General features: G+C 34.5%; 50 protein-coding genes, 1 long non-coding RNA gene, 2 other non-coding genes and 3 pseudogenes across 64 annotated transcripts; 33 read left to right on the forward strand and 23 right to left on the reverse strand.

Moving 5' to 3' along the window:
- The window catches only part of LOC106362858, an 8976-nt pseudogene extending 6767 nt beyond the window's left edge, over nt 1–2209 (reverse strand).
- Nucleotides 2210–7594: 5385 nt separating this feature from the next.
- Nucleotides 7595–9549, reverse strand: LOC106377607 (transcription factor MYB41-like). The gene is made up of 3 exons (XM_013817877.3): nt 9048–9549; nt 8799–8928; nt 7595–8566 (listed from the first exon to the last, which is right to left on the reverse strand). Exons 1-3 carry the CDS (start codon nt 9352–9354, stop codon nt 7972–7974), a joined length of 1032 nt encoding a protein of 343 aa, XP_013673331.2. The 5' UTR covers nt 9355–9549; the 3' UTR covers nt 7595–7971.
- A 4138-nt stretch (nt 9550–13687) lies between these two features.
- On the forward strand, nt 13688–16650 carry LOC106377606 (diacylglycerol kinase 6). Of its 2 annotated transcripts, XM_013817876.3 has the most exons (13): nt 13688–13724; nt 13802–14014; nt 14291–14407; nt 14490–14618; nt 14704–14789; nt 14879–14993; nt 15083–15131; nt 15246–15328; nt 15449–15516; nt 15641–15715; nt 15917–16004; nt 16082–16198; nt 16277–16650. In XM_013817876.3, exons 1-13 carry the CDS (start codon nt 13722–13724, stop codon nt 16580–16582), a joined length of 1449 nt encoding a protein of 482 aa, XP_013673330.1. In that variant the 5' UTR covers nt 13688–13721; the 3' UTR covers nt 16583–16650. The 2 variants fall into 2 exon arrangements, with proteins under 2 accessions (XP_013673330.1, XP_022573465.1); XM_022717744.2 differs by lacking the exon at nt 13688–13724 and having other exon boundaries at nt 13734–14014.
- A 1160-nt stretch (nt 16651–17810) lies between these two features.
- LOC106355349 (neurofilament medium polypeptide-like) lies at nt 17811–21550 on the forward strand. The gene is made up of 9 exons (XM_048777076.1): nt 17811–18662; nt 18751–19152; nt 19437–19484; nt 19719–19793; nt 19889–19957; nt 20553–20687; nt 20786–20854; nt 20948–21034; nt 21112–21550. Exons 1-9 carry the CDS (start codon nt 17811–17813, stop codon nt 21490–21492), a joined length of 2118 nt encoding a protein of 705 aa, XP_048633033.1. The 3' UTR covers nt 21493–21550.
- A 32-nt stretch (nt 21551–21582) lies between these two features.
- On the forward strand, nt 21583–25223 carry LOC125590550 (DUF724 domain-containing protein 6-like). The gene is made up of 3 exons (XM_048764148.1): nt 21583–21986; nt 22122–22375; nt 22464–25223. Exons 1-3 carry the CDS (start codon nt 21804–21806, stop codon nt 22573–22575), a joined length of 549 nt encoding a protein of 182 aa, XP_048620105.1. The 5' UTR covers nt 21583–21803; the 3' UTR covers nt 22576–25223.
- LOC125607214 lies at nt 24076–25675 on the forward strand. Its single transcript, XM_048777077.1, has 3 exons — nt 24076–24951; nt 25035–25447; nt 25582–25675. The coding sequence occupies exons 1-3, from the start codon at nt 24076–24078 to the stop codon at nt 25673–25675; spliced, it is 1383 nt and encodes a 460-aa protein (XP_048633034.1).
- On the forward strand, nt 25506–30040 carry LOC125590552. 2 transcript variants are annotated; one of them, XR_007326701.1, is made up of 10 exons: nt 25506–25881; nt 25963–26061; nt 26143–26592; nt 26667–26723; nt 26794–26874; nt 26949–27005; nt 27097–27314; nt 27401–27482; nt 27615–28001; nt 28127–30040. XR_007326701.1 is itself a non-coding variant. In XM_048764149.1 (9 exons), the coding sequence occupies exons 1-9, from the start codon at nt 25792–25794 to the stop codon at nt 27795–27797; spliced, it is 1317 nt and encodes a 438-aa protein (XP_048620106.1). In that variant the 5' UTR covers nt 25506–25791; the 3' UTR covers nt 27798–30040. The 2 variants fall into 2 exon arrangements, 1 of the variants encoding a protein (XP_048620106.1); XM_048764149.1 differs by having other exon boundaries at nt 27615–30040.
- A 1202-nt stretch (nt 30041–31242) lies between these two features.
- LOC106393189 lies at nt 31243–33915 on the reverse strand. The gene is made up of 3 exons (XM_022691940.2): nt 33678–33915; nt 33238–33294; nt 31243–33038 (listed from the first exon to the last, which is right to left on the reverse strand). The coding sequence occupies exons 1-3, from the start codon at nt 33913–33915 to the stop codon at nt 31243–31245; spliced, it is 2091 nt and encodes a 696-aa protein (XP_022547661.2).
- A 2209-nt stretch (nt 33916–36124) lies between these two features.
- Nucleotides 36125–37272, reverse strand: LOC125590554 (ethylene-responsive transcription factor ERF054-like). Its single transcript, XM_048764151.1, has one exon. The coding sequence runs from the start codon at nt 37270–37272 to the stop codon at nt 36373–36375; it is 900 nt and encodes a 299-aa protein (XP_048620108.1). The 3' UTR covers nt 36125–36372.
- Nucleotides 36125–40703, reverse strand: LOC125590556. Its single transcript, XM_048764155.1, has 6 exons — nt 39760–40703; nt 39445–39665; nt 39188–39368; nt 39025–39110; nt 38829–38920; nt 36125–38745 (listed from the first exon to the last, which is right to left on the reverse strand). The coding sequence occupies exons 1-6, from the start codon at nt 39841–39843 to the stop codon at nt 38555–38557; spliced, it is 855 nt and encodes a 284-aa protein (XP_048620112.1). The 5' UTR covers nt 39844–40703; the 3' UTR covers nt 36125–38554.
- A 365-nt stretch (nt 40704–41068) lies between these two features.
- LOC111214718 (putative cell wall protein) lies at nt 41069–41948 on the forward strand. The gene has a single exon (XM_022717745.2). It carries the CDS (start codon nt 41368–41370, stop codon nt 41773–41775), a length of 408 nt encoding a protein of 135 aa, XP_022573466.2. The 5' UTR covers nt 41069–41367; the 3' UTR covers nt 41776–41948.
- Nucleotides 41949–43411: 1463 nt separating this feature from the next.
- Nucleotides 43412–44204, reverse strand: LOC111214500 (annotated as a pseudogene).
- Nucleotides 44205–45659: 1455 nt separating this feature from the next.
- LOC111214316 (protein ULTRAPETALA 1-like) lies at nt 45660–47750 on the forward strand. The gene is made up of 3 exons (XM_022716968.2): nt 45660–46240; nt 47086–47410; nt 47485–47750. Exons 1-3 carry the CDS (start codon nt 46030–46032, stop codon nt 47657–47659), a joined length of 711 nt encoding a protein of 236 aa, XP_022572689.1. The 5' UTR covers nt 45660–46029; the 3' UTR covers nt 47660–47750.
- An 848-nt stretch (nt 47751–48598) lies between these two features.
- Nucleotides 48599–50378, forward strand: LOC111198034. 2 transcript variants are annotated; one of them, XR_002663828.2, is made up of 3 exons: nt 48604–48985; nt 49276–50035; nt 50125–50378. XR_002663828.2 is itself a non-coding variant. In XM_022716970.2 (2 exons), the coding sequence occupies exons 1-2, from the start codon at nt 48637–48639 to the stop codon at nt 49968–49970; spliced, it is 1044 nt and encodes a 347-aa protein (XP_022572691.2). In that variant the 5' UTR covers nt 48599–48636; the 3' UTR covers nt 49971–50070. The 2 variants fall into 2 exon arrangements, 1 of the variants encoding a protein (XP_022572691.2); XM_022716970.2 differs by lacking the exon at nt 50125–50378 and having other exon boundaries at nt 48599–48985; nt 49276–50070.
- A 69-nt stretch (nt 50379–50447) lies between these two features.
- LOC111214317 (external alternative NAD(P)H-ubiquinone oxidoreductase B1, mitochondrial) lies at nt 50448–53720 on the forward strand. Its single transcript, XM_022716969.2, has 7 exons — nt 50448–50757; nt 51050–51305; nt 51370–51827; nt 52444–53032; nt 53100–53221; nt 53303–53422; nt 53505–53720. The coding sequence occupies exons 1-7, from the start codon at nt 50678–50680 to the stop codon at nt 53590–53592; spliced, it is 1713 nt and encodes a 570-aa protein (XP_022572690.2). The 5' UTR covers nt 50448–50677; the 3' UTR covers nt 53593–53720.
- A 348-nt stretch (nt 53721–54068) lies between these two features.
- Nucleotides 54069–54691, reverse strand: LOC111214318. Its single transcript, XM_022716971.2, has one exon. The coding sequence runs from the start codon at nt 54582–54584 to the stop codon at nt 54315–54317; it is 270 nt and encodes an 89-aa protein (XP_022572692.1). The 5' UTR covers nt 54585–54691; the 3' UTR covers nt 54069–54314.
- A 9268-nt stretch (nt 54692–63959) lies between these two features.
- LOC106392800 (expansin-B3-like) lies at nt 63960–65774 on the reverse strand. Its single transcript, XM_022716972.2, has 4 exons — nt 65516–65774; nt 65118–65418; nt 64751–64880; nt 63960–64492 (listed from the first exon to the last, which is right to left on the reverse strand). Exons 1-4 carry the CDS (start codon nt 65676–65678, stop codon nt 64289–64291), a joined length of 798 nt encoding a protein of 265 aa, XP_022572693.1. The 5' UTR covers nt 65679–65774; the 3' UTR covers nt 63960–64288.
- A 4848-nt stretch (nt 65775–70622) lies between these two features.
- On the reverse strand, nt 70623–71900 carry LOC106412678. Its single transcript, XM_048777078.1, has 3 exons — nt 71339–71900; nt 71072–71200; nt 70623–70942 (listed from the first exon to the last, which is right to left on the reverse strand). The coding sequence occupies exons 1-3, from the start codon at nt 71898–71900 to the stop codon at nt 70623–70625; spliced, it is 1011 nt and encodes a 336-aa protein (XP_048633035.1).
- Nucleotides 71901–72797: 897 nt separating this feature from the next.
- Nucleotides 72798–73574, reverse strand: LOC106412669 (glutathione S-transferase T3-like). Its single transcript, XM_013853584.1, has one exon. It carries the CDS (start codon nt 73572–73574, stop codon nt 72798–72800), a length of 777 nt encoding a protein of 258 aa, XP_013709038.1.
- Nucleotides 73575–73832: 258 nt separating this feature from the next.
- LOC106454678 lies at nt 73833–74487 on the reverse strand. Its single transcript, XM_022720264.2, has 3 exons — nt 74290–74487; nt 74102–74218; nt 73833–74024 (listed from the first exon to the last, which is right to left on the reverse strand). The coding sequence occupies exons 1-3, from the start codon at nt 74476–74478 to the stop codon at nt 73971–73973; spliced, it is 360 nt and encodes a 119-aa protein (XP_022575985.1). The 5' UTR covers nt 74479–74487; the 3' UTR covers nt 73833–73970.
- A 777-nt stretch (nt 74488–75264) lies between these two features.
- On the forward strand, nt 75265–77507 carry BNAA03G49140D. Its single transcript, XM_013836934.3, has 3 exons — nt 75265–77004; nt 77085–77210; nt 77297–77507. Exons 1-3 carry the CDS (start codon nt 75676–75678, stop codon nt 77348–77350), a joined length of 1509 nt encoding a protein of 502 aa, XP_013692388.1. The 5' UTR covers nt 75265–75675; the 3' UTR covers nt 77351–77507.
- Nucleotides 77508–78016: 509 nt separating this feature from the next.
- On the reverse strand, nt 78017–79640 carry LOC106390243 (E3 ubiquitin-protein ligase RMA2). 2 transcript variants are annotated; one of them, XM_013830663.3, is made up of 2 exons: nt 79333–79640; nt 78017–78768 (listed from the first exon to the last, which is right to left on the reverse strand). In XM_013830663.3, the coding sequence occupies exon 2, from the start codon at nt 78762–78764 to the stop codon at nt 78174–78176; it is 591 nt and encodes a 196-aa protein (XP_013686117.1). In that variant the 5' UTR covers nt 78765–78768; nt 79333–79640; the 3' UTR covers nt 78017–78173. The 2 variants fall into 2 exon arrangements, with proteins under 2 accessions (XP_013686117.1, XP_048620146.1); XM_048764189.1 differs by having other exon boundaries at nt 78017–78827; nt 79333–79579.
- Nucleotides 79641–87394: 7754 nt separating this feature from the next.
- Nucleotides 87395–88353, forward strand: LOC106395423 (GPI-anchored protein LLG3). Its single transcript, XM_013835884.3, has 3 exons — nt 87395–87563; nt 87651–87707; nt 87843–88353. The coding sequence occupies exons 1-3, from the start codon at nt 87482–87484 to the stop codon at nt 88184–88186; spliced, it is 483 nt and encodes a 160-aa protein (XP_013691338.1). The 5' UTR covers nt 87395–87481; the 3' UTR covers nt 88187–88353.
- Nucleotides 88354–90088: 1735 nt separating this feature from the next.
- Nucleotides 90089–92066, forward strand: LOC106396369 (basic salivary proline-rich protein 1). The gene is made up of 3 exons (XM_013836741.3): nt 90089–90358; nt 90494–90781; nt 90857–92066. The coding sequence occupies exons 1-3, from the start codon at nt 90215–90217 to the stop codon at nt 91886–91888; spliced, it is 1464 nt and encodes a 487-aa protein (XP_013692195.2). The 5' UTR covers nt 90089–90214; the 3' UTR covers nt 91889–92066.
- A 222-nt stretch (nt 92067–92288) lies between these two features.
- On the forward strand, nt 92289–93132 carry BNAA03G49180D. Its single transcript, XM_013835608.3, has one exon. It carries the CDS (start codon nt 92491–92493, stop codon nt 93040–93042), a length of 552 nt encoding a protein of 183 aa, XP_013691062.2. The 5' UTR covers nt 92289–92490; the 3' UTR covers nt 93043–93132.
- A 513-nt stretch (nt 93133–93645) lies between these two features.
- TRNAG-GCC lies at nt 93646–93716 on the forward strand. The gene has a single exon. It is a non-coding gene; the product is annotated as a tRNA-Gly (tRNA).
- A 9770-nt stretch (nt 93717–103486) lies between these two features.
- Nucleotides 103487–105712, forward strand: LOC125607215. The gene has a single exon (XM_048777079.1). The coding sequence runs from the start codon at nt 103487–103489 to the stop codon at nt 105710–105712; it is 2226 nt and encodes a 741-aa protein (XP_048633036.1).
- A 246-nt stretch (nt 105713–105958) lies between these two features.
- LOC125607216 (uncharacterized protein At4g04775-like) lies at nt 105959–106392 on the reverse strand. The gene is made up of 2 exons (XM_048777080.1): nt 106273–106392; nt 105959–106183 (listed from the first exon to the last, which is right to left on the reverse strand). Exons 1-2 carry the CDS (start codon nt 106390–106392, stop codon nt 105959–105961), a joined length of 345 nt encoding a protein of 114 aa, XP_048633037.1.
- Nucleotides 106393–106994: 602 nt separating this feature from the next.
- LOC125590601 lies at nt 106995–108208 on the reverse strand. Its single transcript, XM_048764221.1, has 3 exons — nt 107892–108208; nt 107744–107825; nt 106995–107678 (listed from the first exon to the last, which is right to left on the reverse strand). The coding sequence occupies exons 1-3, from the start codon at nt 108206–108208 to the stop codon at nt 106995–106997; spliced, it is 1083 nt and encodes a 360-aa protein (XP_048620178.1).
- Nucleotides 108209–108270: 62 nt separating this feature from the next.
- Nucleotides 108271–110734, reverse strand: LOC125590597. Of its 2 annotated transcripts, XM_048764215.1 has the most exons (3): nt 110390–110734; nt 109265–110115; nt 108271–109187 (listed from the first exon to the last, which is right to left on the reverse strand). In XM_048764215.1, exons 2-3 carry the CDS (start codon nt 110111–110113, stop codon nt 108468–108470), a joined length of 1569 nt encoding a protein of 522 aa, XP_048620172.1. In that variant the 5' UTR covers nt 110114–110115; nt 110390–110734; the 3' UTR covers nt 108271–108467. The 2 variants fall into 2 exon arrangements, with proteins under 2 accessions (XP_048620172.1, XP_048620170.1); XM_048764213.1 differs by having other exon boundaries at nt 109265–110734.
- Nucleotides 110735–111064: 330 nt separating this feature from the next.
- LOC106391444 lies at nt 111065–112632 on the forward strand. The gene is made up of 3 exons (XM_013832084.2): nt 111065–111370; nt 111495–111720; nt 112022–112632. The coding sequence occupies exons 1-3, from the start codon at nt 111146–111148 to the stop codon at nt 112456–112458; spliced, it is 888 nt and encodes a 295-aa protein (XP_013687538.2). The 5' UTR covers nt 111065–111145; the 3' UTR covers nt 112459–112632.
- Nucleotides 112633–113839: 1207 nt separating this feature from the next.
- LOC106395916 lies at nt 113840–115674 on the reverse strand (annotated as a pseudogene).
- LOC106392799 lies at nt 115675–117198 on the forward strand. The gene is made up of 3 exons (XM_013833580.1): nt 115675–116039; nt 116193–116770; nt 116891–117198. The coding sequence occupies exons 1-3, from the start codon at nt 115675–115677 to the stop codon at nt 117196–117198; spliced, it is 1251 nt and encodes a 416-aa protein (XP_013689034.1).
- Nucleotides 117199–122571: 5373 nt separating this feature from the next.
- Nucleotides 122572–123656, forward strand: LOC106395865 (protein ARABIDOPSIS THALIANA ANTHER 7). Its single transcript, XM_013836201.3, has 3 exons — nt 122572–122860; nt 123103–123275; nt 123382–123656. Exons 1-3 carry the CDS (start codon nt 122651–122653, stop codon nt 123422–123424), a joined length of 426 nt encoding a protein of 141 aa, XP_013691655.1. The 5' UTR covers nt 122572–122650; the 3' UTR covers nt 123425–123656.
- A 580-nt stretch (nt 123657–124236) lies between these two features.
- Nucleotides 124237–127940, reverse strand: LOC106391701. 3 transcript variants are annotated; one of them, XR_001278607.3, is made up of 7 exons: nt 127682–127940; nt 127365–127491; nt 127027–127099; nt 125462–125577; nt 125101–125337; nt 124669–125007; nt 124237–124586 (listed from the first exon to the last, which is right to left on the reverse strand). It is a non-coding gene; the product is annotated as an uncharacterized LOC106391701 (long non-coding RNA). The 3 variants fall into 3 exon arrangements; XR_001278604.3 differs by having other exon boundaries at nt 124669–125013; nt 127682–127938; XR_001278608.3 differs by having other exon boundaries at nt 124669–125013; nt 127005–127099; nt 127682–127938.
- A 1168-nt stretch (nt 127941–129108) lies between these two features.
- On the forward strand, nt 129109–131066 carry LOC106441001 (probable protein phosphatase 2C 58). The gene is made up of 5 exons (XM_013882782.3): nt 129109–129362; nt 129820–130062; nt 130150–130426; nt 130503–130657; nt 130736–131066. Exons 1-5 carry the CDS (start codon nt 129330–129332, stop codon nt 130871–130873), a joined length of 846 nt encoding a protein of 281 aa, XP_013738236.1. The 5' UTR covers nt 129109–129329; the 3' UTR covers nt 130874–131066.
- An 8802-nt stretch (nt 131067–139868) lies between these two features.
- On the forward strand, nt 139869–146581 carry LOC125590623 (S-alkyl-thiohydroximate lyase SUR1-like). Of its 2 annotated transcripts, XM_048764258.1 has the most exons (8): nt 139869–140698; nt 141111–141450; nt 143931–144149; nt 144289–144348; nt 144457–144612; nt 144891–144971; nt 146339–146357; nt 146457–146581. In XM_048764258.1, the coding sequence occupies exons 1-8, from the start codon at nt 140418–140420 to the stop codon at nt 146579–146581; spliced, it is 1281 nt and encodes a 426-aa protein (XP_048620215.1). In that variant the 5' UTR covers nt 139869–140417. The 2 variants fall into 2 exon arrangements, with proteins under 2 accessions (XP_048620215.1, XP_048620212.1); XM_048764255.1 differs by lacking the exon at nt 146339–146357 and having other exon boundaries at nt 144891–144993.
- Nucleotides 146582–161345: 14764 nt separating this feature from the next.
- Nucleotides 161346–165107, forward strand: LOC106440999 (S-alkyl-thiohydroximate lyase SUR1). Of its 2 annotated transcripts, XM_013882780.3 has the most exons (7): nt 161347–161763; nt 162421–162760; nt 163189–163407; nt 163534–163593; nt 164079–164234; nt 164501–164594; nt 164700–165107. In XM_013882780.3, the coding sequence occupies exons 1-7, from the start codon at nt 161411–161413 to the stop codon at nt 164822–164824; spliced, it is 1347 nt and encodes a 448-aa protein (XP_013738234.2). In that variant the 5' UTR covers nt 161347–161410; the 3' UTR covers nt 164825–165107. The 2 variants fall into 2 exon arrangements, with proteins under 2 accessions (XP_022575441.2, XP_013738234.2); XM_022719720.2 differs by lacking the exon at nt 164079–164234 and having other exon boundaries at nt 161346–161763.
- Nucleotides 165108–165633: 526 nt separating this feature from the next.
- On the forward strand, nt 165634–166729 carry BNAA03G49260D (uncharacterized protein At4g28440). Its single transcript, XM_013882781.3, has 2 exons — nt 165634–165971; nt 166377–166729. Exons 1-2 carry the CDS (start codon nt 165713–165715, stop codon nt 166565–166567), a joined length of 450 nt encoding a protein of 149 aa, XP_013738235.1. The 5' UTR covers nt 165634–165712; the 3' UTR covers nt 166568–166729.
- A 96-nt stretch (nt 166730–166825) lies between these two features.
- On the reverse strand, nt 166826–169829 carry LOC106440997 (DDB1- and CUL4-associated factor 13). The gene is made up of 15 exons (XM_013882779.3): nt 169617–169829; nt 169461–169550; nt 169245–169356; nt 169000–169027; nt 168810–168908; nt 168666–168735; nt 168545–168579; nt 168289–168459; nt 168126–168189; nt 167977–168030; nt 167789–167874; nt 167576–167701; nt 167386–167491; nt 167220–167308; nt 166826–167126 (listed from the first exon to the last, which is right to left on the reverse strand). Exons 1-15 carry the CDS (start codon nt 169680–169682, stop codon nt 166964–166966), a joined length of 1359 nt encoding a protein of 452 aa, XP_013738233.1. The 5' UTR covers nt 169683–169829; the 3' UTR covers nt 166826–166963.
- Nucleotides 169830–170696: 867 nt separating this feature from the next.
- LOC106440996 (PAMP-induced secreted peptide 1-like) lies at nt 170697–171680 on the forward strand. The gene has a single exon (XM_048764286.1). It carries the CDS (start codon nt 171036–171038, stop codon nt 171255–171257), a length of 222 nt encoding a protein of 73 aa, XP_048620243.1. The 5' UTR covers nt 170697–171035; the 3' UTR covers nt 171258–171680.
- A 216-nt stretch (nt 171681–171896) lies between these two features.
- Nucleotides 171897–177014, reverse strand: LOC106440995 (26S proteasome non-ATPase regulatory subunit 2 homolog A). The gene is made up of 22 exons (XM_013882778.3): nt 176752–177014; nt 176443–176543; nt 176246–176366; nt 176101–176160; nt 175839–175949; nt 175620–175685; nt 175366–175487; nt 175158–175272; nt 174968–175042; nt 174715–174873; nt 174525–174632; nt 174343–174444; nt 174113–174253; nt 173941–174045; nt 173638–173859; nt 173225–173554; nt 173084–173143; nt 172884–172997; nt 172724–172809; nt 172510–172618; nt 172257–172435; nt 171897–172174 (listed from the first exon to the last, which is right to left on the reverse strand). The coding sequence occupies exons 1-22, from the start codon at nt 176866–176868 to the stop codon at nt 172102–172104; spliced, it is 2676 nt and encodes an 891-aa protein (XP_013738232.1). The 5' UTR covers nt 176869–177014; the 3' UTR covers nt 171897–172101.
- A 446-nt stretch (nt 177015–177460) lies between these two features.
- LOC106440993 (dnaJ homolog subfamily B member 1) lies at nt 177461–179119 on the forward strand. The gene is made up of 3 exons (XM_013882776.3): nt 177461–177880; nt 178101–178465; nt 178541–179119. The coding sequence occupies exons 1-3, from the start codon at nt 177716–177718 to the stop codon at nt 178974–178976; spliced, it is 966 nt and encodes a 321-aa protein (XP_013738230.2). The 5' UTR covers nt 177461–177715; the 3' UTR covers nt 178977–179119.
- Nucleotides 179120–179152: 33 nt separating this feature from the next.
- On the reverse strand, nt 179153–180005 carry LOC106440994 (protein DMP7-like). The gene is made up of 2 exons (XM_022719719.2): nt 179702–180005; nt 179153–179464 (listed from the first exon to the last, which is right to left on the reverse strand). Exons 1-2 carry the CDS (start codon nt 179990–179992, stop codon nt 179153–179155), a joined length of 603 nt encoding a protein of 200 aa, XP_022575440.1. The 5' UTR covers nt 179993–180005.
- Nucleotides 180006–183635: 3630 nt separating this feature from the next.
- Nucleotides 183636–187173, forward strand: LOC106358797 (high mobility group nucleosome-binding domain-containing protein 5-like). Its single transcript, XM_048764278.1, has 2 exons — nt 183636–184413; nt 184497–187173. Exons 1-2 carry the CDS (start codon nt 184333–184335, stop codon nt 186243–186245), a joined length of 1830 nt encoding a protein of 609 aa, XP_048620235.1. The 5' UTR covers nt 183636–184332; the 3' UTR covers nt 186246–187173.
- A 16-nt stretch (nt 187174–187189) lies between these two features.
- Nucleotides 187190–189595, reverse strand: LOC125607218. The gene is made up of 2 exons (XM_048777081.1): nt 188212–189595; nt 187190–188109 (listed from the first exon to the last, which is right to left on the reverse strand). The coding sequence occupies exons 1-2, from the start codon at nt 189593–189595 to the stop codon at nt 187190–187192; spliced, it is 2304 nt and encodes a 767-aa protein (XP_048633038.1).
- A 2492-nt stretch (nt 189596–192087) lies between these two features.
- Nucleotides 192088–194945, forward strand: LOC111216085 (NAC domain-containing protein 73-like). The gene is made up of 3 exons (XM_048764305.1): nt 192088–192458; nt 192560–192749; nt 194189–194945. The coding sequence occupies exons 1-3, from the start codon at nt 192309–192311 to the stop codon at nt 194764–194766; spliced, it is 918 nt and encodes a 305-aa protein (XP_048620262.1). The 5' UTR covers nt 192088–192308; the 3' UTR covers nt 194767–194945.
- A 1395-nt stretch (nt 194946–196340) lies between these two features.
- Nucleotides 196341–198388, forward strand: LOC125590642. 2 transcript variants are annotated; one of them, XM_048764294.1, is made up of 6 exons: nt 196341–196751; nt 196830–196965; nt 197105–197252; nt 197326–197573; nt 197658–197781; nt 197871–198388. In XM_048764294.1, the coding sequence occupies exons 1-6, from the start codon at nt 196688–196690 to the stop codon at nt 198129–198131; spliced, it is 981 nt and encodes a 326-aa protein (XP_048620251.1). In that variant the 5' UTR covers nt 196341–196687; the 3' UTR covers nt 198132–198388. The 2 variants fall into 2 exon arrangements, with proteins under 2 accessions (XP_048620251.1, XP_048620248.1); XM_048764291.1 differs by having other exon boundaries at nt 196342–196751; nt 196827–196965.
- A 1982-nt stretch (nt 198389–200370) lies between these two features.
- On the forward strand, nt 200371–202932 carry LOC125607219 (NAC domain-containing protein 73-like). Its single transcript, XM_048777082.1, has 3 exons — nt 200371–200463; nt 200622–200811; nt 202498–202932. The coding sequence occupies exons 1-3, from the start codon at nt 200371–200373 to the stop codon at nt 202902–202904; spliced, it is 690 nt and encodes a 229-aa protein (XP_048633039.1). The 3' UTR covers nt 202905–202932.
- Nucleotides 202933–207633: 4701 nt separating this feature from the next.
- On the forward strand, nt 207634–207740 carry LOC125607734. Its single transcript, XR_007338804.1, has one exon. It is a non-coding gene; the product is annotated as a small nucleolar RNA R71 (small nucleolar RNA).
- Nucleotides 207741–211478: 3738 nt separating this feature from the next.
- On the forward strand, nt 211479–213528 carry LOC125590647. 2 transcript variants are annotated; one of them, XM_048764298.1, is made up of 6 exons: nt 211479–211890; nt 211966–212104; nt 212244–212391; nt 212465–212712; nt 212797–212920; nt 213010–213528. In XM_048764298.1, the coding sequence occupies exons 1-6, from the start codon at nt 211827–211829 to the stop codon at nt 213268–213270; spliced, it is 984 nt and encodes a 327-aa protein (XP_048620255.1). In that variant the 5' UTR covers nt 211479–211826; the 3' UTR covers nt 213271–213528. The 2 variants fall into 2 exon arrangements, with proteins under 2 accessions (XP_048620255.1, XP_048620258.1); XM_048764301.1 differs by having other exon boundaries at nt 211969–212104.
- A 3060-nt stretch (nt 213529–216588) lies between these two features.
- LOC106441288 lies at nt 216589–221284 on the reverse strand. Its single transcript, XM_013883125.3, has 3 exons — nt 221244–221284; nt 221058–221134; nt 216589–218886 (listed from the first exon to the last, which is right to left on the reverse strand). Exon 3 carries the CDS (start codon nt 218873–218875, stop codon nt 218336–218338), a length of 540 nt encoding a protein of 179 aa, XP_013738579.2. The 5' UTR covers nt 218876–218886; nt 221058–221134; nt 221244–221284; the 3' UTR covers nt 216589–218335.
- Nucleotides 221285–234910: 13626 nt separating this feature from the next.
- Nucleotides 234911–237846, forward strand: LOC106388324 (putative FBD-associated F-box protein At1g05080). Its single transcript, XM_013828372.3, has 3 exons — nt 234911–235851; nt 235925–236059; nt 236134–237846. Exons 1-3 carry the CDS (start codon nt 234955–234957, stop codon nt 236422–236424), a joined length of 1323 nt encoding a protein of 440 aa, XP_013683826.1. The 5' UTR covers nt 234911–234954; the 3' UTR covers nt 236425–237846.
- Nucleotides 237847–244953: 7107 nt separating this feature from the next.
- LOC125590653 (putative FBD-associated F-box protein At1g05080) lies at nt 244954–248857 on the forward strand. Its single transcript, XM_048764313.1, has 3 exons — nt 244954–246857; nt 246931–247065; nt 247140–248857. The coding sequence occupies exons 1-3, from the start codon at nt 245961–245963 to the stop codon at nt 247428–247430; spliced, it is 1323 nt and encodes a 440-aa protein (XP_048620270.1). The 5' UTR covers nt 244954–245960; the 3' UTR covers nt 247431–248857.
- A 7100-nt stretch (nt 248858–255957) lies between these two features.
- LOC125590654 (putative FBD-associated F-box protein At1g05080) lies at nt 255958–259883 on the forward strand. The gene is made up of 3 exons (XM_048764314.1): nt 255958–257862; nt 257936–258070; nt 258145–259883. Exons 1-3 carry the CDS (start codon nt 256966–256968, stop codon nt 258433–258435), a joined length of 1323 nt encoding a protein of 440 aa, XP_048620271.1. The 5' UTR covers nt 255958–256965; the 3' UTR covers nt 258436–259883.
- A 2897-nt stretch (nt 259884–262780) lies between these two features.
- On the reverse strand, nt 262781–267239 carry LOC106386092 (protein CUP-SHAPED COTYLEDON 3-like). Its single transcript, NM_001316093.1, is given in 3 exon segments — nt 262781–263481; nt 264852–265117; nt 267029–267239. Coding segments are annotated over 3 exon segments (1056 nt in total). The 3' UTR covers nt 262781–262902.
- Nucleotides 267240–275011: the final 7772 nt, after the last annotated feature.

Here is a 275011-nt window from a genome sequence, read left to right on the forward strand (position 1 = left end):
GAGCGCGAGTCTCAATTTCTGAAGGCCTACCTGGGGATGTTTCAGGAGAGAGGAAATTAGGTTGATACGCAGCAGAATTCGGGGACGAATTCATTTCTAGTGGGGGAGAATTGTAACACCCCGGCCCAGGCCCAAGTAGAAAAGGCCCAACAGAGGGAAACCCTAAGTAACCCTAATCCAAAAACCTATATAAAGAGGAGCCTCCCTACAGCTGAGCCATCAGACACTCACCAAGCGAAGCCCTGCGAGATCCGAGAGCCGCCGCCGCCGCCAGCCCACCGAGGAAGTGCCGCCGCCGATCACCGCCCGCGAAGCCCAAGTCGCCGATCGCGGGTACCGAGCCGCCGGCTTCTCGATTCTGTGGCGTGTAACCGCCTTCGTTTGGATTATTAAGGTAAACCTCATAACCCTTGTTCTACCTAGTCATCGTTGACGACAAATCTGAGATCTAAAGCCTCTTCTCCCTCACCCAGATTTCTGAGTACCAGATCCGGAACCTAACCTATCCTCGTCGCTGTCTTGGAACCAGATCAACAATCAACTAAGGTGAGGACTTGTCTGTGAACTTTTCTCAAGATTCCTAACATCGTATAGTATTAGGGTCTAACTAGTACGAGCTAGATTGATTGATTGATGATTGAACTCAGTGATGAGATTAATGTGTGATAATGGTAAATGATGTAAGAACCTAGTTGAACTAGGAAGAAAGAAAGAAAAGAAAGAAAGAAATGAGAAAGAGTCTAGGAAGACTAAGAAAAAGAACTAAGAATTGAATGAAATACGACCCACCGAGGAACTGGTGGGAAGTATGGGAAACGCGGCGGCCGTAGCGTTCAAAAACAGCAGGGTAAGAATAGAGGCGCCGGTAAGATTGAGTCACGCCGAGTCTTGGCGGGAAGGGGTCGTAATACACTGCAAGGGGTAGACTGCATCCAAGGAACCGGATGTCGAGTGTACCCGAGGCAGGCGACTTCACAGGAATGCAGCAACAAAAGGGGAGGAATGGTCCGCTTGAGCTGTGTAGGTCCTAGGTGTCTAGGATGATGAAATGTGAACTTGCTGGTTTTTATTAGCTTATTCTTTAATGCTTGCTGTGTTATGTATCTTGATATGAGTTAACGGCTTCCTGGAACCCGTCCTCACTGAGTATTCCCCAAATGCTCACCCCTCCTTCCGCAGGTACGATCGGGGAGACGCAGGAGTGAAGTCGGAGTGGTGCCGGTTCTTGGGTCGGGATAAGCTTTTATTTTAGTACTTTAAACTTTGTTTCACTCTAAAGACTAGTATGCAAATCTGTTTTCTAAAGATTTTCCTAAGGTTTTAAGCAATAAAAGAATACAAGTTGGTTCCTTATTTTCTTTAAGTTATACATTTCGAAAAGGGGACAGTAAGGGTTACACAAGGAATGTCCAAAAGTAGACATGTGTATCCTTATCCCGTCCTGGGAACCCCAGAATGATCTGGGGTAGGGACGGGTCTTTCAGGAATGTACACCGTTTTGTTACGAGCTAGCAGCCATGTGAGTCCCATGAGCTGACAATCTTTCCCCATCATCTTACTCTCTCTATCTGTCGTCGTCTTCTTGCTTCCTCCTTTTACTTTGAGCTGAAAAAAAAGAAGTTTTTAAAGAAAAATATTTATATGAAACATGAAAGTCATACGAGTCACGAATATGAAAACGAAACATTTAATATGGTTTTAAGGATTATGTTCTTCTATTAAATGCAGTGATTCCTGAAACAGAGGCACATAAAAGGATTAGACTTAAATGAAAATAATCGAACCTTTTGAAGAGCTCCGAGGCATCTAGTACAACCAGAGTAAGAAGAGTTCCGACATTCCTTCTCGAGATTCTTCACGGAGTTACATTTCGGAAGCTTGAGGAGACGTTGAAAGCGGCGGGGCAAGAGAGTAAGCTCATCTAATGAAGACGAATGCCCCAGAAACACATGATGGCGTCTCAGTTGGAACCAGGCTGCGGGATCTTGATGTGTTTGGTCAGAAGCGCACTCTGCAATGTGTTGACGCACTTCTGAGACTCGATCGTCTGGTTTTAACCTGTCCTTCAAATTCAAATTTTATATGTAAGACTAAACTTAGACTCGGCTGTTCCACACTTATCTCTTGCTTCGAACTGAAAAAGAAAACAATCATTTATATTTACAAAATCTAAACTAGTCCCTCGAATTATTACTCTATCAGTGTCCATTTTAATTTAGAACGATGACCATGTTCAGACTTGCATAATTTGTTTTGAAGGCTTCCGGATCATAAGCCATAGATTGGGTTAAATAAACAACTTCAAGCGCTTCAAAATGGACTTTGGATTGGGCCTAATTAACGTAACACCCCTTTTCTTTTACCAACACACCTAATTAAATTTTACCAACGCACCTAATTAACAACTTCTTACCCACCATTACCAACACTAGAGATTTTACCGCGCTACGCGCGGTTGTTATCTTTTAAATTTGTTAAATTATCTTTTTTTTCGTGTATGAGTTGTTTTACTTAAAATTATATCTATTTTTTATTATATTTAACCAGTTTTAACTAACAATTATATTATTTTTATTTGTTTTTTCCAATAAATTTAAAATGTGATTTGTTAAATTTTTTAACTCTAAATCATATGTTTGATATTATAAAATAAGTTTATAAATTATGAAACCAAAAATTGATTTTGATTACTAATACCCTACAATGGAGTAATTTAATTTGTTGTTAATTTTTTTTCTCACTACTTTTGATCTCATATATGGTATAATAACAAATTTAAGATATATTTTTCCATTTTGAGTTGAAATTTTGAATAATCTATATTATAGTTGATGAAATGGAATCTTTTTGAAGGTGTCGGGACAATTACTAAGAAAATTTAAGATCTACCATATACTCAAGCATACAAAGACATATTTACTATACCATTATTCACACTTTTAAAATCAGAAATTATAATTATTTGGTCTTAGATTTTGGATTATCTGTTCGCTGATCACATTATTATTATTTTTTATGTGTTGAGAGTTTTTGCTTCCAAAATATAATTGTTAATTTATATACTGCAAATAGCTAAATATATGAAATTGAGTCATTACAAAAAACTAAATATATGAAATTTAATATTTTAGTAATGTGTAGATTTAGAAAGGGGATCAAATGTATTTTAACTAACTTAAAAACAGTATAGGTTTAAATGTTTAGTGATACCATATATATTAATTGAGAAATATTGCAACTTTTTTTTTATTGTAGCCACGTCTAATCACTATGATGATTCTTAGAATCATTATAGAAATATGTTGGTCCATCTAATTCTATAGTAAAAAATTATTAAACTAACCATAAATTTATTATTAATGTTTTTTTTATTATTTTCCTAAATAAAAATTATAGAATTGCCAAATGTGACTAAAGTATATATGAAAATTAATGATTTTGAATAAAACAGATTTGATAAAAATTAGTGTTTCTTCTATCATATTTGTTTAATTTTAATTATTAAAATAAATTAAACAACCACATTAACCATATAATAAAATTTAAATTTTGCTGTATATGTTTTATTTTGAATTTTTTAGAAACGACTATAAGTTACTAAAACTGTTAAAAGTCTCACATTCAAATGTTGTGATCCATGGTTTAAAAATTTTGTTATGGCAAAATACAAATGATTACAAAATAAGATAAATAGAAAGTCTAATTTAATTAATTATTAAGATGAAAAAAATATATATATATATATCGTTTTAAATTATGCTATATACCATATAAAATACATAAATATTTTAATTTTGAAATTTACTTTAAACCATTTTTGATAAAAGCTTTGAACAAACATTGTCAACTTAATTTTTTAAAAATTATAAATTTCTAACAAAATTAATCTCACAATAAAAAGTTTGTTATCAGTAATTTACTGTTTTGCTATAAAATATACAAATGATCAAAAGATCATATGAGTAGAAGGAATCATTTAATAGACATTAATATTAAAAATATACTATGTATGTTGATATCATTTAAATTTAATTATATATCCTATCAAATAGAAAAAATATTGTTTGGATCAAAAAAATTGATTTATATGTCCGTACCAATTTAATTATATATGTAATAATTACTGACTTTTAATTATTTAATATATAATAATTATTTCATAATATGTAAAAAACATATAATGCATAAAATAATTTATATATCTAATGTTCATTCTGCGCAAGGCGCAAACCTTAATCTAGTTTGTAATTGAAATACTTACACTTAGTTAGTAATAGTTTGTAAGACTTGTAGTATTTTTTTTCTATTTCTTTCACTTAACATTTCTATTAAGTACGAACAAAACTTATATTATAACAACCAACCATGCGTTTGTTTGGATTTTGGAAAAATATAGTGTTCCACGTGAGATAATCACATTCATGGAACCTGGTATGGAATTCTTATATTGATCAAATAGTAATATTACTTTTCTTCACAGTTTCCCTTTTGTCTTTCTAGTGATTGGATCAAAAATATTGATCAATATATAATACCTAGAATAATATTTGGTATGAGTCATTCAAGTTCTAGGATTAATTTAAAATTCATCATCCATTCAATATATGTTCTTTGTCTTTTAATTAACCACACCATCCTTCCCCATGGATCTAAACTCGACCACACGATACAATAAGAAAATTATCAGTAACAGTTTAAGAACAATATATCATTAGTGGATCAACATGGTGTCACCACCTTTTAACAGATACAAATCATAACCTGCTTGGATTGTTTCATGGATATATACTATTCCAACATATCTCTTCCCTCCAACGTACCTCTGTTGTGAAGTGGGGTGATGTTAACGGTTCCATATACGTGTTTAAAGTTATTCTGTAAAACTCATTGTACTTCACTGTTGTCACATCCTTAGAGTCCCGAAGCTGCAACAAATAGAAATAAGCTCTATAATTGATTCCATAATTTTGATTCTGAGCGCACATGAGATACATAGAGGAGTCTTAAATCCTTACCCAACTTGGTAGCGCCTCATTAGTAAGCTCCCACTCCCAGTATTGCTCAACGATCTTCTTTGTCTTCTTTTTTCTCGATTACACGTTAAAAAAGTCGTGACCTTCAAGCCAACGATCCTTGAACATCTAGCTATTCCCTGATTCGGATCAATATATTTTTCTGATGCTTATCAATATAACTATCAGAACATGATAAGAGAAGAAGGTATACCTCAGTTTGGCCATCCTGTTCATCTATTTTTTTAGCACAGCTGAATCATCAACACATTCAACCTGTATAAGAGAGAACCAAACATCCAAATAAGAATTTTATAGGTTTTCTGACATGTAACGCAACTACATAGAACATTTTCCCTTGCAGACAGAGCCTTTGGGCCATGATTAAGTTCATATATGGGTCATCATGTTGATCATTCCTTTTTTGTGTATCTTTTTACCTGCTACGTGTATATATAGGGAACAAAACAAACTGAGAATAGTTTTTCACGAGCTTCTGAATTCGCTCTGGGTCTGCAAATCCTTTGTCATCCCGGTTCATCTCTCCTGAGAAAAAAAGAGGGAGTTTAGAATGAAGGGTTTTAACTTTTAATGACAGAACAAATACTTGCACGGAGCTACAAAAGAAATACCAAAGCATAAAGAACTTAGATGCAAAGTAATACATGTTCCTGTAGGAATTATTAGTTGAGGATCAGTGTCTTCCCTTAATAATAACTGCTTGAATCTGCTTCTCCTTCCTATACATATAGCCCGTGTTCGGGAACTCGCTACGCGTAACGCGTGCGGCTGACCCGGGCCTAGCGATTTACTGAAAAATCGGGAAAAATCGGGGAGTACTCGGGGCCTAGTTTTTAATAATTTAATATTAATAATATTTATATTTGTGATATATCAAATTAATAGGGATCAAATAAAATAAAATAAATGTATGGCTCGTATATATAAAATCATAAACGTAAAATAACAGCAAAAGTAATGTGGTCTAGTGGTTAATAACTTGTTCACGTGCAATATTCCTCCCTCGCCCAGGTTCGATACTCCATTATATCCAATTTAATGTTGTTTTTGCCTTAGGTTTAATGAATATCAATTTACGTTTCTATCCTCATCTCTTTCCTCTTTCTTCTGTAAATCTAAGCAGCCGCCTTTGATTTTTTTTTTCACCATTTTTGTCGATTTGTTTTGTATTCTTGTAGATTACACATGGATTTGATCGTTTTATAACCCAAAATCCAGTTTTAGAGTTTTCTAGTTATTAAAACGGGATAAACCTGAGATTTTCAATTTTTAAACCTCATAAGTTGCATATAAATACACGGCCGAGTTTCTTAAACCACGGTCTACGCGGTCAATACGCGGATGACCGCATAACGTCACCGCACCGGTCCAATTCGCCACGGTGAGGGTCCGTAGAGCGTTTATCCGGACGCTTAATCGGCAGTTCGCCCGCGTTTTAGAACAATGCTCATAATTATATATTGATCCAACCCATAGAATCACTAACAATAAATTGATTCGTCTATGATATTGAAGTGGAGGTGATGTTATTGAATCAAATAGACGAATCAATTTATTGTTAGTGACTCTATGGATTGGATCAATATATAATTATGAGCATTGTTCTAAAACGCGGGCGAACTGCCGATTAAGCGTCCGGATAAACGCTCTACGGACCCTCACCGTGGCGAATTGGACCGGTGCGGTGACGTTATGCGGTCATCCGCGTATTGACCGCGTAGACCGTGGTTTAAGAAACTCGGCCGTGTATTTATATGCAACTTATGAGGTTTAAAAATTGAAAATCTCAGGTTTATCCCGTTTTAATAACTAGAAAACTCTAAAACTGGATTTTGGGTTATAAAACGATCAAATCCATGTGTAATCTACAAGAATACAAAACAAATCGACAAAAATGGTGAAAAAAAAAATCAAAGGCGGCTGCTTAGATTTACAGAAGAAAGAGGAAAGAGATGAGGATAGAAACGTAAATTGATATTCATTAAACCTAAGGCAAAAACAACATTAAATTGGATATAATGGAGTATCGAACCTGGGCGAGGGAGGAATATTGCACGTGAACAAGGTATTAACCACTAGACCACATTACTTTTGCTGTTATTTTACGTTTACGATTTTATATATACGAGCCATACATTTATTTTATTTTATTTGATCCCTATTAATTTGATATATCACAAATATAAATATTATTAATATTAAATTATTAAAAACTAGGCCCCGAGTACTCCCCGATTTTTTTCCGATTTTTCAGTAAATCGCTAGGCCCGGGTCAGCCGCACGCGTTACGCGTAGCGAGTTCCCGAACAGGGATTATGAGTGATGGAGGATGGTATGGAAGTTGAGAAGACAATCATCTGAAGAAAAGTCACGTTTTTGTATAAGGAGAAAAGATGAGAAGACGATCCAATAGACATAATTTTTTTGGGAAGCCTGATTGTGACGTGGCAGAAAAAACGATCTTTGATTGGCTGATTTAATTTGCATACGTGGAAAGCTTCTCTACTCCTCATATATCTTTTTAGTATAGGATAGATTACTCGTGAAAATGACAACGTTACGCTTCACAGAGAGCCGTGTTCATTTTCGGGAAAAAAAGGAAAACAGAAACAAAGTTATTTGTTGCTCGTTTCATTCGTTCTTGAGGCTAGACAACAGTGTGGCTGATGCTTATATGTTTACTTTCTTACTTTGCGTATATATGGAAAAAATTTTAAGACATCTCGCCTTAATATGTTACACATTCATGAAAAAATTAATATTGAATAATATATCAATCTTTGACAGAAAACAGCAATAAGTTTATACATTAAATCATAAAAAAGAATGCAACAAATCAAGAATCGTAGGTGGGGAAAAGAGAGACATGTGTATATACTATAGAGATATGCATACGTTTTTCCTTTCGAAACAGAGATATGCATACGTACGTTGATGATTAATTTAACATAAAGTCCTCAAAGGTAAAATTATCCGGAAGCCCAAAGTCGAAGAAACTGCTGGAGTTGGCTTCTGCTTCAATGCTATTTTGTTGTGGCGTTGACATGAGTGACTCTAAGTCCAAACTCTCTGCCAAAGGTGGTAATACATCTTCATGACTGACCTCAAGTCTTGCTTTCATGAAAGGGTCGAAAGATGAAGTTTCGTTGTTTGATACTGGAGTTGTACACTCGGCTTGTAGCTGAGAGTCTTGAGACGACACCGTTGTGATTGGAGTTTGAATATTCTGGTCGAGGTTCGGTGCGTAAATTGGATTAAAGTTCTGGAGTGGTTGTTGAGGGGGTAAGAGAAGAGAGGCCAATCTCAATACATCAGGATGAAGCAGAGACGATGCATGTGTTGCTACTGATGAAAAGTTTGGTTGATTGATAAGTGCGGCTAAAAGTGAGGAAATATCAAGAAGATCAAGGCGTGGGGAGTGAGTAACAGGGTCGATGCCACTCCTTACAAGTCGTTTGCGAATGTGAGTATTCCAATGGTTTTTAATTTCATTATCGGTCCTTCCTGGTAAACGAGCTGCTATTGCGGACCACCTATAATCCACGAATTCAATTAGTGATGCATGATTAATATATAGTTTACGTTATATTAAATTATAGGTCAATGCGTATGAATAATAATAGTTTAGTAGAGTTGATGGCCTAACTGTTGAAATGTACTGTCCGCATGCATATGCATACGTACACCCTCGCTTTTTTCATTAATTAACGTACCAAATTTGTAGCTAATGGATCTCAAATAACTTATGGTGTAAATGAGGCTTACTTGTTTCCCATAACACTGTGTAGCTGAATGATAGTTTCTTCTTCCTCGAAGGAAAATCTTCCTCTCTTGATGTCCGGTCTTAGATAATTGGTCCAACGAAGACGACAGCTTTTTCCACACCTTTGGAGTCCTTTTAAGTTGTACAATAGGACTTATAAGTGTTTGATTCAATTTATAGATAGAATATAATCTATTAGGACAAAACTATATATATTAATAAATCATATACTTAGGTTTATATATACTTACCAGCATTTTTAGGGAGGGTACGCCAATTGGCCGGACCATGAAATCGAATATAATCGATGAGTTTCTGATCCTCCTCAGACGTCCATGGTCCCTTCTTCACTCCATTCTTATCACAACAAGGTGATCTTCCCATCTTTATTTGGTAATTTCGAAAAAGATATATAGACAGATCGTAAGAGTCTAGTAACAGTTTGGTTCTCTTGCAAAAGGATCGAAAACCCAAAAGGAGTTTCTTAAATTTGAAAAAGAGGAGTTGAGTTTTATAAATGTCAATGCGCAGGGTGCACTCATACCTTCTCCATTTCATTCGTTTATATAGGGATGTGAATGCAAATCACTTAATTAACCTGGATGAGCCAAGGTCAATTCCACTTGGCATAGGCCTGATGTGCCAAGTGTGCCTTTGAGCCACAATATTATATGCAAAAGCAAATAAGACCGCATATATTATCGCCTATTGTTTTTAATAACTTTATATTCTAGAAGCGTTCCACGTGATAGTATATGCTGTATATTTTGTTTGTCAGCGTATGCACTGCATTTTATATAATTTTTCATGTTAACTTGGATTCTGTCATGTATATTTATGTTCAAAGGTTTTTCAATGGATTCTGTCATAATTTATGGATGTACTTTTGGATTGCATATAATGTACTCTTGTTCATAGAAAAAGTAATTCGACTAAGAGATTAAAATAGACCTTGTGGGGGTAACTATTCGTCTGTGAGTAATTTGGTTCACCTTAATCCTTGGTGAAAGTCAAAGTTAAGCACATTGTTGACTTTTCATGTTAATATATTGTTCGGTTGACTTTACATGCATGTTTGGTTTAAAAAAACTAAAAAGTATGAGAATATATGTTACATTGAATTTTGAAACCAAAAAGCGTACAGTTTCAATGGGTGAGAGAGTGAGGACGGTAAAGTAGTTGGGTACTCTTATCAAATACGCACAAATCTTCTTCAAATAACGTGTGAATGTCATGTGCCTTGTGCTATCAAAATTGATAATGAGAAGGCGAATTACAAATTAACTTTTTACTTCATGCAACTCCAAGTAAAATACTAACATAGATTGCTTGTGAAAGGGTCTCTCCGAACAAGCCATCCACGTTGACACTATAAAAAAAAGATTTGAAATGCACATCAATTGAAGCTTTTTGTTTGTTAAATTGTTGGTGGGAAGCTGTGCAACCAACTTTGAATTACATATCCCCTTAACCCAAGAACCACAGATTCTCCGAAGGTCACACCGAAGCTATTGTTTTATATAATATATGCTCTCTCTCTCCTAATTAACGATGTGTGGGTACATGAATAATGTGACACGTGGAAAGAGTCGAGTTGTGGGGTTATCGTTTCACTTCTTTTGCATCATTTAATCAACTCTTAGGTTAGGTTTCTGGATTGGTCAGCGTTAGAGATATGATGCTGATGTAAAATCGGCTAATTCCTATATCAACACAGTCCAGCGGTCCCGATCAGTACATAAACACATAAGCTGTGCAAATACATACATGAACACGTAGTTAATTCAAATATCATATACGAACTAACAAAATTTGGTTTTTACATACATTGACCAATTATCTGTTAGTCAAACGTAACGGAATCTGAGCTGTCCGTTAAATACTGCTTACGTGGCTTTTTACGTTTTTAAATAATGAATAAATTAATAAAAAAGTTAAAATATGGTTACAAGGGGGAGTCGAACCCCGGTTTGAGATATAACCATCACAAGATGAAACCATTGTGCCAGACCCAACCTGTTGTTTATAGTCCCAGTTGTTTCGTATTTATACAAATATTTCATTCACATATTTTTTTTTCTTTCCATGTTTGACTTATCATCCAAATTGTTCCAAAACAAATTCAAATACTTTTTTGTTCTCTTTTTCCTTTTCTTGTGGAAGAAATTATTTTTTGTATATTCAAAAAAATAAAATAAAATAATATATATTATTAAAAATGGCTACATACATTGGAGTTGTCTTCTACCTTTATTATCTCTTTGTGAATCTCTATTTTTAAAGATAATATTTACTTTTAATAATCAACCCGATAAACGAAAATTCAAATATCCATTACAAGCTTAAATTGAACAAAACAAAACTAATTCAAATATTGCACGTCTAATTTTGTTCAACTACCACACCGGCGCGTTCGGCTAAACCGATCCGTAATCCTTAGTAATATCAATTCCCTTTTTGAACTAGTTCGTTCTCTTGTTGAAATCTTTAATTTGCTTTTGTTTAAATTTTGAGTAAATTTTTTTTTCAGTTTCCAGAAATGGTAAGAGAACGTTAGAAACATAAGAGTTTGCAAATAAACTCAAATTCAAACAAGAGGAAAATAGAAAATTTCAGCAAGAGAACGATCTCTCGATCTCTGTCTCACAAAAATATAGTAAAGCTAGAAACAACTTCAATGTATGTGACCCCTTTTTAATAATATATATTATTATTTTATCTTTTTTAAATATATAAAAAGGTTATTTCTTCCACACAAAAAAAAAACAAAAAGTATTTTGAATATTTTTTCATTTTGTTTGGATGATTAGTCTTTTTTTCTGAACAATTTGGATGATAAGGTCAACCACAAAAAAATATATATATATATATGTGAATGAAATATTCATTAGGTATAAATAGGAAATCATTGGGACTACAAATAATAAGTCTGTCTTGGCACAATGGTTTAGCATGCAATGGATATTGCTCAGACCCAGGTTCGATTCCCCCCTCTAACCATCTTTTTTTTTTATTAATTTATTCATTATTTAAAAATGTAAAAAGCCACGTAAGCGGTATATAACGGACAACTCTGATTCCGTTACGTTTGACTAACGGATAATTAGTCAATGTATGCAAAAACCGAATTTTGTTAGTTCATGTATGAGATTTGAATTAACTACGTGTTCATATATGTATTTGCACAGCTTATGTGTTTATGTACTGATCGGGACCGCTGGACTGTGTTGATGTATGAATTAGCCGTTTTCTCTGCTGATGTCAAGTCAAAGATTGTATCAAGTCATTGCAATGGGCGCTTCTCGAAAAAGGCCTATGTGCTACTTAATGGGCCACTAATCAGCTTAATCCTCATATTGTAATGGGTTTCATCATATGTTTAGATGAACCCATCGTAAGCGTTTTGCGACAAGTCTATTGCAATTTGCAGACTTGCAGTGTCCGAGTTTGTGGTTCTTTTTTATTCTCTGCATTGGTTTATATATAGAACCGGTTGAGAAAAATATGTTATCACTAGGATTTTTTGAACAAAATATAAAGTTTCATTAAGCTGGCATTGCCATGATTATAAACAGTTCATTAAAATTTTCAACTAAAATTCTTTTTTATAAATTTGGAGATTTTTTTACCTATATTAATGTAATTTTCTTCAAAATTTTTGAAGGGCCAATGTTCCTTCGGCTTTACACATAACCAACCATGTTTTTAGCTATCAAATTGATAGTCTGCTTCTCCACAAAAACATGAGTCGCAAGTATTCACTGGAGGATATATATATAATCAGTTACAAGATTTATGAGAGATTAAAATTATAAAATCTAACAAACATAAATACGTACTAAATATTACTGTCATAAAATGAAAATAAAGAAAGTAGCATGAAATATAATTGGTCTCAATATAATTCTCACCTTTTAGTAAAAAATATAAATTCTTACCATTCCTGTATAAGTTAATATTTAAAAAGAAAAGAAACATATAAAGACAATGGGCTACATGTCAATGCAAACTAGATATGCATGCCAATTATGGCGTATGCATGTGCACAAAGGTCACTAATGAAAAACAAATACAATAAACAATGTGCCTTTTAATTTAAAACCGCGTCCTAGTTACCTTATTAACCAAATTAAACTAAAACTGAAAATAATAAAAGGAAACACTTTTTCAGTAAAAAGAAATCTTGATAGAGATATCTTCAGGATCTTCAATACTTAAATATTAATCTTCCGAGATTCTTTCATATCCCTCCAGACACAAAAATATTACTAGATCTTGACCCGCGCCCCCGCGCGGGTGTTAGATTTAACTTGCGTTCAATGTAAATTTGTAAACCATTTATTTTATAAAATGTCCATTTATATTTTTATGTTTTGTAAAATATATTTAGAGTAGAATATATTATATTATAATATAGATGTTTGATAATAATTTCTTATATGTACGTAATATTATATTTATAATTTTATAATTGATGCAATTTGATGTAATTGTAATATTCATATATTAACCTATTGATTTTTTTGTTTATTTATTTAAAAATAATTTAATTTTTTACAGTAGGTTTTTATGAATTATTATTAATTTTATGATATTATATTTTAAATGAAGCGGCAGATTAGTAATTAAGAAAGAAATGTAATGGCTAAATTTGTTAATAAAAAGAAATATTTAATCTGCTATCCGTGTTTCCAAACAATTCTCATTTAATCTGCTATCCAAGTTTCCAAACGACAGAATCTGTAAAGAAGAAATAAATACAGTGACTAAATATGTAAATAAAAAAATATTTAATCTGCTATCCTTGTTTCCAAACAACTTTCATTTAATCTACTATCTAAGTTTCCAAACAGTACCAAAAGGTACTTCAGTTTTAATAATATAGATATTATACACTTTTTCTTTCAACACCCTCAGAAAATCTAATGGTATGATCCCACACTTTTCAATTGTCTTTTTCATGATTAGCGTTGTCGATTTTTAAAATATGGAATGTGTTCATCAGTCACAGGCGAGCATTGAAAAATATGACGCATTATCAGATTTTCTCAAGAAGTTTTACATTCCATCGTACGTTCTCTCGCCTGAAGACGAAGCTGTGGCGGTGCCAAGTACTCCACCTGAGAGCCCGATTCTCGTATTTATCAACTCCAAAAGTGGAGGTCAACTCGGTGGAGAACTCATTCTTACCTACCGTTCTCTTCTCAACGACAAGCAGGTCTAAACCATACACTATTAATTTACTCAATTGTATAAAAACTAGGTTCATTATTCGTTGATTTAGAAAAATTCATAAAACTTTGGTTTCTCAAATACGCTAGTAATCGAGAAAATGTGATGAATTTGTATTGATTCTCCATTGAGAGTATGGAATCCTATATTTTTATTATTCTTATTACATAGTCATATTATAATATATGATGAAAAAAAAAATATATGATTTTTTAATTAGGATATACTATTATATTTTGATCATAACAAGTTTGTTGTTCAGGTTTTCGATCTTAACGTAGAGACTCCGGATAAGGTGCTACAGAGGATCTATCTTAACCTAGAGAGGCTAAAGCACGATGCTCTGACTTGCAAGATTAAGGAGAAGTTGAAAATAATTGTGTGTTAATTCTTAAACCATCTTTATGGAGTAATCACTCGTAGTTAATAAAGTCGTGAGGTTGAGTTGTGTGTTTAATCAGGTTGCAGGGGGGGATGGCACAGCTAGTTGGCTCCTTGGAGTTGTTTGTGATCTTGAGTTATCCAATCCACCTCCAATTGCTACTATCCCCTTGGGTACAGGAAATAACCTTCCATTTGCATTTGGATGGGTATGTTACATATACATTAACATGATGATATCATACAGTATGTATATGTTCTTGTCTTACTATGATCCCATCTGCTCATCTTCAGGGTAAGAAAAATCCTGGAACAGACAAGTCTTCTGCGGAGTCATTTTTGGCTCAAGTGATTAAGGCCAAAGAGATGAAGATAGACAAGTACGTACTTTACATATCATTCTCTTCCAGTTATTAATTCTTTTATTTCATATTGGGTTGACATATATGCGTTTTATATCTCAACTAAGTTGGCACGTACTTATGCGGATGAAGTCTCCCAAAAAAGGCTCTCTTGATTCTATCGAGCTACCACCTTCTCTACATGCATTTCGTCGTGCTTCTCCATCAGATCAAGCAAATATGGTAATACACTCTTCTCCTGCGAACCATCTCTTTCTTTCCCTATTATATGATCATTCAACAATGGTTATCTTTTTTTTTTATTTTTCCAGGAAGGTTACCACACATTTCGTGGGGGATTCTGGAATTACTTTAGCTTGGGTAAGAATTTTTCTAAATGTCATCTAAAATTCACTTTATCTGTTTTCTCTACAAAAGTGACTTGCAGCATATGTTTCCTTGACTTGTTAGCGTCACTAATCAGTTTTATTGCAGGGATGGATGCTCAAACATCTTATGAGTTTCATTCTCAGAGAAAATTACATCCTGAAAATTTTAAAAATCAGCTGGTCAATCAGGTTTACATACTTTGCTCTAGAAGTTTTTAGTGGAACAATCTCTTCATATTTCTTGTGATTACATCTTGTAGTGTAAATTATACTAAGGTAAATATTTCCATTGGTTTCATGACTTTACAGAGCAGATATTTAAAGCTTGCTTGCAAACAAGGGTGGTTTTGTGCCTCTCTTCTTCACCCTTTTTCACAGTGAGTAAATTTATGTGTTTTTATTTTTTACCGTCTTTATATGAATTTTTGTTTTCCTATTTGGCTTTGTCTCTAAAAAACTTGCAAATTTGAAAACTCTAATATTCTATGACGTTTGCTGCAGTAACATAGCTCAGCTAGCACAAGTTAAGATTTGTGACAAAAGTGGCCAGTGGAACGACCTTCACATTCCCCAAAGGTAACTCTAATCAAATTATATATATTCACGCCATGGAAAAGGTTATAAGAGGCTTTTTGACAAGGATATGAATCCACATGTTAGATTGAGCTGAGATTTTAGTCTTCTTTGTGATGTACCTTTTTTGCTGATCCATACCCAAAATAGCTACATTGTCCAAGTTATACTTAAGTAACTTAACATTTACCTTTGTTCTGGCAGCATCAGGTCCGTCGTATGTTTGAATCTTCCTAGCTTTTCTGGAGGACTAAATCCTTGGGGAGCACCAAATCCCAAGAAACAATATGATGTAGGTTTTAACATTCTCTTCACACTGCTTCAATAACCCTAATACAAATAATGGGCTTTTTTGTGATGTCTCAACAGAGAAGCCTGACTCTGCCATTCGTAGATGATGGACTCATCGAAATCGTTGGTTTTAGAAATGCTTGGCATGGTCTTGTTCTCCTCGCTCCAAAGGGTCATGGAACAAGACTTGCTCAGGTAAATATTAAGTGACAAAATTCATACAAAATGTGAGTGAAACGCACATTTTAACTCGTGTGTGTGTATTATGTATAGGCAAATCGGATTCGGTTTGAATTTAAGAAAGGTGCAGCGAAGCATGCATACATGAGAATGGATGGAGAGCCTTGGAAACAACCATTGCCACTTGATGATGAAACTGTGATATTAGAGATTTCACATCATGGACAAGTGAACATGCTTACAACTGAAAATTGCATGTCCAAAAGCATGTATGAGTCTTCACCCAAAGTCCGGTTTAGTGATGATGGAACTGAAGATGAACCATTAGTGGCTAACTGTGAGGAAGAGTTTAGAAAGTTTGGTGCAGCTGATACATTTAAGGTTCCCAGTGATGTTTGATTTTCTTTCTGTTTCAGGAAGATAAATGTTTTTTTTTAATTCTAAAATATAAAATTTAAAGTTGTTTATCTATTTTTTATTAACTGATAATGATATATTTAATTTTTTTAAAACCAATAAAGTTTGTTGAACTATTATTTGTTTAAAATAATCAATATATTAATCAAACCTAAATTTGTTAAAGAAAAACTGAAAAAGCTATTAAATGTGAAAGAGAATATCTATTATTTTAGTAATCATTTAGGGCAATTGTCAATAATAGCACATTTTGAAGTTTATGTCCCAAAAATAGCACTAGAAGGAGAAAGTCACAAAAATAGGTTTCATCAAAGGGGTAATTTACCATTATACCCTTTGTTATAAGAATTAAAAAAAAAAACATTTCATTTCTTTCGTCGCGAATCCTGTCGTCTCCTCTCCGGAATCTTCAAACCCTCACCGGCACTGTCGTCTCCGACTCGGGAATCGTCGTCTCCGGCTCGGGAATCATCTTCTCCGACTCGGGAATCGTCGTCTCCGGCTCGGGAATCATCTTCTCCGGCTCGCTAGTCATCTTCTTCGGCTCGCTAATCATTTTCTTCGGCTCGCCAATCATCTTCTCCCGCTCGCTAATCATCTTCTCCGCCTCGCTAATCATCTTCTCCGGCTATCTAATCATCAGCGTCACACTCTCTACTCTCAAAATCGGACACAAATCACTATGTAGCTTTTTAAAATTAGGGTTTTTGAATTAAAATTTGGGAAGCTTGCGTTTTGATTTTGATTTGTTTGTTACTCTTTCTTATTAACCAGCGAAGCAAATGAAAGACTTTTGAATTGTGGGAACACAAAGTTGTTGGAGCATAATTCATCTCTTTGAGGTATGTTGCAGATTCAACCTTCTGTGTGTTTGTACAAATTTATAAAATAAAAGTTTGTTGTCTCTTGCTGCATCTATTGAATGTTTTTAGAAGATTTCCAGAAAGCATTTGTTGCTGCATCTATTAAATGTTGAAAATTGAAACTCGGATGGTAACACATTTTGAAACTTTTTTGCTTGGAGTCTTGTTTTGATTAGGAATGTTGATATTTTTGATAGGGTTTTGAATTTGCTTATGAGTCTTTTGTTGCTTGTGAAACTGTCTAGTGTTTATAAGAATTTCAGGAAGCATTTGTTGTGTTATTTCAGGAAAGCCTTCCAGAAAAGTTTGAAATTTTTTTTTTCTTGTTTACGCAGGATAGAAACAAGATGGGAGATTCAGTACCTCTAAAACTAGCACTGCCAGAGCTGAAGTATCCTATTGGTTCACAGCCAAAGGAAAAGTCAGCAATCAACCAATACTCTGGTTCAGATTATATCTCTATTGTCAAAAGCATCCTAAAACCAGATGAGATGATAAGAGTCCGAGGATCATTTCTGGGACCTGTAATGAAGCTCAGTGAGAGAGGATTGAAGTTATCAGCAAAGATAGTCTACGCGATTCTCACTAGAAGCATCGTTTCTGTCAAGGAGAATGAAGCCTGGTTCCATTTCGGTGCGCAGCCAATGAGGTTCTCTATAAGAGAATTTCATATGATGACAGGCTTGAAATGTAGTGGTGCATTAGAAGGACCACGAAGGGAAACCGAGAGATTTAATTGGGAATTGCTAAAGGGGCGTAGTCATAAGTTAAGTGACGTGGTGGACCAGCTCAGAAACACAAGAGAAGATGCTTCTGAGGAGAGAATATGCCTCGCAATGCTCATCCTGGTAGAGAGCATATTATTGCGGAAGAGCAAAGGAGGGAGTTTTCCTTTGGAATATGCGAAAAATGCACAGGATATGACATATCCATGGGGAAAAGAGGCTTACATTGTGCTCCTGAAGTCAATTCAAAACGCTGTCGCGAATCATTTGGAGAATAAATCCAAATTTGAGTTGCAAGGTTATCCTCTAGTATTCCTTCTTTGGATACTAGAGTCGATTCCTTTGCTAAGGGATAAGTTCAGTAAGTGTGTACCAACAGTTGAGGTTCCTGGGCCGACTTACTTGTGTGAAAAATACACTGAGGTAGAGAATCCATCACTTGATAGGGTTTTACAGGTTGAAGCTGATACAAAGGTAAGCTTTTCCAAGTATATGTTTCTCAGTTTATTTGGCTTCTTCTTTTTAATATGTTTCTCATTGGTCTTTTTTTAAATACTCTCAGCTGAAGGTCCATTGCATACTACCTTCTATTCCTCATGATCCAGAAGATGATATCTCCATTGAAGACAAATATAGTGACGAGCTGGAAACAGTGAAAGATGTAACAAAGAAAGGGTACAAGATTACAGCCGATGACTGGGAAAATAGGTGTGTAGACACATTTGACACATTGGATGCTCTTATTCAAATGATGGCAAATAAGGAGACTGGCCAAGCTTCTACTCCGATTGATGAGGATTCAGTAAATGAAAAAGTGAACAGGATCATCACGGTAATGGAGGAGAATCTGAAGAGCATGAAGGATCGAATGTCATTACTAGAAGAAGAAAACATACATCTTAGAGCTCGTGTGTCAGAGTTGGAAGGAAACAACAATGTTTTTCCCACTAACGTGACACAAAAGGTAAATTCTCAAAACATGTTCTTTTACATTTGCATTTTCAAGTATTTTTTTGAAGATCTTGTACATATTCTTGAATGCCTTCCTAATATTTGACAAACAGCGATCCAGTGAGACACCTTTATCTCCAATGTCTCACACGCAACCATCGAGTGAGACACCTTTATCTCCAATGTCTCAACAGCCTAATTTGACACATGAGGTATGTAACCAATAAATATTGTTGAGTTTTGAAGTAATATTTGGAAAGCTTTTGTACTTCTTGAATGCATTCCTGATTTTTGCAGGAGACAATGATTGAATCAGCTGCATCTCCAAAGTCTCAACAAAATGAGGTATATGCTCAAAAATTTTTAAGAAAATATTTGGAAATTCTTGTACAAAATCCTGAATGCCTTCCTGATTTTTGCAGGATTACACGCAACAATCGAGTGAGACGCCTTTATCTCCAATGTCTCAACAGCCTAATTTGACACATAAGGTATGTAACCAATAAAATATTGTTGAGTTTTGAAGTAATATTTGGAAGCTTTTGTACATATTCTTGAATGCATTCTTGATTTTTGCAGGAGACAATGAATGAATCAGATGATGAAACTCTTGCCCTTGATACTCAAGTATTCTCTCCTAATCTGACAAAAGAGGTATATGCTCAATGATATTGTTTTCACAGTTGGAGTTTACAAATTAGTTTTGGGTGATTTTTTTTACATATAAAGGCTTTTCTGATTTTTGACAGAAAGAAACAGAAACGTCTACCGATGAGAGGCCATCCAATCCTAATCAAGATGGAAAACCAGATGATGAGGTAATATTTATTCTAGAAATTATAGTTGAATGTATTCATGATGGCCATTCCTGATATTTTTTTGCAGATTGTGAGAGAGAAATTAACAAGTGAGTCACCTGCTACTCAGAGTCAAGTTTTGCAGAAAGAAACAGTGGAAATGAATGAGACACCTTCTTCTCCAATAGCTCCAAAGAGTATTGAAACTCCCGTTTATACTCCAAGTCAGACTCAACAGGTACATGGTCAAAAAAAATCTTGGATTTTTAAGTTAATGTTTGGAAGCTTTAGAACGTACTCTGGATTGACTTCGTGATAATTTTTACAGATTGAGAGAGAGCCATCGGATGACACGCCTGCCCTTGATACTCAAGTTTTTACTCCTAATCTGACAAAAGAGGTATATGCTCAATGACAGTTGGAGTTTACAATTAGTTTTGGGTGATTTACATATATAGACCTTTCTAATTTTTGGCAGAGGGAAACACAAACCTCTACTGATGAAACGCCACCCAAAACTAATCAAGAAGAAGGAAAACCAGATGATGAGGTAATATTTACTCTAGAAATTATAATTGAATGTATTCATGATGGCCTTTCCTGATATTTTTTGCAGATTGTGATTGAGTCACCTGCTGCTCAGACTCAAGTTTTGCAAAAAGAAACACTGGAAATGAATGAGACACCTTCTTCTCCAATATCTCCAAAGAGTATTGAGGCTCAAGTTTTTACTCCAATTCAGAAACAGCAGGTAAATGTTCAAAAAATCTTGGAGATTTCAAGTAATGTTTGAAAGCTTTTGTACGTGTTTTTGATCCCCTACCTGACTTTTTTTTGTTTTTTTTGCAGACGGTAACAGAGGAAACGTATGAGGCTACACAGCCATTGACTGAGATCATTTCAGCAAACAATAAAAAGGTAAGCATAGAAATGTCTTTCATAAGTACAACTTGAATTTTAAATTGTAGAAACTTCTTCATAACTACCTCTTTTATTTTACTGTTATTACAGGAGGATACACATGCTGTGCATCACACACCTTCCTCTCCATTGTCTTCACTAATTGCACTAGTTATTGAAGAAAATAAGAATGCTTTGGTAAGAAGAAATATTTAAAATGTTTATGTAATATTTTTCTATTCAACTAACTCTTACCATTTACTTTTGTCTTATAGAGTGAGACAGAAACTGCGACCCAATATTTTTCTACAAGTGAAGGAGAGCATACACAATCAAGCAGAAAGAATCAAGCAGAAGAATATCTCAAGGATACTACAGAACCTACTACTGAGCTAGTTTCCACAGATGTTTCGAAGACACAGCCTCTTACTCCGCAAACACAGCACCTTCAGACAAGTGAGGGAGATCAATCCGATGAGACACCATCAGAGCAGAATCAAGCAGAAGAAAATCTCAAGGATACTACAGAACCTACTACTGAGCTAGTTTCCACATATGTTTCGAAGATGCCGCCTATTACTCAGCAAACAGAGCATCTTCAGACAAGTGCTATAGATTTTTCAGAAACAAACGAGGTATGCATCGAGTATATTTGATCTTTAATTATTATTCTAACAATTTAAAACCGCTGATGTTACTGAATCTTCATTTTTAATAGGTTGAAGTAAGCAGGCGTCTAGCTCACTTTCAAATAGGCGCAGAGGTTGAGATTTTGTCTACTGATGACGAAATATGGTATCCAGGAAAGGTTGTTGATCTTAAACTGTGTGAAGGACTAGAGGAGCTGACAGTTGAGTACACGACACTCTTCACATACCAACATAATAGACTTCAGAAACTTCAGGATACTATCACGGCTGACAAAATACGTCCTGCAACACCAACTAGTGACCAAAAATCCTTTGAGATGATGGATAAGGTAGAAGCCTTTTACAACAATGGCTGGAGCAGCGGACAAATTAGCATGGTACTTGGTGATAACACATACTCGGTGTGTCTCTATACTTCTATGGAAACTATTCTATTCAAACATTCAGATTTGCGAATTCATAGAGAATGGAAAGATGGAGTCTGGAAGATGGCAGATAAGGTAAATCATAACTAGAATTATACTTCACGTGAATTGTTTGATATACATACATTTTAGTTTCAGGAATGGTTTCCAGAAATTCCGATTGCAACAAATTTGATAATATTTTGCTTGGTGTCTATTGTTTGATTAAAGGTGAAGCCTGATAAGAAAAGGAAAGCTGCTGCCTCATCACAAAATTCAGGAATGGATAATGTTTTCCTAAGAAGGAGCGAGAGGGTGACTAAACGATCTAGAGACACAAAAACTCCATTCAAGTCTGACAGAAATCCGGCTTTAACTGTAATACCTGAGATTATACCTGCAGTTGATCCGTTTTCAACTCCTGCGGAACATAAGCTTTCAAGGCTTCAAAATTGGATGACATTAAAGCCCGGCATGCATGAAACGTAAGCATGTTTCTGTCCTTGTCTATATATTCTTATATTTATGTATAAGAGGTTTGGTAAATTCCTTTGAATCTTTAATCGACTGCAGGTCCCTATCAATCAATGATAATAAGATAAGGAAATCTTTCTTTCAAAGCATGGAAAATGCAAAAAATGACCTTAAGAAAGAGGTAATTTGTTTACATATGTTCTTGCCTTGAGCTTTTTTTTTAAAAAAAAATTCAGGAAGGATTTGTTTAGTTTCAGGAATTGATATTCCTCAAGTGAAAAAGTTGGCAGGTATGTATAAACAATTTGTATTTGATGTATTCAACTGTTTCTTGGTTTGAAATATTCAACTGATTCTATCTTGATATTGATTTTTAAATATGACAGTGTTGATTACTAATCTGCTGGTGGAATCTTCTGGTGATGAGGTAGATAAAGTGAAGATGATTCCATTTGAGATTGAGCAGGCACAAGGTTTACCCAAGACAAAACATCCTTTCAACTGTGGGATATTTCTTGTCAAGATTCTGGAGTGCCAGTCATTGAAGATAGGAGACATGACAAAGATTAATGATGACAATGCGTTGGAGCTAAGGAGAACCTTGTCTTGTGAGATATTCAACCAATTTGTGGATGAGAGCTTTGGGAAATGAGAATGATGCATGAAAACATTTTTTGTTTTAGTTAAGACTCGGTTTTAGTTATGACTGTTTATTTTGTTATGTTGTTGGCGTCTGGTTACATAAGAAAGATTGGAAGGATATCAAGTATTTTTTTTGGGTATCATATATCTTGGAAGGTTAAAATAATGTTTCTGGATGGGTTTCCAGAAAAAAAGTTAAGTGTTTCAAATGTAAAAAAGAATGAAATGAGATTATATACTAAGGATTGGACATGTATATGGTAAGCTTAAAATTGTGATGTTTACAGACAACAAAAATTTAGAACCACAAAGGATCGAACCCAGAGGGAGAGAGTTTGCGTATTTGGATAGTGTGGGAGTTTAGCCACTAGGCCAAGAAGAATCATCTGTTAATGGATTACATTTAATTTTATTTAACTCCAAACTGTAACACAAAAAAAATTAAAATTGATTTTGAATCCACCACATATCGAACCCGGGGATAGAGAGACTTTTGAGTTATGAAATGCCTTGGTTTAACCGCTGGTCTGAGGAGAATCATCTGTTAAAGAATATTACATAAGCATACTTAAACCAATTAATATAGGATAGGTTTCCAAAACAATACATTTCGATTGAAAAAAGACAAAACTCTTGCCGTCTCAACACTCTCGCCGTTTCAAACTTCTCGAATCTCACTCGTCTCCGCCTCTCGAATCTCTCTCTCATCTCCATATCTCTCGATCTCCGACGAAAACCCATCTCCAGAACTCTCTCTCTCTCTCGATCTTTTACGCGAGCTCTCTCTATTCTCCGAGAAAAACCATTTCTAGAGCTCTATCTCTTTAAGGTATGTTGCAGATTCAACCTTATGTGTGTTTTCTTTCTGAGAGATTGGTCTCCTGGTTTTTGCTTGTGTATAGACTTGCTCGTTTTAACCTAATATGATTGGTAGAATTCTAGTTCATGTGAAAGCATGTGTATAGACTCAGGAAGGATTTGTATTGTTTCAGGAAACCCTTCCTGAAAATTGGATTTTAATTAATTTAGACAAATAAAATTTTTCTTGTTTACGCAGGATAGAAACAAGATGGGAGATCCATTACCATTAAGACTAGCACTGCCTGAGCTGAGGTATCCGATTGGATCAGAGCCAGAGAAGACGATATCGATAAACCAACACTCGATAGTTGCTTATATCAAAACTGTTAAGGAAATTCTAGGAAATGATGAGTTCAACAGAATAAGAGGGACGTTTTTGGGACCGGTGATCAAGCTTGGAGAGAGGTCTTTGAAATTATCAGCTAAGATAGTGCACGCAGTTCTCACCAAAAGCATCAAGACAGTGAAGAGACACGAAGCATGGTTCCATTTTGGTGCTCAGCCAATGAGGTTCTCTATAAGAGAATTCCACATGGTGACTGGTTTGAAATGTAGTGGTGAAGCAAGAGAACCACGAGAGGAAACCGAGAAATTTAAGTGGGACTTCCTAAAAGGGCGTACTCATACAGTAAAGGACGTGGAGAAGCAGCTCAGAAACACAAGAGAAGATGCTTCTGATGAGAGATTCTGCCTTGCAATGCTCCTCCTGATTGAGAGCATACTACTACAGAAGAGCCTTCTCGACGGTGGCACAACTTTTACTTTGGATTATGTGAAAATAGCGCAGGATATGGATGTCTTGATGACATACCCATGGGGGAGAACAGCTTATAATTTGCTGTTAAAATCACTTCAGAGAGCTGTCGACAAAAGCCTCGACAAAAACAATTATGATTTGCAAGGATTCCCTATGGCATTTCTTATATGGATACTTGAGTCAGTACCTTTGCTACAGTATGCATTCAGTCAAGTTGTTCCTATTCTGAGCGTTCAACCGTCTACCCCAATATTTTTGTGTGAGAAGTACCTTCAAATAGCTTCTCCACAGCTGATAGATGTTCTCCTAATTGAAATCAAAGATCATGTAAGTTTTTACATTATTTTTTTCTTGTTTCTGTTTTGCCTTATGATTCTCCATTTAAAAGCTAATTATTTTTATGGTTTCAGCTTAAGGTCACATGCATCCTACCTCCTATTTCTAATGATCCAGAAGCTGATGTTTGCATGGAAGACGAAGCTAATAAAGATCTGGATGACATGGCCGATTTATCCAAGAGAGGTTATAAGTTTAAAATTAGAGATTGGCGAAACATGTCAGTAGACCTATACGGTGCTAATGAACAAATAAGAAGAGCATCTTTACTGTTTGGGAATGGAGGGATGAGTCAAGCTTCTTCTTCGTATCAGGAGGAGTCTTTGGAATCAAAGATCAACAGAATCAGCGAGATGGTGGGAGATAATTTAAGGATCATGAACGATCGTTTGTGTTTGATTGAAAAAGACAGGAAACAGATTAAAGAACGTGTGACAAAACTAGAGAAACTACAAAGAGTTACTTCATATGAAACCCAAACAATGAGGTAACTTTTTTTCGGAAATTAAAATTAATGTTTATCTAGTTCTTGATTCAGTTTTTTTTTGAGTTGTCAAGTAATTTTGGAAGATGTTATACATATTTAGGATTGCCTTCCTAATTTTTGTTGTACTTGCACAGACTGACACAACTCCATTTCATGAGACGGCTTCCAGACAAGGTGAAGCCAATGCAGATCAAGCAGATGAACAACTTAACAATGAGGCAAGTATAATTTTGAAAACTGTTGGTATTTATAAAATTATGAATTTGGTTGTACTTAAATTAATTTTTGGAAGTTCTTGTACGAGTTCATAATCCCATTCCTGACTTCAGGATACACGAGAGCCTATGAATGAGATCACGAAAGAGACACCTGGTTCTCCAATAGCTCAACAGAATATTGAGACTCCAGTCCTTACTCCAATTCAGACGCAGCAGGTACCTTCTTTAAAAAATTGGACTTTTCAAGTAATTTTTGGAAGCCCTTGTACGTGTTCATTCAACCATTCCTGAATTCAGGAGACTCACGAGCTTATGAATGAGATCATTTCACCAAACATTTCCGACACACAGCCAAATACCCGAGCTCGCAGAAATCTTTTAACAGAGCAAAATAAGGTATTACTTTCATTAAAACCTTTAATAAATACACAGCAACTATCAAAATGACTGGATATCCTTGAATCTAAACCATCACAGGATGTAGAAAGCAGAGTTCAAAATCCCTTTGAGATCGGAGCAAATGTGGAGATTTCATCACAAGATGACAATACTTGTCATAAATGGTATCCAGGAAATGTGTTGGCAACATATTTGGTTGATGGGGTTGAGATGGTGAAAGTTGAGTACTTCGTCCCGTCTCTGGACGAAAAGAAGAGGAAAAGGAGTGTTGAGACACGTGTATCAATTGACAGAATACGTCCTCAACCACCACCTGAGAGATCTGGAGCGAAGAAAAGTTATGAGCTAATGCAGGACGTGGAGGCGTTCGACAATGGTGCCTGGTGCGCTGGAAAAGTTAAAGTCATTTTGTTTGATGGCTCGTGTTTTGTCTCTTTGAACAATTCTAAAGAACAAATTTACTTCCACCATTCTGAGATGCGAAAACCAAGAAAATGGGTAGATGGTGTTTGGGAGATGACAAAAAAGGTAAAACAAATGCCTTGGATCACTTGAATTGAAAAATAATGTCATTTGTTTAATATCTCGGTATTGATTTTCAGATGGAAGAAGAGCAGACGCAGAGTGTGAATCCAAGTGAAGGAGATGGTGATAAAAAGGTATGAAATATTTATACATCATACTAGGAATTAAGATATAAATGTATCTGAATTTTTGTCATTCAAAAAGGGGAAGGCGAAGGCTGTCGCTTGTAAGAAAAATGAAGCAGCTGGTCCATCAGAAGATGGTGTTGGGAAAATGGCAAAAGAGGTAATAAAAATGAATAAGATCCACTTGAATTGAAGTTCAGGTCAATAGTTTGATATATCGGTTTTGTTTCACAGATGGAAGTAAAGCAGGGTAAGAGTGTGAAACCAAGTCAAGACGATCATGCAAAAAAGGTATAAAAAATATTTTTACTTCATATTAGGAAGGCATTCAAGTATAAAGATAAAAACGATCCTGAATTTTTGTCTTTATTTTTAATTAAAGGGGAAGCCTGATGTTGGTAAGAAGAAGAAAGCAAATGCTCAGCCAGTAGATTTGCTTCCTTTTCTACAGCGAGAAGAGAAGAGGCCAATACGACCTAGAAACCCTCCTATACCTGTAACACCTGAGGTAATCCTTCCAATTGATCCATTTGTGACACCTGAATTTCCTCGGTTTTCAAGGCTTGCACACTGGATGGATCTACGGGGCATATATCGTGTGTAAGCAACTTTTTGTCCTCGCATAAATATTCCTAATTTATTTTGTAAAAGTTTCGATTGATACTAGTTAATTTTATCAACTACAGACCGTTTTATATCAATGGAAAAGAAATTGAAAAAGAGTTCTTTCAAAAAATGGACGATGCAGAAAACAATCTCAACAAAGAGGTAATCAACACTCTGTTCTGTCTTCTATTTGATTGTGTCATATGTTTAGGAAGAGGTTGAGTTGAGCTATGCTAGATGTCCATGTTATAGCAGTTCTATATGAAGTTTCTAACTATATTGTTACATTGGCAGCACATAAATGTTGCATTTGAAATGCTAAATTGTAAGAGGGTTGAGCAAGGTGCTTGGTTCCGCAACAACAATCTTCCAGCAGCATGCTTTGTACCAGTCAAATTCTTAGAAGTGGTTGGGTACGCTTATGAATCTGTCAGGAAGCCACATAAGAAAAAAAAACGTTATTGGAGGGCTGTGTAGGCGAACTTGTGAAAGGTTTAATACATCCAAAGAAGGTATGGCTGGAAGATGTTGATGTTATATATGGTGTCATTGAAGATAAGTTGAGCTATCACTATATTGGGGTGGAGATACAATTGATGGACAACACAATCACACTCTTCCATTGTGGTCTTCCAAAAGCAAATATCAAACGTGCTCTTAATCAAATCCAAGAACTGGCAGGTAAAAACTCTTTACATATTCATTTTGTTGTCTGTTGCTGCTTGTGCTTGTGATGCATTTTTACATATTCATTTTGTTGTCTGTTGGTGATTGATTTATTGTATAATTTTGGGTATTTATGACAGTGTTGATTAGTGCCATAAAGATGGAACTTCTTGGTGAAGAGGTTAATTTCGAAGATATCAGTCCATTTGAAGTTAAGTTTGCAGAAGGGCTTCCAAAGACAAAATTTCCATACAACTGTGGTATTTTTGTTGTGAAGATGCTGGAATGCAGGTCACTGGGATTGAAGAGCATGGCTAATATAAATGATGAAACTGCGATGGACTTACGAAGCAAGCTATGTTGTGAGATCTTCGACCAGTTTATGGATAAAGATTTCCAGGAAGGTCAAAGGAAGTGAAAATGTCATATTTGTTCTACTCTGTTTTCTACTCTGTTTTCTACTCTGTTTTCTACTTTGATATTAATTATCCCTAACGTTTAAGTTTAAGTTTGTAATGAATCCCTAACGTTTTTTTCATTTAGATTGTTATTGAAAAATTTTTAGGATGTATTGATGAATTGTCAAATGCTTATGGTACTTTTAGGATGGGTTTCCAGAAAAAGAGTGAGAAAGCAAAATGCACCAAAGCCTAGCAAATTCCTTTAAAGTTTACAAAAAAAATGAAAAAGAATGTGATCCGATGTTGATTGAACTCGTGAACTCTCGAAAGATGAATCAAAGTGTGCAGCCGCTGTGCCAAGGGTGTTATACTTGCCAAAAGCTATAATAAAACGAAAATAACTTTTGAATATTTAATTAAAAACAGAAAAAAGTGTAAGTATACACAAACGGGGATCGAACACGGCTTATTGTGTGATAAGGGTACACTAAGAGTAGAACGGATTGCCACTAGGCTACGGTGGATATTCGATAACAGAGTAAATGTGAACTTATTTATTCACAGACGATAGATTTATATAATCTGGATATCATTTTAGGTATTCAGGATAGCTTTCCAAAAACAAATTCCTTTAAAGTTTACAAAAAAAAAATGAAAAAGAATGTGATCTGATGTTGATTGAACTCGTGAACTCTCGAAAGAAGAATCAAAGTGTGCAGCCGTTGTACCAAGGGTGTTATACTTGCCAAAAGCTATAATAAAACGAAAATAACTTTTGAATATTTAATTAAAAACAGAAAAAAATGTGAGTATACACAACGGGGATCGAACACGGCTTATTGTGTGATAAGGGTACACTAAGAGTAGAAGGGCTTGCCACTAGGCTACGGTGGATATTCGATAACAGAGTAAATGTGAACTTATTTATTCACAGACGATAGATTTATATAATCTGGATATCATTTTATGTATTCAGGATGGCTTTCCAAAAACAAATAAGCAAATCAGATAACCAAGTTACAAGAACACTAGGCCAAACCATTACAAAATAGTGAAAAACATTGAACAATTTTTTTATTTAGGTTGTTAATTGAAGAAACAACACAAGAGAAACAAAAGTACTTATTCATTTAAAATAAAAACTGAAAATCAAACATAATGTGGTCCTTAAAAACATAAAAAGAGAAGATGATAACATGAAATTACTCATGACACAGCCAACTTTCGCCAAGTTTATCCCAATCAGGGACTTTGACCTTCACATCAGCAAGCATTCCTTCCGCTTCCGAGTGCTCTTCTTTGAGTTTCTCCAACTCAGCAGTTAAATCAAATTTTCCATCAGCTTTGATAATATCTTCAAGCAACTCGATTTGGACAGCAATTGAATTTGCTTTGCTGGATGCCAGATTCCAATCATTCTCAGATAGCCTGTATTCGTTGGACAAACGAAGAAGAGCCCTGTAATGTACCACAGTTTCCTTCTTCCCCTTATTGAAACCTTCGGCGGCATCACATCCGTAAACCTCCTCTATGGGACGCTTCATCATCTTCTTTGAACTTCCTTCCATTGAAACTTTGTCCTGCAACAAAATCGAAACTAAGATGTTACGATAAAATAGAAATAGAAAAAAGTTCATGAATTGAATGGAAAATGAGAAAAATCGAAAACTAACTTGTATTGCAAAAGGATAAATCAGACGAAATGAAGTGAGTGAATAAAAGGTCTGATATCGTCCCTTATATTTATAGAACTAAAAGGAACTCTTCGATTATTGAAGTCAGTTAAAATAAACTCTTGATTATTGTGGAACTCTTCGATTTTTGAAGTCAGTTACTGAAATAACCAATCATATAACAGCCAATCTTGACGAAAAGAAACTCTTCGGTTACTGAGTTACATGATGTCGTTTGGAAGAGACTCTTCGATTCCTGAGATATATGTTTGAACAAAAAAAAAATCAACCATTAATCGTAGGAGAGTCGAACCCGGGTCGAACAAATGTTTCGGTATCATAGGTTTCGTGGTTTAGCCGCTAGGCTGAGGAGAATCATCTGTTAGTTGCTTCCACATAATTGAATTTAGCCATACAATTTATAGTAAAATACATTGGAAAGATCTTAGATAGTTCAGGATGGGCTTCCAGAGTATGCATGAATAATATACATGAATGTTAGTGTGCTTCTTTCTTAAACTAGAAAAAAATGAAATGAGATCAAAACTAAGGATTAATATCTACACATTTGGAAAATTTGATAATGTGATTTGCAAATTTTGGAGGAAAAAAAAATATATATACACATCTCATAGGATTCGAACCTGAAGATGACTAGGAGGAAAGAGGGAACTAAGGTGTAGTAGCCACTAGGCCAAGTTAATTTCAGTCATTACATGTTGTAAGTAAAGTAATATATTCTCTTTTATTTTTATTCAACTTAAATTTTTTTTAAAAACTCTGATTAGTAGGGGAATCGAACCCGGGTCGAGTCAAGCGTTGCAATTTCAACAGATAGGTGTTTTAGCCGCTAGACCGAGGAGAATTATCTGTTACACTTTTCCACATAATTATTCTTAACATAAAATGTTGTATTATAAACCTTGGAAATGAACTCGGTATTTTTGGATGGGATTCCAGAATAGTTGAATATTACTGTGTTTTTTTCTAGCAAAGAAGTTTAAACTAAAAATTGAAATGAGTTCAAAAGATAATGTTGTATATTACAAAAGTTGGAAGAAATCATACTTATTCAGGATAGGGTTCCAAAAGAAAAAATGTATATGGTCTTGTGCATATCAAGTAACCATCAAATAGCCAACATCCAAATAATAATCGATAAAAATGTAAAAATGTAGAACTTCATCCTATAGGCCTCTGGCATGTGATCTTGTTGTGCCCTCCTGTGCCACATCTGCTGCACTTGTGGGACTGAGATTTAGATCCAGGAACCCCAAACTCGCCAACGGATCTCTTTCTCTTTGTAGGAGGGCGTCCACTTTTCTTTTTGGTAGCTGGAGGTGGGCAAGACAGTTCATCAATATTCTCTGGATAGGTGGACGTTGACAACTCTCCACCAGGATGTATGCTTTCAGCATAAGCTTTAGCCCACGTTTCTGTCAAGTGAGAAGCATCAACAAAACGGTTTTCATCTCTCTTGATATGCTTAGCAGCAGCGATGGCATGGATGCAGGGGATCTTGTCAATGTCGAAAACATTACATGTGCAATGCCGCTTCTCCAAGTCAACAACAAACTTCATTGTTTCATCCTTCACCTCAAACTCGCTTCGATCAACTTGATACACATTCAACAACATTGCGGCCCCTAACCTAGATACCAATTTCTGCACAACTTTTGGAGTAACCAGGTGCTTATGTTTCGCAGCCGCTTCGCGTCGCTCAAAAAACCAAGTGGTCATCGTCAATCTGATAGTTTCAAGGAGAGAGATAATGGGCAACTCACGAGGCATCTTCAACATAGAATTGAGAGACTCTGCAATGTTGGTAGTCATGATATTATACCTGTTCGCAGGCGCATAGCTTCGTGCCCACTTCCTAAAATCAGACTCTTCCAGATACTTAGCCAATTCAGGACATTTATCCTTTATGTCCTTGAAGATTAACCAGAACTCGTGACACGTATAGGCATCAGCAGCGCTTTCCACCAGAGGTAGCAACCCAGTCTTCGCATATGTAGGAGTGATGTTGCGGAGCAGATGGATCCTGCAAATTCCATGGTGAGATAAGGGATATACATCCTCCAACGCTGAAGAAATGGAGTTAGCCCTGTCTGATACAAAAACAAGATCCGAAGCGTCCGGGATCTTCTGGCTCAAACCTCTAAAGAACCATTTCCAAGAGGCGCCGTTTTCTGCGTCAACCACTGCAAAGGCGAGAGGATATAGATGATAATTCCCATCTTGAGCACAAGCTGCCAATAAAGTCCCATTGAATTTTCCCTTCAGAAATGTACCATCTACTGCAATAACTCTCCTCATCAATGAGAATCCCCTTATCGATGGACCAAAAGCCACAAATGCATACTTGAACTTTCCTGCAGCATCAACATGTTGATAAGTCAAGGAACCAGGGTTTGTTTCTGTGATTTTATACAACCACCTAGACAAATTGTAATAGCTGTCTTCAGGAGTCCCTCTAACCAAAATCTGAGCTTCTTCTCTCACTCTCCAAGCTTGTTTGTAATTGATGTGAACACCATGCAGCATCCTGACCTGTTCAATGATCTGTTTCGGTTTGAGACCTTCCTTTTTTTCTCCATAATTGCTGGAAATCAAAGAACCCAACAACTTTGCAGATGCTTGTCTGTGGTTGGCTTTCCTGTGTGTTGTATCGCATGTATGCTCATGAACATACTTTTTAACAACGAAAAAATCTGAAACAGGTAGCTTGATAGCACGCATCCTCCACGTGCAATTTTCATCAACACAACTCAAAAGCACTCTTGACTTGTTAGAAGAGACAGTCTTGTACTCAAACTTCCACTCTAAAGCCCATTTCTTCATCCTCAACATCAACTCTCTCTTTGTCTTAAAATAGCTATTCACCTTAATATCGCCAGCTACTCTCGTGTTTGGTGAAAGTCCAATATGGACAGGGCTAAAATCCGGAAGAGCATTCAGAGGAACTGTAGAAACACCTTCATATAGAAGACTCTGCAAAAGTCAAGTAGTTCTCTAAGGCATAATACTTGATTATGAAGCATATCATGCAAACACAAACAGAAAAAGGGAATTAGGGACAATGTACCTGTTTTTCACTCTGCACAGTAGAAAGAATCACTGGATTGGCATTCAATGGAACAGTAGAAGCAAATGTATCAGAAGCTTGAATGTTACAGCTAGCTGAATCAGTACTAAAATCCGGAAGATCATTCAGAGGAACTGTAGAAACACCTTCATATAGAAAACTCTGCAAAAGTCAAGTAGTTCTGTAAGGCATAATACTTGATTATGAAGCATATCATGCAAACACAAACAGAAAAAGGGAATTAAGGACAATGTACCTGTTTTTCACTCTGCACAGTAGAAAGAAGCGCTGGATTGGCATTCAATGGAACAGTAGAAGCAAATGTATCAGAAGCTTGAGTGTTACAGCTAGCTGGATCAGTACTAACCTGCAAAAGTCAAGTAGTTCTGTAAGGCATAATACTTGGTTATGAAGCATATCCTGAAAAGTCTAAGTAAGAAAAAAATCATACAAACCTTAACACACAAACGACAGGTTCCATCAAATGCTCTAGTCTTGGAAATGAAAGTTCTGAGCTGACGAGTATTACCTATCGAGAGTGGGGGGAAACTTTCAATAATACATTTCTTATCCAATGAAAAACCATAACTCAAACTGATTTCTTCCTCTTTAACACTAAAATCTTCAGAGACAATCTTCATCAAATCTTCATACAGTAGATCTTCTTCTATGGAAATGATTGATGCATTCCTCTTCAAATCAACAAGAAACTCCCACTGGAGAGATTCTTTTGAGATCCATTGTCCACAGATGCACAAAACTTCCATTGTTCTACAAAATCAACTTCAATTCATCAACAAATGAATAATATATAACAAAACCTAGATAATGTATAACAAAATGAAATGATTCAAACCTTAATCAAATCAGACACACGAGAGAGAGAATGAGATGAATAGACGTAGAAACGACAGATCAATTGAGAAACGACGACGACAACGATAAATAAACGGAGAGACGACGACGACGGATCAACGGAGAGGCGAAGACGACGACGGAGAGACGACGACGACGGAGAGACGACGACGACAACAACGGAGAGACGACGACGGAGAGACAACGACGACAACGCCGGAGAGACGACGACGAAGAAAGACAGCGATGAGGAGAAGAAGAAGCGATGAAACGAGGACGGCCACAATTGATTTCAAATTTTTTTTTTAAATTAGTTAAAGAAGAGGGCATAAGGGTAAATTGCCCCTTTAATGAAACCTATTTTTGTGACTTCTGATCCTGAGTGCTAGTTTGGGGAGGAAAACTTGGTTTAGTGTTCTTTGTGTCATTTTCTCAATCATTTATGTCAGATTATTCGTCCCTTTTAATGCCACATCTATGTTTCCAACTAGGCCTGGGATTTTTATCCATAACCGAATATCCGAACCGGAACCGACCCGAAATGGACCGGTTCGGTTTTGGTCCTAGACAATTTATCCGATGGATATTAATGTTGATTATCCATGGGTATCGGTTCGGTTTCGGTTTTTACCCGAAACCGAACGGGTACCCGTTTAACCCGAATTCTATGCTTAAAAAACATAGATTTGTATCTTCTAAGGATCGAACTTGGGTTGGATAGGTAAAGCAACAACTGTAATACCACTAGACTACTTCAACTTTGTTGTATTTAATACATGTTACTAATATATGTACGATTTCTATTTATTTTTCCTTTAAAAAATAAAATAAATAAATAAATAACTGGTATATAATTATTTTATTTTGCAAATATTTATATAATTCACTTTAAAAATGGGTATCCGGAACCGATCCGAAACCAGTAGTACCCGATCCGAAACCCAAACCGAAATCTATTAAATACCCATTGGGTATAGAATTCATTTATCCGAAAAACCCGGTCCCGATCGGTTCCTATCCGAACCCGAACCGAATATCCGAAGTCCCAGCCCTATTTCCAACCAATGTAAAAAATAATGAAACCATGTTCACATACAATGATCTTGATTCTTGAAAAAGAGGCAGAAGTCAATATAAGTTATGGATACAATGTGACGATGCCAAATTATTCAAGTGTAGAAAAACAAACTTGTTCGATGCCATGAAACAAACTCGATTAAATGACGAACAATGATATTGGTAGCGATATATAAATAGACTTATGTACTGAGTGGGAGATCACCCTAAACTATATTATAAAATGTGAGACTTTATGACCTTATTCAAAAAAAAAGTGCTTCATTTCCCCGCTCTCTCTTTTTTTTCACTCGGAAAAAAAGTGTCAAGTCAACAAATTCTACCGGAATTCACGCTGTCGTCAAAATCGAGACTCACGAGAAACTTTTTTCTTTGGCCCTTCTTGTTTTGATAATTTACAGTTAAACCCAAAACTTTAGAATATGCAGAATCATCTTCTTGATTTTATCCCAAACTTTCGATGAAACATTCCAAACCTACTCATAATTGCACAAAGGTCGCTCATCTTTGTATTGCTTTCACAAAACTTCATAAGTTGCAGAAATAAACTTCTAACTTCACCCCAATCTTTCAATTGTGCAATTTTGAACCCTGTTATATGCAATAACACATGTAAATGCAATATATACACCTAATATGCAATCTAAATTATCAATTTGTTGTGTCGAGGAGGAGTTTAGAAAGTTTGGTGCAGCTGATACATTTAAGATTCCCGGTGATGTTTGATATCTTTTTGTTTCTATAAGATAAATAAAAATTCGAAAACATAAATTTTAAAGTTGCTTATATATATTTTACTAATATAATTATCAATTTTTTAAAAGACTAAATAAGTTTGTTGAACTAATATATGTTTAAAATAATTGTCAATATCTTAATGAAATTTTAGTTTGTCAAAAAATTATGCTTCCTTTTTTATGCCAGTTCTATGTTTCCCACCAATGTAAAAAAAAATGAAACCAAGCTCCCACACAAAGATCTTGAATAAGAGGAAAAAGACAATATAAATTCTGGATACTATGTGATGGTGCTAACTTGTTGAAGTGCAGAGAAATAAAATTGTATGATGCCATAAAACAAACTTGATGATCAAATAGGACATCTATAAATCAGCAACACACACACATAAAAAATGATAACAATATACTAATGGAAATTTAGGGGGAATCATGTCCGGTAGATATAAATAGTCTGATGTGTGGAGTGGGAGATCACAAAAACTGTCTCCATCCAAATGCCAATGAGCGAAACCCTAATCTAAAACCTAAAACGTGACCCCTCTATGACCTTATTCAAAAGTAAGGTCTCATGGGACAAGAAGCAGAAGAAGTAGACGAGCATTGTGGAAAATGAGAACTGTCCAAATCATCCCAAAGAGGACTTTCAGGACCCCATCCCGCTGTAACAGCATTCAACCATGCCTCAGCCATCCCATCCTCCACAACACCATCACTCACTGCTTCTTCCTTGCTCTCCAAGTTAACCTCGTATGGCTGCGGCGCCTCGGATTGTTTCTGATCCAACGAGCTTGAGGCATCAGTTTCATCAAGCGGCTCAATTTCCTTATTAACATAATGCTCTGGAAAATTAAGTGTGGCACTATGACCCCTCAATATAAAAGCTTGACGGTCATAAGCCATGGCAGCTTCTTCAGCTGTATCAAAGGTACCAAGCCAGAGACGCGCTCTGCTCCGTGGCTTGCGTATCTCTGCGACCCATTTTCCCCACTGACGTTGTCTTACTCCTCTGTACAGCTTTGTTGCGCTGTACGGCTGAACACTTTCTTGGCTCAGATTCAATGTGCCGCTCCAATACTGCTGCTGCGGCTGTTGAGGACTAAACGAGATCATTTGGTTCTGGCCTTGCATTGTCTGGTCGTGTTGTTGAACGTATCCGAAGTGCTGCTGTTGTTGATTTTGAATGGTCGGATCGAGAGTAAAAGGGAAATAGGGTTTAGATCGATGATCAGTATCTCTCATCTTCTTGATAGATCTTGGGGACGAAGAAGCTTCCCCAAAATAAGGATCGGTATTCTTACCTTTGGTGATACAAAGATTCAGCTCCTCGTCAAAGTCCATCTCTGTGATCACACTTGTTTTTACCAAAACAGAGAACAAAAAGAAAACCTTGACGAGAAAGAGAATATAGTGTTTGCTTTTGTGTCTATTTACAACAGAGAGGGATGACTCCATGGTCTTTATATATGAGAGTTAGTTATAAAATATCTCAGCTTTCGGTCTATCTCATCTTTTTGGTGTTACTAGAATGATTCCTTTGCTTTCACTCTAATTCATATTTTAAAAAATTAGCCTATAAAAAAGAGAGACGTTGACACATAAAAACACAACACGGAGGATACAAAACCATTAACGTCCGTGCAACTATGTGGCAGTCTCTGTTTTTTGGACGGTGAATACATTCATTCATCTAAATGCGACAAGTCGGAAGCTCTAAATGATAAGATTAGTATAATCAATAATCAAGAGATCACAGGAGGTTAATGCAAATTGAAACGATGATGGTGGTTTTGGTAATGGTCGGCTAGTCGCGGCTAAGGATAACATCCCCACAAGAATTACCATTTTTATGTCTAACTTATTAATTCGACCCTATAAATTATTTATTTATTTATTTACTTGATTATATAATATTCACTCCTCCGGGTCGGTGATTGGTCAAACCCAGCTTTCACTTTTTATGATATTTTGTTCTTTTCTCCCCCTCTGAAAGATACTCGCAAAACCGACCAAGTCCTTCTTCATCTTTCTTCTTTTTGGTAGTAAACACCGACCAAGTTTGAAAAAATAGATTTTCAAGTTTGTAACTTATTTCAACATGTTATCTTACGTGCATAAATATATATTCTTGATATGTTCATCAGAACTTATAGTTGCAGATGGTTTGAAATATAGAGAGATGTCATGTCGAAATCAAATTTTTTTTTTTTTGGAATCTATAGTTGTTATAGGAAGCTTTTAGTTGAGAATTATAAGTTAATAAAAGGTGGAAGTGTAGTGGTAGAAAAATCCGAAACTTGAGGCAAACTTGTCTTTCTTTTACTTTCATCAAAAACACTTTTATTGCTTGTTGTAATAATATTTTACACTTTAGCTCTATAAGAAGCTTAGTAATTAGGCAATTCAATTAGTGCTAGTCTAGCCTTTAATCCCTATTAGCAAGAATGCTGCCACGATTTGGACTTTGTATACAAGCAAAATCACCAGAACCGGCGTTTATACAAAACAGAAAAGCCATAAAACATTAGAAGATAATAAAATGTATTATGCCCATAATCTACCGTACACACCCAAAACCAAATCTAAGATGAAAACATTTTGAAGAAAAAGTCAGTGCATGTTGTTTTCTAAGACTTCCAAATGTTGTTCAACGTTATTGATATCTCTAGCTACTCTTAAACACACAAAACTAAATAGATTGTTAACCAAGACTCAATCTAAAAACACTATGCTGTTATTAGAGATGATAAGGAGTAGTGGTGAAGTAGGTGAAGTCATGGTGGTGGACCCTTAGCTGCTTTAGCCAAGAATCTGCTACGCTCAAAAGGCAAAGCAATCTATCATTGTCCCATAGTCTCCCTTGCGTTTTGTAGGTGGCCATCCCAAATGCACCAACACTTATTCTTTCCCTCTTCTCTTTCTGCACATCTATTACAATGACACAAAATAAAAAAAAAGCAATGAATGTACTATATAAAATTACACATTCAAGGGGTAAGTGAAAACTCCACCTTGAAAAGATGAAGAAAGTGTGTGGTAAGTGAGGAAGCAAGTAGACAAGTCCTTTATGCTTCGGTTCATGGGGATGCGATAGATTGGATACCTATAACGTAACCAACATCATAACCATTTTTACTAACGTTGATCTTAATTTTTCTTTCTGTAACCACACAAAATAATAAAACATGTGCTAAAAAAGAGGCAGACCAAGCAACAGCCATCCAACTCGCAGGAGACAGATCAACACTCCTCAATGACCTCAAGCCTGCATGTCTTTCTCCCAACCCTTTGATCTGAAAGTAGACATATTATTTTTCTAAAATGATAAACTATTACATGCCACACTAGGAGATATAGGAGAAGAGCAAACCTTATCCATGAGAGGGGCTCGAGAATAAGGAGTACATCTCTCGAAATACTGCAAGTAAGAGTAACCGAGACGATCGAGAGGTTCTTGATGATCCACTCCTTCCTCTGACGAAGACCATCCTTCCCATCTCCATTCCTCGCTACACGTCTCGCTCCCTGAGTCCCCAGACTCAGTCTCCTCCCTCAATAATCATCATGGCAGCAACATCTTAGATGTGTTTATGTTTTTTTCTGAAAATGGCCTTAAGAGAATGTTACCTTAGGGCAATAAGAGCAGAATGAGAAGTGAAAATCTGGATAGCAGAGAGGTAAGGAACGTAGTATTGGACCAATGTCTCGCCTGTTTCAGACAAGATGGGAACACCTGCACCGTATGCGCTCCACTCGTCGAAACAATCCCAAAAATCACTTAACCTGAAATACTCAACGCTCTCGCTCTCCGAAGGGTACCATAGACGATTCAGGTTCTTGATCTGTGTCTGTCAAACATCATCCAAACACACAACTTTTAGATCATGTAACTCAGAGAGTTTATTAAGGAAGAAGATGACGTTGGACGTGAAAGCGTGGAACCTTTGGGAGAGAAAGCGAAGGGACGACTGGTGTTGTGCAGCGAAGGAAACGGTCCAGGTTGGATTCGTTTTCATAACACATCATTTTCGAAGAAAACAAACAAAAAAAGAAACTCAACACAGAAAAAAACAGAGAAGAGGTAAGAGAGAGTCTTGTGGATTTCTCTTTCCCTGACGCGTTTCAAAGAGCTAAACTTTCGGACAAAAGTGTGTTTCTTTTTGTAATGAGTTTGCTTTATAGGACGAGCGTTTGAGACTTTCACGGCAATGTCAGAAAAACAGAGAGATCCAGGGAAGACTCTGTTTTAATTGAAAGGTTATGCTACTTTTGAAAAGAGAGTTGTGAAAGAAAATAGGTTATATATAAGTTTATGTAACCAAACTCTATCAATGTGACTCGTTCTTCTGAAGCAGGAGGATGCATTGGTAGATTTACCTGTCCCTCTCACAACTCTCCACCTTCTCCATTTATTTTCATTTTTTTTTTTGGTTTCTCCGGATAAGACTGAGTTTGTTTTGGTAATTGCCTTGTTGTATAGTCCGTGAACAAGACCTAGAAAAAAACTCTGCTTGAGATGTCATCTTCCACAAGCCAAAAGTCTCCTACGCTTACATCTTGAAAGACGAGAAACCATATCGATCACATTTTACTTAAAAACAAGAGAAGAATCTAGGTTAATCAATCAAATTATAATTTTGTTTTTATAATTCATATGGTGAAGAAATAATCATTTAACAAAAGAAAGGACATGTGTGACAGGATCAGTCGGCTAATGTTGTTAATTATTTACAGTACAAGTTTGACCTATTCAAATAGTACGACATGGGGATGATAAACAGACGGAAAGACTTTGGTTAGGTTTCTTTCTAATTAAAATACACCGCTACTCACGTAAATCATGTAATAAATAAACAAACTAATATAAAAAATAAGATTTGATCGGAGAATGAAACTATAGTCTATAGAAATGGTCAAAAATTGAAGGTTGCATTATGTTTTTGTTTACCAACTTTGAAAAAACAAACAGAAAGAAAAAAAGAAGTGATCAAACTCTTTGGACGCCGTCGTCTCTCCCATTTAAATCTTCAGAATCACAACTTGCTTTCGAGAAGAAGAAGAGATACTGACTAAAAAGCCCATCAAGTTATTTACACATTCCTCAAGATAATTATTTTAAACTAAAAGATTATTTTTAAAATATATGTTTTACATTTTTATGTAATTTTTTATACAATTTACAATTTTAAACCAAACTTTAGAAAAACAAGTGCACTTAGTCAAATACTATTGATTTATGGAATATAGTAAAACAGAAAACAATATGTCTATAATCAAAAAATTTTAATATATTTTTAACATGTATAAACCAAAAAATACATCATTTAAAAACAAATAGAGTTTTAATTAGGCATTTGTGACTGATCATGCACTTATGACTTGTCTCACCGCCAATGTAAAGATGTCACCAGACTTTGTAGGCTCTTTTTGGCAAATAAAGCACTTGTTAATGTTCGTTTAATGTACACATAATTAGCTTGAACCATTTCACTCTATAAAAGAACCTACACTTTCTATTCCTCACTCCCTCCACAAACCAACAAACATTCAATGCCAACTTTATCCTCCACTAGTAAGACAACAATGGGTTCTCCTCTGCAAACACTGATTGCCACAGTGGCTATGCTAAGCCTGCTTATCGGATGTGCAGAGAAAGTGAGTGGAATGCGTTACATTCCCAACTTCTTCACTACCGGTGAGACAAAACACTCAGAGTTTCTTGTGAGCATTGCACCCCAACCATCTGGTCTGATCCCTAGACTAGGAAGATTCTTGCTGCCACCTCAACCTAAAAGGCCATTCCATCCTTACCACGATCCAATTGCTGCTGCTCCAGCCTCTTCTTGTGGAATCCCTAGTAATTTTGCCCCACACCCTGGATATGGAGCTTCCGGTCCAAGCTCTAGAGAAGATGAAGTTCCACCAGTGCCACAACCACTTGAACCCATCAACAAATAAGCATTTGCTACATGCAAAAGGGTTTACAACCTTGGTATTGTCAGTTTCCTTCCATCATATATAGTCATATATTTGTTCTATCTCTCAAGATAAGATATATAATGTATAATAAAGAATCAAGAGCATTTGCTTATACGCTATTCTAAACATAATAAAAATGTTTCCAAAACAAAGTTGATCAATTCAGATTTCGCCTTCGAGTTTCGTTCTCTTTCTCTACTTCCCACACTCTAGAGCACCATAAAAACAAAGAACGTTCACCACATAATATTAGGATAAGTCTTAACTATATTTAGATAATCATGGATCTATTCTAGTCCTTATCGTTATAGGCTTACTCTCTTGTATAAATACTCAGCGTTTGCTATTCTAATAAGACAACACAAATACTTCTTTAAACGATTATATGGTATCAGAGCAAAAAGATCCATAAACCCTAATTTTTCTTCTACTCCAAGAAACATGGCGGACACTACGTCTTCCTTGTCTTCTACAAATACATCTTCTTCTAATAATACTGCTCCTTCGGGAATATACTATCTACATCCTTCAGATAATCCTGGAGCTTTAATCACATCGGTTTTGCTCAAAGGAGATAATTATACAGAATGGGCTACCGAACTCTCCAACTCGATTCAAGCAAAGCAAAAATTAGGTTTCATCAAAGGAACACTTCCAAAGCCTTCTACGGAACCGGATCTCTCTCGATGGCTAGCTACAAACTCAATGATCATCGGTTGGATTAGAACATCTATAGATCCGAAGATCCGTTCTACTGTGACGTTTGTACCAGACGTTCATAAATTATGGGATAATCTTCAACGTCGGTTTTCCGTTAAGAACGGAGTTCGTATTCATCTACTTCGTGACGAGATTAATACATGCCAACAGGATGGTCAGTCGGTGATTGAATATTTTGGCCGCCTTGCGAAACTCTGGGAAGAACTAGACAATCTCAAAACTCCTCGGTTGTGTTCGTGTGAAGCGGCATCAGAAATAGAGAAAGAAAGAGAAGAAATACGCGTTCATAAATTCCTTTTTGGCCTCGACGAATCACGGTTTCGAAACATTCGATCACAGATCATAGATGAGGATCCTTTACCAGATTTAAACAATGTCTACTCTAGAGTAATTCGAGAAGAGCAACATAATAATTCTGCACGGTCTAAAGATGTGAAAACAGAGGCAATTGGTTTTCATACTCACACCGATACACCTCCGGTTGACTCTCTTCACTCTGCAGCCGTGACAAATCGCTTCCGTGATCCTAACAGAACTTGTACGCATTGCTCTCGAAAAGGACATGAAAAGTCCGAATGTTTTCTACTTCACGGGTTTCCTGACTGGTGGTATGAACAGAAGAATACCTCATCTTCAGGAGGTTCTTCCTCTGGTTCGTCTCAGCGCGGTCGAGGAGGAAGGTATTCTAACAACGGTAACCGTGGCCGTGGACGCTCCAATTCAGCTAGAGCGGTTTCAAACAATACAACTTCAACCAATTCAGCAAATCACCTAAATGATTCAGCAATTCAACTTCCTTTTTGTTTTTAAATATGAAAAAGATTTGAACCAAAAAAAAAAAAAAATATATATATATATATATATATATATATGAAAAAGACAAGTCTTTATGTATGTACTTTATAACAGAACAGTGTCTTCTGTCTGATTTGCCTTTGCTTTTACTATATGAAAGATCCGCACAGATTTGATTAATATTGTTACGTTCCAGAATTTACAAATCAAAAAGGTGGAAAATCAAAATGAATCAATCAAAGCATCAGTTAATGGAATTAGAGAGTGAGATCAGAGAAAGATGAAGCATTCCATCAACACACAAGGCTCCCTCACAGCTACATCTTCTTCCTTCCTTCTTTACCTCAACAGCTAATTTCTTCACCTTCACCTCTGCTCCGTCCTTCTCCAGAGCTGCTTCACGCTTCTTCATGGGGCTTCTTCTTGCGGAACTAGGTCCACGAGTTGCCGGAGAACGTGAACGACGCCTTGGACCTTCTAGCAACCCGCTTCGCGGGAGAGGACTCGGGTCCACATTTCGCGGGTTGTGTGTAGGGGTTTGGTTGGTTATATGGTCTCTCTCGGACTAACCTGGGACGGAGCTTCCCCTGAGGCGAGTGCCGTCCTCCTGGAGATCTGGAGATTCTTTCAGATATGTTGCGGCGAGAGAAAGAAGAAGAAGAAGAAGAAGAAGAAGAAGAAGAAGAAGGAGGAGGAGGATGTCGGTGGAGTTTGCTGATAGCGTCGTCTTCGAGGATGGAAGCAGCAGTAGCAGTAGTGGCGGTGGAGAAACTGTGAGAGACGCTGCAAATGTCGGACTTGTTGTGAGAGATCTCTGGAGTCGGGAACGACGGAGGAGGGTGCTGAGCTTCTGAGTCTGAGACTTCGGGTGGGGACAGGCGGAGCTGTGACTTTCAAGCAGCATCCCATTTCTTTCTCTACTTTTCTAATGCTTTCACACTCACTCTCCCTCTTGAGATACGTGTTATCCTTGATGGGCCGGTTTGTACAGGTTGGCCCGTGCCTACTCTGGGCTCCCTTTATTCCTTCTTATAGCTCCGACGAATCCAATCTTTGTCTCATTGATACTATCGAGACAAAAAGAACAGTTCTTTTGTTCCTCGTTGTAAAAGAAAAATCAAAATTCCATGCTGGTGGACAATATCTTGCTTGATGGTGACCCCTCGTTTCTGAGACATTTCAACACACAACAGGATTTTGTAAGAAAAATGCACATTGCCTTGGATGGTAAATAAAAAAATAATAATATACACATGCAGTGTAAGAAAAATGCTGAATTAAATACTGAAAATCTCTTGTGCTACAAAGAAGCTGGTTTTCGTATCATATCTAACAAACGTGACAGACGGTTCCATTTGAACATCAAACGCTCAAGCTTAATGGAACTAGTACCAAAAAAGTAGAGCTCAAAACGGCCAAGGCCCATTAATTTGTACAAACCAAGCCCAAAAGGAAAAATAATACTACTGAATCTATAATAAGAAGTTAACGTCCCACATATTCTTTTGGGGTAACTAGGAGGAAAGAGTGTTTGGAGTAAAGATGTTGACATCATGTCATATTTTCCAAGATACCAATGTATGTTTTTCTCTTTATATAAGACGATCGTATTGTGTGAATCCAGATAGTTATGTATCAACTGAACTAATATAAATGAGTAGACCCAAATATTCTTTGCAAGAATGTTGACAATACTATTCCATTTCCTTTCCATCTTACAAAAAGTATACTTAAAGAACAACAACACAGCATAATTCATATGGTCTATGAGAATATGACGACACTAGTCTCTTATTAGCTTATTAAATAATCAGTTCCTCGAACATAATAATATACACATGACATTGGGGTTAGAGCGCGTTTCAGAATACCTAACAGACATAGATGTCAATGACGTCGTAACTTGGTTACTAGTAGTTGCTTTATAGTCAAATACATATTTTTTGATGAAAGTGTGCACAAAAAAACATAGTTTTTGATTAAACTTGTTTAAAAACACACAAACTTTTAATTATCAATTAATCTTTAATTGAAAGAGAAAAAAAGAGCCACTGGGGGGAAATGACTCGGTAACCAATAAACCCTACGGAAAGGGAAGAGCCCAAGAATTTGCAGAACCTCCAAGAGAAGGATGAGAGAGTAAACAAAACAAAATGACTTCAAATCAAGAGTCGTGAACAAGTACAAAAAGGACCTGAAACACTTGATTCACCTTATTCCTCAACTCTTCTTCTACACCACAGCTCTCTCTCTCTCTCATATCCCTACACAGTTATTATGTTAGGTCATATATGTACATATGTATGTTGGATGCTAATATATAATATCTATAATATAATCAAGAGGTCCCAATGTCCCATGCCCCCCCCCACGAGTTTTGTTTTTGTTGGCCAGCTGCTAATTTGGCATCGGCCAGAATAAAAACTCACTACTTTTGTATAAGAGTTTCTTTACTTTCTTTGTAACCCCAAAACCCAAAGGCCAAAGGCATTGTCTCTCTCTTTCTACTTATTATTAATCTCTCTCTTCTCCCGAAAAGTCCCTTAATAAGCTTTTGCTTTGATATCAGATCTCTCTCTCTCTCTCTCTCAGTCTCAGCTTTTGAGATGCGTGCTCCTTTAGGGCTTTCCTTTTATACCCCAAAACGAGGCCTTTCCTCCTCTCTCTCTCATACGTTATAAGAAAGGGATCCAGAGAGGAGAAGAGATTGAGAGAGAGATGGCGAATGTGGAAGAGATACAATGTGGGTCTATGTTGTTCAGACAAGAGGAGCTGCAAGAGATGAGTGGGGTCAATGTTGGAGGCGGTTACGTTGAGGTCATGTGTGGTTGTACTAGCCACCGGTACGGTGATGCCATTGCTAAACTTAGGGTTTTCCCCAACGGCAATCTCGAAATCACCTGTGAATGCACGCCCGGCTGTGATGAAGGTCTCTCTCTCTTTTGCTCTCTATCTCTGTCTCTCCAGTCTGTTTCTCCTGTTTTTCTGATGCTTTTGGCAAAATGGGTTTTGATTTATGTGCATGTTACATGTGAATGTGTGTGTGAGATGTCTACTATTTAAGGCTACGAGGGTCTTTACCCTTCGCTCTTACATCAACTGTTTGTTGTTTCTTTAGGTTGTGTTGTCTCTTCCTCTAGCTCTTCGAGTCTTCGTTTTCACACGGGTCTTTTGCTTTACTGCTTGTTCTCTGCCTAGCTAATATTTCATTCGGCTAGTAATTAACTAATAAAGTTAAAGTCTTTAGCATGATTACATCTTATCAACATGGTTACATTTGGCTAGTAACTAGTAAATCTAAACTCTTTCTTACTTGAGAAACTAGCTACCATATGTCTTATTGATATTGTTGATAGAGTATGCTAAATCCATCCTTACAGAAAATTAAATGAATTTAATTTGCATCATTGTAATGTACTAATGTCTAGGCTCTTTGCATCTTTAATGATGATGGGTCTCTTCTTTAGTGGCCTTGTGGTAGCTATATTGACATATGATATTCATCACTTGTTGGTACGTGTATAGTCTTGATTTAAAGTTTGATACAAAACTCATTGCCATTATTGTGGCAGCTATATTGACATATGATATTCATCACTTGTTGGTACGTGTATAGTCTTGATTTAAAGTTTGATACAAAACTCATTGCCATTATTGTGGCAGCTTATAGCTGCTAACACCATCTCTAGCGTTTAGGTATATATATAGTTATATACACATTTAGAGCTCTTTTGAGAGAAAAAAAAGATCTGACTTGAACAGTTTTGATTGTAGACAAGTTAACACCAGCTGCGTTCGAGAAGCATTCTGGCAGAGAAACGGCTAAGAAATGGAAGAACAATGTGTGGGTTATCAATGGAGGCGAAAAGGTTCCATTATCAAAGACAGTATTGCTCAAATACTACAACGAAGCATTAAAGAAGTGCAATAGATCAAACAGATCACAAGGCAGCAAAGTATTCCATAGAGATGAGTTTGTTGGATGCATCGAATGTGGTAAGGAGAGGAGGTTCAGGTTGAGGAGCAGAGACGAATGCCTCTTGCACCACAACGCAATGGTGGATCCAAACTGGAAATGCTCAGACTTTCCATATGACAAGTAGGTGTCATTTTTGGTCATTGTGTTTATTACGCAAAAATGAAATGGTAATATATTATCAATGGTGGTTGCAGGATAACATGTGAGGCAGAGGAAGAGAGAGGAAGCAGGAAAGTGTATAGAGGTTGCACACGTTCACCAACTTGCAAAGGCTGCACTTCTTGCGTCTGCTTTGGCTGCGAGTTATGCCGTTTCCCTGATTGTACTTGCCAGATGTGTGTTGACTTCACCAGCAATGTCAAAGCTTGAAGAAGAGTCCACTAAATAAAATTGTGTTGCATTTAAAACCTTGTTGTATTCTTAATTTCCAAAATTCTTATATCTATTCTATATTATCTGATGGGTCACTGAATGAAGCAATTGAAAAGGTAAAAAAAAAAGTGGATTTCCTAGAAGAACATGCAGACGAGCATGCTTTAGTTAGTGCATGTCTTTCATTTTGTATGGGCTACTGGCGAAGGAGAAAAAAAAAACTTTTTGATTAAAGTATTTCTTTATTTCGTTAGCTGTTGACAGCTTTGAGATGTCAATGGCAATCCTACCACGGTCTTGTAATATAGGAGATGGGACAAGGGGAAAGAGATTGTATTTCTTCTTATTACCCAAAAAGCCCTGAGCTCGTATTAGAACACTGTTGAAATGGTATCACCAAGACGATGCATCATGCATACTTTTATCATACTAATCAAAGGTTTTGTTTTTAACTTGAACACAAAGACCCAAGTGAGGTAATGAGAATAGAGTCCTCATGGTGTAGTCGTCTTTATAAACCTCTTTCAATAGAGTCATCCTATATGAAAGGGCGAGCGAATAAAGTAGGATGATGCAGTAACTATATTCAACCAAATGTACCTTCGAATGCGTCTACAATCATATGAATCAATCTTACTCGATTACATAACATGTTCCTCTCTTACGTAAGAAAATATACAGATGACATGCATGTTCTTATTACAATTTTCAGGCTTCATGGGGGATCTCCAGATGACTAACAATTCATCATGTACTATTATGATAACAAAACATCCATCTTCCTAATGTTTAAACCTTTCAAGTTTTAATATAAACTATACAATTTATTATTGACCAACAAAAAAAAAAACAAAACTAAAGAAATCATGTATTGGGCCGTAAAGCTAAAGCCCAATATGTTTTAACGGCCCAGTGTTGTTAACTCTTGCTTAAGGCTATTCGTCTCTTCTTTAGAAAAGCTCCAGGACGAGACGATGACGATGACGATGACGTCCTACGCTCTCTCTTCATCTTCCTTCTGCCGCAATTCTCGCATCCCTGCTATCAGTTCCCGTGTTCATCCTCATCTTAATGTCAGTAACAAGCTCACACTTTCTTCACCGCAGTTTCTGAACGCCGGCGTGCGCCTCCGCGGTTTATCGGTTCCGGGGAAGTTTCCGAATGCAAAACTTAGGGTAAGATGCGAGAAAGAGGATACAATAAAGGGTGAGACAGAGGATGAGGCGGAGCGATTCGCGAGACGAGAGAGCACTATGCCTGATAGATTCAGACACTTGACCAAAGAAGCACCCGACACTCCTGTTAGATGGCCCTGGTTTATCGGTACGTCACCGTTTTGAGTTCCCTTGAATTTGTAATCTGAACTAGTAGTAATGTAGTGATTTTAAATTGTTTGAGTTGTGCATAGACCTTGTTTGGTAGCTAGACTAGTGGAACAGTGTTCTACAAAATTGGTTTAGACGGCAAAAACTATTTTTTGAGCAACTTTTTAAAAAATCAGTTTGGTCTATGAGTCCGACTAATCAATAATCCTCTATAAAGCGCGTTTCTTGAACATTGTCTAATACAATATTCGGACAGATGAGGTTAACGTTTTGATGTTGTGTCTGCAGCGTTAGCGTTTCTTGTTTATGCGTGGAGAGCTGTCTTGTTTGAGCTATCAAACTGGAGAAATGCTGTTTTCGCCATCGTTAGGTTTCTCGGAGACCTTTCGAAGTTCGCGTTGGCACTCGTCTTCCACTTTATAGGAGATCCCATCACATCTCTCATCGCCCTCGTGGAAACAGCAATCTACAGCGTCCGGGCCTTCTACTCGGGGATCGTGGCTTACACGCCGGTGAGAGAGTTAACCACTGTGATCCTTCTCGCATCATCCGTGCTTGCGATAGGAGAAGCTGTTGCGCCAAACTCGATCAGCAAGCAGCCGTATGTGGTAACTCTTGCGGGTCTAGTGGGGTATGCAGCTGTGCAGGGGTACATCTCGGAGCCGTTCTTCTGGACCGTCTTGGTGGGTATGTATGGGTATTCGCGGTTGGTAAAGAAGAGGGACGATGTGACCTCGGCGTTACCTTCTGCGGCTGTTCTGGCGGGTGTAGGGGAGCCGTGGGTGAGAGTGGTGGCTATCGCAGGGTATTTGGCTCTAGCCATGTATCATAATTCAACTAAGAAGAGCTCATCTGAAGAAGAGGAGGGACAGATCGTGAGGAAGGCACCACCTGTGCCGTTGTTGGCTGCAGCTTTGGCTATTGGGGTAAGGCTTGCTGCTAAATGGGCTGGTTACAGGCACTTGACTTGGATGATTGTTTAAATTCTCTGCCACTTAAAGACCAAACAAAACTAGTTTGTGTTGTACTTTATAACCTCTACCCACTGGTTAGTAATGTTTCTTTTTTTTTCGCGTTGATTTATACTTACGGCTCATTAGTATTAAACAAAGTTTCTTCGGCCATTTCGACTTACAGCTAAACTATTAGGGCGCAAGGAGTACTAGTCATAGAGGCACGGATAGATTGAATTAGTGGCGGTGTTTATACGTGGAGGCACACTATGTTTATCATATAGTTTAGCCTCTAAAAGTATCACCTAAACTCCACTTGTTTTCTTATCTACCGCTTTGAAGTTTCTCTGGGGTCAAGATCTCTGGGTTCGGTAAAGATTTATCAACAATCATTTGTAACATTTGGAATCCATAAATAATAAAAATGGACTCCTCTTCTAAGGCTGGTTCAAAATAATGCCTTATCCCATATAAACCTAGCCTTGTACCAAATATTGTTTTTGCCACACAAGAGCAAGCTAAGTTCATACTGAACATTTCGAAATGGCACGTGCTTAGCTTTCGGAATATTTAATCAGCACAGTTAATAATTGAGTTGCTTAAATTTTCTTATCCACAAAAAAATACTTGAAACTTGGTCAGAGATATTCCCCAACAAGTAGTCTCCTGGACTTTGTCCTCCAAGAATCATCGTCAATCAACCTCCTCTTTCTCTCTTCAGGCGTTTAAAACCAAAAATGACAATTCTTTCCTCTCTCGGAAGAGCCTCTCGATCTGCTCCACTTGCCTCTAAGCTCCTCCTACTCGGCACTCTCAGGTTTCACCTTTTTCACTTGTTTCCAGAAGTCAGAACCTTTTTATACTATATAGTTGCGTTTTCTCAGATCTTCTTGTAACGCCTTTATCTCCAATCTTTTCCTTATAATAACCTTTAGTGTTTGACTTAGGACAACGTTCTTGTTCTGTAAAATCTAATTCCTTTTTATTGACTTGGTCTCAAAACTAGACATGTGTTTCACAATCTTGTTTGTGTCCTAGGCACCACCTTTTTGGATTTGCACATTGAGAATGAGAATGTGTTGTATTCTTTACACATTTGACATTTGCAGTGGTGGGAGTTTAGTGGCCTACTCAGATTCTAACAAAAAGGAGGAAGAGCAGAAGCAGAAGAAGAAGAAAGTAGTGGTACTTGGCACAGGCTGGGCTGGTATAAGCTTTCTTAAAGATCTTGACATCTCTTCCTACGACGTTCAGGTTGTTTCTCCTCAGAACTACTTTGCCTTCACTCCATTGTTACCTAGCGTCACTTGTGGTACTGTTGAAGCCAGAAGCATTGTTGAGTCTGTCCGCAACATTACCAAGAAGGTATCTTCTGATCTTTGGTCTCTCATCATCATCTGCTAAGCTTACAGACTTTTGTTATCGCCAGAAAAATGGAGAGATTGAATTATGGGAAGCAGACTGTGTCAAGATCGATCCTGCAAACAACAAGGTTCTCTGCCAACCAGTTTTCAAGGATGACCCTGAAGCAAGCCAAGAGTTTTCACTCGAGTACGACTACTTGATCATAGCGGTGGGAGCGCAGGTCAACACGTTTGGCACTCCTGGTGTTCTTGAGAACTGTCATTTCCTCAAGGAAGTAGAGGACGCGCAGAGGATAAGGAGAGGAGTGATTGATTGCTTTGAAAAGGCGGTTCTTCCTGGTCTCACTGAGGAGCAGAGAAGGACAAAGCTTCATTTTGTTATAGTTGGAGGTGGTCCTACTGGTGTGGAGTTTGCAGCTGAGTTGCATGATTTTATCGAAGAGGATATCACCAAGATATACCCTTCGGTCAAGGAGCTTGTGAAGATAACACTCATTCAATCTGGAGATCATATCTTGAATTCGTAAGTCAAAAGACTCTATGGTAGCTTCTAGCCATGTGCATTTAGTTCTAGGTTCGGTTTAGAGGTTTACGATCTGTTTGGGTATTTAGGAAAATTAATTTAGTTATTTTGGTTTTCGGTTCGGTTCGGATAGCAAAGCTGGAAACCGGCTGATATCCGAGGTAATTTGTTCCGGTTTGGTTCCAATTTTTTGGTTAATTTGGGTTAAAAAATCAGCAATCTCAGGATTTTTTTGGATTAAATATCAGATTTTTTGGGGTTTTTTGATAATAACTTGATCATTCGGATAATTTTAAAAATATTTCAGATAAAATATATTCTGGTAATTGTGGATTTTGGTTAAAATAATATTTTTAAATTATTTAATTATCTTAAAACTAAATATAGCTAAGATTTATACATATATCAATTCAGCTATCTATTCGGTTCTTAGTTCAGTTTTAGTTCTTTAGGTTCTAGAAATACATGATCCTGAGTTCGGGTAATTGATAGGATCCAAACTCGTACCGAACCTCGTTTTTCGGTTCGTTCGGTTTTTCAGTTCCGGATAAATGTGCCAAGGCCTAGTAGCTTTGTCTTGGTTGTGGAGTTTGACAAGTGATTGTTGTTGTCACAGGTTTGATGAACGTATCAGTTCATTTGCTGAACAGAAGTTCTTGCGAGATGGTATTGATGTTCTGATGGGAATGCGTGTGATGTCAGTGTCTGATAAAGACATCTCTGTGAAGATCAAATCAAGTGGAGAAGTCGTAAGCCTTCCTCATGGGTTGATACTGTGGTCCACTGGTGTTGGGACTCGTCCAGTGATCAGTGACCTCATGGAGCAAGTTGGCCAAGGAGGGAGACGAGTCTTGGCGACCAACGAGTGGCTACAGGTGAAAGGATGTGAGAATGTGTATGCAGTTGGAGACTGTGCTTCCATAGCTCAACGCAAAATCATGGGGGATATTGCGAATATATTCAAAGCAGCTGACGTGGACAACTCAGGGACATTGACGGAAGAAGAATTGCAAGACGTGGTTGAGGATATCAATGTGAGGTACCCTCAGGTTGAGCTCTACCTGAAAAGCAAGCATGTGAGGAGTATCAAAGATCTTCTGACTGATTCAGAAGGTAACCCAAAGAAAGAGGTAGACATCAAGGCGTTTGAATCGGCTCTCTCTGGGGTTGACTCTCAGATGAAGAGCCTGCCTGCAACTGCTCAGGTACACTTTGTGGCTGTCCGAAGGTTTTGTTGAAGAACTCATGCTTAACGGTCGTCTTGTTTATTAGGTTGCTGCTCAGCAAGGTTCTTATCTTGCAAAATGTTTTAATAAGATGGAGCATTGTAAAGAGCATCCTGAAGGTCCTAAGCGTTTCAGAACTGGAGGGCATCACCAGTTTCGTCCCTTTCAGTATGTCAAACGCTTGCATCCTCATATAACTCTTTAAAATACAGAGATGAAACAGAAACCTTCGTTTTGTGGTTATGACAGGTACAAGCACTTTGGACAGTTTGCTCCATTGGGAGGGGACCAAGCAGCTGCTGAACTACCAGGAGACTGGGTTTCAGCTGGAAGAAGCACCCAGTGGCTCTGGTATTCTGTTTATGCCAGGTAAATAAAAGATGCTGATAAGCTCTATTACTAATAGAATCTAAAGGGTGAATGAACAACACTAATGATGTGGTGAATGCAGCAAGCAAGTTAGCTGGCGAACAAGGGCTCTGGTGGTGTCGGACTGGACAAGGAGGTACATCTTTGGGAGGGATTCAAGCCGTATCTGAGAGCCAAATCTTGTAATGTGTTTGTGAGATTGTCTGACCAAGATTTTGTGTTTCTCTCTTTGGTGTACAAAGCTGTGGACTCTTTGTGATTACTGATTAGTGATGAAGCCAGACCTTTTATTCGTGAAGCTGATATACTTGGGCCCCGGCCCTGTATAGACCATGGGTAAATTATTCGGGCCTCTTTGCGCCTCACGAAATTTGTGCCTACGATTAATCTCTGTTTAATCTGAAAATACGATATTTAGCCTTTCTTTAATTAAAAATGAATAAATCTTTTTAATGGCGACCAGATTCAATTATGACAACCATTAAAAAATAATAACATTATGGAGTGACTGACTTGTCTGGTCCCATTGGATAATGATGGTTTTGGAATCTTTTGGAATTGTTTAAAAGAAGAAATTACTTCCACTGTAGATAATGTTGAATTAGTGGCAATCACAATCAAGATTTGATAATGTTTTGATGAGAACTTGGAAGAGAGACGATGTTTTGATACTTGAAACAAAAGACAGAGTTCTCATAAACGAACTTTTGCTCTAGATCTTCTTGAACATGTCTAATATTCACATAGATGACTATAATACAAATATACACTGAAGTATTATACAGTTTATCATCAGACAATCCAACTCGTTTTGACCGAGTCAAGCGGCTCCATGAGAAAGTCACCATGCATCATCATCATCATCTGGGGTGATGAATGTATGGAGTTAGAATTAGCCTTGGCTCCAGCAGCTGAGGTACATGACCTGACGGAGAGATTCATCCGGAGTGGAAGAAGAAGAAGAAGAAGGATGTCGTCTTTCTTCTGAAGGAACATCGTCTACGGGAACATCTGCGGCGGAGAGAGGGAGGAGATCGGAGGAAAGACGGCGTTGAAGCCGGTGGGCGGAGCTGAGGCTGGTTTTCAGCTTGACGCCGTGATCTGGGTTTCCTTGAACAGCTACGAAAGATGCTGCCATCCAGACCTTGTTAAGATAATTCATGATTCAGTAAACTTCTTTCTTTAGATCTTTGGAAACTGTAAAGGATTTTTGAGAAGCTCTGTGTTAACTGAAGGGAGATTAGAAGGTTTTGTCGGAAGATGAAGGAGAGGTGAGGGTGCGTACTTATAGCCAAAGGAAGATTGGCTTTGAGGGTTAAATGGTAAATTCGAAAGATCTAAAATAAGCGATACCGTGCAAATGTGCAATTGTCAGTGGGATCCAGGTCTTGGAAAGCAATTAGAGATGTTGACAAACCATTTTAATATTTATTTATTATTACATTTATACTTTTCTAATCGGTAGTTTTTGTAAATTTTTTTTTTTTTTTTATCAACTGATTTCATTAAAGCCTCATGGGCTGAAAGGAGTACAGAAATGGCTTAAGGCCCAACACATTAACAAACATAATATAATACTAAACATTCATAAACACGAGTGTTGGTTGATGAGTAACTGCGAGGTGGCAATCTCCTGGTGCGCATGTGTGACACGTATTCTGAGCCCACCATCCTTCTCTCCACCGCCTTTGACTCCATCGCTGCTGTAGAGAAAATTCTGGCGACGTTCTTCACCTACAACCACCGCAACTTCTCGAATCACCAATATTTTGTACTCCAAGGCACCTTTCACTCAAGCCGAGACCAAATAATCAGAGGGACCACGAGTCACCGATGTTAAACCAGAGGAAACTTAGATCAGACTGAAATATGATTCTTTGTCGGACCGTTTCTAACGCCGACTCTGCTGAATCTATTTCAAAAAGACCTAATAAATCCGTCAAACTCCCCTTCCTTTAGCAAAGATGCTTTACCATATGCCAAAATGGCAAGACTGAGATCGGTAAAGACTGATTCTTATTAAAAAGAAGTAAAGTTGATTCGGTGAACAGGGTATCCGATCAAAAGTCAACGGAATTTATTATGAAGAACAGTGAAAGATGGAGATTATATATGTTCAACCCGTATCAGAGAAAGATGGAATTGATAAACATGTCTGATTTGGGTGAACCTTACACATCAAAATCGCCTATGCGAAAAAGTTATCGCCTATGCGAAAAAGTTATCGCCATAGCAAAACAAAAATTCGATCCGAAGATCGAACACAAAAAAACTTGATCTCAGCCCCTGTGAAAGATATTGATTTGAGAACAGGGGTGAGAGAGATTTTAGGAACGTGTCATTTACATTGATTTTTTTTTGTTGCTAAACTTAATATATACATCAAAATTTAGACATATATGGTAGTTTTTGTAAATTATTTGATGGTTTAAGAATTACTCTCCTCTTTCTTTGCTTCTCCCTACCATCAAACCCTAGAAAAGAGGAAGCTTGGGCTTGCTTAGCTGCTGCTCCGGCGATTGGTGCTTCTCACCGTTGCCGGGAACGGTCCTGTGTCGTCTCTCTTTGTAGTTGCGTTTTTCTTTTCGGTTTTTCGACATTATTTTGGTTGTGGTGTCTGAGTCTATGGAAGGACCAAGGGTACTCTGGTCTCGGCTCTTGGTCACCTAAGCTCGGTTGGAGAGTCGATGGTGTGGGGTTTGGCCACTTCTGTGCGATGGTCGTGCTTCAGTCAAACCGGTGCCGGAGCCGGTGAAGGTTAGTGGTCAAGCTCGGGATCGGGCTTCTCCTATTTTTGTCACCTCCTTTGATGTCGAGTTTATGTTAGTGTTTTAGTCCTTGCTCTTGTTGTACGTCCAAGACGGGTTCTTTCCGTTTGTTCTATTGATGAAACTTGGTCGGGTTTGGAATGCTTGGAGAAATTGGTCTTGGTGTACTGTCTCTGTTCTTGGAAATCAATTCTTGTGGTTGTTGATTCTTGAAGGTTAAAAGCTTTTTCGAGCTCTATTTTAGTTTTGAGGAGAATCAGAGGGAGATAGAAGTTTTTAGGAGCGATTGCTCCTTTCTTGGTCGATTGCCACCGAGATTTGTTCGTGATTGTTCTGGATTTGGAGTGGTTTTTATCCAGCTACCGGCTGTATGAATAAGACGTGTTCAGGAAGCTTTTGTAGGCTTTGCTGTGGGGTGTTGGGCGTATGAGGCGCGTGGAGAGCACAATCAAGGTCCAATAACAAGTCTTAGTTGGGATTGAAGGGTGTGTGCAGCGAAGGATTTTAACCTCTCTTGATTCGGTTTATGTGTTGGTGATGTTCGTGTGCGTCAAATCTATCTCGATGATCTTTTCTCCTGGTGTTATTTATGAATGTGTGCTTGTTAGGTATGCCCGTCCTTGAGTGCAAGGTGGTGATCTCTTCTCTGGTAGTGTTCTGTCCCTTCTTTGTTGTAGCTTAAGTTATGTTCTTTGTTGTTGTTTCTATCTTTGGTTCCGAGAAGTGTTGTTTTATCTTGTCGGCTGATGTCTTCGGAAAGACTTTGTACTTTTGTTGGTTTTGTGTAAGGCACGGTTATTTTAATATTAATCCAACAGATGACAAAAAAAAAATCGGTAGTTTTTGCATTCTTTATTAATTTTTTATAACTGATAATAAATTATATATTTCTTAGATTCTAAATCTCAATAAAATATTATGAGAATTTTAATTAAACTTTTAAGCTAAGAAGACTTCTCAATTGTTTAGAGAAATGTAAGTGGTGAGTAAAGGAGGTATAGGAGGAAACAAGTGGCGGCCTTTGAGGGTCCTATATATCCTCAAGATGAGTCACCCCTCTTGAGCCCCACCTTTATTGTATCTTGGCGATAAGTGACCCTGTTTTAACTTAATTTCAAGATTTGTCTCTTGTATGTTTTGTTTTTTATATTTTTTAGAGAAATTGGCACTCATATACAAACATAACCTCGTAATTTGCAGGGATGGAAATTGACCTTTTTAGATGATGTGTTCTTTTTTAATGACACTTTTACCCCTATATTGATATATCACAGTGAAAATGTTTTTTTCAATAAAAAACACTATAATCGATATATGCTTTGTTTCTGAAATAAAAAAATTGTTCGTCTCTCTTCTTTCGCATTTACATTGTTTACATCGAAAAAGAGAGATGATGAACAGCTCCACCCCTCTCTCTCTCTCTCTCTCTCTCTCTCTCTCTCTCTCTCTCTCTCTCTCTCTCTCTCTCTCTCTCTCTCTCTCTCTCTCCTCCTCCCTTCATCTTCCATGACCTATTCATCTAAATCCCCTTTGTTTCCATCAACGGGTGTTTGCCCATTTCTCAGTTGGGTCGTCCCGTCGAAGTTCTCTGAGAATATCTCACGAGAGGTTCCATACTCACGAGCTCGTGTCTCCGCCTCCGATTGTGTTTCTCCTTATCACCACTGGTTACCTGAATGGTCAGAGATATTCAAATCTCAAAAGGATGAGTCTTCACCAGATCGCTCTTCTTGCTGAGAGCTGGAATTAAATACCTTTTGACTAGTAGTATGTCATGTTTTAAATTCGAAAGTTTTTTGTTGTTTTCAGTTTTAATTGTTATCGTCAAATTTCGATTGAAGCTTTACTTAATGAGGAGTGTTAATGACGACCATGATTTTGTTGTACATACATGGTAAATTTTGAGAGAACCTTTTATTATCAGAAACAGTGTTAGCCGGATAAATATAATAGAAAACAAATTTTTTTAATGGACTCACACTTTTATCATCCGGTTACCATCTTTTTGTTTTATTAAGAGTTAAACGAACAAATTGGAACATAGCCATTCTTAGCTCAATCATACATAACTATATTTTAAATATTATCCATTTACGAATTGACATAACCATCAACAGATCCAATAGCAGGTAATTTTAACTCAAAACATTAGTCAATATGTAAAGTATCCGGATAAATCACAATATAATCATGCTAATTTATGAAAATATAAAAAACCACATTTAACCGTGTTAATTTACATATCAACTATATGATTTGATATTTATTAGCCGGCTAAAATAAGTCAAAATAAAATCAAGGAAAATAAATACAAAAACATATATTTGTTAACCGGCTAAAAGAACTTAATAGCTAGAAACATATACATATTAGCCGGCTAAAATAAGTCAAAATAAAATAAAAGAAAATAAATACAAAAACATATATTTGTTAACCGGCTAAATTAACTTAATAGCTAGAAACATATATATATTAGCTGGCTAAACTAACAAATATACTGCGCGAAAAGATTTGACTCAAATACAAAAAAACATTTGGTAGCCGACTAAACTAACAAATACGTAAACATTAATAATTCATGTTAGCTGGCTAATTATTATATTATCTTTGCGCCATGAACGATTTTCATGGGGAGTACGGTCTTCTTGTTGAGCCGTCCTTGTGAAGCTTTTGGTGTGGACGAGCTTGTGTTAGGGATGTCGGTTCTCCGGGACAGCTCCCTCTTAGACGTGAAGCTCTTCTTGGCCTGTAGATTTTAGAGTTTGTGTGCGGCGATGTAAGATGCGTGTGACGGCGATGAGCAGCTGAACTTTACAGAGGAAGTTTGAGAATCGGCTCTCTTGTAGATTCCGGTGGTCGGGGCACGGAGCAACTCTGGGGATAACTCTTTTGGTGAAGACTAATCATGGATAGATCGATGTCCTGTTTCAAACACACCGGCTGCCGAGAAGCTGCGATACCCAGTCGCGTTCGTCGAAGCATTCACGTTTGTCGAAGTTGGGGCAATAGCTCTTTTGTCTTCTTTCCCTCGCTCTAGTCTTCTCTCTTTAAATCTTGATGTGCTTATGCCTGTTCTTTTTTGTTGAATCTACTTGTCTACGGTTTTGATGTTTCTTTGATTTCTCCTGGTATCATAATGTATATAAATGTATGCTTTTGCCGATGTCCCTTTATCAGAAAGAAATAATTTAATTTTGTTTCTTTAAAAAAGAGAAAGATACAAGTGATAGGGTTATCAGTGTATTTTCATACCCACTGGTGCTGGACTCCACCACTTTTTTCTATTCTTGCAAATTTCCTACTCTTTGTATATTTATCGTGCAAATTGCTCTATTTTTTATACTATGTGAAACGATAAGAGGCCCAAAACAAAACTAAATGATATTTGGATACATTATTGGGAAGCTGCCTAATGCCTAGAACCTAGAGTCTAGAATCGAGGTCGCCGAGGGGTTTGATGGCGTGTAAGCTGGTCATTGGACGTCACGTGCTTCCATCACGTGGTATTACCGCCCATCAAATGCTTCTTGTCTTGTCCCTTTGTTCTAGTGAGTTTTTGATTGCTATTTAATCTTCGTTTGTGCATTATTAAATCTCATGGTTAATAGGAGTTGGCTTTGTGAGGACATAGATTTATTCTCTCATCTTATGGGTAGATAAGCCATATCTGCTTCTTCTACTTCAACTACTTTATTATTGCCTTTGACTATAAGTCTATATTCTATAACCAGTTGCACTTCTTTTCTTTGGGTCTGTGTAATTGTCGATTGTAATCTCAAAAATATAGTTCCATGAGCAAAAGCTCAGACCCTGCATGTATTGCTGAAGAGTATATAACTTAAAATCTTGTGCTAAAATATAGTTCCATGAGCAAAAACTCAGACCCTGCAATGTATTGCTGAAGAGTATATAACGTAAAATCTTGTGCTATTAACGCATATATTTCAAATATGAACAAGATGAATACTATAACCACCATGAGTCCATGATTTTTATTAGCATGTTACAGACATCAACTGTATGTCTTTTTTTTTGGCTCTAATTGGTAAAGTCAAAACGCCGTACACCTTCAAGAGGAGGAGGAAAATTAGGTAGAAAAGAAGATGCGTGATAATACCAGATGATAGCTGAAACGTAAGAACAAAAAAATTTCTATGAGAAAAAAAAAGAAAGAACATAAGAGTCCAACAAGGCTAATGAAGACTGTAAGGAAAAAAAAAACAAGGCTAATGAAAACTTGTGTTGGTCAGGGTTGTCATGATAAGGAACATAAACATATAGATAGACATGGGAATTTTTATAAAATTTAAAAGACCATGCTCTAGAATGCATGCAAGAACTTTGGCCACTTTTCATCTCTTTCCTTCCTGATGATTGCAAGCATCTACTCCTTGGCACTGCATGATCTTACGCCAATATTATTGTGTCATTTACTTCTAGATCGACGACATAATTGTTGAGCAACTGAATTATTCTTTTTTCTAAAGATGTAAATATCATTATTGATAATGAAAATTTGATACATACAATTGACTTGTATCTAGTCTGCTTGCAAGCAAATCTGAGCCTAAGAACCCGCAAAAAAGGTTAAAACGATATTTTTAGGTTTCTAGCTCGGTTCTAAGCTATTCCCAAACTTGAAACAACTTAAAGCTAAAGAGAGAGTACACATCTATAACAACAGATCTGATAGCCACTGATGCATGAAAATAATAATTATATTACGAATTCAAATTTACCAATCAAACAGAAATTAAGTCTTGGTCATTATTTCAGAAAGACAAAACAAAGTTCACAAAGATTAGTAAAAAGAAAGTCATGATAAAGATTATAAACATATATTTATTTAGATATTGACATTTTGACAAACAAAGGTGCAAGGAACTTACAACAGTACGACTGGGAGAGAGAAAACAAAACCCTACCGAAAGTAAAAGCCGCCGTCTGATTGTGCTCTGCTCCGGCGGTCGGTGGTTCTCACCGCCGCCGGGAGCGGCCTCTTCTCGTCTTTTCTATTGTTTCTACGGTGTTAATTGCAGTATCTCGATGTCGTTAATGAATTGGTTCAGATCTGGGTTTATGGTAAGTCTCCAAGGAACTCTTAGGAGGGCTCTTGCTTGCCTTTTCTCAGATGGAGAATCAAGGGGGTATTGGGTTCGTTGGCTTCTCGTTGGTGGTTGGGAGCGAGCCAGTCAGGCTCCGGCAACTGTGAAGCTTGGGGATTTGGTACATTCTTGGGATTCTCTCGTTTCTGGCCTTTCCTATGATGTTTAGCTGCTGTTTATGTTTTAGTTTATATTTCTAGAGTTGTTTTGTCGGTCTATTAGTTTGATCAGAGGCTATGCCGTATTGGTATTCTTAGAGAGAGTCGGGTTTCCTCTTCACTAGTTCGTCTTGTTTGGATTGCTTCTTCGGTTTCGTTCTGTTTTCTGGTGCGCGGTGCAGGTTATACCGGCTCTGATGTGGGTGTGTAATTCTTCCATCGAAACTGGTCAGGCGACTTTCAGGCAATTCTTTGGTGGTTTATCGAGCCTGCCTCTCAATCTCAGATCCAAGGTTGGTTTGCCGAAGTGAAGGGGTGTTCAGAGGTTTATGGTATTCTGGAGTTTGTTGGGTTGAGCGATTTGTTTGGAAGGAGAAGTGTCTCGGGCCATCTTTTGGAGTCTATCTGATGTGGTCTTTAGGTTGTCTTCCCCTTTTTGTGGCGTCTGGTTTCTGCTTCGTGTGGTCACTGGTAAGGTCTCCTCGCTCAACCTCGGTGGTTTATTTATGATTTCATTTGGTGAAGCGTTGGAACTGCGAAGCTGTGCTGTCCCTTGCTATGAAGCCTACGGGTTTTCCGGTATTCTTAGTAAGGAGCTTTGGAGCTTTTGCTCAATTGCGATAGTCTTAGAGTGGTCAATCGCCAATCGTGTTCGTGTCCTTCGTTGGCTGCTCGGGTTGATGAGTTGTGTTCTCCTGGCTTCTTGTGTAGAAGAGGTGGTAAGTGTATGATTGCTCGTGGTTCCTAGAGGAACGGTTTAAGGAGATCTTCGTTCAACCCCAATAATTCAGGCTTATTTCGCTTTCTCGATCAATCCTGCTTCCGGTTCTTTCAGCTTCGTCTTTCCTGAAATTTATGCTTGTTATCCAGTTTATTGGTAGGCTTCTTTATTTCCCTGTTTTCTTTAAACTGTGTAGTCGAGTTTAGTTTTTTCTTTGGCTCCGGGTGGTTTCTTGTACCACGCCGGCTCTTGGCTCCGGAAAGGTGTCATACCTTTGCCGGCTTTGTGTAAGAACTGATGCAAATCGAATTTTAATCTAATAGATGACAAAAAAAAAGATAAAGGTATTTCAAAACTATTCTTGCGAATGTATTTGCAATAAGTTCGATAGAAAAAGAAGAAGACATGAAGCCACCAAATATTACTCCAGTGTCCCATAATAGGAGAAAGTGGCAAGTGTTAGAAAGAAAAAGAAAAGCCATGAAACCACCAAATACTACTTCTAGCGGAATCTTTGTTGGAGATGGGTTTAGTACAGGCCTGTTAAGAGATAAGTCCAAAATCAGGTTCGGCCCGTTAAACAACAATGGTGACTCGGTTAGAAGACAAAACGTATTATATATAGAGAACGTCACTCATTGATAGGACAGTCAGAAACGTACAGAAAAATACAGAAAATGAGAGCACCGCCTGTTCAACTACCGATAAAGTTTTGGACGTCGACCACTGGACGAGCTCGGCCCAGACGACCTCAGACCAAAAATAGAATAACACGAACTGTTTAGACGAACATCGTTAGTTCTTGTAATTGACCGAAATCTCTACTCCTTTACATTTTTTATTAACATTATTACATCATTGACCGAGTATGAAATCTACAATCTCCCCTTTTTGGAGATGCCTAACAGTGACTCCTTCGTACACTCGCAAACTCATCACAAACAGAAGCACACAAATTCACAATACACGGCGGAAGAGGAACAGGCCCATCAGAGCTATATTTTTTCTATTGTAAATGAGATATTAGGCTGAGCCCATATTGCCTTGGCAACTAAAGCAAGTAATCACAATACACACTAATGCTCCAACAAGAACCTGCCAAGGAGTGTGACCAAGCAGCTGGAGACCACTTATTTGTAAGCGCAATCATTTCCAAGTCTGACGTCTCAACCGCCTACAACGGGGTCTTTCTCAATCTCAATCATTTTCGAGGTCTAAATCACCTTGTGAGCTTCCGCAACCGCAAGAGGCAGACGTTTTGTCACACGTTGTGAGCTTCCTCTTCGGGTTATAACTAGTGAGCTTCCCAAGTATTGTCAGCACTTTGTGAGCTTTCCACTTTGGGTTTAATGATAATAGTAGCCTATGACCCGAACGCGGGTTATAATCCACTTAATACTGAATTTATAAAGAGCCTATGCGAATATTAAAACACACGGTAAATCTATAGTTTAATTTCCCCCAATATTTAATTTAGTTTGTCTTATAGATTTTGTTGGCTTCGTGCTTTATTCAGTTACATATCTTAAGCTTTTTCTATATTTTATTTTAACGATCATCTACATGTGTTTTTGAAATGGAACATTGGTAGTTTTGAACTAATTTAAAAGCAGTTGAGGACAATCTCAGAGACGTAGTTCTTGGAACAAACCTAATATATAGAATATTTGTGTATACTCTTCTTGGGTTTTCATACGGGAAATAAGAAGAGATCTACTCTGTTTCTGTAGTGTTTCAATTTTCATATGAAACATTGTGTAGTGTCCCAGTCCCACAATAGGAAGATAAAGAGACAAACTTTCATATGATATATTATGTAATGTCCCATAATAGAAGTGGGAAATGACAAAAGAAAAAGAAGACATGACACCACCAAATACTACTCCAAGCTCTCTCTCCCCTTTGGAGATGGCTACATTGGCTCCTACACACTCACCGGCTCACACACACACACACAAATCCACAACACAAGGAGGAAGAGGAGAGAACGCAAGAGTCGTTGGATTCAGATGGACTTTCTTACAATTGCCATCCTACGGCCAGCAGTCACTCTCTATTTCTCTCTTCCAAAAAAAAAAAGATCACATAAATAGTAGTAAGAATATATTAGTCTTTCAGAGGACGGGGGAGAAGTTAAGGCGAGAAGTGTAAGTTGCTTTAGGAACCCAGTTTCTGGGAACGACGTCAGTGGCCGACAATGTTCTACCGGCGGACAAAGTGGTGATCTTGACGGAGAATGGTCCTTTGAGTGGCCCTCCGATAATGCACCAGTTGGCTCCCCATACATGCTTCATCTCTAACCATTCCCTCGCTCCTGCCTGCACCATTAAACAAACAAACAAACCCATCTTTACATTTTTGTCTATTTTATTATTACTTTAGTAGACTTCAGTGGTGTGTGTGCCTTTTTAGTTGGTCAATAAAGAACCATGATTGTGCTCACTCCACTAAGTGTTTCCAACTTTTTCATTTAGTATTATACAAAGTAAAAGTAGACTTTGAAGTGGAAGTGACTCAGTTAGTGACTTTGTGGTAAGAAAAAAAAAATAAAGTAGTCTAAAGAGGTAAAAGAGTACTTGGCGAATATGCATGGAGCCAATGTCGCCTTCTCCTTCTTCGAACTCGACCAGTAGAGACAACCAGAAATCAGTTGATCCTTCGTTCACATGGAACGCTATGTTCTTCCGTCTATATTTGCATGCCGTCCTTTTTTGAAAATTAACAAAATAAAAATTGAGCAGTGAGAAAGACGAGATGGTCAACGGTCAAAAACGTGAGGGACCAATTACAATAAAATCTAATAGTAGTTTTTAAGACTCTGTTTACCCTCTTACCATTAACTACAAAAAAACTATATAATATAATTCCTATATTATTTAATTCGATCGTGCACTGTCACGAGTTAGTTACTGAAAAGAGTATACTGATAAAATAAATATGTACCTCCGGTAAATGACGGGGATGAGACCACGGTTGCGGAGGGGACCAGACTCTCCGGTGATAGCCAATCGACCAAAGGCTGCACCACTGAGATCAAAGTGAGTGTTGGTTTTGGAGCAGCCGGGGCACTCGTCAGTGACGATGACAGTGACGGCTCTCCGGGAACAAATACTCCTGTCCAAGCACCGAACCTTGTAACAAGCTCCACAGCCTTCACCGTTTTTGAAGAGAATAGGATTCACAGCTCCAACTCTCGCATGGAACGGCTTCACGTCCACCAACGTACCGTACCCACACGCTCCTCCTGCGCATTAAGACACAATTTGGGTATGTAATGAAAAGACTCACTAGCTAGAGTGTGAACTGTGAAGTCATTATGTTTAGTTATGTGTTGTTATTACCATCGCTTCCGTCACCATTGGCGCTTCCGTACCATGTGGCAACTGCGGGAAGCCAGTGAGCGTTAGACACGTGGCGATTGGGTATCACCGAGGCCGAGGAGATATTCAGAAGCTGCAGGACAATGCAGAGTGTGGCTAAGATGATGGCCGGAGGGAGCTGCATTTTTTCCGGAGATTTAACCTCTGTCGCCGGAAAGAGGCTACTTTGGCGACAGTGAGTGAGAGAGAGAGAGTGTCTGAGTTATGAGCAATTGATATGTCAGTGTTGTTGTTTGTTATATAGAGGGGAAAAAAAGGAACCAAACTGCTTTTCTGTAGTTTCTCTTTTTGTTTAGGGTTTATGACGGTTTAGTCCCTATCCGTTGCTCTTATTTACGGTGAGATGCCACTATAGATGGACCTACCGACAGTTCAGGCGTCGATTTCGCACGATCCAGCGTGTCATTGTCAGGGGACCGACAAGGGTGTTTTAGTAAATTTTTAAGATTCGACCGTTGAAATCTCCCGCAGATTCTGTGGAGGAGATGAGGAATCCGTTAAGACACTGACTTGCCCTTTGCCCAATCTCTTCTTATCTTTTTCAGTTTCTTCCTATATCTTTTTTTTTTTTTTAACTACATATATTGGCATTTTAGATAGATATATACAAATTTTTATTTCACTACAACTTTGAATATATACCACTGTTTACTAATCTGTTGATTGTGAGATATCTGAAATACGATATTTTTATGCAAAGTGAAACTCGATGATATTTAAAAGGATTAAACCGGTAAAACAAGAAAGCAACTGAAAGTTAACTTGCTAAAATTAATCTTTTTACTTTTGCAGTATTGTATGTTGTATGTGAAAGCTTCTTCGGACGACGTATCCGTTCTATTTATACGAGAGTATGGGCCTGTTTGTTTCTCCATTTGGATGGATCATCTGGATGAAGATGAGAGTTTTGTTTGTTTAGGCATTAAAAGTGCAATTCATTCAAATGGATCATCCGGATGACTTTTGGAAATTTAGGCTTAATTTTAAAGTCCATTCAGCTGAACCAATTTGGATCATTTGAATGGAGATGGTTCATTCAAAATGGTATAAAGTCTATTATGCCCCTAATGTAATTCACAAATTACAAACCTAAAAATAAAATCATTTTTGTCACAAACGAAAACTGACAAAACTACAAACACTTTTTCCCGTGCTAAAAACTATTTTTTTACGCCAAAACCCCAAAACGCATTTTCCCGCTAAAATTGCACAAAAATATTTTCCCGTCAAAATTGCAAAAACGTGTTTTCCCGCAAAAATTGAAAAACATGTTTTCATGCACAAATCACAAAAAAAAAATGTTTTCACGCCAACACCCCAAAATACATTTTTCCGCCAAAACACAAAAAAACATGTTTTACCGCCAAAGTCGCAAAACGTGTTTTCCCGCCAAAATTGCAAAAACGTACTTTCCCGCCAAAATTGCAAAAACATACTTTTCCGCCAAAACCAAAAAAACATGTTTTCCCGCCAAAACCAAAAAACGTGTTTTCTCGCCAAAACCGAAAATTTGTATTTTCCCGCCAAAACCGAAAAATCTTGTTTTCCCGCGAAACCGTAAAAATGTGTTCCCGCCAAAAACGTGTTTTCCCGACAAAATCGCAAAAACACGTTTTCCGCCAAAATCGCAAAAACGTGTTTTCCCGAACGCGTTTTCTCGCCAAAACCGCAAAAATGTGCTTTCCCGCTAAAACTGTGTTTTCCCGCCAAAACCGCAAAACCGCATTTTTCCGCCAAAACATCAAAAGCATGTTTTCCCGCCAAAATCGTAAAAATACATTTTCCCGCCAAAAACATGTTTTCCTGCCAAAACCGCAAAAACGCGTTTTCCCGCCAAAACTGCAAAAAACACATTTTCCCGCCAAAACCGCAAAAATGCGTTTTTTTCGCCAAAATCGCAAAAACGTGGTTCCCTCCAAAACCGCAAAAACGTGTTTTCTCACCAAAAACGTGTTTCCCGACAAAACCGCAAAAACCTGTTTTCTCGCCAAAACCGAAAATTTGTATTTCCCCGCCAAAACCGAAAAATCTCGTTTTTCCGCCAGAACCGAAAAATCTTGTTTTCCGCTAAAACCGAAAAATCTTGTTTTCCCGCTCAAACCGCAAAAAAGAAAACTCGTTAATTTTGAAATAATTCTAATGTAAATATATTAAATTAAATAATTAAATGTAATATAGTAAAAATTAATGTTAAACATATGATTAAATCAACATAAGGGTATTTTGGTAATTTGTTTGCTAAACTCATTTGAATGGAAATGAAAATAAAGAAACAAACATAAGATCCATTTAGATGATTCATCTAGATGAGCTATGTGGATGGACAAACAAACAATCACAAAAATCTGAATGGATCATTTGAATAGATTATACAAATGAATCATTTGAATGGAAATGACAAATGGTGAAACAAACGGCCCCTATGTTGATCAACTTTTTATCTTTTCTATTCGAAAGCATTCTGAATTCAAAAGGGGGATATAGGCTGATTTTCCCATATAACAAAATTGTGGAGGGACCAAAGTCTACTTATAACAAATTTAGTGTATGTATTAATGGTTGGGTGTACTTGAATGGAGGACTGAATCGATATCTTATACTACTATAAATTACACAAGGGAAACTTGATGGCCAATTTCGTGTGCACAACGCTTAAATCATTGCATTGTGAAAATATAAACTAATAATTTTGAGTTTGAGGTAACGGTTATTGCGCTAATTCGTATGCTATAACGAACAACTACCTTTAGCTTACTAATGACATATTGGGTTCATGTTTTGTTATTATAGGCGTTGGTAGGGCAATAGATAATAACAATGGTTGGTCAGTCACTCGCTCAGTCCCAAATCTTATTTAGAAAGTGGATCCACGGTTTGTTTTATTTTTATAAACAAAAGAACATGACCAACCTTTTTTTTTATCCAACTGACATGACCCATTTTCTACTTTGTATTATACGGCCCGACAGTAGTGTGACGTACTTTCTCAAAGCTATGAGAAAAAATGTGTAAAGGAGATATCTAGCGTCAATTACGGTTGGTTTAGTTTAAAATATGATGATTATACAGAGAGGACATGGTGGTATATAAAGTGTTAAAGCCAAAAAAAAAAAATATATATATATATATATAGACTTATTTGTTTGGTGTATGTACTCAAAACTTCCACTTCTAGATTTCACTACATGCATAAAAAATCATTACATATTACAGAAGACTTATTAAAGTTAGCATTGTGTACTTTATCAACATTCCGTAGCCGTTTGATGCGATAAAAAAAAAGGTTCCGTAATCGTAGTTTTAGATTATTGTTAGGTGGACGATAATAGGATGTGTGGAAAGAGTGTAATATCGAATGGCGGTAAAGTCAAAATGTGTATGATCATGATTCACGTGAAATAAGTGAATAATTGATTAGGTGATTTTAAAGACATTGGAATCTTTTACAGTTCTTTTTTTTGAGGTCAAAATGGAATTTATACAGTTCATATTAGAACCGATCATTCTTCTTCTTTCCGCCAACCAAACTCTCTCAGCCTTCTTCTCGTTTACACTTGCACAAGTCGAGGTTTGACTTTTGCACAAGTTCCCATTTATGCAATAAATACAGACTTCCGATTTTTTTTTCCCTGTATACATTTATTATTAATGGACAAAGCCCAAACGGAAACCAAACACACAGAAACAGTACAAAAAATCCATAACGCAGGCCCAAGCACTACATTAAACTGATCAACAACAAAGTCCAAACATAAACCCATTACAGAAGGAAAACACCTCATCCTTCTATGTGTTTAACCTCACGGCCTCCAGAGAACACGCGTCCTATCAATAGTCACCCTTCTTCCTCCAGCACCTGAACATCAACCCAACGGAATTCCGACGATGACGAAATCAGATCCGGGATAAAACCCATCAACCAAACAACCAACTATGCTCCCTACGAGCAGTAGTAACATGGCGGATCCATGGAATCATCAAGATATTAAACGCCTACAATCGATCTTCTATTTCTAACATACAACATGCATCAACAGGACAGATCGAGAGGCAGAGTGAACAGATAAGCCTTTGATTCATAGATCGAACGAAACGAAATAGATCCTAGGAATAGCCGGAGATAAACAGCACTGAAGAAGCCACCGCCTCCCGGAGACAGAAGCCGGCGAAGCTGGTGCGAAGACCACCACTTCCCAGAAGCAAATCGGACGACCACCGTAGAGGTGCGACGCCGAAACCAAAAAAAACCTATACAACCCGAGAGAAAAAAGAAACTTTACAGATCAATTATAAACTTAATGGCAATAAAACGTAGTTTCAAAATGTGATCAATTTAAGAGGTGACTACAACTCGTTATGCAGTATCAACATCGACAAGTACTCTATATATATTTTGTTCCTTAATTTCATCTCTACCTCCCATTTCTAAAGTTTACTTGCAGTGAAAACATGTTATACTTATTGATCGACATAGAGCTCCTAGTTCACGAAAAGGATAATGAAAATTTAATTTAAAGTTGTCAAACAACATAACGGAAAAGTTAGTAATAAACCAAAACATGGGGGATCCCCCAAAACATGGTTCATACCTAATAATTTTCGAACGAGTTCAGTATTAACTGACGAGTATGCTCTGTAAGCGTTACAAAGAGGGAGATTCATGTTACGTATTTTACAAAAATAATCATAATGAAGAATTTTTTTTGTCAGCAGCATAATGAAGCTTATTTCAACTATTTGAAGTACTTTGGGCTCTTCTCTGTTTGGGTCTGAAACCTGTTCAGACCATTTCGCAAGGAAAATAAAAATACTAAACGAAACGAGAGATATCGTGTCGAATATATAAAAAGCTAAGAGCAACTCCAATGGTGTTACCCACCATTGGAGTCCTTAGGATTATAATAGTAGTTTTTTTTGCTTTTTGAATAGTTAAGGATTTGAGTCTAAAATGTATGTCCAATGGTGTTACTCAATATGAGGTCTTTAAGAATTTTAAATTATTAAATTTTTAAAAAGTTTTAATTTTAAATTTTTTTTTATTCAATGTTTAAAAGCAAACATACAATAATTATACATCTTCATTATCACCAAACTTGTTCCAAATATTTTCGATTAAATCATTTTTCAATGCTTGGTGTGTACGCCTATCTCGAACATGATTCCGTAGACCAAGCATATTACCGAAATGGGTAGGCATGTTGTTAATATGCTCAACATGTGAACTTCTGCTCGATTCTCCTTCTTCAAATTCAGATGTATCGTACAGAGTGTATCCACCCCGTTCATTTTCGACAATCATATTATGCAGTATGATACATGCTCGCATAATATTCCCTATTTTTCCCTTGTCCAACGACAGCGCCGGGTTTTTCACTATCGCAAATCGAGCTTGCAATACACCAAAAGCACGCTCCACATCTTTTCGGGTAGCTTCTTGAACTTTAGCAAATAACTCTGCTTTAGGACCTTGAGGGAGTGTGATAGATTGGATAAATGTTGACCATTTTGGATATATACCGTCCGTGAGGTAGTACGCCAAATCATATTGGTGTCCGTTGACCATGTACGTTACCCTTGGAGCTCGACCTTCATAAATGTCATCAAATACAGGTGATCGATCAAGGACGTTAATATCGTTTAAGGTACCTGGAGAACCGAAATAAGCGTGCCATATCCAAAGATCTTGCGACGCTACAGCCTCCAAAACAAGTGTCGGCTTTCCTGATCCACGGGTGTATTGTCCTTTCCAAGCGGTTGGGCAATTTTTCCATTCCCAATGCATACAGTCGATGCTTCCAATCATCCCCGGAAAGCCGCGGATCTCTCCAATATCGAGCAAACGTTGAAGATCCTCAGGATTGGGTCTCCGTAGGTATTCTTCTCCAAATAATAGAATGACTGCATCTGTGAAATGGGTTAAACATGAAAGAGCGGTGCTTTCACCGAATCGGAGATACTCGTCGACGGCGTCAGCCGCACATCCATAAGCAAGCATACGAATAGCCGCCGTACACTTTTGTAGTGTAGATAGACCCAACCGTCCTACCGCATCCCTCCGTTGCTGAAAGAATGGAACATTTGCTGAGAGGGTGTTGATAATACGCATGAATACTTGCCTGTTCATGCGAAAACGACGTCTGAATAGATTTTCCGGAAATGACGGATTTTCACTAAAATAGTCATTCCATAGCCGGTTGTGGCCCGCCTCGCGGTTTCTTTCGACATATGCACGTTTCTTCTTTTTATCTGTTCGATTCTCCACGATGCTGTTGTATGTATTTTCAAAATATTCATCAAAAGCCTCGTTGACAGCCGCATCGAGTCTTCGGTCGACTTCATCTCCCATATTTGCCTATCTTTCCTTCAAAAATTATTTAGACTAATGAAGAAACAACCAAAATTAAATAGAAAGAAATTGTATACGTTACTCTTTGTTTTACTTTAGAAGAAAAAAATAAGTAGTCTATTTTTTGTCAAATAATAAAATTACTCTGTTTTTAAAAATATTGTTCAGTATTTCTATGGTAAGTTTCAGTTTATCAAAATTAAACAATATATCGTTTTTATTGTTTTCCTTCGAGTAATGCTTGAAGAACTATTATGAAACGTAAATGTTTGAAGGATTCAGCATAAATGTTACGTAAATGTTTGAAGGTTACCTAAATATTTTTTAAAGGCTTACAGGTTGCAGTGGGATGAGTTGAGCCTTGTTGTGTTGCTGTGTATCGAGCCTTGTTTCTTATTTTGGTTTGTAAATATGTAAATAGAAGGCAAAGAAGAGCATAGGAAACAAGGAAGTAGAAGGCAAAGAAGAGCATAGGAAACAGAAAACACTAAAACATCATTTTACATCAGTTTTTGAGAGAATACAAGGAAGTAGAAACACACTTGGTTCACTTAAACAGCCCAGTCTACAAAGAGACTTATAAAGGCAACATGGTACACGACTTGGTCCACATCAAAATACAAACAACAAGAAACAAAGAGCCCGTGACTTGATTTCTAAATAACAGGAGAAAGAGACAAACCACCCGTGACTTCAAGATGCCAGCTCTAGTCTTCAACAAGCACATGGTCTTGTACTTCACCTGAGACAGGAAAATCACGTGTGTAAGCAGAGGATATTCACAGATGTACAAGTTAAATGACAACTACATGAATCACTAGTCTAATGCAAACATGTGAAACTAAGGATAATCACTAGTCTAATGCAAACATGTGAAACACTTAGAGCTAAGAAACCCTACAACAACTCAGACAGAAGTTTCATTTTCAGAGCCGACTCCATCTCAGAGAGAGGCTCAGACTTTGCAAGCAAACTCTCTAGCAAACTTTGCTTTGAGATTTGTTTTTTGATCTCCAACAAACTCTCAAGCTTTGCCAATTCTTCTTCTTTTCCAGTTTTCTTCCTCTTTTTAGCAGCCTTCGCAGCCTTGACCCCAACTGGTCTCTCCTCTGGCTCTGGCACTGCCCCTTCGCCATCAACAGGATCCACTGGTTTGCGCTTTTCCTTCTCAAGATAGGTGGAGCACCACTTCACATCATGCCTGAGCTCTCTCCACGCGTGTTCCAAGTTAAACTTCTGGTTCTGGTCGCTGTGGAAGATATCCAAGGCTGACTTCATCACATCGTTGTCATTTTGCCCGCTCCTCTGCCCCCTCAGTGCCATGTCGTAACATCCAGCAAATTTACAGACCACATCATTGATCCTAGCCCACCTTTGCTTGCATTGCCCAAGTTCTCGAGGGATAGTCCCAACGAGAAGAGGACTAGCGTTGTAATACTCTACAATTCTCCTCCAGAAGGCTCCGGCTTTTTGTTCATTACTCACTATTGGGTCTTTGCTGGTGTTGAGCCACGCACCTATGAGGATTACATCCTCCTTCGTTGTCCACTTTCTCCTCTCTTTGACACCAGGCTCATCATTACTTTGACCGGGAATAGGAAAGGGTTGTGATGAGCCAAGGTCAATTGACCCTTGGCTCGCTAATAGGTTAACATAACCATTGTAGTTTGCCATTTACAAATAAGTCTGTGTTTCTCTAGTAGAAACACAGAGGATTAAATAAGGGATTCTCCACTAAGAGCATTGAAGCGTAGTGGGAATGTGTCCTATCAAAACAGCTCACGACCTTTAAGTCTAAAAAGAAGCAGTTAAGGCACAATTTAATGATCGTTTGGTGGGAATTTAAACTACAAAGTTAACCTTATTTCCAAACTACAACGTTATCCTAGTTTGGTTTGGTACTACAAGGAGACACACAACACTATCCTAGTTTGGTTTCAAACTACAACACACACCACTATCCTAGTTTGGTTTCAAACTACAAGGAAACACACCAGACGATCCTAGTTACACACACATGTACCAACTAATTTTTTTAACTGTTGATTAAAAGGGTTCAAAGCACTAACCTCAGCGGACTCTCTCGAGCTCACACACACGCTCAAGAAGCATCTTAACCTGAACCTGAAGAGACATCAGAGACAGAACAATATGTTAGACAGATTGTAAAAATTAGTGGCAACGTTAAGTAAGAAACTAACCTTAAGCGCCTCGCACTCGCGCAGGAGCTTCTCCTGCTCGAGAAACTTTAGTTTGAGCCTCTCAATCTCTTGTTGCACACCCATTACCCATGGCTGCCTAAAATGCAGCCCGTCGTTCTGCCAAAACATTAAATTCGTAAGCAAACAGCAAAACAATTTGGAGTATAAACAGACAGTACATTTCGAACCTGGTAGTCTGTGCAGATGAAGTATCTTTTCCCCGGGAGGTAATCATACGTATCATCTTCGTCGACGAACTCCTTTGTGATAGATCCACAGGGGCACAGCTTCGGAATTCCCTGTTGGGCTTCTGAAACGAAATGAAGCATGTTGTAGTACGCTTTGTGTGCTTTCATGTCTCGCAGTTCGTCCTCCATTTAGAGCTGACAAGAAAAAAAAAAAAGAACCGAATCACCAAAAGCCCCAAATTATAAAACCCTAAATCGATTTATAAAACCCAACATCGAATGACTGCTTAATCACGGACCCTTAAATCCTCCGAAATAACCAAGAACTACATCGAAAAGAGTCGATTGGCAAACCCCGACAGGAACCCTAATTCTAATTTTATCCCCAATCGCTAATGAAACCCGAAATCTATTCAAACCCATGAATCGAATCGATAAAAACAAGAGAAATCTACATGCATGTACTCCATAAGAAAGAATAGTGAGTATTAGCGGTCGGATTTGGCCGGATTTACCTGAAACCAAGCAGATCGCCGATGTCGGTTTTGTCGTCGCCTTTAGAGAAGGAGAGGTTTTTTTTTTCTTTACGACCCGCGTAAATGATTCATTCCCGTCCCCCTACGAAACGCAACGTTTCACCCAACCAATCAGATGATGCCAGGTCATTTAGGATCAAAGACAAAAAATCCTTACCTAAGGATTCTTTCTTAGCGTAAGCCCATTTAATATTAGTATTTTCTTATGTATTAGCGCTAAGGATTGTGTTAAATCCCGCGTTGCTCATGCTCTAAGCAATCGAGATTAAAATAGAGGAATTATTAGTTCATTTACTTTTTAATCAAGTGTTGAAGTTTATCCATTACCGCGCGACTCATCGGGATCGGAGAATCTCATATAAAAAAATTCGAATCTCCACAAATATAATAAAACTCAAAGCACATCTGAACCGTTCATCACTCAACCAACGAAATCCAACGGTTAAATAGTTTTCTCTTCAACGACTAGAGGACAAAGAAGCTTTCCTTCGATTTCGGTTAACTTCTTCTTCTCTCTTTCTTCAACACTTTCTCGTCGTTTCTTCTCAAATTCTCCGTCAACTCTGAATCCTCCGTAAGTTTTCTTTTCTCTGCTCGCGAAATTCGCGTGAAAAATGTTGGCGATGGACTCGCGATCTTCTTCTCTCCATCTTCATCGCTCCATTGCTCGCGTTGACCTTATCTCCGGCGTACGAATGAAACAATCCCCCAGGAATCCTTCTCCGAACACGCCTCGAATACGTATAAGTATCTTCTGTTGATTCCTTTATCTGTTTTCCTTTTTTTGCATCTGAATTTTCGAGATCCAAATCGAATCCCTAGAATTAGATTTTTTAAAAGTTATAATTGAATGGCTGAGAGTAGAGAATTAGGGTTACCAAAGGCTACTATTAGCTTGAAAGAGCAGTTAGCGAGAACTACTTTGAGGAACTTGAGGTCGCAAGGTCACACGTACGTTGAGATCCGCGAGGATGGAAAGCGTTTCGTCTTCTTCTGCACCCTCTGTCTCGCTCCCTGCTACAGCGACGCCGTTTTGCTCGGGCATTTGAACGGGAGCCTTCACAAGGAGAGGTTGTCGTGCGCTAAGATCACGCTCCTTGGTGAAAAGCCATGGCCTTTTAATGATGGTGTGCTTTTCTTCGATTGTGAAATTAAAGAAGAGGAGAAAGCTCAAATCTCTGGTGGTGAAGGTGTTGTTTTTCCGTTGTTGGATTGGTGTGATGATGAAAGGTTTGCTATTGTTGTGTATGATGAAAACAGAGGGCAAAATGGAGATAATAATCAACCTGCTGATGAGATTGGTCGCTGTGGAGATAATCTGTTGATCTCTGGTTTGCTGATTAAGGAGAGAACTGTTGATTTGGAAGCTAAGTTTATAGGCTTTGGACGCATAGCTGCTAGGTTGTTTGAGACGAAAGGGCGTTCCACTTGGATAGATAAGCTATGGTGCGAGTGGTTAGGAGAGGAGGGTGCTTCGGATGAGGAGAAGGCTAGTGTCCCGGAGCATGACTTTGCTATTGTCACGTTCTCTTACTTCTATAATTTGGGTAGGCTGGGGTTTCTCGACGAGCCGAGCCGTCTTCTCACATCTAGTCCAGCAGAATCAGTGAAAGGAGAAGACAATAATGGCAGGAAGAGGAAGAAGTCTTTTTCCGATCCGGAAGACACTAGTGATTCTCTGTGTAGTCAGTACGACTCTTCTGAGGAGGTCTCTTCAAGAGCTCTAATAGCTAATTATGATGATAGTGTCGTGGACAAAAGAATCATCAAGAACAGAAAGGTAAGACGGGAGCTTAGGAAGCAACAGAGGATAAATTCCGAGAGGATATGCGAAGTCTGTAAGCAAAAGATGCTTCCTGGGAAAGATGCAGCAGCAATACTAAACATGAAGACAGGGAAACTTGCGTGTGGTAGTAGAAACCTCCTCGGTGCGTTCCACCTGTTTCACGTCTCTTGTGTCGTGCACTGGTTTCTCTTCTGTGAGAGTGAGATACTTGGGAGCAAGATTGTGTGTGGAAAAGGGAAAAAGAGATGCACAAAGCAGAGTGGTGCGAACACGAATGGGTTGGTAAGTAATGTTAGCTGGCAAATATTCTCAGTGTTCTGTCCAGAATGTCAAGGCACTGGCATAAACATTGAAGGAGGTGAGATTGAGAGAGATACGTTTCCGCTTTCTCAGGTATGTATGTGATTACACTCACTCAGAGTTCTTAACAAGTATAAACCTAACATACGTGTGATTGTATGCGAATGTGGTAGACATGGAGGTTTGGGGTGAAAGTGAGTGAAGGTAGAAAAGCATGGGTGAAAAATCCGGAAAAGTTAGAGAATTGTTCAACAGGTTTCCATTTTCCACAGCAGGATAAAGAATCGGTCAAGGGTCAGGTAATAATATTACTATTATTACACAACATATCCATTTTGGTAATTACATTGGTTGTAAGTGGAAGGATTAAAATGTGGGAATGCAGGAGGAAAGAGTGCAGAGCATGAAGCTGGTTCGTTTCTACCGAGTGGAGTTGTAACGTAGGAAACAAGCAAGCAAAAGATACACTCTAAATGTTATGTGTTTTGTGTAAATAAGGCTTTGGTCTCGCACTTTACAGTTTTTCTCACTGTAAATCCGCTATTATATTTGCATTTGTTATTACTATGATACAATCTGATTACTTTTAAGGGCCATTCTACTCTTTTTTTTTTTTACGCGAGCTAGGGATTTAATACCTACAGTAATATTTAAAAAGATCCTTAAAATTCGAAATTCTAAAACCTGTTTTCGATATAGGCACGATCAATTACAACTTTTGAAGCTACAAAAATGGATTTCATCGATGAGGCCATGAGGGGGTTGTGTCATGCGGACCCATACGTCGTCTCAGACTCCACTATGCTTTAAAATGAAACAGCTCACTCCAATTTTGTTTACAACATTTTTAATGTATAAAGAAAGAACCGTACCAAAAACATTAATTTGATAAAGTTGATATTTCAACACCCAACTTCTTCTATCAGCACTGTCTTATTCACCGTTATCAATCAAACGTAGGGTCCAAATTTTATTTAGAATTTTTGGAAAGAAAAAAGCATCACCGTTTGCGTCGCGTTCTAATGCCACTATCATCCTTTTGGTGCACAAATAGATTGAGTTGAAGATAAGCCTCCTTTTTTCCCATATTATTATTAGATCAGAATAAACAATAGCAAATCGGTGCCGTTTCTTGGTTTTGACATTATTAAGTTTTAATCATACAATCAGAAGATTCAAGACTCTTACACACACACACTTGTAACTTAGCTCCGTAAATATATATGCATACTCATTCCAACGCATGATGAGAGGACATACAATTAGAAAAGAAGTAGACACATGACCATGAAACAAAGCAGGAACAAGTAGATTCTGCTTAGTGACTCATCCGCCTGCATTGTCCGACGCCTTAACCGGAGACTTGTGTAACGGTCGCCCCGGTACGGTGTCACGTTGCTCGAAGACTCTCCAAATAGTCTCCGATATACCATCTCGCATACCACACCCACCACCGGATCAGGCATTCTATACATGTACCGCTGACTCTCACTTTCTCCTACTCGTTGACCACCTCTCCTCAAGTCATAAACCGGACCAGATGGTCTGTTCGGTACGTTTGAACCAGACTGGGGGACTTTCTGTCCCCTGCCGTAGATAGGGACAAGCGTAGCGTCGGAGACCTCGGATTTGCAGACCGGGCATTTTGAGGATTCCTTCTTATCGTACTGGTCGACGCGTTGTCTTGTATTGTTGGTGCAGTGAGTCCACTTGTAAATGCAGGGCCAACAAAACAAGTGGCCACACAAAGTCACGACCGGATCACGAACCTGATCCAAACATATGTTGCAGTCGAACTCTCCTCCAGAGTCACCCAATGTTGCTAGGTCGTCTTCTTGGTTCTCTATCTCCATTTTACTGAAACGTACAAGACAAACACAGATTCACTCGACTAGTCGTTGTTTATTAGATTTCACCTAAAATACGAAATTTCGTGAGAAAAAGAATAATATTTAGTTTTTTACAAAAAAAAAAAAGAAGAAGAATAATATATATATATATATATATATATATATAGTAATAATTTTTAAAGTAGCTAGTTGGAGTTATGAAGACTAATCACTCTCGGTTTTTCACGTTATATACCATGATAAGAAAAGAAACTAAATGATCAAAGAAACCCTTAAAGAAACATAGTGGTTAATTAAACAGAGAAGCGTTGATGATGGCAAATGGGAAACTAATCAAATAACATAACAAGGAGATTATTCGTAATCGTATTATCTAAAACTGACTTAATATAATCGGAAAGAATCAGCTGCGTGCGACCGTGCGTAGTTATTCAAGAAACGGTGGAGATCTATTGAGTAGATGGTTTTATATGTACACATACAAGCGCAACAACATAGATATATATATATATATATATATATATATATATATATATATATATATATTAAGAGTGATGATTCAGAGACGTACTCGTCGTAAAGATTGTAAGTACCGATGGATCTCTGCTGACTTTAGATGCTAGTAGCCTTTGGAAAACCTCAGACTCAGAGAGTTATGGCTGAAGAACAAAGGGAGGAGAATTATTTGGAATTAGAGAAAGCGGAATGGGTAAGAATAATAATAGATCGAAGGTGGTGCAGAAGAAGCACGAGAGCTTATATTATATTATACACACACGCACACATAAGTATTATTTATTACTTTATAAAGGTGTAAAAACAAAATCCACAGAAATTATTTTAAAGAAGAAACGTCTACCTAATTGAAAATAAGTAGATAAAGTAACGAAATGACATTCTTTTTCTTCTTTGTTTCTTTTACTTGCTTATTTTTTGAAAAGGTCAGCAACGGACCAGCATCGTTTGTTTACAGAAGTAAAGAAGACCACACTATAAAAATGTTTAATCACAACTACAGAACAAACAAATATTCACTTGACAGAACAATTTTGAAAAATAACTTATAAAATATTACAAACTGCCAAATTGTCCCATAACTTTATCGGTTTATCTTTTACAAAAAAAAACTTTATCGGTTTATCCCTATTTCTTTTTCGTAGGATAAGAATTTGACCGGTTCTGGCACCACACCATAGAACACCACCACTTCATCCACCCCCCCCCCCCCCCCCCCCCCCCCCCCCCTCCCCTTTCAAGTCCTAGTAAATTTTCCTTTTTCATTAGAACTATTTGAATTTTTTTCCTTATTTCGATACTTTCAAAATTTATGATTATTAGAGCATCTCTATCAAAAATAAATAAGGGTTTTAAATATATGTGTAATATATTTTAAGTTACAAATAAAACTAAAGCGTTTATAAGAAAAGTATCTCGTAAGATATTTAAATTTATCTCAACTGAATGAAAAATTCATCTCAATTTGTTCTTTTCTTTTTATTGTTTTCATTTGTTAATTACAAGATACTTTAAAAGACATTTAATGAGAAACCACTAATAGAAGTGCTTTAGGTGATGAGTAGTGAGTTGGAAAAAGCAGTGCTGAGTGAATAACAATGTCAATTAGGTAAGTTGCTTCATTAGATTAGAATTGGAGTGTACTACGTTTTCATTGAAGCCTTAACTAGAGGTCTTATCAACCAATCGACATAGTATAGTTTAAACCACAAATCAAACATAGTATAATTCAAACACGTCACGGAAGCGAAGAGCCCCAAATTCACCGTGTCCATCAGACCAATGAGACCATATTACATTTCAGATTTATTAACTTGTCAGTAGACAACCCCAAACCCACTCCTTAAATTGATCAGGCTTCGAATGGTAAAAGCAGTTTAAGCAGGATAGATCAAACAGATCATGCAGATCAAGCAGGACAAATGTAGATCAAGCAGGACAAGTGCAGATCAAGCAGATCATGCAGGAGAGAATCATATCAAATAATTTTGTATAACTTATGAATGACAAAATCAGTTCAAAACTATAGATCATATATTAAAACAATAAAAATGACACTTAAATATCTAAACAAATATCTTAGATGTTATAGGATCGGCCGAAATGTCTGTAAATGTTTTTTAAGATATTTATACTTTTTTTTATTTTCTTATTTATATAAATTAAAAATTATATGACAAAAAATAATTAGTAGAGAATGATAATTTTGTATTGTTAAAGTTGTAAATAAAATAAATTAAAATATTGTATTCATAAAACTAGATAATATATTTTTAAAGTTATGTGTTGTAACAAAGTTATTTATTGACCAAACAAAAAAAAAGCAGATCAACACAACCAAATATTGGCGGGTGCAGATTTCCTGCTTTTTCCACAAAAAGACAGAAAATATTAAACTGCATGCAGATCTCCCGCTTGAACTGCTTTTGCAAACAGAAAATGGTGAATGGTGAATGCATTGCGGAAGAACTCCATGTGCAGGAGATCTGCACTTGTGCGCTCTTCCATTCGGACACTGATAAAAACAGTGCCTAAATATTCATATATGTTGTGCCGTCACCATGTTGTTTATAATAACCGGAACCATATCTCAAGACCCAAATACACATACGATTTTCATCTTTACGATTTATTATAGGGACATTTGCTAAAACTAACCCAAATATTCAAGTCAAATGTAAAAGTGTACCCCACTTTCAGTCAATTGTAAAACCAACCTAAAGGAGTAATGAAAGTACTATTTAACCCTTATGACCAAACAAAAAACAGAAATGTATTTTACGTTTCTAGCCTTTGGAAGTCTACATGTAATAAAAGAAGTCTACATATATATAGACTTCCTACGAAGTCTATTTTATAGACTTGTTTTGTAGTCTACACTCTAATTTGATCTAATAATTTAATTTTGAAAATGTATAAAAATAATTATTGTGATATTTTTAACTAATCATCAATATAATGGATAATATGAAATAAATAAATTAAAATTTCATATAATCGAACAATTTTGAAGAATATATACTAATTTGGTTATCATGTGTTAGATTATGTTCATAGTTTAGAAACAAAAGGTTCTAACATGTTATGTCTTTTAGTAGTTGATTTCATAGGGTTAGATTTTAGATTTTGTTTTTTTTTGTTTTATTAACTTAAATCTGCATATTAATGTTTAGTAGTTTATATTTTGTATAAATGAGACTTTTTGATTATCAAGCAAAACATTTAGGGTTTGAGATTTGTGGTTTAGGGTTTCGTAGACCTACAATAAAGTCTATTTATCTGAAGACGTCTTTTTCAGTCTATATTTTTCAATTTGTTTTACAAAAAATTATTATATTTAAACTAAGTTAAGTTACTTACGAATAAAAAAATGAAATCATATACTATAACTATTAAAAAATAAAGAAATAAATTTAATAAATCATATATTAAAATTACTAAAATAATAAAGAATAAATAACAATAATTAAATTATTATAGTAGACTTCCAAAAAGGTCTACTATGTTATAGTAAGATCTACTCCAAAATTTTAATTTTAGTAGACTTCAAACGAAGTCTACAGCATCGTAAATTTTAACCTAGTTACATTTTTGTCTCCCTATATAAACAAAATTTATACAATCTCTCTCTAAAGTGGCTGCACAAGTTTTTAAAACTCTCTCCCTTCTCTCTAAAACTTTCTCTCTTCTCTCTAAAATTCTCTCAATTGTTTCCAAATCTCTCTCATTATCTTCTTTCTCTCTAAAATTTTCTCAAGTCTTTCTCACAATATTATCTTGTCATTTTAGATATTATGATTCATGGTTTTCATCTTCTCCTTTAAAAAATGTATGTTTTAGATCTATAGCTTTTAAATGTGTATTTTTATGTTTATTTCTCACAATATTATCTTTTTTTGGTAGGTAATATCACTCATGGATTTCTTCATCTCCTCTAAAAATGTAAGTTTTAGATTAATAGATTTTAAATATGTATTTACATGTTTATATTCAAATAAATTTATAGATCAAGCTCTCTACATTAATTTGCTACTAGTTTACCTTATAAATTCTATTATGTAAAGTATTTTCAGATTTAAAATTATTTTCACATTTCAAAATATATAGATTTTTTCAGATCTGAAAATTATCAGACAGTGTAGACTTCTAAAGAAGTTTACTAAAGCTTGCAGACTTCATATGAAGTTTACTAAACCACAAAGTTTAAGCATACTTCATTGGAAGTCTACAAAAATATGACTTTAATTTTTTTTCTATGATTTTTAATAATTTTATTTTATTTTGCAGGTATTTTCTTCCATAGTTGTTCTCTTCTCCTCTTAGAAATGTAAGGTTTACATCTATAGATTTAAAATATGTGTTCTAGTATTTATATTCAAATAAAGTTACATATTAAAATTCATATTAATATGTCTTTAATTTATAACTATTTTGTCTACTAAATCATATTTTTAAAAGTTTTTTAGATTTAAACTTATTTCATATTTTTAATGTATTTATTTTTCAGATCTATTTTTTTTATAGAGTAGACTTCATTTGAAATCTACTTAAAACTTACGGCTGGTAGACTTCAAACGAAGTCTACTAGCCTTGACTTTTAAGCATATTTCATTAGAAGTTTACTCAAATATGATTTTAATTTTTATCTTATTTTTCATAATTTTATTTTATTTTGCAGGTATTCTCTTCCAATGTTTTCAAATCATCTTCCCAAAAATGTAAGCTTTCCATATATTCATTATAAGATATTTTGTGTTTATAATGAACTAAATTTATAGATTCATACATTATCTTTTTGCTTTGTTACAAGGATGACAAAAAACCATTTTTGAAATATTTTCCAGAACAAAGTATTTTCAAATTTTCTAAATGCACACTTTTAGATATGAAAATTTTCCATTATTGTAGACTTCAACTAAAGTCCACTAAACAATAACTTTACGTAGACTTAATAAAAAGTCTACTAAAATATGATTTCATTTTTTATCTTATGTTTTTCTCATAACTCTATCTTATTTTGCAGGTACTTTTTCCAAGACTTTATTTGAAGCATCAAGATTATGAAAAATCAAACATACTCAATAATACTTTTTAATATATTGCTCTGTAATAACTTTCATAATAAAATATTAATTTTTAAATAATTTTTTAATGCATAATCTATAAAAATTGTATTCATTTTTAGTTGTTTTCACTTGTATGATATTATTAATTTTTTGTTAGATATCAATTTTTCACAAGATCTAACCAACCAAACAAGTAAAACCACCATAAGCTAAAATAAAAACTAACACACATGTGAGAAGAAGAAAATCTATACAAAATTTTCCCAAATATTTTCAAGAATAACACTAATCAAAACAATTTGCAATAAGTATCAAGTGTATAATTATAACACATTAAATTGTGAAATTCATCCAAGACCATTAAAATTTTACTAACATACACTGTAAAATAATTAAATCATGAAATAACATGATGAATAATACACAAATACACTTTTAATAGAATTTACGACGTAGACTTCAACTGCAGTCTACATTTGTAGATTTACAAAAACGTCTACACTTATTATCTAAAATATAGTCAATCCAAAAAAATTTAGTGTATTTGGCGCAGGCTTGATACACAAAAGCGTACAAAGTGTGTCTTAGATAACTCGATCAAGTTCCGTACTTGTCGATTATTTGTGACAGGCATAAGAGGAGTATTTTCCTATTCGGAGTCATTTGTTTTAAATGATGTTTGGTAAGGAATAGGTTAGCACCATCTTCTCAATTTTGTTGTCCAGATCATAATCTTCTTGTGTCATTTCAAGAAGTTTACCATGTGTACAGCCATCATGCACAAGGAACATTCTTCAACCTTTCTGATTCTTCATCCTTTTCGAATATTTTGTCACCCAAAATGTCTTTGGCCCATGCTTCACACTCTCTCTAAGTTTCCAACCACATCCTTGAACACGACACTTAGCCACATACAGAGTTTTCGTTGTCTTATATGCTGAGAATGTAAATTTATATTCCACAGTCACCGACTTCAGCTTTGAAACAAGTTCAGCCTTATTAGGAAAACTATAAACGAAGACTTACAAATACGTCTACAATTATTAGCTAACAACATTGTCAAATTAAATGAATTATACCTTCATAATTATAAAAAAAATTCTTTTCAAAATCACTCAAACCCATCAGGATTAACTAACACACACTGTCAAACAAAAAAACTAGAAAAAAATTAATGAATAATACACAAATTCACATTTTTATAGATTTTTCTATGCAGACTTAATATTCAGTCTCTGAAGACGTAGACGTTCTTTTCAGTTTACAGACGTAGACTGTTAAATAGGTCTACTCTTTGGGTTGGTTTTTGCAATTGACCATTTTACGGGTTGCTTTCTATAGTTGAATAAAAGTTGTGATTTTGTACATGTAGACTTTCATTTCAGTCTACAATTTAAAAATGTTACTTTTTGCAATTGACCAGAATTTACCCAAGATTTGACTTTCAGAACTAGACTTCATATGCAGTCTACATGTTTGAATTTTTTTGAAAGAGGTTAGTTTTGCAATTGACCAAGTTTGACTTCAAATCAGTAGATTAAAATGAACGTCTACGGGTGTGTAGACTTCTTGTGAAGTCTACTCTCAAATCCGACGGGTTGGTTTTGCATTTGACCAAAATAAAAAAGTAGACTTTATACGCAGTCTACATTTTTTTTTTAAGATAAGAAGACTGCATATGAAGTCTACAATTTAATAAATTTTTGATTGCTTTTTAAACTTTTTGGTCAAACACAAAACTAACCTATTCCACGAAGTCAAAGTTTTGGTCAAATGCAAAACTGACCTTTTATAGACTTCGTTGGCAGTCTACATTTTGTAGACTTCCGTTGAAGTCTATTTTGAAAAGTCAAAAGTTCGGTCAAATGAAAAACTAACCTCTTTTAGGTAGACGTCTTAGTAAGTCTATCGAAAATTTTATTTTTGTTGTCAAAGGTAAAGACAGAGACTACTGGGAAAGTCTGCGTTAGAAAAAAAAATTGTCTGGTCAATTGCAAAACTAACCCGTGCGTTGACAAATAGACTGCATCGTAAGTCTCTACGGAGGCGTAGACATACAAAACAGTCTACCGTCGCGACACAGATCTGAAAAAGAACGAAAACCATGTAAATAGTTACCTTTTTCATGTGTAAAGCTCGTTTCCAACCTTTTCAACCGTCCAAACTCCAAATATGAGCAAAAAGAAGCATCTTTAACGATTCACTAATGAAGAAACTCGAAAATATGAAGTTTGTGATTATGAAAATGATAGTTATGAGAGTTTTTTAGATGGAAATGTAGAGGAGATGAGAGGAAATGAAGTTTTTTGGGTTAGAATGAGAAAAAAAGTGGTTGAAAATTGAATTCTAGAGCTTTAGAGCTCAAAAATGGTGGTTCATGGTGGTTGGAAAAATTGATGATGATGGCATTTTTGTAAATAAGAAGAAATGGTTAGGGTGTATTTGGTTTTTTGTTAATTTTGAAATTAATAAAAAAATAAATAAAAATGGTAATTTTGTGAATAATTCAAAAACATAAGGATAATATGGAAATTTTATTGATGAATAGTATGGACAAAAAAAAAGGGTTGGTTTTGGGTTTGACTTGAAAATATGGGTTGGTTTTGAAAAACACCCTTTATTATATAATACCATCAACTCTCATTTTTGGATTATCCGTTTTTCTATAAACATTTACATGATCTTTTGATTTTTGAGTATTATAGAATCATTGGAAAACACTCAATACAAAGATGTTTTTTTCCTGGTTTTCAAGACTAAAAAAGTTTATAGTCTCTAATCAAATCAAATTTCCAAAGATAATTACAAACACTAGTCGATCTGTCCTAGACTCCTACAAAAACACTTTAAATTAATAGAAAAGCCTTAAACGAGTTCCTCTTTAAGTCTTAACAATGTCAAATACTAACTCTAAAAAGTAAAACCAAAACCTCCACCAAACCTCTTGAGTGCCTAAATTTTTTCACCCTGGGTGTTGTTATTTAAGGCAGCTATGTTTAGTGACATCGCTGATAAAGTGACAAGTGACGAACCAGCTGGAAAAATACATTCTCGGTTCGGGCATCAGGTTGGGAAATAGTATCTTTTGTTATTATAAATTGATTAATAATGAACTTTATAATAAATCATTGTTAAGGGAACCTAAAACATATCTAATCACATCCTAGAGTAGTATCCGTTTATCCCCATTCCACAAACTGATTTATTATATAGTTTATGTTTAAACAATAATAACAAAAGGATTGGAGTAAGTTGCAGCTTGTATATATGTATATAGATAATAATGTTTTAGACATAGATATAATATTATACATGAACGTTGATGATAATGTTTTCAAAGTCTCATCATATTAAATTGTTGGAGCAGATTGTCTTCAATGATTCAAATTGGTTATGGATATTAACTAGTTGAAGCTTAACCGCCATTTTGGTTAATTTGATGGCTTTTCTTGAAGGCTTAAAATAGGAAAATTTCTGTTGGCATGTCAGTGATATATATTGTTTCGTCTACTTCAACGAACCGCAGCATTTTTCTCTCCTCCTATAACTCCAAAACACGAAAAAACAAAATAACAAAACAAAAAAAACATTTAGAGAATCAAATGTGACAAAGACAAATACAAAGGAGGAAACAGAAGCATGGAGAATTCTCCTCGTTGTTTGGTTTCTCTTCTTTCAATCCTACTCTTGTCTGGATCCGCCTCGTCTCTCCACATCTCTCGTAATTTACTAATATTTCAAATATAGTATATGCCTATAGTTTTTTTTTTACGTTATTGAAAAAAGCGGAATGAATTTCTATGTGCAGTTGATGAATTTGAGTCACACCCAGCCACAAGCCGAGGTCTTCTTCAGGCAAAAACACGTAAGAATATTTTGAATCATTGATCGTATAATATGGCTCATGCATGCTTCATTGATGATTAACTAATTCAAAACCTAATTAAAAAAAAAAAACAAGATTCAATACTTGTGTTAACATGCAATGTGATAATAACAGCATGCAAAGAAGATTTTGCGAACAAGAATTACACAATCATAACGAGTAAATGCAAAGGTCCAAATTATCCAGCCAAGGCATGTTGCTCCGCCTTCAAGGACTTTGCTTGCCCATTCGCGGAAGCTCTTAACGATGACAAGACAGAATGTGCCTCTACAATGTTCAGTTACATCAATATATACGGTCGTTATCCTCCGGGAATATTCGCAAACATGTGCAAAGAAGGCAAAGAAGGGCTCGATTGTACCGACGTCATGACCGCCACATCATCTTCTTATGCAGCGATCCCTCTTGTCTCCACACACGCATTGCTTTTCACCGTTCTCTTGTTTTGCCTCCTCTAAAGACTTTTCCTATATATGAATTACCACATGAGATATATTATATATGAACATTTCGTTGTTAATTAGTTGGTGAGCCACCCCGTTAATTCTTTCATGCAAAGTCATTGATGTACATTTTTCGATTTTGTTTTAGGCTCTCGTGAACTATTTGTTTTTGTTTTTTCTTATTCTTTTTAAGTAACATGAATTATGCGGGGATTGAACTTATAGGGTCTCGCCCTCAAGAATGCTAGTACCAATTAAAGGGTACATATCCGAGTCCTCGTGAAGATTTCGTTACACGTCACAAGACTAATGTTTCATATACATGCTATGTGGATCATGATAACATTTTAGTAGTTTAAGGTTGAGTATAATCCCCATGGCCTTATATAGCCAGTCGAACGAAGATAGAAAAACAAATAGGAACATAATAACAAAAATAAATAACAACTAAAAATTAAAGAAAATAAATGGACTTCGAGCCTGGACGTTAGAACCACACAAAGGGTACATGATTGGTTTGATCTGTTAAGTAAAGTTGGGTCTATCATTGCTTCATTGCTTGCTAAGCCACACACTTGTAGAACAATGCTACCATTTGTGAGTTTGTATTTTTAAGAATATAAAGTCAGCTTACGCCTCTTAATTCCCATTGTCACTGTTGGTATTTTATGCTCATAAGTCATAATATAAGGTTATTTGTTTGGTGAAATACGATAAGGTTGAAACACTAATGACGGGGGAACAACGGCATTGAACAAGTGGATCTGATTATTATTTGACATGTTGTAAATCTCGAATGCAAATTGATGCGATCATCTTTTCGTGGCGACGATTAACGAATCCCAACTCCATATGGTTATTGGTGATTTTCTCTACGTCAAATTTAATGTTACCACGTTATTCTTTGATAAAGACCATATTATATCTTGAAATATTAATACTCTTCTCACTATTTAATTCAAATTATCATCGGCCATTTTCTTTTGTAAACAAAGGAACCTTCTGTAGCTTATTTATAAGACACTAGCAATTCACCGGCCAAAACTTATTCTATAATTCATATATACCCGTATTTTACAATCATGTAGGAAATCAAGTAGCCAAATGTAAACATTTTATCACCCAAGTGAAGTGATTGTGGAATATCTGCCCAGTAATATAACCATACTAAAGCAGAAAAAAACAGTAATATAAAATCTCTAATAACGAGTTCTTAGAAGAACTTGTCCCAGCTATCTTGAATTCAGTATCACCATGACTGGTATGCAGATGCTAAAGATTCATGTTTCCGGTACAAACTGACATTATGCGACAATTAAAATATGCTCTTCAGGAATGTTTAGCTAACCATTGTGACTATATATATAGATCTCAAACACCACCAGTAGTCAATGGCTGAGATTAGACACGAGCAATTATAAGATGCTCACATTCTACACAACAAGTGACAAGACCAATATCAACGCTCCTGCTACATTTAACTTAAGTATAGACTGAATTTCAGATTATAGAAGCATCTTTAGAAACACCTTAAGGAAGAAGAGTATCAATGTGGTTCGGAGAAGCTGCAGGTTTCCTGCACATAGGATCAAAGAGCACTCAGTTTCAGTTTAAAGACCAGAGACCCCAAAGTACACACATTCATCTTATCTCCTGTAACATCAAACCTACCCAAAAAAAAGACATGGTCGTTAGCTCTAGGTGTTAGCAGCCAATGGTTGAGGAGGAGTCTCTCAACATATTTTTCTCCATGGATTCATCTCCAAATTTATTTGGCGGAATACCCACATCTCCATGAAACGACGTCGTTTTCGAAAGGGTTGTAAGTAACTAACCCAAACAAAGCAGTCAAAATTAAAACAATCAAATTCATTGGGGACGAAGATACAAATATTAATACAGAAATAAGAGAAAAAAGTCGGTTTAGCTGTTTCCTCCTCTCTACCTTCTTCTGCTTTGCGTTTCCTCATCGTCTTTGCCTTCCTCCCAAGCGATTGATTTTGCCTTCTTCTCTCACACAAATCGATTCCAGTATTCTGATCGATGGCGTCGGGCCGGGTCAACTCGGGATTCGATTTCGGGTCAGATGATATCCTCCGCACTTACGACGACTTCACCAACAACCAGGACTCCTCCAACGGTTCCAACTCCGATCCTTCGATCGCTGCCACCAACAACTTCAATAAGGTCAAATCCAGCTCCCCCCTCCCCTCTGTGTTGTCGATATTTGGAAATTCTAGGGTTTCGATTTGGGAATTTTTATAATATTGTTAAGTTAATCGAAGCCTATTGATGATGCTGAGCTACTCTTTTGTATCTCAGGAGTTTCACAAAACTAGGATGGCTAGGTCTTCGGTTTTTCCTACGAGCTCTTACAGTCCACCTGAGGATTCGTTGAGCCAAGACGTGACTGCCACTGTGGAAAGAACCATGAAGAAGTATACGGACAACGTGATGCGCTTTCTTGAAGGTATCAGCTCGCGCTTGTCACAGCTTGAGCTCTACTGCTACAACCTTGATAAGACTATTGGTGAGATGAGGTCGGACTTGACTCGTGATAACGAGGAGGCTGATGTTAAGCTTAGATCTATGGAGAAACATCTTCAAGAGGTTTGTGTTTTATTTAATGTTTTAAGTTTTTTTTTTTTTTTTTGTTAGTTTGTTATAACGGTGTTTTTGATGTAGGTGCGTAGGTCGGTGCAGATTCTCAGAGACAAGCAAGAGTTGGCTGATACGCAGAAAGATCTAGCGAGGCTTCAAGTTGTGCAGAAAGATTCATCTTCCCCGTCTCACTCCCAAAAAAGTGAGGAGACTCCTGTTCCAGAGGCTAAGAAGACTGAGAGCTCCTCTGATGCACATAACCAGCAGCTTGCACTTGCTTTGCCTCATCAAATACCACCAGCGCAGCCACAGCCACAGCCACAGCAGCAGCAACAGTATTACATGTCTCCTACTCCACAGCTTCAAAACACACCTGCACCTGTTCCTGCTCCACCATCTCAGCCTCAAGCACCACCAGCGCAGGCTCAGTTCATGCCCCCACCTCCTGCTCCATCTCACCCAAGCTCAGCGCAAACTCAGTCGTTTCCACAGTACCAGCAGAACTGGCCTCCGCAGCCACAGGCGAGGCCACAGTCCAGTGGAGGCTACCCAACATACTCACCTGCACCACCAAGCAACCAATCTCCAGTAGAGCCATCGCCCGGCAGCATGCAGATGCCATCACCATACGGTGGACCTCCTCAGCAGTCGATGCAAGGTTACGGATACAGTGCACCACCACCACCACCACAGGCTCCTCAGCAGACAAAAATGTCTTATAGCCACCAGACAGGCGATGCGTATGTTCCTTCAGGACCTCCTCCTCCCCCCGGGTATGCCAATGCCATGTATGAAGGTGGGCGGATGCAATACCCACCACCTCAGCCTCCTCCTCCGCAGCAGCAACAAGGGCAGCATTACATGCAAGGTCCACAAGGTGGTGGGTACGCTCCTCAGCAGCACCAGGCAGGTGGTGGAAGCACAGGGACACCATCTCCTGTCATGAGATCAAAATACGGTGAACTGATAGAGAAGCTAGTGAGTATGGGTTTCAGAGGAGACCACGTGATGAGCGTGATTCAGCGGATGGAGGAGAGCGGACAGCCTATCGACTTCAACGCCCTCCTTGACAGATTGAGTGTGCAGTCCTCAGGAGGGCCTCCCAGAGGGTGGTGAGAGAACCACAGTGGCTCCTCTTCTAGGCCCTAGTTTTATTGGGCCCAATAGATTGGGCCTGTTGTGTATTCTTATGGGACTCAATTTATGTTTCCTCCGATAATTCGTGTGTTTACTTTCTATCTGCCACTTGAACAACCCAAATATCTGGTCTTTGAGTTTATTTTCTTTTACACAATCTTGCATGTATTTACGAGCATCGTCTACGTGTGGTTGTATAAAATCATGTTCATAGAAAATGAGCAAGCTTGCGAAATTATTTGTCTATTTACTTTTTTAGTTATTTATTCATTAGTACATTATAAAACAAATGTCATAAATATAAGCCACTCCGAGTACGACACGCGTCAACAACTAAGAATCCAAATAAAATTTCGAGGAATCAAAAATTGAAGAGGCGCCAAATACTATTTTATTATTATTTCAAGCAGCGCGGCAAGAGTCTCGCGCCGAATAAATCTTGTTGATATTATTAGATTAGGAATATTTCCATTATTGTATCTTCCTTTTCTCTCGATAGTATTATAAATAACACAAACGATTTGTATACTATAAGACTTTCTCAATCTCTCTAATATCTTCTTCCTTTGTGTAACTTCACGATGACGACGCCGGTGAGTAAGAACATCGCCATCAGGCCTGTGGAGTTCTACGGAAACGCACTCCCCCGTCCTCGTTTCTTCGCTAATCCTCAGTTCAACTCTCACCGCGTCGATCCGCCGCTTCTCTCGTGGGCTAGAGACGCTCACTGGTCCACGGGTGGTCTCAACTTCACGCGCCTCCGTCTCCAGGGACGAATCGAAGGTAGCGTCGACAAGCTCCGAGCGCAGCTCGAGGATTCCAGCCCTGGAGACTCCGAGAAGAAGAGATCCGGTTTTGATTCTTCTCCGGCGGCTCCGGTTGCGGTGAAACGAAGGAGGTACGTAGATCTTAACGATGATGAGGATGAGATTGGATCGGGAGATGAGGGAGTGGCGAGGATTATCAGAAACCTCTCTGGTGATTTTGATAGAGTCGCTGGAGAGAGTGAGATCTGTAAGAAATCGATTGGATCCGAATCAGTAGGAAAGAAGAGGTTGAAGAAGAAGAAAACAAGTTCGATTAGGACGTCTCCAAGATTGACAAGAATAATCCCTCTAGGTTTTAGATTTTAATTCATGAGAATGTAACTTCTTATTAGTTTCTGAATTTCCTATAAATATATTAATTTCTCTGCTTTAACTGATAAAATTATGATTATTACCCTCGATATCTGATTCTTGAATTGGGAGTAAAGGAGGAGCAGTGTGTTGCTTGACAAGGATATGAATGTTAGGTTAGTTGCCTGAGCTGGTCAAGATAGGGGAGACCAATGTGTATAGCTTTACAGTGTGTGGAAGGAGGCCAATAGGTTGTGCATATATAAGTTTGACTGATGATGGTGACAAGAGGCAAAGGGAAGGCATGGAAGTGAGCTTGTTGGAGAGAATGAAGAGTTCTTGTTGGTAAACTAGTGACGGAAGACAACAATAACGACATCCCATGTTCCTACATGTATGAAATTCGTCTTTTTATTCTAATTCCTCTTAAAGAGTTTTTGGTTCTATTCTTCAAGGAAGCTGAAAAGCTAGTGTGAGAAGTTAATTTGTAGTTGTATTTTTGTTCTATATAGTAAGAGGTTGTGTGGTTCTTCTGTATACACTCTTGCATATATAAATGTTCATGAAAATCGTCTTTTTAAGATACATTATAATACATGTATTGTGCATATCAACGAAGCACCAGTGGTCTAGTGGTAGAATAGTACCCTGCCACGGTACAGACCCGGGTTCGATTCCCGGCTGGTGCATTTTTAAAATTTTTGTTACTGTTAAAAACAACATTTATACGATCTCTATGTTTGGGCCGCTCGTTCCATACTGGTAGTACTTAAAACTAGGCCGAGGTTGTTCATTAGGTTTCAGTTTGGGTTTAACAAAAACATTCAGCTAAATGTATTTTTTTTTTTTTTCAAATTGTTATTTATTAAGGCCAAGCCTAGGCCGAAGCCCAAACAAAACGAGTACAAACCAAAAGCCCAGAGAAACAACGGGCCACAAAAAGCAAACACACGAAGAGCAGAAGCCCAAAAAAAAATACATAACGGTTCAAACGGCCCACACTACTCGACACGGGCAGTTCGCCCTAAAAACGCGCCGCAAGGAAATAGGTTTAACCACGTGTCTTCATCTTAGCCTTCCGCACACCACGTGGAACCTATCTCGACTTGAACGATGCCATCGCCGGAGATCAACCCCGCCACCATTTGAAACCGGAGCTCCTAACTTGCAGAGCCTCCGCACATCCAAAAACCGTGTATCAACGTCGAACTGTCTTCACGCCAGAGGGTTCATCGGATTACCGAGAGCGCCTCCGACTTTGGACCACCGGACACGCAGGACAGTCGAACCGTAAACAGAACTCACATCATCGTAACCCAAGACCACCGCTAACAAACTCGAAACTAGTTACCTCACCCAAAACCAAGGGTTCCAAGGCGGCATCAAGGAGCTGTGTGAGCCTCCTCTCACCGTAATCCAAAAGCCGGCGAAGAGATCTAAAGGAGCCTCTCCTTCCCGGAACCAAGAGTGACGTCGGTGAAGCTAAAGAAAGCCTCTACCCCCCACTAAGAACCGACGTCGATGAAGCTAAGGAAGCCTCCATCGCCCGGAGGAAAACGACCAGAACGCGCAAAAAACTCCCCGTCACCTCCGAGATCCTCCAAAACGTTGCGTCTTCACTCCAAAGTTGAGACACCACAGAGCTCCGACAAGGCAAGCGAAGGAAGATCTGGAAAGACAACGAAAAGGAGAACAGAAAACCAAAAGAACGAAGAACTCCGGCGACGGCATGGACGCACACGCGCCGACCGTACGCCGAAGGGAAACCGATTCTCTCTCTAGTAGGTCAAAAGTTCCTGTCTCGCGGAGAAAGTGATGTTGACAGCTAAATGTATTTACGATCCCTTTTTCGATTTACATAACTAATTTTATCTTTTGGGTGCAGTTAGTTTATACATGATAGATATTACATATACATGTATACACTGTGCATAAAATATAAAGCTAATGTTTATATAAAGATTAGATTAATCCTGAAATGAAAATCTTGATTAACTACACAAAAGTGTCTCTTTACTATGTTTTTTCTTCTTCTCTAGTCTAGTCGTTTATATACATTTTTTTTACTATGTTTTCATCAAAAGAACCCCTAAAAGTTGAAGGGAATGTTTTACATATACATTTATACGATCTCTATGTTTGGGCCGCTCGTTCCATACTGGTAGTACTTAAAACTAGGCCGAGGTTGTTCATTAGGTTTCAGTTTGGGTTTAACAAAAACATTCAGCTAAATGTATTTACGATCCCTTTTTCGATTTACATAACTAATTTTATCTTTTGGGTGCAGTTAGTTTATACATGATAGATATTACATATACATGTATACACTGTGCATAAAATATAAAGCTAATGTTTATATAAAGATTAGATTAATCCTGAAATGAAAATCTTGATTAACTACACAAAAGTGTCTCTTTACTATGTTTTTTCTTCTTCTCTAGTCTAGTCGTTTATATACATTTTTTTTACTATGTTTTCATCAAAAGAACCCCTAAAAGTTGAAGGGAATGTTTTTGTCTGCTTATGATTAATTAATAAAAGAATCGCATTATGTTCTCTCATTATCTTCAAAGCCATTTAATCAGTCTCCTGTCCATTTATTAAATACCTTTAAATTAACGTTTGGTTGAAGAGATTATCATGTTGGTATTTGATTTTGTTTGATATAATGTTTGTTTGGTGGGATTGGAGACCACGACCCATATCCTAATTGCTCATTTTTTTTACCATGAAGTCGTCGTCGTACAGGGAAGAAGATACAAAGCAGGTGGCATAAAGATAATACTAGTTAATGTTCTGCTTAGTGCTTACCTCATCCATTATTGTAAGTACTGATTGGGAAGTGGGTCTAAAGTTCAGTTCCATGTAAGTTGCTGAGTTCTAAAATTATGTTTCCCAAATAATTTCCTACACCTTTATAACGCACAAACTAGGAATGTCCAAAAACAATTTATTTGTTTCTAGAGAAAACGATAACCAAATATGAGCTAGTGTAAGTACTTAATGCTTGTTAGCAGATAGGTGCGACCATATAAGCTAGTCTCAGAATTTGATATTATGAACAATGTTCAAACAGTTGGCGAAAAAAGAGAACAGTGTAGAATTGTTTTAACGTAATTGACAAACTAAACGCACACTACCCTCTCTATTAAGAGCATCTCCAAAAAGACCCTCTATTATAGAGTTTACAAAATTCTATATTTAAAATTTTAAGGTATTATTTTCCAAATGTAAAACTTCAAATTTAATTTCAAAATTATTTATAATTTACACTATAATTCTTATATTTATCATAATTAATATAAATCCATAAAACTTTTATAAACAACTAGCACATATATATTATAGTAATATTAATTAGTAAAATCTTACACTAATATATAAAATTATAAATAGAAATACATAATTAAATATTAAACTACAAGCAAAATACCACATTATTACATAAAAATATTTTCTTAATGCTCCATTTGCGATTCCACAAAATTTGTTTGGACAATGGGGATGATTGGTTAAGCTGTAATAATTGACTTTAGCTTTAACTTTTATCTACAATCTTAAAAACCACCAATCATGCTTTATATTCGTTTTTAAAGCTACAACCAAAAAATTAAAGCTACAGCAAAAAAAAACAAAAAAAATAACTGTAAAAGTCTTATTTTCTAAAGCTCCATCTTTTTGGTTGTAGGAAATTTTAAAGCTACATCTTTTAAAGCTAAATCAAAAAATTATACAGACTAAATTCTAAAGTAAATTTTCTACAGTTAAAGTCCAACCAATCACCCCTAATATTGTAGAAGTTCCGAAGCAAATTTACTAGATTATTATTTTTCTTGTAATACTTAAATTTGTATAATAATTATGCGTTCATGTATTTTTTTTTAAAAAAAAATTGCTAAGTTTTTTTTTGTAATATTCTTGTTGTGTAATTTTACTTTTAAAATATTATAAATCTTATTTTGAAAAATTTAAGATATACAAATGTTTTAAATATTAAAAAGATGAATGAGAAAATATTTATGAATCATAAGTATGATGTATAATTAATTATAAAAACCAAGATGTAAATAAAAGATTAAACTTCAAATTTAGAGTTTTGAATAGTCAAACTCCAAATATGAAGTTTCACTTATTAGAATTTTAAATTTGAAATTTTGAAGTTTTTTTTTGAAAAGTATAAATCTCTATATTTGAAGTTATAGAGTTTTTTTTTTTTTGTAGATGCTTTAAACACAAAACTGAATTAAAGTCTTCCCTACTAAACATCTTTCATTTAGCACATAGTTTTGTCCTCAACAAGCATTTATTTCAAATCGATGATATTTTCAATTAAATAATCTTAATTAGTCTTCATCTTAATTGGTTCTTTTGGCCGTCTCTGTTTTCTTTGTTAAAGAGAGATTTATAGTATTTTAGATTTGATTGTCGCCTTTATTATATCTACAAAGATAAAAGTTCCATTTATTTAAGATTTGATTCTTACGCTTTACACAAAATTCCAATTACTAAGTGTTTGATAGTGAGTATAATAATTAGATATATTAAATTTGTATGATGAATGCAACCTGACTTAATTTATTAAAAATTGACACTTTATAAATATTTTTTGGGAAAAGCTTAAGAAAGGGAACTTTATCAACAGATTCAACACTTCAATTGTTTTTGGTTGGACATTAGATTGATGGTGGGTTTTCATTTGATTATTGTTTCTTACAAGGACGAATAAAATATCTACAGATTTTTTGGATAGAATTTATACGATTCTTAATTTTAAGAGGGAAATAACCCATCAGTCTTAATGCTGGGAGACAAAATGAATATGTGAAAAAGTATTCCAATCCTTCTTATCCCACTCTTCCTTAAACAATCTCCTAAACCCGCGAATAAAATTTGTAAATATTATACATGATCAATACTTTGAAGTTTCAAAAAGACTTTAACTTGTTAAAGTAAATTAAGAGCAGAAAATAAGACTCAAGTCGAGTGCGTAATTGCGTATCGTGTTGGGATTTTTTTCGTGAACTTGTGATATACTAGAATAAGTGGACAATAATGAATAAGGATCCCTACAAGCCTGACAGTCTGTAATTACTTAGTTCTTCAGTAATCTAAAGTTATCCAAATTTGTGTGAATGGTAGGCGAATTTTGATACTTGTTTCTAATTTTCCTTCACGTTTTTCAAATAGGTTTGCTTCGGGATCTTACCTGTTTTATTTTCCTTCTTATCGATTGCATGTTGGATTACTGAACTCAAGCATTCTCTTTTACTAATGAGTTGCCATTCCTCAGGCTCATGAGACGCCGTCTTCTTACAATAAGAGTCGTAAGATATTAAAACCGATGGTTTAGTGACTTAGTCGCATACATTCATATGCTAGAATGTAGTATTTGAGAGATTTAAACTTTGGCTTTTATCAAATACAACTCTTGTGTTTGCGTTTAGGTTTATATACGTAGGTTAGCGTTTGTTTATATCACAGATTATGTTATTCCTAAAAACAAAAACAAGATCCAGTTATGTATATATTAGTGCTATAAAAAAAAGCATAAACTAGCAAAATGGAGAATATATATGGCACATAACAATTGACATAAGTTTAGCATTTTCGTGATTTATATTATACCTGACTTTATTATATATTAGATCTACTCGTTAGTATTTTCAGCAATTACCTATTTCAGTTTGCTTGTTAACTACAAAACTGATCAACACAAGAAATTGTAATGCCTTTTTACCAAGTGTCCTTAAGGTATCCGTAAATGCATCGAGGTCGGAAACAATCCTTTTCAAAAGCGCAACGTTCATATATTATTCAAATTCCACCAAATGTTATAAAATGATAAAAGTGACACTTCCATAAACTTTACTCATCTCTTTTGTCTTTTGGGATTCACTCCTAGCCAGGGCTCTAACCATCGGATTATACTAAGAATAATTAGTAACTTATAATGATGGATAATATATATGTCTTTTTTTAAACTGGCCTTAGATAATATATGTTGATATTTTTTGAAAACTGGCCTACCAGATGTGATGGTAAATACGAAGTCTATGAAGACTACAAAATGCTAATCGATATTTTTTTCAACATTCGCATTATCATAATAAAGTATATTTAAAGATTAAATGTTGTACAATGGTAATGCGAATGTTTAATTATGATCTTTGAATGTAGAAGAAAATATCGATTAGCCTTTCGTAGTCTTCATAGACTTCGTATTTACTCATCACATCTGGAAGAAATGAACGCCAAATATCAGATTGTTTATTCAACGAGTCCAATATGAATTAATTTAACTTGTAATTGATACACAAATATCATTTCATATCCTTTTATTTGACTACACACGATAACACAAAATTATGCAGAGATAGCACATGTGACAGCTTTTAACAGCATTCAATTCAGTTCAACTCACTTTATTTGACTCTCATATTACACACTAAAAGGCATGCCGTTTGCGTTGGTTATAGTCATACAATTTATGCAGGACGAGTCAAATATTATAATGATTTATATTTCCTCCGTTTTTTTTCATATTTGACGCTTTAGAATTGTGAACATAGATTAAAAAATATTTAATTTTCTAAATAAAAATGTCATTAATTGTTTACATAACTACAATTTAACCAATAATAAAATAGAAACTATAACACTATTAGTCTTCTAGTATTAATTAGTAATAAATTTTACATAGAAAATTGAAAAAGTCAAATAATTTGAAACAAAATTTTTTCTCTAAAACGTCAAATATAAAAAAAAACAGAGGAAATATATATTTATTCGTGTTGTTGTATATCAATAAGACCAAAGTTAAAACCTGTTTTAGGAGAATATTAGCCTGGTTAACTGTATCAAGGTTTCTTTATTTTCATATGTCCACTATATTTTCGTTAATACAAATAGTAAGAAATCGGAACTATGCGGAAAGTTTTACCAAGCAACGACAAAATGCATGATTGCCAACATTTCACACTTTGTCAGTGTACTAACAACAACAAATGTTCTAACTGTTTGGTGTTTACCTCAGCTCAATGAGCTGGTCCACATGCTGCCACCACATGATCCTTATTAAGATTTTCTTTTCTTTTTTTTTGTGAAAGAACCTTATTCAAGAATATTCCCAGCCTCCTAAAATTCTGATTTGAAAAAAATGCGGAATAGTCTACTAAATCCATCAGTTTTTTACTTTCTGTTTTCTTACCTCGCTTATGATATGATATGTTCAGCATTTTCATGTAAGTGATTGATAGAAAACATCTATTTAAAACTACAGTGATTTATTAAACTGTATCTATTGACATCTAAATGTGTAGAAAGATTGCGCTATAACTCCATCATCACATTTGCCAAACTTAAGCATATACCATTTTTTTTGTAGAAGTAACTAATATGCTTAACGTACTTTTACTAGGTTATCTGAACATCAATTCTATATAGCATATTCGACATATTCAAAGTATCTTGTAGTAGATGCGAAAAAGGTTCAGGTAATGTAGATGCACTTTACTTAGACCAAAATATCGTTTTCTTTCTGTAAATACATTAGCATATACACAGTGACAAAAAAAAAAAAAAACATTAGCATATACACTACAAGATTTGCATAACTTGGAAATTCAAAGAACTTTAACTTTGTAATGCGAATACATCGTGCTATAAATCAGATTACTATTAATTTTTCAGTACAATTAAAAAGAATCAGACTGAAACAAGAAATGTAACATGTTCCAAATATTCTACTTAAGCCAATATGAGCTGTTCAACATTTTCATGTGAGCGGTCTAGATATAACATCTGTTTCGAACTACAAAGCAATATAGTAATCTGTATCTATGGTTTGGTAGACATCTAAATTAATATAGACTTTAACTCCATCATCGAATTTGCCAATCATTCTTGCCAAACTTAAGTATATACCATTCTTTTGTAAAAATAACTAATGTGCGTATTTTACCAAACAAAATTAAAAGAGCTAATGTGCTTAACGTACTTCTACTAAGGAGGCGACTGGTTTTCCCGTTACCACCCGGAAATGCAGTTTTTGCGGTTGGTAGCGGTTGTCGGTGGTTTGCAACAATCACTCAAATCGTTCTAAACTGCTTTAAACCGCTTCAAACCGCTTCAAACCGCTCTGAATCTCATAAATTCAAAAGCTGGCTCCAGTTATCGTTTGCGGGCGGTTGCAGAAGGGTAAAATTTTTTTCCTTTTTTTACACAATATATATACAAAAGTAAAAATATTTAATAAAAAATTTAAAATTGAAATTATGAAAATATTAAAATATATCTATTATATTTTAATTAATATTATAAGTTTTTATAATAATAAAAATTTCAATAAATTTTTAAAAATTAAAATTATAATTTTCTAAATATAAATTTTATATTTATTATAATTTTATGATTTTTGATATTTTTATAATTATATTAAATGTAAATATTGTTAATTTATTATTTGACTGTTACTGTATTAGGTAGTTAACCAGTCATAAGTCACCCGCAAACACACTAATTTTTAACCGCAATATTAGTCGTACAAATCTCTTAAAACCGCTAGAAATCGCAACCGCCTGCATCTCCAAACTTTCGCAACCGCAATCGTAACCACTGCGTGTGAACCAGTCAGGCACTAAGTATCCGAAGATTGATTCTATTAATTAAGCATATTCCACATATCCAAACGTATCTTTTAGTCAATTAAATGACTGTAGTAGATGCGAAAAAGGTTCCCTGTAAGGCAGATGCACTTTACTGCATCAAAATGTCGTTTACTTTCTGTAAATACACTACAAGATTTGCATAATTTGGAAACTCGAACAAATGTATGATATATATCACGCTAAAAATTTCGTTACGGTTAATTTTGTAAAGAAAGATTTGGGAAAAGAAAGATTATACGGTCCTAATTTTCATAATGCCGGCATATTTCCTAATATAAGCTCTGAATTTCAGCTAATTTCTCTAATTATTTTATTTTGGTGACATGATAAAGAAAGAAGTATCCCCACCCAATGTAGGCAACCAGGATAAGGCGTTTAGGACAAAAAGACACGTGTATGGCTATCTTCCACGTAGATGTCTTTGTCTCTGTCTGATTTTTGGCACGTGGGTCCCCTTTTTCATGATCAGGACGATTCTAGCGAGTGCTTTCCAATAATTAATAATTGTGATATTAAAAATCGCATTGCAATAAATATACATCTAATTTATGAAGAGTTTATAAACTTTTTAGTGTGCACGATTGACATTCAAGTCAATCATACAAAATACTCTTCCGTTCCACTTTTGAAATTTACAAATTTTCATAGAAAAACAAAAAATACATTTTTGTGAAAGTTATAATAATAGAATGGAGGGAGTAACTTTTATGTCAAGTAACAAAACTCCTTTCATGTACAGACGCGTGTAGTAGTCATTATATAAAAATGTTAACGTAATTTTCTTTAACACATGTACCAATATTAAGTTTTAACGAAAACATTGGATATATAATTGCATAGTAGCTTCTAAAACGTGTTAGTTGCTAATGAATTAAGCAAAGAGATATACAATGATAAATTATCTATAATCTAACTCGACACGCTTTGTCTATTTTTCAATTGAGCTTAAGAAAATAGTATATTTGATAAATGGCAAGTGTTAAGAATGGATTTAGTACGAAGTTTCGCCTCTGTTAAAAAAACAGTTTTAATTTAGCAAAAGATAATATTTTTAGGGAAAATTGGGAATATAGAACAAGTAAAGTAAAGTATTGTCCCCTTAGAACAAAATCATTTTTTGTCACTTTTGGACATTCACTACCCTTTTTGTATATAAAAATTCATATCAATTTTTTTAGAAAGCAAAAAATTCTGGAAAATTGTATATTTGATGTAGATAAGCAACTGCATAGAAGAAAAATAAATTTGTATTCAAAAAATGTTTGAATAATAATTTCAAAAATGGGGTAAATGGGTTAGAAATGCAGATCTACCATCTACGGAGGTTTAGAATATATAATCTAACAAAGACATAGTGATCTACCTGTCGTAGCATGCGCAATACACCGAAAACATAAATAACTACTAGGGAAGAATATAAATTCCTCGTTTCCTTTATGCTCTACGTAACTGGTAGATTTGATGCACTACAAAAACAAATTAACCTACTAAGGTAGGAAATGCATTATTCGGATTGTATTTTTGTCTACACCGGTGGTATACAATATTCTACCGGGCCTTCTAATTTCTAAGTAGACAGAATGCAAATTCTACCTAATAAAATTACAAAATCCGAAAATCTAGCCAAAAACGGTTAGGAAATATACAGAAAATCTTTTAAATGTTTTTAATTTCCTTTTTTAATTTTTTTTCCTAAAATCTTGTCATCTTCTTCAACATACCACGATTTCTAAAATTCAACGTGGAAGTTTTCTTCATTTTTTAGTTCTTTCAAACTTTTGTCATTCTAAAATATGAAGATTAACGTATATGCTTCATGTGGGTTGTGGAAATCGTCTCTGAACAATGGATGGGGATTTCTTGTCGATGAAGCAAAAGGAGGCAGGTTACTTACTTTGGACACAAGTTCAAGCTTTGAAAACCTAAAGGTTATGGTGTGTGAAGACTTTGGAATTGATATTAACATGGTCAATATCGAGCTGAGTTATTTACCTTCCGATTTGATCAATAGCATCTACTCACCCCCTGTTATCATCACCAGTGAAAGACAAGTTCAAAATTTTCTGACATATGTAAAGAACAAAGCTTCGACGCAGTTGTGTGTGAGTACTCAAGCCTCTAACATAGCGGAAGGAGGTACGGAGTCGCATAATAGAGAGGAAGCGCCAATGGAGTCCGACGATTCAAGTGATATGGATTCAGAAGAAGATGTTGAGGTACCTGACACTGAAGATGACAAAGAGTGTGACAAAGAGAAGATCAATGAAGATGGTGTTCGCTTTTCTTTGGTGGATGTTGTGAAGAAGGGTCAATCTTTTACTTCCAAAACACTTTTGAAGGCAACATTCGAAATATGTGCAATGAAAAATAATTTCGACTACGTGGTTGTCAGATCGGATAAAAAAGTGTGGTATATTCGTTGCTCAGATGATGATTGCACCTGGCGTGTTCGTGCAGAGGGTTTAACAGGCTCATCGTATTTTATCATCAAAAAGTATGTACCTGATCATTCATGTGCTGCATCCAATAGGAAGGGTTCTGTTAGGACAGTTTCTGCAAAAACAGTGGGCACTTTGATTATGCATAAGTATGAAACTGCTAAAGAAGGACCGAGATCGGATGACATAATCCAGTATATGCGTATGGTACATGGAGTTGAGATATCCTATTCTTTGGCATGGGATGCCCGTGAATATGCAATCAACGCAGTGAAAGGTATTCCAGAGAAAGGTTACGAAAAAATTCCTAAATACTTGCATATGATGAAGGAAGCTAATCCAGGCTCACACACGTTTTATGAAAGGGATACAAAAGGGAGATTCAAATTCCTCTTCATCTCGTTTGGTCAGAGTGTTCGCGGTTTCTATGCTGCAATTCGAAAAGTTATTGTGGTGGATGGGACGTTTTTGAAGAGCAAATTCAAAGGAGTCTTACTAGTTGCTACTGCATTAGATGGAAACTCGAGTTTATATCCTATTGCCTTTGGAATTGTTGACTCAGAGAATGACCTCGCGTGGAACTGGTTTATGAGACAACTTAATATGGTCATTGCTGACGACCATTCTTTAGCTTTTGTGTCTGATAGGAATTCCTCAATTGCTAAAGCTATTGCGAGAGTGTATCCGCAAGCTCATCATGGAATTTGCATTCACCACTTGCTGAATAATGTTGTAACATATTTCAGCGGAAAAGGTGTGGCTGGTTTGGTTGCAAAGGCTTCTAAAGCTTATCGAGCCGCTGATTTTCGTAAGGTCTTCACTGCTATTTTTGCTATTAGTCCTGAAATTGGTCAGTATCTCATAGATGCCGATGTGAGGAAGTGGGCTCGTTGTCAGTTTCCGGGTTACAGATATGATATGAGGACTACTAACCCTGCGGAGTCGATAAATGCAGCTTTGCGTACGCCTAGAGAGTTTCCAGTGATACCTTTGTTGGACAGCATTAGGGAAATGATGACTCGATGGTTTTTCAAGCGTAGAACTTTAAGTTCTAAGCATTCGAAGCCACTGACCATTGCCGTGGAGAAGAAGATTGACAGAAGGATTGAGAAGGGTAAAACATTTAAGGTGTTTCCAGTTAGCGATCATCGGTTTTTAGTTCAAGGTGACACTTTCGACTGCTCGGTAGACTTGGTCAGACGCACGTGTTCTTGTGGGAAATTCGATCTGATGAAAATCCCATGCAGGCACGCCATAAAAGCAGGTTTCAGTGTTGGAATAAGACCACACACACTCACAGACGACATGTACACTACTGCCTCATGGCGCTCGGCTTATGAAGAAAGCATAAATCCTATTAGCGTCCCTGAAGATACATGGAAAGTTCCATCTCATGTGGAGAAGTCGAAAATGCTTCCTCCAGAGAGTAGACGAGCTGCGGGTAGGAGAAAGAAACGCAGATACGAGACAGCCGAAGACAAGATCCGTTCGTCACAAGGAACTCAACGCTCTACAGTTCGGAAATGCAGTCGATGTGGGATTGAAGGTCACAATAGGAGAACATGTGATAGAGCAATATAGGATTCTCAATTCGTTCAATGCAAGTTATGTTTCAGAGACTGTGTTTTTCCTTTTATCTCGTTTTATGCAAGTTATGTTTCAGTATTTTCATGTTGAATTTTATGTTTAATAGACTATGCGTTTTCTTCTTCAGATGATGATTGGAAGTTGTGTTTCAGTTTGTTCATGTCAAATGATCCAATAGGTTTTGCCATTAGAATTCAATAGAAGTTTTATTTTAAAATGAAACAGAGAACCATTACATTATCAATCACGTTTGGACCAGAGACATAAAATAGTGAGAATGGATCCTAAACAACCTACATCGATCGAATTCTTATGTTTCATAACTTCCTCCTCAACTGTCTTCTTCATGGAACTTCTCAGATCTTCAATTTCCTCGCTAATTCTCGTCTGATGCTCATCCATCCTCTGAATCTCATCTAACAGAGCCTCGTCTACCCACTTAAAAATATGGTTTTCGTTCTTTCTCTGTTCGAAAACACAAAAACAAGTCAATCTCACATCTGTTTATTCTTCGATCATATTGAATAATGATGAATAACTAATTAAAGATTTACCTGTATACCAATCTCGCATCTGAAGAACCGTCTGTATGGGTTCTCTTTGGTTTTTGAAACATATGTGACAATCCCCTTCCCACACCAGCATCTGGAAGGGATTCCTTCACTGTGATTCATGTTCGTCATTCTTTGTTCAGAAGGAACGAGAAGTTTTTTTTTGAGATGTAGGAGAAACAAACGATGGAGTATGTAGGGTTTCAGGCCATTTGATGGTCTTATATAAGATTTTTTTAGGTCAAACGTTCTTACACTCTGGTTTGATTTTAGGGTAAACGTAAAACGTGTTTTGAGTAATAAGATTTCTCGTGATTATTAAGAATTATTTGTGATTTATAAGGTTTGTGTGGATTCATTGGGTTACCTTCGTTTGTCATACTTTAGTAGCATTTAGGGCATAGATAGGGGTTCAAATGGTTTGTGATTCTTTAGTGGCATTTAGGGCATCGATAAGGTTTCAAATAAGATTTGTCTTGATTATTAGATTTTTTTGTGATTTATAAGGTTTGTGTGGATTCATTGGGTTATGCTCGTTTGTCATACTTTAGTAACATTTAGGGCATAGATAGGGGTTCAAATGGTTTGTCACAACAGTTAAATCAAGCAACTAAATATTTCAAATAAAGTAAAAACTAAAGAGTAACTACAAGAATCAAAGTCAAGAGTCAAATAAGAGAGCCAATACCAATCTATTCCTTAACAAGTAATAAACGAAAGCTACTTCAATCAAGTTCCACTAGAGGATTTGTGATCAACTTCGGTGGAATGTATTGTGCCATTCTCAAAATAAGTTCAGGATCATTGGCAGCTTCCCATAGGTCGTAAACAATCTTTTGGCGCGCTTCTCGAATGTTGCTGTCATTCACCAGAGAGAAGTCCAAGCCTAGAAGATGACATTCAATGTGCTTCAAGGCATATACTCCACAATCACTGCTACTCTTGTTTAGTAAGTAGGGCATTGGGGCGTAACTGACAGTATACTGCTTGACCGTGAGTTGCTGCCGACTCTTTGAAGAGTGAACACATTTGACAATTCTAGGGATGAGAATGGCAAATGGCTCTACTTCCTTGTTGTATTTCAATCCCTCACAGTCAAAGACCTCTATCGACCGAGAAACAAAGTTGACACACATAGAGATCCAGTGTTTACCGACATTAAGAGGCACATACATGCGTGTGACGTCAAGATCCCACATCAGTCCTGTTCGTCCGTGTGGTGGAAGTTCACCAATGCCGTACCGGTGAAGCAATTCTGATACTTTGAATTTCTTCTTGTCCTTCCGAAACTCTTCGAAAGAGGTCTTCATTTGATTACTGAACATGCAGCTCATGAATGCTACTTTTGTTGGTTCCCATCGTCGCAAAGTAGTCCTCTCAGTGAATAAGTACATCATAGCATCAATTTCCTGAAAATTTTATAATAGATTGTAAGTCGTGTACTGAAAATATTAAGGAACAAATTTAGACTCACGTGATTCAAAAGCCATTCTGTAGGTCCCATGACGCGTGCTGCTAACACACTTGTTAACATAGAAGGTCCAATTTTCAGTTCCCTGCAATGCAAAAGTCAGTTCAAAATGATACAGTATCTAACGTTTTGAGAAACAATATAAACTTACTTGGAAGTTGAGGACCACTCAATTATTTTGGCCCATGCATCCTCAGGGACAAACACTAGTGAGTGATCAATGTCATGCACCCGGTCCTCAAGTAATTCCTCATCTTTCAGAGTTGGTGGTTTCCAATTCGGAGGCTTAAATGAAGACAGTGGAGTAATCCATTCTGCTGGTTCGTCGTCCTTGATTTTTTGTGAGGGATCAAAGCCTTTAACATGTGATGCTTGAGAAAGGTTTCCCACGGCGTCTTGTAAAGATTCTTGCGTCCCCTTATCTACATAGTTCGATGATTGTGACAAATTCTTCAAAAAATCAAACATGTCATCGTCATCAGTTTTAAATTCCTGTAAATAAAGCCAAGCATAACAACATTAATAGCAAATAGAGTCAACATAGTGACAAAATTACATTACAAAATAGCCAAGCCAACATGTCATAGTTATCAGTTCACTTCATAGCAAACAACAAGATACATTACAAGCCGATATGCAACATAGCACAATACAAGGATATTACAAAATAGTCAAACCACAGAAACACTTACAACCGAAGATGATTCGTCCTACCTAATTCAAAGCTTCATGTTTTGGTTACCTTTCTTACTGGCCGAGGGCTACGACGAAGCGGAGGAGGATCAACACTCACAGATGCCTTGCCTTTGCCTTTTCCCTTTGCTCCTGAAGGACCCGGACTCTGTGATGATTTCTCTTGCTCTTTCCCAAGTGTTGCAGAAGGACAGGGAATCTCAGAGGCTAGGTCTCGTCCCACAAAAACTGAAGGACCCGTAATCTGCGACACTGTTGCCTTCAGTTGAGCCATCTCATTGTCGACCTTGTCAAAACGCTCTTGTATATCCTTCTGCAGCAGCTCCTTAAAAGAATCTAAAGAAGAATTGAACAAACCTTCAATGAAGGTCTTCATATCACCGGAGACAACACTGTTATGTTCAGCCGCCCTTTTACAAAGAAGTTGTTTCTTTCGAGACTCGACACCAGGATCAATAAGCTTACGCTTGCCCCTTTTTGTAACAACATCCGGTTCCTCTTCAACAACAGTCGGTTCCTCCACAGGTGTTTCTGTGACATTTTCAACTTCAACATCCTCTTCTGCGTCAGATAACTCTATATTTGGAGGCAGAGTCGCAACTTCCCAAGTGAATTGCTTCCAGTCTTGTTTGGCACTGATCAGAGCAACAATGCGATTGACTCTTTCGTCATTCTTCTCATCTTCCCTAAAGAACTCAGCATTATCAGTTGCATCCAAGCTCCCAGTAGATGATATAAACGGGAACAACTCTCCCTGGGAATAAAAAACGAAACAGTAAGCTTCAGTTGTTCGATTATTGAACTCAACATTAATATAAGAAATATAACTACCTTATCAAAGTTGGACTCTAGGCTGGTGATATCTTGATATGATACTTTTCCACTTCCTTTCCAATTCCTACATCTCACTTTCGTCACATTGTTTTTGATCTTTTTACCCACCATAGAACCGATGTCTGGGATTGCCTCCATAATCCATATCTGAAACGCATATGAGAATCCATCCAACACATAGCTGTTCTTCAGATGCACATCTTCCCTTGCCTTGAATATTGATGCAAGCAGCTCATCATACGCGCGAAGACCCCAAGGATACATCCTCATTTTCTCAAAATCCATCACCAAACGGATGAACTCGTGAGGGATAAACACTCTCAAATCCTTAGCAATGAGGAATCCATGTATAATACACAGATACACTAGTCGCACCCTGTCCACATACGTCCACTCCTTACAGACTTTAAGGAGCTCATCCCTTATAACCAACAAGTTGATCTTCTTATTTTCCTTCAGCACAGTGCTCCAGAACCCTTTATCACTCTTCCAGTTATTGAAGTCTACGTCGGGTTCTTCTTTGAACTTCAATCCAGTCACAGCATAAAACTCTTGCATAGAAAACCTGAGAGGCCTCTTTGCAAATAGAAACCACAATTCGTGAAGCTTGGAAACCTTGAGCTGCTTGCATATGAAGCTGTGAATAACCTTCCCTGAGTAAATAAGCTTGTTCTCTACTATTGCCAGAATCGGACCAAAGACAGGGTCTTTCAAAACTTCTTGATACTCATCCCTGAGAACCACCTTCAGCGTCCCCAGAATCGTGCGTCTACAGGTGTTGTTAATCTTATCAATCTTGGTCTCAGCTCCTTCTTCAATAATGCGTTTTGGAAACTGGTAATCCATTCCTATAAAACATGAAACAGAAAACATCAACTCATTAGCCTTTTAAGTCCATTACGAATTCAAAACACAAAGCAAAGTCAATACCAAACAAAAAAAGAGTTCAGAATCGTATAAAACAAGAACTACAATGACCTCACAATCAACTCAACCCACAAACGAAAATCAAAACCATAAACGCGAATCGATTTGTATTTTTAAACAATTCAACCTCTTTATACTACATACACGTAAACGAAAACGAAAAAAAAAACAGAAAGGGGATTTCCAAACCCTAACCTTCAATTCCTTGTAATCGATGGTTCAAAAGAGTACAGACGACAGAAGGAGGAGGACGGAGAGATGTGACGACGCGTTCGTCGTCTCCGACGAACTTAAACGGACACAATAGAGAGAGAGAGTCGACGGTGGAATCGCCTCTGAGTTTTAGAAAAGGGGAGTCGGAGACAAAGAAAGTGATGCGTCTTTTTTACTGAATCCAGGGATTTTTAACTTATTACTTTTAACCTATTTTATTAAAAAGGACAAAACAGGTTTTTCATTTTTTTTTGTTCTAAAGGGACAAAGATTGAGTTTTTTATTGTAAGGGGACAAAGATATGCTTCTTTTGTTCTATATCGGCAAAATTCCCATATTTTTATAATAATAATTGAAACGTTCTAGTAATGTTAGGGATCGAGTATATCCGATGCGGAGTTCTCGTGGTTGGACCATGCTGACGCAGAAACTAGCTGTCTTTAGCCATCAGATCTGACTCAGCTCCTAATAAGATTCTGACACGTTACTTTCGTCCAAACTGAACAGAGCATTCGATGCACTTGTTCGCGGCGCCTTGTATCTGTTTCTCCCACTCCTCAGGTGGGTCCTATCTCTATAAGTGTGGGTCCCATCATTTATCCGGGTCCCACATAGGCTTCACTTTCTGACCTATATATATCCTTCTAGTTTAATCCTATTTTTCTTCATCCTAAAAAACAAAAGAAGAATTAAAAGAAGGAAAAGAAAAACATTTTCATCTCTCTCTTCTTGAAAGCAATGGATCGGCAAAACTCCGATGACATCATGAAGTTTCTCGACGGAATGGCTAGCTCCGACGATGTTTTATTTGGCTTTCTCGACGAAGGAAACCACTCACCAGAGGATTACCCTGATTCCGGTAGCTTCGCCGGCGGCGAAGAATCCGATATGGACAACGATGCCGCCGGTTGCAATTCCGAAGAGAGCAAAACGTTTTGGAATGAACAAGAACAACTTCTCCAGGTAATTTATATATATATAGTTGATAAACTCTATAATTGTGTCTTCTTTGATTATAATTAAAAAAATCCAAGTTTTTTGGTGGGGTATACTTAATTTGGTTTTGGGGTTTATGTTAAATATGTAGGCGACACTGTATAGGACAAGTTCAGTTGAGACAAAGATTCGACAAGCAACCAAAGAAGCGTTGAAAGAAGTGAGATCAAAGGGTTTGCAATGTGTTTGCCGGAGACCAGCGACCGGCGGTTGCCGTAGCTGTTTACGCGGTGAAGTGGCTAGCCGTCTCCGAGACGCCGGCTATGATTGCGTCATTTGCAAATCCAAATGGAGAAGCAATCACGAGATCCCTGCAGGTATAATAAATTATATCCCCATTTTACTCAGTTTTTCAAATTTCCAGTATTTTAATAATTTCCATCTGATAAAAAATAGTTCATGAATAAATTAAAAAGATTTGTGTGATTCGATTTATGATTTTTAGAATTAAAGAAATTTTCAAAAACCTTACGTTTGATATGGACTTGTTTTGAAACGTTCAGCCCTCCTTATCACCAAGTCAATGGAATTGTCTAGATATTTGCTTATTGTATCAAGTTGTCATTAATTATAATAATAGTTGGACCAACCATAATATTTTTTAATTGAAAATATTAGGCGAGCATGAATATTTGGAAATCGTGGACAAATCTGGATCAAAAAAAGGCGAGATCCGTGTGGTGATTGAGCTATCTTTTAGGGCGGAGTTTGAGATGGCGAGAGGTAGTGATGAATACAAGCGACTCATTGGAATATTACCTGAAGTGTACGTCGGAAAAACAGAGAGGCTAAAATCGCTGATAAAAATATTGTGCACGGCAGCTAAAAAGTGTATGAAAGACCGGAAAATGCACATGGGTCCTTGGAGAAAACACAAGTACATGCAAGCCAAATGGCACGGCACCTGCGAAAGAAAATCCGTGATGCTTGTTGACACGGAGACGGAGGAAGATAAGAGTGTGATGCCAAAGCCTAGAGTTTCTATGTTGAATTATGGTATTTATGGAAATTTATCCTCCGGAATGGGCCGTCCAGCCGCCGTCGCGGTCGTGTGATTATATACATATATAATATATATAGACATACGTATATGATAAGTAGCTTAGGAGGAGATTAAGTGAAATGAGTTTCACATTGAGAGTTTGCGTGGGATTGTATGGCCGATGATTTTGTGTGCCCAAACAGGGTAACTCCTTGGATCCATTATAGTATACGCAATGTTATTTTAACTGAGGTAAATTCTAATTGGCATCCTTAGACATGAATGGATGATCTACTTGCTGAAGGTTACATGTGATAATTCTCGAAAGCCAACACGGTTTTGTAAGAGTCACTTAGGCAAATGAACAACGTGAATAAAAAACATGGTCTCTGACTAGTAAACAATTCGGAGGAACAAGTGGAATTAAAAGAAAAAAAAGTACAGGGAAATGAATATGGATTTTACAGGAATATTTGTTTTGTGAAATAAATTAATATATAGCGTTGCAAGGTTGAATAATGCGTATTTAAAATGGGTAGACTTGAAATTGATACGTGCAAGTATCATCGTTTTCCGACAGAGCATTAGGAATCTAAATCAAGGATTACTTAAAAACAAAGATCTGGTACAAATTTGTTATTTTGTTGAAAAGATAAGATTATTGCGCATGACAAACATGTTTAATAATCCAAGTTTTGACAGAGCATTACAAATCTGAATCAAGGAGTACTTCAAAAAACAAAGGCTGGATTATTGCCCGTATTTGAAAGCCTTAGCGACTCTCCCAACTTTTCTTTATTAGAGTCAATTGACCAATCACAACTTACCACATAACAAAATACACAATTTAGTAAACATATCTCTATCTACTATGAAAATGTACAATTGTCATTCTTTTATGAACTGCGAATCGGTAATTCACACTTAATGTTTATTTTTTAATATCAGTCTCGACCGAAGATATATCTATCTGAAGAAGTTTTGCATGAATCATGTTAATACTACAACGTTCTACTTCTACATGTACGTGGGAGAATGATAACAGTTTTTCTTTTGTCGAGAGAATGACAATATAGAAACAGTTCAAAGTTCAAACAGTTTACCAAAATAATAATAATTCAAACACAGTAAAATGGCACATTAATATTAAACTCAACTGTAGAGGAGTTAATACCTTGCCATTATTAGAGCATGTGCATTGAGGGTTTATAGGGAGAGTTCACACGAAAATCAAGAAAAAAAAATAATAAAATAATTCAATCACATGAACCCATCTCTCCTAAAGCTCTCAGGGCTGAACCCCTCTCTCCTAATAGAAGTTCATCACTGTAGCACGGGTCCCACGTGTCGTGGCGGCCCGCGATTGGTCTAGTTAAAAAAAAAAAATATTTAATAATAAAAAATTGAAAAGATGAACCTCAAGAGAGAGTTTGCTGATGCTGATGCTCTTAACACTAGACCATGGAACTTATGATAACTTAGAGAATCAATCCTAGAGGACCCATTCCAGGACCAACCGAACCGGCATTATTGCGAGCTCTTACCGGTCCTGGAGCCGGAGCAAAAGCTTCTGAATCAGAAAGAACCACTCCTAGTTGAGAAGGCGCTGGAGACGTCAAAGCCTGATGGACTGGAGAAAGAGTCGGTGACGGGGAAGGGATGGCTGACGGGGACGGTGGGCATGACCTTGACGGCTAGCTTCTGGCCATTGGGACACTTTTCTGAGCTGCCACTGATGAAAAAAAAACGGACCTGAGCGGTTAAGCACAAAGAGAGAGTCTCCGTCTGATAGAGAAGTTATGGGTGAGTCGTGTTGCATATGTTGTACTCTTCTTCACTCACCTCCAACACTGAATCTTTTTCCTTGGCGTACTTAAAATCTTGCAGTTGCACCAATTGATATTATTATGCTTTATTACTTTATAATAATGACATTAATGTGTACAATAAATAGGAGAGAAGAAAGAGACTTACAAAGAGTGTCATTGACTTGAAACCGGTTCCGGTGAGAACAATGAGAATAATCCTCGGAAGGAGTAAGGATCCAACCATCTCTCCCACCAACATAGAACTTGTACCCATTTGATAAGCCTATTGCATTCCCCAAACCCATTAACATCACTATCATCAAGTAAGCATCAAACCTTATGACCAGACCCATCTCTCCAAAACTTAAACTAATAAATTTAAGTAAGTTACTCTCCTGAACTGTATATTGTGAAAAGTCTACAGCAGGTGAAACTTCGTATATTGTGTATATCCTCAATGCGTAACACAACAGAAACACGCCAAACTTCAACATTCTTTGAATATGTCCGAGCCATACTCCAAAAAACCATGTCAATCAACACTCTCTCTGTATCAATGCACCAGCATGTCAAGCTCCAAATCCCTGAGCTTATATATTTCTCTTGGGTGCTTGTATGTGTATTTATTGTGAAAGTAGAAATCATAGCCGTTGGACGAAGCCTTTTGGCCGAATCCCATTCGCAAGAGAATATGCAGATTAGTTTGAAGCGTTTCAGCTTTTCTCTTCTCTTTCTTCACACGTTTTGACATGCAATGGATTTAACGGGTATCTTCTTTTCACACTTTTTATTTACTCGCTTACAAAGCACAAACAGCCATTATTAAAAACCAGATCTTCTAATTTGATAGTAAGTTATTACAAAACTGAAACCATTAGTTTTTAACTTACCGTTTATATTTTTTTGTTTATTTTATCCTGGACATGATGAGTATTATTAATTCTGGACAGAAATATGTACAAGTTAGCTAAAAAGGAGTTCAATACAATCAAGTTTTAGTGGGCTAATTAAATGGATTAAGTATGCAATAAGACAGGCTTTCTACTTTTAAAGCCCAACTAGTTCTCTTGGAGAATAATATAAATTTTCTTTGGATCAGAATAAATGACCTTCAACTTTCCACCAACAATACTCCTCCATATCTCTCTTCTTCGTCTTCTTCCCCTTTAATTTTACACCAACTAAACATATCGAGAGGTCTCAAAAAAGGTAGATTTCAAAACAAAAACTATTCTTTAAAATTCTCTCTCTAGTTGAGACGATTTCCGGTGGTTTTTAGTTTCCTTTTTTATATTTTTACTCTCTCCCTCGTCGTGGGTTGAACCAATTACCGGCTTGCAGTCACAGTTTTTATTTTTGGGAAGTACTTTCTACCTTTCCTTTCTGAGAGTTTCTTTCCTTACTTGTCATCCAAGAAAGTTTCACCTCTGTCACTCTTTCCTTTTTTTTGTACCGAGATTGATTCTTATTTCCATTCTCACATGATTTCATTGCGTATCTGTGTGGAATTCTGCGCTATCAAAGAGAAATTCTCTTTGACTCTTTCTGACTTGCTCCCTAAGACTTGCGGTGCTAGACGGCTCACTCGCCGTTCCTTCCTTCTGCAGTCGTTAGTGATGGAAGATTCTCTGCAACTTAGCTTGAAATCTATGAAACTGGTGGATGACGAAGAACCCCTCACACTTCCTGATAGCCCGAGATTCAGGGTTTTCGATGAGAACTTGACGAGTCTGCTGGGGATGTTACTGAACCCGGATTGTCAACCAATGGCTAAAATGATTGATTATATGCCGACCGCTTGGCGTGTGTATGGTAGAGTCAGAGGCATAGCATTGTCTCGTGATAGGTTCTAATTCATTTTTCAACGTGAGGAAGATCTTCAAACAGTCCTAAAGGACAGACCTTGGTCCTATAATCATTGGGCTTTGGCTCTGGAGCGTTGGACTGAAGATCCACCGGTTGATTTCTTGCGCTATATGCAGATATGGATCTGTATCAGGCACATACCGACGAAGTTCTTCACAACTGATACCATGTTCAAGCTTGCTTCTGAAGTGGGTAAAGTGGAAAAGATAGCTTATGATCCTAAATTTTCACTTACTAAGGATTATATCAGAGCGTTGATTACCTTTGATACTGAGAAGCCAGCCAAAGCCACTCGGAAGTTGACAGTGAAGAAAGATGGAACAACGGTTACTATTGAATTCGAATATGAGCGAATTCACAAGCGGTGCTTTCACTTCCTTTGCATTACGCATGAAAAGGTCAGATGTCCTCTGTTGAGACGAGGCGCAACGAGGCAGGATCCAAATATTTCTGCTCCTATGAGTAGAGTGCAAGACATTGAGGAAAGGGTTGAAAGTAGTCACAGAAATCCTCCTATGGAAGGCCCTCCAGGCTTCCCTCCGTTGTTTCCAGAACTCCCTCCGCAAGAACAGAAAGCTGCTATGCTGTACATCTCCCATGCTGACGCTACAGAGAGACAAGCGAGAATCATGAGAGTGCGCCAGGCTATCTCAGACCAAGACCAAACCCACGTCGCTACACTAACGAAGTTTACTGCAAACCTAGAGAAGGGCAAATGACATGTTTACTCGTACCCGGAGGATACTCAATCTACGCAAACATTGAAGAAGCCAAGACCTGCATTGTCTCTACCATTAATCCGTGATGAAGCTTCTGACTCTGCGCTTTCAGGATTTGTTGGCTCGCAGGAGCTAGCGGTCACTACGGGCTTTCAGATTGGTCTGTCTTCTACGACGCCATCTTCCGGTGACAGTATTACTCCTAAGCAGCAGAGACGTAGACCTCCTTCCTGGAAACGTAAAGCTCAAGCTGGTAAAGGAGCTTCTCCTAGCAACCGAATCTCTAAGTCTTCAGCGCCACAATTGGAGAGTAGTGGTAAACGTAAGACTGATGCGATTTCTATGTCTCCCTCCAAGAAACTCTCTACTCCAACAACTAATTCGGTGGCTTCCAGTCTGAAGCCGCTGCTCCCCCAATGAGTATTTGGTGCTGGAACTGTCAAGGTGCTGGAAGCACTGAGACAGTTCAAACCATCCAGGAAGTGCGTCGTAAGCACTTTCCGGATATTATGTTCTTGATGGAAACAAAGCAACAGTTTGGTTACATTTCTTGGTTACAGAAAAGTCTTGGTTATGATAAAGTTTTTACGGTGGAGCCTCTTGGTTTGAGTGGAGGCTTGGCTGTTTTCTGGAAGGATAGTTTTGAAGTTGAGATTCTTTCAGGGAACAAAAGGATAATTGATATGAAGGTTCGCTGTCGTTCCTTATCTTTTTACCTCTCATGCGTTTATGGAGACCCAGTGAGAGCAAGGAGACAGGAAGTTTGGGATAGGTTAATGGATATTGGAATGCGTAGAGATGAAGCTTGGTTGGTTGCTGGTGACTTTAATGAGCTTATGTCTAATGACGATAAGTTGGGAGGAGCAATCAGGGATGATTCGACCTTCTGGGGTTTCAGAGATATGGCTCATTGCTGTAAAATCAGAGAACTCAGGAGCTCTGGTAACGTTCTGTCTTGGACTGGCTGGCGTGATGGTGTTTGGGTGCAGTGCCGTCTGGACAGATGCTTTGGTAACGATGAGTGGTTCAATTTGTTCCCTCGGTCTAGTATGGAGTATGGGGATATGTGGGGCTCTGACCATAGACATATATTGATTGGTTTTGTTTTGGAGCAGAGAGAACTCCATCGAGGGAGATTCTATTTGGATAACAGGATGTTTTCTAAGGATGGCTTTGAAGAGGCAATAGTGCAAGGTTGGGGTGACCATAACGAAGACACAAGCCTTATGGATCGCATTGCCCGGTGTCGTAGGGAGATTTCTAAGTGGAAGAAGTCAATTGACCTTAATTCTCATGAGAGAATCTCTCGGTTAAAAGCTGCCTATGAATTTGAAATCAGTAAACTTCATCCTTCCCGCGTGATTATGAAAAGTCTTAAGATACAACTATCTGAGGCTTATCTTGATGAGGAACGTTTTTGGAGGCAAAAATGCAGAGAAGAGTGGCTGAGGGAGGGTGATAGAAACACCAAATACTTTCATAATGTTGTGAAGGGTCGCAAAGTAAAGAACAAAATACTGATGCTCTTAGACGAATGGGGAGAGGAACATTTCTCTGAAGGCGCAAAGGGCCACATTGCTGTTGAATACTTTCGGGAACTTTTCATGAGCTCCAACCCTTACAATCTTGACACCCTGTTCCTCAATTTCCCTGTACGTATCACTGATGCGATGAATGCTGACTTGACTGCTCCTGTATCACTAGAAGAAATAAGGAAAGCAGCGATGAGTGTCAATGGAGGCAGTGCCCCTGGTGAAGATGGTCTGACAGGATCCTTCTATCACAAGTATTGGCATGTGGTTGGTCCTACAATCTCTAAGGAAGTCCAGGGATTTTTTGACTCAGCTGTAATGCCGGAAGGATGGAATCACACCCAGCTGAGCCTCATCCCGAAAGTCCCTAACCCGGTTAGAATGCAAGATATGAGACCTATCAGTTTATGTGCGGTTCAGTATAAAATTATCTCTAAGATTCTCTGCAATCGCCTGAAGATTATCTTACCGGAAGTGGTCTCAGAGACTCAAGGAGCCTTTGTTGCTGGTCGCTTAATCTCTGATAACATCATCATTGCTCATGATACTATCCATTCTCTGCGTAAATGTGATAGAGTTGCGGAGGATTTCATGGCTGTTAAGACTGATATGTCTAAAGCTTATGATCGAGTGGAGTGGTCGTTTCTGGAGACATTGTTGGAAAGAATGTGCTTTGATCGTGTCTGGGTCCGCTGGATTATGGCCTGCGTAAACTCGGTGTCCTATTCTGTTTTATTGAATGGCTGTTCTCATGGTTTCATCAAGCCAGAGAGGGGACTGCGACAAGGGGATCCACTGTCTCCTTTCTTGTTCATTCTTTGTGCTGAGGCCTTGGTGAATTGTCTCAATAACTCGGCTTCTGCTGGAAATCTGCACGGTATTCAAGTTGGTGTGTCTGGTCCTGCTATCCATCACCTACTTTTTGCAGATGATAGCTTGCTTATGTGTAAAGCTAATGCCAATGAAGCCACAGAGATTATGAATTGCCTCAACTCCTATGGTGAGGCCTCTGGACAAAAGATCAATTTGGATAAGTCGTCCATTATTTTTGGTGCTAAAGTCTCATCAGACGCTAAGAAAGCAGTAAAAGAGACATTAGGCATTGAGAAAGAAGGAGGTGATGGCACTTATCTTGGTCTGCCTGAGTGTTTTAGTGGGTCTAAGAGACAACTACTCAGCTTCCTTAGAAGGAAACTTCAAGGTCGCCTCAACGGCTGGTTTGCAAAATCTCTTTCTCAAGGGGGAAAGGAAATCTTGATCAAGTCTATCTGCTTAGCTCTTCCTATTTATGCTATGTCTTGCTTCAGGCTTCCTAAGGATACTTGTGCTCGGCTTAGGAGTGCCTTGACAGAGTTCTGGTGGAGTAGTGGTAACAATAGGAAAAAGATTGCTTGGGTTGCTTGGCAAAAACTGTGTAAGTCTAAAGATAAAGGTGGCTTGGGTTTTAAGGATCTGGAAAAATTTAACCAAGCATTACTAGCTAAGCAAGCGGCTAGGGTGTTGAATAATCCAGATTCTCTTCTGGCTCAGGTTTTGAAGCATCGCTACTTCAAGAACAGCTCTTTCCTAGATAGTGGGGTGGGGTCCAGACCATCTTTCGCTTGGCGCAGTATTATCCATGGGCGTGAACTTCTACAACAGGGTTTGCTGAAGAAGATTGGCTCTGGCTCTGATACAGTAGTGTGGCGGGATTGTTGGATTGCTGATCCTGTCCCTCGTGTGCCTGATTACAGACAAGGGTCTGTTGTTGATCTTACTCTTAGAGTGGAGGATCTTCTGATTCCTGGTACTGGAGTTTGGAACCAGGAACTACTATATCGCACTTTTTCGCCTAAGGATGCTGAGATTATAATGCAAATCAAACCTGAGATTGCTCAAACGGACAGTGTGGTCTGGGGATTGTCGAAAAATGGACTGTACACATCAAAGAGTGGGTATGCTTTGCTGGAGATTATTGAGGAGATTAATACCCCTCAGGTGGAGAGCATTCCTCCAGTAGAAAAGAAGCTCTGGTCCTCTTTGTGGAAAACGAAAACAACTCCTAAACTGCGCCATTTCCTTTGGCGTATTCTCTCTGGTGCCTTGGCGGTAAAGGAAAGATTGAGATCGAGAGGCATTCAACTTAATGTTACATGTTCCTCTTGTAACAATGGTGCGGAAGATATTGGCCATGTTCTCTTTCACTGTCCTTTTGCTAAGGAAGTATGGGCTCTTTCGTCGATCCCCATGCCGCCTTCAGGGGTGTGGTCTCGCTCTGTTTTCTTAAACCTTCTTCACCTGATTAATTGTGGGAAGCGAAGGTCTCAGGCTCCGGAAACTGGGCTGGTTCTTCCCTGGATCCTATGGCAGATATGGAAAGCAAGGAATGCATTTTGTTTTGAGCACATACGCCTGGACCCTGCTGTTGTCTTGGATAAAGCACTGGTGGAAGCAGAAGTATGGAGAGAACTTCAGGCTCCAGCGGTACAGCGAACTTCTCAGGTGTTAGTAGCTCAGGACGCTCGACAATGGAAAAGGCCGCCTACTGGGTGGGTTAAGTGTAACTTTGCTTCTTCATGGTTAGACCCTACTAGTGTGTGCGGTGGAGCTTGGATAGTAAGGGATAGCTATGGCAAAGCCATCTTGCACAGCAGACGTTCTTTCCCTTCTTTACCTAACCCTGTGGAGGCTGATCTTCTCTCTCTACTATGGACTTTGGAAGACATGGCTAATCTGCGTGTTGATAAAGTTATCTTCGAGTCTTCTTCACCTTACCTTAGAGAGGCCTTCCTCATCAACCCTGCTCCTGGTCTAAATCCTTTGATAAATATGATCATGCAGCGCTTCCATGGTTTTTCTGAGTGGGATACTGATCTTGTGCTGTTCGAGAGTAATAAGGTGGCCGCCTTCATCGCGAACAGTGTGACGAGGGATCAACGGCTGCAGTCTTATATTGGCTCTGGTGGCCCCTCTTGGCTTCAGACCTTAATATCGCAGGAGTCGGGACTTGATTCCTCTTAGTGTCCTCTTCTCTCTCCTTTTATGTTGAGATGTTGCTGTAATACTACCTACTGGTAGTTGCTTTCCTTTTATTTTGCTTGTTGGGTTTTCATTTTGTTCCCTAGCTTATACTCTACATTCCTTTTTTTTTTTTTTTTTGCTAAAATCACTCTACATTCCTTTGTGGAGGCTTTGTCCTTATTTGGGTTTTAAACCCTCAAATATGAATGAAACTTTCAGTGTTAAAAAAAAGAAAAGAATAAATGACCTTCTTCCATGCTTTAAGTGCACGATACGCTTACTAAAGATGCTGGTTATGGTTTTGGAATGACTTGTTTGGTGGTGAAGCTTATGGTTTGAGGAACGACTTGTGTGTTGGTGAAGGCTATGCTTTGCGGTTGATACTAAAGAGACATGAAAAAGAAGGAGTGAGGGAAGGGCATGAAATGTAAGAGAGATAGCCATTGAAAGACAAGTTATGGATCATTTGTTTGAAGTTTGTGGATTTATTATACAGAGACACTTTTTACGGTTCAGTCTTTGGAGCAAGGTTTGCTGGATCAAGTAGTCCCATAAGTTCAAGGAAAAAGACGATCAACTCCTTACTTATAGCTGTCTGTCTGAAGTGGTTTAAGTGAGATCTGAGGCTGACACTTGAAGATCAAATCTTAGGGTTGGATTTAGATCACTAACTCGCTTACAACCCAAGTAAACCCAATCTTACTAGTACAATCTTTAGCATAACCCGTAAATATAATTTTGAAGACCAAATCTTAGGGTTGTATTTAGATCTCTTTATTGTTATGTCCCACAACTTGAGACTTAAAAGACAAGATAAAACATCCACATCCAGTGAGAGACTTTTTCTTATTATGTCCCCACTAGTTGAAAATAAAAATAGTAGTGGGAAATAATCAACTTGAGAGTCTGCTAATTAATTAAACAAAATAATCTAAACGTGTTAATTAGGCCTACAAAATCGGATGTTACTTAAGAAGCAAGAATGTTCCTGAGAAATGTTCTACTCTCCATAGTCCATACGCTACGTATTGAGACCAGATTACATGCAGTAATATGGGCACATGTTAATAACAAACGCATGGCATGCGATAAAATCATCCGAGTTACACGCAGTTAGCTTATAGATGTGTTATAAGAAAATAAAGATAGCTGAAAGAGAACTCGGCTAGAATTAATCCGATTTTGAAGGAGCCATGAGAATTACATGTGTTCATTAAACCATGCATTATAAACTCCACAGTATAAATTAACCGACTACTACATAAATAGATATATCGATCTGTGGTCACACAAGAATCATCTCTCCTTAATGGCTATAGTGTAATCAGTTAAAGAGACCAATGAAGATACATCGTGCCATAATCCTGGTGACACTCTTGGCTTTGATCAAGACCGCCGTTTCCCAACTTCAATCGATTGAGCAGTGCAGAGAGGTGTTCGACAGTTTCATGCCGTGCATGGGCTTCGTCGAGGGAATCTTCGAGCAACCTTCTCCACAATGCTGTAGAGGCGTGAGCCACTTGAACAATGTCGTCAAGTTCAAGACTCCAGTTACTACTCTTTCTCTATTTACGTTTTTTTTTTCAGTCTAGAGCCGGTCATAGGCACAGCCAAGTGAATTACTCGTCTTGGAGCCCGAAAATTTTAAGTTAATATATATACACAGATTACCAAATTATTTTAAAATTCTAATATTAAAATTCTTACAAATTGTTTATGGCTCTCGAGATCTCAAGGCCAGTCCTTCTTTTCACCATTAGCTATTAGTAATCTGACGTTATATATTAAGCAGGGATCGAGGAAGAATGAGCAGGGGACTGGACAGTTAGAGAGAGTATGCGAATGCATAGAGATGATGGGAAAATCAGATCATCTTCCTTTTCTGGCATCCGCCATCAACAATCTTCCTCCCCTTTGTTCTCTTTCGCTCAGCTTTCCTATCTCTGTTGGAATGGACTGTTCTCAGTAATTATTATTCTCCTCTCCATAATTTTTAACCTAAAAATGTCATTTGTTACAGTTTTCCTATGTGTAAAGGACTAATATTGGAGTATTTTCTTTTTCGTTACAGGTTTAGAAACATGAAGGAACTCGACGCTGAAAAAGTAAACTAGTTACAAGAAGATATGAATATTGGAAAGGGAAGACTTGTAATAGCTATCTGTGTATGATATATATAATTTAGCTTATTGTATTAGTGACGAGTCTTAAAAAGCAAGCAAATGTTAAGTTCTATAAGCGGTTATAGTATTAATATTATGTGTACTAGATACTTTGCCCGGGCTACGCCCGGGTTTATTCAAATAATGTTGTATTTAATATCAATATTACAATATATTACTTCTATGTTATAAGAATATAAATAGAAATTGAATTTTTTTTTTCGTCATAGAAATTGAATTAGAAATGAGTAAAACTTACAATATATTAACTCTGTGTTGTTCTTCACCTAATAATTGTAAACCGTTAAATCGATCACTATCTGCAAATTTAATGGTTTGGGTTTTATGATTTTTGATAAAATACATTGGAACTTGGAAGTGAGTATTTGCTTTTATGTCTGTTTAACTTGGAACTTTGCTGTTATCATTTGTGGTAGTGTAGAGATTCAGCTATGTGCAAAGTGACCATGCATTTAGTTTGCCCATGTATATGGATCAAGTAAGTATATACAACTTCAGAATCTGTGCGCTTCTATAATGAGTTTCATGAAGGCAACCATAAATCGCAGTGCGTATTAAAGTTTGACTTCAACTAAGGTGGCCGTTTCAAACCTTGATATTTACAAACTCTTTGTATGTTTTTGTGCTAATCTACCCACATTTGTAACTGACCCAACCAGAGATTTTTTTTTCATAACGAAGTTCGATGTGTTGTCAAAGTTAGGGAATGTATGAATTTGCATTCCATGATAAAATAAAGTGTATAAGTGGACATAGAAAATACTAATACTCTTCAATGTTCCCCATAAATTAATAAAAAAAAAAGTAAATGCTAACCTTAGTGGGTGATAGTTTGCAGAAATTTTGAAACAATACGAAAACTCAGAAATTGGAAAAGATAGGATTTTTTGCTCAAAAAAAGAAAAACATAGGAATTTAGAAAAGTGAAAACACATGAAAGCTAAGTGGGGTTGACGGTTTGCTGGACTCCGACCAATCATTCACGGGGGCGTTTGCAAGTCTTCTCTTCCTCAGCCAAGCTTGGAAGTTTTGCTTCATCAACTTACTTGGCATTGCTGAAGGAATCCCCAGTGGCGGTAGCCGATAGTGGTTTCTGGAAGACAAAAATGACGGTTAAGGTTTTATTCCTATTAACGATAAATTTTACAGTGTAACAAAACCGTATATGATCATACCTCCTCCAAAGATAGGGTGGTGCTTTCATTTTGTTTAGTTTAGACAACTCGGTATCAAACACCAAAAATGTGACACTGTCTTTGCCATCTTCAACGGACAGCTCTACACAGAAGCTGCGTAAAATAGCCTCAAGTTGTTATGATCATTAACAATTTGGAGCGTTTTGTTGGACATGGGTGAGTCTTTGACTCCAGTGACATTGGGTGAAACACATCTGTTGCAGCGTAGAGAGGTGCCACACTTTGCAACTTCCGTCTGCAACCGGTGCAAGAGACATAAGACCAGCCATTCTGCTGAAAGACGTTGACAATCCTAGCTTGACAGAGAAAATCTGCTTCCTGGCTCTTTACGACATAAACAGACTTAACACTGGAATAAATTTATTAACACTTGGATATTTTACTTTAAAAGTATGAAAGAGCTCAACTGACATGGTCGTTGGAGTTGGACAGATAGGCATGAAGATCACCAATTGTCACAAGCTCTTTCTTTTTAATTCCCCCCTCCATGGTTTCCACACGTGTGAAAACGATTTCTGCTGCACACTCTCAAGCTAGGTGTTGAACATTTGCGTCACAAACCTCTCTGTGAATGCTTCAATGGCGGGGATGGTGGTGTCAAAGTAGAACTTGGTGGCCGGAGTTGAGTTGAGTTAAGATACAGGTTACCTAAGAAAGACCAATTATGTTTTAGATTAGGTTACAAATGATGGAAACGTATGAAGAAGACTGTATTTTGGGAAGCATATTGAGCATAAATATATATATTCAAGTCATAGTTAGTTGAATATACCAACAAATATTTTTGGATAGACCGTGGTGAGAACCATAACTGACAGAGTTACATCAGTGGAGTTCAAGTGTCCCCTAAAAGCATCATCCCACAAAGACAAATACACCACCACATATCTGTTGAAGGAGTGTGTGAGTTTTAAGAAAAACTAGATTTTGACCCGCGCAGGCGCGCGGGTGTATATTTTGAAAAATATGTTGATATTTGTTTTTCATGTAATTATTAAGATTTGGAAAAATGAATCCGAGGAACATAACCGATACCGATCCAAAGATATAGTACCAAACCCAAACATAAATTGATTAAATATTCTAATTATTCAAAATTTTGTTATTTAGAGAACCGAATCTGATCCGAACCGAAGTATTTGGGTATCCGAATTTATCTAAAAATAGATTTATATACTTATATATATTAATTATTTTTAGATTTAACGTATATAAAACATCAAAAATGATACTTTTAAATTGGTTTAAATAGTTGAAAATATATATAGATAGTCAAAAGTAAATATCTGAAATAGTTAAAGTATACTCAAATCACCAAAAATACTTAAAATAATTATTGATTTCGTATCCAAAATTTTAAATCAAGCCAATTGATATGTTAAGCTTAAGTATTATGACATATGTTATTCAAATTTATACGTAATATATTATTTTATTTATACATTTTGAGAAATTTAAAATATATAATGATTTAAGACTTTAAAAATAATTTAAATTAGTTATCCAAACCCAAACCAAACCCGCAAAGATCCAAATCGAACTCAAACCAAAATTTAGAAACATTCTAATAAGGCTGAAATCTTTGACCCCGAAAACTCAAAATACAAACCGATCAGAACTAAACCCGTATGGGTATCCAAAAGCCCATCCCTAGTCATTATTATATATCGTATTTTATCATCATATAATTAATCGTATTTTATATGTACCATCATATAAGTAATCATATAATTAATAGTATTTTATACATACCATCATATAAATAATTACATATATTATATTTTTAAAACTTAATATGAAATATGAAAACCATAATTTGAGTTGGTATTTCAAATTGGGCTTTGTATTATATTTTTCTTATATATATTGACAATATTTTTTTATAATGGTTATTGAAAAATAGTTTAGTAAAAATCCATTTTTGAATATATGTATATTTTTGAATCAATTTTTGATATAAATCAAATTTGAATTATTATTTTGATTTGAAATATGTATATAAAGTTTAAATTTTGTTTTATGGTTAGTTTAGAAAATTTTTTTTTAGGGAATTAGATTGACCCATTTTGGTATATTTTAAAAGTGGCTAGATAACTTTCAAATTTAAAAAAAAAACATAAGCCCATTACTTTTTTTTTCTTAATACTACTATCCTTGTTTTCAAACAAAAATATATTTTTTTAAAAGACTGCAATCCATGTTTCCAAACACTCCAAATTTTTAAAAGTCCTATTCAAGTCTCCAAACACTCCAATTTTGTACTTGAGTTTTAATAAGATAGATAAAATTGGCAGATAAGTGAAAATGAAACCTACGAAATGGTTGATGAGGGCTTACGGGTCTAGGACGACAACAACGGTGACGTTGTTGAGAGTGGAGCCTTGGACGGCCCATATCTGGCCTGCAACATCTACAAAAAAAAATGTGTAAAAAAGTAGGCGATAACGAAAATTTAGGGGATTTGTTTTTAGTATATTTGTGAAACAAAATAGAAACCAAAACAGGGAAGTTCTAAGTTAATGTTTGCTAAAGATTGGAGGTGGTCAAACTTTCTCAGTATGAAGTTCTAAAGGTTGATGACAGGGGCATCGGCAAGGACTTTAAACCGATGAACTTTAACAATTGGTATACAGATCCAAAGAAAGCGAGCAAGCATATAAAAGCTATGTGCTGACCTTTCTCTAAGTGTTGATATCATTTGGCGTTGATTTATCCACCCTGACTCGCGTACCCAGACTTTCTCATCCTGATCCCATGAACACTCTACAATCGTCTCGGAGTACACGGCAGGGTCTGTATCATCTGTTGCAGTTTCAGAATTATCAGCTAATAGATTCAGGATAAACCCATGAATAACAGAATTATGCGAAGCCATAGATGAGGACCAAGTAGTTAGATGATCAGAGACAAACATGAGGTTTGTTTCTAATATTTACCATATATCAAGAATCTGCAAGGCGAATCATTGACTTGAGAAAGTGGATGTACATACCTTTCCATCTATGAAGAGTAGTAGGGGGCCGGCTGATTGACCAGCAACAACAGCGGAGGAAAAAAAATTGAATATAAGTGTATCATTTGAAGAGGGGATGATGGAAGGGGCGTAGGGAGATGAAGAGATGATACCGAGTAACGTATAGTAAAGGAAGGGAGGGAGGGAGACGCAGAAACGATGGTGAAGAAAGGTGGAAGAAGATGAGCGAGAAGCGTAGCGCCTCGTATTATCCGTCGTGCCTTTTTTTTTTTTTATTCGAACTGGGTAACACAGTCCAACACGATCCAGAGAAGCCCATCAAACACAGCAGAGCCCGTAGAAAGAAAGAGATCTGCTACCCAATTCTTTTGCCAGGGTGGATTAATGAAATGTTCTTATTGGCCAAATATAATTGATGATGTGGACATGCTAGAATCCCTTTATATTTGGCTTTTGGTATAGGATAGATTTTAATCAGCTGGCTTCTACTTTTATAGTTCTTAATATCATTATGATACAGTGACCATTATTATGTACCGAAAAAGAGTAATCAATGTCTGTCCATTAAGCAAGAATTTTTTTCTCAGCGAGTAAATATGTGAGTTGAAAATGATGGCTCAAATTGGTGAATTAATCGCATTATACTTGAGAAGAATATGAAATAATCAAGAAAGAGCGTTTATAAATTACAACTGACCACTAATCTTTGATTATTACTTTTATGTGTGTGATTGGTATACCAATGACGAAAACATTGATTAGACATATCACCAACTCTTTCGCCTCTCGTTTATTTGTGTGATTGATCATAGATCATTATCCTCTTAACGATAAAAATTTTAATAAAATCTTTGGGATATATAATTGGGTTTTGAAAAAATGACCAATTTGAGTTTCCATCACACTACGTATAATATACAAAGAAAACGTTTTAACATATGATTCTATTGTTATTTGCTTGACGAAACAAACCAAATTAAGATTAGGAAAAACTGAAGGGATGTCACTCTAAAGGACGAAGACTTGGAAGGGACGAAGAAGACACTCCAAAGTGAATCTATTGAATTAGCCGACATGAATTTATGGAGAATAAGAAAATGAAACATAAGTAATTGTATGTAGTACTTGGCTGCTACACGTATAAGGAAAACGATATCTTTCATAAAATGATAAAACAAAAATTAACAGTACCGAATCAGACTCTTAACAACATACTTAAAATAATAATTGAAATAATAAACTCTTAGGCTTTGAATGGTGACTGCAGTTTGAGTGGTGTGGGATAAGCGGTTTAACTGCGGTGCGGTTTTAACATTTATAAAAACATATAAATATATGATATATGTAGAGATTTTTGTTACTGTTAACTGCGGTGCGATGCGTGACGGTTGTAAACGTTTGAATCCTTAATAAAGTGTTAAAGCAAGGGGATTAATGAAATATTTATTGTGATAAAATAACATAAAAAAAAAGAGGGAAAAGTCGTGGGAAGAGTACGCGTTGGCATTGGCCGAAACTGTTACTGTCACCGCCAGTTCACGTTTTCTTACATCAAAGTCAAAGACCATTCCTGTCATAAATAAACCCATCTCTCTCTCTCTCTGGTTTTACTTGGATCATCTCAGACGAAGACAAAGGGAGTCAAGGGTGTTTTCAATTTCTAAGAATGGCAGGCAGGGAAATTCTCCATAAGATGAAGGTACTAACTGGCTTATCCTATTTGATCTGATCTGATCTGATCTGGTCTGGTCTATTGTCGGTTACCCTTGATTTGATTCGTTTTAGTTATTCTCTGTCTGCACTTGGAATCAGCTTCTCTGATGTTCTCTCTTTTGGCTAAAGTTATGATTTTTTTAGCTGGTCCATGGAAAATTCATGAGTTCTTTGATTAAATTCGACTCACATGTTAGCCTATTATGAAGATTCTGTGCAAAGATAGTAGTTAAATGTCTGAGCTTTTTGTTTACGATACTCTCCTCTGTTTTGGTTATTATACTGTGCTCTGTTTAAAGGTCTGAGCTTTTTGTTTATGGATGTGAATGTGTCTGCAAGATTCTTACTTTCATGTCTATTTGAACATCTGTGGGATAGAATCTTGGATCCTGTATGATTGCAATACTAACTCTATTGTTTTGCTCTGAATCATTAACCTAAAGGCTGGGATCTGCGGAGCAGCTCCTGACATGGGAAGAGGCAAAAGCAAGATGTGGAAGAACATCACTCACGGTTTCCACTTTATCAAGGGCAAATCAAACCATCCCATGGAGGACTACGTAGTATCCGAATTCAAGAAAGTCGACGGCCACGAACTTGGTTTGTTTGCCATCTTTGATGGTCACTTGGGTCATGATGTTGCCAAGTACTTGCAGACTAATCTCTTTGACAACATTCTTCAAGAGGTAAGTTTAAAAAAAAAAATCTTAACTTGAGGGTAAAAAGGTGAATTAATACTAACTGATGATGATTCCTTTTGATTTATTTCTCAGAAGGAGTTTTGGAGTGACACGGAGAGTGCTATAAGAAGCGCTTACAGATCAACAGACGCAGTGATACTTCAGCAGTCTCTCAAGCTTGGTAAAGGCGGGTCAACGGCTGTAACGGGGATTCTAATCGATGGTCAGAAGCTAGTGGTTGCTAACGTTGGAGACTCGAGGGCGGTGATGTCCAAGAACGGCGTTGCGCATCAGCTCTCGGTTGATCATGAGCCAAGCAAGGAGAGGAAAGATATAGAGAAGCGAGGTGGCTTTGTATCAAACATTCCAGGTAAAAAGAAGCTCTGTCTGTGTATATTATTATTACGTTTCTTGACTAGCTACTAACGTTTCTTGAAGTGTTGCAGGGGATGTTCCACGTGTAGATGGACAGTTGGCGGTTGCGAGAGCGTTTGGAGATAAGAGCTTGAAGATACATCTGAGCTCAGAGCCGGATATTACGCACCAAGCAATTGATGAGCAGACTGAGTTCATCGTTTTCGCGAGTGATGGTATCTGGAAGGCAAGTTTAGTGACTTTGGTATCTTGTGTGTTTGATGTAGGGACCCCAGTTTCTTTCTAACATGGTTAGTAACTGCAGGTAATGTCGAACCAAGAAGCGGTTGATGTGATCAAGAGTGTTAAAGATCCGCAAGCAGCAGCAAAGCACTTGATAGAGGTAGCTATATCTAAGAAGAGCAAAGACGACATCTCCTGTATCGTTGTCAAGTTTCACTAGTCTCTTGTTCTTTTTTTTTTCAGAGAGCTTTTGTTTATAAATTACCATCAAGTTTGCAAGATAGAGATGTATTTTTAAAGTTGTCTGTAAAATCAGTAATGAAATTTCCCAGAATATGTAATATATGTTATGTTAGTAATGTGTTTGTTTCCTCTACAAACCACTAATAATAAGTTATACCATTTCTGATACATTTTGCTATTTTACTCTAAAATAAAGAACTTTTATAATGCAAATGAATTTGGTCCAATGTATTTTCTTATAATAATATTGCTTTTTAATATAGAATAAAAATAGAGATTATTATTTCTTCATCTAAATATAGAAGAATAAATAATAATAAAATTTACAAAAAGAAATAACAATAAATTAGAGTAAAACCGCATATAAATTGTATTATAGAATTAAAATAACAATGAGTTAGAAATGTTTTTGGTAACACTATCGAGTGGAAGCCCAAGTTTGAAGCAGTGGTTTTTAAGTTCCAATCATGTGATCGATGTGCAGACAATGTTAGGATCTTTAGTAGTTGTCCTAATTTTCTGTATCACATTATTCACTTGTATAAATTGGATATTGTAAAAAAAATTTAAGAATCAATGAAATGACGTTAAAATGTTTAGATGGGTCTTCCTCATACTATTAGATTATGATGAGATGTATTTTATGTAATGATATAGGTTTTTGTAATTTTTATAAGCTGTCACGAGATTTATTCGAATTTTCCTTTTAGAAAAAAAAAAATAAACCTTGACGAAGAAGCCAAAAATATATTAAACTGGACAGTATAAGATCTGAACTAAATCGATGTGAACTTATTTAATCAGAACTTACTTGATTAGAAATGTTGGCATCACCTAACACAATTATTTTTCATCCAACATTATCAAGGGTGTTATAATTTTGGCATGTGTCCATGTGCCAAAATATTTTTTTACTCTTTAAAAAAAATCTCTGGAAGATTGACAAAATATATTGAAAATGGTTGGTTGGATGTAACAAGTGTACTTGGTTTTAATTTATGTCTACAACCATAAAAATTATTAATCATTTTTGGTTTACTTTTCAAAGTTAAAACTAAAAAAGTTAAAAAAATGGTAGCAGAAACCTTATTTTCTAAAACATTATTTACTAAGCTGTAAAAAAATTATTGCTGTAAAAATATCTTTTTTATTTTCTTCTTTTTCTCATTTAATTTTTACGATTACATAATATACAACTATATCAAAAAATTATACATAATAAATTCTACAATAACATTTCTACAATCTAATCAATTATCTACATTATAACCTTAGATTCTCAAAAGTCAACATATTCTTGGAGCTTATATGCGTGGTATTTGTTAGTACTTGAATCACATCCTATGATTTAGAGATTTAGATCTATAGACACTATAGTCAATAACTCATTTGTCATGCGAATATAAAGAAGCGTGGTAATTAAAAAAGAATAAACCAAACCAACATTTAAAAAAAAAATCAACTTATAGTGTTTACTTATTTTAGCAATGCTCATCAAATAACAAAATAAAACTAGTTTAAGATCTACATTTACGCGCAACAAACACTGTATATACAAATTATTTTTACATCAATTTTTTTATTTTACGTTTTTATCTGAAATAACAAAATAATAAATATATAGTACATAATTGAAAAACGATTAACTATTACATATACAATTAAATTGACACAAACAATTTATTGACAATCATTTTGTTGTAAATAAATCTAAACAATCATTTTTACTTATTATGTATGGTATATAATTAAATTTAAATGATATTAACATAGTTATATAGTATATTTTCAATATGACTATCTACTAAATGAAATTTTCTAATCATATTGTTTTATGATCATGTGTATTTTTATGGATAATTAGCGGTTGCAACAGCGTTTGGAGATAAGAGTTTAAAAATACATCTGAGCTCAGAACAAGATATCACACACCAGGAAATTGATAAGCAGACTGAGTTTTATTGATTTCGCGCGAGTGATGATATCTGGAAGGCAAGTTTAGTGACTTGGTATATATCTTGTGCTTTGATGTAGTCTCAGTTTCTTCTAACATGGTGGATATTTTAACTGCAGGTAATGTCGAACCAAGAAGCGGTTGATGTGATCAAGAGTGTCAAAAATCCACAAGCAGCAGCAAATCACTTCATAGAAGTAGTTATATCTAAAAAAGCAAAGACGACATTTCGGTTCTAACTAGTAACCGTAAAATGAATAGAAAGAATAGGAAAACATAATGATAGGGAATAAAATAAAAGAAAAATTTGTTCCTCTTTTTATTTGTCAAGGAATAATTATAATCGTTTATTCTTTAAATCTTAAGGAATGTTAAAGAATCATAAGTAACAAATATTCCTTATAAATGGTGTAAATTATAAGGAATGCTAAGGAATTAGCTATATCCAGTCATTCCCTTGATCACCATTTAGATCTTTCATATATCTTTGTCAAGTTCTGCTAGTCTTTTTTTTTCAGAGAACTTTTGTTTATAAATTATTATCACATTTGAAAGATAGATATGTATTTTAAAGTTGTCTGTAAAATCAGTAATGAAATTTCTCAGAATATGTATTATATATTATGTTAGTAATGTGTTTGTTTCATCTACAAACCACTACTTTTCCTACAAAGTCATAATACAAATGAAATTTGGTCCAATGTATTTTCTTATAATAATATTTCTGAAAATATAGAATAACAATATATATTTCTATTTCTTCATCTAAATATAAAAGAATAAATAACAATTTTATTTGAGAAAAAGAACTAACAATAAATTAGGAGTAAGTTGCATCTAATTCTATTATAAAATTAAAATAACAATGAGTTGGAAATGTTTTTAGTAACATAGCGAGTGGAAGGCCAAGTTTGAAGCGGTGGTTTTTAAATTCCAGTCATGTGATGGAATCGATGTGCAGACGATGTGAGTAGTTGTCCTAATATTTTGTATCACATTGTTCACATGTATGAATTGGATATTGTAAACAGTTTTTAAGAATCAATGAAATGACGTTAAAATGTTTATTCGAATCTTTTTTATGAGATCTCTTTTATGCAATGTTTTTAAACCCGACCCGAACATTGAACCGGACGATTTACCGGATCGCTGGGTCATTGGATCGACCGCGGGTGAACTGCGGGTTAATAAATAAATTAATTTTATTATATAATAATATATTAGCTATGAAAATAAATATATAAAAACTAAAATTTAATATTTTTAAATGTTTTTGAAAACATAAAATAATAGTTTGGATATGTATATATTTTATGTTTAAAAAGTATTTATAAAATACTTGACTTTAATTTTTATAATTTATTTTCATTTGACATATAAAATATCAAAAAATAGTTTAGATTATTTAAATTTTTCTGTAACAAAGTAAGAGTTATGACATCTAAAGAAATCAAGATATAAAATTCATAAATATTTAATGTCTAATATGAATAATAAAGTAAACTTCAAATTCAAAATAAACCAAAAGCAAAAGATCATTGTAATAAATTGTCAATATCGGAAATAAACTAACACTAAATCACATCAACTAATGATTTTCTCTACCATCGTTGACTTCATTTTCTTCAAGTGACATAGTGAAATCTTTATCAAAATCTAAAAATCACAAATATAAAACTGAAAAGGGAAAACCTAATTTTTTTTTGTCAGCGTCTAACTTCTTAATTGGAAACTTAGAATATAAAACATAATTTAAAAACTAAAAAAATAACGTAAAAGTTATTTATTGGTTCAACCGGTATTGGGTTCCAAGTGTTAGTGGATTTTTGCGGGTTTTTGTAGGTTTTTAAATATTGAGTTTTTCACAAAATCCAAACTGGATTTTTCTGGGTCATCGGATTTATCGGTTCAACCGCAGGTCCGGATAGGGTTTCAAAACACTGCTTTTATGTAATGATATAGGTTTTTGTTATTTTTAAAGCTGCCACGAGGTTTATTCGAATCTTTTTTTAGAAAATACAAACTATGAGGAAGAAGTCAAAAAAAATATTAAATTGGACACTATACGATTTTACCTTATTCGACGTGAACTTACTTAATCTTCTACTCTATTAAAATAGAGTCTTAATTTATCTACCATAAAAGTTCTCATTTAAGTTTTGGCCTGTTTGAAGTTTGTTAGGAAGCTACTTAATTTATGGACCATAACAAGTTAATTACATTATTATTAGATATATCACACTCTTTTATCTCCTATTAAACCGACTACATCTATTAACCCAGCATCTACTCTATTAAATGTAAACCAATATAACCATACGATTTAGTTTAAATCGTGAATCGTGAACCCAACATCTATTCTATTAAATGTAAACCAATATAACCATAGGATTTAATTTAAATCATGAACCAGTGTTATATACAATTACAATAAACCAACTATGTACTCTATCTACTCTATTAAAATAAAATCATATTTTTATCTACCATACACAAGTCTATGTTAAACCATTCATTAGAAATTTAATTAAACATCCTAAAATTACTTATATATAATATTCTCTTAACAAAAAAATATATATCTAAACAATAACATTTCTAAGAAAAGATATTGTCATTAAGTAATTATCATTTGACTGTTTATCATATTTAATATAGATTATATTTTATATATTTCAGTAACTAATTTGAAATTAAATTGTATAGCCTAATTCTTTTTAAATTATCAAATTAAATTTTTAGATAAAACAAAATAAATAATATTTTATTGGTTGTAACATTTTATGTTTGATATTTTAGTAAAAATAAAAACATTAAACTGAAATATAATATATTAAATAAATAATATTTTAAAATATAAAAAAATGTTTATTCACATAAAAATATTTTGAGAATAAAAATTTCTAAACAAAGAAGCTAATAATTGTTTTTATTAATTCATATAAAACTAATGCTTAAAATTAAACTATTAATATTGATGTTGCATTTTAAATAAATAAACAAAAATACTTCATTAATATATGATTGGTACAATATCATCAAACAAATTTCAACAAATACAAAATTTTAAAATAAAAATTATAAAACTAAAATTGATATTAAATATATTTCTTTATAACATATTTAATATTTTAAAAGTTAATTTAAAAATATAAATATATCTGCACGGATGTGCGGGTTAATATCTAGTTTCTATTAAAAGAGAAATATCATTTTTATCTATAATAAAATAATCATACTAGGTCCATATAATCAATTACATCTATTTGATTATTTATATTAATTTATTAAATATATAATATTTCTAATGTATCTAAATAATTATAAGAATATTAATAATAAATCAATTTTAACTGTAATATTTTATTTTATTTTTAGTTATAACAAAATCTCTTGAGAAAAATATCTAACAAATATGACCAAATTGTTTTAAATATTATTTTTAATAAATGCATTGATTAATTTCGTAATTAGTAATATAATAATAGTAAATTTGATTTTAGTTAAAAACTTTAATAATAAAATTAAATAAAATTTATATACTACTTTATAAATTAAAGTCAATATATCCATACTATTAAATTGAAGTGCATTTTTTTTACATCATCTTGATTTTGCTTAGTATTTACAGATTTTACCACTGATACTTAATTATAATTATATTTAATATATTAATAGCACATATTAATAGTTAATAAACGTTATGTTGTAACATTTTCTATATTCTATACGATGACCAAAAGAGAATATTCGATTGCCATATTATATAAATGGTTACATTAATACAGTTTGTTTCATTAGTCCGACAGATCACCTATGTAATGTCTATTAATATTATCATAATTCATTAATTTGTATGTTACTTATATAGTTACCATATAATAAAACCACACTATACATCGTATAACATATATCATCAAACGTTTCATTCTTTTTGAAACTAAGGTTCTCACCAATACATATTATCATAAACATTCAATTATTTCGTACAAATGGTTTTGAAAACTTGTGTCGAAAAAAAACCCATTAATCTACATGAAACCTTAGTCTATGATAGATAACATGTCATATTTTAAAAGTATCCTGTTTTTTCAAAGATAGTATATAATTTTCATATAATAAAACAAAAACAAAATCCAAAACCCAATAAAAATTGTTAAATTCTATATATCCGCAGATTTTATTGCTATATTATAAAATAAGTAAACAAAAAAAATCAAAATCAACTATTTATGGTATATTTCTGTTTTAGATATCCAAACTAACAGAATCCCTTTTTGAATTAATTTTTATGCTTACAATATTTCTTTTTGTTGTATAACAGATTTTTCTCTTACACTTTTGGAATATTCATGCTATATACGAGTATAAATTATGAAATTTAAAGCATCTAAATAATAACGGGTGAAGTGTTGTAAATATCTAATCTATTAATTTAGGCTCCTATTTTTATCTACTGATAGAAGTTGTCACTTAATTTATTTTTGGACTCTTTCGTAAATGTTTAGATAATATAACATGCTACTTAGAAATGGAACCTACTTACTTAAATTAAACCAACTTCGGCTAATAAAGCTAAACCTACGTTGTGTTGTATTAAACATACGTTTGTTATCTATTGGTACAATAATAATACAAAATTAATTTACTCTTATACTAACTCAGCCCACGAAGAGTTATTATATACTTTTGATGTCCAGTTTATACAGTTGTTTAGATGTTCTACATGGGACTAATGTGAAGATGATCTATATAAAAACTTTAATATAGATAATCAATATATACCATTTTACGATACATACGGAATAAGTTGTATTTTGTGTTTTAATCAATTGTATTTATAGATATTCTGTTTAATATTTTCAATGTGTACATATTATTTATTTGTATAAAGTTTAGTGATTATAAGTAGTTTATATTAAAGTTGAGGACTAAAACGCAGATCACACAAAATTTTAAAGATAAATTTGAAGTTCCTTCTTGGAGCAACTCACTCTCAAACTCTTATTTTGAAGATTATAACTAGAAAACAAACGAAATTCAAATCCATAAGAACCCGAACTATTACTATATTTCTATTTTTTGAACCAAAAACTTATATCCACAATCAAATCATAACCAAAATGAAAATCAAATGCGAACCGCAGCTTATAAAATATCATCAAATTTTAAATTTTATTTTAAAACCATAAATTATAAATATAAATATACATAATCCCGCGCAATCGCGCAGATCATAATCTAGTCAGAACTTATGGCATCACCTAAGACAATTATTTTTCATCCAATTTTATAGTTATGGCATGTGACCATGTGATGCAAATAATGATTTAGTTTATTTTTTATTTCAAGGTTATTTTTTATTTATATATAACCGTTTAAGCTTAAATTTATAGTCATATTTTAATATTAAATAAAATTTGAATTTTATAGCTAAACAAGCTTTTATAGCACGAAAATATAATTTCTAAATTTTAAAACATTTTGATAAACACTTTTATAGCACGGAAAATAGTATTCTCAAATTCTAGTTTTTGGAAAATGACTCTAGAAACATATTTTTAAAAATAAAAAAATAAATAAATCTGGATCTATTAAAGACACATACATAACTTCTGGGTGGAATGTTGAATAGAACATGTTAAAAGGAACATTTATTTTTACACGAATTTTTTTTTGATGAACCTGAAGAACTCAGGTATATTAGGGGTGTCAAAATGGGTCAAATGGGTCAACCCAACCCAAAACCCAAATGGGTTTACTGTTAATGAGTCATAGGTCAACCCAACCCATTTATTAAATAGGTTGGGTTGACCCATGACCCATTAAATTAAAAAGGTTAGATGGGTTAATGGTTGACCCATGGACCCAATATCTTTATAATAAATTATTTTTAAGTTAAGACCAAGTTGATCAAAATGATAAAATGTTTTTTGTGGTTTAGGCGGAAAATAACATTTTTGCGGGAAAGTGAATTTTCCCAGTTTTGGCGGGAAAATGCGTTTTTGCGGTTTTGGCGGGAAAACATGTTTTTACGGTTTTGGCGGGAAAATGCGTTTTTGCGGTTTTGGCGGGAAAATGCATTTTTGCGATTTTGGCGGGAAAATGCGTTTTTGCGGTTTTGGCGGGAAAATGGGGTTTTGCGGTTTTGGCGGGAAAATGGGGGGTTTTGCGGTTTTGGCGGGAAAATGCGTTTTTGCAGTTTTGGCGAGAAAATGAGGTTTTGAGGTTTTGGCGGGAAAATGGGTTTTGCGGTTTTGGCGGGAAAATGGGTTTTTGCGGTTTTGGCGGGAAAATGCGTTTTTGGCGGAAAAATGCATTTTTGCGGTTTTGGCGGGAAAATGCGTTTTTGCGGTTTTGGCGGGAAAATGCGTTTTTGCGGTTTTGGCGGGAAAATGCATTTTTGCGGTTTTGGCGGGAAAATGCGGTTTTGGCGGGAAAATGCGTTTTTGCGGTTTTGGCTGGAAAATGGGATTTTGAGGTTTTGGCGGAAAAATGCGTTTTTGCGGTTTTTGCGGGAAAATACGTTTTTGGCGGGAAAATTGGTTTTTGCGGGAATAAATGATTGGACTTTAGAGAAATTCATGATTTTCCAATTTTATCAAACCTTAGAATTGAGTTTACTCATGGTTTTTTTTTAATTGAAAACAAAATGGGTGAGAGTTGACCCAACCCAATAAACCCATTAACTTGTTAACCCATTAACTTGTTAACCCATTAACTTGTTAACCCATTAACCTGTTAATCCATTAACCTGTTAATCCATTAACCTTTTAACCCATTAACCCATTGGATCAAAAATAAACAGTTCATTTGGGTTAATGGGTCAAATTGGGTTGGGTCAACCCATGGGTCATGACCCATTTTGACACCCCTACGTATATAGTTACCAGTGATCCCGTTTATGATGTCTACCAAGAATATAACATAAACTTCATCAACAAAAAAATTATTTTTGTTGCCGTTTTAGACTTTTGTACATAGATTAAGAATTTTTATATTTATTAAATAAAAACACAATTATCAATACATCTAACCACATTTAAACCAATAAAAAAATAAATTAATATATAAAATTGAATTAAAATTATAAAACAACACTTATTTGAAACAAATATTTTAGTCCACAACGACGACTAATCTGAAACGGAGGGATTATATAAGAGATAAAGAAAGACAATTGTTTTTTTTTCGTATTTCCCTCGTGTATAACAGCGAAGATACCTTTGCTTTATTATACAATATATTGTAGACCAAAGTCATAACTAATTATTAATTGACATGTAATGTTTTTTGTGTGTTGTCCCGATTTCTCTAAAAATATGATAGTCCCATTTTATTTTATTTGCTAAAAATGCATAGGAAACATGGCCAAATAAATGATATTTGCTTTCTATATATATGTAATATTGAACATTTGAACGTCAGTATCATAGTATAACTTCATAAGTTCCTCATTTTATTTGAATTTTTTTCCAAGAAGGTAACGATGGGCCATTAATACACGAACCTGTTCGTTCCTTCATTTGAAACGGATCAAGATGAAGAAGTTGAACGCAAGACCGAGATGCAGATGCTAAACGGTGGTGGTGGTGCTGTCTGGAGGTTCAAAGGAAACAAGGCGGCCAAAGAAGCGGCCAGTGTCTCAATGAAAGGTATCCTTTCAAGGTTATTTGAAAATTGCAGTAGAGACGGTAAAAAAAACATTTTGCCCCTGGGTCACTGTGACCCTATCGTCTACCCTTGCTTCAAGACTTCCGCTGAGGCTGAGGAAGCCGTTGCTGAGTCGTTGCGATCTGGCGCCGCCAACTCCTACGGCCCCGGGGTTGGCATTTTACCGGCCAGGAGGTACTTAAGTAGTCACTAATTGTTCGTTATATTTGATACTATGGAAAAACTAGGTGCACACTTTTAACGGATGTTGAGTCTTGAATCAAATTTCAAACATTCAGTGGCTTGTAAATCAAGTTATCTCGTCAGTGTGGTCGGGTAATAGAGCAAAGAAAACATTACTAACAAAAACATTTTTAAAAAAATATATTAATGCGGTAAAATCTATTAACTAGAAAATAATTTGAACTGTACAAAATTGTAATGATAAAATATCAATAAAGAACGAGGTAAAATGCCATTACTAGTTACAGAAAGAATCTAGGCTTATATACGATTCAAAAGCTTTATGAGATACTGCATTGCATGTTATACATTTTCGAAACCATACATTATCTTTACGGTTATTTGTATACTCCTGTTAAATTAGGGCGGTGGCAAATTATTTGAATTCCGACCTTCCGCATAAATTAAAATCAGACGATATATTTATGACGATCGGATGTTGCCAAGGGATAGAGACCATGATTCAAGTTCTGTCTAGTCCAAAGTCGAATATCTTGCTCTCCTCCCTCGTCTATCCTCTCTACCATAGTTACGCAATACATGACCTAGTCGAGATTCGCAAGTATGAACTACTCCCCGACCAAGACTGGGAGATTGATCTCCAAAGCGTTGAAGCCATTGCAGATCATAATACCGTCGCTATGGTGATATGTAACCCTCACAATCCATGTGGAAATGTCTACACATATCATCATCTAAAGAAGGTGAAAATACGTAACTTTAAGTTAATTTTGTTTTTAACTTCAGTCTTGTTTGTGTTACAATTTGTTGATATATGTTTAGAGGGTCGGCTTACTATGGGAGCCAACACAGGGATCTCCTCGGGTCCAACTCTAAGTCCAATAATTTTAATAATACCACATACTGTATATTATATCAGATTTAGATTTAAATCACACTAGCCTTTGACCCGCCCGACCGGGCGGGTATTTATTTTATGTTTTTATTTTTTAAAATATATTAAATGATATATTTGTAATATTTAAATATAAATTTATATGATAAATTAATCTTTACAATTATAATAAAAATTAAAATTAAAATTTTAGTAAAATATTTTGATATAATTTTTAAATTTCTAATTAAAATAATAAAGAGGTGGGTAATAATTTTTCTAATTCCAAAATCTTAGCATCTCTTAAAAAAAGAAATTAAATTTATAATACATAAAATATATAAATATATTTGCAACTATAAATTCTACTGAAATAAATTTGTTAAAGAAAAATAATTTTACGCTGTTGTTGTTTATTTCTAGAGCTTGACCCATGACCGTATAAATATTTGCTTTCACTTTAATTTTTTTCTTTGTAATATTGGTATGATATATATATATATATTTATATTTGTAAATTAAAATGTATTATATAATTGTTAATATAACATTTTAAAAACATAACAATTTTATTTATTACTTTCAGTAATTATATTTTATGATTTTAATCGTCTATTATATCACAGTGTAACATATAAACAAATCCAATTTATAACAATTGGACTTATATTATGAAAGCATTATACTAATAATATATATGAATAAATTATTTTTATTTTATTTATATGTTATATAAATTGATTATGATGTGTGATTTTTTATTTTATTATTTATTACTAATAAATATTTAATATATTAATACAAAATCTATCAAGAAATCTATTTTCGTTAAGATTTGAATAAGAAAATATATTATTTAAATTAGGAAAAGACATTAAATGTTTAAATCTATTATTTAAATTAAGAAAAGGCAAGCATATTTCAATATAAGTTCAATAAATATTTTAATTGCATTTCAATGTAAATAAATGGTAAAACTAAGAGGTATTTTTTATTTTGTAATTCAATTTTAATAAGACACTTTTAATAATATAGATATTACACAAAATAGTTAACAGATGGTTAGGTGCTTCTTATAGTGTTAAACAAAACAATTAATATATATGAGACATGAAGTAGTTTAACGTGATTCAGTTTCTTCTGCAAATATGCATTCAAGAGATTCTCCTCCATAACTCATGGTTTGTTCTATCAAAAAACACTTTTGTTGGTCGCCTTCTAGTTTTTTTTTTTTCTTCTTCTCTGTGACTATTAGATGCAGATAGATACTATATATATAGACGTGATCAACAGAATATAAAAATAATAAATAGTTAAATATGGTGCTTGATTGTAGGGTTGTTATTGATGGGAATAATTCTTTTTGATAGAACAAATTGATTTCACTAAGGCAGGTTAGTTAGGATTGAATCATGCCTAATATATACGCAAATTATGATGTTGACTTCGCTTAGAATATTCCGATTGTAAAATTTTAAAATTGACTGGACTATCTCCAAAATCTTCGTAATAAGAACATTTAAATACAAGTGAATCACGCCGGATATCTTTAGCAAAACGTAAAAAATAAGTTTAAAATTTTATATCCATATTTTATGTTGTTGTCATAGTGAGTGCATATTGTGGAACATTTTTTCACAATTTGCTAAAAAAAAAATTACAAACACAATATGTTAAATATACGACCACTAAGTGTTTCGTGTATATTTTTTGTTTGGTAAGAAAAAAGAAAAGAAAAATAAAAAAGTATTAGTTATGTGCATCATACTGATGACACTAAAATTTGATACTAATAGCGATTTTATAATGAATTTCTAAAACGTATTGTATAAAGTATATGATTTTTGATGTAATTTTAATGAAGTCCTAAATAGTTCATAATGTGGTTACTATATTATGTAAAAAACCATGTATCCAGTATATATGGGGGAGATGGTTATGAACGATATGGTGGATATATATATATATATATATATATGTATACTTCATTTAGCTATAATGATGACATTAAAAATTGTACGTTATTATACGATGGAGCACAATATGGAAAATATTAAACAGAAATTAATTGTAGGTTCCAATCGGTTGATATCTTAAAAGGAAAAATAGATAATTATGTTAAATCAATATTTATTAATTCAGTGGCATTATGCTGTAATTATTTAGAAAAAATCAGGGTCAAATCTTATTTGTACTCCAGTTTTAATAGATTAGATTTACTTGATTACATATCTTTGCTCAAAACATTAACTGATAATTATTTTTAAAATTTTCAGATTTTTTTATAATAGTTATGAGCTTTAAAATTGCAGAGGAACCCCTAATAATATTGAGCTGTGCTGAGTATAGGTCGCTGAAATGGCGAGGAAGCTAGGGATAATGGTTATTTCTGATGAAATTTTTAAGGAAACTATATATGGGAAGAATCCATTTGTCCCTATGGGGATATTTGCATCGATTGTTCCTGTGGTTACACTCGGTTCCATTTCCAAGGGGTGGCTTGTCCCTGGCTGGCGAATAGGTTGGATGGCGATGAATGACCCAAGTAACGTTTTCAAAACCACCGGGGTAGGGTTTTCAGTTCTTGGATCATCCTTTGATCCGTAGTTAATATATATATCTACATATATCTTCATTTGGACGTTATAGAATAAACGTTTTAGGTATGTGTTAATCTAACATGTAACCATCTCTTTTTGTCAGTAAGGTCGTTGAATCCATCAAGCACCTGCTTAACATAAGTCCAGATCCATCGACAATTCTACAGGTTTGTACCCTGAAATTTGTATTTGAATACACAAGACACAAATGCAATTAGTTAAAAGCCACTTAATAGTAAAATGTAAAAGAACTAATGTGTTGCTCTAATTGATAGTTTGCACTTCCAAATATCTTGGAGAAGACAAAGAAAGACTACTTTGAGAAGAAAAACTTGACATTGAGTCAAAATGTGGACATGATGTTTGATGCCCTCAAGGAGATTCCTTGTCTTGTTTGCCCCAAGAAACCTGAGTCGTGTACTTCCTTAGTGGTACCAATTTTTTCTTTTTATACTCAATTTTTATTTATATTTTTTTTGTTTTCTGTAAAATTGTCAAATACATCTTTATAAGTATATGCAATCTGCCTAATACAATTTCCCTAACCATTTAATCTTGCAAGTTTTTGCGGACAGTTTTTATAACTTTATCTTATTTTTTTGCAACCAAAACATCAGTTTTATTATGAAGGGTACATATACATCACATTACATATCAAAGAAATGCAACTAATACCAATCTAAATTATATATATATATATATATCGCAGACGAAGCTGGACCTATCACTCTTAGAGGACATCACAGACGATGTTGATTTCTGCATGAAGCTTGCCCGAGAGGAGAATCTCGTCCTTTTTTTTTTTTTGTCAAGTATGTGAATTTCATTAAGCAAATAATGACACAGGGAGATACATTTTAGTGCATCTAAGTTGCTAATCAAAGCAAGAGTGTCTTAGGGAGCCACAAAAAAAAGTAAAAAAGACTCACTAGGACAAGAAAGGTTCAATCACAACACAATGGAAGTGATTAAAGCTTAGCTAAACTAACAGTTCCATGGACAACTTTGAAGTTTGCAGTAGACACAGCGAGAGAGATGATGCCGGAACCTACATCAAAACCGCACAGGCCCGAAGAGAACACAGCCGGAGAACAGTCCGAGGGACCGCGGACCGTCCCGAAGGCGACTCGAACCATAGAATAGGCGAAGCAGGGTTGACCTTGCCCTGGTCCGGCCATCACTAGCGGTAGAGTCCACTCCAGACGCTGCAATCTCAAGAAGATGACAAACCGTTATCCCGGTAATCCAAACCCGACGATGAGAAGCACAGGTGGGTAACAAGCAGATACAAGCGGAGGTTTTAGCAGCTCGACTCCGGTCCCATCACGCTAGCAGAGCACAAAAGGTACCAGCTTCAGAACATCAAGAGAGGCAGGATACAGAGGCCTTCTTCCTTCTGAAACTTGAAGAGCGAAGGAACATGAGCTCCCATCAGCAGGCGAGAGAGGAGAAGAGACCCATGAAAGAGAGCTGAGATATCGCAAAGTAACGGCACGAAACTCCGAGCTATCCCGACATCCCCCGATAGATCTGGATCCTAACAAGACGCCATGGTAGTTGTCGAGAAAGTGTACCAGAAAGAAGTCCCCAGCGAAGAGTCTCACCATCGCCTTTTTCATCTCAGAACGAGTCACGAGACAGGGAAGTTCTTACCTTTAGCAATCGTAGGAGGAGACAGAGGAAGACAGAGGAGGCAGTGAACTGACCGGAACGGCGAAGGCAGCGACGCTTATCCATTCCGGCGACCCTCCGTGAGAGATCTGACCCAGATCCGCTCAAGTCAAACCCTAGATCTACTTCCAAGACGACGCCTCCTGCTCAGATCTGACTCTCCACGACCTCGCCATCACTCCAGGGAAGCTGAGGACGCCCTCAGACGCCGGTTTGGTTCGCCGGATCCGGCCGCTATCCGACGAAAACCAGAGTAGATGAAGCAAGGAGGAAGTGGAGAAACTGAATCGTGAGAGGGGAGAGACTGGACACAGTAACGATTGGGGTGGCGACCGACGGGTAGAGACCTCCATCGGCCACCGGAGCTGATGTCAGATACGGTTGTGGCGAGAAGAAAGCGTATGGTGGGGAGAAAAGAAAAGAGAGAATCCACTCTCTCACCTCTCTCTTACTTTTACTTCTACTTTAGAACATTAACCATCGGAGAATCTCGTCCTTTTACCTGGTAAGCATCATAATCTATATTATCTAATATTTTGAAATAAATTTATTGTGATTAATAAAAATATTTGGAGATGTGGGCTGATCTGGAATATTCATGCAGGAGAGGTATTCGGCAAAAATAATTGGGTGAGGATCTCGATTGGAGTCGAGAGATCAATGCTACAAGACGCTTTCGTGAGGCTCAAAAGCTTCTTCACTCGCCATGTCAAAACACAAACTATTTAAGAATTCAGCTTCACTGTTGGAACCTGAGACCCTATATATCTTTCTGTTATTCTTGTATGCTTTTTGTTTATTTTTATTTCGATTATGTTCCAAAACTTTGGATTATTGTGTCTGCTTGCGTATGCATATGCAACCATGGTTGTCCATCTAAGTGTGTTTCAATCATCTTGGATTTAAATATGACTGGAGTTAATCATTCAAAATGTATTAACACATTACACATTCATGAACGTGTTCTGTAATGGTAAATGTGATAAATAAATATCAAATCCTAACACGACACATGGCGTGCTCATGATACCGTAAAGCAGGGGATCACTACTCTCGTCCATCTTGTGATACAGCGAAACTCAATGATCAATATAGATTTCGTATAACTCGATCCAAAGTAAGAATTACAAAGAATCGATCTCACCACGCCAAGAGCTTACTAGTAGAAACAGCTCAATAACGATGATAAGAAAACCTCACAAACTCTCAGAGAAAAGACTCAAGAAAAGTTTACTCCAAAATATCTGATGATCTCCAAATGATTCCTCCTCTCCTCCCTTTATTCTTCTTCTTCTTCGTTTCTGTAACAAACTCCAACCGAATCTTCAACAACTCCAATCTCCACTCTACACGTGTCCCCGTCTTTAGTCTTCTTATTAGTTAACACGTGTCCTCTTCTTTTCCTATATCAAATCCTCCCCAACGAAAGAACCTTGACCTCAAGGTTCAAAAGCAGGGAACTTCTTCTGCAAATCAAAAAGAAACTCCCAAGTAGCTTCTTCTTCTCCCAAATTCATCCATTTGACTAACACTTTTGTCGCAGCTCTACCCTGCCTCTTCACCATTTTCCTCTCCAATATCTTCTCCGGTTGCTTCTGTAAGACGTCTGAGATAACTGTTGGCAAATGATGAGTGGTATGAACATGACCCACCAAAACCTTCAGCTGAGAAACATGGAAGACCGGATGAATTAAAGATGTTGGAGGTAACTCTAGCTTGTAAGCGACTGCTCCACAACGGTCCAGTATCTTATAAGGACCGTAGAACTTCGGTGCCAGCTTGTTATTTGAGCGCATCACAGTTGATTGTTGTCGATAAGGCTGCAGCTTCACATAGACATAGTCCCCAATCTCAAAGCTTCTCTCTGTTCTATGTAAATCCGCATTCTGTTTCATACGATGTTGAGCTCTCAGAAGATGAAACTGTAACAACAAGATCATGTCTTCGCGTTCCTGAAGAGATTTAGCAACAACTTCGACCTTTGATTCCCCCGGAAGGTAAGGTAAATGCAAAGGAGGAGGTCGACCATACACTGCCTCAAATGGCGTTGTCTGTGTAGCTGTGTGAAAAGTCGTATTGTACCAGAACTCAGCCAAAGGCAGCCATTTGCTCCATAAGTGTGGTCTCTCACTCGTCATACAACGTAAGTAACTCTCCAAGCAGCGATTAACCACTTCTGTTTGGCCATCACTCTGAGGATGGTATGCTGATGAGTAATTAAGAGACACGCCGTGTAAAGCAAATAATTCTCTCCAAAAGTCACTGAGAAAGATGGTGTCTCTGTCACTCACAATGGATTGAGGAAATCCATGTAACTTGTAGACTGTATCCAAGAAAGCTTGAGCAACAGAGGCGGCTGTATAAGGATGACTGAGCGCCATAAAGTGAGCAGCCTTACTCAACCTATCAACGACCACAAGGATAACAGTCTTGCCAAAGGAATTAGGAAGTCCATCAATGAAGTCCATTGAGATATCGGCCCAGACAGCAGTCGGTATTGGTAATGGTTGTTCCAATCCCGGTAATGCCACAGTCTCATATTTGCACTGTTGACAGACAGAACAACTTCGTATAAAGCTTTGAATGTCCTTACTCATACCTTTCCAGTAAAAAAGGCTTTTAACCCTTTGATGTGTTGCATCCCTTCCTGAATGTCCACTGCTACTAGACCCATGTAACCACTCCAGTATTTTATTCCTCAATTCAATTACTGCAGGAACCACCAGTTTGCTTTTCCTCCTCAATATGTCCTGCCTCCAAGTAAAATGCTTCTTTGCATCACCATTTTGCTTTAATGCCTCAATTATCTCCATGATTTGTCTATCCTCCGTGTAACATCGCTTGATCTCTGTCATCAAATCACACTCAAGAACTGACAACGCCATACTCAAAACCTCAGAACCCTCCACTCGAGACAAAGCATCCGCAGCAAGGTTATCTTTACCTTGACGATACTGGATTTCGTAGTCAAACTCAAGTAGTTTTGGTAACCATTGTTGCTGTATAGGAGTGTTGAGGCGCTGTTCCAATAAGTACTTCAGACTCCTCTGATCAGTGCGTATAATGAAATGACCATGAAGCAAGTAATGCCTCCACTTTTGTACCGCAAACACCACAGCCAACAATTCTTTCTCATAAATGGAAAGATGAGCTTGCTTCCCCTTCAAGTGTCTGCTTATGTAAGCTATAGGATGCCCCTCCTGCATTAACACTGCACCGATTCCACTCCCAGAAGCATCAGTTTCCACCACAAATTGCTTGTTGAAGTCTGGTAAAGCAAGAACTGGTGCTTCACATAATGCTATCTTCAAGTCATCAAATGCAGAATGCGCTTCCTCTGACCAGCAAAATGAATCTTTCTTCGTCAATACTGTCAATGGTCTTGCAATGCCTCCAAATCCTCTCACAAACTTGCGATAATATCCTGCCAAGCCTAAAAAACCCCGCAATTGTTTCAGACTTGTAGGTTGAGGCCATTCTTTAACCGCTTTAACCTTGTTAGGATCAGTGGAAACCCCCCTAGCTTCAATAAAATGGCCTAGATATTCAACCCTCGTTGTAGCAAAGTCACACTTGCTTCTCTTCGCATATAACTTGTTCTGTCTCATGACTTCAAACACCTGAGCCAGATGCAGAATATGCTCTTCTACAGACGCACTATAGAGCAAGATATCATCGAAAAAAATAAGCACAAACTTCCTCAAGAATGGCTTAAAGACTGTGTTCATCAGGTTCTGAAATGTGGCTGGAGCATTTGTGAGACCAAAAGGCATTACAAGATACTCATAATGGCCACTATGAGTTTTAAAAGCAGTCTTGTGAATGTCTCCTGAGTTCATTCTCACCTGATGATAGCCAGCTCGCAAATCGATTTTAGAATAGACTGAAGACCCTCCCAATTCATCCATCAAGTCCTCAATAAGTGGAATTGGAAAGCGATCCTTAATTGTCATGCTGTTGAGGTTTCTATAATCAACACACAACCTCCAAGAATTGTCTTTCTTCTTGACCAATACCACAGGCGAAGCATAAGGACTAGAGCTAGATTGAATTGTTCCTGCATCCAACAGACTTTGAACCATCTTATCAATCTATGTCTTCTGGTACAATGCGTATCTGTATGGGCGTTGGTTAACCGGATTAGATCCTTCCAAAAGAGGAATTTTGTGGTCATGACCATTTTTGTTTGGAGGAAGATCTTTCGGTTCTTCAAACAAATCCTCATACTTATGCAGCAATTCTTCCAAACCAGGACAACTCTGCTTCTCACTACCCGTACTCAAGGTATAAAGTTCTGGTACTTTCTCATCTTCTTCTTTCCGTTGTACATAGATCATAGAGATGTTAGCATTGTCGTCTCCCAGCTTCAACTTATCAGCCAGAATCTCTTTGATCCCTGCATCCTTAATGCCATGTAACACCACTCGCTTGTTAAGATAACGAAACTGCATTTCCAGTTGCAGAAAATCCCAAGTTATGGGACCTAAAAGCGATAACCATTGAACACCCAGAACCACATCACAATTTCCTAAAGGAATGAGCATCATATCCTGTTGAAATGTAGAATTCTGGAAAGTCCATTGAAATTGATCAACCCGACCTTGTACTGTGAGTTTTCCCCCATCTGCAACCGCGACTTTCTTCATCTTAGGTGGTTGAATGTCACAGTTTAGCTTCTTGGCAATCTCAGGGTCCATAAAGTTATGTGTAGACCCTGAGTCAATGAGAATATACAGAACTCTCTTGTTATGAATGCCACGGACTTTCATTGTTCTGTAATTCTCAGTGATACCGGCCACTGCACTCACTGAAATATGAGCCACATCTCTCTCCATATCTTCCTGTGTACCACCTTCTTCGGTCTCATAAAACTCTTCATTATCATCAACCTCCAAAGTGTAGAGTTGCGTTTTCTTATGCTTCAAGTAATGTCCCGGGGTGTACTTCTCATCACAGTAATAGCACAATCCTTTCGACCTTCTATCATTCATCTCTTCCTGAGAAAGAAACTTCTTTGGTTGTCCTATCACTTCGTTAGCCTTAACAACGCCGCCCTCATCAACCTTCTTCAACTCATAAGGTTTTGGTAACAACCCTTTCGCCGTATTAGTGTTATTATTAGTCTTCCAACTCGAAGTATTCTTGCGTGGGTGGGCTGTTTCATAGAGTCTCCCTAACACCAAGCACTCACGCACAGACTTTGGTTGAAACATCCTGATATGCATCTGTGTATCAGTGTTCAACCCTGCAAGGTAAGCACTAACCAAGTAGCTCTCACTCATCTTCACTCTGTTGCGGATCAGCTCAAATTTAGCATGATAATCGCTAATCCCTGCTGTTTCCTGCAACTTCTTCAAATCTGCAATAGGATCATCAAGCACATCTTCGAATCTCTCCTTCAATAACACCTTGTATTGATCCCAATCTTCAATCACATAAGCATCTTGTTCGGATTGAGCTAATGACTGATGCCAAGCTGCGGCCATTTGATCATAGTGAATCGATGCTAAACGAACGCGTAACTCCATCGGTGTGTTATCAATTCCAAAGAATTCCTCAACCTTAAACAGCCACTCCTTCACGTTTTCACCGTTGAATCGCGGAAAATCAACTTTGGCCAATCGCGTCATTCCGGCGTATGTAGGCGGTAAGCCTTGCCGGTGATGTCGAAAATACTCTGTCGCATGATTTCCGCTTGTCGAAGCATTCATCGGATTGTTGCTCGTCATTAACTTGAATGCCTCGATCATTTCTTGCACGCTTTCGTCAGTCCTCGCCGATCGTTCGATCTGAGTCTCGATCGCCTTCTCCAATGCCTCAAAGCGACTCGAAATCGCGCCGTCTGTCTCACGCGCCACCGTGTTCTTCAACTGAGCTTGAGCTCTAGTTTCCGCCATTGATTCCGAGGTTCGAATGGTCTCTGATACCTTTGATACAGCGAAACTCAATGATCAATATAGATTTCGTATAACTCGATCCAAAGTAAGAATTACAAAGAATCGATCTCACCACGCCAAGAGCTTACTAGTAGAAACAGCTCAATAACGATGATAAGAAAACCTCACAAACTCTCAGAGAAAAGACTCAAGAAAAGTTTACTCCAAAATATCTGATGATCTCCAAATGATTCCTCCTCTCCTCCCTTTATTCTTCTTCTTCTTCGTTTCTGTAACAAACTCCAACCGAATCTTCAACAACTCCAATCTCCACTCTACACGTGTCCCCGTCTTTAGTCTTCTTATTAGTTAACACGTGTCCTCTTCTTTTCCTATATCATCTTGGGAGAGAGCAAAGTATCATCGTCGTCTCTCTTAATAAACCCTAAAAGCATATCACTTCCACCATTAGGGCGAACGCGAAATCTACCTTAGAGCATCTCCAAAAAGACTCTCTATTATAGAGTTTTGCAAATTCTATATTTGAAGTTTTAAGATGTTCTTCTCCAAAAAGAAAACTTCAAATTTAACTTCAAAACTATTTGTAATTTACGTTATGCTCCTTATATTTGTCATAATTAAGATAAATCCATAAAACTTTTGTAGATAACTAGCACATATATAAAAATATTATAGTAATATTAATTAATAAAATCTTACATTAAAATATAAAATTATAAATAGAAATACATAATTAAATATTAAACTACAAGAAAAATACCACATTATTACATAAAATTATTTTATTAATGCTCAATTTTCGGTTATACAAAATTTGTTTGGACAATATTTTAGAAGTTCCGGAGAAAATTTACTAAACTATTAGTGTTGATGTAATATTTAAATTTGTATAACAATTATGTCTTCATGTATATATCTTCTTAAAACAATTATTAAGTTTCTTTTATAATATTCTTTTTGTCTAAATCTAGTTTTAAAATATTATAAATCTTTATTTTGATTTTTAAAAAAACTTTTATATGTAAAATTTTAATTTATAAAAATAAATTTGAAATATTTAAATATACAGAAGTTTTAAAGATTAAAACCATGAATGAAAAAATACTTAAGAATCATAAATGTGATGTATAATTAATTATAAGGACCAAGATGCAAATAAAAAGATGAAACTTCAAATTTAGAGTTTTGAGTAGTGAAACATATTATTTGAAGTTTCACTTCTTAAAACTCTAAATTTGAAGTTTTGAAGTTCCTTTTTGGAGAGCCAAAAACTCTATATTTGAAGTTATAGAGTTTCTTTTGGAGATGCTCTTAAAGAGAGAGAAGCGATGACAAGTACAGGAACTGGCTCGGGAACGTCGTCGACTCCTCGTAACGATCAAAGTTGCTCACACTATTCTTTTTACACGATAGAGAAATGGTATCGTCTTATTGATAAGTCTGATCCTTGGTTCTGTAGTTATAGCTGTCAATGTCTATTTGAGAATGTTTCTGCTTGTCTTCTTTGATGAATGTGATGTATCTAGACTTGCAAGATAAACTGGTAACGTGTCTATGTCGATTTTTGGACATAAATTGCAATTACTAAGCAGCAATAGAAAAACGAGATGACAATGTATATTGTGAGTCTTATGATTTTCAAATTCAACCGAACATTTCATCAAATGATTAGAGATTCCAAAAAAGAAACAAATATTGTAACAAACCTTTTCCACCTCTTTATTATCCAAACATACCATAATCAAAACCAAAACAAACTGAAAGATAAATTTGCTAATTGACTGGAGAAAAACTCAGTTTCATGATACATAATTAAATCCGAACTAAAACCAAAAGCTTATCCATTGGAAACATTTTGATAAACCAGACTATCAATAAATATCAAACAAACTGAACCAAAGTCAGATATGCGAAGCCACCGCGAAATGGCACTAGTAAGAGAGAGCCAAAACGTGTGGCTTGAGTGCTTTGAAGATTGTGATCTGAACCAGCCGCAGACTCCTGTTAGACGAGGAACAACTTACATTGATCCAGCATCACGTTCAATTTGATGAATAAGGATGACATGGTTAAAAGAAACAACGTTAATTGGAATATTTACGTGTTAACCAGTTTGTGGAATGGTTAGACCAAAGTTTTTTTTTCTTGAAACACTTTGATTAGACCAAAGGTTAGACCAAAGTTAAACGATGGTGCGTGCCAATATCAATATTCTTTCTAGCAGCATGCAAAACGTATACGAAGCGGTTGATATGTGATCAAGAGTGTCAAAGATCCACAAGCAGCAGCAAAGCACTTGATAGAAGTAGCTATATCTAAGAAGAGAAAATACGACATATCTCTTGTATTGTAAAGTTCCACTAGTCTCTGAGCTTTTGTCTATAATTAACCATCAAGTTTGCAAGATAGAGATGTTTTCAAGTTGTCTGTAAAATCAGTAATGAAGTTTCTGAGAAGTTGTAATATATTTGTGTTAGCAATGTGTTTTTTTCAAAAGCAAGATGTTCTTTCTCTACTTCTCATCCCATACCAATCCCCAATCACTTCAAATTTTATGTCTCGCGTCCTAATTTTAAATGTACCGAAAAAGAAACTGTTCCCTAACTTTAGATGCATCTACTAATATTGAAAAGAGAAACTAAGAGGTGAATAATGAACTACTGAGAATTTCAACCAATCTAAACTACACATTTCACTTGCATAAAACAATCATCATAACAAAAACCATATACAGTAGCAGTCACATATCTTGATTTACTTTTAAACCTATAAAATACATATCATGCTTTTTGCCTACTAAACAATACATTTGTATTTCATTAGGTTATATCATCCTCGTGATAGCAATAAGAATTTCATGCATGGAGGCAGCTGCAGCTCATACATTTTCCATACAACATACATATCTTCCTTCCTTATTATATCATATAACATGGCCAAAACTATTAAAACAAGAAAACTCTGTATCTTCTTTAGTTTAAGCTTAAATAATCTAAAAATTTTGGACTTTATATGTCAAAGTTTTTAAAGAGAGGCCCACAACACGAATTGGAGTGTTACACTTACTCTGCATCAATAGAAAAAAAATGACAATGTATAGTGTCAGTCAGCCTTATGATATACAAATTCAACCAAACATATTTCACCAGATTAGAGATGTTCATAGAAAAAATGTAATATGCAAAAATAATTCGATTTCAACCTCTTTAATATCAAAACATACCATAATCAAAACCAAATCAATCTGAAAGATAAATTCGATAACGAACTGGTGAAAAAAAACTCAATTTTATGGATACATATTTAAATCCGAACTAAAACTAAAAGCTTATCCAACCAAAACAATTTGATAAACCAGACTATCAAGAAAAATCAAACAAACTGGACCAAAGTCAGGTATGCGAAGCCACCGCGAGATGGCACTGGTAAAAGAGAGCCAAAACGTTGTGGTCTGAACTAGCTGCAGACTCCTGTTGGACGAGGAACAACTTGCATTGACCAGCATCACGTTCATGCTACGGCTAAAAGAAACAACGTAAACTGGAATACTTACGAGCTAACCAGTTCGGGGGGATGCATGGTTTGATCAAAATTTAACTCGGTGATGGATGCCAATATCAATATTCTTTCTAGCTGCATGCAAAACGTATAAGAATAAGTTTTAACGGAAAACTGATAATCTCTTAAATGTTCTTACACATTTGTGAATTTTAAGAAGAGGAAAAGAATATCTCCCGAAATTAACTAATCGTAAACTTCACGTTCGTACGACAAAAAAATTGGTTTTCCAAAATTGTGTCAACCGAAGTTTATGAAAAAAGCTCAACTGAATTTAGAAGTAATAATATTTTAACTAGTACTGTAAAAATTCAACGGTTCAACATATCCAGAATACGCGTGAGGCGACACCAACGTCAAGAAAAGGATGGTGGAACTCTAATACAGTAGCTTTTAATATCGCTATTTTTACTCTTTCACTTTTCGTGCATTTGTTGATTCCAATAAATAATTTTTAATATATAATTCATGATTGGCCATTTCATATCGAGTATCACGAACATAACAAGACGTACACACTGATTACTGAATAATGTAAATGAAGGATTAGAAATTATTCATATACATATATTAATATACATGGTAATCTAAATCATGTGTTTCCCTGAAATCAAGGGTTTGAAGCAGAAAGAGAAGACTGAGAGCATTTATAATGGATGTTCTAAAAGAATATCTCAAGATTAGAAAAAAATGAAATAAAAGTAAAACTATGAAAGAGAAGTAAAATGAATTCTTAGATGTGAACGCATAAGATCCTCATCAGATACCATAAAACATTAATTGGCCTCTTCTAATTAATTCTTTTTCTTTTTGTTAAAATTCATATTTTGTTCATATTCTATCTTCTACTCCCTCTGTTTCTTAATATTACATATTCTAAAAAAAAATTGTTTTAAAAAGATTTATTTTTTACATTTTCATGATATGCTTTATTAACTAATTGCAAATTTCAAAAAACTTAATTTCACTTACTGAATTTTTATTGGCTTAAAATTATGGAACAAAGATAAACACAAAAAATATGCAAATTTAATGTGTTTTATTAAAATGTGTAAAAAACTAGAATATGTAACATTCAGAAACAGAGAGAGTAGTTAATTTCATATTCAAAATTAAAGTAATCATATAATTGTTATATTGTAATACTATTTTATTTTGAGATGATAGTTAGGACTTCTAATTTTTAATTGATGTAGGTTAATTTAAAATATTCCAAAGACTAAATAAAAATTATATAAATATTAATTTCAAAACTGACATATTTTATATTATTTTACCCTTTTAAACACTTTTATAATGTTGTACCTATAAATTTATTTTTAAAGTTAAATAATGATTGTTTTTAAATAAAGCTGCAAGAATAAAAGTGACTTCACAGCCTCTAGGGATCAACCCCACTATCCCAATAAATTGCTCATGCGGCACTAGCATGCAGTTTTTAGAAAGAAAAAAAAAGTAATAATTGTACTTTTATGATAAACTAAACCACTGAATTTATATGTGGTAGAATTTGAAGAGACTCTCTCTCTTCTCTTCAATCATTAATTTTTAATTTTTATCTGTGAGATTCTCAATAAGATGGTCTAACGGGATTACCATGTGTTTTGTTATACTGGTAGTACATGTTAATGTGTACATGTCTCTTAAATCTCAAATTATATTATTATAATATAAGCCGTCCCTGTATGAGATCGATTGGGCTGTGAAAAACAAACCAAGGGGAAGAAATCCGATAGGAGCGATGAGACAACATATTTGCTTGTGTTCCTTCACTTGTAGTTGTCACGGACCAAGAGGAAAACGCTGAAGGCAAGACGACGGGAAATGAATTAGTGACTGGATTCTATTGGACACAAAAAAGCATGTCATAGGATAAAGTAAAAACCTTTTTAACAAAAGAAAGAAAAAATAGTGAAAATCAAAAGTTTAAAGGGTAATTTCATCTTTTGATACATGGTCACTTGCAGCGAGTTATAGTGCGCCAAATTCATTCGATACGACAAAATTTCTCATAGAATTAATAAAAATATTGTACTATTAACAAAATATAAAACGCACGCATTAGTAATATCCTATTTACAGTAAAAAATCTATAAATTAGTAATGCTAAGACTTTGGTATTTTACTAATTTATAGAATTATTAATTTAAATAAATTTTTATTTTTTAGATTTTTCTATTTTAGATTATATTTTTTTAAATAAGAAAATATTTAATTTTAGTGTATTAGTTTTATTCTATTATTTGATGTATATAAAATATGTCTCATAAAATTTAAATGCGGTTTTAGATATAATTTTACTAAATTTCATCAAAATATATTAAGTGTAGAGAAATATAAAGATAATTATATTATGAACATAAAACAAATAATATAAAGGTTGGTTTATACTTATATAAAATATATATATTATTAATTTATAACTTTAATGTGATCATTTTATTAACATAAAAGTTTTTTAAAAAATATTATTTTATTATTGTATCGATTTGTGTCATATTTTGAACAGGTCTAACTTAAAATCGGATAAATTTATTAATTTACGGTATTTATTAATTTATCGAATATTAATTTATAGAGTTTATTCACTATAATCATTTTTGGTGTATTTGTTTATTAAAATTTATTAATTTATCGAGTATTAATTTATCAAAATTTATCAAAATTTAGAAAATGACGAGATAACATATTCAAAAAATGATAGAGATCCTACCTAATCATGACAATTTAAATTTGTTATGATTTATGACAACAATACAATTATAAATATTACAATCAATATATATTAATTAGCATAATTAAAAATATAAGCAAAATAATTTAGATCTTAAATGGAATATATTTTAAACTTAAACATTGATAAAATAATATTAATTTTAGAAATTATTACATAATATTACGATTATTGTAACATGAAAAAAATATTACATAAATCTATATCTTGACAAGATTTTTGAAGTATTTTAATAATATATATATAGTCAAATATGAAAAATTATAAAACATATTTATATTATATTTGGCGGAAACTTAAATAGTCAAAGTTATATTTAAATTAATTATTCTATGTAAAGATAAAACTAATAAAGTTTCTAATTATTTAAAATTAAATTACAATAAAATAATTTAATTGAGTGATTGTCAATTAATTAATTAGGTTAATAAATAATTTTTCATGAGTGAAATTAAACCTAATACGATCAAATTGAATTATTCACAAAACTAGAATTTTGTACTTGAAGATTGCGCTCGTCGGACTTAACCCATTTTTCAATAAATTAAAATTTTAAATAATCAAATTAAAAAAAACAGACTAAGGAAAAATAAATTGCAAATTATTACTTTGTATTTTTTTTTGTCAACAACATTACAGACTCATATAGACTCTGTAGACCATACCGGGAGATATTGATCCATGTGAAAAAGACAGTTGTTTTCTGATACAGCGTGCTAGATTATCCGCTTTTATATTTTTTGTCCTTGGTACATGTATAATCTCTGAACGTGTAAAACTCTCTTTCAGACTCTTGATATCTTCCAAATAACTTGCAAAAACTAGTCATTCTTCTGGTTCCGAAACCATCTTCACCAATTGAGAATAATCTGTTGCAAACGTAACCTAAAATTGTCTTAAATTCCACATACATTCCATTGCCCATAATAACGCCTCGATTTCTGCATGCAAGGGAGATAGAGACGCTCTTACGTTCCTTGCTCCCATCAGACCCTCAAATCCAACTGAAGTATCGAACCAGTCCTGGCCAGAGAACATATCCTCCTCTTTCCATGATCCATCTGTAGAACACCAACGAAAGAGTCGTTACCTGATTTTGTATTCCCATCTTCTGATCTTTCATTAGTTGTGCATCAGTCCAAAGTGTTGATTCTGTCTCAGCCAATTTAAGAGTGTCTCTAGGATCTATATCCAGATTACTAAAAACTTTATTATTTCTGCTTTTCCAAATGTACCAAAGTATCCAAGCAAATTGATGATCTTCCATCGGTGGAGCGACTCTCCAGAATAGATGATCCATATTTGTAAATAAAGAGTGTGTCGGGAAGATAGCTTGATTTGTTGGAATCTTCGATAGAGCCCACACCTGAATTGTTGGAGGGCACTCAAAGAACACATGGTTAATCGATTCCTCGTCCGTTCCACATATTGCACAGCATATATCTCCTTGCATCCCTCGTGCCTACTGATTTTTCTTAACTGTTACATATCCTGAAACCAATTGCCAAAGAAAATGTTTTATCTTTGGTGGACACCGTATTTTCCAGCAAAAAACCTTTAGAACATCAGCTGTAGGACCAATTAATAATGGTAATCTATCCTTATTCGGGTAGATCCTCTTCATTTGATATCATGATTTAACTGTAATTTTCCATTATTTGTGAAATAACATCCATCCCTATCTATCATCTGGTGTCTGCTTAGTGGTATACTTTCTATGATCTGCACATCATGGGAATCTACCAAAGTCCGAAGAACCTGCGAGTTCCATCTTCGCGAAGTGGAGTCAATAAGGGAGTCCACTGTAAGGTCGGGATACGAATTGTGTTGATTTTTACTGTAGTTTTGTAAAAAAAGAATGCTAAAACTAAAATTAAAATAATAAATATAATTTATTTTTTTAATAAAATATTTTTTTTTAAAGTCACCATCTAGTTATAAACAACAACGAAGTCCACAAATAAAATTGTACAATTTTCAACTTCGACTAACATATATATAGAACACTATCTTTTGATAATTTATAACACCTTAAAGCAAAATAGACTTACGAATTGATATATTGCTTTCATGTCCAACCAAATAGAACACGGGAAAATAAATTTGAACACATTTAAAAAAAAAATTTGGGTCTATTTGCTGATAAAAAAAGGGTCTATTTGTTCGATAAACTCTTTTTTCTCTTTTTCTTTTGTTTAGAATTTTGTTTTTGGACCATCGTACCTCTGCCCAGTCCTTTAACGTGGACATGATTGCTTTAATGTATGCTTCAAACACAAGTGGCTAACTGAAAAAAATCCAAAAAAAAAACAAAAAAAAACACACACACACCCACCAGATAACCAACAACGTAAGAAAATAAGAATCAAACTTCTCACTTCACTCTTGTTCCAACATCTTATATATTATGATGGCGAAGCCATGTGTTCCCCAGATTAAACTTATAAAACAAATTATTTGAAGCGCCAGAGACATGATTAGCTTACTTCAACCGAAATTCGGATGACTTTTCTGCCAGATTTTAAGGTCGATAATTCCACATCAAGAAAAGGTAGAAGATCAAAAATATTACAGCCCCTTTAAACTCAACAGCTAAAGCATATATAAAAAGATTGCGTGTCGATCTGCAAGAGAATGTAACTGAGAAGATATTGTTGGTAGACGTGAAGAACCTCTAGAACATCAATGAGAAAGCAACTCCAACTCCGATGTCGTTCCAAAACAGAACTTCAAAGGAGAAAAAGGGTGGGACGGAGATCGAAAACCAACCTCAAACTAACTTAAAACACTAGAACCTATCAACATAAGAAAAAAAAGCAAGAAATAAACTAGGTAAGGAGCAATGCCAGGTTCTGGAACCACTAGACACTGACCGAACTAAGTCTCGATGGCGGAAAGTTTTTTTTTTTTTTTTAAAGTTAAATATAGTGCAAGATCTGCCTATAAAATAAGTTAAATTTTCATCTCTCCATTGTGTATAGCAGCAAACTTTTGGTTTATTACATCCTAATATTTGATACACACTATTTGCTAGCCAAATTCTATAATTGATTATTAGCTGAATATAATATTTTTGTTAGTTACTTAGTCGCTTAGTCATCATGCCAATTTCTCTAAAAATATGACATCGTCCCACTTTATTTGTTTCCCTCAATATACGTAACCGCAACCCACGTATACGTCCGTAACTACGTTAGCTTTACACATAGGGTAAAAAAGGAACACGATGAGCCAAAAAAAAAAGAACACGATGAGCCAACACAAGAACCTGCCAATTTTCCTATATATATATGAAGCATTTAACTTCAGTATCATAACTTCATAAAATTCCTCATCTTATTTTGAAACTTTGTCCAAAAAGGCAACACGATGAGCCAACACACGAACCTGTTGCTTCCTTTATTTGAAACAGACCAAGATAAAGAAGTTGAACGAAAGACCGAGAAGCTGACGCTAAACGGTGGTGGTAGTGTCTGGAGGTTCAAAGGAAACGGGGCGGCCAAAGAAGCGGCAAGTGTCTCAATAAAAAGTGTCCTATCCAGGTTATTCGAGAACTGCAGCAAAGATGTCAAAAAGACCATTTTGCCCCTGGGTCACGGTGATCCGTCCGTCTACCCTTGCTTCAAGACTTCCGTTGATGCTGAGGAAGCCGTTTCTGAGTCCCTACGATCTGGCGCCGCCAACTCCTACGCCCCCGGGGTTGGTATTTTACCGGCCAGGAGGTACTTAAGTAGTCACTAATTAATTGTTATGTTATGCATATGCTTCATTTTAAAAACTTTAGTGGCTTAGAAATCTAGTTATCTTGTTATTGGTCGGCTGGTTGGGTAATACAGCAAAGAAAACATGCTAATAGAAACATTTTTAAAACTATATTAATGTGGTAGAAAATCTATCAATTCGAAAAATAGTGTGAAGTGTAAAATGTCAATGAAGAACGACTTGAAATTATATATGAAGTCTTATATACGATTCAAAAGCTTTATGGCTGCAACTGGAATGCATTTTTTTGGAATAAAAACTTCCAGAATGCTTGATTCATGTGCATTCCAAAAAACATTTACCAGCTACAACTAAAAAATGAAATGTGTATTCCATTTCATTCCATAACATTCCATACCATTCCAAAAAAAAAAAAAATATTATTTGAAAAATCATTCCAAATCAAAAACGTTTTGGAATAAGTAGAATGCTGATTCCCTTCCATTAAATTCCAGAAATTATAATTCATATCATTCCATATATTCCTTTTAGTTGCTAACAGTTACACCTAACTTTATGAGATATTACACTTTTATGAGGTATTACTCTATGCATGCTATACATTTTCGAAACTATACATAACCTTTACACCTATTTTAATACTCCTATTAATTTAGGGCGGTGGCAAATTATTTGAACCGGGACCTTCCGCATGAATTAAAATCAGACGATATATTTATTACGGTCGGGTGTTGCCAAGGGATAGAGACCATAATTCATGTTCTGTCCTGTCCCAAGTCGAATATCTTGCTCCCCAGTCTTATCTATCCTCTCTACTATAGTCACGCTATATATAGCCAAGTCGAGATTCGCAAGTATGATCTCCTCCCTGACCAAGACTGGGAGATCGATCTCCAAGGCATTGAAGCCATTGCAGATGATAACACAATCGCTATGGTGATAGCTAACCCTCACAACCCATGTGGAAATGTGTACACATATCAGCATCTAAAGAAGGTGAAATACCTTTAAGTTAATATTCTTTTTAACTTCACTCTTTTTCTTTGTCAACTGCCCATTTGGCGAACCAAAATTTGCCAATTTCACTCTTATTTATGTTACATTTGTTGATGTATAGAGGTCGGCTTACTATGAGAGCCAACACATATGGACCTCCCCGGGTCCAACTCTAATTAAGTACAATCATTTTAAACCCCTTATTTCTTACAACATATATTATATCAGATTTGACCCAAAAAGATATTATATCAGATTTAGATTTTAACCACATTCTGTTACCAGTTATTATATTACATGTCTTTGTTCAAAACAATATCTGATAATTATTTTAAAATTTCAGATTTGTTTTTATAAATTTTTTGAAAAGTTAATTATAGAAAGTTACCCAAGAACCCCTAATAATATTTGAGTTGTCCTGAGTATAGGTTGCTGAGATGGCGAAGAAGCTAGGGATAATGGTTATTTCTGATGAAGTTTATAAGCACACAATATATGGAGAGAATCCATTTGTCCCGATGGGGATATTCGCATCGATTGTTCCTGTGGTTACACTCGGATCCGTTTCCAAGGGGTGGCTCGTCCCTGGCTGGAGAATAGGTTGGATGGCGATGCATGATCCAAATAATGTTTTCAAAACCACTGGGGTAGGGTTTTTAGTTTTGGATCATACTTTGATACTTAGTTAATATATCTTCCTCTTGGACGTGATATAATAAACGTTGTAGATATGTGACAGTTTAAACATGTAACCATATCTTTTTGTCATTAAGGTCGTTGAATCCATCAAGGACCTTCTTAACATAAGTCCAGATCCATCGACAATTCTACAGGTTTGTACTCTCAGTTTTATATTAGAATACACCAAAAAAACATGTGCAATGAACAGAGCCGGACCTGAAATTCTGGGGACCTATCCAAAACAAAAAATATATTTAATTTTTATTTTTTTAAAGATATTTTTTTTGAAAAAAAAATAACTGAAAATTATTTTTTAAAATAAAATATTTTTTGTTTACTTAAAACTTTAAAAGAACATTTTAGTCTATTAAAAATATTTTTATATAACTATAATTTTTAAAATATGTTTTTAATCATTTTTGTATATTTTACATTAAACATTTATATATTTAGCATATACAAAAAATATTTTTTTTTTTAAAAAAGGGTCCCACAAAAATGGGGACCCCATTCAAATGTTTCACAAGCATGGGGTCAGCCCGGCTCTAGCAATGAGTTAAAGATAAAATGTAAAAGAACTAGTGTGTTTCTTTTTTGAAAAATAAAGAACTAATGTGTTCCTCTGTATAATTGATAGGTTGCACTTCCAAATATCTTGGAGAAGACAAAGAAAGATTTCTTTGATAAGAAAAACTTGACACTTAGGCAAAATGTAGACATGATGTTCGATGCCCTCAAGGAGGTTCCTTGCCTTGTTTGCCCTAAGAAACCTGAGTCGTGTGCTTACTTAGTGGTACCAATTTCTTTTTATACTTCCATATTTTTTTTATCTAAACATTCTGAATAATCTTTATAAGTATATACCATAATATGCAAGGTCGCTAATACTATTTCCCTAACCATTAAATCTTCTAAGGTTCTTAGCACACTTTTATAATTTTGATAGTACTTTTTGTAACCAAAATATCAGAGTATAAATTATGAATGGCACATACATCAAATCCTATGTAAAAAAGTGTCACTACTCACTAGTGACAATCTAATTTGTATATATGGCAGACAAAAATGGACCTATCACTATTGGAGGACATCACAGACGATGTTGATTTCTGCATGAAGCTGGCCCGAGAGGAGAATCTCGTCCTTTTACCAGGTCAGCATCATAATTCACGTCATCTAAGATTTTGAAGTAATTATAATGTTTTTTAATAAGTAGAAAATCATGAGAGAGATGGGCTGATCTGGAATCTAAATGCAGGAGAGGCATTAGGCAAGAAGAATTGGGTGAGAATCTCGATAGGAGTAGAGAGATCAATGCTAGAAGACGCTTTCGCGAGGCTCAAAAGCTTCGTCGGTCGCCATGTCAAATCAGAAACGACTTAAGAAGTCAGCTTCATTGTCGGAAACCTGGGACTCTATCTTTCTACTGTTTTTGTATTTCTCTGTTCAATAATTTCTCGACAATGTTCGAGACTTTGGATTATTGTGTGTGTTGTGTGTGTGTGTGTGTGGGCGCGTATGTGTACGCAGCTATGCTTGTCCAGTTGTCGGCTAGAAGGTCGTTTTAATAAGTGGAGTCGAGTCAAAAACATCATGGCTCGAGCTTAATTACCATCTTGGATTTGATATATGACGAGTTGAGAATAAATAATATTTAACGATAAAACCTTTTACTCCTTCAAATAATTTTAAGAGTTTTTCCGCATATTAAAATAAAATAATAAGTATTTATAATTAATTATATTATATTAACAATTAAATACATTTTTTAATACATACCAATAAATAAAATAAATTTATAATAAAATATTTTAATAATTCATTAATACTACTTCCCGAAAGTAAGATCTTTTAAAACTTTTTTTTGTTTCAAAAAATATATTTTCTATATTAAATTTATTGAAAAATGTATGATAAAGTAATATATAAATTAAATTATAAACATTTATTAAATTTTTAATAAGCGTAAATATTCTAGAAAATCTTATTTTCGGAAAATGAATGATTATAAATTAATAAAAATATTTTACTTTTGGAACCAATAAAAAAGTAAAAATATTAAAGTTGTAAAGTAGGTGATAATTAAATATCAAACCACAATAGGACACGTGACAGGTCCATCATACACCGCAAAGCAGGCGATAACTTCTCTCGTCCGTCTTGGGAGAGAGCGAAGGAAGGCATCGTCGTCGTCGTCGTCTCTTTATAAACCCTAAAAAGTACATAGATTCCACCATTAGGGCGAACGCGAAAATCTAAAATTAGAGAGCGATGGCGAGTACAGCAGCTGCGACGGGAACGACGACGGCGAAGAGAAAACCTGTTTTTGTGAAGGTTGAGCAGCTGAAGCCTGGAACGACCGGTCACACATTGACGGTCAAGGTCGTTGACGCCAATCCTGTGGTTCCGGCTGCGAGGAAGGCTCGTCCGGGGGGCTCTATGGGTCGTCCGTCTCAGCCGAGTCGAATCGCTGAGTGTCTCATCGGAGACGAAACGGGGTGTATTCTCTTCACTGCTCGTAACGATCAAGGTTAGTCACAGTACTTAGTCTTTTTCTTACATGATGTGGAAATGGTATTGTCTTATTGATAAAGTCTTATCCTTTTGGTTCTCTAATGCATCAATGTCTATTTGAGAAAGTATTGTGACAAACTGGTAATGTGATGTCGATTTTTGGACATATATTGCAAAAAAAGCTCTCATCTTGTCTGAAAATGGTAACGGAATTACAGTGAAGACCAGTACAGGACTAATGTTTGTTTCAATTTGGTGTTTGTGTATTTGACGGAAGTTGTAGAATGTATTTTATCTTTGTGATTAGTAATGGTGAAACTTGTTTGGTCAGATGTTGAGCTTAATGTTGTACATGATTCAAAAACTTCCATACCTGTTATTGTGGCTTATTGATTAGCCTGGTTCGTTTTTGTGTGTATAGTTGATCTGATGAAGCCAGGGGAGACAGTGATACTGCGCAATTCGAGGATAGACATGTTCAAGGGTACAATGAGGCTAGGGGTTGATAAATGGGGACGCATCGAAGCTACTGAACCTGCATCTTTCACAGTCAAAGAGGATAACAATCTCTCTCTTGTTGAATACGAACTGATTAACGTTACTGATCAGTGAATGTCGTTTTATGCTAGTGTTTGGTTCTGATTCTTCTACCGTTAATGTCTTTTGTACGACTGGTTCAGATATGCCTGTTTTTGTAGGAATGCTTTCTTTTTTTTACCTTAATACATGATGCCAGAATCTCGCTTATTGAGTCAATGGCAATGGTATTGTTCCCTTGAATGTGTTGATGTTGTGTTAAAAGACCATTGAGAGCTTTTTTTAATGCTCACCAATCTTTGAAGTCAAACTAAGAACTTCACGAAAGAGATATGAACCTGAAATGGGCGTAACTTATAATAGCATAGAGAGTCTTACAACACAGCAAAAATGTTCCACGTTCCTATCACAAGCCCTCATGTTTCAATACCAACAAAGGAAACAAGAACAAAACGAGATAGAAAACTAGATTCACTCCACTTCTTTGATGATCCTTCTTGTCCGATGAGATTCAGTGACAACTGTTCCTGGGGCACTATGAGCTTTCCTACGGTCATCTTTCCTTCTCTTCGCATCGTTCATGGCTCTGCTTTCCGCTTTTGCTTTGTATATAGGTTTCGGCAAGTGCCTGTGTCTGTAATTTCACATCAACCAAAAACGTTAATGTTTTAGTCTTTTGACAAAATCTCCAAAGTTGGAAGCCATTTTTATCTGTGTGATCATGTACCTGACAATACGCTTGATCTCAGGAAGATGCTTGTACCGATTCTTCACCGCCTCATTGTACTCATGCTTCTTCTGCTCCCTTGGAAGAATCTGCAAACACCAATCAACATATGAGAATTTGCCATTTTCAATTTGTTTAAAACAAGCTTAATGCTACAGATTCTTACAACTCCTAGTTGCTCTGATGCTTTGGCCTTCCACAGCCTGAGATTAGTGTCATCACTGCCCGATATAACATAGGTAGCATCACTGCTATACTTGACACAGAATACTCTACAAGAGACAAAAAAGTAAACAAACGCATTATTATATTAAAAACGTTTACAATAAGTTAACAAAAGTGGTTCACCAGGGTACCTCTGCATCCTCTTCGTATGGTATATTTCCCTGCTGTGTCCTCCATTGTATGGGAAGATTCTCACGGATCGATCATACGAACCGGTAACGAATTCACGACCAGTTGGTGAAAAATCAATATCCATCCTGGAAAAGATGATTAAAATTGATAAATCATAATGCATTATGATAATCACACGTTGAATATTTGACATGGGGTTTTATCATTCTTACACAGCAGAAACATGATCTTTATGCACGCACTTTGCTTCTTCATTCTTTCTACCATCAAAGCTATAGCAATTGCCATCTTCATTTGCCTATTCAGTTTCATCAATTAAGACATAAGCCAAGGACAAATGCTGATTCCTCCAGTTTGATAAATTCATCAGAGAAATTTTCATTCTATGATTATCACTTACAGCTGTGAAGTTCATAGGCTCCATAGGGTTCCATGCAATTGAATTTGTTTTGGTCTGCCAAAGGAACAAGCAATTGTTAAGTTTGAAGAGTAAGAAAAAAATGCTTTTACATATGAAGAGAATGAGTGAAGCGAGTTTCAACTATATACCCTCATGAGAATTTTCCTCGCTGCAGAAGACATGCGGATATCATAAATGGATATGTGGTTATCGCTGCAAGAAGAAGAGAAACCATCTTACAGTGTTAGAGAAAGCTATGGAATGTCTACAACAGATAGTCTTACACAAGTTTAAGGTAGAAAGTATATATACCCAGAAGATGTCGCCAATATATCAGGCTCTCCAGGATTAAACCGGACAGATATTACAGAGTGACTTCCAGACGTGAAACTCTGGACTGGCTGAGACCTATTATGATTCCATATATCAAGTTGAGCTCCGGCTGTAGCAAAAAGATCTCCTTCAAACTGATGATCAACAGCCCTAGAAGTGAAAGAAAGCTAAATAGCTCAAGTTTTGTGGACATAAAGAATAATAAGAAATGGAATGAAGATGGTAAAAAGCTTACAATAACGCATTCTTGCAGGTATAGACCGCAGATGGCTGGGACAAAAAGAAGCTTGTTGTTAAGATAAAAAAACAATACAAGAGAATACAAGGGTTATAAGAAAAAACAAACAATGAACCACCTCAGTAGATTTTTCAGATGAGAGGTCAGAGTCTTCAAGCGAAGGACGAGGAACACTCCACAAACGAACACTGCACAAATCCATTCATCTTTAGTCTCGGTCAAGGACTAAAAAGGTTTTTAAATTCATATATATATATCTTACTTGCAATCAGTTCCGCAAGAAACCAAAACATTGCCATCGGTTGATACTGTAAGACCACGCACAGCACCTAGATGACCAGGAAACTGGCAAACCGTACGCCTGCTCGTTCCAAGGCACGGAACATATAATTAGTAAAACGAGACACTAAATAAACTTCACACTAGTTCAAGAGAATAGAGAAGATCTCAACCTCGTAGCGATATCCCAAAGGCGAATATCTGCAAAGAAGAAACATATAATAAGTTTCAGCTTAAAAAGAGTATAAGCATCACATAGATTTCAACACTGATAACAAACAGAATCCGAACTTTGAGCTAAATCCTAATGCGTTAAGGCCATTATTAAATACATATACATTCTCCTTTTGGTCATATCACTATCAAAGTATGCATTGAAGTTATAAACTTGGAGAAAACAGGAGCTGGAAACTTATACCTCCATCCATAGAAGCGGAGAAGATACCCTTCAAGTAATTAGGGTTCTTAGCCATACACGAGATTCCATCGCGATGCCCATCCATTGCTCCTACGAACGGCCTTGCAAATATCTACAAAGCAAAACCCACAAGCAAAGTTGAAAGCTTTCGAATCAAAACTAATCAGAAGCAAAACAAAAAGAAGCAAAGATCGAAAAGCTTGATGATGGCAAAACCTTCTCAAGTTTGGCAGCTGTAAGTGCCCTCTGATACTCAACCGCCTTCTCCATGGGTCGGAGACTCGGGTCGAAGTTGTGAAACACCCTCTGAACCCAAACCCAAGTTTGATTAGGTCATGGAGGGGGAGAGTATAAACTGAATCACAAATTTACCTGAAGGTCCTGACTTCTTTCTCGAGTGAACTCATCAACCGATCTCGATATAGTCTTGATCCTCATTGTTTACGACTACGAAAGCTCACGGCGGAGAGTAACGGTGAAAGAGAGAGAGAATGTGAGCTAAAGATATTTGGTTGCAGACAGGAAAAACCCTAGAGATTGAGAGGTTTTTGAGAGGTGATGAAGCTTGTATTGTTGTGCTTAGATGGGCTGATAAATTATTATTTAAGCCCAAATAAGGTTTGCTAATTGGGCCGTATACAGTTTTCTTGGATAGTATTTGTTATTTCTTACAAAATAACTCATTATGTGATTTTCTTTGTTTTAAAATAGTTCATATCTTGAAAGTCAATAAATGATATATTCAACTTTAATATGTTTTGATTTTCAGGCAAGAAGTCTAAAAGATGGGTTATACAAAAATAATCATAAAAATACGCATGAGCTTTGACAAAATCTTTGCGTCGTCGGACTTTTACTAGTTTGGTAGCAGTAGTGGCACAAGCATCTCTTACATTAGGTAGGACAAGTCAAGTTCTCATGTTTTGAAATTTGAATATCAAAGGACACAATTAAAAAAAAAGGAAAAAGTTGAATTAATTAATATCAATATAACACTCTCTGAATAGATGCTAATGTGGCTATAAGCCAACATTTTCTATTAAACAAAGATTAACCACTTTTACATCCGTATAATGTGTTATTTATTCAATGTTTCTTCCCCAAGCTAAACTGGTAAGCAGTAGAGTAGTTAATTGGTCCTCTTGCGCGGTAGTTCAATTAGTCAAGTCTTGGCTTCCGCGTTAAGTTTCAAAACTCAAGCTTTGACTTTTAAGAACAAAAGTAAACCTTTGTTTTATAGTTGTGCAAACACATCGGCATCGAAATAATTTATTTGTATGTAATTTATTTTAATATATAGATACATTTGTCTAAAATAATTTAGATCATTGATTTGAAAGAAAAATGTTTTAGTTGTCTCATTAAACTTAATAAATAAGCATATGAATATGATGATAAGAATATCTTGCTTGAGCAGTTTGCATGTTAGATGTTAGCTTTGATAAGGTTTATTTTATAATAGCCGCGTAAATATATATATTTTTAGCACTCTCAATTCAAAATTGTGTATACATCGAGTGTTGTAGAGCGACCCCTTCAAGTCACAATACGTGGTCAACACGCAAATCGTGAGATGGCGCCGGTAAAATCCGACCTAAGTGATGAACTCATTGAGTCATGACCACTTCCTCGTAAAGAAGCATATATATACTCCCTCTCCAACTCTCCTATCCAACATAACCATACCTCCTAATTTTCTTTCTTAACCAAACAAACAAAAATCTTTTATTACCTGACTACTTCGAAGCTCCTCCTTATTCTTTTTACGCAAAGCAGAGAAAGCAAAATAATATGAGGAGAGTTAGTTGGTCTACTATTTTGATCGTGGTGATGATGGTGTCGTTGTTGGTGGTAGAACACGTGGTGGTTCCTGCCGCGGCGGGGAGGGTTCTAATGGAGAAGTCAGGAGACGGAAGAGCGACGGTGATGAGTGTGGAGAAGATGAAGTCGACGGTGGGTTCCTGGTTTCAGCGTCTGGCTTCAGGTCCTAGTCCAAGAGGTCGTGGCCATTAAAACTAGTTTTCTTTTTTCAAGCTGGAGGAGATGGATTAGTGTCGATATAACCAATATGTATACAAAAAAAATATTCAATTCATTTATTTCTTTGTTGTTTGATCTCTAGGGTAAATTCACATATTTAGCCAGTAGAAACCAAACCATCATTTTGACCCCGAAAGTAAATATATCTTACACCATCATTATACATGTACATTACAAGTTCGATTTGAACAAAATTTCCCAAGTCAGAATATTACAACCTAGTTTCGGCCACCCACTAGATCCAGCATATTCTGCTAAGTCGTTTTTAAAATCTTAAGGAATCGGTAACCGTTCTCGACCATTAACGATGACCACGGTACATCCTTACTTTTGTTGGTTGTTAATTTCAATAAGATTGTGTACTCTGCCTTTTGCGAGAGAATTATTTGTGTGGTTGTTGGAAGCGGCTTCAACAAAAAATTATTGTAAACGAGTGAGCCTTGCACGCCAGCCTGCCGGGTCACCTTCCTAACATTTTATATTACATAGCTTTTGCCAAATCATGAGGACAACAAGACGCGTCTGCATGTTAAACAAATTAGAGGCGGAGTGAGAACGAAGCATGAAACTAAAGTTACCGAGCAGTAAACCAAAGAGTAGAACAAGTCGATCTAGAGAATTGAAAATTTGGAAAAAAAATATTATCCAACTTTAGAATGATTTAGTGCACAATAAGCGCGATTCAACAAAAGGAAATTGTAAAAACTAAACCATTTAATGGGAACATAAGCCAATAAACTAAGCACACAAAAAGGATTTCTTGTGCACATAACAACCACATAGCTCTTCCAAATGCTCGTCACTTCAAACTTCGGATTCACTCCTCTCTATAGTCTGGATTTTCTTTCAATATGATGAAACCTTCTAGTATGGGAGACAATGGAATGTACCTGTGACACCAAACGAGAACCAGGATATAGTAGATTGCAAAATGTAAAACAGAGTTTCGTCTAAGAGTAGGAAGCAACATACTTGTCAGTTGCGAGCTCAGCTCTCTCCCCAGCAGCAAGGAGAACTGGTGTTGAGTGGGTTTGGAACCCAGTGATTGTCTTGGGACGACCTGCCTGTCCAACCACATCAACCGCTTGTCCTACTCGCACTGGCACGGAGATGGGCTTCAAGTTCTCATCCACCGTCAGCATCATCCTTGGCTACACACTCAAACCGTTTGTGTTAACATACAAAAAAAATCTATTTAAGAAAGAAGACAGAACATTGAACTCACCTGCATCGCCAGGACGAGGAAGTAGAGCACGTAATGGTATTTCCCCAGTATGATGGATTTCATGTCAAGGCATGCATGCAACAATGTTACTATACCAGCAAGCGCGGTTCTGACCACACAAAAAAAACGACAGAACACATGTTTAGGATTTACAAAAAAATATAACAATCATCTTGGAAAGCAAAGTATTCACACAGTAAATGTTAAAACTTACGGGGATAGCAAGAGCCTCTCAGAGTGGAAGGGGCTGAGAGTTAAGAGACCCTTTCCCATATGCACCAGCCCTTGAGCAATACGCACCTGAATTTACACCTTAACAAATAAGAACTGTGTTTATTCCACGAAATCAAAAAACATAAAATTTAACACATTACACAGAAGAGGAGGCTGGCATCCTTGTAATAATAGCTGGAGAGGTTTCTAAGCATGCCAGCAATCCTTGCATTGTTAGTTCCAGCGCCGATCAAACCAAGGGAAACAATCGCTGACTGTAGAAATCAGATTAAACATTGCAAATTAAGTCAATGAAAAACTACTACACCTGAATCTTGAGTGGCGAAAAAGATAAACTCACCATGGCAACTTCTGAATCTGTGTCATGGCTAAGCCGGCTCAAGGTGTCCATAACAGTCACCTGGAATCAAGGAAACGATTAGAGAGTATTATTAAGAAGTAAAGTAAAATCAGATTTTCTTTAAAAGAAAAGTATATTCACCTTTGGGTTTGAAATACATAGGAGACCAAGTGCCAAAGGCACTGCACGACGAACGTTCTGTTCTCCATATTGCAGCACGCGCTCCAGAGAACGGATGGCCATATCAAGACCCAGTTCTTCAGACATAGCCACCATCGCTAACCCAAGCACGGCTGGACCCTGGTGGATATCACCCTTCTCCAGATGCTCTCCACACTGAGCCAGAAGGTCCTGGACCTTAAGGACATTCCCAGTTCCAGCATACGCACATGAAAGAAGTGTCATATCACAATACTTTCTGATTTTCTCATTGAACGTCTTCGAAACCTCTGCGGTGGCCTCCACACTCTCCTGCTCGATATTGGAACAAGTTTAACACTAACAAAGCGAGAGAAAAAAACAACAAATAATCAAGTGTGCGACTCGTTGTCTACCTGTTTGCCAAGGTACAGAAGTCCAAGTCCTAGAGGCAAGAAGCGAGTGAGGGCTTCACCCAGTTCCGCCTCACTCCGATCCATCAAAGCGAATATGATGGACTGTGCAACCTCTTCGTTACACGAACCAACGTAAATCATCCCTAAACTAAGTGCGGCAAACGCAATCACATCGAGAGGTGCTTTTGCATCGTTTAGTATTGGAGACAAACTGCTTCTTATCTGTCCATATAGTTTAGCAACGTTAGTGTCTCGTCAACAGAATATTCAACGTAAAACTGTTAAGTGGAAACATATCTTCACCTGATCGTTTTGGGAGCCTGCGTATGCAATCCCGAGGCCCATAATAGCACCGATTCGGACAGATGAGTCCTCTTTGTCAATGTATTCTCCAAGAAGGGCCAATGCCTGAGAAAGAAACGTTAGTGAGAATAGTGTATGGCGAGAAATATTGAGCACAAAGAGATCAACTCACAGGATCACAGTCATTCTTAATGCCGCAGTTAACAATCCCAACACCAAGCAGAGCTCCAGCGATGATTGGATTATCATTGGAGTGGAAATATTTGTCGAGGTGAGTGAGTCCAGCGTCCACATCCCACAGTAGAATCATACCCTATCATAGGGAAACAACGACGTCCCGTTTACAATCATCACTTCAAAGATATGAAACACAGTAGCTAGTCAATGAATAAGGATGCATACCAGACTAGCAGCTGCACTGGTCTTGCCATGTTCTTTGTTTTTGAAGAGCCAGTTTCCAGCAGATCCACTGGTCGAGTCTGATGGCACTGTCATCAATTTGTCCTGCAATAAGAGAATATATCAAAAGGACAGCCAAGCTTAGTAATTTTAAATGTGCACAAAATAAGAAAATGAAATCATACCTGGCCAAAACCAGCATTTACAAATGCATTCACAAAAGTGGCAGCCAGATTTTGTCTAGCGGAATCCGCACTTGGGCCAGAGCTAGCCCTGCCATCAAGCAAGTGAGCCTGCAAAATTTCATTAAAAAGATAAGAAACAGATCCTGTGACCAAACCAATAACAGGCCTAATTATGATAAAACTTATATACCTTGTAGATGTCTTCAGGCGTCTTGGCTTCCATGACCTCAATATCCCTTGCAAGCGTCAGATATCCTTCACTTAACTTTGTGTTGTTAACAATATCCTGTAGCATTTCTCTGTCAACGTCGTTTTCAACCATCTCAGGGTCAAGCTCAAAGGTGATGCCCTGCATTGGGGAATAATAAGAGAACAGGATAAACAAGAAAGTGAGTCATCAGATACTGAATCTCTTCAGTGGTGTTAATATTTTAAGCACTTACATGACGTGATATCATGTAGCAGAACTGTTTCTTTCTTAGCAGGTCAGTGCATGAGGTAAACACTTGCTTCACATACTGCAATAACGAAAATATATATCAAGTTAGAAAAACATCACTTGGAGGATTCTCCAGTTGTCCCCATGGCGTAGAGAGAAGATATTAAGTTATGTATGAAGATTAGAAGCCAGACCTGCATGTTATCAAGAAACAGTGCAATTTGCAAAGCGTTTGGATATTCTTCAAACTTAATGTAGATCATGTAAGCAATATCTAAAACCAGCATGTCGTCCGGTCCTGGAAGGTACCTGAACAAATAGAAAATTACAGTGAGTAATCTAAAACCACAAATTGAGTGTTGCACACTAGTCAGATGAATAAGATGATCATATTTAAATTACTTGGCTGCACTGGTGAGATAGTTGCACGTCCTCCTGAAATTAGTGCGGTCTACATGCTCAAGTAGAAGATCAAGATCCTCAACATCCATTAAGAGGTCAACAGCTTCAGTTTCTGCATTATGCTGCAACAAACAAAACGGAATCCTTCAGAGATAGGAAAACACAAGAGATACAAGTCTCAAGCCTATAAATAAAGGTTTTATTAATTTAAGTACATAACGGAACCAAGAATGTTAGTATGAGAGGGATCTCACCTTCATGTGAAAAGCAACAATTTGCTGCACAAGATCCATTAAGTCTTCAATAGAAGCCTCCTCACCCTGATTTTAACAAAAAAAAAAATAACAAGCATATAACCATCTGTTAGAAGCAATTCAAAATAAAGCAGAAAAACACATTGTCATAATATTCACTAACGGACCGGCAGAGAAAAGCCAAAAAAGAAACTAATCATGACCAATTTGTTTTCTAACCTGACGAACTGTATACTCTTCAGCAATCTCTCCGGCCAAGTTCCTGACATACTCGTGACCCCAAGATCCGATATCACCCTCTGATCCAGTCAACCTATATCCTAAGCTTTCCTGAAAAGAGTATTGCATAACAAAATCAATCAACAAAAACTACCTCAAATTCTAGCAAGAACCACAAAATACAAAACTGCTTAAGGCATATCATAAGACGAAGCACACAGAAAAATATGTTTTTATCCATTCCTACTATAAAAGCACATACCCTTTGACCCTCAGCAGACATGGTCAGTGCCAAGACAGACAGTATATCAGCCAGCAATTTCTGCAGACACATAAAAAGCCATCTTTAATCCATACACAGTAGTAGAATGAGAGAGAAGATGGTAATAATTTCTTGAAATTGTTACCTTGAGATCGGACTCCGCCATATTTTTATGAAACTCCTTAAGAGTTCCATAGTGAGGGCGGAGAAACTTGAGGGGTTTAGGAACCGACGTCATGGAGCTTGTTGAGGCACGGATCTCCTGCCTACAGATAAAAAAAGATTATCTGAGTATTATCAGCTAATTAAATCGAGAATAGGTTAAGAGAAACATGACTTTACCTCATGCTTTCGAGAGCAGCCTTCTGGAGTTCAGGATTAGGGTCTTGGACCCTCTCAACATAGAGCTCCAGGTTCTGCTTTAGTTGCAAGTCCTCTTCAGACTACAAATCACATCAGATGCAAAAACCAAGTCATATAGCAATCACTTTAGCAAGGCTTTCAAAACCAACAAACAGCTTATCAGCTTAACCCTAAATCTCTACATTAGTGCAGAATCTAGAGCTTAATCGTAAATCTCCACTAACTCTGATTATGAACTAACTCTTGCAGCCACGCAAAGAATCAAAGAGAATGAGAAATAGAAGTTACCAGATCTTCCTCTTTCTTATCATCCTTCTTCTTGGGATCCTTGGAAGGAACCTTAATCGTAGCTTCATCTCGCTTCGCACCATCACCAACGCTGTTCGGATCTGGACCTGGAGCCATCTCGATCAAACTAGCACAAGATCAATCTGTAGAATCGTCGGAATTCGAAATCTCGGACCAAATCGAGCAAACCCTAAGACTTTAAAGTGCAAGTTGGAGAAGAAGGATGCTTTTCTTCCGGAACTGAACTGCTGTAATAACGAAACAGATAAGAAGTAAATATACACACTTGCGGAGAAGATTACCCGTCCATCAAGAATTCTATTATGGGCTAGGCCCATTATACAATTGGGCTACTTAATAGCCCGAACAAAAAATAGATGATAATTTTGTTAAGTGTGTGTTTTTGTAAAAACTAACTTGTTCCGTTAGCTAAAATTACAAATGAATTTTATTTTTATTCACCGGTTTTGAGATGTTTTATGAAGATCCATCATAATGATTTTATTTTTTACAAAAAAAATTCAACTAATCTATATAATTAAGGTATAAATCATATTTTCCAAATTTTAAATTCTAGGATTGTTAAATGGTTTGATCAAACCACTAGACTCAAACTCCACCTAAAATGTGATATTTAATGATTAGTTATCTAATAATGGAAAAACAAAAACAAATAGAGGAAAACTGTAAAAGAGAAAAGGAAAACAAAACGGAAAGGGTGAAGGCAAAAGAGGCAAGAGGGGCAAGCAAACACACCGTCAACGAAGAGAGAGAGATAGCGATCGTGTCTTCTCGAAGCTTCCACGAGATTCTCTACTTGTAAGAAACTTCAATTGTGAAAGAGAAAGAAAGGGAGAAGACGTCTACAGAGAGAAGATCGTTTTTTTTACTTAAATCACCAATCAGATTCAGGAAAAACTGAAGAGACAAAAGAGAGAAGACAGAAGAAGGAGAAAGAGGTGAGATGGGTGTGGATTACTACAAGCTTCTACAGGTCGATAGAAGCGCCACCGACGATGACCTCAAGAAAGCTTACAGAAAACTCGCCATGAAATGGCATCCCGACAAGAACCCCACCAACAAAAAAGACGCCGAAGCTAAATTCAAACAGATCTCCGAAGCCTACGATGTATGTGTTCTGTTTTTATTGTCTCACTTTCTTTATTGAAATTATCCCCAAAGTTGTCGCCTTTCATGTTTTTTGAGAATCAATTAGTCGCATAGATTGCTGATCTCACGATTTGATCTTGTGGGTTTTGCTAGATTGAGTGATTAGAATCAGAGAATAAAGTTAAAGATGGTTACTTTGATTCAGGCTTTATGTGGTTAACATTGGTCTCTTTGTTTAGGTTCTTAGCGATCCTCAGAAGAGAGCGGTGTATGATCAGTACGGTGAGGAAGGTTTAAAAGGCAACGTGCCACCTCCTAATGCTGCTTCTGGAGCTTCCTACTTCTCTACAGGGTTCAACCCCAGAAGTGCTGATGATATATTCGCTGAGTTTTTCGGGTTCTCTACCCCTTTTGGTGGAGGAGGTGGAGGTGGTGCTGGTGGATCAATGCACCACCATCACCACCATCATCCTCATCATCATCACCAGGCTGCAGCTAGGAAAGTGGCTCCAATCGAGAACAAGCTGCCTTGCAGCCTCGAAGATCTCTACAAAGGAACCACCAAGAAGATGAAGATCTCAAGAGAGATTCTAGACGCCAGCGGGTAAGCAATCAAACCAATCTCACTTACCATGCTTCTTGACAATACTTAGATCTCTGTGTACTCTTTAACTTGCAGCAAAGCAACGCAAACGGAAGAGATTCTAACGATTGGAGTGAAACCAGGATGGAAGAAAGGGACCAAGATCACATTCCCTGAGAAAGGCAACGAGCATCCCGGAGTGATCCCAGCTGATCTCGTCTTCATCATCGACGAGAAGCCCCACCCGGTGTTCACACGTGACGGCAACGACTTGATTGTCACGCAGAAGATCTCGCTAGCTGAGGCCTTGACAGGCTACACCGTGAACCTAACGACACTCGATGGTCGGACGCTTACAATCCCTGTCACGAACGTGATCCATCCAGAGTACGAAGAGGTGGTTCCTAAAGAAGGAATGCCGCTTCAGAAAGATCAGACGAAGAAAGGTAACTTGAGGATCAAGTTCAGCATCAAGTTCCCAGCGAGGTTGACTTCAGAACAGAAGTCTGGTTTCAAGAAGCTTCTTGGGTGATAAGTAAAGCTTCAAAGATTGGGTTCTAATGCCCCCACCTGTTGTTGTTTAAATTATTTTTCAAGATAGTTCTTACAAAGATTTGGTTATTACATGTCCTCTAGAAACAAAAATTGAAAGTCTTTTGTGTGTTTACTACAAAAGTGTATGTCTTTATTCTTTTCCCCTTGTCTAGATTATTCTTTGGTGAGGGGAGATCCAATGCCGTGACGGCGCGTGGGGAACACGAGGAAGAAGCCGCCGCAAACAACGCCGATGATGAAAGGCAAACCGGTAAGGAGCTCCTTGGTGTCTTCGGAAGGAACGGGGAACAAGCAACGGATCACGTTCTGATCAAACATGGAGATTGCAAAGAAGACGAGCATTGACATGATTGCATGCATGAAATCAATAAACCTTAGCTTATACTTTTCCTTCTCCTCCTCTGTTAGAGTGATCGTTCCATCCATTACCATTAAACCACTTGGTGTCGCTAAACCGTATCTGACCTGTAAAAGAAAAGGCAGAATCATCATGTTTTCAAAACCTAACTTGTGAAAGAATTTACAAATTGAAGCATGCCCGGTCCATGAGATTTTAGAGGATATAAACAATTTAGTAAATTTTAATAACTAAAAAAAAAAAAAAATTTGTAAATTATTTTAAATTTTTTGGAGTTATATATATGCCAATGTTTCAAATTGTTATGCCCAAAACGGTTCATGAATGGGAGAGAGATGTGTTACCTTGCCGCGTGGGTCTCTGAAGGAGTCGGTGAAGGAAAGTAGGAAGCAAGAGGCGGCGCAGACGAAGACAAGGAAGCAGGTGAGCCAGCGACTGGCGATGGTTGGACACTGGCCCTGATGGGTTAGGACAGGACACATTATTTGGAAACCCATTACAGAACCGGTGGGGAGGAGATTTGAGAGATGAGCTGTTCCTTTGAATGCTTTCCTCGCCACTTTTTGGACTTTCGACTTTGGTTTTCTTGGTGCTTCAGGTAATGAAGATATCAGCAAGTGCTGCGTTTCCGCCATTACCTTAAAAAAAAAAACTAATTTACCCTGCAAAGTTTGAATGTTTAGAGAATGTCTCTTTGGACAAAGGTTTTATGGGTTCTTTTGTTTTGTGTCTTGTTCCGTTGAGCTGTTGTGTTCAGGTTTCGAGGTTGATATTCTGTTCTTCCATTTTTTATGTTTCTGTTGCAGGTCAGGGTTTACCAACATAAACGTTAGAACGAAATAGAATTGGAGTTAATGAAACAAGAAAGGGGAGTTTTCATAACAGAACGTTTGTTACCGTTTCCTAGTGTATATGTAAGTAAATTCTAACAAAAGTTACTTTTATTATATTGATGATGATATCAAACATATGTGATTTTGTTGAAAATCTCATATACACAGTCCAAATGTTCTTTTATTAATCTGTAACCAATTTATACTAAAAACAACACCATGAAATTCATTTAAAATTATCATTTAACGAAATTGTTTACAGATTTCATATTATAAACAAAATCACGACCTTTTGAACTGTTCTGAACCTTCTTTACTGATGGCATGCAGCTGATTGACAAAATGAATATGGACTTCTGTTATGTTTGATATAAACAAATATATGGTGACTTTAATCATTATTCGTTTCAAATATATAACACAAGTTTATTTTGAAGCTCAGGAATAAAACCGATTACGTAAATGTTTGGAGTATTAAAAAACGTTCAATAAACAAAACTCCGTGACTGTTTTGAGCTTTGTGCAGTTAACTACTGAGATCTGGACGAAACGTACGTTATGTTTAATACAGTTTAGACGAATGCCCGTAAATGTATATGTAAGTTAACTAAGATGAATCTTGTAACGCTATCTAACTAAGATAAAGATATGACGAAATCAAATGGGTGTGCACTGCTAGTCTGCTACTACACTTGACCAATGCGGTTTATAACCGGTTATCGATCCCATACTTTATCTCGGGTTCAAAGAAGAGATTAGCAAAGTCATTCACATTGGTCTTCTAATCTTCTATGCATGAAAAAGTTGCAATCATGCTTCAAGAAGTGCCTGGTATTGTTTCAAAAAGTAGTCCAAATGCGTCAAAACGGTAGCGGTACTACACGGTAGACTTGAACAGTGATTGAGAATATGGACCTGGCCGGATAACGTTGGGCCATAAATTGTTATTGGTGTGTGTTTAAGTTAGGTGAATTGTAAGAAATCAAAAACAGAAAAGTGGAGCTTTCTGATTACGTAATAGCTCTTAATGTTATGAAGTTTAGATATTTAAAATAACGCAATGATTACAACATTTGATGGTTGGTCCACCTCCACCCTATAGCCAACCTTCATTTAGTCATACTCGGTCACATTAATTTGCAAACTATTTTGCATTCTGAGGATCGAATTTTGAAAAAAATATCTTAAACTTCATCATGTCTTTATCTTACTTTACCACTATATCTCTTCCTCTATCTACTGATGTTGATGATGTATTTGGCAAGCTACTGATTACCCTTTGAATGTGTTTAATTCTCAGGCGACATGGAAGATCTTGAGGCCAAGACAGCCTGACCAACCATGGCATGACGTTGTGTGGTTCAAAGGGGCAATCCCTAAGCATGCTTTCACGATGTGGGTGACGAATTATGATAGATTACCGACTAGGACCAGGCTTGCAACATGGGATCTAACGATTTCAGTTACTTGTCCACTCTGCGCATCTCTTCCAGAAACGAGAGACCATCTTTTCCTCTCCTGCCGCTACACTTATGATATCTGGTCGCAGGTTTTTATCAGATGCAGGCCCCCCTCTCAGATGTTTGTCGATTGGGCGGAGCTTCTATCTTGGATCCGGGCTGGCACGGATAAGAAGAAGATTCTGCTAAAGAAGCTAGCTGTTCAAGCCGTCATCTTTCAGATATGGAAACAGAGGAACAACCTAATCCATAACAATGCCTATCTACCTCCTTCCTCTGTTTTCAGGGCTATTGACAGGGAGATAAGAAATATAATCTCCTCTAGGAGATCCACAAAGCAGTTCACTTCTCTAATGGTGTGGTTAGTTTAAAGCTTTTGCTATCCTTTCTATAGGATGTTCTTGATTCATCTTGTTTTTTCCTTTATTTTTGCCAAGATGTATCAAAACTTAAGGTCTTGCTTTTGTAAAACCTTCTTTTCATTTATATGATATTTACAATTTAGCAAAAAAAAAATGTATTTATCTTACACCAAAACTTATACACAGTTTATAAATTCATAGTGGTGGATGTGAATTGGAAATTTCAATTCTACCACAAGTTTAATACCATTTTTCAAATATATCATTAATGAATGACTATTTTCATAAATACCATAAATTTATGATAAAATAACACTAAACTAATTTTCTAAATATTTATTAACATTTATAAACACATCTCCAACCCCTTAATGCTAAATTCTAAACACTAATCACTAAAATTTGAACCTAAATTTTAATATATTTTTAATTGAGGATATTTTTGAAAATTGGTACTTAACTTGTAGTATTTTTAGCAATTTCTCATTCATAAATGTGATTATGAAGTTATATTTATAAGTTACCAGATAGACGAGCATAGACTAGACAATAATAAAAGGTATAACATGACTTCAGATCTTCGAGTAGAGGACTTTAACTCGAGATGCCCCTCCCTCTCCATTAGAAATGCTGATTTCACCCTGTAATAAAAAATAATATATTTTTTATTTTTTTTTAAATATAAAATCGGGTAAATCGTGGTTAAAGACGCTAGGGACCTTAATGAAACCAACTTATTACCAACCCGACCTGCTCTACCCGACCCAACCAAACTGAACCGGATCCTATTCTCTAAACGAAGCGTTTCGTCTCTCTCCCTCTCTACCCGACCCAATCTAAATCCCGTCTCGTCCCTCTCCGGCTTCTCTCTTGCGATTGCGCGAAACCCTAGCCTCCGTGCTTTGTGGCTTTCTCCGTCGTCCTCCTCCGTCTAAATCGAGAATCAATCAATCTCTCCGTGGACGTCCTCTCTCCCTCTTATTTCTCGGGTCTCAACTCTCTAGAGTCGAGAACTGCTTCGTTTCTTCTTCTTTCTCCGACGAAATCTAGTCTCCATCTTCGTTCCTTTTCGTAAGTGAGTAGTTTCCTTTGAGTATTACATTGTTGAGATGTAATAATTGATGTTTGCTATGCGGTTTGCATTTGGATTAATTGACAGTGACTTGTTGTGTTTTTAACAGCGTTTCTAATTTCTTGTACAGGAAATGAAGGGGCGAAAAAGAAAGAATCCATCTACTACGTGCGTTGGAGTCTCCAGTAGAACTAGAGCTAGAAAGGTGGTCTCAGCTGGGAATGAGCCGGCAAGAGAAACGACTGTAGTTTCTCTCTCTGTTGATTCAGAAAGTGATGACATGTCTGCTGTATCATCTAAGGTAGTTTGTGCACTCGTTTTAATCATTGTCAGTGTGAAAGTATACTAATTTTAGTAGTAACAAATGACTAATACATATATATTATGATTGCAGGCAAGGCAACCACCACAGCCCCTTGAATTATGCTTCAAGAGCACAGAGTTCACGAAGACTTGCAAGATTCAAACCAAGTGCCTTGTGAAGAATACAGTGGACGTGATTAAGAAGCTTAAGGAGGAGGTTAAATGGTTCACAACCCATCCTCAATTTCGTCACTTCTTCCACATGCCTGATGAACAATACCTGAAGCTCCAAGGAATGTGGATGTTACTCTTGCGCACCATTTCGACTGAAGAAGAAGATGTTGCATGGTTTGGTGTGAATGGTGTTCCCATCCGCTATTCTATGAGGGAGCATGCCCTCATCTCGGGCTTAGACTGCCATGAGTATCCGAGGAAATATTTGAAGCTTGGGAGTACGAAGTTTGTGGATTATTACTTCGGTGGACTAAAGAAGATCACCATAGCAGATGTGGAGCACAAGCTGTTGTCTATGAAGACGCCATGCAATGATAGATTGAAGATGGCTGTCTTGTTCTTCCTTGGTCGGGTTATCAGAGGACAGACAAAGGATTGCGGACCAGTAGACCCGTTCATCTTAAGGATCGTGGAAGATTTGGATGTTTGCAGAACATTTCCATGGGGTCGTTTGACATTTGAAGATGCAATAAAGAACATCAAGCATATGATGGAGCTTCTGAAGGGTGAAGTGCACTCGGCATGCGGCTTTCCTGGATTCATAATTCCATTAGAGGTAAAGCATACAATTTAGTCAAATATGAGTTGTTTTATAACCGTAAATCTGATAGCGCTACTATATTTGTGTAGATTTTGGCTTTTGAATGTATTCCTAAGCTGGGGAAAACATTTCGACTATCTACAGACACACCTTCTGAAGATTGTCCTAGGATGTGCAAGAGCCGGTTTACAAAGAGTAGCATGAAGGGCTATCCTTTGGAAGATATATATGCTGCACTTGGACACACAAAGGTATATGTATATATACTTTGTAGTAGAAACTAGAAGAATATAATAAAATTTAAACTGATTTTCCTTTTTTGTTTTTTTTTCAGGTTATTAACAGTGTGTTGGTGCCAACTGTGGGTGAGGAAATCATGCTGGCTCGTATAATTGATGAGGAGCGAGAGTATCATTGTGAGGGAAGCACAAGTGATACTTGGAACCACTGGCTAAATGTGAAGCAGAAGAAGATATTTTGGAAAGAGCTATACGACTTAGATGTTGCTGCACGAGTGTTTAAGAAGAAGAAGGACAAAGAAAAGGTGACGTTTTTAGAAGATTCGTCTTCTAAATTTGGGTTGGAGAGCTTGAAAGCTCTGGAAGAAAAGATTTTGGGGGCCATGAGTGAAGGGTTTTCTGGTCTTAAATCAGTGGTGGAGGCAAAGCTGGGTGATATGGATGTGAGGATGAGTAAATTAGAAAAGAACCAGCGACAACTTAAAAGAAGGGCTAAGAAAATAGAAGAAAAGCTGACTTCTATTGAGAGCAACAAAAATGAGGAGAGGAACTATGGTGAAGATATGGATTTTGGATGGGATGATAGAGATTATGGTAGAGCTGAAGGGAAGGAAAACAGTGAGAAGGCTAAGGAAGACAAGGAAAACAGTGAGTCTGGCGAGGAAAAGGATGTGGTCTCGGGTGGGGAAAACAGTAAGGATGGTGAGAAAGACAAGGGAAATGTAGAGGAAGAAGAAGAGAAGGAGAACGAGGCTGATAAAACAGAGCTGGGAACTAGAGAAAAAGATGAGGTCTCTGAAGAAGATTACGATACTGAGGAAGAGGCTGAGAAGAGGAGAGTAGAGGCGGATGCGTTATGGAAGAGTATTCTTTCTGAAGAGACTGAGTATCTAGAGAAAGAGGCTGATAAAGTTGCCAAGGGAACTCCTACACCACCACGTGGTAGACCGAAGAGATTGGCCGCGAGAAAAATAGTACTTACACCACCAGAGGAGTTTTTAAGAGGACCAACGGTAACTGCGCCATCACCTATCGAGACTGAAAAAGAGGCTGAGACAGTTGTCGAGGAAGAGGGTGAGGAGATGACAGTTGAAGCCGAAGAAAGTGACGAGGAGAGTCTCACAGAAAAAAATGCTGAAGAAATGGTGGAGGAAGAAGAAGATGTGGAGGAGAGTCCCACCGAGAAAATAGCCGAAGAAATGGTGGAGGAAGAAGAAGGTGTGGAGGAGAGTCCCACCGAAAAAATTGCTGAAGAAATGGTGGAGAAAGAAGAAGGTGTGGAGGAGAGTCCCACCGAAAAAATTGCTGAAGAAATGGTGGAGAAAGAAGAAGCTGTGGAGGAGAGTCCCACCGAAAAAAATGCTGAAGAAATGGTGGAAGAAGAAGCTGAGGAAGCAGAGGAAGCAGAGGAAGCAGAGGAAGCTATGGAAGCAGAGGAAGCTGAGGAAGCAGAGGAAGAGGCGGATAAAGTGGTTGAGAAAGAGGCTGAGACAGTTGTCGAGGAAGAGGGTGATAAATACACTGATGAAGAAAAGCAAATGTGGGCCTTGGTCGTTTACAAGGCTAGTGAGGAGATGGCGGATGGGACCACTGAGGTGAGGAGAGATGGAACCAATGAGGTGAGGACAGGGTTCAAGCTTAGGTGCAAACAGAAGATAATGATGTATGGCAAACCAAGGGGGAAGAAAAAACCTCAGCGGCCCCAGAGTCAAGAATCAGCACCTGTGATTGCACGTACGCCAAGGGAGAAGAGAAAACCTCAGCGGCTGCAGAGTCCCTACACGCAGGTGAAGACAGAAGACATTGACGGGCCTAAGAAGAAGCGTAAAACAAAGGTTAAGTAGGCGTCTGAAAATTATTTATGTATTTGAAGTCTTTAAAACTTGGTAGGATGCTTTTGGATGTAATATGCTTTTGGGTGTTTAAACTTGGTTGTGGTATGCTTTTGGATGTTTAAACTTGGTTGTATAATGTGTTTTGGATGTTAAAAAACAGGTTTGGAAACTGTTTTCAAGTTAGGCTATGTCCAAAAATGATTCAGATGGATAACTGGTCTTACTACTAGGTTTACTAAGGCCAAAAACGTGTTAATAAATGTACTCATGTAAAACGTGCAACCGGTATATACATAAATATATTCATAGCACATGTTAATAAATGTACTCATGTAAAACGTGCAATCGGTATATACATAAATATAATATTCAAATTACACTTAGTTATTCTTGGTATTCTTCAAGGAGTTAGTAATACTACCTTACACATAGTAATTCTTTGGCAATTTTTAGGTTTTTCTAGTTAAACCCGTAGAATATGAAATTTTTTTTAGTAAAACCAATGATTTTACACTATGATTATCATCAAAGAAAACATTTGCAGCAGAATTTTTCGAGGAATATGTATTTTGTTAGATTTTTCTAGCTATAGTCTAACCATTCACACACTAACAATGTAAGTTAAGGACATTTTTTAGAAAACTGAATAGGTTTTTCTTAAACTATTGAAAATAATAATCAAAATAGTTTTAATATATATATTTATCAAATATATAGTCTACGAATTGATAATACTCATGAAAAATATAAGGGTTCTATATACTAAACATAAATACTCGTACTAATATATATGTAGTCCAAATCACACATAGTAATTCCAGAAAATCTAGTATTCCAAATAACATATAGTAATTTCAGAAAATCTAGTAGTCCAAATAAAACATAGTAAACTCAGTAATCTCAGTAATCCAAACAAGACATAGTAAGCTCAGTAAACCCAGTAATCCTAGAAATCAAACACCTGGACCTGCACCAATTCCACATTCAAAATACGCTCCCATACCTCCTCCTCTCGCTCTGCCTGTGCCGCTGGAACTGCCAGCGCCACTGGTACTGCCTGTGCCGTTAGCGGTGCCTGTGCCGTCAGCGGTGCCTGTGCCGCTGGCTCTACCTGTGCCGCTGGCTCTCCCTTTGCCTCTTTTTCCTCTTCCACGAGATTCTCCTGCCGATGGAAATCGAGTTTGCTGCGGTTTTCCTTTTTTGACTTCATAATCTGGAGGAAGCACTTTCATTGCTTTAACTTCTTCAGGTATAATCCAATCAGACATATGAGGAACAGGATATATTGTCCTGTGATAAGCCAAAGCCCATTGCTCCACTAAATAGTACTTAGAACAATACTCAGATAGATGAAGTTCCTTTCCCGCTTTATCAGTCATGAATGTGGCAGCAGCTACTGCATGGACACATGGGTATTTGTCTTTATCAAATTGCTCACAGCTACAAGTCATCATAGCCATATCAACGGTATAATGCTTCCCGTCACTTCCTGAGACACTGTACTCAAGATGGAAGCTGTTTAACTCGACAACGGAAAGAAACCCTGCATCAACACATCTTTTAGACATTTCCGCTTCCACAATAGGAACAAGCTTTAGTGCGGGTGGTATTTCAGCTGCCTCCTTCCTATGTATGTTGAACCATTCAGCCATTTTCCCGATGATGAAATCACACATTGGTAGTATGTTTAACTTTCTCGCGTCACTAATAACACCATTAAAAGATTCCACTGAATTGGTGGTGTCAACATTGTACCTATCTCCTTCAAAGTAACATCTCGCCCATTTCCTCTCTTCAACACTTTTGTCAAGATACTCCGCTGCGCTAGGATACCTCATGCGAAAAGCATTATAAAGGTTCAAGAACTCAGCCTCTGTATAAGCGTGTGCACAGCCCATAAACTTAAACGTGCAAGTTTCTCTGTTGTTACGGACATGTACTTTAACATTCTGAGCCAAATGTCATATACAATAACCATGAGCGGCCTGAGGGAACACTAGACTTACTGCCTTGATCAAGCTTTTGTTTCTATCTGAAAGAAACACCAATCCAGGAACATCAGATATCACTGATTTCAACTGTTCCATAAACCACACCCAACTATGCTCTTTCTCACCATCTGCAATACCAAACGCAATTGGATAGTGGTGATGATCGGGATCTTGAGCAGTCGCAACAAATAGAACTCCACCATAAACATTCTTCAGGTGTGTTGCATCGACAATGAGGACTTTCCTCATAGCGGTAAACCCTTCTATGCTAGCTCCCAAAGCAAAAAACAGATATTTAAACTTTTGGGCCTCATCCACAACCACTCGAGCTACTGTGCCAGGATTCGACTGCTTCAGCATGTGCATATAAGAATTTAATAAAGTATAACTCTCTTCTGGACTTCCTCGCACTTTATTAGCAGCTAATCTTTTTCCTCTCCATGACGTTGTGTATGATACTTTCACAGCCACCCTGTGATGAACCAGCTGGATCAAGGCGTTGGGAGCTGGTGTGTCTAAACTACCGGGATAATCTTGAGCCAAAACAGCTGCAACGATTCCTGGTGTGCCTCTCCTTCTATTAGGAAGTGTTCTTGTAGTAACAACAGAACATCTATGCTGTTTGATGTAACTTCTAACCGTCCAACTATCTGAATTCATCAACTTTGCAACACGCACATACCACTTGCAGCCTTCTTTGGCTGCTCGGCATTTTATCACATATCTCTTAGTGTCCGACTTAATTACATCATACTCAAAACACTTCAGATGTGAAGCCGTCTGAATATGAACTTGTGCTTCCTCCTTGGTTCTAAATTCTTGACCTACAGCCAAATCCATACCATCATCCCGTTCTTTGACAGCTGGGGTTACTTCAACTGATGGTCTTGCTTCTGTATCTTCAATCACAATTGCATCTCTTTCGGTGACATTACCATGAATTTCAATGTCATCGTAAAGTGTGAGCACACCATCTGCTTCACAAGCCTCTCTATCAGTAGCCCATGTATCAGTAGCCTCTCCATCAGTAGCCTCTCTATCGGATAGACCGACATAGACATCAGCTTCATCATCCTCTTCTTGGACCGTTTTGTTGAACTCCACATGTAGAACACTTCTACACTTCTCATGATTTACTTGCAGTAGATAACCAAAAACATCTTCATCATTCCAGACATATGATAGCTTGTTTGAATACAAGACCATTGGAAAGTAACTAATCTTCGTTTCCACCTTATATCCATCTACCTTTATCTTTCTGCAAATACGCTCAACCAAAGCAGAGTATGTGATCTCCTCCACTGATTCCTTAAACACAATCGTGTGAATTTCATCTTCTCCTTCACCATCTCCCGAAATCCATTTCATTTCGGCCCCATCCTTGATATAATATCCCCCGTAGTCAAAACAAATGATTGTGCAAGGTGGATTTTGCATTTTTCCTGAAATAAAATAGAATTTTAATTATATTACAATTTAATTACCATTATTAGGAAGCTTGTACTCTCTTACTAATACTTTTTCATTTCATTTCAGTAATATACTTAGTAATACTAGTATTATTAGTAAAACAGTTTTACCGTAGTAAACTTTAGTTATCATAGTAATACCCAGAAATTATCCTTGCACTAGCTAATGAAATTTTTAGGACGATTTTGTTCAGATTTTACATTACCCATGATATATAATTCATATTAATGAAATTACATACAAAAGATCATCGAAAATGGACATAAAATATACCATAAACCCATAAACATAGTTTTCAAAATCTTTTAAATCTCTTAAAATTTGCATCCGATCTTTCTTTTTAAATACTAGGCGAGATATACGCTTCTTTTTAATAGTAGTCAAGCAAAAATTTCATCAAAACCGGACATAAAATATACCCGAAATCTATATTCACAGTTTTCAGACTCGTTTTTGCTCTCTCAAAACTTTCATTAATTCTTACTTTTTTTACATTACCCATGATATACACAACATTTAAATGCTATTCCACAAAAAAAAACATTAAAAACGGACAAGAATAACCTGTTTATGAAGCTTCAAATTCGCCAATGGAGAGTGAGGAAGGAGAGCTTCACGCGGAGAAAGAGGGAAACTTGAAGACATGTGGGCCAGGTCTTCTCTGATTGGTTAAGGTTGTCTCTGGTGGGCCATCTTGGTTGTTGGTTTATTTAAGTGAAGAAATAAATGAGTTAATGAGGTGGAAGAAATATATTAAAGAAATGAGAGGCTAATTTGGTATTTGCAATGACAATGGGGGTATTGAGAATAGAGAGGGGATATGAAGGTTAGTTTTTTTGTCATGAGGGCATCTGGAGTTAAAGTCCTTCGAGTAGACGACAAAAAGAAAAGAAAAGTTGAGGTTCCTTGTTATTCATAAGAACTGAGAAGTCTACGTGAAGAAATAGAATAATGACTGACTTTTTAACTTTCGTCTTCTTATACATATAAAATTAGTTCTCTACTTTCATTTATTCATTTTCGGTATATTACATATAAACAAATTCATGTCACGGAGTGATATTTTTTCCTTTTTCATAAGGCACATTTTTCAACGGATATTTTTTTTTTTGTGATTTATAGTGAAATCTATACTATATGGCATTTATGTATCATTTCTAACTTGGAAAAAGACTATATATCACATCTAACTTTTTCTGAATAGATTTCCAAACAGTTACTAAATAGTTATAAAAATGAAAAAATGAAACTAATTATAATTTTTTCATTTCCGCGACACCTAGAATTATATTAGACAAGTAGAATATATATCATCAGAAACCAAATATCAATATTCTACTGTTTTCTATCGTAATATACTATTTCAGGCTTTTCAGCAAGAGATGTATATCATACATGGAGACGTTGAGAAAAGATGTATATACAGATGTGTAAATTATAAGTATAAGCTTATGTAATAATATCTTTACATACACTCTAGGTTGACATTGGACCTTAAATTTTCTTATTTTTGTTTCTACCATATCACGTCTAAGCTCTCACAGACCCGCCCCAAACCCACCCCATCTCATATTCATTTTTAGACCATATACATTTATCAGTAAATTACCCGATTAATAAATTGATTAGTTGCATATTTTATAGTTTATGTAGCACACAAATTACGACCAGATAAAATTTTGGGTCATACCTTACGAATGTTTTAATTCTAGAAAAGATAAGAACTTTTTTTAGGAAGGTTATTAGTTAAAAATGTTCTTGTCAAAAAGGAAGCATACACATATTCTTTCATAATACTTTGCTTTTCTTTTCATATATGTTTTGTTCGATCAGTCTCTGTCTAATTCTCACTCACACACCATACATGCCATGTAGAAGCCAAACCAAACTTAAAACCCAAGCAATCTTTATTTCCTTTTCTTATGATAATCATTTATTAATTAATCTGTTCTTCAGAATATCATTGTATTTAAGCATTCGTAAATATGTTTACTCAAGTATATATGTATATTTAGCAAAAAAAAAAAGAAGTATATATGTATATGTATTCTGTATATGCATGTATACTTGTAGAAAAAGTTCCAACATTTTATCAATGTTATAAATGTAAAATATTTATTTTGAAAGTTTCATAGTTAAGTGTCCTTACAGTTTACTTTCAAGTTGTTGGTGTACCTCTCCCTCTCATTGTTACCTAACATGTATGTTTCCTTGTTTCGACATATACTTGTTAAACAAACCCAAGTCTTAAAATAATACTTTCTTACTGAAGAGTATACACTAGATTTGTATACATTATAAATTGATGAGATTTAATAATATTACTTTTGGGATTATCTCATCTTTCTCTCTCATGGATAGTACAAGGTTAAAATCAAGTGCAAAAAGAGCAATTAAGAAAGTGGTGAACAATAATTCAATTCCTTCCTCTTTCTCAAGATAACCTCAAAGAGTTCTACTTAGGAAACATATGCTTTAAACATCTTTAACTTTTTTTTCCCTTCTCTCCATCTCTCTTTCACGCCTTTGTTTATTCTAATGAAGTTGTGAGAAGTGAGAAAGAAAAGAAGAGAAGTAATGCACAAGAGGAAACTAAGAGAGACAAAACAATATGACTTGGTGCAATGACAGTAGCGATGTTCAGACCGTTGAAACAATCATTCCCTCCCCAACAGTGGCCGAGTCTCCTGAAGCCTCATTTCAAATCTCTTGTCACAAAACATGTCCTTCTTGTGGCCATAAATTCAAGTTTCATGAACAGGTTCTTGTTTCTATCAAGCTATATTCAGCTTCTATACATTTGGAAACTATTGGATGATATTAATATTGATTGCTGATATGAATAAAATTCGATGAGCATAGGCGGGGATCCATGACTTGCCGGGACTGCCTGCCGGAGTGAAGTTCGATCCGACTGATCAAGAGGTATTGGGGCATCTTGAAGGAAAGGTAAGAGATGACGCAAGAAAGCTGCATCCTCTCATCGATGAGTTTATCCGTACTATCGACGGTGAAAATGGTATCTGTTACACCCATCCTGAGAAATTGCCAGGTGATTCTATGTTGTTTGTTCTCTCTTATTTATTACAGTTCTATCAACAGTATTCACTTTTTATTAATAATGAATATATGTTTCTTTGTCTTCATATGATCTAAACTATACGGCAAAAAATAAAATAAACCTTACATGTTCATGGATAGTAACTAACAAGAAACCTTTTTAAATTGACAGATCTAAAATTGTACAGTACGATGCACAATAATTTACTGAGCGCTCAAGTTAGAACTAGCGAAGTTTATACCGTGTAATCGATTAGCTTTATTTTCAAGTAATGCAATATGCGGTTAATTATATCATGACGATCGAATTTTCTCATTAATTTTCAATAGCTGGTAGGGTAACTAGACTTTGTTAAAAAAACTTAAAAGAAGAAGATTTGTGTCATATTTTTCTGTCAAATAAAAATACATACGTAGCCAACCCAACTAATTAATTAGAGTGTTATACATTTTTCTTATGTCAACGAGTATACCTACTTAAAACTATATATTGATAATTAAATACATACTAGGTGATTTTACCGTGCTCATGCACGAATATAAATATTTCTAAAGTAAATATACTATAATAATTTATTGCTATTTACTTTTAATTTTAAATTAATTTATAATTTGTATGCATCATTTATATTAATAATATTATATTATTTTAATTATACATATGATTCTATATATGTTATATCTAATTAGTTTTATTGTTCTTACAGTCAATTTAGTTATCATTTGGGTAAATTTAATATTTTTATTCTAAATCTATTAAAATTTTGTTTAATTTCTTATTTGTATTTCGGTGGTTGTTGTCTTAGTTTTAACTAAGTTTAGTAAATTAAACATATGTCAGTTTATGTAACTTAATTATTTTATGTAATTATCTAAGAAAATGGATTGATATATAAAAATATTTCTATTACTTTGAATTTTTTTGTATTGTTTAAAATATATTTTAAAAGAAATAATATTTCTTTTTCTAATATCTAAATTATCTGTGTAAATTATTTTTAATGAAATCAAATTTTATACAAATTTTATTTTTCATCTAAGAAAATATATATATTAGAAAAGTATTTTATTACTTCAAAAGTATATTTTATGTTATTTAAAAATATTTTTAAATGTAATATTATTATTTTGTGAACTTTTCCTTTTTTTATGAAATCATATTATATATACATATATTTTCGTTTTTCAATTTTTTAAATTTTATAAAAAATTTCTTTTTTTATTATATGTATATGTTTTTGGAAAATTTTAAAAAGGAAACTAAAAATATAAAAAATAATACTACTTTAAATGTACTACTTTTATTCATTAAGAGTATCAGTGTAATCAACCATCGTGAGAGTTAACGTGAGAGTGATATATAGGAAACTGACTTATCAAATAATATTATAGAAATATATATATAATATTAACTAATGTTCATATTTGTAGGTGTGAGCAAGGACGGGACAGTCCGTCATTTCTTCCACCGACCATCAAAGGCATACACGACGGGAACAAGAAAGCGACGTAAAGTTCACACTGACTCCGAAGTCGATGGCGAGACACGGTGGCACAAAACCGGCAAAACACGGCCAGTTTTCACTGGAGGAAGAGTGAAAGGCTACAAAAAAATCCTAGTACTCTACACAAACTACGGTAAACAAAAAAAACCCGAGAAGACTAATTGGGTAATGCATCAATATCATCTTGGCACCAACGAGGAAGAGAAAGAAGGTGAACTCGTCGTCTCCAAAATCTTCTACCAGACTCAACCACGCCAATGCAGTGGATCCCTTTCTGCTGCTGCTACGGCAAAGGAGCGGCCTTACCTCCACCTCCACGGCCATCATCTCGGTGGTGGTGGTAGTCGCCATCTTTATCATAATAACGGTAACGTTAAAGGCAATGTCGGTGGAGGATCCGCCGGAGCCAGTGAGTATTACAACAATATTCCGGCTATTATGTCGTTTAATCAAAGCGGGATACAGAACCATTTGGTTCATGGTACTCAACCTTTTATCCCTTAAGAAGAGAAATAACTTTATATGGACGGTCGTAAAATAAGAGACGCTCTATAATCTAAGCATTATATATTACATCAATACATTGAAAATAAATTAAATTACACTGAAATCTTATATACGTAACATTTTGTTATCATTGTTTTGCCCCGTTTTGGCTATACTGATTTGTACAATTTTATTTTCTCGAACTGATTATAAAAGAAATGTACAAAGATCTCTCTTTCCCTCTTGGTACCTAAATCCATTTTGATATTTTGTCGGCAATCCATGGGGAACGGTAGCTTAGTAATTGCAAAATCTAATACATAGTAAAAATGAAAATCAATTGCCAATGGTTGTGTCAGTAAAAAAAATTGCCAGTGGTTGAGTGTGTCAGTGTGTTGACAACATTGTATCGAAAATAAAATATACATCACTATGTACTTACTGTATTACAATATATCTTCACTGCTACCACAACATCCGCAAGATCACTTTGGTATAAAAACATATCTAGTGAAAATCATAAAAATATTCACCAAATGACATATTTTCTTCATTTGCTAGACGTGGCCATTAAACTTTGAATTGAAGTCTGTAAATTTTTTTTTTATCTTTTAAAATCTCTCCCAAGCGACAAGTTTATTATACATCAACAAAACTTTTCTGCTTACTAATAGTTGCTTTTATGATAAATCCGCTATTGGTTAATAACTTAATATCTTTGTTCGGAAAATTCGCTAGGGGCTACGCGTGCGCCGTGCAGCGAACCCGGGCTTAGCGAGTTATCCAAAAATCGGAAATAAATAGGGGAGTATTCGGAATTTTTTTTTTCTGATATTTTAGCCATAGATGCGTATATATATTAAATATGTTGAGTAATAACGAATGTAGAGCGTGGCCTAGTGGGTTGGGTCATCTATCTTCGGCCAAGAGACCCGGGTTCGTATAGCAGGTTGTGGTATTTTGCTATATTTTTTCGTTTTTCTTTAATTAGTGTTAAAATATGATTTTACCCTCTTCTTCTTCAATCTGTAGGTCGAGTTTCTGCAACACTTCCACAGCGCCGGTCCATCTCTATCGAAGGCCCCACTCAAGATGGGCTTCACCTGTGTGAGCTTTAAAAAAAAATCAATGAACGGACTTTACTTAAAGAAAAATTTGGACAAAAGTTTTGGACCCTATGCGTACGCCCCGGGCCGGGCCTGCACTTCAATGGCGTTTTCAAGCTTCTTATCGTTGTTCACCATTTTTCCTTCGTTTTATGCGGTAAAGTTACTAGATCTACTTAAAAACATCAGATTTCGAACTTAAAACCTAAGAAAATCATTTTTTCCGTATAATACAATTGAATCGTTGCAAATCGCCACGCTCATTCATCATATCACGTTTACTCGGCCGCTGAATCGGCCAGGTGGACGCGTTTTTGAACACTGGTTAATATACAACAACAAAACAAGTTGTAAAGGGGTTTAAGTAATCCAAAATGTGTGAGATGGGCTATAATTGATTTTTTTGTTAAAGAAAGAAGGCCCATAAAAGCCCATTCCTTAGGAGTTTCGAGGTTTTTGAGATAAAAATAAATTGAAAACCAGAGAAGTCATTTATTTGGTTTCGTGTCTCTCTATCTCTCTATCTCTTTATCTCTCTCTCTCTCATCCAAATCCAGAGCCACCATGTTTTTCAATCGGCCATCAGTGTTCACCGGTCAAGGTAACGCAAGCTACAGCTGTCATTTTCGGATGGGCCCACAAGATCTCGGCTAATGATTGCCCAATCGATTCCGGTTGTTCTTTGCCGTTCGATGATAGTTTCTCATCCCAGAGCGCTGTTCCATGATACCATACGGTATATGGATGTAGCTGATTCCAGCCTGTTCATCTCGACTTAACAGTTAGTTACACGGTTAGAGTGGACGTTTGAATTTAGCCGTTTGATTGGGTAGATGCTCATCCAACAGCTATACAATCTCTGGTACCATGCTCTGCATCACAGTGAACCAAATCGAGGTATATATTTCAGCTCCTCTGAAGCTTTCCTCTTGAACTTTCACCTTTCCCTCTCTAAGCTTCAAACAATGGCAGAAGAAAGATTACATACATGGACTCCAATCAAGGAGGCCATCGATGAGCTGTGGAAAGCTTATCTCTCTCCACCGGTAGGACGTGATCTTGAGTTCTTCTGTAACCTATTCAACGATCATGACCAGCGATTTCCACCAGGGTAAGCTCTTCTCTGATCTCTCTTCTTCTCTGATATCTCTTCTAGTTGCTTTCCCTTCTTCTCTGATCTCTCTTCTAATTCTGATTGATTGATTGTGATCTAACTGCTTTCCCTTCTTCTCTGATTGATTGTGATCCAGTTTTCTTGAAAACTTCAGCATGCTGTTCAAAGCTCTCAGAGGCTCTCATCCTATCGACACTCTCCCTGAACATCTGCTGAAGATTTTCAAGAAAGTTGCTTGGAATCAGGATCTTCCATGGAATCCAAAAGCTGATCCACAGTATCTAGTGAGGATTTTTCTTTCTTTCTATTTGTTGCTTTGCAGTATTTATTTATTTATCGCTCTGTTCACATTCACAGGCTCCCCAGTCCTTGATGCTGAAACTCTTTCATCACGTCAGAGATAAGATTAAGGAAAGAGAAAGAGATCACAGGAGGAGGGAGAAGGAATCGCTGATGAAACTTAAGTTTGATGAAGCAACTAGTCTTGTGGTTTCTCTCAACAATGCCATAGAAGATCTCTGGTGTGCATTTCTGACTCCCCCTCTAGGTCATCTCAGGTCATTAATAGCTGTTCTCGTTAATGGAGACGCACGGTTCCCAAACAAGTGAGTGCGTTATTTTTTTTTTATTTGTGTCGTTTGGTAGTTGTTTATCTTGCCATCTTACTTACACGTGCTCTCCTTCTATAGCTTCCTTGATGATTTCTTGGAGATATTCAATCATCTCTGTGGATTCAACACAACAGGCAAAGAAGAGTATGTGAAGATATTCAAAGGGGTTGAGTGGAATTCCCATGATGATCCAGATTACAAGGTCTACTTTCATAGCTAGTGTTGTTGATTTATTGTTTGATTCTTTTAGTCATTATTATCTGTCCACTGATTTGATCATTACTCTTTTAGATTCCCAAGAGTTTGATGGAGGATCTGTTTGAAAACCTTTCGGCTGATTTGGAGGTTGAAGAAACAGTAACAGCTGAGCAGATTGAAGCCAACATAAAGAGAGAGAGGAGGCTGAAGGAAGATTCTGCAAAGAACTCTGTGGCATTCAAGAAGATGGCTTATCATGAAGGTCGCTTGGGCAGGGACGTGGCTAAGAAAGAAACCCAACTCAAAATCGCTGCAAACCGGATGAAGAACACTGGCAAGAATCAGAAGAAGTAATATCTCGGTCTCTTTTATATTGCTTAAAAAAGTATTCCTTTTAAATTGCATTTGTGTTGGGTAATTCGGATGGTCTAGAACTTGTGGTGTATATCTCGGTCTTTTTCTTTTCAGCAGTGTTGGAACTTGTGCTGGGTTATTGTTTTTGCATATTGAACTAGAAAGTTGTGCATGAATAGAGAGCTACATCTATAGTCAAAAATCTCTGTTATACTGTAAAAAAAAACTACCGTATTTCTTTTAGTTTACCTTTTGTATGTTGGACCTTGTGCTGCTTTTATAATTGTTCTATTGTGAATAGAGAGCGACATCTATAGTCAAATCAAGTCGGTGCAGCTTGAGTTAGGATCCTCCATCTCTAAAATCGTTAAGAACGAACCCACGAATATATGAGCCCCAATCCCAACTAGTTTTTGAGCCTGTGCCCACTAATCATCTAATAGCTGCTTGAGCTTAATGAATACTCTAGGTTCCGCCTTCCCTTATGTACACAAGTTTACATTTCAAATATGTTTTTAAAAAGACAGCTTTTTCCACAGATCGAAGAATCTCAGTGTTTTATAATTTGTAGGAAAAAGAAATGAACAAGACGCAAGAGTCGTGCCTACTGTATTACAAAAGAGGCAAATGCCTCAGGCTCCCACAAGATTTATCAAATTCAAGGGCCTTATTTCCCAAATATAATTAGTTTAATTGGTCGCTTGGTTAAATACCGTGACTTTGTTTCAGAGTTTATGTTTTTTAGCTATACTAATTAACTTCCATACATTTTATAAGAGTTATTTAGTTAGAGTTTGTTCCTTTTGGTTGTTTTATTTATGTTTTATATTTAACTTTTGCTCATTTCTAGTTTTATAGTGTAACTAATTGGTTTTCATTCTTTTATAAACTTGAGCCGGGGTCCGCGCTTCTCGCGGATAATATGTTTTATTAAAGTAAATTTTTATATTTTTGTAGTTTTAAGTATCAAACATTAGAAGTTAAGTTTTGTTCGTTGTAGAATTAACCATAGAGTTTTTGTTTGAATGCGATGCGGTGATCAATTTCTGTTTTCTAAACAATAGTAAGTTTGAAAAATATATGGTTGTTTGCATTGAAGTGTAAATTTTAAAACAGTTGACTGGTGTCCATTTCCGTCTTGTGGTTTGACCCCATGTGGAGGTATGCCATTAGGCTTAGGATAGCAGTTTATTCCTCTTTTGAAGGCGTTGTATGATATCTATGTCGTTGTCAAAGTAAAAGCGCGATCCTGGTGTGGTTGTGAGTGATAGTTTCCCTGAAAAGTGAAATATTTGTAAGCATTTAGTTAGACATAAACTTTATGTTTAGTTGATTTACCTTCATGTAACCTTGGAATGATACTTGTGATGATTACGATTTGGTTTTCCTGGTAGATATGCGATTTAACTCTCTGAAATTAGCCGCCTCATTGTCCCATATAGTTAGACGAACCAATTTGGATCTACAAAAAATATATTGTATTATATATTTATTGCTTAACGCAATCCAATGATGATTTTTGTATCTGTGTTGTGGTTATATAAATCACTTCCTTGGATGAGGCATATGCGGCCAACAACATCTGTGGGAATAATTTGTTTTTAGCGACAAAAATAGAGAATTTATTTGTATGTGTGATAAGTTTGGGGGTTTTTTTTTTACCTGAGAGGAAGTTGGTTGCACTTGCTAAGCTGATCAACTGGGGATAGCGTTGGGGCCGGAAAATGTATGAAGGAATCGGTGGAATGTTTTCTTGAATCAGTGTTATAATTGTTATCTCATTGATATTGATTACGTATGGTTGAACGGTAAGCCTGTACCGTTGGTTATTAGGAAGAAGATTAAAATATCTAATATGATAAACTTTTCCTTTCTCGAACCGTTGGTACATTGTGTCAGACGTAGAAATAGGCATCTGCCCTTCCATTTTTTGTTCCTGTTGAGTGGTTAAAAGCAATTATTTGAAATGTTGTTGGAATAATTAAAAGTAAGTATTTTTTATACAAACCTAGATGTTAAGTCAAATGAAAGTTGTTCATAGAAAAGCATTTTTATTTGTGTGATTTGTGATGGGCCACATCCTAATGATCCTTGCGATAATATGCTTTAAACATCTTTAACCCTTTTCCCTTCTCTCCATCTCTCTTTCACGCCTTTGTTTATTCTAATGAAGTTGTGAGAAGTGAGAAAGAAAAGAAGAGAAGTAATGCACAAGAGGAAACTAAGAGAGACAAACAATATGACTTGGTGCAATGACAGTAGCGATGTTCAGACCGTTGAAACAATCATTCCCTCCCCAACAGTGGCCGAGTCTCCTGAAGCCTCATTTCAAGTCTCTTGTCACAAAACATGTCCTTCTTGTGGCCATAAATTCAAATTTCATGAACAGCTTCTTGTTTCTATCTAGCTATATTCAGCTTCTATACATTTGGAAACTATTGGATGATATTAATATTGATTGTTGATATGAATAAAATTCGATGAGTATAGGCGGGGATCCATGACTTGCCGGGACTGCCTGCCGGAGTGAAGTTCGATCCGACTGATCAAGAGGTATTGGGGCATCTTGAAGGAAAGGTAAGAGATGACGCAAGAAAGCTGCATCCTCTCATCGATGAGTTTATCCTTACTATCGACGGTGAAAATGGTATCTGTTACACCCATCCTGAGAAATTGCCAGGTGATTCTATGTTGTTTGTTCTTATTTATTACAGTTCTATCAACAGTATTCACTTTTTATTAATAGTGAATATATGTTTCTTTGTCTTCATATGATCTAAACTATACGGCAAAAAAATAAAATAAACCTTACATGTTCATGGATAGTAACTAACAAGAAACCTTTTTAAATTGACAGATCTAAAATTGTACAGTACGATGCACAATAATTTACTGAGCGCTCAAGTTAGAACTAGCGAAGTTTATACCGTGTAATCGATTAGTTTTATTTTCAAGTAATGCAATATACGGTTAATTATATCATGACGATCGAATTTTCTCATTAATTTTCAGTAGGTGGTAGAGTAACTAGACTTTGTTAAAAAAAATTAAAAGAAGAAGATTTGTGTCATATTTTTCTGTCAAATAAAAATAGCATACGTAGCCAACCCAACTAATTAATTAGAGTGTTATACCTTTTTCTTATGTCAGCGAGTATACCTACTTAAAACTATATATTGATAATTAAATACATACTTCGTGATTTTTCTGTACTCATGCACGACTATAAATACTTCTAAAGTAAATATACTACAATAATTTATTGCTATTTACTTTTAATTTTAAATCAATTTATAATTTGTATGCATCATTTATATTAATAATATTATATTACTTTAATTATACATATGATTCTATATACTCCCTCCGTTTCAATATAGATGATGTTTTAGGTGATTGTTTTTGTTTCACAATAGATGATGTTTTCACATATTTATGTAACTTTAACTTTCTCAAAAACTCTGTAGCTAATCAAATTTTAACTAATTGTTTTTATAATTAAATAAATTAGTTTTAAATTATATTTCAATTATTTTTTGTTTAAAAATAATAATTTCTTAATATGTGTGCAAAAGTACTAAAACTTCATCTATTATGAAACAGAGGGACTGTGTTATATCTAATCAGTTTTGTTGTTTTTACAGTTAATTTAGTTATCATTTGGGTAAATTTAGTTTTTTATTCTAAATCTATTAAAATTTTGTTTAATTTCTTATTTGCATTTAGGTGGTTGTTGTCTTAGTTTTAACTATGTTTAGTAAATTAAATATATGTCAGTTTATGTAACTTAATTGTTTTATGTAATTATCTAAGAAAATGGATTGATATATAAAAATATTTCTATTACTTTGATTTTTATTGTTTAAAATATATTTTAAAAGAAATAATATTTTTTTTCTAATATCAAAATTATCTGTGTAAATTATTTTTAATGAAATCAAATTATATACAAATTATATTTTTCATCTAAGAAAATACAGATATAAGAAAGTATTTTATTACTTCAAAAGTATATTTTATGTTATTTAAAAAGATTTTTAAATGTAACATTACTATTTTGTGAACTTTTCTTTTTTTATGAAATCATATTATATATACATATATTTTCGTTTTTCAATTTTTTTTTAACTTTATAAAAAATTTTCTTTTTTATTATATGTATATGTTTTTGGAAAATTTTAAAAAGGAAACTAAAAATAAAAAAAATAATAGTACTTTAAATGTATTATTTTTAGTTCATTGCGGGTATCAGTGTAATCAACCATCGTGAGAGTTAACGTGAGACCGACATATAGGAAACTGACTTCTCAAATAAAATTATAGAAATATATATATATATAACATTAACCAATGTTCATATTTGTAGGTGTGAGCAAGGACGGGACAGTCCGTCATTTCTTCCACCGACCATCAAAGGCATACACGACGGGAACAAGAAAGCGACGTAAAGTTCACACTGACTCCGAAGTCGGTGGCGAGACACGGTGGCACAAAACCGGAAAAACACGGCCAGTTTTCACTGGAGGAAGAGTGAAAGGCTACAAAAAAATCCTAGTACTCTACACAAACTACGGTAAACAAAAAAAACCCGAGAAGACTAATTGGGTAATGCATCAATATCATCTTGGCACCAACGAGGAAGAGAAAGAAGGTGAACTCGTCGTCTCCAAAATCTTCTACCAGACTCAACCGCGCCAATGCGGTGGATCCCTTGCTGCTGCTGCCACGACAAAGGAGCGGCCTTACCTCCACGGCCATCATCTCGGTGGTTGATATTACGTGTATACGCACACCAAATAACCTAATGTGCACACTACCACAATCGAATGGTATGTCGATGTAGCACTTTAGGATCGAATCCACAGAGACCAACTATTACACTTTATCTTTATGGGATCAATATCAAGCTAAAACAATATGGGGGTTTTAAGATTTGAGGGTTTCGTGAGAAACAAGTAACAAGATTAATTAAAGAATTCAGATAATTAAAAATGCTAGCCTAGGGTGGTTTGATCGGGTGTTAAACAAGTGTGAGCCAAACAATTATTCAAGTTTAATTAAGAGAAGTCTAGAACTCGGATCACTCAAGTAGAACAGCCCACTGTCGTGGAACTGCCCCCTATGCTGATCGATCTTGATACCTAAACTCTCGTTTGGATCAAGATGCGACAGCAAGCAATAGAGGTCAAGTCCGATATGTTCACAAAACACCCTAACATCTACTTTCGCTGGTTAGGGATGCAATGCTCATTCAAGTTATGTCTAGCAACCTATAACACTTTTGATGAATAGATTAAACCTAGAATCAGGCACTAAGTGGTTAACTTGATGCAAGCCTTAAGAACAACAGTGAATGAAGACAATCGATTTATAACTTATTTATGTCAAGCTCACGGATCTAACACCCTAACACCCTAGACTAAGCAAGCTGACTACTCAGCCATGGAGCAAAAAAACACAGAGACAGAGACTGAATAAAACATGTGTAGATAAAATAGAATAAGGGTTCAGGGGGTTCTTCTCTATGGTGAGAGAGATGGATCCTTCTCCCTTTACAAAGTATCAAATCACAAGTCTCCAACTCTAAGGTCTGGTTTCTTCTCCCAAAAACAGCGTAGAATAATAAGGAAAAACAGAAAAAGAAGATATATCAAAACCACAGGCGGCTGGGAGAGAAAATAGAGAGATTAGGGCAAATCCCGAAATAGGTTGTTGTTTCCTTAAAAATCTCTGCCGCTGGAACACTCCCTCGAAACAGTCACTCGGGTTGCTCCGCTATCCGGAACAGTCATCAAGACTGTTCTGCGTGAAAATCACCAAATTGCACTGTTTTCTGCCTCTTTTGTTCCAGCTGGTTCATCTCCCATCCAATGCAACTCCAGACCTGTAATGACTCGAAAAGGACTAGGAAGACTCGATAAAGACTTGAAAACCAATTTAAAAGCATATATACAAGATGTATAAAACACCATATATCAATTCCCCCAGACTTAGATCCTTGTTTGTCCTCAAACAATATCAAGTATCAAGAACATGGAGAAAGGTTTGAAAGTGTGGGAACTCTCCTATTCTCAGCAACCATACTTTAACCACGAATCTCTGAACCATACAAGCAGTAAAACTAGGACAACACACCCTTACCGGAACCCCACTGACTGCTGTTCAAAAATCGGCTCCATACTCTTCATCTCAAACCTGAAAAAGCAACACTATCGAGACAAAACTCCCTACATTCATTTAAGAGTAGCGTGAGCTTCTCATCATAGGCATCATTCAGGGTAGACGGTCTAGGTGTGGAACAGACTATTTAATGGTGGAGTTAAGTGTGTTTAGGGGCTACCATTTCATTGAAGAGGATGCAGGATATCACACAAAATGGCAAGAGAGGATAGATCCATTGATGTCCACAGCCTCTACTCGTTTTTGCTCTATCTGGTGCGACTGTTCTGATGACGGAACAGGCAACTGATTGTTCTGCTTTATACTTACCTCTTCACACTCTTCAATACTTGGTACCAACTTCTTGCTCGACCTTTCCAGTGGCTCCATGTTTCTTTTCTTTCTTCCCTTTCTCCATCACATTAATCTCGTTTTTTTTTTTTTTTTTTTTTTTTGAAGACTGATATGGTGATGTGACGAAGAAGGAGGTAATACATGATCGTTCTGAGTGCCACTGGTGGTTCTGATTTTGCAACCATTCTGGTTCTCCACCCCTGCTCTTGCGCAGTTCATTGGTTATGGGGCAGTTGCTCCCTTAATCTGCTTGTTCTCCTTTCTTACTGAATTTCTGTAGCAGTAACGAGTAGCAGGCTGCGTTGATCCTTTCCTCTCCGACCTTTTTGCACATATCTGCACATATGACACTGAAAAACAAATGCATGAAGGTGGAATAAAGGCTAAGGTGCAGGGTGGGAACTAGCTAAAGATGAGCTAGCTACTCAGGATCAGCAAGATGGATAAAAAGGGTAAGAAGTCCTGAGTGTGTTCTCGTTTCCCTGATCTAATGCCCATAACAAGAAGAATTTCAGTCAAGATTAGGTTCAAGTAAGGTGGAGTTAAGTCTACCCAGTGTAACCTGATCGGCTGAGAACTTCTGGAGAATCAAGTGAGATATGTCAGGGTGTTCCAGGTCCACATGTGTGTCTTTCGCCACTGCTAAGGTCACTGAATAAGATAACTAAAGCACGAGGTGGTCAGTGATCAACACAGAATAAGGTCCTAATTCCCACAAAGTTTTGACTGACTCAATAAAAACTGACTCAAATTGACCCAAAAGAAAAACAAAAGAAAGAAACGAGTTAGTAAACGACGAAAACCCTCCCCCAGACTTACTTCACAACGTCCCTGGTGTGAAAATAAATCAGAGAGAAGGAGAAAACAAGAAATTTTTTTTTTTTTTTTTTTTGGTCGAGATACTTACCTGAGTGGAGCAGGCGCTCCATGAAAATTCTGGGTGTTCTATCGTCAGATGATCGCCTGGAACAACCGCTCTTTTCAGGGGGTAGGTTGTTCCGTTTCTGCAACCCAGAATTTTTGAAGTATCTCGAATTTTTTTTTTTGCTTTTTGACCTGAAACTCAATAAACTAAAACGAAAAATGAGTAAACAAGAACAAAACCAAGTTATATTTACACTTACCAGTGGGTTGCCTCCCACCAAGCGCTTGGTTTAAGTCTCTAGCTTGACTTGGTGACTGGGATCAGTCGGGTTGAGCAGGAGGGCCTGTTCCAAAACAAGCTCCACAATCAGACATGTTCAGCTTCAAAACCCTGCTCAACAACCCTTTCACAGCAGCTTCCCCTTTCTCTTTCAGCTCATGTGTGAGAATAGCTCTGACTTTAGAGAACAGTTTAGAGGTACCCTTGCACTTTACCTCATACTCAATGGAGTTCTCATCACACTTGAGAGGTATCAAAGTCACTGTAGGATCTCCCTTGACCCTTTTCTTCTGGACTTTCTGTTTCACCCTTGAATTCCCTCTGAATTTAGTAGGATCAGTGCTAGGATCTTCATCAAAGAACAGTCTGCTCTCACCCTTATCACCATGCTCCTTCTCTGGAACAACCTTCAGCTTTTCTACATCAAACACTGAGATGCGAGAGGCGTGTGATGAGGAAGATCTGGTGGGTACTGCCTTGTAGAAAACTTTCTTGTTGATGTTGGAGAAGCAGACTCTCTTGTTGGGCATATCGATGGTTGCTCCAACAGTAGCCATGAATGTCCTTCCAAATATCAAAGGCATCTCATGATCTTTGTTCATCTCAACAACCTGAAACTCAGCAGGAACAATGCATTTCCCTACTTGAACATGAAGGCTGCAGATGGTTCCATATGGGACTGCTCTGGAAAAGTTTGCAAAGGTCAGGGTCAACTGAGAACGCTCAACATCAGCAATACCCAAATCGTCTACAATAGCCTTTGAGATGAGATTCACACAAGAACCAGAGTCACAAAGAGCGTCCTTGAAGGTTGTTCCTGCGATGGAACATGAGAAAACAAACTTTCCAGGATCATCAACCTTAGGCAATACCTTCAGTGCTGGCGTAGACAGTGCTCTGGTATAGAGGACCTTGATCTCCTCTTGAGTCTCTCTACAGTGTTTGAAGAACTGGAGCAATGGACGAATCTGCAGAGCATCTTCGAATGCAAGTTCTCTAGGAAGCCTTCTCACCATCTTGTTAAAACCTATTAGCTGCTCTTCACTAATGGGATCCATCAGATGTCTAGGTGGAATTGGATAGGGAACCTTGGGAACATAGACTCGAGATGGTGGAGTCTCAGCAGGTTTGCTAGGAGCAGTCACTCCAGAGCTAGCAGACTGCTCTGCTCTCTCTTCTGCGCCTGGAGCAGTCTCAGCGAACAGCTGCTCTATTGCATTACAGTGCTCAGTCCTAGGGTTTTTATCAGTTCTTCCAGGGAGCGTCTCTTGTTGCCTCTTGACACTCTCAACTGTTTGAGCAAGCTGAACAACGATCTTTCTTATATGGATCGCAAGATTGTCATACTTGTTATTCAGCTCAGTGAACATGTTGCCCATCCTGGTGTCTATTTCCGTGGTTACCTGATTCAACGCCTTGGCCTGAACTTGCTGACCCTGCAACAGCTGTTGCATCATCATACCCAGACCTTGCAGCTCATCTGGTTGACTGTTCCCGGTAGCTGGAACAGCATGCGGATTGCTCTGCGGTTGTCGCTGGTTCTGGTTCTGAATATGCCCGGCCGTAGGTTGTTCCATGCTGAAAACGTGTCCTTGGTTGTTTTTCAGTAGCTGGTCAACCTTGGCAGTCAGCTCATCTATTTTCTGGGCGTCAGAACTGTTTCCTTTCTTGGAGCAATCACTCTCCTCTTTCTTATTAGCTGAGCTAGCAGCCATGTTCTCAATCAGCTTAAACGCTCCAGCAGTGGTTTGAGTCATGAAGTCTCCATTGCTCGCAGAGTTTAGAGCACCTTGGTATTTCCAGTCCACTCCATCATAGAAAATGTCCAGGATATAATCATCATCAAATCCATGGTGAGGACATTCTCTGCGATAGTCATTGAAGCGCTCCCATGCGTCGCAGAAAAGCTCATCAGTGAGCTGTCTGAAGGAGGTGATCTTGTTCCTCAATGCAGCTGTTCTCGCTTTAGAGTAGAAATGGCTGAGGAACGCTGATCGGACCTGTTCCCATGAAGTGAGAGAGCCGGTAGGGAGAGAGTTCAACCACCGTGCAGCTTTTCCATCAAGAGAGAATGGGAATAACATGCACGTGATGTAGTCTGGTGGAACACCATTCACGCGAGTGAAACTGCAGACTTTTTCGAAGCTCTCAATATGCTCAATTGGAATTTCTGTAGAGAGACCAGAGAACACCTTTCTCTGTACTAGACCGATCAAAGCAGGCTTGATCTCGAAGTCCTGCCTGGTGCAGAGTGGAGGAACAATGGCAGAGCGCGTAGTAGGGATGTTACGCGGATGGTTTCTCTGCCCGATTGGAACAGTCTGCGTCTGTTGTTCCTGTCGCGCGAGTGCAGCCTGTTCAGCAGCATCCTGCTGAGCTTGGATGGTCTGCTGCATTTGTTGCATCTGCTGCTGTATGAGTTCCATAGCCGCAGCGAGATCATCCTGATTGGCGTGATCACCCATAGTGGTGTCAGTTTGCCTTGGCTGTTGACGATTTGTTCTTTCTAACCTTGCTAGCTCCTGGTTTGTAAATGTAACTAACTCTCCTTGTGCGTTTCTCCGAGTATGTCTACTGGTCATGCACCTGGAACATTAGCTGCAACAAAAAGGATAAGGCAAGTTAGAGGTCTTAGACTAAATAAATAACCGAAAAATAAAGGTAAAAAGATGGTCCCCGGCAACGGCGCCAATTTGATATTACGTGTATACGCACACCAAATAACCTAATGTGCACACTACCACAATCGAATGGTATGTCGATGTAGCACTTTAGGATCGAATCCACAGAGACCAACTATTACACTTTATCTTTATGGGATCAATATCAAGCTAAAACAATATGGGGGTTTTAAGATTTGAGGGTTTCGTGAGAAACAAGTAACAAGATTAATTAAAGAATTCAGATAATTAAAAATGCTAGCCTAGGGTGGTTTGATCGGGTGTTAAACAAGTGTGAGCCAAACAATTATTCAAGTTTAATTAAGAGCAGTCTAGAACTCGGATCACTCAAGTAGAACAGCCCACTGTCGTGGAACTGCCCCCTATGCTGATCGATCTTGATACCTAAACTCTCGTTTGGATCAAGATGCGACAGCAAGCAATAGAGGTCAAGTCCGATATGTTCACAAAACACCCTAACATCTACTTTCGCTGGTTAGGGATGCAATGCTCATTCAAGTTATGTCTAGCAACCTATAACACTTTTGATGAATAGATTAAACCTAGAATCAGGCACTAAGTGGTTAACTTGATGCAAGCCTTAAGAACAACAGTGAATGAAGACAATCGATTTATAACTTATTTATGTCAAGCTCACGGATCTAACACCCTAACACCCTAGACTAAGCAAGCTGACTACTCAGCCATGGAGCAAGAAAACACAGATACAGAGACTGAATAAAACATGTGTAGATAAAATAGAATAAGGGTTCAGGGGGTTCTTCTCTATGGTGAGAGAGATGGATCCTTCTCCCTTTACAAAGTATCAAATCACAAGTCTCCAACTCTAAGGTCTGGTTTCTTCTCCCAAAAACAGCGTAGAATAATAAGGAAAAACAGAAAAAGAAGATATATCAAAACCACAGGCGGCTGGGAGAGAAAATAGAGAGATTAGGGCAAATCCCGAAATAGGTTGTTGTTTCCTTAAAAATCTCTGCCGCTGGAACACTCCCTCGGAACAGTCACTCGGGTTGCTCCGCTATCCGGAACAGTCATCAAGACTGTTCTGCGTGAAAATCACCAAATTGCACTGTTTTCTGCCTCTTTTGTTCCAGCTGGTTCATCTCCCATCCAATGCAACTCCAGACCTGTAATGACTCGAAAAGGACTAGGAAGACTCGATAAAGACTTGAAAACCAATTTAAAAACATATATACAAGATGTATAAAACACCATATATCAGTGGTGGTGGTCGTCGCCATCTTTATCATAATAATGGTAACGTTAAAGGCAATGTCGGTGGAGGATCCGCCGGAGCCAGTGAGTATTACAACAATATTCCGGCTATTATCTCGTTTAATCAAAGCGGGATACAGAACCATTTGGTTCATGGTACTCAACCTTTTATCCCTTAAGAAGAGAAATAACTTTATATGGACGGTCGTAAAATAAGAGACGCTCTATAATCTAAGCATTATATATTACATCAATACATTGAAAATAAATTAAATTACACTGAAATCTTATATACGTAACATTTTGTTATCATTGTTTTGCCCCGTTTTGGCTATACTGATTTGTACAATTTTATTTTCTCGAACTGATTATAAAAGAAATGTACAAAGATCTTTTTTTTTTTTTTTTTTTTGATCAAAGATGTACAAAGATCTCTCTTTCCCTCTTGGTACCTAAATCCATTTTGATATTTTGTCGGCAATCCATGGGGAACGGTAGCTTAGTAATTGCAAAATCTAATACATAGTAAAAATGAAAATCAATTGCCAATGGTTGTGTCAGTAAAAAAAATTGCCAGTGGTTGTGTGTGTCAGTGTGTTGACAACATTGTATCGAAAATAAAATATACATCACTATGTACTTACTGTATTACAATATATCTTCACTGCTACCACAACATCCGCAAGATCACTTTGGTATAAAAACATATCTAGTGAAAATCATAAAAATATTCACCAAATGACATATTTTCTTCATTTGCTAGACGTGGCCATTAAACTTTGAATTGAAGTCTGTAAATTTTTTTTTTATCTTTTAAAATCTCTCCCAAGCGACAAGTTTATTATACATCAACAAAACTTTTCTGCTTACTAATAGTTGCTTTTATGATAAATCCGCTATTGGTTAATAACTTAATATCTTTGTTCGGAAAATTCGCTAGGGGCTACGCGTGCGCCGTGCAGCGAACCCGGGCTTAGCAAGTTATCCAAAAATCGGAAATAAATAGGGGAGTATTCGGAATTTTTTTTTTCTGATATTTTAGCCATAGATGCGTATATATATTAAATATGTTGAGTAATAACGAATGTAGAGCGTGGCCTAGTGGGTTGGGTCATCTATCTTCGGCCAAGAGACCCGGGTTCGAATAGCAGGTTGTGGTATTTTGCTATATTTTTTCGTTTTTCTTTAATTAGTGTTAAAATATGATTTTACCCTCTTCTTCTTCAATTTGTAGGTCGAGTTTCTGCAACACTTTCACAGCGCCGGTCCATCTCTATCGAAGGCCCCACTCAAGATGGGCTTCACCTGTGTGAGCTTTAAAAAAAAAATCAATGAACGGACTTTACTTAAAGAATAATTTGGACAAAAGTTTTGGACCCTATGCGTACGCCCCGGGCCGGGCCTGCACTTCAATGGCGTTTTCAAGCTTCTTATCGTTGTTCACCATTTTTCCTTCGTTTTATGCGGTAAAGTTACTAGATCTACTTAAAAACATCAGATTTCGAACTTAAAACCTAAGAAAATCATTTTTTCCGTATAATACAATTGAATCGTTGCAAATCGCCACGCTCATTCATCATATCACGTTTACTCGGCCGCTGAATCGGCCAGGTGGACGCGTTTTTGAACACTGGTTAATATACAACAACAAAACAAGTTGTAAAGGGGTTTAAGTAATCCAAAATGTGTGAGATGGGCTATAATTGATTTTTTTGTTAAAGAAAGAAGGCCCATAAAAGCCCATTCCTTAGGAGTTTCGAGGTTTTTGAGATAAAAATAAATTGAAAACCAGAGAAGTCATTTATTTGGTTTCGTGTCTCTCTATCTCTCTATCTCTTTATCTCTCTCTCTCTCATCCAAATCCAGAGCCACCATGTTTTTCAATCGGCCATCAGTGTTCACCGGTCAAGGTAACGCAAGCTACAGCTGTCATTTTCGGATGGGCCCACAAGATCTCGGCTAATGATTGCCCAATCGATTCCGGTTGTTCTTTGCCGTTCGATGATAGTTTCTCATCCCAGAGCGCTGTTCCATGATACCATACGGTATATGGATGTAGCTGATTCCAGCCTGTTCATCTCGACTTAACAGTTAGTTACACGGTTAGAGTGGACGTTTGAATTTAGCCGTTTGATTGGGTAGATGCTCATCCAACAGCTATACAATCTCTGGTACCATGCTCTGCATCACAGTGAACCAAATCGAGGTATATATTTCAGCTCCTCTGAAGCTTTCCTCTTGAACTTTCACCTTTCCCTCTCTAAGCTTCAAACAATGGCAGAAGAAAGATTACATACATGGACTCCAATCAAGGAGGCCATCGATGAGCTGTGGAAAGCTTATCTCTCTCCACCGGTAGGACGTGATCTTGAGTTCTTCTGTAACCTATTCAACGATCATGACCAGCGATTTCCACCAGGGTAAGCTCTTCTCTGATCTCTCTTCTTCTCTGATATCTCTTCTAGTTGCTTTCCCTTCTTCTCTGATCTCTCTTCTAATTCTGATTGATTGATTGTGATCTAACTGCTTTCCCTTCTTCTCTGATTGATTGTGATCCAGTTTTCTTGAAAACTTCAGCATGCTGTTCAAAGCTCTCAGAGGCTCTCATCCTATCGACACTCTCCCTGAACATCTGCTGAAGATTTTCAAGAAAGTTGCTTGGAATCAGGATCTTCCATGGAATCCAAAAGCTGATCCACAGTATCTAGTGAGGATTTTTCTTTCTTTCTATTTGTTGCTTTGCAGTATTTATTTATTTATCGCTCTGTTCACATTCACAGGCTCCCCAGTCCTTGATGCTGAAACTCTTTCATCACGTCAGAGATAAGATTAAGGAAAGAGAAAGAGATCACAGGAGGAGGGAGAAGGAATCGCTGATGAAACTTAAGTTTGATGAAGCAACTAGTCTTGTGGTTTCTCTCAACAATGCCATAGAAGATCTCTGGTGTGCATTTCTGACTCCCCCTCTAGGTCATCTCAGGTCATTAATAGCTGTTCTCGTTAATGGAGACGCACGGTTCCCAAACAAGTGAGTGCGTTATTTTTTTTTTATTTGTGTCGTTTGGTAGTTGTTTATCTTGCCATCTTACTTACACGTGCTCTCCTTCTATAGCTTCCTTGATGATTTCTTGGAGATATTCAATCATCTCTGTGGATTCAACACAACAGGCAAAGAAGAGTATGTGAAGATATTCAAAGGGGTTGAGTGGAATTCCCATGATGATCCAGATTACAAGGTCTACTTTCATAGCTAGTGTTGTTGATTTATTGTTTGATTCTTTTAGTCATTATTATCTGTCCACTGATTTGATCATTACTCTTTTAGATTCCCAAGAGTTTGATGGAGGATCTGTTTGAAAACCTTTCGGCTGATTTGGAGGTTGAAGAAACAGTAACAGCTGAGCAGATTGAAGCCAACATAAAGAGAGAGAGGAGGCTGAAGGAAGATTCTGCAAAGAACTCTGTGGCATTCAAGAAGATGGCTTATCATGAAGGTCGCTTGGGCAGGGACGTGGCTAAGAAAGAAACCCAACTCAAAATCGCTGCAAACCGGATGAAGAACACTGGCAAGAATCAGAAGAAGTAATATCTCGGTCTCTTTTATATTGCTTAAAAAAAGTATTCCTTTTAAATTGCATTTGTGTTGGGTAATTCGGATGGTCTAGAACTTGTGGTGTATATCTCGGTCTTTTTCTTTTCAGCAGTGTTGGAACTTGTGCTGGGTTATTGTTTTTGCATATTGAACTAGAAAGTTGTGCATGAATAGAGAGCTACATCTATAGTCAAAAATCTCTGTTATACTGTAAAAAAAAACTACCGTATTTCTTTTAGTTTACCTTTTGTATGTTGGACCTTGTGCTGCTTTTATAATTGTTCTATTGTGAATAGAGAGCGACATCTATAGTCAAATCAAGTCGGTGCAGCTTGAGTTAGGATCCTCCATCTCTAAAATCGTTAAGAACGAACCCACGAATATATGAGCCCCAATCCCAACTAGTTTTTGAGCCTGTGCCCACTAATCATCTAATAGCTGCTTGAGCTTAATGAATACTCTAGGTTCCGCCTTCCCTTATGTACACAAGTTTACATTTCAAATATGTTTTTAAAAAGACAGCTTTTTCCACAGATCGAAGAATCTCAGTGTTTTATAATTTGTAGGAAAAAGAAATGAACAAGACGCAAGAGTCGTGCCTACTGTATTACAAAAGAGGCAAATGCCTCAGGCTCCCACAAGATTTATCAAATTCAAGGGCCTTATTTCCCAAATATAATTAGTTTAATTGGTCGCTTGGTTAAATACCGTGACTTTGTTTCAGAGTTTATGTTTTTTAGCTATACTAATTAACTTCCATACATTTTATAAGAGTTATTTAGTTAGAGTTTGTTCCTTTTGGTTGTTTTATTTATGTTTTATATTTAACTTTTGCTCATTTCTAGTTTTATAGTGTAACTAATTGGTTTTCATTCTTTTATAAACTTGAGCCGGGGTCCGCGCTTCTCGCGGATAATATGTTTTATTAAAGTAAATTTTTATATTTTTGTAGTTTTAAGTATCAAACATTAGAAGTTAAGTTTTGTTCGTTGTAGAATTAACCATAGAGTTTTTGTTTGAATGCGATGCGGTGATCAATTTCTGTTTTCTAAACAATAGTAAGTTTGAAAAATATATGGTTGTTTGCATTGAAGTGTAAATTTTAAAACAGTTGACTGGTGTCCATTTCCGTCTTGTGGTTTGACCCCATGTGGAGGTATGCCATTAGGCTTAGGATAGCAGTTTATTCCTCTTTTGAAGGCGTTGTATGATATCTATGTCGTTGTCAAAGTAAAAGCGCGATCCTGGTGTGGTTGTGAGTGATAGTTTCCCTGAAAAGTGAAATATTTGTAAGCATTTAGTTAGACATAAACTTTATGTTTAGTTGATTTACCTTCATGTAACCTTGGAATGATACTTGTGATGATTACGATTTGGTTTTCCTGGTAGATATGCGATTTAACTCTCTGAAATTAGCCGCCTCATTGTCCCATATAGTTAGACGAACCAATTTGGATCTACAAAAAATATATTGTATTATATATTTATTGCTTAACGCAATCCAATGATGATTTTTGTATCTGTGTTGTGGTTATATAAATCACTTCCTTGGATGAGGCATATGCGGCCAACAACATCTGTGGGAATAATTTGTTTTTAGCGACAAAAATAGAGAATTTATTTGTATGTGTGATAAGTTTGGGGGTTTTTTTTTTACCTGAGAGGAAGTTGGTTGCACTTGCTAAGCTGATCAACTGGGGATAGCGTTGGGGCCGGAAAATGTATGAAGGAATCGGTGGAATGTTTTCTTGAATCAGTGTTATAATTGTTATCTCATTGATATTGATTACGTATGGTTGAACGGTAAGCCTGTACCGTTGGTTATTAGGAAGAAGATTAAAATATCTAATATGATAAACTTTTCCTTTCTCGAACCGTTGGTACATTGTGTCAGACGTAGAAATAGGCATCTGCCCTTCCATTTTTTGTTCCTGTTGAGTGGTTAAAAGCAATTATTTGAAATGTTGTTGGAATAATTAAAAGTAAGTATTTTTTATACAAACCTAGATGTTAAGTCAAATGAAAGTTGTTCATAGGAAAGCATTTTTATTTGTGTGATTTGTGATGGGCCACATCCTAATGATCCTTGCGATAATTGGTTGCGGTCCGAGGTTGTCGCTCCACTTGTTGTGAACTTCGGCTAGGATTACAAAGAGATAAACTGAAAACAAAAATAGAGAAAAATTGCAATTAAAAATCAACTAAAAAAATTATATTTTGAAAACGTATAATCTAAGACTATTACTTAATTTTCTTTTTAAATGTTTTTTAATATTTTTTAATTAAATTTTATATATCTAGGGTATAAGGGTCATTTTACCTATTAAATGAAACATTTTGTTCATTCTATCAAAACTTTCCTTCTTTATCACAATTTTTTTTGGTTTGTTTTTAAAACAAATTATAAACAAATAAAATTTAATAATATATGGAAATAAAATTTTGGTTGTATAGGGTCTTTCGAGTTTTTGGTGGTGCTGGAAAATAATTGGTAATTGTGACTTTAATCGTTTTAAAATATAAAGTAAGTTTTAAAATATGCAATTAATATATGTTTTTTTGTATGGTTTAAAACTAATAAGATGTAAATAATGAAGAATATATTAAAACTAAATATATATAAAAAATCAAATTTATGATAAACATGGTCAAACGGTTCATAATTTGTATGTTAAATTAAAAAACATCTTCTAGATAAAAGGAAAATCTACATTTGTATTTATGCATGAAATGAAAAAGGAAAATAATATGAAAAGTCTCTTTGCAAACAATATAGTGCATTAACAACTTGTATATTTTGTTTATTAAAGTTTTGGATAAATAATTAATATTTTAATAATAATAATGTTTTCATTCAAAAATGATAATATTTAAGTTGAAGATGAGACGAAGAGGAAGAGAATCACGATGAGATGGAGTCGGTGATTAGGGTTAGGGTGATGATGACTGATCTTTAGTTTTTAAGAGAATTATATGTTTTAGGGCTTTTAGTATTAATGGGTTAGGGATTATGTTTTAGGGCCTTTAGTATATGAGTAATAATGGGTTAGGGCCTTTAGGGCATCAGCATTGCTAGATATGCAATTGCATATCTTAGTATTACTTTAATAATATAATTAGGTTAAGAGATTTTGGTAAGATACATGAGTAAAAGTAAAGATTATTGGTAGAAGTTTTGGTAGGTTCTTAGCAAAATATTAAATTTTGTTTTTTTTGTAAATTGTTTGGTAGGATTTTATAATAAAACATATAACATTAAACATATGAATATTACAAAGTTGAAAAAAAAAATTACAAAGTAGAAAAAAAAATTACAAAGTTGAAAAATAATTACTGATACTGTTAAAAAAAATTACAATAACATAAAAGTCACCGATTTTAATTTTAAGGTCCAAATTTATCCCATATATGTTCGATCAAATCATGTTTCAATTGTTGATGGACTGGTCTACCCCGAACTCTTGCTCGACGATCAAGTGAACTAAAAATCTCTGTAGGCATCTTAACGCAAAATGAAACATCCTGATCTTGAAACGTCTCATCTTGATCGTCTGTACGTCGTTCATCTTCGACAATCATATTATGGAGTATGATACATGCTCTCATAATATTGGCTATCTTCGATTTTTTCCATAAACTAGATGGATTTTTAATAATGGCGAATCTAGCTTGTAGGACTCCAAAGGCACGCTCAACGTCTTTTCGGACTGATTCTTGGGCTGTAGCAAATAGGGAATGTTTTGGACCCTGTGGTAGTCGGATAGATCGAATAAATGTCGCCCATTCTGGATAAATACCATCAGTGAGATAGTAGGCCAAATTGTACTCCCTTCCGTTAACATGGAAGTTGACTTCCGGAGCAACTCCGTTAATAATGTCATCAAAAACAGGTGATCGATCAAGAATATTTAGATCGTTCATAGTACCTGGAGCTCCAAAAAATGCATGCCATATCCAGAGGTCATAAGAAGCTACGGCCTCGAGGACAATCGTTGGTTTATCGGTTCCTCGTGAATACATTCCATGCCAAGCGGTGGGGCAATTCTTCCACTCCCAGTGCATACAGTCGATGCTTCCAATCATCCCGGGAAATCCACGTTGTTCTCCCTTATGTAGTAGTCTTTCAAGATCCTCCGGTGTTGGACGTCTTAGGTATTCATCGCCAAACAAGTCGATAATTGCGGCAGTAAATTGGTGCAAGCAATTCCGCGCTGTTGTTTCACCAAGTCGAACATATTCGTCTACCGTATCGGCCCCACCACCATATGCTAATTGACGAATTGCGGCCGTGCATTTTTGGATCGGTGATAGACTTGACCTTCCAAGTGCATCTTGTGTAGGAGCAAAATAGTGAACTTCCGTAGAGAGACGGTGGACAATGCGCATGAACAACGGCTTACTCATTCGAAACCGTCGCCGGAATATATTGGGCGGATATGTTGGAGTTTCCGAAAAATAATCATTCCAGAGCTTTCGATGGCCTTCTTCCCGGTCTCTCTCGATAAATATACGTTTTTTCCGCTCTTTCGGTTCCAGAATAGTATCAGGGATTTCTAAGAAATCTTCAAAGACAGATTCAAATTCATCATCATTGTCATCATTATTGTGGTAATGGTAATGAGATGAAGATGCCATTTTTAGGGAAAAAAAAATTATAGTATTGAAATGAGTAGATGAAATTGCTTTAGAGAATTGTAATGAGTATATGTTGAATGATCGAACGTTCTCTCATATTTATAGAGAACCATATGTCTTCCCGTGTTGTGTTTCTTTTCAAATTATACACGGGGTGGATTCACGGGTATGAGTGATGTTTTGGATTTTCATGATGTTTTGGATTATAATTCACGGGTAAGGAGTTTTATAAAGGTCACGGGTATGGGGTTTATAAAGATCACGGGACTTGTAGAGGAAAGAAACAAAATAGCATTGATTCAAAAGTACTAAAACACGACTTACAAAATAGCATTGATACAAAGCTGATAACACGTAGAGGAAAGTTGAAGATGATAATACGACATTACATAACATAGCCAAGTCTCGCAACCATCGTCTTGCATCACTTAAAGGCGATCAACAGACCTATTACAACTAAAACTATGAGCATTACACCAATAACTACTTCAACCCCACCGATAACACTAGATTTTTTCTTAGCTAATTTCTCCTCAACTAACTTCTCTAGTTTAACTAGCTTCTCCTCTGTCTCAAGGTCAGACATTAAGTTAAGATTATCTACCTTTTCCTCTAATAGAAATAGCTGGTTTTCCCTCGCCTTCATCTCCTCCATCACGGCTACGTCCCACCACTTCCATACATGGCAGTCGCCGTCATCAACGTGGTCGCATGTGTAGTACAGTCTCCCTGGATCGGTGCTTGTTCTTGATGTTGCTAAACGTGGTTGGCCACCACAGTAACAAGTGTGTGGGAAACCGAACTCCACCTCGGGTTGCGGAGGATACGTAGCCACTTCACCATAATTCAAGCTTATTTCAGCTTGGTCACGACGGATTAACTCCTCCGTCTCGCTGTACCCACTGTCAGCCCTGTCACCATACGGATCCGAGCTTGAAGGTTGGCTGTAGCTGTACCTTCCCATAGATACTAAACCTGCAAAAACAATTAGATGGCCAAGGTTAATGAACAATGACAATAGAAATACAAATCAGATAACAAACACAAAGGATTTATACCAAGATTGCAACCAGAGAACAAACAGACATACATTGATCTTCAACACATACATTAATAAAACAGAGACATATATTAAAAAAAAAAACAGAAAAGCAAACACCAAGCTTTTTTAAAAACAAGGGAAGAACTATTTCTCAGAACAACAGGTTTAGTAGCTTATTCTTGACAACTTCTTCAGCCACAGTCAGTGGTTCTGTTCTGGCTAAGAGAGTGTCTAGAAAAGCGAGCTTTGATAGTCTCTCCTTCCTATCCAAATCATCCTTCTTCATCTCCCAATCTTCCCTCTTCATATCCATAATTGTTGCATACTCAGCCACTGACTTTCCTTTACCCGTGTTCCTATTAGCCTTAGCGGCCTTTATACCTTCAGGCCGGACCTCATCATCAGCAGCAGTCGTGTTTGTACTCTGACAAGGAGTCTCACAACCTTTTCGTTTAGAAGTGCCACTAGGTTTAGGAGTGTTGAGGCTTAGCCACTTTTGTTCAAACCTCAGAAGACACCACGCATGCTCTAGAGTAAATTTCTTCTTGTGATCAGCGAAGTAGATGTCGTGCGCCACCTTGAGAACATCGTTCTCACTTTGACCAGAGGTGATCTGTCTCTCTGCTGCTGCATATGCAGCACAGAACTTGTTAGTGAAATCGTTAATCTTGTGCCACCTCTGCTTTATATTGAGATGCTCTCTTCGGTCACCACTCTGTACAGCATGTGGAGATGCAGCATAATATTCACCAACTCGGGACCAGAAAGTGCCCAGCTTCTGTGAATTTCCTACAACCGGGTCTTTAGACGTGTTTATCCAAGCGCTGATTATAACCTCGTCATCGGCTGGTGTCCACTTCTTTCTCTCCTTAGAGCCCACTGGTGTCTCGGTTTCTTGTGAACTAAAAGGAGGGATCTCTGATAACTGTTGTGATTCTCCAATGTGGACACCCGGTTGGTAACTTTCATAAGAAAAGTTCTGACTGTTAAGGAGGCCGACTAAACTAGGGGACTGACCATATGGATTCAATGGATTCCTTGAATCCATAACGATTACAACAAAAGAGATTATATAAGAGAGACCCGATAGAAACCGGAGACTAGTTTGATTTAGAAAACAAGAGTGAAAGAAGGTGGTTGTTAAATAGATGAGAAAGTTAAGGACGATCAGTAATGACCTAACCATAAACAACCAGGGTCTAATCATCAGTTACTACACCCATAGCAACCAAAAAAAGCAATCAAGTAACTAAATTATATTGCCACATTATTTACTACACACATTGCGGTTAGAAACAAACAAGATCCAATCATATAGCCACAAACAAACAGATTATACTAGTCTAGACTACGACCAAACATACTAAAACACCAAACCATTTTTAAAGCGCGAACCATAGTAACAAAATCTTTAACCATCTCACATAAATAGAAATCCTCATTAAATTCCTCCTAACAGTTCACTCAACTACAAAGCATTCAAGTTCCTCTTACAGCATTCAAGTAATAACTCTTCACACAACTACAAAGCTATACCCAAATCACTTCACACAAGTACAGCTATGTAAGCAGTCCTTCACCACAATTCACTTCAATTTTGGATCACACATCAACACAGACCAATGCTTTTACTATTTTTTAAAACCTTTAACCTCATTAAAACGTTTACCTACCAAACGATCTAAGGCAAAAAGATCCTTTCTTTATATTCACAGAACTCATTTTCTCATTGTAAAGCAAATGAGAAAACATGTTTAATTTATAAAGAAACCATTCTTTGTCCTAAAGAACACATAAACAACTCATCGATTCAACAAAAGAAAACATGTTTAATTTACATAACAAGTCAAGGAAAGTAGAGGACAACTCAAGTTGATTAACACAGAATGATTAACCAACCCATTCTTAACAACTCTACTAAAGGAATCGATTAACACAAAAACAACTCAAGTTTAATTAACTACCATACGAATCCGAAGAAAACTTTTACTCCAACGAATTCAAAAATCAGTAAATTAACTCACTAATAAGACAATGAATCAGTCAATTCCACTTCCTATTAAGCCTACAACAAGCAAACGGAGTAGAGAGAACGAAGACACACCTGGTTTCGGAGGAGAAGGTTTCGATGTGAGAGAGAAGTGGGAGACGTTGAGAATCGTCACAGATTTCGATTTCCCACTACAATACCCAAGCATGCAAGATCGAATCAAACCCACAAAAAAAAAAAAAAAAATTGGTGATTAAATCTGGGAAAATCGCAACAGGGAGATCACAGAAGAACCCGTACCAGCGGTAGATTAGATTCGGCGGAGAGGATGACGATTTAACGAGAGCTCGGTGTCAGATTTTTCTTGCCAGATTGCGAGACGAAATCCCCCGTCGAGATTGAAGGAAGAGAGAGAGAGGAGACGAGAAGAATGAAGTCGAGAATGCTCGATACCTCCTCGACCTCTACCCCTTCGGTCTTCCTATCATCTATTGACACGTGCAACCGAAGGACGCGTTGAGAAAGTTCTAATTTTGTTAACGTCCCACGATTATTACCTTAATTTGTATTTATTTTTTTTCCTTTTATTTGTTAAGATACGTGATAAGATGCTGCGATGCTGATGCCCTTAGTATATGAGTAATAATGGGCTGTTAAAATGGAATGATGAGAATGGTGTAAATGGGCTCCGAAATTTAGTAATAATGGGCTGTGAAGGTTGGTCTTTCAAGTCCAGTCCAGAATGACATGGCAAATTGGTTGGTTCTCAATTTTTTTGTCCATGTGACACCTCTAAAAAAAGCTCCAATTTAATTGCTTTTATATAGTGGGATTTCTAAGTTATTAGTGTGGATTAAATTAACTTATTTAAAAATATTCGAGATATATTATTTAATCTGAATAGCTAACTTTTAATATTAAATATTGATTAATCTTTTTTAGTTTATTAAATGTGTGCTTTTAAAAAAAAATCATAATTTTAAATAACACTAATAAATACTCATATATTTTTTATAAAACTATTCATATTATTTACAAATACAATGATCTGTATAAACTTTATAATAATTGTTTGCATATTTTATATAACAATTGTGATAAATAATGGTTTTGTTAATTTTGCCTTATGCCCCTTAATAGCTGAGCACGACACTGCAAGATGCATAATCAGAAATGTTTTGGAGCAAATAGGTTGGAAAGACATTTTTTTTTTGAGGAAAAAAGGATAAATTTCACTTTTATGTATTTCTTCGTTTTTACAACCATTTTTTGCACCCCAAATATTGCCAAACTATTTAAACCAAATATTCCCCACATCGTATTCACCCGATTTGTTTTTATTGTAATAAATAGATGGCAATTATTTAAAAAACCATAGAAAGGTTTTATGATAAAAATAGCACGCAAAATAACTAAAATAGCTTTACTAAGTTACTATTAATGAATAATCTCTATACTATTATTTGAGAAACCAGTTACTTAAATATTGCGCTCATGTTACGGTGATTGATTACAATAATACCCTTAATGAATTAAAAAATATTATGTTTAAATACTATTATTAAATTTTTAATGTTGTTTCCTTTTCAAAATTTTCCAAATAACATATATAATAAAAAGGAAACATTTATAAAGTTTAAAAAACGAAAATATATGTATATATAATATGATTTCACTAAAAAAGGAAGTTCACAAAATAGAAATATTCTATTTAAATAATATTTTTATATAACATAAAATATACTTTTGAATTTATAAAATATTTATTTTTATCTATATTTTCTTAGGATTAGGAAATTATATATATAAAATTGTTAGGAGAAATTTTTAAGAATAGGAAATTGTATACTTATCAAAAAGTATAATATTCCTATGTATCGTAGAAAATTGTATAGTTATCACCTTAGCTTTATAAAAATATCAAAATTTAATTTCAGAAAATATCAAAAATTAAAAATGTAAATAAGGAAAAAAATGTTAATTCGTATGATTCTTTTTAAAATATTACCTTATTATATATAATTTTTTTATATAACAATGTGGTTAAGAAAATTTATTAAGGGTATCATACATAGTTTATAATTAGTATTATTGAAATGTTTTGTCTATTTTTCATATATTTAGTTGGCTATAATATCTTTCAATTACAGAAAAAAATCTATAAATTAAATTTTACTTCTTTAATATGATTTTTATGTCGAATGTGAATGTATTGTCATAATATTTATCAAATTATATGTTGTTGTTTTTTTAAAAAAAATATTAGAAAATAAATGGATGATCAATAGGAAGTTACATGCATAAGTAGATAATACATTTTTGAAAGCTCATGAACAAATATCACTATTTACAATAATTGAAATATTTTATAAATTCTAAATAACTTTATGCCTTTGATTTATTGAATGGAAACTAAAATTTATTTTAAATAATCTTAAAAATGAGAATTCAGATTTGCTTTGGTATTTTCATTATGGTCCTATTAAATTCTACAAACATATTAATTTTATTTTATAAATGTGAATTATAGGATGACTCATAACATATTAATAAATGAAAAATAAAATATTAACCAACTGTTATAATTTAGTTCTTTTATAAAATTTATATATATGCACGAGAGTGTAGAATATTATAACTCAATGTACTCACAACATGAGTGACTCAACTAATCCAACTTATATCTAAAATCATAGATTTAACTACAATAAGAATAAATAATTTTATAATAATAATTTATTTTATAAATGTAAATTATAGGTTGGCTCATTTTTTTTTAATTATAGGATGACTTATAACATATTAATAAACGAAAATAAAATATTAACCAACTTTTATAATTTATTTTTTTTTTGTAAAATTTATATATATGCATGGGTCTGTATAATATTATCGTTATATTAATTTATGTAATTTGGAATCAGACACTTAAGTTTATTTTATATTTCATTCTAAGCACGATATATCTTAAGTTATACATCAACTTCTTTAAATATATTTACACATCTAAGACAACAAACAACGTAAATGCAAATAAGAAAATTAATCATAATTTTAATATATATAAATTAAAAGATATTATAATTGAATTCAGAGAAATAGATGCAATTTAATATACCCAAATGATAACTACACCGTCTGTAAAAACAACAAAACCGACTAGATATAACATATCTAAAATTATATGTCTAATTAAAGTAATATAATACTATTAATATAAATTGTAAACAAATTATAAGTTAACTGAAACTAAAATAAATAGCAATCAATTATTATAGTATATTTATTTTATTAATATTTATACCCGTGCATGAGGACGAAAAAATCACCTAGTATATTTAAATACAAATTACAAATTGATCCGTGTATTCGTACATGTGTTTATTTTAATAAAATATATATAAAATTTGCACAACAAAGCAACTAATGGTTAAACAAACATACGTCTGTATAGGTATTTATTCGATTTGTAATATGTAATATTTATGATAGAACAACAGTTTTTAATTGCTTGTAATTTATTGATTACTCATATTATTGTTGGATATCATATTCTTCAATTAATAATTTTTAACTACATTAACCATTTTATTATGTACTTATTTATAATAAGTTTAGGGGGTAAATCATGGCTTGATTAATTGACAAAATGATACAATTATCCTTATTTAATAGCAAATTTAATTTAAAAATATTCTAAAAATATCGTTGTTATTATCTCTAAGAAAAGGAAAAATCTATGAAATATTTTATTTTAGTAGTATAAATGTAAATCTAAAATTTTATTATTTAAAATTTTATACCTTAAATCATAAATCTATATAATAAATCACTAATCTCCCACCCCTCAATTTTTTTCAACTAAGAGCTTGACTGGTTTCCTCGCTACCACCCGCAAACGCATCTTTTGCGGTTGGTAGCGGTTGACAGCGTTTCAAAACAATCATACAAACCGCTACAAATCGCTTCAAACCATTCCGAACCTCTTAAAATCAAAAGCTGGTTTCAGCTAGCGTTTGCGGTTACGGGCGGTTGCGGGAGGATATTTTTTTGCTTTTTAAAAAAGAACCATATAAATACAAAAATAAAATATTCAATAAATTTTTTTAAATGGAATATAAAAATACTAAAATATATCTATTATATTTTAATTAATATTATGAAATTTTAAAATAAAAATATTTTCTATAATTTGAAAAATTTAAAACTATAACTTTCTAAATATAATTTTCATATTTATTATAATATTATATTTTTGATATTTTTATAATTATATAAAAGGTAAATATTATTAATTTATTATTTAACCGCTGCTGTATTTGGTAGTTAACCAGTCATAAGTATCCCGCAAACGCACCAGTTTCTAACCGCATAACCAGTCGTACAAATCTCTTAAAACCGCTAGAAACCGCAACCATCCGCATCCGCAAATGCCCGCAGCCGCAACCACAACCGCTGCGTTTGAACCAGTCAGCCCTTAAATCATACTCCCTCATGTTTTAGATGTTTTACATTTATTAATAAAACATAGGAAAATTTTATGTTTACCACTTTCATGGTACCACTTGTTAGACCCAATTTTGGTCAATACCATAATGGGCCGCGATCAAAGGCATGGGCCTTAAAGGGCCAGAGCCCGTAGCAATAATATGAGCTCGAGAAGGAGTCGCCGAGGTCGTGTAGATCATGCAACAAAAAGCTGAGATCGCGGAGCTACCACAGAGGTCTGGAAGTCAGCTTACTATAAAGGAAGATGAATGGAAACAGAAGAGCACACATTGAAAACCCTAGAGAGAGCTATACACTTACACCGATCTTGTTGTCTTCTCACTTTTAGATTCTTTCTTTGCCGATCTCGTTTGTATCACTCGATCTAGTTTAATCCATTATATTTGATGTTATTCATCAATAAAGTCCATTTTCACCTACTGGAAACTATTTAACATTGTTGTGATCGTTGCCTACATCATTTGTCTTCCCTAGATCAAACCTCGTTCACTATCAAATACTTTGTGTATATTTTAGGTTCTACACCACTAAAGAGACATTTTCAAAAATATTTATTTTTATTAAGTGGCAAAATACTATTTTATCCTTGTTATCTATATATATAATAAATTATAATTTAAATAAATAAATAAATAAAAAATATGTTTCTTATGTTTTCGAATTATACTTTTTCAAATTCGATTTTTTTTTTTTTTTTTTTAAATTTCTTTTTGAAAATCAAAAAGTTTGTTTGAAACTATTTTTCAATTTTTGAAAAATATTTTAAAGTATTTATTTATATATTTATTAGAATTCTAAATTTCACATTCCAAAAACTTTACCCTACCCCTCAACTCTAAACACTAAGTCTAGATTAGTGAACCATAAGGGTATAAGTGTCTTTTACCTTTCATTAAAAGTGAGGGTAAAAGTGGTTAGTGTAAACATGAAAAGTGGTACAATGAATGTGGTATTTGTGGCAATTTCCCATAAAACATATTAAATCTTAGTTATAATTTATAATTTTTTGTGATTCTATATTTTCTATAATTTTGAACCAATAAAAATTTCATAAGTACAATTAATATTTTTGAAATTTAGAATTAATTATTGTTATCCAATAAAACATGTAGAATACACAATATTTGTCTCTTTGAAACAATATTTAAAAAAAAAAGATATTCCTATAATATGTATCCTGAATTTTTAATAAAGTCTTTTTTTTGTCCTTGTATAATATTTTTATGATAAATACTTTTTAGAGTTATCCTAGCATATCTATCAAAATGGAACTAGTTTGTTTTCAATTATAAAAGGAAACTAGATAGTGTAACTTGAATGTTTGTTGATTCATATGTTTTGGCAAGACATTCGGTTTTCAGTATAGTTCTGATTTATTTATATTGATTTTTAATTTCAGTTTTAGTTGTGGTTTTGGGTTTTGTCATTTAAAATATATGAACCGTTTGTTTATGTATAAAGTTGTGTTTGGTTAGAGTGTTTGAATTGTTTGGTTTTACGTTTAGATCTGGATATAATATGAAGCTGATATAGTTTAGAGTATTTTGGTTCTGGTTGCATTTCTATTTTCAGATTTATTGTTTCCAATAAAGTAAAATGAAACATTTTGAAATTATTTTTTTCACATCTTTTTCTTTAAATAGTGTATAATAAAATAGCAAGCAATAGCATATATATTATGAAAGCGCGAGAATTGTTTCCGTTATATTAACATATCCAAATATGTATATTTTGCTTGTATTTTATAGGAGATTATATTTCTACATGTTTAATGTTATTTCGAACTACAACAAAGTTGTCTAAGTTTTTCACATAGTGACAATATATCAATCTATTGTAATAGTATTGATTTTTTATTTGTTAACTTAAAGTCAAGGTAAATTATGATTTATATGCTTTTCAGATTTTAAATTATCAATAAATTATATTATACACATATAATATTTATTTATGGTAAAGTATAACTTGGGAATAGAGTTTGATCAATATTCCTTTGTAGGATATAGGATAACATATATTTATCTTAACTATTAATTACAATGAAATTGAAAACCTTTTACTCTATTTTACTTTATTTTCTTCATCCTCGGTAGAGAGTTGAACTTAAATCAATTCTTACACAAAGCTTATTTTATTTGTTTTGCATGTCCCTCCTATGACTTAAATAATATAATAGATCCGATGAAATAAAAGTTGGTTGGATGCATCGAAAGAAAGATCTTGGTGAGCTCATTCGATTTGGTGATTCAATAGACAAAAACTCCAAAGGTTTGTGTTCATTTGCTCGTACATCCATTTGGTACCTTCACCGATTTGGATCTTTTTTTTTTCTTGTAAGGAACTTAGAAGTTTTAATTTTATTTACTAATATTCGTTTTTTTTTTAAATATTATGTTAGTTTATAAAATTATATTTTCTTCAAATATAATTATTTTTGTTTCCAGTTAATAGGCTTGTTTGTGTTTTAAATCTAACTAGATCTGGATCCGCACAACCGCACATATTTTTGTTTTCTTTTATTTTTATATAAAAGTTTTGCTTTCAATTTTAAATTGGTATATAATATAATATATATGTATTTATCAATTTTTAAAACATAATAAGTTTACGGAATATTTTTTTTCATTTAATAGATTGTTTTAAACTTTCATATGTAACTATATTTTCTTATATATATATATATTCGGATTATTATTTCATTATTAAAATCATTACTATATATATAAATATTAGTAAAATATTGTTTTATTGTCATATTCAAAGATATTGTAACATTTCACAAATTTATAAATTTTTTTAAAAAATTAAACTTTTCACTTCATAGATTTATATTATCGAGTAAATAATTAAGCATTTAGTTTTTGTTTAATTTTTTAAAATAAACTATATAGTTTAAAAATTGTTTTCATTGGTTTAAGGTAGTAAAGATTAATCATTGTTAGATATTATGATTTTTGTTATTTTAAATCAATGATTAATCTTTTATACCTTAAACCAATGAAAACAATTTTTAAACTATATAGTTTATTTTAAAAAATTAAACAAAAACTAAATGCTTAATTATTTACTCGATAATATAAATCTATGAAGTGAAAAGTTTAATTTTTTTAAAAAATTTATAAATTTGTGAAATGTTACAATATCTTTGAATATGACAATAAAACAATATTTTACTAATATTTATATATATAGTAATGATTTTAATAATGAAATAATAATCTGAATATATATATATATAAGAAGGTACAAATACATATAATGAAAGTTTGAAACAATCTATTCAATGAAAAAAATATACCGTAAATTTATTATGTTTTAAAAATTGATAGATACATATATATTATAATATATACTAATTTAAAATGAAAAACAAAATATTTATATAAAAATCAATGAAAACAAAAACCCGCGCAACCAGTCTATATTATTAAAAGAGAAGTACCAATAAAAAAATTCTCTTAGTTTTCAAAATCATTTACAATTCCGTGCCACTGATAATTAAATCAACTTACCTATTTTAATGCTTGTCTTTTCAGTTTGAATTATTTTCGTTACATAAATTTGAACTAAAACCAAACCCCATTTATTTCTCTATTTAATCAAGATCCAAAGTCTTAGAGGGGGTTATTGGGCAAAGAATTCTAGAGGAATTATTAAATTTTGAGATTCCATTGTTATTGGTTTGTGAATTTTTAAAATCTAAATAGAATCTATTGTTATTGGGGTGATGATTTTTAAATTCCATTCAAAATCCTTTGTTATTGGAAAAGTTTAGTTTTCATTGATTTTAAGATTCTATTAAAATCTAATGTTATTGGGATGCAAAATTTCTTTGTTTTTACTCATAGTTCTCAACTTTGAGAATATCATCTATACCTATAAGATTTTTGAAATCAATGTAATAAAATACACTCACATACAAAAACTCAAATTGAAGAATGAAATAATATACAAATCAGAAATTTAACATATTTCAATTCACAACTTAAAAAAAAATAGAAAACAATATTAAAAATTTAAAATAAAAATTGTAAAAATAGTTTTAAAAAGCACTTTTGAATTTAAAAAGAAAACCATTTCAAAAATAAAATTCAAAATTTTTTTTTATAAAAATTCAAATTTAAAACATATAAGTAGTAGAAATTAATTTTTTGGTCATTTTATTTCTTGAGATCTTTTTTGTGACAAAAACTTTTTTAAAAGTTGTTTAAGAATTGCTTTAATTGAAATGATTTTCTTTCCTTTTTTTCTACCACCAATAATTTTTTACTTTAAAAGTTAATAACAATCAATAGAATTCTATACACAAGTAATGAAAATCTATGTAAAAGTATTTGATAAAATTTGTTAAATCTAGTTAACTTGTAAAATTTTCTCAACTATTAAAATCATTAAATTCCACAGAAATTCATCTTCCAATAACCCCCCATTAATTATTATATAACAAACAAATCAAGGAAAAGTTAAAATTCAAGGCTTCACTAATGTGCAATATACACAGCTTTCTTTAATAAAGAGCTCAAGATGTACCTGTATAAAAAGTAGTCGAGGTAAATAATATAAGGAACATGTAATATAAAGTTTATCGACACTTATAACATGATTAATGAAGGTTTTTAGGGTGATGTTGTTAGCAGAATATAAGAAAACGTCTCTTAACTTTTAAGTTAAATAGCTAAGAACCTGTTTCTTAAATAAAATATTTAATAATATATGTTTAGGTGATAATTATATATGTAAAGGTAATAGTAGATGATATTATATTAATTATGCATAGTTATTTTTAAAATAAAATTAATAATATAAAATTTTATCATTGTGTAATTTTAAAAATTAACTAATATTAATACATTTAATTGCAATTTTGTTATAATCTAAAAGAAATCCGGAAAGAGCTTTAACTTCCGACGGTGACTGAGACCCAAGGAAGAGCATTGTTCGATTAGTTATTTGAAGCAACTCATAAAACAAAGAAAATAACCTCTTCTTCTTTAGTCAATGGAGGTAAAACTAACTAATGTCAACTTGATTTTTTTTGTTCATTACCTAGAAACATTGTAAGTGATGTGTCCTTAGTGTACATTTTGCAGAAAAAATCAACTATATGTTAAAAAATTTAATAAAAAAACAGAACATTAGTGAAAACAGAATATAGCATTAGATACTATACCCAAAATGTCAAAATATGAAGCTTACATCCTCTTCAGCTATTATGATCTCCATTGTGTCGTTGTTTGTTGTTTCTATGTGTATAGCACCTTCACACGCACTGCCGAAATTGTTTTCCAAGGCTTCAAATCCTTGATCTCATATTAGAAGCCATAGGTATTTTTGTGAAATTTTCGGTAGAGGTATCCTCTATATATATTTATATATAAAGAAGGGTTTACTCCCTCCTGGTGATGCCACCTCAGCGTCCAGCTAGAAAAGTCGCCTTCTGTACGCCTGCCACATGTCCATGCTTCTCTGCGCATCGTTTCATTAAAAAGGAATCGTGATGGGCTTTCAAATTGAGGCCTAAAGTCGCATGAAGACATAAAACCTTGCCAGTTTCAAACAGCTGCGTTTTGTTTATCAGGGTTATAATGGCTTCATATGAATCGGCTCTTAGACGCGTCGTTTAGGGTTCATTCAAATCAACCGTTTTCAACACGCACTGCCGAAATTGTTTTCCAAGGCTTCAAATCCTTGATCTAATATTAGAAGCCATAGGTATTTTTGTGAAGTTTTCGGTAGAGGTATCCTCGATATTTATAATAAATGTAAGGTAGGGTGAGGGTTTTCGATTTACGCCGTGAAATTATGGGAATCGTATCTAAACAAATTAAAAATATGGCATATGCTTGATTTTATTGTTGCTTTTAATGATGAGGTTTAATTCGGCTACACCATCTAAGGAGAATCATATATATAATTAGTGTTTTATATTTTATTATTGAAAGATATTTCTTGGTGAATATGGTATATGCCTAATATTATGGTTGCATTTAATGATGATGTTAGATTTGGTTACTATATTTTATAATTTCTATTTTCTAAAATATGTTATATAAATGGTTTAAGATTTGAGTATCTATTTTGTAAAATATGTTATTTCTAATATATTAAAACAGATGTTAGTTTAAATATCATATGTTACATAAGTACATTATTATATCATTTAATATCTTTATCTTTTTATTTGAAATACAAATGAATATATTTAAAATGTTCTAACAAAATCTTTTTTTTAAAATCTTCTTAGAATCATTTTAAATTTAATTTCAAAAATTAGTTAGTTTAAATTTAAATTATCATAAAATATAATTAGAAATTAAAATTGAATATAGTTTTGGTTTATAAACGAAAACTTAAATAAAATGAAATTAATTAATTTCAAAAATACATTTACTAATATTTTTTAAAGATTTTGTTAGAAATAAATATTTATTTCTGTTTTAGTTTTTTCAAAACAAAAATTCTAATAAAATAAAAATCATGATATTTTGATGTGTTATATTTTAATTTGGACCATCATTTAAATTTTCTATTAAATGTATATCACTAATGCTAATATATATTATATTTTTAAATACTTTAATCATAACTAGATCTCGATCCGCGCAACCGCGCGGATTTTTTTTTCATTTATTTTTATATAAATACTTTGTTTTTAATTCTAAATTGGTAAATATATGTGTATATCAATTTTTAAACATAATAAGTTTACTGTATATTTTTTCATTGAATAGATTGTTTTAAACTTTCACATGTATTTATATCTTCTTATATATATATATATTTGGATTAATATTTCATTATTTGAATCATAATTATATATATAAAGATTAGTAAAATATTGTTTTATTGTCATATTCAAAGAATTGTAACATTTTACAAATTTATAAAGTTTTTAAAAAATTAAACTTTTCGCTTCATAGATTTATAATATCGAGTAAATAATTAAACATTTAGTTTTTAATTTTTATTTTTAAAATAAAGTATATAGTTTAATTTTTTTTTCATTGGTTTAAGGTAGTAAAGATTAATCATTATTAGATAATATGATTTTTGTTATTTAAAAAAAAATCTTTATAATTTTAAAAGTTAACATCGATAAATATTTAAATATTTAGCACATTGAGGTATAGTATTACAACATTAAATTATATTTATTTAAATTTATATTATCTATAAATCCAATGGATCATCTATTGTTTAAATTCAATTATTGATAGCCCAATAAAATTTTTTGGTAGGTCCAAAATTTAAATGATAAGATTAGATATTAAATGTAACATGACTTTCTAGGAATAGGTTCATTTTTAAAAAAATTACACATGAATCAAGGTTGTGACTTCTGTTTTAATATATAAAATATCTTTTAATGTTTTTAATTTTTTTAAAAAATTCTAACAAATCTTCTTGAAAAAGATTATAATAAGATGGGGAAATTACATGTTTATCATTTTTATGGTACCACTTTTCAATTTTATCACCACTAAAGAGACATTTTCAAAAATACCTTCTTTATTAAGTGGCTAAAGACTCTTATGCCCTTGTTCTTATATATATAATAAATTATTATTTAAATAATAATTAAAGAAAATAAAAAAAATAAAAAAAGTAAATTTTTTTTTAATTTTTCGAATTATAGTTTTTCAAATTCGAACTTTTTATAAATTGTTTTTTTTGAAATTTTTTTTCGAATTTTTTTATTTTTTTTTTTCAAATTTCTTTTTGAAAAACGAAAACTATGTTTGAAACTATTTTTAAAATTTTTTTATATATTTTTAAGTATATATATATATATATATATATATATATTATAATCCTAAATTTCACATTCTAAAAACCATACCCCACCTCTCAATTCTAAACCATAAGTCTAGATTAGTTAACCATAAGGTTATAATTGTCTTTTACCCTTCATTAAAAGTGAGGGTAAAAGTGGTTAATGTAAACATGAAAAGTGGTACTATGAATGTGCTATTTGTGGCAATTTTCCTAATAAGATCTTAATTGTCATAAATTGAATATAAATATTATCAACTAATTTTGTAATTAGTAATGAAATGTTACAAATAGAATAAAATTATAACCTATTTTATCAATTTTTTAATAATATCTATCATTTTAAAATAAAAACATTATATTGAACAAAATATGATAAAATTATATTAAATTGATAAGTTAACATATTTTATTTTCATAAATATAAAATATTTATGCTAAAAATATAATATGTTGGTAGAACGGGTTAATATTAGTAAAATATATAATACATGTATAAAAATTAAAATTATCTTAAACTTTTTAATATACAGTAATTTATTATTTAAAATTAATAAAAATTAAAAAAATTACTAAAAAAATCTTGCAATTTGAATTACGGATCATGATTATAATAAATTAAGTACAAAATTGTTTTCATATATGTTATTTCATGCATTAAAAATTTTAGTTTAGTAATCAAACGCAAATTCAATAGGACAAATATATGATAAGCAACATATATATGTGATGATTTTAATTTACAGCATGAAAATTATAAAATTATTATATTTGGCATAATTATGCAAATATTTAAATATGGGAGTAACCCTAAAAATATATAATAATTATGTAAAACATATATCTATATATATAAATGTGAAAATATATATCTGCACGGTTGTGCGGGTGGAAATCTAGTAAATTGTTTAAGATTTGAGTATCTATTTTCTAAATTCTGTTATATAAATTGTTTAAAATTTGAGAATTTAATGATTTTTTTTGGTGAATAAGTTTTTAAAACCAAGAATAATTGATATAAAGCATAATAATGATGAATATGATTTTTAAAATATAAAGTAGATAATATTAGGTAATATAATAAATATTACCGTAACATATATATTTAAATATATTATATATATTCGTAAGTTGTGAGATGCAACATTCAAGTACATATATCACATAATTCAATTCCAAATTTATTTTGGCAACTTCATATATGATTTTTTTAAATAAGACATAGCATTATAATGAACTCTAATATATTGGATGAAAAAAAAAAAGAACTCCGATATATTTTGTACATTTTCAAAATTTTAAATGAATCATACATTATAGTTTTGTGAACAACACGTTTTTATGGTGTTAATAGAGTTTGATAAGAGTTTTTACCTTGGAAGTCTAAATCTTATGGTTTGAATAAACATAATTTAGATGAGTTTGTAAAGGATGGGCTTAATATTTTGACAGATAGTGGCAAAATTTATTGGGCTGAAATAGTGCTGAGATTTGATTTGGCAAGATCGCTTTTGTTTCTGGTGGGGTGGGCTTTTAATTTCCGAAAACAATTAAAAAAAAAAAAAAAGGTAGTGACATTTTTTGTAATTAACTGGAAAAATCAGAGGCAGAATATAAAGTTTCTGTTTTAATAGTATAGACGTGAAAAAAATATAGTCGCTAACTTACGGAAAATAGTAATCACAAATTTCTTCAAGCTGTCATCGTCTTAGGGTTTTGCCTCGTGAAGATGCCAAAAACAACCGAACATTGCGATGAAAAAATTGAAGAGATACTTTGTGAAGACCGGATTAGTTCTTTACCCGACGATTTGCTTGTGACGATACTGTTGTCTGTCCCTCTTAAAGATGCAGCAGCCACCATGATTTTGTCTAAGCGATGGCGTTTTATGTGGACTATGTTGCCTATACTTGTTTACAAAGAAAGCGATGTTGAGAGCAAGAATAGTGTTTGGGATTTTCTTGACAAGTCACTGGAACTCCACAAAGCCCCTCTTCTAGGTATGTATATGCAACTCGGTCCACAGTGTCCATTAGATGCTGATGTGGGAAAGTGGGTTGCAACGGCTCTTGATCGCGGCTTGGCATTGCTAATCTTCGAGCTCCGCTGGTCCGCAGATCCAACCAGCTTGCCCATGACCCTTTACTCCTGCAAATCTCTCAAGATATTGCGTCTCTCCCACAAGGTTCTAGTGGATCTTCCTTCTTCCATCTGGCTTCCATCACTTCAAATTCTCGAGCTAAACTGTGTGGTGTATAAAAACGAAGATTCTCTCAAAAGGTTCTTATCAAGCTGCCCCGTTCTGGAGAGTATGACCGTGACACGGGAAAAAGATGACAACGTGAAAATTTTCACTGTGAAAGCTCCTTATCTATTGGACTTATCTTATGGTAATTATATGTCGGACGATGATGAAGAAGATACCGGTAGATGTTTGGTTATTGATACTCCGGCATTAACATACTTAGACATAGCCGATTATTCAGGAAACTCTTGGTCGATCGAGAATACACCCTGTTTGGAGGAAGTTTACTTCAATGTTGATCGGTCTTTACTTGGTTTTGACAAATTCTTAAGATCTTTCTCCAAAGTCTTATTTCTTGAGTTGATTTTAACTGATAAAATGGTAATCTCCCTCTCTCTCTATCCCTTTGTGGTTACATTGTTGCATCTACTTTTTGATGTTTTGACTATTGCAGATTGTGTGTTTTAGCACCATCGAGTTCTCTCGGCTGACGAAGTGTAAATTATTCCCGAATAACTCAAACTGGATGGATTCACTTGTGTCTTTCCTCCACAATACTCCAAAACTTAAGTATCTTATAATTGATTATGTACGTATCCTCCTCACTAAATATTAACCCAAGTTAATGCGTTTTTAATGCATACTAATAGCAATTGTTGCCAGAAAACAAACCATCAACCACCGATTGCCTCTATGTGGTGGAGCCAATCTATCAGTGATCCCGAATGCTTATCCTCAAGTCTGGAAAAGTTTGAATTGATAGACTATGGAGGAAGAGAAGAAGAGCGAGAATTGGTAGAATACATCTTAACCACCTCTATATGTTTAAAGACGGCTACAATCTCCTTGTCCACCTTAAAACTTGAAGATGAAGACATAACTATGAAGGAGTTGAAAGCTATTCCTAGGGTTTCTATAACATCTCATCTCTTTTTCAAAACTTCACATAAATAATTATGTAAACTATAACTGTGTTTTTTTTTGGGGTTTTACATTGTTTCCTTATCTCGACGTTTATATATTATATATTCTATTTTGTATATTACAGATCTTACTTAGAACAATAAATACGACTTGCTTAAGTAACATCAGGTTTTTATGCATATGTTGAATGTTTAAATTGGGGAAATAAAGTTTGTTGTTGAGCCAAAAAAAAATTTCCATCAGGTTTTAGAAACAGGGATTTCTCTAGTGTGTGATAAAAGCAAAGTTCAATACGCCACACTGGAGTATCTTTGGGTTTAACTCCCTCCCGAAGAAAGTTCTTATGTGCGTTGAAGAGATTTTTCACAGCTCAAACTCGCCGAGAAACAAACTTTACAGCAACAACCCACGAATATCTTATCATAGAACAGAACAACCCACAACATATTTGAAATTAGGCCTGGACATTTGGGTCGTCGGGTCGGGTTCGGATCTTTTTGGGTCCGGGTCTTTTGAGTCTAAAAGTTTATGACTTGATATGGTGATTTCAAATTCTCGGTTCCGGGTCAGTCCGGATCGTACCGGGTCGGGTCTTAGATACTTAGACCCATTCGGGTAACTACAATTTATCGGTTCGGATTCGGTTCAGTTTCGGATCGGGTTCGGTTCGGGTTTGATTTAAAAAAGACCTAAAATAAAAAAAAAATCTGAAAATATTTATATATCCAAAAATATTCAACATTTGTGTTTTTATTATATTAAAATATGTATATATATTAAACTATGCGAGATACAACAACCATTCGTTGTCTCTTAGTGGTTGACCCCATGTTCTCTAGATGAATAACCCGTCTTCGATTCCCCCTTAATGCATTTTATTTAATTTACATTATTAATTCGGGTACCCATCGGGTTTCAGGTTTGGGTCGGGTCAGGTCGAAGACCCGCGGGTCCTCTGCAACAAGACCCGATAGGGTAATTTGATCGGGTCGGCTCCTTCCCGAACCGTTTTTTTTGGGTCGGTTTCGGGTCGGATCTTCGGGTCCGAGTAAACTGTTCAGGCCTATTTAAAATTGTTTAAAATAAAATTAAAGATCATTTAAGGCCCAATTACCAATTTTTGGGCCTTTCCAATTTGACGTTTTTGCATCTAATTTATTCTTCGCTAGCTTTGTTATTTCTTTTTAATCCCTTATATATTAAAAGAGAAGCATTGTAATAATTGCGTTCACACTAAACTGGACACATGTCACGTGTAGAAACATTATAATAAATGCGTTCACACTAAAATGGACACATGTCACATATAAAGAGCTTCTCAGCTAAACTCTACATAAATATGTTAACACTATGTACTTTACGTTTTTTTAATATAAAACTCACATGCATAGTTCTTCTGTTTACGAATAGAGCTGGACAAGTTATTCATAAATTTTGATTTGATTCGTTATCCGTTTTGATTCGAACCAAAAAATCTGGATATTCGTTACTCTACGAAGCAAATCAAATACTAAAATGCAATATCCGTAAAAAACAAATCACAAATATCAATATTTATAGGAACGGATATCCAATTTGATCCGTTATATGCATATATATACATATATTTAAAGAATTATATATAAGTTATATATTATAGTTTATATAAATTTTACAATATTTTTGTTTTTAAATAATTTCATTTTAAGAATTTTATTTTTCATGTATTATTTTGAAAAATGCTATTTAATATTAATTAACAGTATCTTTATATATTTATCAACCATTTTTATATACTTTTACATCCACATACATGTGCACATTGACGTGAGCACCTTATAATTAAGTATTTACCACAACTGAAATATCTAATTTTGTTGAAAGTTAAAATATTCTTTTTTTTAATGATTCTTTCACTATCAACCAAATTGTAGTAAAATGATTTGTCTTAATAATTTTTTTTTTAACTATTATCTGTTTAGAAACTATGATATGAGACCATTGGTTCGACATCACGACTATCTAAGATTCATAACATGAAAACAAATAAATAATACTAATTTTTGATTATAATACTAATTTTTGATTATCACAGGAAAAAACCTTTTACATATATTTATCTTAACTTTTTATTACAATGAAATTGAAAACCTTTTACTCTATTTTACTTTATTTTCTTCATCCTCGGTAGAGAGTTGAACTTAAATCAATTCTTACACAAAGCTTATTTTATTTGTTTTGCATGTCCCTCCTATGACTTAAATAATATAATAGATCCGATGAAATAAAAGTTGGTTGGATGCATCGAAAGAAAGATCTTGGTGAGCTCATTCGATTTGGTGATTCAATAGACAAAAACTCCAAAGGTTTGTGTTCATTTGCTCGTACATCCATTTGGTACCTTCACCGATTTGGATCTTCTTTTTTCTTGTAAGGAACTTAGAAGTTTTAATTTTATTTACTAATATTCGTTTTTTTAAAATATTATGTTAGTTTATAAAATTATATTTTCTTCAAATATAATTATTTTTGTTTCCAGTTAATAGGCTTGTTTGTGTTTTAAATCTAACTAGATCTCGATCCGCACAACCGCGCATATTTTTGTTTTCTTTTATTTTTATATAAAAGTTTTGCTTTCAATTTTAAATTGGTATATAATATAATATATATGTATTTATCAATTTTTAAAACATAATAAGTTTACGGAATATTTTTTTTCATTTAATAGATTGTTTTAAACTTTCATATGTAACTATATTTTCTTATATATATATATATTCGGATTATTGTTTCATTATTAAAATCATTACTATATATATAAATATTAGTAAAATATTGTTTTATTGTCATATTCAAAGATATTGTAGCATTTCACAAATTTATAAATTTTTTAAAAAATTAAACTTTTCACTTCATAGATTTATATTATCGAGTAAGTAATTAAGCATTTAGTTTTTGTTTAATTTTTTAAAATAAACTATATAGTTTAAAAATTGTTTTCATTGGTTTAAGGTAGTAAAGATTAATCATTGTTAGATATTATGATTTTTGTTATTTTAAATCAATGATTAATCTTTTATACCTTAAACCAATGAAAACAATTTTTAAACTATATAGTTTATTTTAAAAAATTAAACAAAAACTAAATGCTTAATTATTTACTCGATAATATAAATCTATGAAGTGAAAAGTTTAATTTTTTTAAAAAATTTATAAATTTGTGAAATGTTACAATATCTTTGAATATGACAATAAAACAATATTTTACTAATATTTATATATAGTAATGATTTTAATAATGAAATAATAATCTGAATATATATATATATAAGAAGGTACAAATACATATAATGAAAGTTTGAAACAATCTATTCAATGAAAAAAATATACCGTAAATTTATTATGTTTTAAAAATTGATAGATACATATATATTATAATATATACTAATTTAAAATGAAAAACAAAATATTTATATAAAAATCAATGAAAACAAAAACCCGCGCAACCAGTCTATATTATTAAAAGAGAAGTACCAATAAAAAAATTCTCTTAGTTTTCAAAATCATTTACAATTCCGTGCCACTGATAATTAAATCAACTTACCTATTTTAATGCTTGTCTTTTCAGTTTGAATTATTTTCGTTACATAAATTTGAACTAAAACCAAACCCCATTTATTTCTCTATTTAATCAAGATCCAAAGTCTTAGAGGGGGTTATTGGGCAAAGAATTCTAGAGGAATTATTAAATTTTGAGATTCCATTGTTATTGGTTTGTGAATTTTTAAAATCTAAATAGAATCTATTGTTATTGGGGTGATGATTTTTAAATTCCATTCAAAATCCTTTGTTATTGGAAAAGTTTAGTTTTCATTGATTTTAAGATTCTATTAAAATCTAATGTTATTGGGATGCAAAATTTCTTTGTTTTTACTCATAGTTCTCAACTTTGAGAATATCATCTATACCTATAAGATTTTTGAAATCAATGTAATAAAATACACTCACATACAAAAACTCAAATTGAAGAATGAAATAATATACAAATCAGAAATTTAACATATTTCAATTCACAACTTAAAAAATATAGAAAACAATATTAAAAATTTAAAATAAAAATTGTAAAAATAGTTTTAAAAAGCACTTTTGAATTTAAAAAGAAAACCATTTCAAAAATAAAATTCAAAATTTTTTTTATAAAAATTCAAATTTAAAACATATAAGTAGTAGAAATTAATTTTTTGGTCATTTTATTTCTTGAGATCTTTTTTGTGACAAAAACTTTTTTAAAAGTTGTTTAAGAATTGCTTTAATTGAAATGATTTTCTTTCCTTTTTTTCTACCACCAATAATTTTTTACTTTAAAAGTTAATAACAATCAATAGAATTCTATACACAAGTAATGAAAATCTATGTATAAAATTTGTTAAATCTAGTTAACTTGTAAAATTTTCTCAACTATTAAAATCATTAAATTCCACAGAAATTCATCTTCCAATAACCCCCTTTAATTATTATATAACAAACAAATCAAGGAAAAGTTAAAATTCAAGGCTTCACTAATGTGCAATATACACAGCTTTCTTTAATAAAGAGCTCAAGATGTACCTGTATAAAAAGTAGTCGAGGTAAATAATATAAGGAACATGTAATATAAAGTTTATCGACACTTATAACATGATTAATGAAGGTTTTTAGGGTGATGTTGTTAGCAGAATATAAGAAAACGTCTCTTAACTTTTAAGTTAAATAGCTAAGAACCGGTTTCTTAAATAAAATATTTAATAATATATGTTTAGGTGATAATTATATATGTAAAGGTAATAGTAGATGATATTATATTAATTATGCATAGTTATTTTTAAAATGAAATTAATAATATAAAATTTTATCATTGTGTAATTTTAAAAATTAACTAATATATTATTAATACATTTAATTGCAATTTTGTTATAATCTAAAAGAAATCCGGAAAGAGCTTTAACTTCCGACGGTGACTGAGACCCAAGGAAGAGCATTGTTCGATTAGTTATTTGAAGCAACTCATAAAACAAAGAAAATAACCTCTTCTTCTTTAGTCAATGGAGGTAAAACTAACTAATGTCAACTTGATTTTTTTTGTTCATTACCTAGAAACATTGTAAGTGATGTGTCCTTAGTGTACATTTTGCAGAAAAAATCAACTATATGTTAAAAAATTTAATAAAAAAACAGAACATTAGTGAAAACAGAATATAGCATTAGATACTATACACAAAATGTCAAAATATGAAGCTTACATCCTCTTCAGCTATTATGATCTCCATTGTGTCGTTGTTTGTTGTTTCTATGTGTATAGCACCTTCACACGCACTGCCGAAATTGTTTTCCAAGGCTTCAAATCCTTGATCTCATATTAGAAGCCATAGGTATTTTTGTGAAGTTTTCGGTAGAGGTATCCTCTATATATATTTATATATAAAGAAGGGTTTACTCCCTCCTGGTGATGCCACCTCAGCGTCCAGCTAGAAAAGTCGCCTTCTGTACACCTGCCACATGTCCATGCTTCTCTGCGCATCGTTTCATTAAAAAGGAATCGTGATGGGCTTTCAAATTGAGGCCTAAAGTCGCATGAAGACATAAAACCTTGCCAGTTTCAAACAGCTGCGTTTTGTTTATCAGGGTTATAATGGCTTCATATGAATCGGCTCTTAGACGCGTCGTTTAGGGTTCATTCAAATCAGCCGTTTTCAACACGCACTGCCGAAATTGTTTTCCAAGGCTTCAAATCCTTGATCTCATATTAGAAGCCATAGGTATTTTTGTGAAGTTTTCGGTAGAGGTATCCTCGATATTTATAATAAATGTAAGGTAGGGTGAGGGTTTTCGATTTACGCCGTGAAATTATGGGAATCGTATCTAAACAAATTAAAAATATGGCATATGCTTGATTTTATTGTTGCTTTTAATGATGAGGTTTAATTCGGCTACACCATCTAAGGAGAATCATATATATAATTAGTGTTTTATATTTTATTATTGAAAGATATTTCTTGGTGAATATGGTATATGCCTAATATTATGGTTGCATTTAATGATGATGTTAGATTTGGTTACTATATTTTATAATTTCTATTTTCTAAAATATGTTATATAAATGGTTTAAGATTTGAGTATCTATTTTGTAAAATATGTTATTTCTAATATATTAAAACAGATGTTAGTTTAAATATCATATGTTACATAAGTACATTATTATATCATTTAATATCTTTATCTTTTTATTTGAAATACAAATGAATATATTTAAAATGTTCTAACAAAATCTTTTTTAAAATCTTCTTAGAATCATTTTAAATTTAATTTCAAAAATTAGTTAGTTTAAATTTAAATTATCATAAAATATAATTAGAAATTAAAATTGAATATAGTTTTGGTTTATAAACGAAAACTTAAATAAAATGAAATTAATTAATTTCAAAAATACATTTACTAATATTTTTTAAAGATTTTGTTAGAAATAAATATTTATTTCTGTTTTAGTTTTTTCAAAAAAAATTCTAATAAAATAAAAATCATGATATTTTGATGAGTTATATTTTAATTTGGACCATCATTTAAATTTTCTATTAAATGTATATCACTAATGCTAATATATATTATATTTTTAAATACTTTAATCATAACTAGATCTCGATCCGCGCAACCGCGCGGATTTTTTTTTCATTTATTTTTATATAAATACTTTGTTTTTAATTCTAAATTGGTAAATATATGTGTATATCAATTTTTAAACATAATAAGTTTACTGTATATTTTTTTCATTGAATAGATTGTTTTAAACTTTCACATGTATTTATATCTTCTTATATATATATATATTTGGATTAATATTTCATTATTTGAATCGTAATTATATATATAAAGATTAGTAAAATATTGTTTTATTGTCATATTCAAAGATATTGTAACATTTTACAAATTTATAAAGTTTTTAAAAAATTAAACTTTTCGCTTCATAGATTTATAATATCGAGTAAATAATTAAACATTTAGTTTTTAATTTTTATTTTTAAAATAAAGTATATAGTTTAATTTTTTTTTCATTGGTTTAAGGTAGTAAAGATTAATCATTATTAGATAATATGATTTTTGTTATTTAAAAAAAAATCTTTATAATTTTAAAAGTTAACATCGATAAATATTTAAATGTTTAGCACATTGAGGTATAGTATTACAACATTAAATTATATTTATTTAAATTTATATTATCTATAAATCCAATGGATCATCTATTGTTTAAATGCAATTATTGATAGCCCAATAAAATTTTTGGTAGGTCCAAAATTTAAATGATAAGATTAGATATTAAATGTAACATGACTTTCTAGGAATAGGTTCATTTTTAAAAAAATTACACATGAATCAAGGTTGTGACTTCTGTTTTAATATATAAAATATCTTTTAATGTTTTTAATTTTTTTTTTAAATTCTAACAAATCTTCTTGAAAAAGATTATAATAAGATGGGGAAATTACATGTTTACCATTTTTATGGTACCACTTTTCAATTTTATCACCACTAAAGAGACATTTTCAAAAATACCTTCTTTATTAAGTGGCAAAAGACTCTTATGCCCTTGTTATTATATATATATAATAAATTATTATTTAAATAATAATTAAAAAAAAAAAAAAAAAAAAGTAAAATTTTTTTTATGTTTTCGAATTATAGTTTTTCAAATTCGAACTTTTTTATAAATTGTTTTTTTTGAAATTTTTTTTCGAATTTTTTTTATTTTTTTTTTTCAAATTTCTTTTTGAAAAACGAAAACTATGTTTGAAACTATTTTTTAAAATTTTTTATATATTTTTTAAGTATTTATATATATATATATATATATATATATTTATTATAATCCTAAATTTCACATTCTAAAAACCATACCCCACCTCTCAATTCTAAACCATAAGTCTAGATTAGTTAACCATAAGGTTATAATTGTCTTTTACCCTTCATTAAAAGTGAGGGTAAAAGTGGTTAATGTAAACATGAAAAGTGGTACTATGAATGTGCTATTTGTGGCAATTTCCTTAATAAGATCTTAATTGTCATAAATTGAATATAAATATTATCAACTAATTTTGTAATTAGTAATGAAATGTTACAAAAAGAATAAAATTATAACCTATTTTATCAATTTTTTAATAATATCTATCATTTTAAAATAAAAACATTATATTGAACAAAATATGATAAAATTATTTTAAATTGATAAGTTAACATATTTTATTTTCATAAATATAAAATATTTATGCTAAAAATATAATATGTTGGTAGAACGGGTTAATATTAGTAAAATATATAATACATGTATAAAAATTTAAATTATCTTAAACTTTTTAATATACAGTAATTTATTATTTAAAATTAATAAAAATTAAAAAAATTACTAAAAAAATCTAGCAATTTGAATTACGGATCATGATTATAATAAATTAAGTACAAAATTGTTTTCATATATGTTATTTCATGCATTAAAAATTTTAGTTTAGTAATCAAACGCAAATTCAATAGGACAAATATATAATAAGCAACATATATATGTGATGATTTTAATTTACAGCATGAAAATTATAAAATTATTATATTTGGCATAATTATGCAAATATTTAAATATGGGAGTAACCCTAAAAATATATAATAATTATGTAAAACATATATCTATATATATAAATGTGAAAATATATATCTGCACGGTTGTGCGGGTGGAAATCTAGTAAATTGTTTAAGATTTGAGTATCTATTTTCTAAATTCTGTTATATAAATTGTTTAAAATTTGAGAATTTAATGATTTTTTTTGGTGAATAAGTTTTTAAAACCAAGAATAATTGATATAAAGCATAATAATGATGAATATGATTTTTAAAATATAAAGTAGATAATATTAGGTAATATAATAAATATTACCGTAACATATATATTTAAATATATTATATATATTCGTAAGTTGTGAGATGCAACATTCAAGTACATATATCACATAATTCAATTCCAAATTTATTTTGGCAACTTCATATATGATTTTTTTAAATAAGACATAGCATTATAATGAACTCTAATATATTGGATGAAAAAAAAAAAGAACTCCGATATATTTTGTACATTTTCAAAATTTTAAATGAATCATACATTATAGTTTTGTGAACAACACGTTTTTATGGTGTTAATAGAGTTTGATAAGAGTTTTTACCTTGGAAGTCTAAATCTTATGGTTTGAATAAACATAATTTAGATGAGTTTGTAAAGGATGGGCTTAATATTTTGACAGATAGTGGCAAAATTTATTGGGCTGAAATAGTGCTGAGATTTGATTTGGCAAGATCGCTTTTGTTTCTGGTGGGGTGGGCTTTTAATTTCCGAAAACAATTAAAAAAAAAAAAAAGGTAGTGACATTTTTTGTAATTAACTGGAAAAATCAGAGGCAGAATATAAAGTTTCTGTTTTAATAGTATAGACGTGAAAAAAATATAGTCGCTAACTTACGGAAAAGAGTAATCACAAATTTCTTCAAGCTGTCATCGTCTTAGGGTTTTGCCTCGTGAAGATGCCAAAAACAACCGAACATTGCGATGAAAAAATTGAAGAGATACTTTGTGAAGACCGGATTAGTTCTTTACCCGACGATTTGCTTGTGACGATACTGTTGTCTGTCCCTCTTAAAGATGCAGCAGCCACCATGATTTTGTCTAAGCGATGGCGTTTTATGTGGACTATGTTGCCTATACTTGTTTACAAAGAAAGCGATGTTGAGAGCAAGAATAGTGTTTGGGATTTTCTTGACAAGTCACTGGAACTCCACAAAGCCCCTCTTCTAGGTATGTATATGCAACTCGGTCCACAGTGTCCATTAGATGCTGATGTGGGAAAGTGGGTTGCAACGGCTCTTGATCGCGGCTTGGCATTGCTAATCTTCGAGCTCCGCTGGTCCGCAGATCCAACCAGCTTGCCCATGACCCTTTACTCCTGCAAATCTCTCAAGATATTGCGTCTCTCCCACAAGGTTCTAGTGGATCTTCCTTCTTCCATCTGGCTTCCATCACTTCAAATTCTCGAGCTAAACTGTGTGGTGTATAAAAACGAAGATTCTCTCAAAAGGTTCTTATCAAGCTGCCCCGTTCTGGAGAGTATGACCGTGACACGGGAAAAAGATGACAACGTGAAAATTTTCACTGTGAAAGCTCCTTATCTATTGGACTTATCTTATGGTAATTATATGTCGGACGATGATGAAGAAGATACCGGTAGATGTTTGGTTATTGATACTCCGGCATTAACATACTTAGACATAGCCGATTATTCAGGAAACTCTTGGTCGATCGAGAATACACCCTGTTTGGAGGAAGTTTACTTCAATGTTGATCGGTCTTTACTTGGTTTTGACAAATTCTTAAGATCTTTCTCCAAAGTCTTATTTCTTGAGTTGATTTTAACTGATAAAATGGTAATCTCCCTCTCTCTCTATCCCTTTGTGGTTACATTGTTGCATCTACTTTTTGATGTTTTGACTATTGCAGATTGTGTGTTTTAGCACCATCGAGTTCTCTCGGCTGACGAAGTGTAAATTATTCCCGAATAACTCAAACTGGATGGATTCACTTGTGTCTTTCCTCCACAATACTCCAAAACTTAAGTATCTTATAATTGATTATGTACGTATCCTCCTCACTAAATATTAACCCAAGTTAATGCGTTTTTAATGCATACTAATAGCAATTGTTGCCAGAAAACAAACCATCAACCACCGATTGCCTCTATGTGGTGGAGCCAATCTATCAGTGATCCCGAATGCTTATCCTCAAGTCTGGAAAAGTTTGAATTGATAGACTATGGAGGAAGAGAAGAAGAGCGAGAATTGGTAGAATACATCTTAACCACCTCTATATGTTTAAAGACGGCTACAATCTCCTTGTCCACCTTAAAACTTGAAGATGAAGACATAACTATGAAGGAGTTGAAAGCTATTCCTAGGGTTTCTATAACATCTCATCTCTTTTTCAAAACTTCACATAAATAATTATGTAAACTATAACTGTGTTTTTTTTTGGGGTTTTACATTGTTTCCTTATCTCGACGTTTATATATTATATATTCTATTTTGTATATTACAGATCTTACTTAGAACAATAAATACGACTTGCTTAAGTAACATCAGGTTTTTATGCATATGTTGAATGTTTAAATTGGGGAAATAAAGTTTGTTGTTGAGCCAAAAAAAAATTTCCATCAGGTTTTAGAAACAGGGATTTCTCTAGTGTGTGATAAAAGCAAAGTTCAATACGCCACACTGGAGTATCTTTGGGTTTAACTCCCTCCCGAAGAAAGTTCTTATGTGCGTTGAAGAGATTTTTCACAGCTCAAACTCGCCGAGAAACAAACTTTACAGCAACAACCCACGAATATCTTATCATAGAACAGAACAACCCACAACATATTTGAAATTAGGCCTGGACATTTGGGTCGTCGGGTCGGGTTCGGATCGGATCTTTTTGGGTCCGGGTCTTTTGAGTCTAAAAGTTTATGACTTGATATGGTGATTTCAAATTCTCGGTTCCGGGTCAGTCCGGATCGTACCGGGTCGGGTCTTAGATACTTAGACCCATTCGGGTAACTACAATTTATCGGTTCGGATTCGGTTCAGTTTCGGATCGGGTTCGGTTCGGGTTTGATTTAAAAAAGACCTAAAATAAAAAAAAAATCTGAAAATATTTATATATCCAAAAATATTCAACATTTGTGTTTTTATTATATTAAAATATGTATATATATTAAACTATGCGAGATACAACAACCATTCGTTGTCTCTTAGTGGTTGACCCCATGTTCTCTAGATGAATAACCCGTCTTCGATTCCCCCTTAATGCATTTTATTTAATTTACATTATTAATTCGGGTACCCATCGGGTTTCAGGTTTGGGTCGGGTCAGGTCGAAGACCCGCGGGTCCTCTGCAACAAGACCCGATAGGGTAATTTGATCGGGTCGGCTCCTTCCCGAACCGTTTTTTTTGGGTCGGTTTCGGGTCGGATCTTCGGGTCCGAGTAAACTGTTCAGGCCTATTTAAAATTGTTTAAAATAAAATTAAAGATCATTTAAGGCCCAATTACCAATTTTTGGGCCTTTCCAATTTGACGTTTTTGCATCTAATTTATTCTTCGCTAGCTTTGTTATTTCTTTTTAATCCCTTATATATTAAAAGAGAAGCATTGTAATAATTGCGTTCACACTAAACTGGACACATGTCACGTGTAGAAACATTATAATAAATGCGTTCACACTAAAATGGACACATGTCACATATAAAGAGCTTCTCAGCTAAACTCTACATAAATATGTTAACACTATGTACTTTACGTTTTTTTAATATAAAACTCACATGCATAGTTCTTCTGTTTACGAATAGAGCTGGACAAGTTATTCATAAATTTTGATTTGATTCGTTATCCGTTTTGATTCGAACCAAAAAATCTGGATATTCGTTACTCTACGAAGCAAATCAAATACTAAAATGCAATATCCGTAAAAAACAAATCACAAATATCAATATTTATAGGAACGGATATCCAATTTGATCCGTTATATGCATATATATACATATATTTAAAGAATTATATATAAGTTATATATTATAGTTTATATAAATTTTACAATATTTTTGTTTTTAAATAATTTCATTTTAAGAATTTTATTTTTCATGTATTATTTTGAAAAATGCTATTTAATATTAATTAACAGTATCTTTATATATTTATCAACCATTTTTATATACTTTTACATCCACATACATGTGCACATTGACGTGAGCACCTTATAATTAAGTATTTACCACAACTGAAATATCTAATTTTGTTGAAAGTTAAAATATTCTTTTTTTTAATGATTCTTTCACTATCAACCAAATTGTAGTAAAATGATTTGTCTTAATAATTTTTTTTTTTAACTATTATCCGTTTAGAAACTATGATATGAGACCATTGGTTCGACATCACGACTATCTAAGATTCATAACATGAAAACAAATAAATAATACTAATTTTTGATTATAATACTAATTTTTGATTATCACAGGAAAAAACCTTTTACATATATTTATCTTAACTTTTTATTACAATGAAATTGAAAACCTTTTACTCTATTTTACTTTATTTTCTTCATCCTCGGTAGAGAGTTGAACTTAAATCAATTCTTACACAAAGCTTATTTTATTTGTTTTGCATGTCCCTCCTATGACTTAAATAATATAATAGATCCGATGAAATAAAAGTTGGTTGGATGCATCGAAAGAAAGATCTTGGTGAGCTCATTCGATTTGGTGATTCAATAGACAAAAACTCCAAAGGTTTGTGTTCATTTGCTCGTACATCCATTTGGTACCTTCACCGATTTGGATCTTCTTTTTTTCTTGTAAGGAACTTAGAAGTTTTAATTTTATTTACTAATATTCGTTTTTTAAAAATATTATGTTAGTTTATAAAATTATATTTTCTTCAAATATAATTATTTTTGTTTCCAGTTAATAGGCTTGTTTGTGTTTTAAATCTAACTAGATCTCGATCCGCACAACCGCGCATATTTTTGTTTTCTTTTATTTTTATATAAAAGTTTTGCTTTCAATTTTAAATTGGTATATAATATAATATATATGTATTTATCAATTTTTAAAACATAATAAGTTTACGGAATATTTTTTTTCATTTAATAGATTGTTTTAAACTTTCATATGTAACTATATTTTCTTATATATATATATATTCGGATTATTATTTCATTATTAAAATCATTACTATATATATAAATATTAGTAAAATATTGTTTTATTGTCATATTCAAAGATATTGTAACATTTCACAAATTTATAAATTTTTTAAAAAAATTAAACTTTTCACTTCATAGATTTATATTATCGAGTAAGTAATTAAGCATTTAGTTTTTGTTTAATTTTTTAAAATAAACTATATAGTTTAAAAATTGTTTTCATTGGTTTAAGGTAGTAAAGATTAATCATTGTTAGATATTATGATTTTTGTTATTTTAAATCAATGATTAATCTTTTATACCTTAAACCAATGAAAACAATTTTTAAACTATATAGTTTATTTTAAAAAATTAAACAAAAACTAAATGCTTAATTATTTACTCGATAATATAAATCTATGAAGTGAAAAGTTTAATTTTTTTAAAAAATTTATAAATTTGTGAAATGTTACAATATCTTTGAATATGACAATAAAACAATATTTTACTAATATTTATATATATAGTAATGATTTTAATAATGAAATAATAATCTGAATATATATATATATAAGAAGGTACAAATACATATAATGAAAGTTTGAAACAATCTATTCAATGAAAAAAATATACCGTAAATTTATTATGTTTTAAAAATTGATAGATACATATATATTATAATATATACTAATTTAAAATGAAAAACAAAATATTTATATAAAAATCAATGAAAACAAAAACCCGCGCAACCAGTCTATATTATTAAAAGAGAAGTACCAATAAAAAAATTCTCTTAGTTTTCAAAATCATTTACAATTCCGTGCCACTGATAATTAAATCAACTTACCTATTTTAATGCTTGTCTTTTCAGTTTGAATTATTTTCGTTACATAAATTTGAACTAAAACCAAACCCCATTTATTTCTCTATTTAATCAAGATCCAAAGTCTTAGAGGGGGTTATTGGGCAAAGAATTCTAGAGGAATTATTAAATTTTGAGATTCCATTGTTATTGGTTTGTGAATTTTTAAAATCTAAATAGAATCTATTGTTATTGGGGTGATGATTTTTAAATTCCATTCAAAATCCTTTGTTATTGGAAAAGTTTAGTTTTCATTGATTTTAAGATTCTATTAAAATCTAATGTTATTGGGATGCAAAATTTCTTTGTTTTTACTCATAGTTCTCAACTTTGAGAATATCATCTATACCTATAAGATTTTTGAAATCAATGTAATAAAATACACTCACATACAAAAACTCAAATTGAAGAATGAAATAATATACAAATCAGAAATTTAACATATTTCAATTCACAACTTAAAAAATATAGAAAACAATATTAAAAATTTAAAATAAAAATTGTAAAAATAGTTTTAAAAAGCACTTTTGAATTTAAAAAGAAAACCATTTCAAAAATAAAATTCAAAATTTTTTTTATAAAAATTCAAATTTAAAACATATAAGTAGTAGAAATTAATTTTTTGGTCATTTTATTTCTTGAGATCTTTTTTGTGACAAAAACTTTTTTAAAAGTTGTTTAAGAATTGCTTTAATTGAAATGATTTTCTTTCCTTTTTTTCTACCACCAATAATTTTTTACTTTAAAAGTTAATAACAATCAATAGAATTCTATACACAAGTAATGAAAATCTATGTATAAAATTTGTTAAATCTAGTTAACTTGTAAAATTTTCTCAACTATTAAAATCATTAAATTCCACAGAAATTCATCTTCCAATAACCCCCTTTAATTATTATATAACAAACAAATCAAGGAAAAGTTAAAATTCAAGGCTTCACTAATGTGCAATATACACAGCTTTCTTTAATAAAGAGCTCAAGATGTACCTGTATAAAAAGTAGTCGAGGTAAATAATATAAGGAACATGTAATATAAAGTTTATCGACACTTATAACATGATTAATGAAGGTTTTTAGGGTGATGTTGTTAGCAGAATATAAGAAAACGTCTCTTAACTTTTAAGTTAAATAGCTAAGAACCGGTTTCTTAAATAAAATATTTAATAATATATGTTTAGGTGATAATTATATATGTAAAGGTAATAGTAGATGATATTATATTAATTATGCATAGTTATTTTTAAAATGAAATTAATAATATAAAATTTTATCATTGTGTAATTTTAAAAATTAACTAATATATTATTAATACATTTAATTGCAATTTTGTTATAATCTAAAAGAAATCCGGAAAGAGCTTTAACTTCCGACGGTGACTGAGACCCAAGGAAGAGCATTGTTCGATTAGTTATTTGAAGCAACTCATAAAACAAAGAAAATAACCTCTTCTTCTTTAGTCAATGGAGGTAAAACTAACTAATGTCAACTTGATTTTTTTTGTTCATTACCTAGAAACATTGTAAGTGATGTGTCCTTAGTGTACATTTTGCAGAAAAAATCAACTATATGTTAAAAAATTTAATAAAAAAACAGAACATTAGTGAAAACAGAATATAGCATTAGATACTATACACAAAATGTCAAAATATGAAGCTTACATCCTCTTCAGCTATTATGATCTCCATTGTGTCGTTGTTTGTTGTTTCTATGTGTATAGCACCTTCACACGCACTGCCGAAATTGTTTTCCAAGGCTTCAAATCCTTGATCTCATATTAGAAGCCATAGGTATTTTTGTGAAGTTTTCGGTAGAGGTATCCTCTATATATATTTATATATAAAGAAGGGTTTACTCCCTCCTGGTGATGCCACCTCAGCGTCCAGCTAGAAAAGTCGCCTTCTGTACACCTGCCACATGTCCATGCTTCTCTGCGCATCGTTTCATTAAAAAGGAATCGTGATGGGCTTTCAAATTGAGGCCTAAAGTCGCATGAAGACATAAAACCTTGCCAGTTTCAAACAGCTGCGTTTTGTTTATCAGGGTTATAATGGCTTCATATGAATCGGCTCTTAGACGCGTCGTTTAGGGTTCATTCAAATCAGCCGTTTTCAACACGCACTGCCGAAATTGTTTTCCAAGGCTTCAAATCCTTGATCTCATATTAGAAGCCATAGGTATTTTTGTGAAGTTTTCGGTAGAGGTATCCTCGATATTTATAATAAATGTAAGGTAGGGTGAGGGTTTTCGATTTACGCCGTGAAATTATGGGAATCGTATCTAAACAAATTAAAAATATGGCATATGCTTGATTTTATTGTTGCTTTTAATGATGAGGTTTAATTCGGCTACACCATCTAAGGAGAATCATATATATAATTAGTGTTTTATATTTTATTATTGAAAGATATTTCTTGGTGAATATGGTATATGCCTAATATTATGGTTGCATTTAATGATGATGTTAGATTTGGTTACTATATTTTATAATTTCTATTTTCTAAAATATGTTATATAAATGGTTTAAGATTTGAGTATCTATTTTGTAAAATATGTTATTTCTAATATATTAAAACAGATGTTAGTTTAAATATCATATGTTACATAAGTACATTATTATATCATTTAATATCTTTATCTTTTTATTTGAAATACAAATGAATATATTTAAAATGTTCTAACAAAATCTTTTTTAAAATCTTCTTAGAATCATTTTAAATTTAATTTCAAAAATTAGTTAGTTTAAATTTAAATTATCATAAAATATAATTAGAAATTAAAATTGAATATAGTTTTGGTTTATAAACGAAAACTTAAATAAAATGAAATTAATTAATTTCAAAAATACATTTACTAATATTTTTTAAAGATTTTGTTAGAAATAAATATTTATTTCTGTTTTAGTTTTTTCAAAAAAAATTCTAATAAAATAAAAATCATGATATTTTGATGAGTTATATTTTAATTTGGACCATCATTTAAATTTTCTATTAAATGTATATCACTAATGCTAATATATATTATATTTTTAAATACTTTAATCATAACTAGATCTCGATCCGCGCAACCGCGCGGATTTTTTTTCATTTATTTTTATATAAATACTTTGTTTTTAATTCTAAATTGGTAAATATATGTGTATATCAATTTTTAAACATAATAAGTTTACTGTATATTTTTTTCATTGAATAGATTGTTTTAAACTTTCACATGTATTTATATCTTCTTATATATATATATATTTGGATTAATATTTCATTATTTGAATCGTAATTATATATATACAGATTAGTAAAATATTGTTTTATTGTCATATTCAAAGATATTGTAACATTTTACAAATTTATAAAGTTTTTAAAAAATTAAACTTTTCGCTTCATAGATTTATAATATCGAGTAAATAATTAAACATTTAGTTTTTAATTTTTATTTTTAAAATAAAGTATATAGTTTAATTTTTTTTTCATTGGTTTAAGGTAGTAAAGATTAATCATTATTAGATAATATGATTTTTGTTATTTAAAAAAAAATCTTTATAATTTTAAAAGTTAACATCGATAAATATTTAAATGTTTAGCACATTGAGGTATAGTATTACAACATTAAATTATATTTATTTAAATTTATATTATCTATAAATCCAATGGATCATCTATTGTTTAAATGCAATTATTGATAGCCCAATAAAATTTTCTGGTAGGTCCAAAATTTAAATGATAAGATTAGATATTAAATGTAACATGACTTTCTAGGAATAGGTTCATTTTTAAAAAAATTACACATGAATCAAGGTTGTGACTTCTGTTTTAATATATAAAATATCTTTTAATGTTTTTAATTTTTTTTTAAAATTCTAACAAATCTTCTTGAAAAAGATTATAATAAGATGGGGAAATTACATGTTTACCATTTTTATGGTACCACTTTTCAATTTTATCACCACTAAAGAGACATTTTCAAAAATACCTTCTTTATTAAGTGGCAAAAGACTCTTATGCCCTTGTTATTATATATATATAATAAATTATTATTTAATAATAAAAAAAAAAAAAAAAAAAAGTAAAATTTTTTTTATGTTTTCGAATTATAGTTTTTCAAATTCGAACTTTTTTATAAATTGTTTTTTTTGAAATTTTTTTTTCGAATTTTTTTTATTTTTTTTTTCAAATTTCTTTTTGAAAAACGAAAACTATGTTTGAAACTATTTTTTTAAATTTTTTATATATTTTTTAAGTATTTATATATATATATATATATTTATTATAATCCTAAATTTCACATTCTAAAAACCATACCCTACCTCTCAATTCTAAACCATAAGTCTAGATTAGTTAACCATAAGGTTATAATTGTCTTTTACCCTTCATTAAAAGTGAGGGTAAAAGTGGTTAATGTAAACATGAAAAGTGGTACTATGAATGTGCTATTTGTGGCAATTTCCTTAATAAGATCTTAATTGTCATAAATTGAATATAAATATTATCAACTAATTTTGTAATTAGTAATGAAATGTTACAAAAAGAATAAAATTATAACCTATTTTATCAATTTTTTAATAATATCTATCATTTTAAAATAAAAACATTATATTGAACAAAATATGATAAAATTATTTTAAATTGATAAGTTAACATATTTTATTTTCATAAATATAAAATATTTATGCTAAAAATATAATATGTTGGTAAAAACGGGTTAATATTAGTAAAATATATAATACATGTATAAAAATTTAAATTATCTTAAACTTTTTAATATACAGTAATTTATTATTTAAAATTAATAAAAATTAAAAAAATTTCTAAAAAAATCTAGCAATTTGAATTACGGATCATGATTATAATAAATTAAGTACAAAATTGTTTTCATATATGTTATTTCATGCATTAAAAATTTTAGTATAGTAATCAAACGCAAATTCAATAGGACAAATATATAATAAGCAACATATATATGTGATGATTTTAATTTACAGCATGAAAATTATAAAATTATTATATTTGGCATAATTATGCAAATATTTAAATATGGGAGTAACCCTAAAAATATATAATAATTATGTAAAACATATATCTATATATATAAATGTGAAAATATATATCTGCACGGTTGTGCGGGTGGAAATCTAGTAAATTGTTTAAGATTTGAGTATCTATTTTCTAAATTCTGTTATATAAATTGTTTAAAATTTGAGAATTTAATGATTTTTTTTGGTGAATAAGTTTTTAAAACCAAGAATAATTGATATAAAGCATAATAATGATGAATATGATTTTTAAAATATAAAGTAGATAATATTAGGTAATATAATAAATATTACCGTAACATATATATTTAAATATATTATATATATTCGTAAGTTGTGAGATGCAACATTCAAGTACATATATCACATAATTCAATTCCAAATTTATTTTGGCAACTTCATATATGATTTTTTTAAATAAGACATAGCATTATAATGAACTCTAATATATTGGATGAAAAAAAAAAAGAACTCCGATATATTTTGTACATTTTCAAAATTTTAAATGAATCATACATTATAGTTTTGTGAACAACACGTTTTTATGGTGTTAATAGAGTTTGATAAGAGTTTTTACCTTGGAAGTCTAAATCTTATGGTTTGAATAAACATAATTTAGATGAGTTTGTAAAGGATGGGCTTAATATTTTGACAGATAGTGGCAAAATTTATTGGGCTGAAATAGTGCTGAGATTTGATTTGGCAAGATCGCTTTTGTTTCTGGTGGGGTGGGCTTTTAATTTCCGAAAACAATTAAAAAAAAAAAAAAAGGTAGTGACATTTTTTGTAATTAACTGGAAAAATCAGAGGCAGAATATAAAGTTTCTGTTTTAATAGTATAGACGTGAAAAAAATATAGTCGCTAACTTACGGAAAAGAGTAATCACAAATTTCTTCAAGCTGTCATCGTCTTAGGGTTTTGCCTCGTGAAGATGCCAAAAACAACCGAACATTGCGATGAAAAAATTGAAGAGATACTTTGTGAAGACCGGATTAGTTCTTTACCCGACGATTTGCTTGTGACGATACTGTTGTCTGTCCCTCTTAAAGATGCAGCAGCCACCATGATTTTGTCTAAGCGATGGCGTTTTATGTGGACTATGTTGCCTATACTTGTTTACAAAGAAAGCGATGTTGAGAGCAAGAATAGTGTTTGGGATTTTCTTGACAAGTCACTGGAACTCCACAAAGCCCCTCTTCTAGGTATGTATATGCAACTCGGTCCACAGTGTCCATTAGATGCTGATGTGGGAAAGTGGGTTGCAACGGCTCTTGATCGCGGCTTGGCATTGCTAATCTTCGAGCTCCGCTGGTCCGCAGATCCAACCAGCTTGCCCATGACCCTTTACTCCTGCAAATCTCTCAAGATATTGCGTCTCTCCCACAAGGTTCTAGTGGATCTTCCTTCTTCCATCTGGCTTCCATCACTTCAAATTCTCGAGCTAAACTGTGTGGTGTATAAAAACGAAGATTCTCTCAAAAGGTTCTTATCAAGCTGCCCCGTTCTGGAGAGTATGACCGTGACACGGGAAAAAGATGACAACGTGAAAATTTTCACTGTGAAAGCTCCTTATCTATTGGACTTATCTTATGGTAATTATATGTCGGACGATGATGAAGAAGATACCGGTAGATGTTTGGTTATTGATACTCCGGCATTAACATACTTAGACATAGCCGATTATTCAGGAAACTCTTGGTCGATCGAGAATACACCCTGTTTGGAGGAAGTTTACTTCAATGTTGATCGGTCTTTACTTGGTTTTGACAAATTCTTAAGATCTTTCTCCAAAGTCTTATTTCTTGAGTTGATTTTAACTGATAAAATGGTAATCTCCCTCTCTCTCTATCCCTTTGTGGTTACATTGTTGCATCTACTTTTTGATGTTTTGACTATTGCAGATTGTGTGTTTTAGCACCATCGAGTTCTCTCGGCTGACGAAGTGTAAATTATTCCCGAATAACTCAAACTGGATGGATTCACTTGTGTCTTTCCTCCACAATACTCCAAAACTTAAGTATCTTATAATTGATTATGTACGTATCCTCCTCACTAAATATTAACCCAAGTTAATGCGTTTTTAATGCATACTAATAGCAATTGTTGCCAGAAAACAAACCATCAACCACCGATTGCCTCTATGTGGTGGAGCCAATCTATCAGTGATCCCGAATGCTTATCCTCAAGTCTGGAAAAGTTTGAATTGATAGACTATGGAGGAAGAGAAGAAGAGCGAGAATTGGTAGAATACATCTTAACCACCTCTATATGTTTAAAGACGGCTACAATCTCCTTGTCCACCTTAAAACTTGAAGATGAAGACATAACTATGAAGGAGTTGAAAGCTATTCCTAGGGTTTCTATAACATCTCATCTCTTTTTCAAAACTTCACATAAATAATTATGTAAACTATAACTGTGTTTTTTTTTGGGGTTTTACATTGTTTCCTTATCTCGACGTTTATATATTATATATTCTATTTTGTATATTACAGATCTTACTTAGAACAATAAATACGACTTGCTTAAGTAACATCAGGTTTTTATGCATATGTTGAATGTTTAAATTGGGGAAATAAAGTTTGTTGTTGAGCCAAAAAAAAGTTTCCATCAGGTTTTAGAAACAGGGATTTCTCTAGTGTGTGATAAAAGCGAAGTTCAATACGCCACACTGGAGTATCTTTGGGTTTAACTCCCTCCCGAAGAAAGTTCTTATGTGCGTTGAAGAGATTTTTCACAGCTCAAACTCGCCGAGAAACAAACTTTACAGCAACAACCCACGAATATCTTATCATAGAACAGAACAACCCACAACATATTTGAAATTAGGCCTGGACATTTGGGTCGTCGGGTCGGGTTCGGATCGGATCTTTTTGGGTCCGGGTCTTTTGAGTCTAAAAGTTTATGACTTGATATGGTGATTTCAAATTCTCGGTTCCGGGTCAGTTCGGATCGTACCGGGTCGGGTCGGGTCTTAGATACTTAGACCCATTCGGGTAACTACAATTTATCGGTTCGGATTCGGTTCAGTTTCGGATCGGGTTCGGTTCGGGTTTGATTTAAAAAAGACCTAAAATAAAAAAAAAATCTGAAAATATTTATATATCTAAAAATATTCAACATTTGTGTTTTTATTATATTAAAATATGTATATATATTAAACTATGCGAGATACAACAACCATTCGTTGTCTCTTAGTGGTTGACCCCATGTTCTCTAGATGAATAACCCGTCTTCGATTCCCCCTTAATGCATTTTATTTAATTTACATTATTAATTCGGGTACCCATCGGGTTTCAGGTTTGGGTCGGGTCAGGTCGAAGACCCGCGGGTTCTCTGCAACAAGACCCGATAGGGTAATTTGATCGGGTCGGCTCCTTCCCGAACCGTTTTTTTTGGGTCGGTTTCGGGTCGGATCTTCGGGTCCGAGTAAACTGTTCAGGCCTATTTAAAATTGTTTAAAATAAAATTAAAGATCATTTAAGGCCCAATTACCAATTTTTGGGCCTTTCCAATTTGACGTTTTTGCATCTAATTTATTCTTCGCTAGCTTTGTTATTTCTTTTTAATCCCTTATATATTAAAAGAGAAGTATTGTAATAATTGCGTTCACACTAAACTGGACACATGTCACGTGTAGAAACATTATAATAAATGCGTTCACACTAAAATGGACACATGTCACATATAAAGAGCTTCTCAGCTAAACTCTACATAAATATGTTAACACTATGTACTTTACGTTTTTTTAATATAAAACTCACATGCATAGTTCTTCTGTTTACGAATAGAGCTGGACAAGTTATTCATAAATTTTGATTTGATTCGTTATCCGTTTTGATTCGAACCGAAAATCTGGATATTCGTTACTCTACGAAGCAAATCAAATACTAAAATGCAATATCCGTAAAAAACAAATCATAAATATCAATATTTATAGGAACGGATATCCAATTTGATCCGTTATATGCATATATATACATATATTTAAAGAATTATATATAAGTTATATATTATAGTTTATATAAATTTTACAATATTTTTGTTTTTAAATAATTTCATTTTAAGAATTTTATTTTTCATGTATTATTTTGAAAAAATGCTATTTAATATTAATTAACAGTATCTTTACATATTTATCAACCATCTCTATATACTTTTACATCCACATACATGTGCACATTGACGTGAGCACCTTATAATTAAGTATTTACCACAACTGCAATATCTAATTTTGTTGAAAGTTAAAATATTCTTTCACTATCAACCAAATTGTAGTAAAATGATTTGTCTTAATAATTTTTTTTTTTAACTATTATCCGTTTAGAAACTATGATATGAGACCATTGGTTTGACATCACGACTATCTAAGATTCATAACATGAAAATAAATAAATAATACTAATTTTTGATTATCACAGGAATAAAAACCAAAAACATCAAACATTTTAATCAAACAAACCAAATAAATATTTACTAGATCTCGACCCACGCAACCGCACGGATTTTTGTTTTCATTTGTTTTTAATTCGAAATTGGTATATATTATAATATATATGTGTCTATCGATTTTTAAAACATAATAAATTTACGTTATATTTTTCATTGAATAGATTGTTTCAAACTTTCACATGTATTTGTATCTTCTTCTATATATATATTTTTGGATTATTATTTCATTATTAAAATCGTAACTATATATATAAAGATCAGTAAAATATTGTTTTATTGTCATATTCAAAGATATTGTAACATTTCACAAATTTAGAAAGTTTTTTAAAAAGTAAACTTTTTGCTTCATATATTTATATCATCGAGTAAATAATTAAACATTTAGTTTTTGTTTAATTTTTAAAATAAACTATATAGTTTAAAATTTGTTTTCATTAGTTTAAAGTAGTAAATATTAACCATTGTTAGATAATATGATTTATTTTATTTTAAATAATATTTATTATTTTAAAAGTTAACATCGACAAATATTTAAATAATTAACATATGGAGGTATAGTATTACAACATTAAATTATATCTATTTAATTTATACTATTTATAAATCTAATGAATCATCTATTATATAAATCCAATTATTCATAGCCCAAAAAAAAATTTTGGTAGGCCCAAAATTTAAACGATAAGATTAGAGATTAAATGTAACATGACTTTTTAGGAATATGTCAATTATGTCTATTTTAAAAAAACAATCACGCATGAATCAAAGTTGTGACTTCTGTTTTAATATATAAGATATAAGTATATTTTAATTTTAAATATATTATAAATTTTACTTTTTATATAATATTTTATACCAAAATTTATGTTATTTAAAATGAGTATAATTGTATATCTATGAAAATAAAGCAGGATTACCTAGTAATTTATAAATTTGATGGAACAACTCGCAAAATCCTATTATATTTATATATGGTTTTCATAAAATTATTCTATTATTTTAGTTATTTATCTGTATTTATAAATAATAAATATTAAAATTAAAACTTATTAAAAAGCGAGACACACTATTAATCCTAATTAAGTTAGTTATTTCAAAAATGAATTAGTATGTAATATTTGTAAGAGGTATATCTTGAAAATATAAAGATATAGGAATTATGATTTATTAAATTTGTTATAATCATTGAGATTTTATATAAAATCACAGATATTTTCAATGAAAGAGTAGTCAGTAAAATTAAATATAGGATTTCAGTTAAATAGTTGTTAGAATCATCAAGATTTTAACGCAGAATGCAATTTAGAATATCTTAATAAATAATGCAATTGTGATAATGGTTCATTTCAAAATTCTCGTATAAACTAAAGAAATATAGTTTGGTAAACTGAGGGTTCTAGTATGATTTTTCTAATCCATACGCGCAATGCATAAAACTACAATAATCCATACGTGGTTAGCATAGGTTTTTGGTTTAAACTTAGTATAATCTTAATAAAATTATATTGTACATATCTAAATATGAATCTAGCTATAAATGCTTAATTTTAACAATATGGTTATGATAATGCAATTATAATCTTGTTTTCTTAAGTCATATAAAAATGTTCGTATATGGAGCATCGGTAGGAAGTAAATATTCGGTGCAGTTAAAGTAGGAAGTAAATATTCGGTGTAGTTAAAGTAGGAAGTGGAAAATCGTTTAATTGTGATATATGAAATATTTTATGATAATTAGTAGGAATTGGTTTTATCGTTAGGATAACATAAATATACATCTAATAAATTGTCTATAGACGGTCCAACTTTAAAAAATTACACATGAAAAAAGTTGTGACTTTTATTTTAATATATAAGATTTAAAATGATAGTTATGTCTTAGAAGATTAAAAATAAAAAACAACCTAAAACCGAACTGATATCCATATTAAACAGATTAATGTCTTTTTATTAAAAAATAATGAAACTAATAATCACATTCTGCGCAAGGCCCGGGTTATTAGCTATGTAAATAAAATATTTACACATGATCTGGATTATTGGATACGGATGATTTTTTTAATACAGGATAGTCGATACTTTGTTAGGGAACATTAAAAATTTAGACAAATGATACGCACGAGCTCTTAATGAAATATGCCTAGTGGTAGATGATAAATACCTATGATATTAATTATTTACAACAAGAAACTTATAATGACAATAATATTTATAAAAATAGATGACATATATTAACCAAAAAAACTAAAACACTAATTATAATAACCTCCTAAAAACCTAGAATCACAAACACTATACCCAAAGCCACACAACTTACATGCATAAAATTTTGTAAATCTACAGGTACTATATTTGTATATTTCACGAATCAACAAATCGGCGAATATATATGTAAAAACCTTTGTGTTTTATGTTATTAATGGAAAGCGAGGAGGTTCTCCGTCTCAAAACTCAAGCCAGCACATTCCATGGGAAGATCAGAGACCATACCAACATCCAATGATGACCCCATACATGTCTTGTCATGATCTAAACTCGCGATGTCTGATGACAACAATATCTTCTCATAGTTCTTATCATGATGATCAGCAGCGATGTTGACACTGTTGTTTTTGTCGGCATAAAGCAAATTAAGTAAGGACTCGTGATCAGGACCATGGCTCGACGATGATGACATCGACCCAATCATCATCTGCTCCCAACCACATGCTATGGATTGATGTTGACAATGGTGATGGTAGGTATTGTCTATGATCCTTGAAGGCTGCTTCATTAGCTGCTCCCACTGATCATGATGATGTGGAGGGTCGATGGTGGTGGAACGAGGGGATGATAGTAAGGGTTGCAATTGATTGTTGTAATTAGGAGCGTAATTAAGATCCGGAGCGTCATTGACCTCAAACCTTTGCGTCTTATGATCATCATTTTTATAGTTACTGTCTTGTAATGACAAGTCTCTGCCTTTGTTGAATACTCTGCACAAGACCCAGTCTTCCTGTGTCCACACACAGCAGAAAACGAGAGGACATTGTTTTGAAACATTTCTTTTCATTGTTTAGAAACAAATGCATGGGATGTTTAGTTGTTTACGTTACGCGCAGTCTCGTGCATGCAAATAACCAAACACGCATTAAAGCGACTTTTGTCTCTTTCTTACATTTTTTTGTTTTATCTGCACAAGTTCGTCACTCTTTCTACATACTACCATCTTATCATGCGTACCATGCCATGCAAAACCCACGCATACACAAGACTCCCAGAAAAATTAAACAACGAGAAATATCTACAAATACATAATCTCATATCGAAACTCAGAAGAGAGCGAAACAAATATCTAAAATAAATCTGAATTAAATTATTTTTGTAAAGTTATATTAATCAGAAGTTTGAGTCGAATGCATTTTCAATACACTATAGGCACGGTTCTGTTAGTTATCATCTAACAACATCAAATGAATAAAAACTTCCTAGATGAATAATTGAATAAACCAAAAAGCCTGAGGTAATTTTATTAAAGAGGTATATTCAATGTAAAGTTTGAGGTAATTTAATTTTAATAAAGTTTTAGATGATTTCAATGAATTGCAGAGTTTTGCACTCTAGCATATCATTTAAAACTATGAGATTTGAGTTCTAATTTTTTTTAACTAAGAAACTCCACCTAAATACTCAAAAATCACTTAAAACTTTAAAATTTTACAACTTAAAAATATTTTCAATAACAATAGATTTCAGAGTACTTTATAAAATATTAAGTTCAATAACAGAAAATTTTAAATAAAATTTTAAAATTCATGTTTGAATGACAGTGGAGTTGTCATTTTAATACAAATCACCTAAAAAATTTAATTGAATAAACCTTTCTTAATGTTTCAAAAAGGCATAAATTACATATATAGTATATAATATAATAAGCCGACTCATTTATTTTATTTATGACCACATGTTTTATATCATATGACCGGATTTTATAAATTAGTCTAAACTAATGCTTTAATTTATCGTACATAATATTATATTGTGAATTATCATCATTCTGACAACTTTGTGATTTATATAAAAAAATAAAGGATTAAATAATATTTTCTAGGGGGTTAAAATATCATATTTTCCACTCAAATAAAAAAATAAAAAGGAATATCTCCTTTTTCAAATTAGTTTTGGCATGAAAACCAATACGCTGGTACAATTAATCTGGTATCTATATCTATGCATGGGGCATCCACGAATAGACACATGTCGTGAGTTTAGTTACGTTACATGTTATGCTTAATAAGACGTAATTATTGTGAAATGATCATTACTAATAATGGTTTGTAGTATGAAAGAGAGAAGAAATAGTATTGTTGGGGAATAATCAAGTACCTTAGGTGGCATGTTTGGACATTCAAGACGGAACTCGTGCATGATCCATGTAGTTTTGATCCCATTTGGTGCTCTATTTCTGTAGAAGACCAGTGTTTTTCTCATCCCTACCAATTGGCTTGTTCGTGGATCCATCACCGTCCGATCTTTCCCTGTTGCTTTCCAATATCCACTTACCGTCGCTCTGTTTGTACGATAGCCAGTTGCATATTTTCTATCGCGAAAACTGAAGAAGTACCATTCTTTTGCATTCAGCTTTGCCACATCTTAAATTTTGCACAACATACAAGATTTTATTAATCATTAGTAAATACTTTTTTTTTTCATTAGTAAGTACTTACGAAGGGGCTGTTGAGATATATATCACAGTATAAAAGTTCGACAACTTTGTAAGAAAATAAAATCGTAGTCTGAATATATATTAGGGCCCCTATATATGTTGTTTATTTTATTTTATTAACAAACTGCTCAAATGAATCTATTTATATCATTTATAAATTGACAAAAGCTGAAAGATTATTTCAGTTAATAAGAAACTTTTAAAAATATTATTGAGCATTTTGAATCTTTTTTTTTGTATTATAAAAGTCGTGATTAGAAAATCATATCTACAACAGGTAAAAGTAATGATATGTTGTCAACACTTCCAAAATAACCGACAATTCTTAAAAACATAGAGAAAAATATTCAAACTTAGGTATCTTGGTAGTGAATATTTTTACTCATTGGATCATGGTAAATTATTTGTTTGAAAATTGGAGTTACAGTCTCTCGATTTATAAACAGTGATGTGTCAAAGGTTTGTGTGATGATATAATTAAGACTTGTGATGTGGACAAGACGGAGGATGTGAGACATTGAATTCAGTTTTGGAAATATAATTATGATTTTGACTTCAACGAAGGAAATTATTGATCTCTCAAACATTCCTCCCATCAGTTTCGGATTAATTTAATCCTCATAGAAGATGATCAAGAAGATGCCTGACTACTTCAAAAGATTTCTTTATTTTGCCTTAATTGAGAAGAAGATTAATCAACAACCATATCCTAAACAGTATATATATTAGTAGTTTTTTTTTTTTGAAAAAAGCTTCAGTATATATATTAGTTATTTAATTATAACTATATCGCACATATTCGACTAATTACATCAAGATCGTGCTGGTCATGAAAGTAATAAAGGTTTCTTGAGTCTCAAAGGTTGCTTGTGATATGGGGCAAAAAGGTCTACGTGTTTACACACAAAGCCTAAATTTTGTTTATTCATATATTGCATTTTAATTATGTTCTCTAATGCAACAAATTAACTAACTGTGAATTTTATATTCTACAAGTTATCTTCTTTTAACAAAGTCCCTCAAAGTCAAAACTACGAAGACAACCAAAATTTTACAAGTTAAGAAATAAAAAAGATGACAACAGAATTCTCGGTCCCCTTTTGAAAAAAGCTTTTTTAAATTTCTCAAGGTATCAAAAGAGAACCCACAAACAAATGAAAATCACCATAAGCATACAAACGCGAACACACCATTTATATAATTATTTATTCAAAATTATAATCTGATTTACTAGAGCTTTATAACGACAGATGTGGTTTTGTGTACCTCGCTGAGCCTCCAGATTTTTCTTTTTAATTTTCTAATTATTCTAAGAAATTTTTAAAGAAAAAACTACCATGTGTGTCAACTAATTATAACACGCCGGATTATGTTTAAGTTATTATTAATGCTATTATGACCATTATTTATTTTTCTATTTTGGTAAAATATTATGACCATTATTAATTGATCAATCTACAAATCCGGAATTTTTTTTCTTGAATATAACAAATCCGTAATTTATGAGAACATATCATCCGTTTATGTGTGTTTTTATTAAACATGTACAATAGGATCTCATTAATACACTAAAGTAAACATCATGAATTGTATAAGACAAATGATGCCAAGAATAAAATCTGATTTTAAGAATCTGTTTTCTCCTTTATATTCAGTTAATTAATTTCAAGAATCTTTTTTCTGTAATGAAAAGCTTCAAGAATCTTCACAAAGCCAGGAGTAAAAAGAGCATATACACATGCATATGATATGTAAACAAATAAACTCATAACACATAATTAGCAATCACAAGTACATAAATATAGTTAAATTCAGGAATATTAAATCAGTATATTACCAGGAAGCTGCCATGGCTCACAAATATGCAAGTCAATCTCCACAAGATCAGTAGCACCCTTCAAGGCTTCATCAACGTCACCGTCCTCAACATCACCGTGGTCAGATTTGGCCCTAATCTTGTTGTAAAGATAATGACAAACTAACTCTTCATCGCTTGGATGAAACCGAAACCCCGGTGGTAATTTGGACCCAATATCTTTCAAACCCATTATGTGAATAAATAAGTAGCTTAATATGTATATTTAAATGCGAAAACAAACTAACTGGGAGAATAACACCAAAAGTAAGCAGATGTTCAAAGAAAAGCTTAATAGAGGAGGAAGGGGGAGAGGGAAAGGGAGGGGGTGCCTAGATACATATATAGGTTTAATTATGTATATATTTATAGATAGGGGGAATTAGCATATATGATATATGGAAATAGAATAATATACAACATGCATGTAGCTATGAAAGATGACAACTTAGAGTTTCTTACAATATTGTAAGATTATTGGGTCCATGCTTGTGTAATATGTGCAGTTAGTTATGGTGGGAAGTTTCAAGAAAAACCAAAGTTACAAGATATCTTAGTTGTGAGCTCATGGGACACTATTAGCCAATATTCTTTTTTGGTTTCATTGTTATCCATTTAAAGAAACAAACCAAACTTTTCCCTTATTTCTTGTTCTGATAACCGTTTTCATTTAGTAAATATTTACTTTTATATAATTATTCAGTAAAATCTTTATGTCTATATACCAATTGTTAGATTGAGGAAGTCCCCTTGGTATAATAGTTTGACTAAATATTCATTAATGTTTCTACACCATGTAATATGGCTTTTGAATTCCAGAAAAGATAAAATTATGCGAATTAATGGAGAAAAAACTTAAAAGAGAGATTTGCAGCATGGAGCAAGAAATTCCGTCAAACGTGGATTCTATAGAACAACTCAGGTAATGCAGTCAGGCGTGAATTTTCGTAAAACAAGTAAAATTGTCAGCTGTAGAATCATTTGTAATATTTTTCATAGTTCATAATAACATAATTTAATTATTGGCGTTAAGCAAATAAAGCAATCACTAGATTAGTCTGTTTGGGGGCAACTGACCCCAACTCTTAAACAACACTGATTATGAACACCGAAGAGTGGCAGAGCCACATTACGTAAGATGGGAGGGGGGGGGGAGTGCCCCCAATACTTTTTTCAAAATTCTATGTAAAACATAGAATAATTTCAGTTATCCCCCGTTTTTATAACAATTTATCTTTAGAACTTTAAATAATTTTAATTTTGCCTCCTACAAAATATTTCTCCGCATCCGCCCCTAACACTGAACAGATGGGGTATATGTTTATTGTAAATGAAAATATTCTTGGCCAGAGATTTGGGGGAAAATATTATGCTTTAGGTGGTCATTATAATCCTCTAACCATACGGACCTAGTTTTTGTCAAACATTTTTTTTTCTCCTGATTTGATATCAAATTCAAACGAAATGGGGTTGGCCAACCGTGATGTAATTAAGGTTGTAAACTGCCATTCAAGAGTATACATATATAACTCTTTGTAAGAGAAAAAATAGTTATGGAATTTAAGTAAAAGAGAATCTTACATTACTTCTTTTTTTGGTAATCAATCTTACATTACTTTATAATATGCTTGATTATTATTCTTATTTTTGTATGGTTTTCTTTTCAACTCCGTGGATGGTTGATTCAATACAGAAATTGTTTTTACATTGTTAGATTAGACTATACAGATTGATTATTTTGATTAATTAGTTAACATTTTTATGCGCAATTAATCTACACCTAAAAGGCTAATATAATACTGTGGCATATATATGTGACGAGAGGCCGATTAATTTAAAACGTTACAGACAATATGCTTCCAATATGTAAGTATGTATACGACGTACCAAATATCATTCAACAAAAATTACTAGGTCAACTATAAATAATATGCCTGACTATAATACATACATCAATACAATAAAGTAGTTCGTATAATACTCATCCTGATAGCCACTGTCCAAATAGCTCGCTCAGATTCTGATACGATACCAAAAAATCCGTATAATAGTTTTTCAGGATTCACTAATATATATAGATTGTCTTACGGTTTGTTGGTGTTTTAGTCTGCTTTTACCCTCTTCTATTTCGCATAGGTTCGTTCCTTAATAGGGCGAAAGACTTTCAGTTCTCATACCCGAAAGTTATAAGAATTTGCTACTGATTAAGAAATTTGGCTACAAATTCAAGACACAAATTTAACTAAATAAAATGAAGCAATAATTTGTGGCCGACTGTTCCAAGTAATTCATACTCCCTAGTAGATCTTTTTTTATTCATATTGGAATTTTGGAAGAGTGTATTAGTCTACCAACCTGCGCACATTGCTAGACTTAAAAAAAACACATTTCTAGACTGGACCGATGCTACTGCCATGCATACTTACTTATGTTGATTAGCTTCACCTTTCACATAATTTTAGTGCGAGGGAGAGGGATGATCTCGTCTTGCACGACGTATAACCAGGAATTGATTTTGGATCTAGATATATTTTTGAGGCGAAACTACATAGATTAAAAAAGTTTATATACTTTTAAATGTCTTATTTGTTATATTATAAATAATATACATAATTAGGTCTACCCTAGAAAATATGATTTTAAAGCATACTCCCTCTGTTTCACAATACATGATGTTTTGGCTTAATGCACAAAGATTAAGAAATCTATTTTCTTTCAAAAAAGTAACTTAAAAATATAATTTAAAACCTATCCAACTAATTACATAAATGACTGCAATATCTGATTGGTTGCACAGTTTTCAGTAAAATTAAAAATAATATAAAAATATCATCTATTTTGAAACAAAAACAATCTTCTAAAACATCATCTATTCTGAAACGGATGGAGTAATAACGGATATGTATATATAAATTTAATATATAACTTCGAAAGATGGAAACAATTGATGGCCTGATGGGAGTAAGGGGTCCATTAATAATGAACATGAAACCGAATACACAGTTAACTTCGAATCAAACTCATTTGCTGATGTTTCGGAAAAATCTTGGATTTATCTCGGACACTCCCGCAATAATTGAGGTGGTGACAAAACTCAGTTTTGTCGTTATGTTTCCTATGTTTCTCGTAATTATTGGGAAGCTATGTATACATAAATACACACACTGACACACCTAAAGACGGCACCACCATTTCTCTCGGGTCGATCATATTTATTGTAACAGGGCAAAAGACAAAAGACAGTTTAAACTTTTTAAAGGACGGTTTAAACTTTTTCCTTTTTTTTGCTTAAAAGTTTAAACTTATTATTGGGTAAAAAATAAACCACATATAAGAAGAAGTATCCCCTCTTGACTTATAAGATTGATGTTTAGGATTTACACCTAATAAAGAAAAATTGCACTCCATGCACTAGACTTTTACCCTAATTAACTAAATACCCTAAATCTCACACTGTGATATCTTTCTCCATAGACACAAACTAGTCACATCATAAATATTTTTTTAATTTCTTCATTTTTCTAGGGTTTTAAACCAATTCACCCCCTAATAAAGAGAAATACATACTTTGATATATTAGTTTTATTTGCTTTCCAATAAAATTTTACAATTCATATTTTTAGATTTTAGTTATGTTTTAGTTTTAAAATAAAATGTATTAATTAAAATTAGAACATCACTCTTGTATACAATGAAAAAACCTAAAATATCAAGTCATCAGTAATTTGTATATCGAGGGAGTAAAAAAATATTGAATAAATAAAAAATGAATGGGACAGCTCTATTAACTTTATTTTCAGGTGATTTATTATTGGCTTTATAAATATCAACTGACATTAATATCATATCTAATGAATATCAATCATACTAATATATGGATACATATATATATATATGATACTAGAATATTGGCCTATCTGTGAGGTTTGTATATATTCCTGCAGATGGAGAAACCTATTAATGAGCTGGAAATTTGATAATTTGTTCATGGTGGATATATCCTATATCACTATCTATAAAATAGCTGTATATATATAGAACTTGTGGCAAAGAAAATATTTTTTGGGAGATTAAAAACATTCTGATACTATAAGAAACAAAGCTAATCTTAATTAGAGGGTAATAATTTAGTGTATCATATCAATTTATATTTTAAAATGAAAACCCTTAATTAGAGGGACCCGAATGTGGCGGAGAAATCGGTGAGTCATCTCTTAGGTTACACGTCCTTCCAAGACTTGTACTATAAGAAACAAAGTTAATCGGCCAATGTTTTCATACGAAATTTCCATATAATAATCACTAAAACAGCCGCCTAGACAGGAGAATAAAATAAAATGCATTGGTACAGTTAATTGTTACTGAAAAGGATTCGGTTTAACATCTGCTTAGAGTAAAATATTCTTGGAAAATTGTTTTTTTTAAGCAAAAAAAAAATGATAAGTATGGCTCATTAGATTAATGTCATATATTTTATGTCCCATTAAGTTAAATATTTTTAAAATGACAATAATACTTTTGATTTCAATTATAAATTTGATATTATAATTAACAAAACAATTGTTAAATATTAAAATATAATAAATAATTAAAATAATTAAAACAAAAATATTAAAAATCCTCAAATAAGAAAACTCTATCTCCACGATTTTTTTTATTCTTACTTTTCTGAAAAATTGATTTTTTCATATATAAAAACTAAATATTTTCAAATATTTTCTTCTCATATTTCGCGTGTAGTAATAAAAGTAATCAGAATGCCTACTCTATATAATTCAGAAAAATCTTTTAGAAACAAAAAAAAATATTAGCGAAAGTTTAAGAAAAGTCCTCAAATAAGTTTCAACGAAAAAATATTGCAGTTGAAAATTAAATTATAAACCAGGCGGTGCTATCAGTATATTGACCTTAGTGCATGGTTAATCGGAAACATAGATTGATACCACTATACATATCCTTAATTAGACATTGCACATTCTCATCGAACCGTAATGTCACGTAATTGTTCTTGATCTAGTTTAAGAATCTCAATTACAAAAAAATAGTTGCCTGATTTTTGTTTTCTCCTCCGATGGAATAGTTACCTAACATTAGGGCAGACCAAAATATTAAATTTTCTCTTTAATAATTCCTTCCGTTCAACATCGGATTATCATATCATGTTTTCTTGTAGAATTGACGTTATGATATAATATAAGACTACTTAGCTAAACAATAAAAATCATAATTATCACTCAGTGAAAAAGAAGTTTACCGAGTTCTTGATCATAAAATATTGCAATAGCTGTGAAGCTAGTAGACTCACGTTTTTGGCTTTTGGATGGCAGGTCGGTTTAATTTTCTACGTATTTGCAAGATGTATTGACTGGCTACAAATTATTTGAAATTACTTTACTTACTTTTTCATATTTTATTTTTGATTGGCACGTTTATTGAAAATCTTTCATAGTATCTGGCTTATCATGAACGTTAAATACACTAACTTACATACTTCTGATTATGTACTCGATATCTTTCAGAATAATAATACTAGTGTAATGTAGCTATATAGTCAATTAGTCATGTCGATGTTCTATTTTTAGCATAAATCCCCATATTTTTGAAAAATTGCACTGAGACTTCGCCAAAAAATTAAAATCAAATCATTAATTCATATATAGGCCTAGTGCATAGCAACATAACAACATATATTTTACCAGAAAAACATAACAACATATAATATTTATTATTTAGTAGAAAACTATACATACATTATATGGATGCTCACAAATATGTGAAATATATACAACACGTAAATACATATATGATTAAATTAAAACGATGGAAATAATAATCGAGGAAAGATAGGCTGATACCAAGTAAGGAAGTTTATATGCGTTTTGGTTGGAGAAAGAGTGACGGATTTAACATTCTTTGTCGTGACCTAATTATTCGTCTTGGTATTCCTTAGCAGCCTTCTACTTCATATATATTATATATTGTCAAAACCCCATAGTATTAATTATTGTTTGAGTTTTTGGATTTTCTCCATTAATTAATCGCAACTTACAAAATATATTGCTAAAGCTTGTCCTGCTTTCTTTCTTTCTACTTTTAAAATGCGACATAATCGTTTACATAAGAAAAACATAATGTATCATTAAATATTATCGACATATGTATGTTATGATTCTGAATAAATTAGTTGTGTTATTGAGTACGTTATATGATTTGTATTGAATTGATTATATTGATTCTGAGATCCAATGAGTTACATCTAAGTTCTAACTAGTAGGCAAATCATTGTGCCAACTTATGTAATTTAGTTTAAAAAGTTGAATGAACAAGACACGGTTATGCCATAAACGCTGGGTAAGAAAAAAAAGCAAACCACATAATATTCATTAAAGTACATATAAATTATCGCATAAGAAAGAATATGGTAGCAATTAATTAGCATGTATACTAACCTTGATCACTCATTTTTAAACGCAAAATAAGAATCCACAGTAGATATATGCTTCTAACTAAATGCACATGGCGTGCTGTTACTATTTCTGCAGACCAAATCCTAATATCATTATGATTCATTTGATATTGAATTGTTGATACTGATTCTTGTTAGACTTTTAATGTATTCGGTTCTATGTATATTCTCTTTGTAGCATCTAAAAATAATCGGTTTGATTTCATCATTATATTTGCTGTTATGCCTTTAATTTTTAATTAAATTATTTTCCAAAAAATATATTAGTGAAGTATGTATGAGTTGTATCATGTATATCAGATGAGATCATTTATGAGATTACTGCAAGATAAGCTATTGATTCACACCCATTCATTCATGACATATATGATCATATTCTCAAACATATAAACAGTGTAGACAATTTTTTTTTGCGGTACGATATCTCTGCATTTATGAGATATGACACAAAAGATACATGCACTCGAATTTAAGACTATGCAAAATATCTGTAAATTTCAATTCAACTCACTATCTATTTTGATTTGAATTAAAAAAAATTGAATATCTATTACTTTACAAAACATATCATATATATTAACAGACAATATCCGTAAAAATGAATTAAATCACAGATAATAATATTTAAGGAAAGATATATGATTAGATTCGCAATATGAATATATATTATATAACTTTTATATTTTATATAAGGTTTATAATATATTTCTTTATTAAATTTATTATTTTAGTGACTAAACTTTTTACAAGGTAATTGATTTTTTTTTTGTAATAGGAAATTAATATTTTTAAATTTTTATTTATTTATATGAATCGAATTTAATATCCGATTTAAATAGAAAAATTTAGTGAATAATCAGATAACTGCAGAAGATATCAAATAATAATTATTTAGACAAAACATATCAAATAATATATATCTCTTAAATCTTAATTTTCAATTCATGCCACTTCTAGTAGAATCCGCACCCACGAAAATAATACAAATATATTATCAAACACGTGAACGTCTTTCTGCGTTTCAAGACACAAGCAATCCCTATATATTAATAGAGAAACATTTAAAAAACCTCATGCTGAATGCTGAGTTGTCACGTAATTAGAATGCTAATTTTGCGTACGTGGCGGCTTAAGAATCAATTAAAAATTTTGTTGGTCCAAAATTAAATTCATAGAGAATATTATGTTATATAATATGTTCATTATGGACCATTCATTTATCAAATTAAAATTATTATATAGTATTTCCTTAAATAAAACCTACGAAATCACCTAATATGATTAAGATATATATGACAATTAATGACTTTAGATAATAAAGATTTGTACAATAATCTGTATACTTTCTATCATTTTTGTTTAATTATTTATTATTAAAACAAATTACACAATTACATTAATCATATAATACAAATTTATATATTTTTTTGTATATGATGTATTTTGAATTTTTCAAAACGAGTATAAATTACTAGAACTATTAAAAGTCTCACATAAAC

This window comes from Brassica napus, chromosome A3, assembly GCF_020379485.1.
Source record: "Brassica napus cultivar Da-Ae chromosome A3, Da-Ae, whole genome shotgun sequence".
NCBI lineage: Eukaryota > Viridiplantae > Streptophyta > Magnoliopsida > Brassicales > Brassicaceae > Brassica > Brassica napus.

What these genes read in the sequence shown, in the direction of transcription:
- LOC106377607 (XM_013817877.3), bottom strand. Translation starts at nt 9,354, where the DNA reads ATGAAATGGAGAAGGTATGAGTGCACCCTGCGCATTGACATTTATAAA. An exon ending in TACCCTCCCTAAAAATGCTG is followed by an intron (nt 8,929 to 9,047) that starts GTAAGTATATAT and finishes ACAACTTAAAAG; the next exon opens with GACTCCAAAGGTGTGGAAAA. An exon ending in CACAGTGTTATGGGAAACAA is followed by an intron (nt 8,567 to 8,798) that starts GTAAGCCTCATT and finishes CGTGGATTATAG; the next exon opens with GTGGTCCGCAATAGCAGCTC.
- LOC106377606 (XM_022717744.2), top strand. Translation starts at nt 13,784, where the DNA reads ATGGAATGTGTTCATCAGTCACAGGCGAGCATTGAAAAATATGACGCA. An exon ending in AAAGAGATGAAGATAGACAA is followed by an intron (nt 14,790 to 14,878) that starts GTACGTACTTTA and finishes ATCTCAACTAAG; the next exon opens with TTGGCACGTACTTATGCGGA. An exon ending in ATGGAACAAGACTTGCTCAG is followed by an intron (nt 16,199 to 16,276) that starts GTAAATATTAAG and finishes TATTATGTATAG; the next exon opens with GCAAATCGGATTCGGTTTGA.
- LOC106355349 (XM_048777076.1), top strand. Translation starts at nt 17,811, where the DNA reads ATGGGAGATTCAGTACCTCTAAAACTAGCACTGCCAGAGCTGAAGTAT. An exon ending in CCACTAACGTGACACAAAAG is followed by an intron (nt 19,153 to 19,436) that starts GTAAATTCTCAA and finishes TGATTTTTGCAG; the next exon opens with GAGACAATGATTGAATCAGC. An exon ending in CTCCTAATCTGACAAAAGAG is followed by an intron (nt 19,794 to 19,888) that starts GTATATGCTCAA and finishes GATTTTTGACAG; the next exon opens with AAAGAAACAGAAACGTCTAC.
- LOC125590550 (XM_048764148.1), top strand. Translation starts at nt 21,804, where the DNA reads ATGATGGATAAGGTAGAAGCCTTTTACAACAATGGCTGGAGCAGCGGA. An exon ending in TCTGGAAGATGGCAGATAAG is followed by an intron (nt 21,987 to 22,121) that starts GTAAATCATAAC and finishes GTTTGATTAAAG; the next exon opens with GTGAAGCCTGATAAGAAAAG. An exon ending in AAGCCCGGCATGCATGAAAC is followed by an intron (nt 22,376 to 22,463) that starts GTAAGCATGTTT and finishes AATCGACTGCAG; the next exon opens with GTCCCTATCAATCAATGATA.
- LOC125607214 (XM_048777077.1), top strand. Translation starts at nt 24,076, where the DNA reads ATGGGAGATCCATTACCATTAAGACTAGCACTGCCTGAGCTGAGGTAT. An exon ending in TAATTGAAATCAAAGATCAT is followed by an intron (nt 24,952 to 25,034) that starts GTAAGTTTTTAC and finishes TTATGGTTTCAG; the next exon opens with CTTAAGGTCACATGCATCCT. An exon ending in TATGAAACCCAAACAATGAG is followed by an intron (nt 25,448 to 25,581) that starts GTAACTTTTTTT and finishes GTACTTGCACAG; the next exon opens with ACTGACACAACTCCATTTCA.
- LOC125590552 (XM_048764149.1), top strand. Translation starts at nt 25,792, where the DNA reads ATGAATGAGATCACGAAAGAGACACCTGGTTCTCCAATAGCTCAACAG. An exon ending in CTCCAATTCAGACGCAGCAG is followed by an intron (nt 25,882 to 25,962) that starts GTACCTTCTTTA and finishes TCCTGAATTCAG; the next exon opens with GAGACTCACGAGCTTATGAA. An exon ending in TTTGGGAGATGACAAAAAAG is followed by an intron (nt 26,593 to 26,666) that starts GTAAAACAAATG and finishes ATTGATTTTCAG; the next exon opens with ATGGAAGAAGAGCAGACGCA.
- LOC106393189 (XM_022691940.2), bottom strand. Translation starts at nt 33,915, where the DNA reads ATGGAAGTTTTGTGCATCTGTGGACAATGGATCTCAAAAGAATCTCTC. An exon ending in TTTCCCCCCACTCTCGATAG is followed by an intron (nt 33,295 to 33,677) that starts GTAATACTCGTC and finishes TTCTATATGAAG; the next exon opens with GTGTTTCTACAGTTCCTCTG. An exon ending in TAGTACTGATTCAGCTAGCT is followed by an intron (nt 33,039 to 33,237) that starts GTAACATTCAAG and finishes TTCTATATGAAG; the next exon opens with GTGTTTCTACAGTTCCTCTG.
- LOC125590554 (XM_048764151.1), bottom strand. Translation starts at nt 37,272, where the DNA reads ATGGAGTCATCCCTCTCTGTTGTAAATAGACACAAAAGCAAACACTAT.
- LOC125590556 (XM_048764155.1), bottom strand. Translation starts at nt 39,843, where the DNA reads ATGATGTGTTATGAAAACGAATCCAACCTGGACCGTTTCCTTCGCTGC. An exon ending in GAGCCCCTCTCATGGATAAG is followed by an intron (nt 39,111 to 39,187) that starts GTTTGCTCTTCT and finishes GTCTACTTTCAG; the next exon opens with ATCAAAGGGTTGGGAGAAAG. An exon ending in ACTTTCTTCATCTTTTCAAG is followed by an intron (nt 38,746 to 38,828) that starts GTGGAGTTTTCA and finishes TCATTGTAATAG; the next exon opens with ATGTGCAGAAAGAGAAGAGG.
- LOC111214718 (XM_022717745.2), top strand. Translation starts at nt 41,368, where the DNA reads ATGCCAACTTTATCCTCCACTAGTAAGACAACAATGGGTTCTCCTCTG.
- LOC111214316 (XM_022716968.2), top strand. Translation starts at nt 46,030, where the DNA reads ATGGCGAATGTGGAAGAGATACAATGTGGGTCTATGTTGTTCAGACAA. An exon ending in CACGCCCGGCTGTGATGAAG is followed by an intron (nt 46,241 to 47,085) that starts GTCTCTCTCTCT and finishes TTTTGATTGTAG; the next exon opens with ACAAGTTAACACCAGCTGCG. An exon ending in TCAGACTTTCCATATGACAA is followed by an intron (nt 47,411 to 47,484) that starts GTAGGTGTCATT and finishes TGGTGGTTGCAG; the next exon opens with GATAACATGTGAGGCAGAGG.
- LOC111198034 (XM_022716970.2), top strand. Translation starts at nt 48,637, where the DNA reads ATGACGATGACGATGACGTCCTACGCTCTCTCTTCATCTTCCTTCTGC. An exon ending in TAGATGGCCCTGGTTTATCG is followed by an intron (nt 48,986 to 49,275) that starts GTACGTCACCGT and finishes TTGTGTCTGCAG; the next exon opens with CGTTAGCGTTTCTTGTTTAT.
- LOC111214317 (XM_022716969.2), top strand. Translation starts at nt 50,678, where the DNA reads ATGACAATTCTTTCCTCTCTCGGAAGAGCCTCTCGATCTGCTCCACTT. An exon ending in TCCGCAACATTACCAAGAAG is followed by an intron (nt 51,306 to 51,369) that starts GTATCTTCTGAT and finishes TGTTATCGCCAG; the next exon opens with AAAAATGGAGAGATTGAATT. An exon ending in CACCAGTTTCGTCCCTTTCA is followed by an intron (nt 53,222 to 53,302) that starts GTATGTCAAACG and finishes TGGTTATGACAG; the next exon opens with GTACAAGCACTTTGGACAGT.
- LOC111214318 (XM_022716971.2), bottom strand. Translation starts at nt 54,584, where the DNA reads ATGAATTATCTTAACAAGGTCTGGATGGCAGCATCTTTCGTAGCTGTT.
- LOC106392800 (XM_022716972.2), bottom strand. Translation starts at nt 65,678, where the DNA reads ATGCAGCTCCCTCCGGCCATCATCTTAGCCACACTCTGCATTGTCCTG. An exon ending in CAATGGTGACGGAAGCGATG is followed by an intron (nt 65,419 to 65,515) that starts GTAATAACAACA and finishes CTTAATGCGCAG; the next exon opens with GAGGAGCGTGTGGGTACGGT. An exon ending in ATCCCCGTCATTTACCGGAG is followed by an intron (nt 64,881 to 65,117) that starts GTACATATTTAT and finishes TTTTCAAAAAAG; the next exon opens with GACGGCATGCAAATATAGAC.
- LOC106412678 (XM_048777078.1), bottom strand. Translation starts at nt 71,900, where the DNA reads ATGGGAGATGAAGTCGACCGAAGACTCGATGCGGCTGTCAACGAGGCT. An exon ending in GATGATTGGAAGCATCGACT is followed by an intron (nt 71,201 to 71,338) that starts GTATGCATTGGG and finishes TCGGTTCTCCAG; the next exon opens with GTACCTTAAACGATATTAAC. An exon ending in GGCGTACTACCTCACGGACG is followed by an intron (nt 70,943 to 71,071) that starts GTATATATCCAA and finishes GTGTATTGCAAG; the next exon opens with CTCGATTTGCGATAGTGAAA.
- LOC106412669 (XM_013853584.1), bottom strand. Translation starts at nt 73,574, where the DNA reads ATGGCAAACTACAATGGTTATGTTAACCTATTAGCGAGCCAAGGGTCA.
- LOC106454678 (XM_022720264.2), bottom strand. Translation starts at nt 74,478, where the DNA reads ATGGAGGACGAACTGCGAGACATGAAAGCACACAAAGCGTACTACAAC. An exon ending in TCATCTGCACAGACTACCAG is followed by an intron (nt 74,219 to 74,289) that starts GTTCGAAATGTA and finishes ATGTTTTGGCAG; the next exon opens with AACGACGGGCTGCATTTTAG. An exon ending in GCGAGTGCGAGGCGCTTAAG is followed by an intron (nt 74,025 to 74,101) that starts GTTAGTTTCTTA and finishes ATGTCTCTTCAG; the next exon opens with GTTCAGGTTAAGATGCTTCT.
- BNAA03G49140D (XM_013836934.3), top strand. Translation starts at nt 75,676, where the DNA reads ATGGCTGAGAGTAGAGAATTAGGGTTACCAAAGGCTACTATTAGCTTG. An exon ending in ATACGTTTCCGCTTTCTCAG is followed by an intron (nt 77,005 to 77,084) that starts GTATGTATGTGA and finishes CGAATGTGGTAG; the next exon opens with ACATGGAGGTTTGGGGTGAA. An exon ending in AAGAATCGGTCAAGGGTCAG is followed by an intron (nt 77,211 to 77,296) that starts GTAATAATATTA and finishes GTGGGAATGCAG; the next exon opens with GAGGAAAGAGTGCAGAGCAT.
- LOC106390243 (XM_013830663.3), bottom strand. Translation starts at nt 78,764, where the DNA reads ATGGAGATAGAGAACCAAGAAGACGACCTAGCAACATTGGGTGACTCT.
- LOC106395423 (XM_013835884.3), top strand. Translation starts at nt 87,482, where the DNA reads ATGGAGAATTCTCCTCGTTGTTTGGTTTCTCTTCTTTCAATCCTACTC. An exon ending in CTCGTCTCTCCACATCTCTC is followed by an intron (nt 87,564 to 87,650) that starts GTAATTTACTAA and finishes TTCTATGTGCAG; the next exon opens with TTGATGAATTTGAGTCACAC. An exon ending in TCTTCTTCAGGCAAAAACAC is followed by an intron (nt 87,708 to 87,842) that starts GTAAGAATATTT and finishes TGATAATAACAG; the next exon opens with CATGCAAAGAAGATTTTGCG.
- LOC106396369 (XM_013836741.3), top strand. Translation starts at nt 90,215, where the DNA reads ATGGCGTCGGGCCGGGTCAACTCGGGATTCGATTTCGGGTCAGATGAT. An exon ending in CCACCAACAACTTCAATAAG is followed by an intron (nt 90,359 to 90,493) that starts GTCAAATCCAGC and finishes TTTGTATCTCAG; the next exon opens with GAGTTTCACAAAACTAGGAT. An exon ending in TGGAGAAACATCTTCAAGAG is followed by an intron (nt 90,782 to 90,856) that starts GTTTGTGTTTTA and finishes TTTTTGATGTAG; the next exon opens with GTGCGTAGGTCGGTGCAGAT.
- BNAA03G49180D (XM_013835608.3), top strand. Translation starts at nt 92,491, where the DNA reads ATGACGACGCCGGTGAGTAAGAACATCGCCATCAGGCCTGTGGAGTTC.
- LOC125607215 (XM_048777079.1), top strand. Translation starts at nt 103,487, where the DNA reads ATGAAGATTAACGTATATGCTTCATGTGGGTTGTGGAAATCGTCTCTG.
- LOC125607216 (XM_048777080.1), bottom strand. Translation starts at nt 106,392, where the DNA reads ATGAATCACAGTGAAGGAATCCCTTCCAGATGCTGGTGTGGGAAGGGG. An exon ending in GATGCGAGATTGGTATACAG is followed by an intron (nt 106,184 to 106,272) that starts GTAAATCTTTAA and finishes GTTTTCGAACAG; the next exon opens with AGAAAGAACGAAAACCATAT.
- LOC125590601 (XM_048764221.1), bottom strand. Translation starts at nt 108,208, where the DNA reads ATGTTTGATTTTTTGAAGAATTTGTCACAATCATCGAACTATGTAGAT. An exon ending in GAGTGGTCCTCAACTTCCAA is followed by an intron (nt 107,826 to 107,891) that starts GTAAGTTTATAT and finishes TTTGCATTGCAG; the next exon opens with GGAACTGAAAATTGGACCTT. An exon ending in CAGAATGGCTTTTGAATCAC is followed by an intron (nt 107,679 to 107,743) that starts GTGAGTCTAAAT and finishes TAAAATTTTCAG; the next exon opens with GAAATTGATGCTATGATGTA.
- LOC125590597 (XM_048764213.1), bottom strand. Translation starts at nt 110,140, where the DNA reads ATGTTTTCTGTTTCATGTTTTATAGGAATGGATTACCAGTTTCCAAAA. An exon ending in TAGAGTCCAACTTTGATAAG is followed by an intron (nt 109,188 to 109,264) that starts GTAGTTATATTT and finishes TTTTATTCCCAG; the next exon opens with GGAGAGTTGTTCCCGTTTAT.
- LOC106391444 (XM_013832084.2), top strand. Translation starts at nt 111,146, where the DNA reads ATGGATCGGCAAAACTCCGATGACATCATGAAGTTTCTCGACGGAATG. An exon ending in AACAAGAACAACTTCTCCAG is followed by an intron (nt 111,371 to 111,494) that starts GTAATTTATATA and finishes TTAAATATGTAG; the next exon opens with GCGACACTGTATAGGACAAG. An exon ending in CAATCACGAGATCCCTGCAG is followed by an intron (nt 111,721 to 112,021) that starts GTATAATAAATT and finishes TGAAAATATTAG; the next exon opens with GCGAGCATGAATATTTGGAA.
- LOC106392799 (XM_013833580.1), top strand. Translation starts at nt 115,675, where the DNA reads ATGATTTCATTGCGTATCTGTGTGGAATTCTGCGCTATCAAAGAGAAA. An exon ending in ATAGCATTGTCTCGTGATAG is followed by an intron (nt 116,040 to 116,192) that starts GTTCTAATTCAT and finishes GATCTGTATCAG; the next exon opens with GCACATACCGACGAAGTTCT. An exon ending in TACTGCAAACCTAGAGAAGG is followed by an intron (nt 116,771 to 116,890) that starts GCAAATGACATG and finishes CTGCGCTTTCAG; the next exon opens with GATTTGTTGGCTCGCAGGAG.
- LOC106395865 (XM_013836201.3), top strand. Translation starts at nt 122,651, where the DNA reads ATGAAGATACATCGTGCCATAATCCTGGTGACACTCTTGGCTTTGATC. An exon ending in TCGTCAAGTTCAAGACTCCA is followed by an intron (nt 122,861 to 123,102) that starts GTTACTACTCTT and finishes TATATTAAGCAG; the next exon opens with GGATCGAGGAAGAATGAGCA. An exon ending in GTTGGAATGGACTGTTCTCA is followed by an intron (nt 123,276 to 123,381) that starts GTAATTATTATT and finishes TTTTCGTTACAG; the next exon opens with GTTTAGAAACATGAAGGAAC.
- LOC106441001 (XM_013882782.3), top strand. Translation starts at nt 129,330, where the DNA reads ATGGCAGGCAGGGAAATTCTCCATAAGATGAAG. An exon ending in TTGACAACATTCTTCAAGAG is followed by an intron (nt 130,063 to 130,149) that starts GTAAGTTTAAAA and finishes TTTATTTCTCAG; the next exon opens with AAGGAGTTTTGGAGTGACAC. An exon ending in CTTTGTATCAAACATTCCAG is followed by an intron (nt 130,427 to 130,502) that starts GTAAAAAGAAGC and finishes GAAGTGTTGCAG; the next exon opens with GGGATGTTCCACGTGTAGAT.
- LOC125590623 (XM_048764255.1), top strand. Translation starts at nt 140,418, where the DNA reads ATGCAGATGCTAAACGGTGGTGGTGGTGCTGTCTGGAGGTTCAAAGGA. An exon ending in CATATCATCATCTAAAGAAG is followed by an intron (nt 141,451 to 143,930) that starts GTGAAAATACGT and finishes TGCTGAGTATAG; the next exon opens with GTCGCTGAAATGGCGAGGAA. An exon ending in ATCCATCGACAATTCTACAG is followed by an intron (nt 144,349 to 144,456) that starts GTTTGTACCCTG and finishes TCTAATTGATAG; the next exon opens with TTTGCACTTCCAAATATCTT.
- LOC106440999 (XM_013882780.3), top strand. Translation starts at nt 161,411, where the DNA reads ATGAGCCAACACACGAACCTGTTGCTTCCTTTATTTGAAACAGACCAA. An exon ending in CATATCAGCATCTAAAGAAG is followed by an intron (nt 162,761 to 163,188) that starts GTGAAATACCTT and finishes TCCTGAGTATAG; the next exon opens with GTTGCTGAGATGGCGAAGAA. An exon ending in GAATCTCGTCCTTTTACCAG is followed by an intron (nt 164,595 to 164,699) that starts GTCAGCATCATA and finishes ATCTAAATGCAG; the next exon opens with GAGAGGCATTAGGCAAGAAG.
- BNAA03G49260D (XM_013882781.3), top strand. Translation starts at nt 165,713, where the DNA reads ATGGCGAGTACAGCAGCTGCGACGGGAACGACGACGGCGAAGAGAAAA. An exon ending in CACTGCTCGTAACGATCAAG is followed by an intron (nt 165,972 to 166,376) that starts GTTAGTCACAGT and finishes TTGTGTGTATAG; the next exon opens with TTGATCTGATGAAGCCAGGG.
- LOC106440997 (XM_013882779.3), bottom strand. Translation starts at nt 169,682, where the DNA reads ATGAGGATCAAGACTATATCGAGATCGGTTGATGAGTTCACTCGAGAA. An exon ending in CTCCGCTTCTATGGATGGAG is followed by an intron (nt 169,028 to 169,244) that starts GTATAAGTTTCC and finishes TCTTCTTTGCAG; the next exon opens with ATATTCGCCTTTGGGATATC. An exon ending in GAGATCAAGCGTATTGTCAG is followed by an intron (nt 167,127 to 167,219) that starts GTACATGATCAC and finishes GTGAAATTACAG; the next exon opens with ACACAGGCACTTGCCGAAAC.
- LOC106440996 (XM_048764286.1), top strand. Translation starts at nt 171,036, where the DNA reads ATGAGGAGAGTTAGTTGGTCTACTATTTTGATCGTGGTGATGATGGTG.
- LOC106440995 (XM_013882778.3), bottom strand. Translation starts at nt 176,868, where the DNA reads ATGGCTCCAGGTCCAGATCCGAACAGCGTTGGTGATGGTGCGAAGCGA. An exon ending in TGGCGGAGTCCGATCTCAAG is followed by an intron (nt 176,161 to 176,245) that starts GTAACAATTTCA and finishes ATGTGTCTGCAG; the next exon opens with AAATTGCTGGCTGATATACT. An exon ending in TATCTCACCAGTGCAGCCAA is followed by an intron (nt 175,273 to 175,365) that starts GTAATTTAAATA and finishes CTATTTGTTCAG; the next exon opens with GTACCTTCCAGGACCGGACG.
- LOC106440993 (XM_013882776.3), top strand. Translation starts at nt 177,716, where the DNA reads ATGGGTGTGGATTACTACAAGCTTCTACAGGTCGATAGAAGCGCCACC. An exon ending in AGATCTCCGAAGCCTACGAT is followed by an intron (nt 177,881 to 178,100) that starts GTATGTGTTCTG and finishes CTCTTTGTTTAG; the next exon opens with GTTCTTAGCGATCCTCAGAA. An exon ending in GAGATTCTAGACGCCAGCGG is followed by an intron (nt 178,466 to 178,540) that starts GTAAGCAATCAA and finishes TTTAACTTGCAG; the next exon opens with CAAAGCAACGCAAACGGAAG.
- LOC106440994 (XM_022719719.2), bottom strand. Translation starts at nt 179,992, where the DNA reads ATGGCGGAAACGCAGCACTTGCTGATATCTTCATTACCTGAAGCACCA. An exon ending in TCAGAGACCCACGCGGCAAG is followed by an intron (nt 179,465 to 179,701) that starts GTAACACATCTC and finishes TTTCTTTTACAG; the next exon opens with GTCAGATACGGTTTAGCGAC.
- LOC106358797 (XM_048764278.1), top strand. Translation starts at nt 184,333, where the DNA reads ATGTGCAAGAGCCGGTTTACAAAGAGTAGCATGAAGGGCTATCCTTTG. An exon ending in CTGCACTTGGACACACAAAG is followed by an intron (nt 184,414 to 184,496) that starts GTATATGTATAT and finishes TTTTTTTTTCAG; the next exon opens with GTTATTAACAGTGTGTTGGT.
- LOC125607218 (XM_048777081.1), bottom strand. Translation starts at nt 189,595, where the DNA reads ATGAAATGGATTTCGGGAGATGGTGAAGGAGAAGATGAAATTCACACG. An exon ending in GTTCCCTCAGGCCGCTCATG is followed by an intron (nt 188,110 to 188,211) that starts GTTATTGTATAT and finishes ACGCTTATACAG; the next exon opens with AGGCTGAGTTCTTGAACCTT.
- LOC111216085 (XM_048764305.1), top strand. Translation starts at nt 192,309, where the DNA reads ATGACTTGGTGCAATGACAGTAGCGATGTTCAGACCGTTGAAACAATC. An exon ending in AATTCAAGTTTCATGAACAG is followed by an intron (nt 192,459 to 192,559) that starts GTTCTTGTTTCT and finishes CGATGAGCATAG; the next exon opens with GCGGGGATCCATGACTTGCC. An exon ending in CCATCCTGAGAAATTGCCAG is followed by an intron (nt 192,750 to 194,188) that starts GTGATTCTATGT and finishes TCATATTTGTAG; the next exon opens with GTGTGAGCAAGGACGGGACA.
- LOC125590642 (XM_048764291.1), top strand. Translation starts at nt 196,688, where the DNA reads ATGCTCATCCAACAGCTATACAATCTCTGGTACCATGCTCTGCATCAC. An exon ending in GACGCACGGTTCCCAAACAA is followed by an intron (nt 197,574 to 197,657) that starts GTGAGTGCGTTA and finishes CTCCTTCTATAG; the next exon opens with CTTCCTTGATGATTTCTTGG. An exon ending in ATGATGATCCAGATTACAAG is followed by an intron (nt 197,782 to 197,870) that starts GTCTACTTTCAT and finishes TTACTCTTTTAG; the next exon opens with ATTCCCAAGAGTTTGATGGA.
- LOC125607219 (XM_048777082.1), top strand. Translation starts at nt 200,371, where the DNA reads ATGACTTGGTGCAATGACAGTAGCGATGTTCAGACCGTTGAAACAATC. An exon ending in CTCCTGAAGCCTCATTTCAA is followed by an intron (nt 200,464 to 200,621) that starts GTCTCTTGTCAC and finishes CGATGAGTATAG; the next exon opens with GCGGGGATCCATGACTTGCC. An exon ending in CCATCCTGAGAAATTGCCAG is followed by an intron (nt 200,812 to 202,497) that starts GTGATTCTATGT and finishes TCATATTTGTAG; the next exon opens with GTGTGAGCAAGGACGGGACA.
- LOC125590647 (XM_048764298.1), top strand. Translation starts at nt 211,827, where the DNA reads ATGCTCATCCAACAGCTATACAATCTCTGGTACCATGCTCTGCATCAC. An exon ending in TCACAGTGAACCAAATCGAG is followed by an intron (nt 211,891 to 211,965) that starts GTATATATTTCA and finishes AAACAATGGCAG; the next exon opens with AAGAAAGATTACATACATGG. An exon ending in GACGCACGGTTCCCAAACAA is followed by an intron (nt 212,713 to 212,796) that starts GTGAGTGCGTTA and finishes CTCCTTCTATAG; the next exon opens with CTTCCTTGATGATTTCTTGG.
- LOC106441288 (XM_013883125.3), bottom strand. Translation starts at nt 218,875, where the DNA reads ATGGGAAGGTACAGCTACAGCCAACCTTCAAGCTCGGATCCGTATGGT.
- LOC106388324 (XM_013828372.3), top strand. Translation starts at nt 234,955, where the DNA reads ATGCCAAAAACAACCGAACATTGCGATGAAAAAATTGAAGAGATACTT. An exon ending in TGATTTTAACTGATAAAATG is followed by an intron (nt 235,852 to 235,924) that starts GTAATCTCCCTC and finishes TGACTATTGCAG; the next exon opens with ATTGTGTGTTTTAGCACCAT. An exon ending in AGTATCTTATAATTGATTAT is followed by an intron (nt 236,060 to 236,133) that starts GTACGTATCCTC and finishes AATTGTTGCCAG; the next exon opens with AAAACAAACCATCAACCACC.
- LOC125590653 (XM_048764313.1), top strand. Translation starts at nt 245,961, where the DNA reads ATGCCAAAAACAACCGAACATTGCGATGAAAAAATTGAAGAGATACTT. An exon ending in TGATTTTAACTGATAAAATG is followed by an intron (nt 246,858 to 246,930) that starts GTAATCTCCCTC and finishes TGACTATTGCAG; the next exon opens with ATTGTGTGTTTTAGCACCAT. An exon ending in AGTATCTTATAATTGATTAT is followed by an intron (nt 247,066 to 247,139) that starts GTACGTATCCTC and finishes AATTGTTGCCAG; the next exon opens with AAAACAAACCATCAACCACC.
- LOC125590654 (XM_048764314.1), top strand. Translation starts at nt 256,966, where the DNA reads ATGCCAAAAACAACCGAACATTGCGATGAAAAAATTGAAGAGATACTT. An exon ending in TGATTTTAACTGATAAAATG is followed by an intron (nt 257,863 to 257,935) that starts GTAATCTCCCTC and finishes TGACTATTGCAG; the next exon opens with ATTGTGTGTTTTAGCACCAT. An exon ending in AGTATCTTATAATTGATTAT is followed by an intron (nt 258,071 to 258,144) that starts GTACGTATCCTC and finishes AATTGTTGCCAG; the next exon opens with AAAACAAACCATCAACCACC.